This window comes from Pelophylax lessonae (assembly GCF_965119305.1).
Source record: "Pelophylax lessonae genome assembly, chromosome: 5".
NCBI classification, from domain to species: Eukaryota; Metazoa; Chordata; class Amphibia; order Anura; family Ranidae; genus Pelophylax; species Pelophylax lessonae.
The window spans coordinates 112,950,346-113,194,138 of record NC_138772.1 but is presented as its reverse complement, the minus strand read 5'-3'; the positions used below and the strand labels follow the sequence as shown (position 1 = coordinate 113,194,138).

General features: G+C 44.5%; 2 protein-coding genes across 2 annotated transcripts; one reads left to right on the top strand and one right to left on the bottom strand.

Moving 5' to 3' along the window:
* The first annotated feature begins 504 nt into the window (after positions 1-504).
* Positions 505-113,788, top strand: NUB1 (negative regulator of ubiquitin like proteins 1). The gene is made up of 15 exons (XM_082257521.1): positions 505-622; positions 5,311-5,427; positions 9,988-10,155; positions 21,631-21,689; positions 25,825-25,895; positions 40,506-40,700; positions 47,221-47,309; positions 51,351-51,457; positions 65,948-66,134; positions 81,747-81,854; positions 82,658-82,810; positions 84,034-84,180; positions 100,768-100,857; positions 111,212-111,395; positions 113,595-113,788. The coding sequence occupies exons 2-15, from the start codon at positions 5,311-5,313 to the stop codon at positions 113,756-113,758; spliced, it is 1,839 nt and encodes a 612-aa protein (XP_082113647.1). The 5' UTR covers positions 505-622; the 3' UTR covers positions 113,759-113,788.
* An 18,629-nt stretch (positions 113,789-132,417) lies between these two features.
* WDR86 (WD repeat domain 86) lies at positions 132,418-200,308 on the bottom strand. Its single transcript, XM_082258510.1, has 6 exons — positions 200,001-200,308; positions 189,567-189,708; positions 184,893-185,313; positions 143,479-143,614; positions 134,386-134,489; positions 132,418-132,924 (listed from the first exon to the last, which is right to left on the bottom strand). Exons 1-6 carry the CDS (start codon positions 200,227-200,229, stop codon positions 132,715-132,717), a joined length of 1,242 nt encoding a protein of 413 aa, XP_082114636.1. The 5' UTR covers positions 200,230-200,308; the 3' UTR covers positions 132,418-132,714.
* Positions 200,309-243,793: the final 43,485 nt, after the last annotated feature.

Here is a 243,793-nt window from a genome sequence, read left to right as displayed (position 1 = left end):
TCAGTGTCGCAGTGATTTGAACAGTGCGATTGCTGGCAGCGCGACCTATCAAATTGCATTACTAAGTCGATCCAATGTAAACGAGGGCTAAAGATGATTGTATACTGTATGATCAGCCTTCACAACAGCTACAAGTATCCATACACTTTACAACCTGGTTGTACAATCTCCTTTAGATCTGCCACCAACTATGTAGTGCAGTTGTCTGCCTGGTTTGATCCTATATGAAATGACCTCCTACTACACAACCAATCAGCTTCTCTACCAGTGAAGGTGAGTACACTCGGATCCCAGCCTGGACCCTGTCCAATCACACAGCCACAAGACATGCCCAGACCTGCTGTACCACGTGACCACAAGGGAAATTCTACGGCTCCGCCCCCACAAGCAGGAAACCACCTGACTTCACCTACACGAAACTGCGCAGTCCTAGCTGTGGCGACGTTACCCAATCAGCGCTCTTCTGTCATCGTTCTGCCGCATCACGTGAACACCAATCCTGCACAGCTATTGGCTGGGAAGGGATAGCTGTGTACAGTTGTGTTACAGTAGATGTGATGTACACAATGAGAATGTGAGTGCAGTAAACACAGCAGAGTGACAGAGGAGCGGAGCGGGAGAGGTGAGTGATGGAATCCTATACCTCCCTCCATGTCTGTGGTATATCATAGAGGAGCCTCCCTCTGTGTGCTCACACCTCCAGGGTCCGGTGACCTCTGTGAACTCTACAAATACCCAATAATTCACCCATGGACACCATTCCTGTTACCATCACTTAGAATGCTGTGTGCTGAAATATGTCTCTGTCTGAGCTCCAGACAGCAGGGACTGTGTGACTGTCATTTATCCCTGCCTGTTCACTTCTCACCCCTATCTCTGAGAAGGGCCAAGTGTTATTAAACCCACAAGAAAACATTTATTATACTGCAGATTCATAGGTGTGATGGCTGCATTTGTGTTCTTATTAAGGTTCATCTTCATTCTGTCATCTGGTGATCCAGTCAGTAAGTCTGTTGTCTTTCAAAAGCACAAGCTCTCCAGCAGTATGTATCAGTTTACAGAGATCCTTTGCGCCCCCAGAATGTTGCACCTTTCCCCTGTGATGTGTTTCTTTGTCTCTGTGATCTCTTTGAATCAAAGTGTTTGGTCGTTACTTGAGGATCCACGGTTAGGGTTGCCACCTTATCCCTTTAAACCAGGACACACATTAATTACACAGGTTCTGTGGCTGATCAAGGTGGTAATTAAACTCACTAGGTGCCTTATGTGCATTATATCAGCCTCAGAATTTATGTGTAATTCATGTGTCCTGGATGGATGATATGGCAACCCTATCCACGGTGGCAGATTTGTACCTTGATCTGATGGGGAACCATAGTCTTTGAGTTCCTCGTCAGTAGAGATGGGCTCAGGCGTGTTCGAGATCACACTTGCCCGATCCTGCCAGGAAGCCGAGACTGCACTCCACTAATCACAGGCAGTGAGACATTTCCCGGTCCGCAGCTGCACAGATCAGGAAATGTCTCACTGCCTGTGATTAGTGGACTGCAGTGTCGGATTCCTGGCGGGATCGGGCAGGTGTGAACTCAAACACGCCCGAGCCCATCTCTACTCATCAAGTTCAGCCCATCCAGTGACAAGTCATTTCCCAGTACAGACATTTCCATGTCTGGTTAATGATGTCACCGGTATCTCCAGCCCCTTTGTTTACATTTAGATACAGTCCCATTTGGCCCCTGCTGAATAGGACCGGGGATAGAGCACTGCAGGAGGCTATCCTGTATGCACAGACTTCCCCCACTCTGAGTACTGGCCTTCCTCTGAATAGGGATGAGCTCAGGCTTGTTCGGATCGTAGTCCCAACCCATCTGAGCAATCCCACTAGGAAGCTGTCACTGCCAATCACAAGCGACTCAGGAATTTCCCAGCCCACAGCTGCACATAGACACACCCCCTTGTTTATGTGTGGCTGCGGGCCAAGGAATGACAGCTCCTCGTGATTGGAGGTGTGCAGTGATGGCTTCCTGTCGGGATTGCGCAGGTGGGTTGGGACTTTTAGCCGAACAGGCCTGAGCCCATCACTACCTCTGAACATCAGCTATGAGCTGGTCTTCGACCTAGATTCACACCCGTACAGCACCACCTAGCATGTGCGCGCTTCCACACATTTTTGCACATTCCTCTACATCACATGTAGGGAAGCCCTTGCATTTCAATGGGTTACCCTACCTGCAGGGATAGTCCGCGACTCTTAAAATTGCACTACAGGAGTGTACATTTGCTTGCCAGGAAAGCCTGCGGTTTTGCACACTTTCCCTACATGAATAGATATGAATCAGGCCTGAAAGTAGAACTATAGGCAAAACTTTTTCTTTTTTTTTCTATTTCGGATAGAGTAAGGAAGGGTTACAACCCCTGTCAGATATTTTTTTTAACTATCTGTGTTCCATTGCGGACATTTCCCTTCACTTCCTGTCCCATAGTCAAACAGGAAGTAATAGGAAATCCCTGCAAATTATGGATTAGAGCTAGTATCCCCATTGGAAGATTTCCCCGCTATTACTTTTCTGGGGACAACCCAAAATGTGGGATTTTCCTTTACTTTTACTTTCCCATTATAACAGACACAGTAAATGGGACAAATAGAGAGGATGAATCTCCCTAATGGGAGCGCAGGCCGCAAATTCTTGCCTGAATTAGGCACAGGGAGTTCTAAAGGAATCTACTAACAGAAATGTGTCATGAAGGCTTTACTGAGTTCCCCAGACTGTATTAAGGCCCGTACACACGTACCGATCGTCGGCATACAAACGTCGGCGGACGAAAGATCTGCCGATTGTACGCGTGTTAGTATGGTGCCTCCGACAGCTGTCTGCGCACAATCCGCGGACAAAAGTCTTTCTTGCAAACATGAAAATTTTTGTCTGCGGACACCAGAACGGACGATTGTTCGCCTGTCAGTACAGAATTCGGCCGACAGACCGCAGATTTGCAAGACTGGGCATGCTCAGAAAATAAAAAACACAGGGAAAGTTAACCATTACATGACATCACTTCTGCAGTCAGCTGAAGTCTGCAGACAAAATTCTTGTGCTGTCCTTGTGCTGTCTTTGCACTTTTCAACAGACACCGACATCCCGGGGAGAAAAGACGAACATTTGTATGACGACGATCTGCGTGTGTGTACGGGGCTTTACCTGTCATATATGTCATGTGTTTGCTGTACCCCAGTTACTGTACAGTTATCATATAAGAATGCTTTGCTTTGTTTCATTCAGGATGTAAACTTACAAAAATGGGCCCCAAACCATTAGATGAGACAGTCCAAGAAGATGTAGACCCCATGGGTACGGGGCCATCCAATGCAAACTGCGTGTGTATTTCCACGCCTGGGAGACTCAGCTGCCGCATACAGCTCCATAGTAATGAATGGCTGTGAACGGGTAAACACACACACTGGTGTAAGTCCCTGAACACAACTGGTGTGCATCCAGGGGTTTACACCATGCATCCATATACCTGCATAATCCACTCATTACTATGGGTGGTTGTACCTGGCAGTTATGTCTCCCAGGTGCGGAAATACACCCCCAGTTTACATTGTATGGCTTAATGTGCCCAGTAGAGCTGCACAATTACCCCCCCCCCCCCCATCTTAATCCGGCATTTCCACGATTCATGTAACAGTGCAGAGCAGTTCCGTGCTCACAGCTGTCAAAGGAGAAAAAAAAAAAAAAAAGCCAGCAAGGTTATCACATTTCTCAGCAAAAGAGAAAAATTGTATCATTTTGTTCTTTTAGATCAAAGGGATAAACTTCATTCTGTAACTGAGGTCAGTTTAACCTCTTAAAGACTAATCCTTTTTCTGACATTTGTTGCTTACAAGTTAAAAATCTGTATTTTTTTCTAGAAAATTACTTGGAACCGCCAAACACTTTATATACTTTTTTAGCAGAGACCCTAGAGAATATAATGGCGGTCATTGCAATATTTTATATCACACTGTATTTGCGCAACAGTCTTTCAAACGCAATTTTTAGGGAAAAAATAAACTTCAAAAATACACTTCACTTTTCAAAAAAAAAAAAAAAAGCTAAACAGTAAAATTAGCCTAATCTTTTGTATAATGTGAAAAGTTGATGTTACATCAAGAATCGTGATCTTCATTTTAAGCCGAAAAATCAAGATTCTCATTTTATCCATATTCATGCAGCTCTAGTGCCCATGTGTATGAAGCCTTTAACTCTCCAGAATTCGACCATATACAACAGGGGCAACAATGCTCCTTCACCAGGACTAGAAAACAGACTGCAGAAGAAAGGAATAAAGATAAGAAAGGACTCAGACCATCAGAATAAAACCAGAGGGATCCCTGTAATCCTTAACACTGCCTCCCAGCAGTCCTTTGGGTGGGATTTAATGCCTGGGAGGTGTTGTGGCTTCTGAGTCATTCGACCAATCTGATTGGCTAGCACAGAAATCACCTCCTCAGGTTGCCCTCCTTGTTCTCGATCAGAACGAAGCCTTGACTGAGAGCTGTCGGTGACATCATGGTCATTGTGCTGGGAGCGCAAAGTGAGCGTTGTTCTCAGCATACAACCTCCTGCCACCGTGGATGCAAATGTGCAGCAGCTGGGTCACACCTTTCTTACTGCCTCATAAATACTTTACATGGTTGGAAAGAGGCTAAGTGATCTTCCTTGTTCATTTCACACTGATGTTCCGGGTTCCTTCAAGTCTTATTTCCCTTATTCAAAGATCCTTTGTAGTCCTGATGAAATTTTGTTGCCCCCCGAAACCCATTGGCTTTTTTTCATATGGTCAAATTGTGAACAATTCATATATTCTTGAACTCATCGCTTTATGGTTTGCCTATTTATGTCTTTTTATATTTTGAGTCACTTGCCGGTACCCATTGAGGGAGGTCTGTTTGCCTTGGGAGCCGCCTTACCAAACCCAGTGACCTTACTGGAGAACTTCCTGTGTGTGGTCATTTAAACCAGTGGTCCTCAACCCTGGTCTACAGGGCCCACTAACAGGCCAGGTTTGCAAGATAACTGAAATACATCCCAGGTGATATCATTTGCTGCTCAGTGATTGCAGTATTCTAGTCTGCATCTCCTCAAGGTAATACTTAAAACCTGGCCTGTTAGTGGGTCCTGTAGGCCTGTAGGCCAGTGTTGAGGACCACTGATTTAAACAAGCATTGAAATCCCAGCACCCAGCAGATATTTCTATCTTGTTTTCTTTTATGTTTGTTGTACGCTTTTATCTTTATCTGACTTACTTTTTTTTTTCTCTGATTAAAAGATGGCGGAAAAGAAGTTTTTGATGTCCCAGTTGACAAATCATTTAAGGGAAGATCGCATTCAGCTTTGGAAATCTCCTTACACCAATGAAAATCAAGAGGCTGGCCCGGAGATAAAAGTATGTTCACAGACTTGTTTTTATCTAATCTAATGTGGGCTCCCCTTGTTGTTTTAAAGACGAATTGCAGGAATTCAGCCACTTTTCAAAAAGTGCAGGCACACTATCCAAGGAGGTTAATTACATCTCCTGGACTTATCTCTATTATTTTTATCTGACAGCTTTATGGCTCTTAAGGCTGTGAGAGAGGCTTACCGAGAAGTTATGCCCTCCCCTCCGTTGCCCATTCAGAGAAGCCTTTGTATTTTGTGAATGAGTTCACATAATACAAAGGCTTCTGTGATTGGGCAGGAGGAGGGGCAGGCATAGTACTGCACCGACTGTAATGTTGAAGATGCTTAGACCTGAAGCATCAGTGGTGGGCTTCCAGAAATACAGAGATAGTTGTCTTCCGGGAGTGCAATAAAACTGTCAGATGTAAATATTAGAGATAAGCCCAAGAGATGTCATGCAGCTCTTTGGACTTAACTCATAATTTGCCTTCTGTTTTTACAAAGGAGCTGATATCCTGGAATTCAGCTTTAAAGTTTCGAGAAATGCATCAAGATCTATGAACATATGGTATTTAAGTTAAGCTGGTCTTTTGCTGCTCCAATTTTAGAAGCCTCCTTCAAGCAGTGCATGGCCCTGCAGCTACCGCTCTGTTCAACAAACGTCAATTGTTCTAATGGACTTTTTGTCAAAGAAGCCTTTTCGAACATCCAAAAGAAGCCGTCACCATTCTGGCTTTCTAACAGCCAGAATACAATAGTCTGGCGGGGAGGGGGGGGGGTGGTGTTCCTCCATCAGTGCTGTTAGCATGGATGGAGGAATCTGTTAGATTTTTTTTTTTTATTTGGCCAACAAGTTGAAGGAAAGAAATCTATACGTGTATGACCAGCTTTAGTCTTTCTCTTCCCTACTACCACAACCCATGGCTCCATGCCTGATATGCATACCAGAGCTGCCTTAGCCATTCAACAGATTGTTACAGGTGTCTGTCATAGGAGGCTGCAGTTGCGATTTATAGACCCGCACACACATTCTAGGGTCATTTAACCTACCAACATGTCTTTGGAGTATGGGAGGAAGCCAGAAGAAACCCACATAAGCCCAGAGAAAATGAGCAAACTCCGTGCAGATAGTCGTGGGTAGAATATGAACCAGTGGACCTCATTGCTGCAAAGAAAAAGTAGTAATCACTGAGTCACTGTGCTGCTCCAAAGCTAGTCCTTGTAATCTGAAAACGAAAGTTGGCTAGACTATCAGAGCCGGTTCACACTGAGGCGATCCAACTTGGCGGGGCGACCTGTGAAGTCGCGGTGCACAGCGCGCACCGCGACCTCGGAGCGACATGCATGGACTTCATATCATTGAAGTCAATGCAGGTCGCTCCAGGTCGCCCCAAAGTAGTACAGGACCCTTTTTCTAAGTCGGAGCGACTTGTGTCGCTCCTATTAGAACGGGTCCTGTGCTAATCTATGGCAGGCGACTTGTCAGACGACCAAGTCGCCTGACAAGTCACCCCAATGTGAACCGGCTCTCAAAGTTCACTCAACTCTGGTTTCGTTTTATGGAATGTTACATTGTCAGTCTGGTAAAATAAGATAATTACTTCTACTGAGTAAAATGATTTGTAATGATGTAAAAATAAAGCTCCAGCAAAAACGTTATTTTCAAGTTTCAGATGAAGTGGAAATAATTTTAAGCTCTTTCAGGTATTTATTGTCTGTGTCCAATTCAGGGAAGTTACCCAGGGACACTAGTCAAAAGAATAACATAGGTACTACACTACAGCACAGTTATGCCAGGCCAAGTCCACTGAAACCAATATGGCCTGGACGAGGACCTGACCTAGGCTGCGATATGGCAAGAGGCAGAAGCTTGCTAGTGAGTGGCTCCTTCTCCCTGTCTGAAGGTTTTTGTGTAGATGCCTCCACGGCTGGATAGGATATTGACATATTCAGGAAATGATTCATGTAAAATAAAAACATTGTATGATTTCTTCAATTGACCTAAACTCTTTCAGCATTTCCTTCCCATTATACAGTTTTTTTTTTAAATTTCTGTTTATTATCCCATTATACAGTTGAGGGGGGTTCCCATCAGGATAAGCAGCCGGGGAGCGGAAATAGTGCAGGCAATGACAACCAAAGGTGGGTAGTGACCAGCATCAGCCTCGGGCCTTCAGATGCTCTAGCCAGGAGATTGCCGACTCTGGGTCATCAAAAAAGTGTACCCGGTCCTCACCCTCCACCCGTAGGTGAGCCAGGAAAATCATGGCATACTTAATGTGCTTGACACGGTGTCTGCGCCTTGCCTCCAAGAAGCCCTTGCGTCTCCTCTGGACCTCTGCTGAGAAGTCTGGAAAGATTGCAACTCTGCCATTGCCTAATGGGATATTCCCCTTCTCTCTTGCCAGGTGCAGGATCGCATCTCTATCCTTGTAGTTTAGAAATTCGGTTATGAAGGTACGTGTGGGGTGCACCCTGCGGCGGTGGACGGCCCGACAGGCGATGCGCTCGCTCCACCACAAAGGTGGGCGAGAAGAACTCCCACCCATATGTTTGAATCAGCAAGTGTTCAAGATAAGTAGAGGGGTCAGCGCCTTCTGCACCCTCAGGCAAACCAATAAAGCGCAGATTGCAGCGGCGCAATCTATTCTCCATGTCATCTTGCTTCTGGAGGATTTGATTTACCTGTAGCTGCAGCTTGTCAGTGGAGTTCTGCAAGGGGGTGAGGGAGTCCTCTACTCCACTAATCCTGTGCTCTGTCTCAGTGATCCTCTCACGAAGCTTCTGCATGTCTTGCCTTATCAATGATATGTCCACCTTGACTTCCTCTATTTTTGTTGTCAGGGTCGCCTGACAAGCTGATATGGCCTCGGGTACTCTGGCCGTGTCTGTGCCCACAGCCGTCCCCGCCTCCATGCTCTGCTCGGCGCCATCTTGAGAAGAGGCCTCCTTGTCCTACCAGCGCTATTTTTCCAGCTTAGCCGCGGGATCCGCGGTTTTATTAGGTGGAGACATTGCGCAACTGTGGCCGGGGACCGTGGTGTGTCAGTGCGGCGAGTTATATACCCGTGGGGAAGCAGGATCGTAGGGTCAGGATATCTGTCTGACGGAGCTCCGGTCACTTCCGACTTACAGCATGCCGCACCAGGCCATGTCCCCTTCAGCATTTCCTTCATTTATACTGCATGTTTTCCAAAGCTGCAGTAGGCTGATAAACCTTTTAATCCACTCATCCACTGCTGCTCCATGTATAGTCCAGCTGTGAGTGCTAGAACTCCCTGCTAGAGGGTCACAAATCCTCTGTCAACGGACAGAATGTGTCCTCAAGCACAGCTTTTTAATGGTTGATATCACTTAAAGCAGGGCTACACTGCATCGCAACCAAGAATGCTATTTAATTCATTTTCAATATTCAAACTCACCTATCCATCCATGGCTCCATGCTGTATTTTGAGGAAAAAAACAGTCCCTAGCATTTCTTGTCACGGCCATCCTGAGTAAGGGCAGATGATTTATGTAGCATTTACTTCCAGGAATTCATCTCCCCTTAGCGCAGGCAGCAGGCAGGAGGGTGTCCTATGCTGAAGAACCCCTCCTCCCTCCCTGAAGGCTCCCAGGATGTATGACATAAGTTACCTCGGCATGGAAATCAGGAAATAACTGAAAAAAATTAAAAAAAAAGGTTTAAAACAAGTAAATATGATATACTTTCCTATCTATTTATCAAGGCTAGCAGAATAAGATTTAAAAATAGTCAGTATTGTTTGAGAGGGTGAAGTTCCATTTTTAAGTTGCCCTCCCCAGCTGTAGCTCACTTCATGAACCTGCAGCTGGACCATGTCAACGCCAAGTTGTTTTTTAAATTGTTTTACTGCAGGTCTAAAGACATTGTACAATATAGATTTTTAAAAAATCAGTTGATTCCCCCTTCCAAGTGAGAGTGGGAATGGGAGAATCTTTACTTCTGGCTGTTTTCAGAGCTGCCAAACCTGTAACTGCCTGAAAACCTGATCTTTGACTTCATCTGATAGGATGCAGTCACTGTTCGGCTAATAATTTCCTCTGGCTCATTTGATTTTTAAATTAACTTTTGTCAAGCTGGGTGGTGCTGAGCGGGACCCCACCGGTTGAATTTCAATAGACTCAGCAGGAATAGGATTCCAATTGAGCTCTGTATGGCTAGCTAAACCCCTTCCCACCCACCCTGGTGTCCCTTTAAAAAGGTATGCCCGGGGGTGGGAATGACTGATGATCATGTGACCACTGTAATGGGCTGTCACAGTGGTCACATGATTGGGAGCTGGTCCCAGGCAGCTACCAATAGCTAGTCTGGACCAATGGCTGTCTGACATTGGCTGTCCAGTGAAGCATATGTGTGTTCTGTGGGCATTAATGCCCTTTCCGTTTGCCACAGCAGCAAGAAGTAAAGCAAGTCTTGTGTTCTATTTATTTTTAGATTTAAATTATGTGTAGACTATGTTTGTAGAAACCAGTAAATTCAGATTTTTTTCTACATCACTGTTCAAATCTGTAGCTCTGTCTGATTAAATCATGTATTCCTTTCCAGGAGCTGTATCTGAAATATTCAGAAAAACTCAAGCACAGTGTGGATGATGTAGCCAGTGCATTGGAAGAAATCCGCTGCTCTGCAATACAACGTGGCAGTGGAAATCAGGCTTTTAAGGCTAAAGGTTTGGCTACACTGCAGGTCTTCTTGCCACGCAAGCTTAACAAAGTAAGAAACTCTGCAACTGTGGATCTGGCATTCTTAAAGAGGAGTTCCAGGCACCTATCAAAAAAATAAAAGCAGCTACAAAAAGTGTAGCTGCTGACTTTTAAAAAATCAGCCACTTACCTGTCCCATGGTCCAGCGGTGAGCTCACCCCAGCTGTCTTTATCCCCTGTCCTCCCTCGGCAGTGCCAGCATCTTCACTATGGGCACCTGGCTGTGACAGCTTGCGGCTTCGAGTTGCTCTGCACATCCTGAATGTTGGATGCAGTCTTCTGGGACCTGCCCGTGTCCCAGAAGCCTGCAGGAGGGAGGAAGGAGAACTTCCTTTGACGAGCGCCGCAGAGCTTGGAACGGAAATGGGAGCAGGTACCTGGCAAAATCGGGTACCTGCTCCAATTCTCCCCCCTCCCCTCCACAAAAGGGTCACTTGTGCAAGAGGAGCTTGGGACGAGTCCTTAAAGCAGAACTTCCCCTTTAGGGTGGAGTTCCACTTTAATTGCTTGCTGACTGCCCTATAGCACCTTTACTGCTACAGGGTGGCAGCTGTGCGCAGGATGTAAGGTATTTATACATGATCCTGCACTTCCGCCTGAAGGAAGGTGATCTGCAGGTGCGGGACACTCGATGTCCTCTGGCACCCGCCGATTGTCAGCAATACACAGAGAACTGAGATATGCCTATGTAAACAAGGAATATCTCAGTTCTGAATGGAGGAAGTGATGGATTCTGTGTTCTTGCAGCACACTGTACACACACAAACACTGGCTAGGCACACAGTTAACCCTTTGATCACACTAGATGTTTAACCCCTTCCCAGCCAGTGTCATTAGTACAGTGACAGTGCATATTTTTAGCACTGATCACTGTATTAGTGTCACTGGTTCCCACAAAGTGTCAAAAGTGCCAGTTAGTGTCCAATTGTTCTCTGCAATATTGCAGTCCCGCTGTAAGTCGCTGATTGCCACCAATACTACTATAAAAAATAAATAAAAATTCCATAAATATCATAGACGCTATAACATAGACATAAACCAATCAATATAGGCTTATTGGGATTTTTTTTTACCAAAAATGTATACATATTGGCCTAAATTTTTAAGAAATTTGATGTTTTTTTAAAATGTTTTAAATTTTTATTTCAAAAATGTTTTGTTTATACTGCAAAAAATAAAAACCGCATAGGTGATCAAATACCACCAAGAGGAAGCTTTATTTATGGGAAAAAAATGACATAAATTTTATTTTTTTATTTTATTGTCAGGTAAATTAACACAGTGCCATATCACAAAAAAAATGGCCTGGTCATGAAGGGGGGTAAATCTTCCGGAGTTCAAGTGGTTAATAAAGATGTATGCATTAAAATGTTACGATAAACATTAAATTTGAAACTCACCCCACTACCGACCAATCCAGGTGAAGCCTAGATGGTGCCCACTGCCCAGGCATATTTCAGAGGGGTCCACACTGCTCTTTGGTGACACTCGGGATCTAATCCATAGCATACCAATATAAAGAGGGTCTTTGAGTTTAGGCATAGAATATTATTTATGTGTATCCTACATTACAAATGTAAACAGTGTAAAACTATACCATTTTCAATGACTGTTCTGTCTAGATCTAGAGTCATTGATTTCTCCTGGAGATCCTTTTCTGTTGATGCCATTGGCACATCAACAAATCTGGACAGGCAGGATCTGTGGAAAATCATTCACCTGAAATGCCAGCACACTGCATGGGTGAATTAAGAAAAATTCTAATTATTGAGGTTCTGTTTTAAAGTGCATAATTTTAAAGTGCAAAGAAGAGATGACTGCCGTTTCAGAGTCTCGGTGGACTCATTTCTTAAGATGACAGACATGTGGAAGGTGACAGTGCACTTTCTGGCAAATGTTTGCACTTTAAAATGTTGCAGTTTCAAATGGATCCTCAGTTAATAGTATTTTTGAGGTTAACCCATGTGGAGTGCTGGCTTTCCATGTAAGGCTCCTTTCACACACTCCGTCCGTTGGACGGAGTCCGTTTTTCTCAGCGGGGGATCGAGCTGCCGAGAGCGCGGAGACACAGCTGACAGTTCCCCATGCATCTCTATGGGGGAAATCGGATGTCAACGGACCGTCAGTCCGTTCTCACGCGATCCCATCCGATCCGCTGGACGGATGGAAAATAGGGTTTCCATCCGTCCAGATTTGACGGATCGGATCGGGTCGGATGTCAGCGGACATGTCTCCGCTGACATCCGATGCCCCATAGGAATGCATGGGGGGACCGTTCAGATCCGCCAAAAAAACGGACAGGCGGATCTGAACGGTCCGCCTGTGTGAAAGGGGCCTAAATGAACTATATTACAGTATCTCAGTGAATCATGCACTCCCTAAGGGATGAGAAGGTAATGGTACAGGGTGGATTTGATTGACTGACATCTAAGGTAGAACTTAGGTTTGGAAGTTACCAGTGGATTTGCATATGTATGTGTTACAGTATAGTATACAGTAAATTCTTTTATACCTTTCGAGGATCCTAAAGTGGACCTGAAATTTTCTTGGGCCGCATATAAAATATATACTATAGTTAAGGTATATAAGTAATAAGACACCTCCGCGCCCTTTTCGCGCTGCCGCCCCCCCCCCCCCCCCCCCAGCACTAATTTAGCACAGCTAGAGGATGATTCCTTCTGAGGCATCCTCTGCCTACAGTTAGTTGGAAGCCACTGTGGCCGTGCCCCCGACCTGACTTCCTTCTTCCCCATCAATAAAAAAAAAAAAAAAATTGTCAGGGGGCAGTGGGCCGCATTGCCTGCGGTTCTGGGCCGCAGGTTGGACATGCCTGATCTAGTGCTTCTCACTGATTTAGTTTCGTATGATTAATGTGAAGGCGCCTGGTTCTTAGGGATTATTTGGTTTTTACCTGCTGCCCTTTTAATTGTGTAATACAATAAAAGCTGGATATAAAAATGGTAAAAAGGCGCTGGTGTCCCTAGATAATATAATAAAAAAGTATTGGCAGTTGTGTGCCTGGGTGTTAAAAAATGCAATATCTGTTGTGCAGTAGTGGCAAAATAAATATATATAAAAGTGTATATCAATTAAACCTTGTTATAACATGTGTGGTAGAAAATATTTTGGTTAAAACTTGCAACCAATAAACATATATACCGTCATACAAGATTTTATATAAAGTGCTGGTGCCACAGGATATATTTGTGCCAAAAAAATGGTGATATAAGGTGCTGAAAGTGCAATAAATAGCAAATAAAATGCTAGTGATCACTTATCAAAATACAATATAAAAAACATGTGTGACATAAATGATTGCAAGGAAATAACGGAATTTTTGTAAAATCTTACCTGTAAAATTCCTTTCTCTGAGTCCTCCGACAGTCGCCGCCTCTTCATATTCGTCACAATGGGGTATTAGACTTTGCTCCGAAGGAGTAGCTAGGCAACAGAATATGTTAACATTAAAGCTTTTAACATATCCCACCCTCAAGGGGTGGTCCCCTCAGTCAATACCCTCCTACTTCCTGCAACCATATCTCAGTTTCAGTGGAATAGCAGTAGAGTATACAACCAAACCCCAAAGAGGGGCGGGGGCGGCGACTGTCGGAGGACTCAGAGAAAGGAATTTTACAGGTAAGATTTTACAAAAATTCCGTTTTCTCTTACGTCCTCCGACAGTCGCCGCCTCTTCATATTCGTCACAATGGGGACGTCCCAAAGCAGTGCAAACATAAGGGGTGGGAAACGCATCCGCGCCGTAAGGCAACGCAGTCTCCGCATCAAAGAAAGGAACCTTACCAAAGGAAGGAAACCAGCTGGGCAGGAAAAAAATTGCTCAACAGGAGCAACAACCCAGGAAAAACAAAGAACCAGGGGATAAAAACCTATCCCAACAGCCAGAGGTCCCACAAGGGACCCTAGGGAACCGCCGCACTAAGAACCTTGCGGCCAAAGGAAGCGTCTGCCGATGCCTGAACATCTACCTTGTAGAATTTTGTGAAAGTGTGCACGGTCGACCAGGTCGCCGCCTTACACACCTGGGCTACAGAAGCCCCATGACGACAGGCCCAAGACGTACTCAGAGATCTAGTAGAGTGCGCCTTCACAGGCACAGGGGGAACCTTCCCCCGCAAGGCATATGCCTGTTCAATGGTCCGCCTGAACCATTTGGCGATGGCAGAGGCCGACGCCGCCATGCCCTTCCGAGGACCCTCTGGAAGAACAAACAAAGAGTCCGTCTTTCGAAAAGACGCAGTCGATTTAAGGTAAACCCTTATCGCCCGAACAACATCCAAAGAATGTAGACTCACCTCCTTTGGATGTTTAGGCTTCGCGCACAGCGAAGGCAAGACAATATCCTCATCAAGATGGAATTCCGAAACTCGCTTCGGAAGAAAAGAAGGATTAGGTCGCAAGACCACCTTATCCAAGTGAATAACCAGATACGGAGACTTGCAGGACAAAGCCGCCAGCTCCGACACTCTGCGAGCCGAAGTGATCGCAACCAAAAAGGCGACCTTTTTGGACAACATAGACAACGAGATCTCCCTGATCTGTTCAAAAGAAGCACGTTGTAACACAGTTAAAACGAGATTCAAGTCCCAAGGGGGCAGAGGATCCCTCCTAGGAGGAACCAGATGCCGCACTCCCTGAACAAAAGTGCCAACCAAGGAGTTGGAAGCCACGGGACGTTGAAACAGAACGGCCAGCGCAGACACCTGACCCTTTATCGTAGCCAGCGCCAAACGCTGATCGACACCTGTTTGAAGGAAGGACAGCACTCGGGAAACCCAGTACGTGCGGGGTGAAAACCCCCTGGACTCACACCAGGCAAAATAGGCTTTCCAAGTACGGTAGTAAACCTTCCCCGAGGAAGACTTCCTCGCGTTGATCAAGGTATGAACGACCTCCGGGGAGAGACCCTGCTCCTTTAGGACCTCGGTCTCAACAGCCAGGCCGTCAAAGCCAGCGACTGTAAAGCAGGATGGTATATCGGTCCTTGAGACAGGAGATCGTCTCGAAGAGGCAGACGCCACGGGGCGTCGACCGCCAGATTCACGAGGTCTGCGTACCAGGACCGGCGAGGCCAGTCCGGTGCCACAAGAATCACCGTGCTGCGTTCCGAGTGTAACCTGCGAAGGAACCTGGACAGCAACTGAATCGGTGGAAACGCGTACATCAGCTTGTACTGATGCCACGGGGCCACTAACGCGTCCGACGCGTCTGCCCGAGGGTCGCGCGTCCTTGCCACGAACCTTCTCACCTTGTTGTTGAGACGAGACGGGAACAGGTCCACATCTGGAAGACCCCACTTCGCGCACAACATCTGGAAGACAGCCGGGTGGAGAGACCATTCCCCCTGATCCAGGGTCTGGCGACTCAGATAGTCCGCCTGCCAGTTCTCCACCCCCGGAATGTGCACCGCCGAATGTGCATGAGCCTCGGCCCAAGTCAGAATGTCGGCCACTTCTCGAGCCGCTCGGGCACTCCTGGTGCCCCCTTGGTGGTTGATATAGGCCACCGCCGTGGCATTGCCCGTCTGCACCCGAACCGGGCAGCCCTGCAGCCGGTCCGTCCAGCGATGAAGACAGAGATTTATCGCACGCAATTCCAGAATGTTGATCGGAAGGGAGGACTCCCCCTCCGACCAAGTTCCCTGGGCGGACAGAACGCCCAGAACACCACCCCAGCCCGACAGGCTGGCATCCGTGGTGATCACCGTCCACGAGATAGGACGAAACGACTTGCCCCCGGACACCATCGGGGACTGGAGCCACCACAGAAGGTCTCTTCTGGCGCGATGACTCAACGAGATTTGAAGATCCAGAGATTGAGGTCGCCCGTCCCACATGGACAGGATCTCCGCTTGGAGACCCCGCGTGTGAAACTGGGCGAAGGGAATCGCCTCGAAAGCCGAGACCATCAATCCCAGACATCTCATGCACGTCCGCAGAGACGAGAGCGAAACGTCCCTGAGGGACCTGACTTCCTCCTGAAGAGTTCTGATTTTGTCTTCCGGCAGGAAGACCTTCGCCTGCACCGAGTCCAGGATCATTCCCAGGTAGGGAAGGCGAACCGACGGACTCAGTGTCGACTTTGGAAAATTTATCGTCCAACCAAACTCCTGCAGAGTTTGCATCGTGACAGACAGGTCCTTCTCCAGACCCTGTCTGGTCGCAGACCGAACCAGAATGTCGTCCAGATACCCCAGGACAGAAATGCCCTGGGCTCTCAATAAGGCCAGAACCGGTGCAAGCACCTTGGTGAAAACCCGCGGAGCCGAGGCGAGACCAAAAGGCAACGCCACGAACTGGTAGTGATCCTCCGCAATGGCGAATCGAAGGTATCGCTGGTGACCCTCGAAAATGGGGATGTGAAGATACGCATCCTTCAAATCGATGGAAGCCACGAATTCCCCCGGAACCAGGGCAGCCACCACCGACCGCAGGGATTCCATGCGGAACTTGCGAACCCGCACAGAGCGGTTCAGAGCCTGCAAGTCCAGAATTGGACGAACCTTGCCCTCCTTCCTGGGCACGGTGAACAGATTGGAATAAAATCTGCTCTCCGGCCGAGAGAGAAACTCGATCTTGCAACCAGATCGAACCATCTCCTGAACCCATCTGGCCCGCACGCGGGCCAACCAGGGTTGAAGAAAACCGAGCAAGCGTCCCCCCACCCCAAAACTGGGTGAGGGCACCCCTTCAGGCCGCACTGTTATGGGCTGCGGATCCGGACTGACCGGACTTCTGTTTCCCAAACCAGGGCTTCTTTTGAGAGCCTTGACCTTTGAACGGTTTGCCCTTGTAGTGCGACCGAAAGGCACGAAAGGACCCCTGAGGGGGCCGAAAATTACCATGCTTCTTCCCAGAAGCCCCCTTAGCCTTGGGGAAGTGGGGCAAGAGAGTGCTCTTACCTCCGGTGATCCCCTTAATCAACACATCCAAGGACTCCCCAAAAAGGCGAGACCCATCATAAGGCAGATTGGCTAAGGTCTTACGTGAAGATTGGTCCACCGACCAACATTTCAACCAAACCAGGCGGCGAGACAACACCGCCACGCTGTGCACACGTGCAGCCAACGGGACTAAGTCCAAGTCCGCATCACACAGATACATGACACCCTGGTGGATTTGATCCACCATATCCAGGGTCGCCGGCGAGGCCGAATCGGCTACTAGGACGCGCCTAAGCATCTGCGCCCAACTTGCGACAGCCTGGGCCGCCATGAGAGAGGCAAACAGAGCTTTAAGCATAGAACCCGTAACAGAGTATGACGGGCAAGAGACACCAATCTCCTATCCATGGCGTCACGGAACACTGGGGAATCCTCTGCAGGAATCGCAGTGGATTTGTTTAAAACCGCAATTGCGTGATCCACCGGGGGTGGCACACACCACCGTTCATCAGTGGAAGGCAAGAAAGGATAACGCAGCTTGAACCTACTTGGCACAGCAAAAGGTTTGCGTAGATTGCGCCATTGTTCCTTAACAGCGCGCTGAAAATCATCATTGCAGGGAAAAACCTGCGGCGTCCTGCGTTTTCTCTGCGTCCCATAAGCCGCCAAGGCAGCTGGGGGACACACTTCATCCTGCAAACGCAGCGTTTGTTTTATGGAAGCAATCAAGTCATCCATGATTGCAAGCTCTTCAGGCGAGCCAGGGGGAGAATTATCAACCCCTTCAACTTCAGCCTCCACCTCGGACCCCACTAGATCCAGGGAGGAGCGGGACCCCGATAAGGAGACCCCCGCCATAACAGCCCCATCACCTTCACCCTCAGAATCAGAGGAAAGAGAAACCCTGGGTCTCTTAGTAGATTGAGCAGCCACCAGCATCTGCACCTGAGCAGCAAGGCCAGCCACAATAGTGGCTAAATCCCCCCCTGGGGGGGAAACAGCGGTCCCCTGGCTATCCACCAAAGCGGTAGGAAATTTGCCCTCCTGAGAATCCATTGCCCCAATATCAAATGCCGGATAATAAAGGGTTAACTGCCCCTTTAACAAGCGCGGCGAGCGCAGCCCACCGCACCACACACAAGCACAATGAGACCCCCACAGGGACAATAAAACTGACACAGGCAATGGATAAGAAGGATATAACCTGAGGAGACCCTCGCCGCTGCTGCTGCCTCGATCGGTGTACTCAGGAGAAGAGGAAGTGATGCGACCAGGGCGCTCTATGAAAGCCTTGGGAAGCTACAAGAAAATGGCCGCCATGCATGTAGAACATGCGGCCGGAGCGAGTGTAGGCAAAATGGCGCCGTTTGGCGCCGAAACCGCCGCTCCACAGTACAGTAATGCACACATTTTAGCCATATATAAAAAAACATGGTAGATCGCCGCAGCGATCACTGTATAGTGCCCAAACATGCCACAAAACATGCCCCACAGCACACAGCTTCTCACACTGACAAAGCTGACACACATAGTGTCACACAGCTCCCCCCCCTTGCAGCCCACAGCATGCAGCCGAGTGATAGGGAGACAAACAGTGAGAGCAGAGGCAGGTTACACAGTCCCAGACTGACACCCCCCCCAGACAGACAGGTCCCCACATAGATACACTTACCTCACAATGGCGTGGAGGACCCGCACAGGCGAACAAGCCGCTGCACATGAGGCAGGGAGAGTCGCATACAAGACGCACAAAATGAGGGTTAAGAAACCGCACAGCGTCCAGTGAGGTAGCCACCTCACCAATCATCCCTGCACCGAACAGGGATGGGTCGTTCACTGTGCCAGGAGCGTTACCTGGCTGAACGCTCAATGGCAGGCTGGGAAGCCACTGACCCACGACCTGCGACCAGGGGGATCAGCCCGAGACCCAGCCCGCATGATCCTCTTCATCAGAAGAACTAACTAATGCTGACAAAAAGAACAGCTAAGCAAAGGTAGAGAGAAAATTCAAACAAAAAATCAAAAAAGAAGAAAGAGTCTGGGGCACAAAGCCCCAGCACAGAGAGAGCCAGCCACTCCTGACAAGCTAGACATTGAAACTGAGATATGGTTGCAGGAAGTAGGAGGGTATTGACTGAGGGGACCACCCCTTGAGGGTGGGATATGTTAAAAGCTTTAATGTTAACATATTCTGTTGCCTAGCTACTCCTTCGGAGCAAAGTCTAATACCCCATTGTGACGAATATGAAGAGGCGGCGACTGTCGGAGGACGTAAGAGAAAAATTATTTTCTTGAGCAGAAAATAGTGATAGTATTTCACATGAAGTGCTAAATGAGGTGCTCAAATGGTTAAAATTGTGATCCAAAAAAGTTCATGCAGGAAAGTGGATGGTATTGATTGAAAATCAGGTGCTCAAGTGAACAAGGATGGCAATCTTTGCCTCTTACCAGATGCAGGTGGGTCACACAGACCCCAAACGCTTATGATCCCTTTATCCTTTGGTGGATCAAACCATAGGAGCAACTACTCTCAAGCTTCAATATTGGTAAAATTATTCCACAGAATATATAATGCTCCTTCTCCTCGGTCCTCCATTAATTATCTTACGTGGATGTACTGTAAATAAAGCACATATGCAGGGAGACAGATAAGAAGCCAAAAATAGTGTAATATTGTATGTTCATTTATAAAGTTTACAACTGGTTAAAAAGTGGCTGCTTACTATTAGATGTGCCCACCTGGCACAGGGCATTTTTTTAACCAGTTGTAAACTTTATAAATAAACATACAGTATTAGTTACACTATTTTTGGCTTCTTATCTGTCTCCCTGCATATGGGCTTTATTTACATCCACGTAAGATAATTAATGGAGGACCGAGGAGAAGGAGCATTATATATTCTGTGGAATAATTTTACCAATATTGAAGTGGAAAGGAGGTGCTCCTATGGTTTGATCCACCAAAGGATAAAGGGATCATAAGCGTTTGGGGTCTGTGTGACCCACCTGCATCTGGTAAGAGGCAAAGATTGCCATCATTGTTCACTGGAGCACCTGATATTCAATCAATACCATCCACTTTCCTGCATGAACTTTTTTGGATCACAATTTTAACCATTTGAGCACCTCATTTAGCACTTCATGTGAAATACTATCACCTTGAAAATTTCCTTGCAATAATTTATTTATGTCACACATGTTTTTTATATTGTATTTTGATAAGTGATCACTAGCATTTTATTTTCTATTTATTGCACTTTCAGCACCTTATATCACAATTTTTTTGGCACAAATATATCCTGTGGCACCAGCACTTTATATAAAATCTTGTATGATGGTATATATGATTATTGGTTGCAAGTTTTAACCAACATATTTTCTACCACTGATTTAGTTTCACTTTGCTGGCTAAGCTCCACCACCTGGAGCTGGAAATAAAGAGTGCTCCTGTTGACCACTAAAGCAGTCTTGATGTACAGTGGAACGTTAATTGGTGAAGCTGAGCCATAAAGTCAGGGTAATTCATACCCCCGTAAGGCTTTCCATTCATGGGTCAAATTTTGAAAGAATTTTCTTTCGAAAATCTGAAATTTTGTGCGTTTTGTGATTCAAAATTCGACCAACCAAGCCTTCAATTTTACCTCATAGTGCTACACAAAATCATTTTCGTGGCTGGGAATGTTCTTTTCTTATTTTCTTGCACTCATGCGCATTTCTTTTTCGATTATATTTTTTGCACAGTTCTCCCATCATTGATTAGAAGATCGTTCGTTTATTCAAAAAAATTCCAAAATGCCCAATCACTCAAATTTGATGACTGCATGAAAATTGGCCATTACTGCGGCCCATCAATGGTGCCAAATTTGAACGAAAGTTCTTAGAGAAAATTTATATTGAAATCTGACCAAAGTATGGCCAGCCTAAGAAAGTGAGACTAAAGCCTCGTACACACGCACCGATTGTTGGCCGACCGATCGGCCGACTTTTGTCCAGTGTTGTTTGTTGGTTGAAATGTGCTCTAGACTGCACACGAATTTTCTTGGCCAACAACAACCAACTTCAGAAGTGATGTCATGTGCTGGTTTACTTTCCGTGTGTTTTTTCTTCTCTGAGCATAGCATGCCCAGTCTTGCTCATCTGATTTTTGTCTGCCGAAATCTGTACTGACTGACGAACAATCGGCCGTTCTGTTGACGGCCAACAAAAATTTTATAGCATGCACACCAGATTTTGTTCGGCCGAAAAGTCGCAGTCGGTTGTCGGAAGCATCATACTAACAAGCCGACAATCAGCCGATCGGACGTTGGCCGAAAATTTACGTGTTTACGGCCAACAATCGGTGCGTGTGTACGGGGCTTAAATCAGAAAGAAGTACCTACAAGGCAGAAGAGCTGAAACTTCATGGGTCAGTAAAGGGAGCAGCTGTAGAGGTAGGTGTGCCTCTCTGGAAGTTATATGCAGGTATGTGAAGGGCACCTGCTTTCTAGGTTTGCTTGATGTGCATAAATTGTCTACTGTAACAAAATGAAAATGTTCACATAAAATTGAGTAAGGACCTAATCTTGGGATCATATTTTTTTTAAGGGATCAAAAAACTACATTGAAACCTGCCTGACTGTAACAGGGAAGGAGCTGATGTGTCAGTAAGTAGAGTTTTTAGATCTTTAGACATTTATATTTTCTAGTATGTTATAGTCATTCGTATCTCATGTCAAGCTACAAAAAAATGTATTATTACTTCTATAGTTTAAAGTATTTTATTTTCCTCCTAAAGGTCCCTCTTGCCCACAGACTAGCAATGGAAAGTACAGGACTCAGATGGTACATTGATCCAGGTGGCACAACTGTAGCACACGTCAGCTTTGTTTCTTTGCTTCTTTATAGGTGTCCTGGTATTGTAATGCTCATAGAGTAGTCAGCTGGAGAGACTTTACTGCTTTTCTTATAGGTCTGTCTATGTACTGATGTACATTGCGGCCCATTGAAGTCTGTGTAACTGACTGACGTATGTGCAGTACTTTTCACAGCTGGCTACCAAGTAGAGAGGAGTGGAAAGTCTTGCACATTTCTGCCATCTGTAGCAATCAAACCTCCGTGTTCTGTACCTTTTTATTCATAATGTGGTGGGGAAGGAATGAAAAAATATTTTCAGTTTTTGAATGTTATTTCCTGCCACAGGAGAATCACAAGTTAACAACAGAAAGAGCTAATCCATACCTCTGTGTTACATGCTGTGCCTCATACCTCTCTTTTTCACACAGTGCCCATACCTCTGTGTTACATGCTGTGCCTCATACCTCTCTTTTACACACAGTGCCCATACCTCTGTGTTACATGCTGTGCCTCATACCTCTCTTTTACACACAGTGCCCATACCTCTGTGTTACATGCTGTGCCTCATACCTCTCTTTTACACACAGTGCCTGATACATATTTTATTGTGTAAACATTCTAAAATAATTTATTAAAGTGGAACTTTAATTAAAAAGGGAAGTTCCCTTTATGTCCTCCTCCCCCCTTCCTCTCCCATATTTGGCATGTCATTTTTTTACTTGAGGTGGGGGGAAGCAGGTACCTAATTTTGACTCCACTCTCCTTCACCCCTGCCTTCCCGTAGTCTTCTGGGACACTACTTGTATTGCCTTATGTCTCTCAAATAATCACACTACCCCATGCCAATCATGTATTAGCACTTCCTCTTCTCTCTCTACTATGGATGAGCTTAGACGTGTTCAGATATTTTTTATTATACAGGATTTATATAGCGCAAACAGTTTGCACAGCACTTTACAAAATGAAGGCAGACATTACAGTTACAATGCAATTTGGTACAAGAGGAATCGGAGGGCCCAGCTCATTAGATGTTACAATCTAATGGCGCTTTTCCACTGCATGGAACCGTACCGGTTTGGCACGCTTTTGTGCTTTTCCACTGCGGTACCGCATGGTATAGGGTCGGAACGGTTCGGTACGGTACGGTATAGGTTTGCTTTTCCACTGCATGGAACCGAACGGTACGGTACGGTACGGCTCTGAAAAAACAGTACCTACTCGATTGTGGTTCCTACAGGTACCAAACTGGTACCATATCCCACAATCCTTTGCATGCAGTCACTACTAGCCACTGATTGGTCAGAGAATCACACCCACCCCGTTGTTATCCCACCCACTTAACTTTAGTACTACTTTAGTGGAAAAGCAAACCTATACCGTACCGTACCGAACCGTTCCGACACTATACCATGCGGTACCAGCAGTGGAAAAGCAAACCGGGCCAAGCAGGGCCGAGTAGAGCCGAGCTAGTACTAGCCGGTACTTGCAGTGGAAAAGTGCCATAAGAGGGAGGGTCAGTTGATACAAAAGAGATGAGCTGATGGAGAAAGTAAAAAAACAGTCTATTAGTTAGAAGCTGGATAGGCTTCTTTAAAGAGAATGGTTTTCAGGGATCGTCTAAAGATGGATAGATTAGGAGACAGTTGGGCAGATTGGGGTAGGGAGTTCCAAAGGATGGGTTAAGCTCTTAAGAAATCCTGGGGGCGAGCATGGGAGGAGGTGACAAGGTAGATAGAGAGCAGGAGGCCTTGGGAGGACCAAAGAGAGCGGCTACGGTAAATATTTTGAGATCAGGCTAGTGATGTAGCTGGGGCAGAGTTATGGATGGCTTTCTAAGTTATTGTTAGTACTTTTATTTTTCTATTCGTTGGGTGAGCATAAGCCAGTGGAGGGATTGGCAGAGAGGAGTGGAGGACAATAAACGGTTGGTAAGGTGGATGGGTCTTGCAGCAAGTGCAGCAGATACTAGTCCGAACCCGTCTAAGCTATTCCACCAGCAAACTGTCACTGTACAACAATCCTAGCCACCATGAGGCATTTCCTGACTTGAAACCCTCGTAGTTCGCAGTGAGGAGCTTCCTGGTGGTATAACTAGGGTAGGGTCAGAATAGTATCTGAGCATGTCTGAGCTCATCCATGCCCTCTATTATTCACACTGCCTTATGTCATTCTAATACTCGCACTGCCTCAAGGCTCTTTTTCTTGCGCGTTGTAGGACTCACAGGCTACAGCTGAGCCTGCCAATCAGAAAGGGATGACTATCCTCCCTTCTTTTTTCTGTATAGAACAGATAAAGAGTGATGTAGCTGTGTGCTGCTCTCCTGGGTAGCAGGCTGGAGGGGAGCTAATTATCATAGGATATCATTTCTACCTGCCAATTACTTTATACAGACGACAGTTCTGATTACAAGCTCAGATCACTCCACTTAGTTCTACAAAAATGTTATAGTTCAGAACATGGAAACACATGTACAGACTTCTTGGGATACACAAAACTGTTTTGAATATTCCCATTCAAGGAACAATCCAGGGTACATATACACACAGGTATATAATTGTATGTGAGTTTTTTTATTTTGTGTCTTGTGTATATCATTTAGCCTACAATTAACAAAAATGATCAGAAAGAACATTTGTAGATTAGGCTACAGATGCCACTTCCTACAATACAGACTTGGGGACAATTAGTGATACAGATTAGTAATTGAGGGTTATAAAGCATTTTGGTTTATTTGTTACAATCTGTGTCCCATTGGGGAGATTTCCCTTCACTTCCTGTCCTATAGCCAAACATGAAGTGAAAATAAATCCCTGCAAATTAAAGGAATTCCTTGGGGACCCCCAGGTCACCAGAACTGGTGTCCCCATTGGAATATTTCCCTTCTATTACTTCACTGGGGACAACCCAAAATTTGGGATTTTATTTTATTTTCACTTTCAGTGATAATGGTAAACACGACTGTGATGGTGTTCACCGTCACTGGAAGTGAGGGACAGATACTTGGGGGACGCTGAGATAATGGTTTGGATGGCTTCAGATGGGAGAGTGATATTTGTCAACGGTGTCTCTCAAGAAATGTGGAGATTTGATCCCATTTTGCACTGTGAGACATGTGGCCTGTTGCCATGGAGTTTGTGACACCTACATGTGTATCCCATGTGTTTCAATGTAGATAGACAGACTGTCATTTGCAGTCTTGTCCTATTGTCTATCGCTTGAGCTGAGGGTGGATTGTGTTAAGTCTGCCTGTCCCAATGTTAAATGTTAATGGCCTCACATTGTTGTGTCCAGATGGCCAGATAATTAGTTCAGGTTTATTCTGTTTCTGTATAAAATTTCATCTGCATAGGAAAATGTAATCAGGCAACCCCAAACCTGTGTGTAGTAATCTGATCAGGAGGGGGATGTGCTCATGTGTGTATAAATTGAGTGTGAAACTGTTCAATAAAGGAGAAGGTTCCAAAACTTGTATGAGGTAAGTTGTTGGCTAGCTTTGTATGAGGGCGGCTAGGATTTGATATCTATGTTCATGACTGCGAGGAAGCCGTATACTGATGGAAGACCACAAGTACAGTGTGGGTCGGTGGTTCCGTTACAAGGACAAATCTACCTAATGGGGGCACAGACAGCAATAAAAACTGACAGGTGTTCTATTCCACCTCCACTCTGTCCAAAACTAAAATTACATTAAAAATGCACATGCTTAAAAATCACATTAAAAAAAAACAAGAAGTTGCAGTACATAATTGCACCTGAGGTTGGATCAAAGTCGCATCACACTAGCGTGAACCAAGCCTTGAAAAAGAAAACGAATGCAGCCACCACATCTAAGCAATGTATTATATTTTTGGTTTTGAGTTTAATAGTTCAATGCTTTAAGAAAGTAGACTTCATTAAATTATTGATTGTTGGTGGTCTGATCTTATTTTTTTCACCTGTCACAGAATAGCACAAACATATGGATTACAAGAAAGCTGCATAAAAATGATTTCTAACAAGAAACAGCTTGAAACTGGTAAGTGTAACTATTAATATTCTGGACTTACATGCTTAAATAATTAAACATAATTTACTCTCTAATTACAGATCTTATAATTGTTCTTAAAAATAAAAATACTTCTGTACTTTACCCATCAGATTTTCCGAACAATTTTATTCACAGTGTTTTCAGATGGCTTTACAATCTCGTAGTAAAGAGGTTCAAGTAACTGTCAGAGTACATCTCATGCGTAGAAAACAGAAACCAATATCAAAAAACGATAACTGTTCATTACGGAGACTTGAAGGTCTACAAACTAAACTTTAAAATGCGAAGCTAGTAATGGTGGTACATAGAATATTACTTGGATTAAATTTCTTGCTAATGACATGTATGACTAACAAAAAAAATGTGTAAAAGTGTGAGATATAATATTTGGGTAATAACTGAGGCAAAAAAGTATTGTAGGAGGGTGAGAGGGTAGACTGGTAGAGTCTCATTCCCTGCAGGGTTGTATCTGTAGTGGTGGGGAGGGCTTGATATCTAAATTGCAGTAGATTTCAGGTTGTCACACTAGGGCCAATAGGATCCTCCTCCTTGACTGATCCGGCTTTGTAAAAAAAAAAAAAAGAAAAAGGTGGGGGGAGAACCATAAGGCATATAAGACGTAGAGGGGGAGGGAAAGGTTAGCTTCGGTTCTCTGGGGGGGCTTCCCCCCTCGTGTGTTTACTCAGCTCCTTTCACCTGCCAATTGTCTGGGTTTAAGATGAGTAGGTCATACTTTAGTTCAGGGTTTCTCTACCAGGGTTCCTCCTGAGGTTGCTAGGGGGTCCTTGAGAAATGGGTGATTTCTGCCCCTCAGATAAGGTACCAATGACACCATTGTTCCTTTTAGCTATCTGTAATGGGGTAATTCTTCCCAATGATGACAAGAGTAAGGAGCATTCTTCCCACTGACTGTCACACTAATGTGTCATGAGTTGTAGATTTTTAGCAGGGATTCCCCGAGACCAGAATTTTTTTTTCAAGGGTTCCTCTGTACTGAAAAGTTGAGAAAGGCTGGAGGGTCGGGCATGGATAAAGAGAGCTGTAAGCGGCTTTTAGAAAGGCTCTGAATGTTGTGTATTTGGACAGAGTGTCATGAGGGGCATCTTTCTTACGTGTCTTGAGTGCTGGTTATCCCAGTTGTTAGGGATGGGTCGCCTATCAATCGACGATAGGTATAGCCAGCGGGCCCATATTGCAGTGAACTTGGATGGTGAATCTTTTTCTGTGTGGATGAGTTCCTCCATCTCTACAACTTTATTCACACAAGTGAACCATTCCTGGATGGAAGGTAGATGGGCAGAGCTCCAGTGGACAGGTATGCACATCTTGGCTGCAATCGCCATATGCATTGCGAGAGATTTGAAGTAGGCTTTGGATGAAAGTGAGGTGTGGTGTAGTAGGTATTGTGCTGGGAAATAGTCAAGGGTATAGGTCGTTACATGGGATATGACTGAGTGTACTTCAGACCAGAATGTTTGAAGCATCGGGCATTCCCACCAGATGTGTATCAGCGTGCCAACTTACCCATCAGATTTTAAAAGGTTATGTGTAACCCTACGTTCCATCATGTTCTCTTTCATGTCTGAATTGCCAAACCACCAGGGGGTTAGGTTAGCCAAACCTGCAGATTTAGGGAGATTTCACACACCCAAGGCTGTTTCCTCACTCATGGACTTCCCTTTATCCAAGTCTGTAAACTCCCTCATCAGAGTAAAGAAAATCAACATTCCAAATTCTGGTATAAATACCTAAAACTAGCATTTATAGTATTTTTCCCATAACCCTGTGCTCACACTGTCTTGGACTGATAAAAAGAAGTTGTGTGAAAAAATTGGGCTGTATTGATTTGCTTATAAACAAAAAATAGTGCAGCGTTGGCAATGAAAATACAAAAATAAATTGCATATATAGAAAAATGGAAGCAAAGAGTCCCAACGTGAAGATGATGTGATCATGCACGTATGATATAAACTGTGCTCCACTCTGTGTGTCTGACACTCAGCCACACTATCTTCTCACCTCAAAGGTAGCCCCTGTGTTACCACTACCAGACGGGGTAACAAGGCACAAGACTCTCACAGATAGCAAAGGGACCTCGATATGATGATGACACACTCATGTAGAACCCTAGATCCTTATCCAGGGGACGCACTCGGTGCAGCTAGACCACTTCCTTATGCTTGTTTACATTAGAGAAGCTCCCATCACCACTCATCCTCATGGAAAGAAAGGTCTGAACGGGCATTAGACACGGTGCATTGTACTGGCTCTATACAGAATCACGCTGTCCGTATGGATGGCGGGTGACGTCACCGGCCCCTCCCCCTTCCAAGGTGTACAGCAGCTTTCTTGTGTTTAACATCTAGGTGCGCTGATTTCATTTTTATATGTATTGAATTGCTCATTGCTTTATAATTGATGCTTGCTTACAGGCGGGGGAGAACACAGCAATAATCTTAGCAGTGTGCTGCTACTCCTTCACATTCCACACTCTCCAGTCAGTTGTATGGAGGTGGATAAGAGGCTTAAAGTGGTTGTAAACCTCTGAAATGAAAAATGAACAGAGCATATCCCTCTATACTATAGAGGTATAGTGTGTACTTGCCTCAATCCAAAGCACCAAGTGTGATTTCTGTCTCCTCTCTATTCCCTATCCGCATTAGACACTTCTGCCAGGTTATCCTGACACCACAAAACCTCAGGAGATCCCCCCCCCCCCCTCCTCCTCAGCTGTGCATGTTTCCCTATGAGACAGTGTAGAGGTGGGGGTGTTCTTTCCCTCAACTCGAGTCTCAGATTACACTGCGCTCTCTGCTCTATGCTGTACAGTGTGTGACATTAGATCCCCAACCCCAATCTGCTGGAGCTGAGAAAAAGCCTTTGATCTGTGGGTTCTAGAAGGATGTAGAAAACAGAAGGCCGCAGATAAACAGGTACAACTTATAAAGGAGGATTTGTTTCATCTCTCTGTATCACCTGAACATTTTAGTTAGGAGTAAGAACTCCAAATTTCCCTATTTGTCAGGGATCAGTAACTAAGGATGCTACTAAGACCGCAAGATTGCCAGGCAGCAAGCATTTTCAGAAGGTATGTCGGTAGTGTTAGCCTGTATATTTCTCACAGGACAAATTATCTTTAAAGCAAACCTGTACTGGTAGTGTTGAATAGAATAAGGTGCTTAATCCTTTATTACTTTGTTACGTATTCCACACAGCATATCGCTGCAACTCTCTGAAAACAAGCTTAAAGCGGAGTTCCAACCAAAAGTGGAACTTCCACTGATCTGGTACCCTCCTCCTTCCCTTGCCGCCGGGCCAATTAAAAAGCGCAACCCGCTTTGCGCATGTACAGTAGGGGACCGGCTGTGAAGCCGATAGACTTCACTGCCAGTTTCCCTTATGATAAATGGCGGCGGCAGCACCTGACAGCCGATCTAAAAATTGGCTGGGGTGCCGACAAAAGGGGCTCCCTCGACAGGTAAGTGTCTATATATTAATATATTTTTTCCCAGCCGGAACTCCTCCTTAAAGTGGTATTAAAGGTTCAGCTTTTTTTTTTTTTTTAAACAAATAACAAACATGTGATCCCTACCTGCTCTGTGCAGTGATTTTGCATAGAGCAGCCCCGATCCTCTTCTTCTCTGGGTCCCCTGCATGCGCTCCTGGCTTCTCCCCCTTGACTAGTGCCTCCAATAGCAAGCCACTTGCTATGTGGGCAATGGTGCATGCTCACTCCTGAGCCCCACTTTATGTGTCCATAAGACTCCTAGAGCCACGGCTCTTCCCCGACACCTGCTCCCTCCTCATTGACTCTCTGGCTGTGATTGACAATAGCTCCCGCTGCTGTCTAAGCCAATGGGAAGAGGGAGTCCCAAGACAGCCGAGACTCTCGTGCACATCGCTGGATTGAGAGGGAGCTCTGATAAGTAATAAGTGGGCTGTGTGGGGAGCAGCACATAGAAGGTTTTTTTACCTTCACGTATAGAATTCATGGAGGTAAAAAAAACCTTGTGCCTTTACAACCCCTTTAGCGGGGATGTGTGGAAGTCCTATGATTTTTGGGGTACTTGTAAGTGTGAAAAGGAAGTGAAAAGGAGTAAAGGTAACAAATGGTGCCTTCTCTTCATTACTTTCTTTACTTAGTGGTCAGTGCAGGCTGTTTAACACTTCTTGCTGTGTTTTCTTTGTCCACAAGATGGAGCTGTAACATGGAAAATATGAACATTACTAAAGTTTTCGCTTTGTATTATTTCGAGTTGATCTCACCCTTTCACTTGTGCCTCTTGAGCAGACATAGCTGCTTTCATTTATTTCTCTGTTTTTAACTTGAGTTATAATGACTAACCTTCTATTTCACAGGGTTGTAAGACCTTGTATTGTCTGTTTGCAATTTTCCAGTGGATCATATATGTGTACAGAATTTTGCATGGTTTATGGAATCAATTACCTCCCTGGGACTGGAGGTGTCAGATGACTGATTAGAAGCTAAGCTGGTTAAAATTGATTAGAAATAATGGGATTCTTGCTTGAGACTCTTATTATCCAGTTTCTCAGGAATGTTTTGCTATTCCTATAAATATAGGTAGCAGATGCTAGCTTGTCTGTGACAGTAACAAATCATGAGTCATGGAAATGGTATAGACAACCATCTGGGCAATTCATAAAGAGTGTTGTAGACACCCTTTAGAATTCCGTAGGGACGCATCACCTAAGGTGACATTGATTGCTTGTGATTTGTGTACCTGTCACAGGCAGGTACATGAATCTGTTGATGCCGGCATTGATGATGCCCCCTCCCAAGCCTCAGTGCCATCACGCTGACAGGTACATGACCAAGGAGATTTAATCTAGAGGTGGGCAGAGCTTGAAGAGCAACTAAGAGACTAGTTCCTGCTATTCAGTTCAATATTGGCTTTGGAATCCACCCATTGCCATCGGCTGTACATCACAGACAAGGTAGGCCTGATCAGAAACTGAACAGAGGTTATGGATCCACTATGGACCTGGTGGGGAACTAGTCTTTCAACATTAGCTGTTTATTAAATTCCCCTCTATGTGTTCTGTGATAACACATTGTTGACTTTCTACCCAATATAATCAAAGCTCTTGCTATTTAGCATTCAGAACATTTTATTGTGTGTGTGTGTGTGTGTGTGTGTGTATATGTATTATATATATATATATATATATATATATACACACACACATACATACTCACTATATTACCATAATTATTGGGACACCTGCCTTTACATGCACATGAACTTTAACTACTTCCGGCCCGCGCTATAGCCGAAGTACGGCTACAGCGCAGGCTCTAATTTCAGTAACAGGCTCCCGCGAGCGCGCATCGGGGAAAATCTGTGTCGACCGTGTCCCTTGGACACAGCCAATCACGTATTGTTGTGAATGGCCAATCACAGCGGCCATTTACCACGTGATCGGACCGTGCAATGAGAGATGATCTCATGTGTAAACATATGAGATCATCTCTCATCGCCAGCTCTCTTCCTCACACGGAGACTGCAGTGTGAGGAAGAGGAGAGCCCGATCACCGGTAAGGGGACACAAAGGAAAAGGAATGTAATCAGGGCAGTGATCACCAGTGCCCTGATTACAGAAGAGGGGAAAAAAATGCCACAACTGCCCACAGTGCCCCCCATCAGTGCCCACAGTCAGTGCCCATAGTGCTGCCAGTCAGTGCCCATCAGTGCCTGCTCATCTAGGCACTGATGGGCACTGACTAGCAGCACTGTGGGCACTGATGGTGCTGCCCATCAGTGCTAATCAGTGCCACCCGTCAGTATCCATCAGTGTCACCCATCAGTGCCGCCTCTCAGTGCCCATCAGTGCCGCCTCTCAGTGCCCAGCAGTGCCACCTCTCAGTGCCCAGCAGTGCCACCTCTCGGTGCCCAGCAGTGCCACCTATCAGTGCTCATCAGTGCCGCCTATCAGTGCGGCATATTAGTACCTCCTCATCAGTGCCACCTCATCAGTGCCCATAAGTGCCACCTCATCAGTGCCCATCAGTGTAGCCTATCAGTGCCCATCAGTGCCGCCTCATCAGCGCACATCAGTGAAGGAGAAAAATTTATTTATTTTCAAAATTTACTCACAGAAAATAAGAAAACCAAAAGAAAGCTCTATTTGTGTGAAAAAAATGATAAAAATGTCATATGGGTACAGTGTAGTATGACCGCGCAATTGTCATTCAAAGCGTGACAGCACTGAAAGCTGAAAATTGGCCTGGGCAGGAAGGGGGTATAAGTGCCCAGTAGGCAAGTGGGTAACTGCATCCCAGTCTTAGTCAGTAGGGTTCAATATTAAGTTGGCCCATCCTTTGCAGCTATACCAGCTTCAACTCTTCTGGGAAGGCTGTCCACAAGGTTTAGGAGTGTGTCTATGGGAATGTTTGACCATTCTTCCAGAAGCACATTTGTGAGGTCAGGCACTGATGTTGGAGAGAAGGCCTGGCTCACAGTCTCCACTCTAAATCTTCCCAAAGGTGTTCTTTCTGGTCAAGTTCCTCCACCCCAAAGTCACTCATCCATGTCTTTATGGACCTTGCTTTGTGCACTGGTCCAAATCATTTGGAGAAGGGGTTGAGGTGTGGGGTTGTATTTTGGGGGTTGAGCTTGGCCCCTTAGTTCCAGTGAAGAGAACTCTTAAAGTGTCAGCATACCAAGACATTTTGGAGAATTTCATGCTCCCAACTTCCTGGGAACAGTTTGGGGATGGCCCCTTCCTGTTCCAACCTGACTGCGCACCAGTGCACAAACAAGGTCCGTAAAGACATGGATGAGCAAGTTTGGGGTGGAGGAACTTGATTGGCCTGCACAGAGTCCTGACCTCAATCCGATAGACCACCTTTGGAATGAATTAGAGTGCAGACTGCGAACCAGGCCTTCTCTTTCCAACATCAATGTGCTTCTGGAAGAATGGTCAAACATTCCCATAGACTCACTTCTAAACCTTGTGGACAGCCTTCCCAAAAGAGTTGAAGCTGTTATAGCTGCAAAGGTTGGGCTAACTCAATATTAAACCCTACAGACTAAAACTGGGATGCCATTAAAGTTCATGTGTGTTTAAAGACAGGTTGTATTCTGTGTATCCTTATGGTGACAACAAAACTGCTAAAGTGCTCCAGGAACCTTTATGCAATACATCTTTTAGATTTATACCATCGTCTGTGTCTTTTGTGAAGTTTGTGGATGTTAGGCCCAAGCTGCGCACAGGGTCTTCACACTCCTAGTAGACCCGTATGGTCTCTCCAGGTGCTATGGTCTATCGCCCATTATCCAGCTGTAAAACAGCAGATCCTTAATGGCCAGGAGAAACTTTGACATTTTACAGTTGAATTCCAGGGGTTTGAGTAAGTGTCAGAAGGGGCACGGCTATGTGTTGAATTGTATGATCAAAGATAATTCAAAGCTGAACTACAGACAAATAAAAAAGAACACAATGCATCTATGCACTCACTCATAAACTGTATAAGTTGAACTGTGGGCAGGTATAAAAGACACAAATTAATATAGCTCTCTAATCATTAATACATCATTAAATATATTTTAAATGCAGGTGTTGTAATTCTCTGTGGATTTAATCTTCATATTGCAGAAAATAATGGTTTTGTAAATTTAACTTTTAATGGGCTATTCATTTTTCCCATGTTTTGATAGGAGTTCTATGGCATTTAGTGTGGGTACATCGTTTTCTAATTTGGTGTCAGCCTCTTGCAATCCTCTGAAACTGGGAGAGGGAGGGGCATGACTGACCGCCAATTCATGCAAATATTCTGACAAGGAAAATGTTGATAGAAGGTGAGAGCAGAGAGATTACCTCATCAGTCTCTCCCCTGCTTCTCACTGTCCAGTCAGCAGGTTAAGTGTGGTAAGAAGATTCACCTGTGTTCCTTCTACAGTCCAAGAGAAAGTGTTGTCTGCCTTGCTGTGCTGTATGGCAGACCATGTGAATCTAAGGGCTGGATGGACAGAAATACAAAAACTTTGGACGGTAAAAAAATATTTTCTATAATATATGTATTTTATCTGTTTGCCTAAAGCCAGCTTTAAAGAGTAATTCTTGTTGAGAAAAAAACAACTCTGGGTGAACAATGTACATTCCATAGATGTTAACAATTTTTTGTAGCAGATTCCTACCTGCTCTGAAGAAAAAGCTGTTTGTTCTATTATGTCCTTTGGATACTGATTCTGAATGAGAGTGACTGCTTCGTTATAATTAGCGGTTGCACTCTTTGTGTTCTAAATGACAAAATCTGCAGGCTCTGGATCTCTTTAGATGTATTTGAAGGGTAACTATACTGTCATTCAAATTTATTTAAAGGGTAACTACTTTCATTAAAAAAAATATATATATATATAAAATATGCTACATGCACCTTTTATTGTATTTTAACGTTGTTAAAAAATTACCTTCCCATTTCAATCTGCAGCCGCTGTCATTTTCTGTATAATTTAATCCAATACTGTATGGCAAACCGGAGTCCTTCTTTACAAATCTATTGTACAGAACACTCCCAGAAAATTCATTTTTTGCTTGTGTAATTTGCTGACCAATTTTCCCAGGAGTCAGCACTAGAATACAAGTCAGATTTTAGGCATCCTCTGCAATATAAATGTTAGTTTTGGTGAGATGCTCTACAAGGGTAAATAGTAACTCCACTTTTATTGAGAAAAAAACAATCCCTGCTGGGTGATCAATGTACATTTCAGGGATTTAAAAAAACATTTTTTTGGCAGAGTCCTACCTGTTTCTGTTCTCAAATAAAGCTGGATGTGTGTGCAATCCAATCAACTGATGCACTTACAGTGTTCTAATGAGGAAAGTTGCAGTGTCTGCATCCCCTTAGAAGTGATTAGTCCTTTGGGAGTATCTTAACAAAAATATTATTCCTATTGCATAGAATGCCTAAACTCTGACTTGTATCTTAGTGCGGACTTCTGGTAAAATCCCACAAGCAGGGATTTTACAGGGAATTACAGCTCTGCAGATTGAAAATGAAAGATAATTTTTAATAATATTCAATTACATTATGACTTGTGTAGCAATTGTATACGCTGTATTATTTTTTAAATTTGCTATATCACAAAAGGCAGGTTATCATTTAATTAGTTCAGGATGAAGGGTTAAGCGCAAGCTGATGGATACATTAGTTTGTGCTTGTTTTTCTCAGCTGACTCCCAGATGTTAAGTCAAAGTGATCTGAGGGTGGTGTCTGGGCTCTTCTCTTACTGGGAGCCTGGGACTACATCACAACATGGCGGGTGGGAGGAGACCAAAGAACATTCATTCTTCGATCTCCTCTGACAGGAATGAAACCAGAAATGTGACGATCATTTTGTCACTTCCGGTTTCAGAGCAGTCGTTCTCTGACTGATACAGCCAGAGAATCATGTAAACAAGCAGATCTAGGCTTGGTTAGGTGCTTTAGAGGGCAGGGGAGACCCCCAGGGTATCCAAAGAGTACCTGTCACTTGCCCAATGCTATCACATGGGGGTTTGTAAATCCCTTGTAATAGCAATAAAGATTCATTTAAAAATGTAATAAACACGTAAAAATATAAAAATAAAATTGTTAAAAACCAAAACAAAAAATCTATAACCCTCATTGCCCCGCATACACCCACAATTGCAGATGCAGCCCATGGTTTCGACATTATGTAAACCACGATTACACCACACATGTGAGGTATTGCCGCGAACGTCGAAGTGAAAGCAATAATTCTAGCACCAGAGCTCACTCAAAACCGATAAGCTGTAAAGGCTTTTAAATGGGTTTTAAAGGCTGAAGGTTTTGTTTTATCCTTAACGCATTCTCTGCATTAAGGTAAAAAACCTTCTGCATACAGCTCCCCCCATGCCCCCCACCCCTCCATACTTACCTGAGGCCCCATCTTGATCCAGCGATTTGCAGAAGAGCAGCAGCTCTCTCCGCTCTCTCTCTCTCCTCCCTGGACAGAAAAGCAGCAGCGGGAGTCATTGGCCATTGGCTCCTACTGCTGTCAATCTCAGCCAGTAAGTGGGGGGTGGGGCCAAACGTGTGTGCAAAGTGCTGTTCCAGATTGAGCCTGATGAGAGCACTCAACAGTGGGGGGGGGGATTGGGATTAACCAGGAGCACCTCCAAGGATATTCAAAAGAGGAGGACCAAGGATGCTGTGTGCAAAAATATTGCACAAAGGCAAGTATGACGTGTTTGTTATTAAAAAAAAAATGATTTGTAATCGCTTTAAAGCGTCGCCTATGGATATTTCTGGGGACCATTGTATTTTTTTTTAAATATCACAGGCGCACATAATTTTAAGACCTGGCATGTTTAATATCTACTTATTTGGCACAACTCCTCCATCTTTTATATTTTAGCAAAAACGTGGGTATTACATTGTATTTGTGTGCACTAAAAATAACTTTATTAGTACTTCTATCTTTGACTAGAAGTAGTCCCTTGGTACTTGCCCAGTGCGAATATTTGTGTATTATTATGAAAACGCCTGTCACATTTTATATAAGTGTACTGCAGCTTTCTATTCCTGCTTTTTTCACTTCAGCCATGAATAGTATTTCCTTTTGTACTGAATTACCTGTTACAAAATTAAATAATAAATTCTATTTCCATCTCAGCATAACATCTCCAGCCCCCCCGCTATTTGCTTCCCATCACCTGGTTGTACTACATTGCTCTGTGTCACAAGCTTGTCACCGAGCCCAGTATGTTCCAGCTGAGCACCAACTGATTATAAAGCTGCTACACACATTATTCATTAGTGCTGTCAGAGCCGGGGCAGGAGGATTCTCGCTGTAAACTCTGTAACTGATATCTAAGCCACTAAAAGTGCCTTGCGGTGAAAATGAATGCCTTGCAGATGTGCACTGGCTTCCTCTCTGTGGCCGCACTGTGGGATGTCTTCTTGCTGTTTTTTGAATGACACTGCAGTCATTTGTTTTATTTTAATAGGATGATTGTGGGCAAAATAATAGCACGTCGCCTAGAGCACTGTTTTTGCATGCTTTTACAGGGAGATTAACTCTGGCCAAGGCTATTATTATATCATACTGTATATTCTCTTGATTAGAGGTCTCCCCAAGAACACGGGGTGGAGAGATATCTACCCAACCTTGCAGGAACCCAAAGGGAGTTCTGACTTTTCTCTCTCACTCCTCGTCGTGAAATGGGAAGTATCTGTCTGGTTGTGTTTCTCGATAGCAGCATTAAAAATGTTCCTTTGGGTCATTATATTGAGGTTACACCAGGCCATTCATGGCAACCCTAACATGAGTGTGAAGAAAAATAGGAACACGAATGAAACTGCGCTAGTGGTTACAGTGAAAACAAAAGAAAAGCAGCTTGCACAATATGAGATTATTATATAATGTAAATGAACATTGAATGCAAAAACAAGTGCTGCGCAAATCCAAACACTTATACTCAAGGGCGAAGAAAATTTGTGAAAAACTGTGCCAATAATTTGTGGAACGCCAATGTGCAGTCAGTAAACAATCACAAAAAGTCTTTCTGTGTCACAATGTGAAAACAAAAAAGTCTTCATGTGCACATCCACATGAACTCCACAGGTGAAGGCTTACCCACTTCAATAAGCAGTCATATTGCATGACCCCCATTCAATAAGCAGTCATATTGCATGACCCCCATTCAATAAGCAGTCATATTGCATGACCCCCATTCAATAAGCAGTCATATTGCATTTTCCCCATTCAATAAGCAGTCATTTTGTGTGACCCCCATTCAATGAGCAGTCCTATTACATGATCCCCATTTAATGAGCAGTCATATTGCATGACTCCCATTCAATTAGCAAGAGCCCCGATCAATGAGCAGTCATATTGCATTACTCCCATTCAATTAGCATGACCCTCATTCAACAAGCAGTCATATTGTATGACCCCCATTCAATAAGCAGTCATATTGTGTGACCCCCCTTAAATGGGCAGTCCTATTACATGATCCCCATTGAATGAGCAGTCATATATATTGCATGACTCCCATTCAATTAGCAAGAGCCCCGATCAATGAGCAGTCCTATAAATTGCATGACTCCCAGTCAATTAGCATGACCCCCATTCAATGAGCAGTTATATTGCATGACCCCCATTCAGTGAGCAGTCATATTGCATGACTCCAATTCAATGAGCAGGCATATCACATGATCCCCATTCAATTAGCATAACCCCCATTCAATGAGCAGTCATATTGCATAACTCCCATTTAATAAACAGTCATATTGCATGATCCCGATTCAGTGAGCAGTCATATTGCTTGACCCCATTAAGAGAGCAGTCATATTGCTTGACCCCATTAAGCGAGCAGTCATATTGCGCATAGTTGTTATAAATGCCATGAGACCAATGTAGTTGGGGAATTCCACCACTTTTCTCTATAGATCATCTCCACACTTCATGTGCATACAGATAGAGAAAATAAAAGGCGGTCGCTCCCAATAGTGTAAATCTAGGGGAGCGACCGCCTAGATTTACACTATTTTTAATTTAAAAATGAGATTAAAACTTCTCGCATGTAATGAACGTAATAATAGCGCTATATATCCGGTACACTTCTGCATGAGTGGTGATGTCACAGTGTCTGGCTGCGCCCTACATGTTCTGTCAAAAATGACATCATAAGGATTATTTAAAACAACTGTGTGCTATATGACTACTCATTGAATGGGGGTCATGTCTTTCTGGTAAGCCTTCACAAGTGGCACAAAGGTGGAGTGGAGTTCATGTAGATATGCGCATTTGAAGATTACCTTTTTGTTTTCACATTGTGACACAGAAGGACTTTTTGTGATTTATGGACTGCTTAATTGGAGTTTCACATATTATTTGCACAGTTATTCACAAATTGTCTCTTACAGTATAAGTGCGAATGCATTGGTTTTCACAAAAATAATTTTTGCACTAAGTGTAAGTGTGTTTGGATTAGCGCAGCACTCTTTTTTGCATTCAATGAGTGTGAACAAGATTTGTATTTCTGAGACTGCAGTTGGATAAAAACCACACCCAACTATTTGTAGTAAGGGTTCCTATAAATTTAAAAGAGATGGTTTAGGAATTTTTTTTTAAGAATCACACTTATAGGGATGTAGCATTGATCCCCGCCGTCTCTATCACTGAGAACCGAGCGATCAGACCAATCACTCTGTTCTCTACGAGCAGAGAGCTGGTGACTTTCCTCAATCATCTCTGCTCTGCCGATTGGCTTCTATGCAGAAGTGAGATTTTGCACGCTCCAGCTTTAGTAAATTAACCCCAGTATTTTAATGCTCTTCATACTTAACGTAGAAGAATGTTGATTGGCTTTGGATACTGGACAAACTGGTAAATACACAGATGAAATACATATATGGGAAGATAGGGCAGGATACTCTCTGTTGCAGTTAAGTAACACTTGCAGGTCTTGTCCATCCCCTTACTGGGATTGGAAAATAAGATGATGCAGACTGATGACATGCTGTCTCTCTATGTGATTGTTAGCAGCACAAATCTTCCTCCAGCACTAATCTCCCTACTAGTCTAAAGATAAATCCAACATGTTTCAGAGGTTCACACAGGGGAGTATTTTGTGGTCCCGATTCTGACCATCAAGGAAGGACCCTTGCCTCCTCTCCTCTGACCCCTGCTGTATCTGAGGCTGCATTTCGTGGGTGACAAGCCCCGCAGCATTATAGGGATACGAACAGAAGACCTCTTTGCCTTCTCAATTGTCTACACCCCAGAATGACACCGATTTCTAAGAATTGCAGACTGTGGAAGAAACCCATTGGTGTCTTCCCTCCATCCCCAGCCTGCTGACTGGACAACAAGGCAGCAGACTGATGAGGTCATCCTTCTGCTCACTGTGCTCTCTCCACTTATCAGCATGTTCCATGTAGGCACATTTGCATGTAACACACCTGATTGGCTCTCAGCCCTACCCCTTCCTTTCCCAGTCTGTGCTGTGATTGCAAGGATAAGCCCAAGTCAGATTCAGGTACTTACACTGCTTTCATTTTAAAATGACATTGAAAGATGTTTTAATGAAGCCAGCTATATTCATTTGTGTCTTTTAGATCTGCCTAGATTTCAACTACAGGCGGTCCCCGGGTTACAAACAAGATAGGGTCTGTAGGTTTGTTCTTAAGTCGAATTTGTAAGTCGGAACAGAGACAGCTCCAGCCAAAAGAATCATTTTTAAGTTTTTTGAATAGCATAGGGAAGGGTTAACACCTCTGTATCATTTGTTTTGCTGTCTGTACCCCTGTTCAGAAGATTTTCCCCTCACGTTCTGTCCCTATGACAGTTGGATTTAGAACTCTTACAGGAATTAATTTCCCTTTCTAGGGAGAGATTTCTCCTCACTTCCTGTTGTCTCCCTCCGTTTGTAAGTAGGAGTCGTTTGTAAGTCGGATGTTTGTAACCCGGGGACCACCTGTATAACATTAATGTACATTAGGACTTATATATATATATACTGTTCTTTCAGATAGAAATGATTCTATATTGAACTAAAATGTAATGTAGCTTTTGTTGATGGTATGAAATAAGCTTGATGATTCATGGGAAATCCTGTTTCCACTAGATAAAACTCTGCAAGAACAAGGAGTGGGTCACAATTCCAAGGTGTTGGTCCTGGAACTTAGCTACACAGAGGAAGAGGCAAAGAAGAGGGTCCACAATGAAGAGAAAGAACGAGAAGAGGAGGCACAGAAACAGGAGAGCGTGAAGAAGAAGATGATGCGTACAAAACGAGGGCTGGAAATCCTTGCAGATCGGGGTATGTTTTGTTTTGCATCAGTTGAGAATAATTTTATTTTATTAGCAGGTCTGTGGATTTTTACCAGAAAACAAAATGCAGGATGACCTTGCGCATGGTCCAGGTTAACTGGAGTTCTTGTGGATGCATCAGACGTCTTCTATATGCACACTATTCAAATACTGTGTTGCTGTAAAAGCACCATTGTATCCGTAGGGGTGTCATGTAGAGGTGCACCGAATGGAAATTTTGGTACCCAAAACGCAGAATGCACTTGGCCGAAAACCAAAAATGAAAGTTTATAAAAAAATATATTTATTTTCTATATAATATATTATATTCAAATTTTAGATGAACATCATGAGTTTAAATGAATATGAATGTATTGGCACCTTTAGCGCAAGAAAAGTTCAAGAAAAATGTATCCCTTTTTAGATTCTTTGTATGTCCTCACACGGGTCTGTTGCACTTCCATTGTGTCGTTAAAAATCTTGCTTGTTGCATTTTTGTTCAATTAAAAATAAATGTACCAAAAGCACACCTCCTTGTTGAAATGCATTGAAAAGCATCAATAACGCACCCGTGTTAATTTTTGATGCGGTTTTTGAGTAATGTGACCTATGAAAAACAAACCATAAGCACAGAATAATATAGTAAAATCGCAGTGAGGTCAAATCACTGCCAATTCGCAGCAAAATCACGTGCATTTTTGGCGCCATTATCGACCCTTTTTTTTTTTGTTATTCTTATATTTTTATTGTTTTTCTTCAATAGATAAAAAAATCACATACAAAAGCAGTAACAAACATTTAATAGTTTCTTTTCGGTTTTGGAGGTCATCAGATTGTTGCCTATCTAGTGCACTTGTTAATTTAATTTACACCAAAGCAGCTGGTACTGATTAACAACCCCCTTTGCTACTTAAAGAGGAAGTAAAGTTCCCATGATAACTTTTACCTATAGGTAACCCTATGATGAGGCTTACCTATAGGTAATGTAAATATCTCCTAAACGTGCACCGTTTAGGAGATATTTACTTTGCATGCAGCCAGTGATGTCACTGGCGCATGCGCTTTGAAGCAACGGCCACCCGTGCTGTTCCTTCAGAGCCCAGTGCTGAGAACAGTGGCTCCTGCATGCATGCGTGGGAGTCGAGCCAATCAGACGGCCAGAGGACGCAAACTCCGAAGGAAGACGGCTCAACATGTTGGCCGTCTCAGCGGTGAGTTGGCACTGCTGGAAGGGCCCCGTTCTAAGGTAAGTATTTCATAATGAGCTAGTATGTGAAAAGTGTTCCTTAAATTTTTTTGAGCAGTGTATATGCCCTATGTAACAAGTATAAATGAGAGAGTTTTTGGGACGGCGAAACCGAAACTAAATAAGCAGAGGACAAACAAAGCTCTATAGTGTCGCCATCAATTTTATCCAAGTCCTTCTGCCATCCCTTTCTGCAAGGCAGTATAGTAGCATCCTGAATAGCATTAAGGAAAATAGAGTAACTCCATGAAATCATTCCTTCGTCATGCTTTATCTCTAACCAGGAGGACATCCTGAACTATCATTTAGGAATTTTAAATGAAAATCTAAAGTAAAAGCCATGGCCCATCCCCTTACTACAGCAGTTTTTTTAGTACTTGAAGATAGAGCCTGCATGAGTGTCCCCATAAAAAGCAGCGTCCTATGAGAGCACTCGCCAACAGGAGGAGCAATAGCAGGGGACCCCAAAGGGGTGGATTGGAGCAACTCTGCACGGAGCAGGGGAGTATAACATGCTTATTATTTAAAAAAAAAAAAAAAAAAAAGGTTTAGCCATTTCATATCCAGGCCAATTCTGACACTTCGCTCCTGCATGTAAAAATGTACTTTTTCTGCTAGAAAATTACTTAGAAACCCCAAACATTATACATATTTTATTTTAGCAGAGGCCCTATAAAATAAAATATTTTTTTGTATAATGTGAAAGATGATGTTACTCAGATTAAATAGATACCTAACATGTCACTCTTTAAAATTGCATCTGCTTGTGGAATGGCGGCAAACTACGGTGCTTAAAATTCTCCATAGGAATCGCTTTAAGCGTCTTTACAGGTTTAGAGTTACACAGGAGGTCTGTTGCTAGGATTATTGCTCTCACTCTTATGTTCACATGGCGCTGTCACCATTTACATTTCCCTTCGGGAGTAACGTATGCGTTCACATTTGTGCATAAGCATGGGGGGGGGGGGGATGCTTTAAAGTTTTTATTATTATTATTTATTTTATACCCAAAATATTTTTTTACACTTTTTTTGGGGGGATTAACTTTATCGCTTTACAAGGGATGAACAACATCCCTTGTGACAGCATGGGCCATGACAGGTCCTCTTTATGGAGAGATCTGAGGTCTATTAGACCCCAAATCTCTCCTCTGGCCCCAAATGCAGCCGATCAGACATAGATCGGTCCGATCAGCTGTTTAGCGGCCAGGTAAACAAAGAAGCGAAACCGGATGTGACGACATACTCAACGCTTCCTGTTTCCGGGTCAGAGAGAGAGAGAGGAACGTCAGTTCCTCTCTCTCTGTTCTGTGCATTTGCTGACGCCGGCCCCATCGCTCTTGGGCTCCGCGATCAGGCAGTAAAGCCCGAGAAAGGTGGTGGCGGGAGGGGGTTGGGACCACCTTCTGCTACCCACATGATTGAGTGGCTATTTAGCCACTCAAATCACTTCTGCTACAAAGGGAATTCTTGGCTGCAACTTTTCATGTAGGTGCAGGCATCATCTAGGTATAACTACTGCGAGGATGTCCTATGGGCGGCAAGTAGTTAGTATCACCTTGTAACCTTGTGGCCTTGTAACTTTTTTTTTTTTTTTATTATTATTATTATTTCTTAGTGTGTTGTTCTGCCTTTATGTAATGTCTTAGAGCTCCTGAACCTCTTCTTTTCCCCTCCCTTCCATTGTGCAGTACACATTAGTAATGGTCATGTGTACTGCTCTATGCACACAACAAATCCCATAGTCCCTAGTCCATAAGGCGAGCAAACACGTCAGGGTGGCTACAATCCTACATACAGTGGGACCATAGAGAATGAAGGAAGCTGCCCTCTAACAGGAAATTGGATCACAGTAGTAAAAACAAGGAAGTTGGAGATATGGAGGAGGCTAAGAGCAATAGAAGGAGCTTTTTTGAGTTAAGAATACTTACCTAAATACAGGGAGTGCAGAATTATTAGGCAAATGAGTATTTTGACCACATCATCCTCTTTATGCATGTTGTCTTACTCCAAGCTGTATAGGCTCGAAAGCCTACTACCAATTAAGCCTATTAGGAGATGTGCATCTCTGTAATGAGAAGGGGTGTGGTCTAATGACATCAACACCCTATATCAGGTGTGCATAATTATTAGGCAACTTCCTTTCCTTGGGCAAAATGGGCCAAAAGAAGGACTTGACGGGCTCAGAAAAGTAAAAAATAGTGAGATATCTTGCAGAGGTTGCAAAGCTTCTCAAGCGTGATCATCGAACAATCAAGCATTTCATTCAAAATAGTCAACAGGGTCGCAAGAAGCGTGTGGAAAAACCAAGGCGCAAAATAACAGCCCATGAACTGAGAAAAGTCAAGCGTGCAGCTGCCAAGATGCCACTTGCCACCAGTTTGGCCATATTTCAGAGCTGCAACATCACTGGAGTGCCCAAAAGCACAAGGTGTGCAATACTCAGAGACATGGCCAAGGTAAGAAAGGCTGAAAGACGACCACCACTGAACAAGACACACAAGCTGAAACTGGGCCAAGAAATATCTCAAGACTGATTTTTCAAAGGTTTTATGGACTGATGAAATGAGAGTGAGTCTTGATGGGCCAGATGGATGGGCCCGTGGCTGGATTGGTAAAGGGCAGAGAGCTCCAGTCCGACTCAGACTCCAGCAAGGTGGAGGTGGAGTACTGGTTTGGGCTGGTATCATCAAAGATGAGCTTGTGGGGCCTTTTCGGGTTGAGGATGGAGTCAAGCTCAACTCCCAGTCCTACTGACAGTTTCTGGAAGACACCTTCTTCAAGCAGTGGTACAGGAAGAAGTCTGCATCCTTCAAGAAAAACATGATTTTCATGCAGGACAATGCTCCATCACACGCGTCCAAGTACTCCACAGCGTGGCTGGAAGGAAAGGGTATAAAAGAAGAAAAGCTAATGACATGGCCTCCTTGTTCACCTGATCTGAACCCCATTGAGAGCCTGTGGTCCATCATCAAATGTGAGATTTACAAGGAGGGAAAACAGTACACCTCTCTGAACAGTGTCTGGGAGGCTGTGGTTGCTGCTGCACGCAATTTTGATGGTGAACAAATCAAAACACTGACAGAATCCATGGATGGCAGGCTTTTGAGTGTCCTTGCAAAGAAAGGTGGCTATATTGGTCACTGATTTGTTTTTGTTTTTGAATGTCAGAAATGTATATTTGTGAATGTTGAGATGTTATATTGGTTTCACTGGTAAAAATAAATAATTGAAATGGGTATACTGTATATTTGATTTTTGTTAAGTTGCCTAATAATTATGCACAGTAATAGTCACCTGCACACACAGATATCCCCCTAAAATAGCTAAAACTAAAAACAAACTAAAAACTACTTCCAAAAATAGTCAGGTTTGATATTAATGAGTTTTTTGGGTTCATTGAGAACATGGTTGTTGTTCAATAATAAAATTAATCCTCAAAAATACTCATTTGCCTAATAATTCTGCACTCCCTGTACACTGCTCAAAAAAATTAAAGGAACACTTTCCAATCAGAGTGTTGCATCAAGTCAATTTAAATCCTAGGATATTGATCAGGTGAGTTAAGTAGCAGAGGGGGTTGTTAATAGGTTTCAGCTGCTTTGGTGTTAAATAAATTACCAACATGTGCACTAGATGGGCAACAATGAGACTACCTCCAAAACAGGAATGATTTTACAGGTGAAGGCCACTGACATTTTGTTACCTACTCCTCTTTTCTTACTGTTTTTCACTAGTTTTGCATTTGGCTAGGGTCAGTGTCATCTTTACTGGTAGCATCAGGCAATACCTGGACTGTATAGAGGTTACACAGGCAGTCCAACTCCTCCAGGATAGCACATCAATACATGCCATCGCTGGAATGGTTTGCTGAGTCTCCCAGCACAGAACATGAAAGAAATTCCAGGAGACAGGCAGATACTCTAGGATTGCTGGACAGGTATTTAACCCACCAGCAGGACCGGTATCTGCTCCTTTTGTGCAAGGAGGAACAGGATAAGCACTGCCAGATCCCTACAAAATGACCTCCAGCAGGCCACTGGTGAATGTCTCTGACCAAACAATCAAAAATAGACTTCATGAGGGTGGCCTGAGGGTCTGACGTTCTTAGTGGGCCGTGTGCTCACTGCCCGGCACTGTGTAGCTCAATTGGCTTTTACCATTGAAACCAGAATTGGCAGGCCTGCCACTGACGCCCTGTGCTTTTCACAGATGAGAGAAGGTTCACCCTGAGCACGTGTGACAGACGTGAAAGGGCCTGGAGAAGCCATTGAGAACGTTATGCTGCCTGTAACATCGTGCAGCATGACCGGTTTGGTGGTGGGTCAGTGATGGTCTGGGGAGGCATATCCATGGAGGGACGCACAGACCTCTACAGGCTAGACAATGGCACCCTGACTGCAATTAGGTATCGGGATGAAATCCTTGGACTCATTGTCAGACCCTACGCTGGTGCAGTGGGTCCTGGGTTCCTCCTGGGGCATGACAATGCCTGGCCTCATGTGGCAAGAGTATGCAGCCAGTTCCTGGAGGATGAAGGAATTGATACCATTGAATATCCCCCACGCTCGCCTAACCTAAATTCAATCGAACACCTCTGGGACATTATGTTTAGGTCAATCCATTGCCGCCAGGTTGCACCTCAGTCTGTTCAGGAGCTCAGTGATGTCTTGGTTCAGATCTGAGAGGAAATACCCCAGAACACCATTGTCTCATTAGGAGCATGCCCTGAATTTGTCAGACATGCATACAAGCACAATTTTGAGTTGCTGCAGTGAAATTTCAGCAAAATGAACTAGCCTGCGGCATAATTTTTTCACTTTGATTTTCGGGGTGTCTTTGAATTCAGCCCTCTGTAAGTTGATAATTTTCATTTTCCTCAAACAATGTGGCATCCTTTCATTCCTAACACATTACTCAGTCCATATCAGTATAGATATCCAGCATGATATTTTTCCCCATTGAGATCTGATTGTTTTCAAAGTGTTCCTTTAATTTTTTTGAGCAGTGTATATTTTTTTTTTTATAGAAGAGCTTAGTGTTGGTTTAACAGAGTTCCTAAGATTTCTAAATCTTGGCTGTTAGAAGAAAATAATAATTTCTTTACTTACTCCTCCATTCTTCAGCTAGTTTTTGGTCAACAATGGATGGTCAGATATCATGCAGCCTGTCATTTGCTGGTAGTCACCCCATCTATAACTCGCTGTAGAGTTTTTGACCTTGTTGCTTTTTACATAGAAACCAGTTACCCTAATCTTAAATCCCAATTGATGTTTTTCCTACAGGTGAGAGCATGGATCCAGACACAGTGCCATACCTGGAAATTGCAAATCAAACAGGACGCTCAATCAATATGCCTAAAGCTGCGAAAAAGGTAAATATTATAGTATCAGACTGTTGTTAGTCTTGAATGGTCATCTTTTTTGATCATCTATGCCAGGGGTGTCAAACTCAATTTTATCGCGGGCCGCATCAGCATTATGATTGCCCTCAAAAGGTCCGGTTGTATCTGTAAGACTAGATGTCAAGAGCATCCCCTACCCTTACATAAGACGTCAAGAGCCTCTCCACCATCAAAAGTTGAGTCCCCCACCCAAAGCTGGAGGCATTGCTGGAAAGCAGAAAGTATAAGGTCTGGAGGAGGACTGGAGCTCTCCTGCAGCTACAGGAGAGGTGCGAGGGCCACATAAAATGGCCTGGAGGGCCAGATTCGGCCCGCGGGCCTTGTGTTTGACACCTGTGATCTATGCCCATACTTTAAAGTTTATCTAAACCTGAACACACAAATATGTTGCATGTGTTTGTTTAACCACGCTTTTTGCTCCAGGAGATTTTACCCCTTAATGACCAGGCCATTTTTTTGCTATTTGGCACTGCGCTACTTTAACAGGTAATTGTGCAGTCATGCAACACTATACCCAAATTAAATTTGTCTTTTTTTTGTCACAAATAGATTTTTCTTTTGGTGGTATTTGATCACCACTGGGTTTTTTATTATACAATAACGAAAAAAGACCCAGCATTTCTTTAAAAAAACAATATTTTTTACTTTCCGCTTTAAAAAACATATCCAATAAAAAAAAAAAAATGTTCATAAGTTTAGGCCAAAATGTATTCTGCTACATGTCTTTGGTAAAAAAAAAAATCCCTATAAGTGTATATTGATTGGTTTGCATGAAAGTTATAGTGTCTACAAACGATGGGATATATACTGAGATTTTTATTAATTTGTTTTTTTTTACTAGTTTTGGTGGTGATAAGCAACTTATAAGGGGGCTGCAAAAGTGCAGCCGACAATCTTGACACTAGCCAAAGCTAACTGCCACTGACATCACTAGTGACACTAATACATTGATCAGTTATAATATTCTACACTCTCACTGTACTAATGACACTGGCTGGGAAAGGGTTAACATTTAGGGGCAATCAAGGGGTTAACTGTGTGCCTAACAATGCGTAATGCGTGTGCTGTTTTTACTGAGCAAGGTGCCATTTTTTTTCCCTGCTTTGCCCTGCTTACCAACATAGAGCTCTTTTCTGTCATTCTCTCAGCCGGTCAGTGGGTGAGCGTCAATGCATTCTATGCATAGGTGAAAAATGTCTCTGTGCAGCAGCCCCCGTTAGCCCCCCCCCCCCAATACTTACCTGAGCCCCATCGTAAACCAGAAATTTGCACGAGAGCCTTGGCTCTCTGGGGACTCTCCTTCCTTATTGGCTGAGACAGCAGGGGAAGCCATTGGCTCCTGCTGCAGTCAATCGCAGCCAGTGAGTATAGAGGAGAAAGCAGGGGGGGGGCTGAGCCATGACTCTGTGTGTGAAGAGAAGTGGCTTGGGAGAGTGCCTGCGTGGGTACCTTCATTGCAAGCTGCTGGGGGCACCCGACTGACGGGAGGAGCATTAGCAGGGGACCTGATAAGACGAGGATCCGGGCTGCTCTGTGCAAAACTGCTGCATAGAGCAGGTAAGTATAGTAAGTATATTGTTATTTTATTTCTTTTTTTAATTGCCTTTAATTGGTTCAGCTGCAGTGTCCTCACCTTTTCCTGTGCACTCCTGAGCTGGACTACAAGCAGAAGTGTCAGTGCACAGCACATTAGCTCATTTTGCTGTGGTCACCATAGAAAAATTGTGACCTTCCCCAACTGTTAGAGCTCACACATGTCTACAGAACTATCATACAAAGAGCCTGCACTATTTGCCCAGCATGAAGACAAAAAACATAAAAAAAAAAGTAAGGAAAAAAACCAATATTTCTCTATCATCCATTATGGGACACAGCTGTAAATATACTTGAATCGTGTTAAACATAGATCCTAGTGGGAGTGCTGATGACAATCACTTCTAATAAGATCTATGTTAAAACGGAGTTCCAGCTGTTTTTTTTTTTCCTTCTTTAAAACACCCCCATGATGTTTGCATCTAATGCTGTACCAAACAGTATTAGTAGTTAATGTGGGTTTTTTTGCTGTCCCCTTTGTGCGGGCTCCCATCTTTAGTGTGAGCATCTAAAGCCTACTGTTATCTCCTGGGATACGGCGCTGCTGGCTACCCAACATGCACCTCCCGATCTTGTGCATGCGCATAAACTACAAACCGCGGTGCACTCATTGTGCATTGACTCCTGGGATTGATGACACTCATATGCCAGGAGCCAATGGGCGAGCAGACATGGCGTAGCCGTAGAGGATTTATAACACATAAAAGGTATTTGCACTGCAAGAAAAAAAAAAAATATCCATGTGGATATTAGGAAGTTAATAAGATGCATGGAACCCTGCTTTAAACATTCCCGTTTTGGAATTAAAGTTTTCTTTTAAAGCAGTGGTGTCCAAACTTTTTTCAAAGAGGGCCAGACTTGATGAAGTGAACATGTGTGAGGGCCGACCATTTTGCCTGAAATTTAAAATTAAATACAATCATCAGCGCAGTGCCCACGAATGCAGCCTCGCCAGCGCAGTGTCCTTAAATGCAGCCTCGCCAGCGCAGTGCCCATATATGCAGCCTCGCCAGCGCAGTGCCCATATATGCAGCCTCGCCAGCGCAGTGCCCATACATGCAGCCTCGCCAGGGCAGTGCCCATATATGCAGCCTCGCCAGCGCAGTGCCCATACATGCAGCCTCGCCAGGGCAGTGGCCATACATGCAGCGTTGCCAGCGCAGTGGCCATACATGCAGCGTTGCCAGCGCAGTGCCCATACATGCAGCCTCGCCAGCGCAGTGCCCATACATGCAGCCTCGACAGCGCAGTGCCCATACATGCAGCCTCGTCAGTGCAGTGTCCATACATGCAGCCTCGCCAGCGCCATTGACACTATCCGAATCACTTTTTAAAAAGTCCAGGAAGCAGCGCAGAAAGGTAGAAGGGGGAGGGCGGGGCAGAGGAGAAGGAAGGACGCGCTGTCATCGGAAGTCCCAGCGCCTATGATAGACGGCGGCATAGGAGGCGGGACTTCCGATGACAGCACATCCTTCCTTCTCCTTGGCGCCGCCCGCCCCCTTCTTCCTCTCGGCGCTGCTTCCTGGACTTTTTTTTTTACATTGGCGTATAACACGCACTGTTACTTTTTCCTCCATTTTTAGGAGGAAAAAGTGTGTGTTATACGCCGATAAATACAGTATATATATATATATATATATATATATATATATATATATATATATATATATATGAAATAAAAAGCATCAGTGCTTTATGGATAAAATCACAGCTGCCGAGGGAGGCCAGAGGCCCCGCCCCCGAGCCATCGCATCGGCGCAGGGATGTGCGATGTCTCAGAGCGAGACATTGATCAGCGGTGTCTCTGGGGGCCGTATGAAAGTAAAGGATGGGCCGTAACTGGTCATTTGGACATGACTGTTTTAAAGTGTTCAACAAAGCTGCTTGAATTTTTGCAAATGTACACACTGCTCTCATGCAAGTAAGAGATCGTGGGAACGAGGACTAACACAGAGAGCCATTGTTACTCATTTACAAGTCATGATCAGCTTGTTTGAAGCACGCTGACTGTAAGTTCCTCATGCTCCAGGACTGAGTGGCCTCCGAGGTCAGACTATCCCATGTTTCAGCTTGTTGAACATGTCCGGAAGTAACATTCATTTGCCACATTGCAAACATCTGGCGTTTGGATTGCCATACTTTTTTATTTACACATCATTAATGGACTCTGCTTACTGTCATTTCATATTATGAAAGGTCTGCCTGACATCCATAACCTCATTTTGGAAAGTATGGACATTTAATGACTCACACTATGTCAGCGCACAAAGCTGGCAAGTTCCTATCGCTGCAATTTGGGTGATGGTTGAACATTTCTCTCTAGAGAATCCTTGCTCTCTGCGATCCTTGCTCCAGTTTTCTTGCCACAGATTCCCTGGTGTAATTAGGAACATTTCTTACTTGGGTTTGTGTCTGCAGGCTCTGATGCTGGCGATGGGCTATCACGAAAGGGGAAGAGCATTCCTGAAGAGAACAGAGTATGCTTTAGCACTGCCGTTCCTGCTGGATGCAGACAAGCACTTCTGGTAAGGGCTGATTCATTCTTATCTGTTTACAAGGTTACAGGGCCTCTTTTTATTTTTTTCCCCCACATAGAGGCTAAATCCCCTCTGAGTTGAAAGAAGCCTGAAAAACATTGAAACATATGACAGCTCTCACCAGTGGACTGTAAAGGTCACCGTCTAATGAGCTCTTTAGGGGACTGTTGATTTTTATAACCATTTCTTTGACATTTACATTATGTTAGGTAGATTGCACTCAGTTAGGTTTAATTCAATTTATCTGGAGGGAATTTTAACCATTTAAAGGCCAAGGAAAATGCAAACATTGGTCTACTTTACATAACAGAGCTAGTAATACAGTTCATGTATATTTAAATAAATAATAACCCCTTGCGCACTCTTATTTATGTTAATGAAATAAATATGAGAAGAACCAAAAAATGTTATATACAGTCACAAATGTGCTGCTGACAAAATATATAAGTGTACCACACACTCCAAACAATAAGGCTGGGTTCACACATATGCGATGCGGAAACCAGCGCGATTCCGCTGCAGGTTCCTGCATCGCATGTCTTTTGCAGGCAGTTCACATTGCCCTATGGGAACCGCTGCGGGTGTCAATAGAAAGTTAATGACACCCCCAGATCGGTTTGCAGATCACAGTGCGAACTGACAAATGGTTCAGGAATCAGAGCGCATAGGTGTGAACACCCATGCGATCCATTTCTAGTGCGGACCAAAACAGGGTCCTGCACCATTTTGGTGCAAATGCAAACTGTATGGCTGAATTGCAATCGCAGAGACAAAGCATGTGATCTGTTTAGCAATGTGGTGCAAATCACTTGCAATGTTTGTGATCGCACAAGTGTGAACCCAGCCCTATAGTGAAAAATCAAATGCTTAAGCGCTGCACTGTACTCAATAATACATATAGCAAAAGTCCAGTAAATATATAGACAAATGAAAATAAAAGGTAAGCAAAGTCCCTGAATTGTATTAATGAGTGAATTTTCACAGCTTCTTACTCTTACTTACTGCTGCACATACCACCACCATTAGCAGCTCATTCAATACATTCAATAGGTCACTTGCACATGTCTCTTTAGGGATATAAGCAAGATTCATCAGCTGTCCCTCCTGATCTGATTAAAGAATGCCAATGCTCCGAAAAATCCAGGAGAGAGGCTCAGGAATAAAAAAATGAAAAACATAGTGCTTTCTATGGATCGAACGAATATCCGCACCATCGATATATCGGGGGCCGATATGCACTTTCCCCGATATATCGGAATCGCCCCCTGAGGTTACCGATATTGCCGATATTTCTGGAAAGTGCATGTACCGGAGTGATGCCTGCAGCTAGAGGCATCACCCCGGTACCGGTGTCCATAGCCGACGGTCGGCTGTCTTGTAATGACAGCCGATGCAGCTGAGAAGCCGCGCGGCTGTCATTACATGGAGCGGGAGGGGACGTCCCGCCGCCTTCCGCGGCTGGCCCAGGTCTCCTGTTCCACCGGGAGACCCAGCCATCCTACCTGCACAGCTGCCGAACAGAAGACATGTTGTCATGACATCACTTCCGGGTACTCGGTGCCAAATTCAAACAACTGACAGCATTCAAAACAGCCAAACTTGGCGTTTTGAATGCATTTCAGTGCCTAGGAGGGGTTTGGGATCTTTTAGACCCCCAGATCCCTCCTCAAGAGTACCTGGGAAAAAAAAAATGTTTTTACATGCCCGAAAATATCGGCCGATACCAATATCCGATGACCAAAATATCGGTATCGGCATTAAATAAAACGATATCGGTCGATCACTAGTGCTTTCCATAAAAACAAGAAAAACAAATTGATTTATTTAAAACAGTTTAGAAAAATACACTTGCAAGAGACATGCACAATGGTTGATGCACCAAAGATTACTTGCAAATGCAACATTACAGACCACCACAGGGGGCAATATACATAGAGGCTGCAGCTTGTGAAGACTCTGTCATCCATATACTTTAATGCTCTCCCCTTGAAAATGGATTCTGCTCAGTGTGGATCACAGTTACCTCCAGCATTCCCTTCCGTCCAACTGTCAGAAAAGACATCTTACGTCTCTGGCTCTTGCCCTTATGTATTACGCCACATGTAGTGGCTTCATCAGAGGGATAATACAACACATGGACTTTTTTGTTTGTTTACTTTTCATTTTAATTTATCTGTATATTCAGTGGACTTTTTTTGGACTTTCACTTATATATATATATTGTTACGTACAGTGCAGCGCTAAACCATTTTGATTTTTCGCTAGTTCATGAATATTTAATTTGAGACCCTGTGCAGGCATACGGTATTTCATCTTGCATTTTCTTTCACCCATGAGGCTTATAGTGGAGCTTTTTTTCTCTGTTATGAGACATTGGGGTAGATTTACTAAAACTGGAGCACTCAGAATCTGGTGCAGCCGTGCATGGTAGCCAATCGGCTTCTAACCTCTAGCTTGTTCCATTAAAGTATTTGTCCTGTTGTGACTTTGCTGGTATCCCCTCTGGTTTACACAATCATACCAATGCTAAATACCTTTTCTCACACTGCAGCTGTGCGGTCAGGTTATTCCCCCTCCGCTCTCCTTCTCCGATCTAAAGAGAGCAACGGGAAGGGCTGAGATTCCCCTTGGATGTAAGCCAGCCAGGAGAGGGAGATTACGTACCTGCACAGCAGCAGTGTGAGAAAAGATATTTAAAAAAAACACACACACTGTAGTTTTACTGTGTAAACCAGAGGGGATACAAGTATTTTTGCTACATATATCAGCAAAATAGCGGCGGGAGGGGCAGGGAGTCGATAAGCTCTCGTACTGACAGGCAGGGATGGAGAGGGAGAGTCTCAGAACACACAGCGGGATGACGGAGGCACGTAAACTGACTATGGTATCGTGGCTCAGCAGCCATGATTACTGTGGTCAGCACACACAGGGGGACACAGGAACAGGCAGGACCAACCAGGTATTTTACAACAGCGTTAAGGACAAATTACACAGCACAAGCACTGTGCTATAGATCATGCCTTAAAGAAACAGGGTTTTTTTTTTTTTTTTTAGGGTTACAACCACCAAGCTGATTGGTTTCTATGCAGAAGTGAGCCTGATTTTGCACTCTCCAGCTTTAGTAAATAAATCCCATTTTGTATAGATGTGAGGCCACATTCACAAGACTTGCAAACTGAGGGTCCCTTACAAGAACTAGGTAGTTCAAGTGTAAGTTCTCCAGGAATGACAAGTAGTTGAGTGGCAATATGCTTCTTCTATCATATGGAACAGTTTCTAATGTGCTGGAAAATTATAAAAAAAAAAAATGTAGAAATCGTTTTTTTTTTTCTGTGTGGGGGGAAAACATGATTGATTCTTGCCTTGTTTGATTTTTCTGCTTAGCAACATCATTTTCCAGTTAAACATTAAATCTAAACTGCACTCACTTGCAGGTGTTCAACATAAGCTTGTTATTCCTTTTGAGTAAAAAGGAGTGTGACAGATGGAAGGTCAATCACTGCCTAACGGTGCATATAGTACCTAGTTCAGCAGGGTAAGGTGTAATTCTAATTTGAGACTGGTATTCTTTAGCTAGGCTTTGCTCCTATGTGAAGCCTGACATAAGGGGAACAAAATGCCAGGCCTGTCTGACCAACAGAGACACCGAGCCAGACTGACTTCTATGAATGGACAGAGGTTGTCTAGGGAGGAGATTTACTAAAACTGGTGCACACTGAATCTGGTGCAGCTCTGCAAAGTAACCAATAAGTTTCCATGTTTTATTGTCAAAGCTTAAGGCTCCTTTCACACTTGTGCGATTTAGGATCCAGCTTGTGAGACCCAGAATTGCAGAACATGTGAAATGCCATGTATCTCTATGAGAGCCGTTCCAATTGACACTACTAAAGTCGCTGCAACTTCAGGAAAGGTTCCTGCACTACTTTGATCTGACTTTGACACGACTTCAATTCCAAAGAGTGTAAAAGTCTTATCAAAGTCACTTCAAAGTGGACTCCGCTCTCCTCCCTCTTTTCTGACCTGCCGGGCTGCATGCTCAGATGCCTTTATTTTTATTTTTTTCAGAGTGGGATCTTCCCTTAAAATCCATACCAGACCGAAGGTCTAGTATGGTCTTGGGGCGGGGGGGACCCCAGGCCTTTTTTTTTTTTTCTTAATTTTGGTTTGGGGTTCCCTTTTCAAGAGCCATACCAACCTCAAAGGGCCTGGTATGAATCTGGGGAGACCCCACGCCGTTTCCTTTTTTTTTTTTTATTTGGCATGGGTTCCCCCTTTAAGATCCTCAGCGCACAAGTCACATGCCACAAGTCAGATCTGGCTTTGATGCAAATTCAATTCAAATCAATGGGCTGAAAGTCGGATCAGGTAAGACGGCTCTTATAGGGAACCATTTATTTTTGACATGCAAAAAAAAAACGCTTAACGTTAAGCTGTGCCATACTTTTTTACATCTGTAACACCGGTCTTCAAAACGCATATGCCACTTACAGCTCCTAAAAGCCTATGTGTGCATGGACCCATAGAATAACCTGGAGAGGCGTTTTTAGGCTGCTAAAAAAAAATCGTCTGACACTAGTAAAAGCAGCTATAAAAATGCCCTGTGTCCATAAGGACTAAAATCTAAAGGTGATTGGTTACTATGCACAGCTGGACCAGATTCAATGTGCACCAGTTTTGGTAAATCTCCCCTTATGTGTCTTAGCTAAGAAAGTAGAATTCTGAATGTAGTCCAGTCTACCGACTGATAGAAGCAGTTTGGTCGAGAGACTGAGACTGGGGCATCTCTGTCCTAAGGACAAATTGACAGGGCTGTGTGACATAATAGCCAGGAGACTGAAAAACGTGTATGTTCTCTATTATGCTAAAAAATCCCTATGTTTGCAGATCACTGCGTTACTTTTGGATGAGTAAAACTAGTAAAAAAGCCTTAAAAAGCATTCTGCTGAATCGACTTCCTTGCAGCGCTAAAACGCACAGTCCCATCACTGCAAAATCACATGAAAAACAGTCCCCTTTAAAACCTAACTTAACCTACTCTTAACATCTGTGCACTGAGTTTTTACAAAGTGTGCTGCATTTTTAGTGCCCTGTTTGAAAAATGCACCTTCCATTATAGTCAATGGAACATGCACACTGTACATTTTTGTAAGTGCATTTTTTGAGTCACATATTAATTTTTTTCCCAGGTGACCAGGGATGAAAACGCATGTAAAACACTGCGTTATGTTACAGTCTGACGCAATGCATTAAAAATGCACTAACAAACACAATATGCATTTTCAAAAATTGCATATTGCGTTTTACAAGGCATTGGTGTGAACGTGCCCTTAAAGCGACCTTCAGGTTTTTTTCCTGTAAAATAACAACAGACCTGATCCTCCTTTTCTGGGGTCCCCTGGCGGCACTCCTGGGTCCTCCTCTTTGCGAGCCGCTTCCCATGGGGGCACTTGTGCAAGCTCACTCCTGAGCCGCCTTCTCTGCGTCCATTGAAACAGACAGCGGCTCGGCCCCACCCCCTGCTCGCTCATCACAGAATTTGATTGACAGCAGGGGAGCCAATGGCGCCACAATGGGGTATTAGACTTTGCTCCGTAGGAGTAGCTAGGCAACAGAATATGTTAATATTAAAGCTTTTAACTTATCCCACCCCCAGGGGGTGGTCCCCTCAGTCAATACCCTCCTACTTCCTGTATCCATACCTCAGTTTCAATGTCTAGCTTGTCAGGAGTAGCTGGATGTCTCTATGCTGGGGCATTTTGTCTCAGCCTTTCTCTTCTTTTTTGATTTTATTTGAGTTTTTTTCTCTTTCTCTACTTAGCTGTTACTTTTGTCAGCATTAGTTAGGTCTTCTGATGAAGAGGATCATGCGGGCTGGGTCTCGGGCTGATCCCCCTGGTCGCAGGTTGTGGGTCAGTGGCTTCCCAGCCTGCCATCGAGCGTTCAGTCAGGTACTTCTCCTGGCATTCTGAACGACCCATCCCTGTTCGGTGCAGGGATGCTATGGTGAGGTGGCTACCTCACTGGACGCTGTGCGGTTTCTCAACCCCAGTTCTTCTGCGTCCTGGATGCGACTCTCCCTGTCACATATATGCAGTGGCTTGTTCGCCTGTGCGGGTTCCCCACGCCATTTAGGAGGTAAGTGTATCTGTGTGGGGACCTGTCTGTTTGGGGGGTGTCAGTCTGGGACTGTGTAACCCTGCCTCTGGTCACACTGTTGGACTCCCTGTCTGCTGGCTGCATTCTGTGGGCTGCAAGGAGGGGGGCTATGCTGCACTGTTCTGTGTCAGTTTTATGTGCTGTGTCTCACTGTGTGACAGGCTGTGTGCTGAGGGGCATGATTGTATCGTGTTATGCACATTGCGGCGACCGCTGCGGCGGTCCGCCATTATTTTTATTTGCTGCATGTGTTTTTGGCGGTTTCGATGTGGTGGAGGAGCGGCGTTTCGGTGCCAAATGCCGCCATCTTGGCGGCGCTCGCTCCGGCCGCATGGTAGCACTGCAGGCGGCCATTTTCTTGTAGCCTTCCATAGGCTTTAATAGAGCGCCCTGCGTGACATCACTTCCTTTTCCCTGGGCGCACCGATCAAAGCAGCAGCAGCGGCGGTCTCTCCAGGTTTTTACCTCCCTATCCCTGTATCCTTGCCTGAGTTGTACTTTTTCCCTGTGGGGGTCGGCTTGTGCTGGTGTGTGTGTGCGGTGGGCTGCGCTCGCCGCGCTTTTTAAAGGGGCAGTTAACCCTTTATTCTTCCACATACTTTGGGGCATGGATTCTCAGGAAAGCAAATTTCCTACCACATTGGTGGGAGGCCAGGGGACTGCTGTTTCCCCCCCAGGGGGGGATTTGGCTACAGTTGTGGCTAACCTTGCTGCTCAGGTGCAAATGCGTGTGGCTGCTCAATCCACTAAACGGCCCAGAGTTTCAATTTCCTCTGATTCAGAGGGTGATGGTGATGGGGCTGCTATGGCTGGGGTCTCCTTATCAGGGTCCCGTTCCTCCCTGGATCTTGTGGGGTCCGAGGTGGAGGCTGAGGTTGAAGGGGTTGATAATTCTCCCCCTGGCTCGTCTGAAGAGCTTGCACTCATGGATGAATTGGTTGCTTCTATCAAACAAACACTGCGATTACAGGATGAACCATGTCCTCCTGCTGCCCTGGCAGCTTATGGGACGCAGAAAAGACGCAAGACATCGCAGGTCTTTCCCTGCACTGATGATTTTCAGCGCGCTGTTAAGGAACAATGGCGCAATTTACGCAAGCCTTTTGCTGTGCCAAGTAGGTTCAAGCTGCGTTATCCTTTCACGCCCGCTACTGATGAGCGTTGGTGTGTACCGCCCCCGGTGGATCACGCGATAGCGGTTTTGAATAAGTCCACTGCGATTCCTGCAGAGGATGCCCCGGTGTTCCGGGATGCCACGGACAGGAGGCTGGAGTCTCTTGCCCGTCATACTTATTCTATTACGGGTTCTATGCTAAAAGCTCTATTTGCTTCACTTATGGCAGCCCAGGCTGTCGCGAGTTGGACGCAGGTGCTTAGACGCGTCCTGGTGGCTGATTCTGCCTCACCGGCGACATTGGATATGGTGGATCAAATCCATCAGGGTGTCATGTATTTGTGTGATGCGGACTTGGATATAGTACCGTTGGCTGCACGTGTACACAGTGTGGCGGTATTGTCTCGCCGCCTGGTTTGGTTGAAGTGTTGGTCTGTGGACCAATCTTCGCGCAAGACTTTAGCCAATCTGCCCTATGATGGATCTTGCCTTTTTGGCGACTCCTTGGATACACTGATAAAGGGGATCACGGGTGGTAAGAGCACGCTCTTGCCCCAATCCCACAAGGCTAAGGCGGCTCCTGGTAAGAAGCATGCTTCCTTTCGGCCCTCTCAGGGGTCCTTTCGTGCCTTTCGGTCGCACTATAAGGGCAAGCCATTTAAGGGTCAAGGCTCCCAAAAGAAGCCGTGGTCAGGTAAGCAGAAGTCCGGCCAGTCCGGACCCGCTGCCCATAACAATGCGGCCTGAAGGGGCGCCCTCACCCAGTTCTGGGGTGGGGGGACGCTTGCTCGGTTTTCTTCAACCCTGGCTGGCCCGTGTTCGGGACAGGTGGGTTCAGGAAATCGTTTGGTCTGGCTACAAGATCGAGTTTCTCTCTCGGCCGGAGAGCAGATTTTTTCCCTCAAATCTTCAACTGTCTCCGGAGCGTTTGCGGGATCTGCACCTAGCGGTGCGGGACCTGCGGGCTCAGGGAGTGGTGGTTCCGGTGCCTCATCGGGACAGATTTCGGGGGTTCTATTCCAATCTGTTCACCGTGCCCAGGAAGGAGGGCAAGGTACGTCCAATTCTGGACTTGAAGGCTCTGAACCGCTTTGTGCGGGTTCGCAAGTTCCACATGGAATCTCTGCGGTCGGTGGTGGCTGCCCTGGTTCGAGGGGAATTTATGGCCTCCATCGACTTGAAGGATGCGTACCTTCACATCCCGATTTTCGAGGGTCACCAGAGGTACCTTCGATTCGCCATTGTGGAGGATCACTACCAATTCGTGGCGTTACCTTTTGGTCTCGCTTCGGCTCCACGGGTTTTCACCAAGGTGCTTGCACCGGTTCTGGCTTTGTTGAGAGCCCAGGGCATCTCTGTCCTAGGGTATCTGGACGACATTCTGGTTCGGTCTGCGACCAGCCAGGGTCTGGTGGAGGCCCTGTCCATCCGTTGCAGACTCTGCAGGAGTTTGGTTGGACGATAAATTTTCCAAAGTCGACGCTGTGTCCGTCGATTCGTCTTCCCTACCTGGGAATGATCCTGGACTCGGTCCAGGCGAAGGTCTTCCTTCCGGACGAAAAACTCAGGACTCTTCAGGAAGAAGGCAGGTCCCTCAGGGACACTCCGTGTTCGTCCCTCTGGACGTGCATGCTGTGTCTGGGATTGATGGTCTCGGCTTTCAAGGCGATTCTTTTCGCCCAGTTTCACACGCGGGGTCTCCAAGCGGAGATCCTGTCCAGCTGGGACGGGCGGTCGCAATCTCTGGATCTCCAGATTTCGTTGAGTCATCGCACCAGAAGGGATCTTCTGTGGTGGCTCCAGTCCCCGTCGGTGTCGGGGGGCAAGTCTTTTCGTCCTCTTTCATGGACGGTGATTACCACGGATGCCAGCCTGTCGGGCTGGGGTGGTGTTCTGGGTGTTCTGTCTGCCCAGGGTACTTGGTCGGAGGAGGAATCCTCCCTTCCGATCAACATTCTGGAATTGCGAGCGATAAATCTCTGCCTTCGACGTTGGACGGACAGGCTGCAGGGCTGTCCGGTTCGGGTGCAGACGGACAATGCCACGGCGGTGGCTTACATCAATCACCAAGGGGCCACCAGGAGTGCCCGAGCGGCTCGGGAAGTGGCCGAAATTCTGTCTTGGGCCGAGACACGCGTCCCGGCAATATCGGCGGTTCACATTCCGGGGGTGGAGAACTGGCAGGCGGATTATCTGAGCCGCCAGACCCTGGACCAGGGGAAATGGTCCCTCCACCCGGATGTCTTCCAGATGTTGTGCGCGAAGTGGGGTCTTCCGGAGGTGGACCTGTTCGCGTCTCGTCTGAACAACAAAGTGAAACGGTTCGTGGCAAGGACGCGCGATCCTCGGGCAGACGCGTCAGACGCGTTGGTAGCTCCGTGGCATCAGTACCGACTGATGTATGCGTTCCCTCCAATTCAATTGCTGTCCAGGTTCCTTCGCAGGTTGACCTCGGAACCAAACGCGGTGATTCTTGTGGCACCGGACTGGCCTCGCCGGTCCTGGTACGCAGACCTCGTGAATCTGGCGGTCGACGCCCCGTGGCGTCTACCCCTTCGAGAAGATCTCCTTTCTCAAGGGCCGATATTCCATCCTGCTTTACAGTCGCTGGCTTTAACGGCCTGGCTGTTGAACCCGAGGTCCTGAAGAACAGGGGTCTCTCCCCTGAGGTCATTCACACTTTGATCAACGCGAGGAAGTCTTCCTCGGGGAATGTCTATTACCGTACTTGGAAGGCCTATTTTGCCTGGTGCGAGTCCAGGGGGTTTTCACCTCACACATACTCGGTGTCTAGGGTGTTGTCCTTCCTTCAAACGGGTGTTGACCAGCGTTTGGCGCTGGCTACGATCAAGGGTCAGGTGTCTGCGCTGGCCGTTCTTTTTCAACGTCCTTTGGCATCTAACTCCTTGGTTAGCACTTTTGTTCAAGGGGTGCGACATCTGGTCCCTCCTAGGAGGGAACCTCTGCCCCCTTGGGACTTGAATCTTGTTCTGTCCGTGTTACAACATGCTCCTTTTGAACAGATCAGGAAGATCTCGTTGTCTATGTTGTCCAAGAAGGTCGCCTTTTTGGTGGCGATCACTTCGGCTCGCAGAGTGTCGGAGCTGGCAGCTTTGTCCTGCAAGTCTCCGTATCTGATCATTCACTTGGACAAGGTGGTCTTGCGACCTAACCCTTCTTTTCTTCCGAAGAGGGTTTCGGAATTTCACCTCAATGAGGACATTGTCTTGCCTTCGCTCTGCGCGAAGCCTAAACATCCGAAGGAGGTGGAGTTGCACTCCTTGGATGTTGTTCGGGCGATTAGGGTTTACCTGAAATCGACCGAATCCTTTCGCAAGTCGGATTCCTTGTTTGTCCTTCCGGAGGGTCCTCGGAAGGGCATGGCGGCATCGGCTTCTACCATCGCCAAATGGATCAGACAGACCATTGAACAGGCCTATGCTTTGAAGGGGAAAGTTCCCCCTTTGCCTGTGAAGGCGCACTCTACCAGATCTCTGAGTACGTCTTGGGCCTGTCGTCATGGGGCTTCTGTGGCCCAGGTGTGTAAGGCGGCGACTTGGTCGACCGTGCACACCTTCACAAAATTCTACAGAGTGGATGTTCAGGCATCGGCAGATGCTTCCTTTGGCCGCAAGGTTCTTAGTGCGGCGGTTCCTTAGAGCCCCTTGTTTTGGGCTCCTTGGCTGTTTGGGATATGTTTTTGTCCCTAGGATTATTTGTTTTTTCCTGGGTTATTGCTCCTGTTGAGCAAGTTTTTTCTCATGTTACCCAGCTGGTTTCCTTCCTTTGGTAAGGTTCCTTTCTTTGATGTGGAGACTGCGTTGCCTTAGGCGCGGCTGCGTTTCCACCCCTCATGTTTGCACTGCTTTGGGACGTCCCCATTGTGACGAATATGAAGATGGTGGCGACTGTCTGAGGACGTAAGAGAAAACTGAATTTTTGTAAAATCTTACCTGTAAAATTCCTTTCTCTGAGTCCTCCGACAGTCGCCGCCCCCGCCCCTCTTTGGGGTTTGGTTGTATACTCTACTGCTATTCCACTGAAACTGAGGTATGGATACAGGAAGTAGGAGGGTATTGACTGAGGGTACCACCCCCTGGGGGTGGGATATGTTAAAAGCTTTAATATTAACATATTCTGTTGCCTAGCTACTCCTACGGAGCAAAGTCTAATACCCCATTGTGACGAATATGAAGATGGTGGCGACTGTCGGAGGACTCAGAGAAAGGAATTTTACAGGTAAGATTTTACAAAAATTCCGTTTTTACAGGAGGTATGCTGGATTTTCAGGTTGAACATTAGGATAAAAGAGGGACTTAACATGATTGGAAACGATCACCTTGTAAAAGAACCCATTCAGTTTAAAATAGAAATGAAAGGCAAACATTTTTGTATAGATATAAAAACATATTATAAATACCTTTTTTGTTTTCCTTTTTTTTTTAAGTGATCTCATTCCCTCTGCTCTCAGCTGCATAAGAGCTACGAGAAGGAGAAGCATCAGCACACTGAGCTTCCCAGTGAATGGCTGTGCAATGGAGGCATGTCAGGACAAGTCTGAATATTGGAGGAGAGTACACTGAGTTCCGAGCATAGCTAAAGAACTGACCACGCTGTGCTCTCCTGCTTAGTCTGGTCAGTTTTTAATAAGAAAGCAGAGGGACTGACAGGAACACCAGGGATTTCACACAAAGGAACTATAAGATTTTCTGAAGACTTTTTCCTTCAGATTTACCTTTTCTATGTAGTGCAAGGGACTGCCAGATTGCATACAAATTGAAAGTGTTTAGGTTTGACCTCATATTATATGGCTTTGGTAAGTCTGAAGGAAAAAGTCTTCAGAAAATCTTATAGTGTGTATGGCCCATAAGTTGCTGGTGAGAGACACACTAAGGGGTAAGCATTTCACTGCCGTGCTGTGCTTAACATAGTGATCCTGGTGCTGGCAAGTTCCTGCCAGTGACAGCATCTGTAGTGTGACATGGATGTTATTTGTAATGTTTCCTATTTTTATGAGTTACGCTATTTATCTCTCCTATTCACAACACCCCATCTTCACAGCCATTGCAGCCATGTCTTTTGTGAACTGAAGAGGTTGTGCTCTACACCCGCATCCTTTTCCCACTATAATAAAATATATTATTTACTAATAATGACAATGGAACTGGAATCAATCATTCATGCATTACTAGATTTTGCAAAAATAGGCATGGTTAAAAGAACCATTGAATATATGGTATTTAATGGTGATCAATGCAATAATCAAGCTCCTACTTCTTAATAGTTTCCACTTTACTTATAGAATTAATTAAAATAAATTTCTGTACACTTGTGGACAGAAGGATAAATAACTGCAGTTCTCTTATATGTGGATGACACATTGATTGATTCATTTGACCAAGCCATATCAATCATTGTTTAATCTTGTCGTAGAATTTATCAGGAGAATTCTCTCTTGACCATTGGCGGTGGAGGTATAAATCACATTTATCCTCCTGTAAATTCAGGTCTTAGCTGAAATGTTTTTAAGGTTTTGTGAAAAGCGAGTTACAGACTAGATTGAAAATAATATTGTGCCATTACTAAGCTTTGGAAATCCATTCCTCTAGATCTAAGGGCACGTTACGGATTGATAATACTTCTGTCTCGATTTTTATTTTTGCTCTTTCCTTTTGTTATTCTAAAAGTCTGTTTAAAGAATTGGAGTCTACCTTTTAATGAAATCATTCAGTTCCTAGGATCTCTTTCAAAACTCTCAGTACTTCTATTAACTCTGGGGGCCCTGTTCCCAAACTCTTATCTTAATGACAGATCAGCCATCATCTCACACATGTTCATAGCTGACATCTTTCATCTAAAAAGTAGACATGTAAGGCCAATGAAAATAATATGTGTATCAATCAGCACAGCCAAAACATAAGAAAACATGTCAACAAATCAATATTGGTGACTGTGCAAAGACTAATATAATCTTCAGAAAATGTATAAAGCTAGGTTTAGACCCCATTCAGACTGGGGCGACGCGACTTGGTGGGGCGACCAGTGCTGTGCACCGCGACCTCGGCGCGACTTGCACGGACTTCATATAATTGAAGTCAATGCAAGTCGCCTCCAGGTCGCCCCAAAGTAGTACAGGACCCTTTTTCTAAGTCGGAGCAACTTGTGTCGCTCTTATTAGAACGGGTCCTGCACTATTCAATGGCGGGCAACCCACCGCAACTTGTCAGGCGACCAAGTCGCCTGACAAGTCGCGCTAGTGTGAATGGACCCTTACACTTCAGTGGGTCCTGTGTGCCACGTTTGCACGGGTGCAGCAGTCCATTCATATGAATGGGCTGCTATATCTGCAGGCAGCGCAGGGAAAAGTCCCTGCCCCTTTTTTAAAAACATAGTCGTATGGTGTTTCGGCATTATGTGCCTTTATGCACACACAAACACTCGGCATTTTCCCTGCACATCTGCAAAAGAGCAGTGCGTTTTGCCTGCAGCTCAGGGAATGCATGCGATTTACACTCGTTCCTGGACTCACTACAGTGGTAACTAAGTGGTGTTCAAAAGTTAAGAGGAGGCAACAAAATAATATTATTAATTCATATTTATTAATTAATAATGCCCTCTATACTCTTGTAATAATAATGTTATTTGTTAATATCTCGATAATAGATATATTACATGACAAATAGATTTGAACATGGATCATGGATGCAACAGAGAAGCATGTTACATATTACATATTTTAACTGTTTTTGATTCTTGATTATCTGTTTATGACAGACATATCACTGCCTTTAAAGTCCCACCCTTCGGTGGTTTCATGACTGTAGGATACAGTCATTTGACACCTTTTTACAATAATAGTGTTGCATTAGGGATGTGGTAGTGATTGCTGGCTGATGGTGAACTAGTGTCGGTCTTTCAACCCTTTTTTACAATAGATATATTACAGCTTTGTAGGTGGAAACCGCACCGCTCTACTACTAATTTACTGAAGCTTCCTCTACCCTTCTCCTAACTTTGCTTGTTTCTTAACCAGGTGGAAGTGAGACCAGAAAAAATATGACAGCCCTGTAGATTGCACTATTAAACACAAATCAGCAAAAGTAACAGTGTTACAATAGATTGGTATACATGGAGGTTTTCTTTTTTCCTCTTTTTTTTTTTTTTTTTTGCTGTACTTACTGTTTTTTTTTTTTTTTCTGTTGTTTCAGTGAATGTGGGACAGAACTGCTGGACTCGGTGGATAATTATGCTGTGCTCCAGCTTGACATTGTGTGGTGTTATTTTCGTCTGGGTCAGTTAGACTGCCTGGACGATGCAGATTCAAAACTAAATATGTCCCAGAGGTGCTTCAATAAATGCTATGGAGAGAATCATGAGCGGCTTGTCAACATAAAAGTATGTTGTCTCTTTACAATCTAGAATTAGTAAGGCTGTTGTATTCTTAGTTCTTGTTTGTTTTAGCCTTCAGTTGCAGTTCTAATCCATAGGTATACATCAGCAGACAACCCTGCTCAACACTACTGCACTTAGGTGCATGACCCTGCTCATTACCACTTCACCAACATGCATGACCCCAATAACTCTTACTTCATTGATGCATATGAACCCATGTCCCTCCAGCAAAACCGAGAGCTCTACAGTCAGCTGATAGCGTGCACTTTGCAGATTGAAAGGGGGTGTGTTGGATCTCTGCTGAGATACTGCTGCTCTCACACAGAGAGTAAAGAGCCTTCTGTGAAGTCTTTTGCCTGTTCCTGGGATTGTTGGGGAGCAATTAAAAGCTTATAGACAGTAAAACCCTTCAATTTAATTTTTATGCCACTGTTTAGTGTTTCTAACTACTTTTTGTTTAAACGTAATTCAAACTTTAAAGCTGAAGTTAAGTATATTTTTTATTGGGGGGGGGGGGGGGGGGATACAGCACCAAACACATTAGGTATGAAGAATGATGTTGATCCTGCAGGCGGCTGGCAGCTGCCTCTGCTAAAAATCATCTATACAATGTCTCCTTCACAGCTGCTGGATACTGACCTAAATTGCTGTTTTCCAGCACTAGAAAGATTCACAGCAGCAGCTGCTACTGGGAAAAGTTGCACCACTCACCCCCCCCCCCCCTCCTTCTGCTCTCTCCGCCATTCTAAAAACTTACATTACAACACTCCCACAAAACATTGCATTCTGTGAAATAAAGGAGTAGCAGTTCAATGACAGGATCCCCCTTTGTTCATTCTTGGAACGCAATGCATTGTGGGAAAGTAGTAATGTGAGCAATATGAATATGGAGGAGAGCAGAAGGAGGTGGGTGAGGGAGCTGCACAACTTTACTCAGTAGCAGTGGCGGCTGTTACCTTTCACAGCATTGGAAGACAGCCTCTCAGGGCAGTATTTGGCTGCTTTTTTTTTTTTTTTACAAGAAATAGCTGCCTGCAGGTAATGAGCTACACATCATCATACATACTTAATGTGTTTGGTGCTGTAAAAAAAAAAAAAAAAAAAAAAGTGCATATATATATATATACGTATATAGTGGATATAAAAAGTCTACACACCCCTGGTAAAATGTCAGGTTTCTGTGATGTAAAAGAATGAGACAAAGATAATTAATTTCCGAACTTTTTCCACTTTTATTGTGACCTATAAACTGAAATCTTTTAGGGGAGGAAATAACAATAAAAACGAAAATAATGTGGTTGCATAAGTGTGCACACCTCTTATAACTGGGGATGTAGCTGTGTTCACAATTAAAGCGGTTGTAAACCTAAAAAAAACTGCTTCGCTGTGATTGGCCGGAGCCGCCATGACGTCACTCCCGCGCATTTGCGTGCCGGAGTCATTTTCCGGCAAGCTCCCAGCAAGGAAAGCTGAAGGTCCGCCGGTTTACTGAAGGTAAAGCTGAAGGTAAACCGTGCCGGTTTAGGAGATATTAATTGTACCTACAGGTAAGCCTTATTATAGGCTTACCTGTAGTTTAAAAGTGGAAAAAAGCAGTATACTACAGCTTTAAGCAATCACATTCAAAATCATGTCGAATAGGAGTCAGTACACACCTGCCATGATTTAAAGTGCCTCTGATTAACCCCAAATAAAGTTCAGCTGTTCTATTAGGTCTTTCTTGACATTTTCTTAGTCACATCCTACAGCAAAAACCATGGTCCGCAGAGAGCTTCCAAAGCATTTTAAGGGATCTCATTGTTAAAAGGTATCAGGAGAAGGGTACAAAAGAATTTTCAAAGCATTAGATATACCGTGGAACACAGTGAAGACAGTCATCATCAAGTGGAGAAAATATGGCACAACAGTGACATTACCTAGAACTGGACGTCCCTCCAACATTGATAAAAAGAGGAGAGGAAAACTGGTCAGGGAGGCTGCCAAGAGGCCTACAGCAACATTAAAGGAGCTGCAGGAATTTCTGGAAAATACTGGCTGTGTGGTACATGTGACAACAATCTCCCGTATTCTTCATATGTCTGGGCTATGGGGTAGAGTGGCAAGACAGAAGCCTTTTCTTACGAAGAAAAACATCCAAGCCTGGCTACATTTTGCAAAAACACATCTGAAGTCTCCCAAAAGCATCCGGGAAAATGTGTTATGGTCTGATGAAACCAAGGTTAAACTTTTTGGCCATAATTGGAAAAGATATGTTTGGCGAAAAAACAACACTGCACATCACCAAAAGAGCACCATACTCACAGTGAAGCATGGTGGTGGCAGCATCATGCCTTAGGGGTGTTTTCCTTCAGCTGGAACGGGGGCCTTAGTCAAGGTAGAGGGAATTATGAACAGTTCCGAAAACCAGTCAATATTGGCACAAAACCTTCAAGAGGAAGTAAAGTCTGTAATTTTTTATTTTTTTTTTTACTGAAAAGTAAAGGTATAATGTGCTAGTATGCATCGCATACTAGCACAATATGTGACACCTCCAAACAAAGCCCTCATTATCCCTGTTGGAGGCTGCATCCATCTTTGCCTATCTTCCTTCTGGGTCTGAGGACTTCGGCTGTGCTACTGGCTGGAGCCCTGTGACGTCACTCCCGAGCATGCGCGTGGGAGCCGCCGGTCACGGCACAGGGCTCTAAAGAAATGGCATGGGTGGCTGTTCCTTCAGAGCACATGTGCTGAAAACGGTGCAAGTTTAGGAGACATTTACAGTACCTATAGGTAAGCCTTATTATAGGCTTACCTATAGGTACAAACATTACAGGGGGGTTTACAACCTCTTTCAGGCTTCTGCTAAAAAGCTGAACATGAAGAGGAACTTAATCTTTTAGCATGACGACGACCCAAAGCATACATCCGAATCCACAAAGAAATGACTTCACCAGAAGAAGATTAACATTTTGGAATGGCCCACCCAGAGCCCAGACCTGAATCTGATTGAAAATCTGTGGGGTGATCTGAAGAGGGCTGCGCACAGGAGATGCCCTCGCAATCTGACAGATTTGGAGTGTTTTTGCAAAGAGTGGGCAAATATTGCCAAGTCAGGAAGTGCAATGCTGATAGACTGAGTGCTGTAATAAAATCAAAAGGTGCTTCAACAAAGTATGTGTAAGGGTGTGCACACTTATGCAACCATATTATTTTTGTTTTTTTATTTTTACTTCCCTCCACCTAAAAGATTTCAGTTGGTTTTTAAATTGAGATGTACAGTTTATAGGTCACATTAAAGGTCGAAACAGTTCTGAAATAATTTATTTTTATCTTATTTATTTACATCCCAGAAACCTGACATTTTAACAGGGGTGTGTAGACTGTAGACTTTTAATATCTACTGTGTGTGTGTGTGTGTATATATATATATATATATATATATACACACACAAACACTAAACTTTAGCTTAGGTTGTACCTCTGTGAGTTGGGTTTCGGTGGGTTTTACCCTTTAAATGTGAGCTTAATATACAGACTTTTTCTTCCACATAACGATTTGGTAATTATTTGAAAACGGAGGGGGCAGACTCTTGCGGGAAATGCTCTCCTTGGACATGTTTTATGAAACTGAGAACGATAAGCATTTTAAAACAGAGTTTGGCTAAGAAAGGACCCGTTAGGGGGGTATTTCCCAATGTGCTGTAATACTGATGTGATACTAATATAATTCTCTCTCTCTCACAGACATGGCTGTTTCCACATGGGAAGGCCAAATCTGTTTATTAATACATGTTCACAAAAATAAATTAGGAGAGCCAGCTGCTTGTTTCATACGGGAAAAAAAATGTTTGGCCAAACTCATTTTGTACGTCTTGGTTTCATTAACATGTGAGACATTATTTCTCTTACATTCATTGAGGGACACAACTCCTGATCTTTATAACCATTGGGTTATACTGCCTCCTACAGCAGTAGGACACTAGGCAGAAAAAAAGTCTGGCTACGCCTATGGGCAGTCCAAGCGGGTATACTCCCTCTCTCTGCTAAAGGTACTCCGTTTCTTTCTGCCTAGTCAGGAGTAAGGACCTAATTCCTTGCTGGGATCTCTGGTCCTGGGACTTTTTCGCCTGTCTATTTTCTGTGAGATCTACAATCAACTGCCAGACTGGGCGACGGGCTGGATAATCTAGATCCAGTGCTCACCCTGGTATGGCCAGCGAGCGTGCACGGGCCTCAGCTCCGCGTTAGGTCGGCCACGACATAGCCCCACCAGACAGGGGTTGGCCTGCGAGTTAAACGCCTTTGCAAGGTCGCAGCGTTCTTCCTGGCAGACACCCCCCCCCCATTCCGATGACGCGGGGTTCTGTATGGAGCGGTGCCTGCCTGGTTCCCTGTGACTGGCAACCGGGTGGCACTGCCAGAGAGGTGGGGTGGGGGTTGTCCCTTAGCAGTGTTTTACGCTTTTTTGTGGGGTCCTTATGGTGACTCATGGAGTCTTTGGCGCACATCTCCCCATGTGATCCCCTCTCTAGGGCTGCGGCGCCCTCCGGATCCCATCCATCCATCGATGCGCTGACAGCGGTCCTGGAGTCCCTTGTGTCCTGGGTGAAGGTGTTTTTTGGGCGATAAAGCACCCCTTGCCTGACTCTAGACTTGGGTTTAGCCAGAGTGCTCCTTCCTTTGGGGAAAAACTCCAGAAACTACAGGCTGCAATTTGTCTCCTGCTGTTCAGCGGATGATCATCCCTCTGGACTGGCATACGAGGTCTCTGCAAGGGAGATTCTGGCCAAACGGGACAAGAATCCACAGTCTCTGGTTCCTCCCCTTGTATTGGACAGTGGTCACCATGGATGCCAGCCTATCTGTTTGGGGAGGCGTCCTCGGCAAATAATCTACTTAGGGGGTCTGGACACTGGAAAAGTCCAGACTACTGATCAATGTCTTGGAACTCCGATCGAACAGACTGTGCCTGGAACATTGGACGGATCATCTTTAGGGATGTCCAGTGCGTATTCAACCGGACAATGCCATGGCTATGGCTTATGTCAGTCACCAGGGGGGCACAAGAAGTGTCCTGGTGGCTCTGAAAGTAGCCGGCATTATAAGGTGGGCAGAACGATTCGTTCCAGTCCTCTCTGCCATATACACTCCCGGGTGGAAAACTGGCAGGCAGATTACCTCAGTCGGCAGGCGTTTGACCAAGGGGAGTGGTCCCTTCATCCAGAGGTGTTTCATCAGTTGTGTCTCCTGTGGGGCAGCATCCCTGGAGTGGATCTGTTGGCTTCCCTGCTCAACAGAAAGGTGCAGAGGTTTGTGGCTCGATCACGGGATCCTTTGGCGCATGCCACAGATGCGCTGGTGGCCCCGTGGGGTCAGTATCGTCTGTTTTTCGCCTTCCCTCCTCTCAAGCTTCTGCCAAGACTTCTATGCAGATTCGAGGCAGAAGGGATTCTGGTCATCTTAGTGGCCCGGACTGGCCTCGCCGGGCTTGGTACGCCGATCTGGTGTGGCTGGTCGCCGACGTTCCTTGGAAGCTTCCTCTCAGGGAGGATCTGCTGTCCCAAGGACCACCCTTCGGTCCTTCTTTATAGTCCTGAATCAGTGTTTCCAACGCTGTTAAAAGCTAGGAAGCCTACTTCTAGGAAGATCTACCGTAGTACGTGGAAGACGCACATTGTGTGGTGTGAGTCTCTTGGGGTTCATCCTCGCTCTTGTTCGTAGGCTCGGATCTTGACCTTCCTTCGGGGGGGGGTTGAGCAGAAACTGGCCTTGAGTACTATCAATGGTCAGGTGTCGACCTTAGCGGTCCTATTTCAGCGGCCTTTGGCCACATACTCCCTGGTGCGTGCTTTTCTTCAGGGAGTTAGGCACTTGACACTTCCACTGCAGTCTCTGTTGCCGCTTTGGGACCTCGATTTGGTGCTCTCAGTCCTCCAGAAGCCTCTTTTTGAGAATGTTCTGGGACAGTGGCCTTTTCTGAAGGTGGCCTTTTTGGTGGCTTTCACCTCTGCGTGCAGGGTGTCCAAATTGGCAGCGTTATTCTGTTGTTCACCTTACTTGGTGGTTCACAGAGATGAGGTGGTTCTTCCCCCCTGTACATCGTTCCTTCCAAAGGTTGTCTCTGATTTTCATTTGAGTGAAGACATTGTTTTGCCTTCCCTTTGTCTCAGGCCAAAACATCCGAAGGAAATTGCCTTGCATGCCTTGGATGTGGTCTGGGCAATTAGGGTGTACCTGGCAGCTATGGAGTCTTTTAGGAAGTCAGACTCACTATTTTGTAACGCTCCTGCGTTTTTATTGTAAGCTGGATTTGCAGCTGCAGAATCTCCACTCAGTAGTCATGTAGAGATGTGTTGGAATACCAGATCCAACTCTCCAGACTCATCACTGTGGGCCTGTCTGCTTCAGCATACAGATATACACACACTCAATAAGATGTTCCTGGAGTGATAGGATGTATATGATAGTATGGAGGTGATGTGCTGAAGGGACAGGTGTGAGCAGTGACAGTAATGGTAAGCACTTGATAGTAATGTTCAGGAGAGTAGTAGATGGTAATAGGTAGAATGCAGATAGGTTAGTAATCATGTATGGTAACAGGTGGTAAGGACAGCAGATGACATATACAGGATAGACTAACCCAGTGCAAGGATAGATGGTAGTAGACTCAAGAGCTAGCAATCTATGTAACAGTGCAGATGGTAGAATTAGTATGCATAGATAGTAACAGTCCTTAATGTGCAGAAGATGATAGTGTAAGTTAGTTATGGAGGATTCCCCTGTGGGGTACTTATCACTAGTAAGGTTTAGTAAGTAGAGGGGTCCAGTAGTGAGGGAGTGATCCGGTAGCGAGATACGGGATCAGTAGCGAGGTTCCCAATGTGCTGTAATACTGATGTGATACTAATATAATTCTCTCTCTCTCACAGACATGGCTGTTTCCACATGGGAAGGCCAAATCTGTTTATTAATACATGTTCACAAAAATAAATTAGGAGAGCCAGCTGCTTGTTTCATACGGGAAAAAAAATGTTTGGCCAAACTCATTTTGTACGTCTTGGTTTCATTAACATGTGAGACATTATTTCTCTTACATTCATTGAGGGACACAACTCCTGATCTTTATAACCATTGGGTTATACTGCCTCCTACAGCAGTAGGACACTAGGCAGAAAAAAAGTCTGGCTACGCCTATGGGCAGTCCAAGCGGGTATACTCCCTCTCTCTGCTAAAGGTACTCCGTTTCTTTCTGCCTAGTCAGGAGTAAGGACCTAGTTCCTTGCTGGGATCTCTGGTCCTGGGACTTTTTCGCCTGTCTATTTTCTGTGAGATCTACAATCAACTGCCAGACTGGGCGACGGGCTGGATAATCTAGATCCAGTGCTCACCCTGGTATGGCCAGCGAGCGTGCACGGGCCTCAGCTCCGCGTTAGGTCGGCCACGACATAGCCCCACCAGACAGGGGTTGGCCTGCGAGTTAAACGCCTTTGCAAGGTCGCAGCGTTCTTCCAGGCAGACACCCCCCCCCCCATTCCGATGACGCAGGGTTCTGTATGGAGCGGTGCCTGCCTGGTTCCCTGTGACTGGCAACCGGGTGGCACTGCCAGAGAGGTGGGGTGGGGGTTGTCCCTTAGCAGTGTTTTACGCTTTTTTGTGGGGTCCTTATGGTGACTCATGGAGTCTTTGGCGCACATCTCCCCATGTGATCCCCTCTCTAGGGCTGCGGCGCCCTCCGGATCCCATCCATCCATCGATGCGCTGACAGCGGTCCTGGAGTCCCTTGTGTCCTGGGTGAAGGTGTTTTTTGGGCGATAAAGCACCCCTTGCCTGACTCTAGACTTGGGTTTAGCCAGAGTGCTCCTTCCTTTGGGGAAAAACTCCAGAAACTACAGGCTGCAATTTGTCTCCTGCTGTTCAGCGGATGATCATCCCTCTGGACTGGCATACGAGGTCTCTGCAAGGGAGATTCTGGCCAAACGGGACAAGAATCCACAGTCTCTGGTTCCTCCCCTTGTATTGGACAGTGGTCACCATGGATGCCAGCCTATCTGTTTGGGGAGGCGTCCTCTGCAAATCTACTTAGGGGGTCTGGACACTGGAAAAGTCCAGACTACTGATCAATGTCTTGGAACTCCGATCGAACAGACTGTGCCTGGAACATTGGACGGATCATCTTTAGGGATGTCCAGTGCGTATTCAACCGGACAATGCCATGGCTATGGCTTATGTCAGTCACCAGGGGGGCACAAGAAGTGTCCTGGTGGCTCTGAAAGTAGCCGGCATTATAAGGTGGGCAGAACGATTCGTTCCAGTCCTCTGCCATATACACTCCCGGGTGGAAAACTGGCAGGCAGATTACCTCAGTCGGCAGGCGTTTGACCAAGGGGAGTGGTCCCTTCATCCAGAGGTGTTTCATCAGTTGTGTCTCCTGTGGGGCAGCATCCCTGGAGTGGATCTGTTGGCTTCCCTGCTCAACAGAAAGGTGCAGAGGTTTGTGGCTCGATCACGGGATCCTTTGGCGCATGCCACAGATGCGCTGGTGGCCCCGTGGGGTCAGTATCGTCTGTTTTTCGCCTTCCCTCCTCTCAAGCTTCTGCCAAGACTTCTATGCAGATTCGAGGCAGAAGGGATTCTGGTCATCTTAGTGGCCCGGACTGGCCTCGCCGGGCTTGGTACGCCGATCTGGTGTGGCTGGTCGCCGACGTTCCTTGGAAGCTTCCTCTCAGGGAGGATCTGCTGTCCCAAGGACCACCCTTCGGTCCTTCTTTATAGTCCTGAATCAGTGTTTCCAACGCTGTTAAAAGCTAGGAAGCCTACTTCTAGGAAGATCTACCGTAGTACGTGGAAGACGCACATTGTGTGGTGTGAGTCTCTTGGGGTTCATCCTCGCTCTTGTTCGGTGGCTCGGATCTTGACCTTCCTTCGGGGGGGGGGGGTTGAGCAGAAACTGGCCTTGAGTACTATCAATGGTCAGGTGTCGACCTTAGCGGTCCTATTTCAGCGGCCTTTGGCCACATACTCCCTGGTGCGTGCTTTTCTTCAGGGAGTTAGGCACTTGACACTTCCACTGCAGTCTCTGTTGCCGCTTTGGGACCTCGATTTGGTGCTCTCAGTCCTCCAGAAGCCTCTTTTTGAGAATGTTCTGGGACAGTGGCCTTTTCTGAAGGTGGCCTTTTTGGTGGCTTTCACCTCTGCGTGCAGGGTGTCCGAATTGGCAGCGTTATTCTGTTGTTCACCTTACTTGGTGGTTCACAGAGATGAGGTGGTTCTTCCCCCCTGTACATCGTTCCTTCCAAAGGTTGTCTCTGATTTTCATTTGAGTGAAGACATTGTTTTGCCTTCCCTTTGTCTCAGGCCAAAACATCCGAAGGAAATTGCCTTGCATGCCTTGGATGTGGTCTGGGCAATTAGGGTGTACCTGGCAGCTATGGAGTCTTTTAGGAAGTCAGACTCACTATTTTGTAACGCTCCTGCGTTTTTATTGTAAGCTGGATTTGCAGCTGCAGAATCTCCACTCAGTAGTCATGTAGAGATGTGTTGGAATACCAGATCCAACTCTCCAGACTCATCACTGTGGGCCTGTCTGCTTCAGCATACAGATATACACACACTCAATAAGATGTTCCTGGAGTGATAGGATGTATATGATAGTATGGAGGTGATGTGCTGAAGGGACAGGTGTGAGCAGTGACAGTAATGGTAAGCACTTGATAGTAATGTTCAGGAGAGTAGTAGATGGTAATAGGTAGAATGCAGATAGGTTAGTAATCATGTATGGTAACAGGTGGTAAGGACAGCAGATGACATATACAGGATAGACTAACCCAGTGCAAGGATAGATGGTAGTAGACTCAAGAGCTAGCAATCTATGTAACAGTGCAGATGGTAGAATTAGTATGCATAGATAGTAACAGTCCTTAATGTGCAGAAGATGATAGTGTAAGTTAGTTATGGAGGATTCCCCTGTGGGGTACTTATCACTAGTAAGGTTTAGTAAGTAGAGGGGTTCAGTAGTGAGGGAGTGATCCGGTAGCGAGATACGGGATCAGTAGCGAGGTTCCGGTCTGTTCCAGGTAAAGGCAAATAGCTGGAGGTTCCGACAGCAAGACAAGGCTTGTAAGCATGTAGACACACATTGAACGAACAACGTGAGAGAGAACGCCGGCGATTGAAATAGCCGCTCAGCGGCGCTCAGCGATGACGTCATCCGTCTTAAAGGTGTATGCGTTCCACCTAACTAGAAAGGTGGGACGCAATGTTGAAAAGAAAATGGTAAATAAGGGTACCAAAGGTACCAGAATCTTACATATTTGTGCTCACAGATGGGCCTTGGAAAGCGTTGTCCGCTTCCTCTGCGACCATTTCCAGATGGATCAGATAGACTGATTCAGGCCTAGTCCATCAGGGGTCAGGTTCCTCCTTTCCCTGTCAGGGTGCACTTTACTCGGGCAATTAGTGCCTCCTGGGCCTTCCGTCATCAGGCATCGGTGACGCAGGTTTGCAAGCCGGCCACCTGGTCGTCGGTGCACACTTTCACAAAGTTCTATAAAGTGGATGTGTTGGCATCTGCGGAGTAGGGCTGTCACGACTCGTCGACTACAAAAAATCGTCGACGTGCGGAAAATGCGTCGACGCGTCAACGTGTGACGTCACACGCCCCCGGCCGGCCGCCGCGCTGCTTGAAGCATTGCCGGCCGGGTGAAATTCCCCCGCCGGGCTCCGTCGGAGACGAGAGGTGAGTGCTGACTGTCTCCAGCACCCCTGTACTGCCACAACACACATTTGCATCCTCCCCCAGCTACTTAGACATGTCACATTTGTGGCGCTACACCGGCTTGTAATGGCCTGTACTAGGTGGGAGGGCTTACTGGGGGGTCTGCACTGGAAGGGGGGCTTACTAAGTGGTCTGTACAGTACAGACCATTTAGTAAGCCCCCCTCCCAGTACAGACCCCCCAGTAAGCCCTCCCACCTAGTACAGTCTGTACTAGGTGGGAGGGCTTACTGAGGGGTCTGCACAGGGAGGGGGGCTTACTAAGGGGTCTGTACTAGGTTGGAGGGCTTACTGAGGGGTCTGTACTAGTGTACTGGGAGGGGGGCTTACTAAGTGGTCTGTACAGTACAGACCACTTAGTAAGCCCCCCTTCCAGTACAGACCCCTCAGTAAGCCCTCCCACCTAGTACAGACCCCTTAGTAAGCCCCCCTCCCACCTAGTACAGACCCCTTAGTAAGCCCCCCCTCCCAGTGCAGACCCCTCAGTAAGCCCTCCCACCCAGTACATACTGTACTAGGTGGGAGGGCTTACTGAGGGGTCTGCACTGGGAGGGGGGCTTACTAAGGGGTCTGCACTGGGAGGGGGGCTTACTAAGGGGTCTGTACTGGGAGGGGGGCTTACTAAGGGGTCTGTACTAGGTTGGAGGGCTTACTGAGGGGTCTGTACTGGAAGGGGGGCTTACTAAGTGGTCTGTACAGTACAGACCACTTAGTAAGCCCCCCTTCCAGTACAGACCCCTCAGTAAGCCCTCCCACCTAGTACAGACCCCTTAGTAAGCCCCCCCCCCTCCCAGTGCAGACCCCTCAGTAAGCCCTCCCACCCAGTACATACTGTACTAGGTGGGAGGGCTTACTGGGGGGTCTGCACTGGGAGGGGGGCTTACTAAGGGGTCTGTACTAGGTTGGAGGGCTTACTGAGGGGTCTGCACAGGGAGGGGGGCTTACTAAGGGGTCTGTACTAGGTTGGAGGGCTTACTGAGGGGTCTGTACTAGTGTACTGGGAGGGGGGCTTACTAAGTGGTCTGTACAGTACAGACCACTTAGTAAGCCCCCCTTCCAGTACAGACCCCTCAGTAAGCCCTCCCACCTAGTACAGACCCCTTAGTAAGCCCCCCTCCCACCTAGTACAGACCCCTTAGTAAGCCCCCCTCCCAGTGCAGACCCCTCAGTAAGCCCTCCCACCCAGTACATACTGTACTAGGTGGGAGGGCTTACTGAGGGGTCTGCACTGGGAGGGGGGCTTACTAAGGGGTCTGTACTGGGAGGGGGGATTACTAAGGGGTCTGTACTAGGTGGGAGGGCTTACTGAGGGGTCTGTACTGGAAGGGGGGCTTACTAAGTGGTCTGTACAGTACAGACCACTTAGTAAGCCCCCCTTCCAGTACAGACCCCTCAGTAAGCCCTCCCACCTAGTACAGACCCCTTAGTAAGCCCCCCCCTCCCAGTGCAGACCCCTCAGTAAGCCCTCCCACCCAGTACATACTGTACTAGGTGGGAGGGCTTACTGGGGGGTCTGCACTGGGAGGGGGGCTTACTAAGTGGTCTGTACTGGGTGGGAGGGCTTACTGAGGGGTCTGTACTGGGAGGGGGGTTTAGTAAGTGGTCTGTACTAGGTGGGAGGGCTTACTGAGGGGTCTGTACTGGGAGGGGGGGGGGCTTAGTAAGTGGTCTGTACTAGATGGGAGGGCTTACTGAGGGGTCTGTACTGGGAGGGGGGTTTAGTAAGTGGTCTGAACTAGGTGGGAGGGCTTACTGAGGGGTCTGTACTGGGAGGGGGGCTTAGTAAGTGGTCTGTACTAGATGGGAGGGCTTACTGAGGGGTCTGTACTGGGAGGGGGGCTTACTAAGTGGTCTGTACTGGGTGGGAGGGCTTACTGTGGGGGGCTGTACTGGGAGGGGGGCTTACTGAGGGGTCTGTAGTGGGAGGGGGGCTTACTGAGGGGTCTGTATTAATTACAGGATTAATTAGCTAATCAAAAAGACTAAATTAAGCAAAAAAACAAAAAATTTAAATAATCGTTAGATTAGTCGACTAATCGTAAAAATAATCGATAGATTAGTCGACAGACAAATTAATCGTTAGTTGCAGCCCTACTGCGGAGTCTTCTTTTGGCCGCAAGGTTTTGCAGGCTGCTGTTTAGAGGACCTGATCCTCTTTGAGGGTGTATTGTTTTTTTTCAGATGGGCTCCAATTGTTTTGGTTGAGCTCCTGTTGCCTGGTTGACTACTTTTTAGCCTTGGGAATTTTTTGCTGTTCACATCCCTCATGTTTAACACTGCTTTGGGACATCCCAATGGTTATGAAGATCAGGAGCTGTGTCCGTCTATGAACGAAAAAGAAAATGGGATTTTTGACTTACTGTAAAATCCATTTCTCTGATGTTCATTGACGGACACAGCGCCCACCCCTCTGGAGTTGTAATTCTTCTGACACTTTTTGTAACAAAGCTGAGTACCTATAGCAGAGAGAGGAAGTATACCCCCTGGGACTACTCATAGGCATAGCCAGACTTTTTTTCTGCCTAGTGTTCTACTCCCGTAGGGGGCGGTAAAACCCAATGGTTATGAAGATCAGGAACTGTGTCCTTCAATGAACATCAGAGAAATGGATTTTATGGTAAGTCAACAATCCCATTATTTCCCTATTGTTCACAGTTCTAATGGCATGGAACAATTTATTGGGATTAAAGTGCCAGTTTTGTTGGAGAAATAATGTTCATATAGTGTCGAATGTTCTGATCAAAAAACATCCTGTTAACTAAAGACTGCCAAAAGACACCGATCAACCATACCATTATGATGATCCACCTAATATTGAATAGGTCCCCTTTTGCTGCCAAAACAGCTCCTTTTGCCACCAACACAGCCCTGATCCATCGCAGCATGAATGCCACTAGTCCTCTGAAGGTATGCTGTGGTATCTGGCACCAAACCATCAATAGTACATCCTTTAAGTCCTGTAATTAGCAAGGTGGGGCCTCCATGTGTTGGAATTATTTTTCCAGCACATCCCACAGATGCTCGATGGATTGAGTGCTGGAGAATTTGGCCAAGTCATCACCTCAAACTGGTTGTGTTCCTCAAACCATTCTTGAACCATTTTTGCAGGGTGCATTATCCCGCTGCATTCCACTGCCATCAAGGAATACTGTTTCCATGAAGGGGTGTACTTGGTCAGGAACAAGGTTTAGGTAGGTGGTATATGTCAAGTAACATCCACATGAATTGCATTACCCCAGGGTTTTCCAGCGGAACATTGCCCAAAGCTATCACACTACTCACGGGTAGTGAGCAGGTTATTGAGGCCATTGTAGCAGTTTTAGATATTATTTGATTTCGTTTTTTTAGTTTAGGAAACATTAAAAAACTATAGTTTTATTGAAATTGTGAGGTGTGTTTTTTACTGCTATTAAAACCTTTGCTGCAGCAAAGTTAAACCTTAGCTGGTCTGCTCAACTGACTGACTGACGTCCTAACACATTAGGATCAATGGATGGAAAAAAATTAATAATGAAACTATTACATTTCTTGTAGGAAAATGTAAGTAATAGGCCTACTTGTGTGAACCAGTGCTGCAGAAGGAGTGCCTATGTCAAGTTGAGGGCAAGGGACTGGTAATCCAAACTGCCTGTGCTGATCCTTTCCCATTTCTGACTTGCCATGCCTTGTTCCACGCTGTGTCTATGTCTATCTTGGTAAAGGCAAGGCTTTGCTTCCTTGTATTAGAGCTCTCCACCTCATGACTGTTGATATGATGGGGTAAATATGAAGAAGTAGCAGGGTGGTGGAGAAAGCACAGATCCAGAGAATGAATAAAGCAGAAGGGAGATCCTGGCACAGCATGTTCTCTGGTACAGCTTTCCCTCCAGCAAGGACAACAGTGAGCAGCACAGTAGTAGCATTACTAAATCTCACTGGAAATTTTGTGAAGCTTGTTTATTGCCAGTAATGCTCACACATTATTTACTGCCCACCCTTGCTTCTGGCAATAACGCAGGCACTCCTGGTGGAGAGTTTACTCATATAGAGTAATATAAAATGTTTCTCCTAGAGTCCAGTTACAATTTCTTCTCCCATCTCAAGCTCTGATGAAGAGGAAGGTTGTTTGACCCCCAAAACACGTTGGAAGTGTTTTTTTTTTTTTTTTATGTGGACCATTAAAGCCGTTGGGACTCACAATTTTAGCCTAGTGTTCATTCTCTAATGCTTAGGATGCGCACTAAAATTTTTCAGAAAGAACTCAAGACAAAAGATTTTTAAGGGTACTTTTTGGACATATTCCCTATAAAATATAATAAAATAGAAAATCTTCACTTTTAACTTAAGAGCCACTTTAAAAAATGTGTGGTATTTAAAAAAAAAAATAATTCACCTCCCTGATACTACAGCTGCCCCCTGATGGCTCTAAGCCCTAGGACTGAGTGATCACATGACCACTGATCACTCAGTTCTCTGTCCATCAGCGCTTTCTATTCTGCTCCTCGGGCGCTCACTGGAGCTCCTGGCTAGGGAGGGGGCTGAAGCGGCTGGCTCAGGCTCTCAGCGGTGTGTTGAGAGGATGAACCAGCTGCCGGTCAGGTATCTGGGTGGACTCCAACGTTATTGTCAGTATCCTTCCAGAGCCTGGACTTCTTCTGTGGTGTCAGCCGACAGCGGCCTTTAGCCCACTGACAGCTGACTCTTGGTCACAGGAGAGCACAAGTGCACTCCTGTGACCCAGAAGAGAAGTATGGCCAAAAAAGCTTTGGCCAAACTTCTATTTTAAAGTAACTGCAAATGTTTTTTGGTTAAACATTTTTTTCATTATTTTGTGCACGCTCACTATTTGTATTATCGTGTTACCAGGTGTTTTCTTTGTTACAGGGCAGTTACGGGAGAGAGAGAGTTTTATTCCTAAGACTTAATCTTCTGCAAGGAATAGTAAATTACCACAATGGAAGAGCCAATGAAGCATCACAAAAACTATCAGAGGTACGATAATGAAAGTCTATTTAATTTAAAAGGGGGTCAGTATTGCATTTGAGATGCTTTCCTAATTTCTTCTGAGATTTAGGCCCCTTTCACACTTGCGGGCCGTTGAGATCCGCCTGTCAGTTTTTCAGTCGGATCTGAACGGATGCCCCATGCATCTCTAAGGGGCATCGGATGTCAGCGGAGACATGTCCGCTGACATCTGATCTGATCCTGTCCATCAAATCCGGACGGATGGAAACCCTGTTTTCCATCCCTCAATCGGATCGGATGAGAACGGACAGGCGATCCGTTCTCATCCGATTCCTCCATAGAGAAGAGCGGGGACCTGACAGCTCTGTCTCCGCACACAGCGCGGAGACAGAGCTGCCATCCTCCTGCTCAGCGGGGAATCGGTGGATCGATCCCCTGCTGAGAAAAACAGAGTCCGTCAACGGAGCGGCATGTGTGAAAGGGGCCTTAGGCTGCTTTTGCATTCACACCAATTTTGTGTTTGCAAACAAATGCCCATGTACACAATCCCATTTTGCTTTTTAAGTTTTATTTTCTATATTTATATTTAGAAAGGTCAAAATACCTAAACCAGACCTGGACAAATTTCAGGTTTTTAATCATTTACAGATAATTTACAGAAGTCAGGCTATTTAAATTTGATTGCTGGGTAGTTGTATATTTGGAAGCTGCACGGTACGCATTTATTACAATATGCCATGTAATGTAGTACTGCCTCAAATGTAAGCTTATGATAGTCATTGACAAAGTTATTTCCCTATGTGAAAAATTAATCTATTGTATTTTTTCAGGCTAGCCGATTGTATAATGAGCTCTCCATCGACCCAGCAAAAGTTCAGACATTATTGCAGTTGGGATGCTCAGCTCAGGAGGCACGCTTGGCACTGCGAGCATGTTATGGGAATGTGGAACATGCTGCCAACCATATTTCATGTAAACGAGAGGTATGACAAAGATTCTGTTTAGTTATTGCTAATTAGAGACTGCCAGAAGGTGAATATACCGGATATAAAGTTAATCATAAAATACAGATATGTTTCAAACTCCAGGAAAACCACTGAGTGCACAATTACAGATACACTTCAATACAACTTGGACACAAGTGCATCCTCATCCTGCTGATTGGACAGATTGGCAGTAGTACAGGGAGAAGTTTCTCGTTCTAGCTGCCGCTGTTTGAAAAAAAAAAAGCGTGGCTGTGTGGGGCTCCGCCCACACGGATGCATCATTCATTCGGGTAAGCCGATACACTGAAAGTCTGCAGCAGACCTGCATGGAATCAGGAATCTGCTGATCGCTGGTGCAGTGCTTTCAAGGCTCCTGCAACAAAAAAGAATGAATGCACATTTTTTTTACCTGTAAAAGAATGTGCATTTATTATTTTTATTAATTTAATTTTTTTAAGTGAACCTATCCTTTAACTTCAGGGATGCAACAGGAAGTTAGAGTAAATCTCCCAAAGGCTGCATTCACACCTCAACATTTTGAATCGCGGGCAGATTTGTAAATGACAAGTCACAGAACGCACATTTGAGATGCCATTCATTTGAATGGCACCTAAAATCGCAGTGCAGTTTTTCCGTGATTGTCAAGCAGCAATCGAATCGCAGCAACCAGCATCGCGTGGAGCATGTTGCCTAAAAGTAGCTCCTGAAGAAATTTTCTTGATTCCCCAATCAACACAGTCAGTGTTGATGGGGGAACCCTTCTGTGGAGCTATTGTGTTCTCCCAGTGGGGGAAGCCATCCTGGCCCGAAGAACACACAGTGATTATGCTGTAGTATTATCATAGTATTATGCTATAGCTGCTGGCAATAATCACATGCAAAATCCAACATGCTGGTTTTACCCCAGTGGATTGACAATTAACTTGGGTTCAATCAGTCTGCCCTGCCCATACATGGTTTGAATCTCAGCCGGTCCCTGCTTAACCGGCCAAGATTCGAACCGTCTATGACCGGCTTTAGGGCTGCATGAATGTGAATGTTCTTTTTTAATAGAAGTGAAGTTCTCTGTGTACAATTAGTGTGTAAAATCAGAAAGATAACTTGTGGTTATGATTTCGGTTGGAAGAGACAATAGTTACAATCTGCTCCCTACTTTCTTTCTTGTTGATTTTTTTTTTTTGAGCTCATAATATTAAAAACATTTTCAATATAATTTTCAGGAAAAGGCAAAGATAAAAAAAGAAGAGAGAGAGAAGAGAAGAAAAAGACTGGACAAGATCAATACTCTGCGCGGAATGGGGTATTCTGAGACTGCTGCTGCAGAGGCCTTAAGTCAAGCCAGTGGGAACATTGACCGGGCAGTCCAGGTACATTTTCATTCACCCTGTGTCTAGTCATAAAATTAAAAAGATGGTTTTAGAGGCTCATTTACACCTGTGGCAGTATTTGAAACCAATAAACAGTGGATTGCTTTTCACAGCGTGGCACAGGAGCGTCTGACAGGCATTCAGGAGGTGATATTGCCATGTACTGGATGCCTTTTTTTAAAGTTTTTTTTTTTTTAAACTGACAAAACCGTGAGCCTAGCCATTTCCCTAACTTGGTCTTGGTCGGCGGAATTACTGCCCTTCTGAATTTGACAAGGTGTATAATTTTTGATGCGCCAAAGTTTACTACCCCTGACCACAAGTGTAAATGAGGCATTAATGTAATTTCAGTTTTTCTAAGTATTAAACATTTTTAAGAGGTTTCTTTTTTACAGCATGTAGACCATAGTTCTTCCAGCTCCACATGAATACTTACTTTTCAGGTAGCTTACCTGAAATGAATATGATGTGGGATTAAATGTACAAAAGGTACAGTTTTTTGCACAGTTTGATGCCTCGATTCATATGAGATGCACGTGTTGATTTTAATTGCTGTTAAGAGCCACCATCAGAATGAACCTAACAGTTTTCTGTTAGAAGTGCTCACTAATTGCTCAAACATTGTTAGTAAATCAAAGGCTTTAACCATTCATTCTTCACTTCAGCCCGTGGAACAATTTCATGAAAAACAGCAGCAGTTCTATGTGCTAAAAATTACATGCAATGGTTTTCTGCCTGTCCTCAGAGTGACATCCGCTAGTTTATGGTTGGCTCAGACTGCCTAAATTATTATAGCTTAGTTTAACCCTTTGTCCGCCAGGTCTGTACGGTGTATGGACCTACAGCACTGCTTCAAGCTGGCCAGGACCTCATTCCTCCTCCTGCTATAAGCAGATGGTCACTTCAGTGACCATGAACCTTTAGCAGAAATGTTCTGCTGAACAACCCTATTGCTGATCAGAGTTATCCACCTCAAATGTGACAGCCCCCCTACTGCCCCATCCCTGTCTCCAGCCTCTCCACCTCCTGCCGCTCCTCTAAAAAAGCCCCCTCCCTTCTTTTCTATGTCTTCCATCTAGGGATGCACCGAAATGAAATTCTTGGCCGAAGCCGAATAATAATGAAATGCTTGGCTGAAGGCCGAAGGCCGAATACCAAACGCGGTGTTTCGCATTTTTTCCATTTATTTTGACAATTTTTAGGGGGCACGCTGATGGGCACATTTTATGTTAGGGGGCACGCTGATGGGCACATTTTATGTTAGGGGGCACTCTGATGGGCAAAACAAAACATTTAAATCAGCATTGCTCTTAACATAAAATATCCCCATTAGCGTGCCCCTTAAAATAAAATATGCCCATCAGAGTGCCCCTTAACATAAAATATGCTCATCAGAGTGCCCCTTAACATAAAATATGCTCATCAGCATGTCCCTTAGCATAAAATAAGGGGCACGCTGATGGCCACATTTTATGTCAAGGGAGCACTCTGTTGGGCACATTTTTTTTTTTTTTTTTTTTTTTAGGGGCACTTTATAGGGCACTCTAATGTAATGAGCATGGCAAGTGGCAACAACATATGGCAGTCTGCACACTAGTGCAGCTGCCAGCTACCGTATTCTCCCCCAAATGTGCTCAGCTCCACATCACATACCTGAACTGCAGCCAGAGCCAAAAGCCGCGAACAGGGGGGCGGGGCGTGGACCTAGTGTGAAGGAGCCGCAGTCAGTGAGAAGGGAGCCGCAATGAGGAAGGTGAGCGGTCAGGGCGGAAGCTGACATTGTTCGGCTCAAAATTATTCGGCCTTTTGACTTATTCGGCCGAATGCCGAAAGTGCTATTTTCTCTATTTTCGGCCGAATAATGTTCGGCCGCCGAATATTCGGTGCATCCCTACTTCCATCCCCCTAGCACCGATTTCCTCCACCACACTGATCTGACTCCACACACAGCCCCCCCACACAGACACAAACCCGATCTCCTGCAGCTACCCTAGAGAAGCCAGCTTCCCTCCTCTGTCAATCCCTCCCAATTCAGGTGCTGCAGGGGCTTAGAGGGGATTAAACTATGTCCCTCCCACCACTCCGATCACCCCCCGCAATGGCCCCCACATCTCTGATCCCCCTCTGCAGGGCGGCATTCCCTCCTTCCCATTCCGCCGCCTGCAGCTGCAGGTCGGCACTCGCCTCTGGCAAGCTGTCAGGCTGAAAAGCAGGGGGCTGGCTGCGGGTGAGGTTAGGGCTGGGGGGGGGGGGGGGGCCTGGTAAACATGTGTTTACAATCCCTACAATAGACACAGGCAGTGATCCTTCCAGATCGCTCCTGTGTCCATTGATAACTGAGCATAGTAAACGGTGTTTACTATGTGTCAGTTTATAAATGAATAGGAGTCTCTATACAGACTCCTCATTAATTCATGTAATGTGCTGCAGAGAAAGGGACTGTCTTCAGAAAAGAGATATCAGGGGTATGTTTAGACTTCTGATATCTCACCCAAAACTGTAAAAAAATGTAAAAAGTAAAAAAAAAGCATAGTAAGGCCCCTCTCCGTCAAGCAGATCCGCCTGAATACTTTCCGGATGCGCTGTATTTGACATTTATTAACTCAATACAGGTTAAGCTTTTATATTCACAGGAATTGTTTGTGTTTGCTAATAATGATTTTAGTGTATACTTAGCGAAAATATTGCTCTGGTAAACATTTGCACAAATATCGTTGGACCCTAAAAATCAGTAGCACCTTCCTTTTATTCTACTGGTCCTATGCTTTCAGAAAATATATGGTTTGGGGGAACTTTTACTAACTCTAAAAAGCTGTAATGGAAAAATGAAAACCTTCAGATTTTTAGATTAATTGGGTTCTTTACATTTTTTGCGTACGTTCAATTTTCACGATTTTGCAAAAAGGCGTAATTTAAAATTTACAAATATTTGTTATTTATTAACTTAATACAGGTTAAGCTTTTATACTTAGAAGGAATTTAGTAAGAATTTTGTAAAATTTGCTGTGTTTATATCTGCTAATAATGGTTTTAGTGTCCGTTCACACTACCGCGGCACGACTTCGGGGGCGACCTGTGAAGTCGCGTGCACTGCGACTTCAGCGCGACTTGCACGGACTTCACATAATTTAAGTCAATGCAAGTCGCTCCGATGTCTCCCCGAAGTAGTACAGGAACTATTTTCTAAGTTGGAGCGACTTGAGTCGCTCCTATTTGAATGGTTCCCGTAGCACTGAATGGACCGTGACATGTCAGGCTGACAAGTCGCCTGACAAGTCGCGGTAGTGTGAACCGTGTCTTAGAATAGCGAATATATTGTTTTGGTAAACATTTGCGCAAATATCGCAGGGCCTTAAAAAGCAGCAGCACCTTTTTTTTTATTCTTCGGGTCATGTGCCTTTAGAAAATATATGGTTTGGGGGGTCTTTAATAAACTCTAAAAACTGTAAGTGAAAAATTAAAACCTTCAAATTTTTAGAGAAATTTTGATATTTACATTTTTGCTTATGTTCCTTTTTTACCATTTCGCAATAAGGCGCAATTTAAAATTTATTAACTTCATACAAGTTATCTTTTATATGAAGTAGGAATTTTGTAAATATTGCTGTGTTTTTATCTGCTAATAATGATTTTAGTGTATTTTTAGCGAAAATATTGTTTTGATAAACCCTTGCGCACATATCATTGTGCCCTAAAAATCAGTAGCATCTTATTTTTTTTTCTACGTTATGTGCTTTTAAAAAAATACATCGTTTTTGTTTTTTTACAAACTCTGAAAGCTGTAAGGGAAAAATAATAAAGGAATGGAAAAATTGCAAAAATGGTCTGGCCAGCTGAGTTTAAAAATGGAGTACAGGGCCTGGCAGCAAAAGGGTTACAATCGGACTTCATTTACGAGGCATTTGTCCAGGTAATTCCAAAGGCTTACTTTATTTTTACCCATACTAGGGGTTCCTCAAGTGCACAGAATCTCTTTTGAGATGTAACAGAATTACCACAAGGTGCTTACATTGTATTTGTATTGTTAAAGCAGAGGCCTTTGCCCCCCCCCCCCCCCCCCCCCCCCCCTCTGCCACATTTGGCAAGTCATTTTTTCTTTTTTTTTTTCAGGGGGGAGCGGGTACCTAGTTTTGATAGGAACCCACTGCCACTTCCTGTCTGTTCGCCTGCATTTAATGCCTGCAGCTTTCTTTATTTTACATGTGACAGAGTCACTTTAAATCAAATACAACGGATGCCCATCTAGCATCAACATTTTTGTGAGTTCTCCTTCCATACAATATTGGCTTTCCACAATTCTAATAAAAAAATTAAAATAAATAAATCTTATTTTTGTTCTATCAGTGCTAGAGTGCCAAGTACATTAAGTAGTTTCCAAAATGTTACTTTAGTAGAAAGAAATGAGCAGAGAGATCAGATAAGGCAGGGATACAGATTACTGCTTCATTCTTGTTACCATGTATAACAATTACTCTGTTGCAAACAACATGAATGTTTTGAATACAGACACAAATCATTTCCTCGTGCCTTGGATCAAAGGTTAAGATAGAAAAAGGTATTTGTGTGTGTATTTATGTGTGTATCCTTCTAAAGTTGGGTGGTATTTAGTCATGGCAGTATGTCCCATATGAATATGGAGTCCAAGCAGTATTGCAATTAGGATGGGCTCCTTTGTTGTGCCAAAAGTTCCACTTTAGGCTCCTTTCACACTATCCGTCCGTCGGACGGATTACGTTTTTCTCAGCGGGGGATCGATCCGCCAATCCCCCGCTGAGCAGCAGGAGGACAGCTGTGTCTCCACGCTGTGTGCGGAGACACAGCTGTCAGTTCCCCATGCATCTCTATGGGGGAAATTGGATGGGAACGTACCGTCGGTCCGTTCTCATCCGATCCCATCCGTTCCGATCCGCTGGACGGATGGAAAATAGGGTTTCCATCCGTCCAGATTTGACGGATCGGATCGTGTCGGATGTCAGCGGACATGTCTCCGCTGACATCCGATGCCCCATAGGAATGCATGGGGGGACCGTTCAGATCCGCCAAAAAAACAGACAGGCGGATCTGAACGGTCCGCCTGTGTGAAAGGGGCCTAAGGCAGTCCATGCTGACATGATTTCCCCATCCACACATTGAAGGTGGATGGGGATATCCTCCCACGAGCTATTGCATTCTAAAAGTAGGGAAATTTCCATGCCGTTAGAATACATTGATCAGCTATAGCCAGCAGTGCTGATCGAGCAAGGGAAAGATCCAACAGGATGGTTTTACACAAATTGATCGCTAGATAGACTTCTGTACAGCCACAGTGCACATACATGGATTGAAATTTGGCTGGTTCCTTGCTAAAAACCGACTGAATTTCGATCCATGTATGATGCCCCATAGATCATGGAGGAAGGGAAGCCATCAGTACAGTTTGAATCGGGTAACCTGAAAAGCCGAAAGGCTTACAGCTGTAGCAAGGGGTTACTTCATTGGCAAATACACAGCCTGTAACAGTGGAAGTACAAATGTTTGGGAGTAAATTAGATTGTTTGATTTTTATAAATTGACAGACATTATTTTCAGGTTAGAGTCACAATGTTGCTAGCTGCTATTGTTATCTGAGTGGTTGGAATGGACCGCTATTATTTGTTTCAGGCCAATTAGGTGAAAAGGCTGATGTTCGCAATTAAAGTGTTACTAAACACACACTGTTTAAGTTACATTGTCCCTTCTATTTTTGTATGTGGGTGATGGCACTTTAATTTATTTAAATAAAAAAATATATATTTATCGAAGTACCTTTTTTCTCAATCAATAAACAACTGTCCCATGACCCAGCTCTTCCCAGCCTGTCTGCAGGGAAACATAAGCAGGAGGAACTTCTAGTCCTTTGCTGCTGGTCACATGGTCAAAACTTAAAAAAAAAAAAAAAAAAAAAAGGTTTTTGGTTTCAGAACCGGAATTTTCATTTTGGTGCACAACTAGTATGTACATTTTAAAAATGCATTCCTCTTCTTTGCTTCTTTTTGGACTTTTAACCACTTGCCTACTGGGCACTTTTACCCAGCACTGCAACACTGTACCCAAACAAAGTTTTTATCATTTTTTTTAACACACATAGAGCTTTCTTTTGATGGTATTTAATCACCACTGAGTTTTTGACTTTTTGTTAAATGAACGAATAACATTTTGCAAACAGGTAATTTTTCTCCTTCAGTAATTTTGCGGCACTGCTGAGCACTGATAGGCTGCACTGATGGGCACTGATAGGCGGCACTGGTGGGCACTGATGAAGAGGCAGTAATGAGGCTGCACTGATAGGCAGCACTGATAGGTGGCATTGATGGGCACTGATAGGCGACACTGATAGTTGACATTGATGAGGAGGCACTGATTGGCAGCAATGGGCACTGATTGGCAGCAGCGGTGGGCACTAATTGGCAACAGTGATGGACACAGATTGCCAGCACTTTTTCTCCTCTCTTCCACACGCAGACAGCGTGAGAAGGAATGGTGAAGAGAGCCGGTAACCGGCTTCTGCTGACATCATTATGAGCTGCGATTGGACACAGCTGATCACATGGTAAAGACCTGCTGATTGGCTCTCTACCACATTCTGTGGTCGGCGGTGTCCTGAGGACACTGTGAACACAAAGCACGCCGCCTGTGCCCAGCAGCAGGCGGACACGATGATGGCCTCCCAGAACTGGACGAGTAAGCTGTAGCCGTCATTCGGCTATAGCGCAGTTGGCAAGTGGTAAAAAGTGCTTCTAAAGACATAAGGTTTTTTACCTTAATGCATTCAATGCAATGAGATTAAAAAAAGTCTCCCCTCCCCCAGCCCCCCCCCCCCCTTTCTTATGCTTACCTGAGCCCAAATTCGATCCAGTGCTGTGCACAAGAGCAGCATCTCTCTCAGCTCTCTTCCTTTTCATTGGCTCAGAAACGACAGCCAAAAGGAGCCATTGGCTTCTGTTGCTGTTAATCACAGCCAGTGAGGAGGGAGTGGCGGGTGGGCCGAGCCACACTTTGTGTCAGTGGACACACGGAGCGTCCCCAGAGCAAGCCGCTTGCTATGGGGGCATTCAAGTGGTTGGAGGAGCCAACAGCGATGGTGGGGGACCCGAAAAGAGGCAGATCAGGGCTCACAGAACAGGTGAGTATGACATGTTTGTTGTGTTAACAAAAACAAAATCTGTATTATACTGCATCTCTTCAACAAGTAAAAAAAAATAAAATAGCCAGAGTTCTTGTAAGCTTATACATTTCTGTACTATCTGCCTGTGGACTGTTATCAGATAGCATTTCTCCCTGCTTGTGAGCTAGTCTCTGTGGACTACAAAACCCCTCCCATATTATTGACAAGAGAGAAAGGTGTTATGTAGTCCTAACATTCCCTTTCCTAGGGTGGCAACATTGCTCAGTGCGATTGTCACCCTAGCACAGGAAGTGAGTTAACAGCAGGATTACCAGCTTAAAATAAAGAAAAGAAAAGTTTGAAAAGAAAAAAAAAACGAATGCCGTCATCACAACGAAAAGTCCGGTAATCTGCAGTACTACCAAATTTTGTTCTTGGGTTTAGATATGCTTTTAGCACCATGATTAATAAATATTAATTTATATTTTCTGCTTAGTATATTTGTGTAAGAAAATATTTAGAATTGAAGAAGAATCCCTGACCTTAGTGAGAGATCTGATTCAGCATACACACCCAGTTCTCCCTTCTGTTTCTGTCTCAGAGCGATGACCTTTCCTTTTAATCCTTTAATGTATGAGCAGTTATCTGTCATAACTCTTCTGCCTCTCCTCCCCCAGGCTGTATTTAGTGAGGCATCCATCTGTTTCCAATATGATAAATCAATAGAATGGCCTCGTGTTTCTTGGTAGTCCACCGCAGTGTTACAAGCCTGTTTGTTTTTACTTTGGGGTAGTACAGAGTGCTGACAGCTGGGCTGGATTGTAAACCTCCCTTTGCACAAATAACTTAAAAAGTGCTTTGCGTGCAACATCAATTCATAATCGTATAACCAATGATATATAAACAATATAAAAATTGTTCCAATATGGTAATATAATATATTAACCCATCAATAAACCATATACTGAACACACACACCAAATATCCAATGTGTGCAATATTCAAAATCAAAAAGTCCACAAGTATACAAGTGAGAGGGTTCCACCACCACTGCAACATTGTGAATGTGATGTACAACCAATAAATACTAGGCCAACCCAATTGTTAACAGTCCAGAAATCCCACATTGTGAACACTCCTCAGTGCATACCACCACTGTTTAATCTCTGGGCTCACCTGATCACATTACCTTATATAGTTCACCTTGCGCTTTTCCCCTTTAAGGGGTGTTAATTGGCCACTCCAAGTTTCCAGGTGCTTCCTCCAGACTTCTCCTCCAATATTGCCAGAGATGTGAAATAAACATAGCAAGAGCTTCACCAGTTATACTGCTCAAAAGGAGTAGAAACTGTACATAATGTTTTACCACTTTAAATAACCAATAATTTTTATGAAAATATACTCACAGAATTTGTGCACTAATAAACAGTAGGTAGGTGCCCCCTTTAAGGATAAGACCACAGCATCACCAGTCTGTTGTGTCCAACAGCTACTTCTGGGTGACGTGATGGCATCACTAGGCTCTACCCTGACACGTTTCGTCACTTCCTGCGTGACTTCTTTGAAGGGAAAACCCATTAAAATCCACTTAAACTTCCCTTTGTGACATATCTCCGGCACTCCTCGCTGAATCATCATTGCCACTTTAGGATATAATGCCTGATTGTATTATTGAGGATGGCAATGAGGGAAATAGTAAATGTTGTATTATTATGTATGTATTCAGCCTTGTAGATTAATTATCCCATTTTGCTGTAGTGATTGGTTATAAGAAACAGCTTTCACCCCCTTTATGTGGAAATATGGAGAGATCTAAGCCCCAAATTTCTTTCAATAGGACTTCATGCTACCTTTGGGAAGTGTTTGTCAACCTCAAGCCTGACCATCAAAATGTAACTGGTAGATTACCACTGTGTTATATGATTGTACTGTAATACCCGATTTCACCAGGTGAAATATCTAGTAATTATTGGGCCCAGTAACAACCAGAGAGTTACTAGAAGGACCTCACCATTTTGCTGGACAGATTGGTCACTGTCAGAGGATTTACGGAGTTCCCTTTTAATAGGTAAAAATATGGGTTAGTAAAAGTCAGCTTTACCATCAGAATCGCCTTTTCTCTTTGGTTCATTGATGGACACAGCACTCCATAAATCATAACTACAGGGTTTTATCACCTTCTGCAGGAGTAGTACTAGGCAGAACAAAAAAACCTGGATACACCCATGGGCCATCCTCTGTTGGTATATACCCCCCTCTCTGCTATAGGTTTTCAGTTTTAATCTGTCTAGTCAAAGACCTAGGCCCCCTGATGGGATCTCTTGGTCCTAGCAAGGTTTGCTTTTTTCTCCTTCCATGCATCTTTTTTGCTGTTTTTGGTGGTCCCCCCAGTCCAACCAGACCACAGCTACGCGCTAAGTCGGCACGACATAGGCTCATGGACAGAGGCTGGCCTGCGAGTAAAATATCTCCCAGGGTTGCATACAACCAGGTGTTGGTCCGAGTCGCAGCGTTCCCTTGGCTGACAGCTCCCCCACTTGGTGGCGAGGAGTCCTGTCTGGAGCGCCACCCGTACCATGGAGTGGTAAGTACAGTCCTCTCTCTCCCCCTTTGTGCGGTTTGGGGTGGATGCTGGTACCATCCAGGGATGGTCCGGCCTGCCTGCAGGTTCCCTCCTCCCACCCTAAAGTCCTTTTGTGAGCTTTGTTTCTCCCCCCCCCCCCCCCCCCTGTGAAGGTCCCAGACCCGGAATCAGGTGGGGTCCCAGGGCAGAGGATGCAGCGGAGACTCCTGGGTGTCTCCCCCTCCACCCCCCCCCCTCTCTGAAGTCCCTGGGGTGGTGTGTGTCCTGCCCTGGTAGTATGGGGTGCCGTACCTTGGTCTGGGGGGGGGTCCCAGTGCAGAGGGCTCTCTCTCTGTCTCTCTCTCCTCCTCGGCTTAGCAGCTGTTTGGCCTTATGGCAGAGACCTTTTATATAGCCGGTCATTTGACCGGAAAGAGCGAGACGGCATCCATTCCATCATACTATGCAGCGAGATAATTGGGCCATAGTCCTGTGAACTTTCAGCTCTTATGGATCTCGGTGTTTAGATGGGAATTTTCCATTTGTATTGTGGATTATACATCTACCAAATTCTGGGATCTGGCTATTGTTTTTACTGGAGGAGGCAAATTCCCTTCTTGGTTGGATTGTATTTTTTGACATCTGCATTGAGGGTTTCAAATCGCAATTGAGGCTGCCAGCCCTTCTCCCTAATATATCCCCTATTATTTCCCATATGGTATTTTCATTCATACATACATATATATAATATCATCTATATTAGCATAGGCACAAAAGCCTAATATTATACCACCACCTTTATGATCCACATATATTGGCCTCCCGGCGCCTGCAGAGGAGATATCCCTTCATCTTGTCCGTCCTATTTTGAGTGCAGTACCTATTTGGTCTTGGCAATGCCCTGATGAAGCAATGAATGCGAAACGCGTCGGATTATCCAGGGACCAATAGTCTGCAAAATATATATTAGGATCCAGTAGTGTGGTATTTTTGGTACACAGTTATCATACACACACGGACCGGTATATCTTTTATGTACTGTATGTCTTGTTGTCATGTTTTTCATTCTTTTGTAATAAAATGAATATATTTTTTATACATATATGAGTGTTGTATTTGTATTCCTGCAACCACCAGTTATGCCGGTATAGTCCCACTTTCTTGGGTCCTCTCTTGGCCCCTACTACCCCTTGTTTTTTATTCTAGTTTCTTGGGGATGATGGCATACATTTCACAGTATCCATTTTTTTGACAGATAATCTCATAATCACACATAATCGTGTGTACCAGGTATTATGCAGTGCCATGGAACTTACAAGCTAATTACATGCATACATACACTACAGCCAAGGAACTACTAGCATGTTTTGAAAGAAACTGGAGTACCCAGGGGAAACCCATGCAAGCACTGGGGGAACCTGCAAACTCCATGCAAATTGTAATCTGGCCAGGATTTAAACCAAGTACCCCAGTGTCACAAGGCAGAATTGCTAACCACTGTGCTGCCTATTTCCCCTTCCCTTTCTAGTGTTCCCTTCTCATTTTGTAAAACCCGCTGTTTATATTCAGAGGCCTGGGAGTAAAATTATTTCTCTCTTGGTCCTCAGCAGCCATATCATGGCAGTATATACATTACTGATTTATATAGCAATCTTAATATGAAATACTTACCATTTACACACAGGTTCTATATATCAAGTGAAAAAATAATAATGTATAGGAAATCTGAAGTGTATTGCTTATGCTAACCATCATTTAGTTCTATGATATGATCTTAGGTAAATACTGACATTTCCTGATAAAGGTAGGAAGGGAATTATAGAAGAATTTGATGCTTGCTTGAAGTGACTTGTAACCTCTGCAGCCAGCGGATTGCAATCTGTTCTGGAAATCATAGGACTTGATATCCGTCAATCCTAAGTGGAATGTGTACATACAGTATACGTTTCCATAGAGCCAACTGACCTGTGTGTGTGTGATGTGAAGATAAAGTGCGGGGGTTTCATTTGGTTATACTGTTGGAATGTTGACACAAATTAAACATGTGCAAAGTGGACTTTCCTCCTAAAGAGAAACTCTGTTTCAGTAATTAAACTTTTTTCTGTTGTTACTGTAACAGTGACCTGACAGCAATTTCGATGGGACGTTTATATTTTACATTGTTTGTGTTTCATATTTTCATAAATGTTTTTTTATATATGAATTTTAAGAGTTTCCATATAATGCCCAATTAAAGACTAACTACACCTTTTAGACCATGTTGCATGTTGCACCCATATTTAGGGAGTAGCATAACGGACCCCTCCCACCTTCATTGGGACTTCTACATCCTTGGTAATGCTAATACTACTACTGCTTCTAAACTTCTCAGTCTAACCTCATCTCTTGACCTGAATGATTACAGGCTTCTAAACACTCCAATGGCAACACCCTTGACCTTGTCCTCTCCAATCTATGCACTCTGTGCAACCTCTCCAGCAATCCTCTTCCACTCTCTGATCACCACCTTTTTAGTTTCACTCTCTCCCTGTCTTCCAGCTCCTCTCCCTCCAACCGCCTAACAGTTATCAGTAGAAACCTTCGCCACCTCAACCCATCTCTTCTCTGCTACTGATCATCTCTATGACAAAATCCCATCCCTGTAATGCCCCAACCTAGCCACTTACATCTATAACAGCTCACTGTCACCCTCCCTAGACAAGCTCGCTCCACTCACTACATGCAGAATCAGGCCCTGACCACTACAACCCTGGCAAACAGACAACCCCATAAGTCTCAGGAAACGTAGCCGCGCTCTTGGGCACCCGGGGCATAAGACTAAGTCCCAGGAAGACTTCAACCAATATAAATCTGCCGTCCTAAAATACTATTACTGGCTCCTCACTGCCAAGCAGACCTATTTTATCACTCTCATTAACACATTCTCATCTAGTCACGTCAACTCTTCTCTACCTTTTAACTCTCCGCTCTATCCTTCACTGACTCCACCCACTAACTCAATCACTGCCCAGGAGATCGCCAATCACTTAAAAAATAAGATTGATACAATTCGCGAGATCTCCAATGTGCAGAAACCTCCCCTACTTAACACACCATGTCCACAGGTACAATCATTACTTCCCTCGTTCAACCCTGCTAGTATTAAGAGGTTGCTGGACTTTTTTCTAACACCCATTTAACCACATGCCCCCTGGATCCTCCTCAATCGCAAATGCTACACTCACCCTCTGACTCTATTCTACACTCTCTAACTCACATCTTCAACCTCTCTTTCTCTTTTGGCATCTTCCCTACCTCTCTGAAACATGCACTAGTCACCCCCATCCTTAAAAAGCCCTCACTGGACCCCACCAATCTTCACAACCTTCGCCCATTTTCTTTACTCACCTTCTCCAAACTCCTTGAACCACTGGTCAACAACCGACTGAGTGACCATCTGACTAAAAACAAACTTCTTGATCCCATTCAGTCCGGAATTCGCCCTCAACACTCCACGGAACTGCTTTCCTTAAACTCACAAATGACCTACTAACGGCTAATACCAACAGACACTATTCTGTACTACTCCTGGACCTCTCTGCTGCCTTTGACACAGTGGAACACCCCCTCCTCCTCAAAAAACTCCACTTCCTTGGTCTCCATGACTGTGCTCTTCACTGGTTCTCATCCTACCTATCCCAATACGCCTTCAGTGCCACTTACAACTTCTCTACCTCCTCTCCTCTTCCTTTCTCCCTTGGGACTCCCCAAGGTTCTGTTCTTGGACCTCTCCTTTTGTCAATCTGCACCTTCTTCCTGGGTCAGTTGATTGCCTCCCATGGCTTTCAATATCATCTCTTTGCTGACGACACCCAAATCTATCTCTCCACCCCTTAGCTCACTCCATCAGTCTCCTCACGCATCACCAACTTACTAGCAGATGGATCAGCCTGGTTGTCACATTACTTCCTCAAACTCAACCTATCCAAAACTGAGCTCATGATATTCCCCCCCCCCCCCCCCCCCCATGTTCCTCTTCCCCTGATTTCTCTGTCAAAATTAATGGCTCAACTATCAATTCATCTACCCATACCAAGGTTCTAGGTGTAATCCTGGTCTCTGAACTATCCTTTTGGCCCCACATCCAGTTGCTGTCCAAAGCTTGCCGCCTCAACCTCCGCAACATCTCCAAGATATGCCCCTTCCAAACCAACGACACCACAAATAGGCTATTCCCCCCTTCAGTGCATCATTAACACTGCTCCCAGGCTCATCCACCTTACAAACCTCTCTGCGTCTGTTACCCCTCTTTGCCAATCCCTCCGTTGGCTGCCACTCAACCAACTAATTCAAGATACTAACCATAACTTACAAAGCCATCCATAACTTGGGCCCCAGCTACATCACTAACCTGGTCTCAAAGTACTAACCAAATTGTTCTCTTTCTTCCTCCCAGGACCTCCTTCTCTCTAGCTCTTGTCACTTATTCCCATGCTCACCTCCAAGACTTCTGAACCTCTCCCATCCTCTGGAATGCTCTACCCCAATCTGTCTATCTCCTACTTTGTCCACTTTCAGACAATCCCTGAAAACACAGCTTCAGAGAAGCTTATCTCGCCCCCACCTAAAAGCTGTACATTTATATTTTCTCCTTTAGCAATTTACACTTATAAGCTTATAATTAAAAAAATTTTTTTGATCTGCAGCAGACTGCTAGTATCATAATGTAACATAGATTAGCATATACTTACCACAGGATACTGTGCTGAGGAACATTAATATCACAGATTGAAGGGTTAAAGGGGTAAAAAAGCAAATATGGTTGCCTCCAAGTACATATGGTTATATGGACCATACATAGAAGCCTGATTTATGAATGCATCATTACATACTAGTAGCAAAATTTTGCCATCAATTTGATTTCTTTTATACAGTATGTATAAAAAAATGAATGTAAAAGACACTGCCTTTAGTACTCATTGTTACTCAGCTTAGTGACAGTTCAAAAATCTTCAGGCAGTACTCAAGGTGTACATAATACTGACCAAAGCATAAAGGGCACCCTGATATTACCTACCTACAAAGTATAGTTACATAGAGCTGTGTGTATGATGGTCATCCTATATACTGTATTCACTGGTCAATAATGAGCACTCAGATGATGGCATATGGCATGTATATGCCTTGTGTGAAGTATTTAAATGTCAAACCCTATTTTACATTTCCTCATTCCTTTTTTTTTTTTTTTTAATTAAGTCGTTTTTATTGAAAAAAGATTTTTGCAGTTTACAAAACAACTAAAGCCCCGTTCAAAATATCGTACAAAAAATACAGCTTTTGAAGCGATTGTATGATAATCTGATCGTTAGTACACAGCTGTCGTCTGAAATTTTCTGAAGGAAAAAACAAATATTTTTCTCATACGATACCAGATCATATGAATTTTGTTTAATCAGTACAGTTTTTGTCCGAAAATACAATACAAATACATTACAATGCATTACATTACTTCCGATTTTTTATTCTGTCATACAATAAATTTCGGACTTTACCCTTTTTGTTTTCCATATGGAGACTAGCGTAGAAAAAAAAAACACTCGTCCGATAATCTCATTGTGTGTGCTAGGCTTTAGACAAACAAAACATTCCCACCAAAAAAAAAAGAGATAAAGAACTCACATAGATTATGTGACTTTCAGATTGTACAATCACTGTTGCTTACAGTGATTGTAAAGGCAGGCATTCTTGCAGGAGTGTCTCTGCTGCCCAGGACTCCCCTTCTCATTGGCTGAGACAGCAGCGTGGCACCATTGGCTCCCCCTGCTATCAATTAAAGTCAGTCAGCCAATGATAAGAGAAAGGGGGCTGGGGCGTGGGCCGGCTAGGCCGCGGCTCCGTGTCTGAATGGACGTAGGGAGCTGTTGCTCGGCTTGGGTGCCCCCTTAGCAAGCTGCTTGCTGCGGGGTACTCAACAGGAGAGAGGGGCCAGGAGCGCCAAAAAGGTACCCGAAAAGAGGAGGATCTGGGCTGCTCTGTGCAAAACCAACTGCATAGAACAGGTAAGTATGACATGTTTGTTATTTTTACCCAAAAAATAAATGAGACTTTAGTATTACTTTAAGACCTATTGTCATGATAATAGATTGACAATTACATTCTTCATGTATGAAGTTGGCAGCAATTCAAGACAAGCAAATATACTCAATTTAGAGACTACAGCATGATGGCATATATAGACTTTTATCCCAAACCAGAGATCTATCCCACTGCTAACTTTCCACAACCTCATCGGTAGACACAACAGAATGCGTAGATAATTGGAGTCTAGCCATCGACACCAAATTTTCTGAATTTTTTTTTTGGGCATTTCCTATGTTTGTATGTCAATTCCTCCCTTCGTAAATCACATCATATCATTGGGCAGTTGTTGGTGGAAAGTTTGAGATCCATTTCTGCAATATGAGTTTACAGGCTATATCCTCCATCCTACAGTGTGTATTTTATACTTTTCTTTTTTTTCCTTATGCTTACCTTCATTATTGATGTTTTTTGGCTAGTCATGTGTGGTGCAGGGTCCTCCCACTCCTCACCACTTTTCTGATGCTGGGCCATCATCAGTGATGCAGAATGTTTTGCTAATGTTAGTGACATGATGACTTCTAACTCACGGAAAGAACTACTGCGGGGGCCAGTGGCAGCGAAAAGATGAGTATTGTATGCAGAAATGTTTGTTATTTTTAATAATGGCATGTCCTTAAAAAAATAAAAATAAAATAGAAGCAAGGTAATGTGAAGTTGTACATATAGTTAGCAGGCATTATAATATACGATTAGAAGATCTTACTTTAAAAGATTTGTGGTGTTGGTGGGCTGATTAAAGCTTTAACTGTACATATGAAGTTTATCAATTTTATCCCAATAGATACTCCTGGATAATTCAGAGCGTTTAATACCACAAGGCAATCCAGCTGACAGCGGCTCATATAGTGTTCCTCAGCAGGATATTGATCAGGTAAGTAGTATTTGCTTTGTAAATAAAACCGCTTATATGCGTTTTTACTCACGCTTTACCTGTATAGCTGTGCCGTCTAATGTATAAATCGGTAATGATTATGAATTGTATGTAAAAACATTCTTCAGTGTGGTAACATTTACTAAAAGGATTACCATATAAACCAAGTGAGAGGTGGTGAATTTGCTAGACACAAAGGGGAGAATTGAGAAAGAGGGGTGCTGACATAAAGCCTGTGGCGCTCTTCAATTTAGAAAACAGAGTAGATCTGAGCCTTATTAACAAAAGGGCACAACCTACTTCCCTTATTCTGTTTTTATCCCGTGTCTGCGCCAAACACAGCATAGAGAGCAGGAGAGCTGGAGCTGCTTGCTTCACCTTCATCTGAATCTCTGCCTCTCCCATTCAGCTAGGAGGCCAAGTTGGTGGAAAGTTGTAAATTATTTGCCAGGGTTACCAGCTTGGTGTATAGGCAGGGAAAGAAGCGTTCCTTGCCTATTTGCAGGGTCTGCCCATGTGGTGTGTTTACTGCATGCGGCAGAGAGAGGCACGTGAGCTTAATGTTAGGTTACCAGCAGATAGTTCATATCCCATATACTAGGTGCAGTCTGTCTGGCAGGGATCTGCACCAGCTTCTGTTATACTCTGAAATAGAAACTGGAGCAGCTAGACCTGTAACAGATCAATGTAATTGTGGCGCATTATAAAATGCAGGAAGCTTTTTAATTGAGACATTTGTCGGATGGTAAAAGTTGCCAAATTTTACTAACTGTTAATGATTCTCTCTATACCTCTTGCTCCAAGTTTGCAAAAGGTAAAGCTGAACTCTGGGGAAACTAACACACTCCTTTGCTGTGGGGCTGCCCAACACTGCAAGGGCTAAAAGCTTTTTTACATCTCGGGGACAGGGAAAAGCAATTTCACTTACCTGATTCTTCTCCTGCAGGCTCCTTCACGCTGCAGCCTCTTCTACCCTATGCTCTAGCACTCGGATGCCCCCAACCTCATCAGGTCTGGTGTAAACTTGTAGCCCTGCACTAAACATGAGGGTGTCAAAGGACAGTCCACTGCCAGAGCATAGGGGTGTGCCATCAGCCGAGGGAGTGGGGAATCCGGGAAGTAAAATATCTTCTCCAGTGCCCTAGACCTTAAAGAGCATTTAAACCTTGCAGTGTGGGGGGGCCCAGGCCCCATGGCAAGGAAGGATTTTTACTTTTCCTGGAGTTTAGCTTTAAAATTTTGGCACCGAATTGCAACATTTATACAAACCTTTATTAGAAATGTAGGATTGGATTGTGTTTAGACATTTAGCATTGGGTGAAGTGGAGAAAGTAAATAATATATGGTAACAAAAGCCATTAGCTTATTTAAAATATATAAATGGTTATTATTTATTCACTTTCACTCCCACGGCATATTTCTGTTCACACAGGGCTGTTTAAAGCCTTCTTTTTACTATTTGCTGAAGAAGAAAATCTTTAATACTTTTTGGCAGTGAATGAACACAGTCTCTCCCAATCCAAGCTATCACATGAGACAGTTTAAGGTTACTGAGCAACCACCTGGATCTTACAAGTCGGGACATCAATCTTCCCCAGCCAGGCATCTCTTTGCACATCAGGGAGGTGGTGTAGGCTTAGGATATGCTGAGTTTGCAGGCTGTCACTGGTTAGGAGATTGCTGATAAATATGACATGGTAAATACACATAAGGATGCAATAAAGATTTGCTTGGCTGTGGCTCGTGGAATGAGGAGAAAGTGCGATAGTATGAATCTAGAATTTATTATCAATAGATCAGGTTAATATTTTCTTTCCAGTTTCTGCACTGATATAAATCTTTTTGTTTTGTGTGCTCACATCCTTGAATACGTTCTATACGTGCTTTTTTTCTGCATTGTGCCCTGTTAGTTGCACTTTACAATCACTGGTAAGCACATGCTGGAAACAGATACTTTCTTCAGAAGTCAGTGAAGATCATGTAGTGCCGCGGGTATGTTAATGCTGGCTATAGACGACTCAAACATGGAATATATCCTTTTTGATGCTGTAACTCTATGGGTATTCAGGCAACAACCAGCACCTGAAAACAGTAGCTGGCAGTGGAAATTCATCTATCCACGCTTTTTAGTGTGGATGGGGTATCAACTGATTTTCTCTGCTTCAGCCACAAGCTGAATGAGAGAAAATTAAGTAATGTAGGGCTAGCTTTAGGTCAGACATTCACTGATAACAGGCAGTGATGTTCCTTTAAGAGACACACTTTAGCGCAAACAAGACCCCAAAACTCTAAATCCCCCCCCCCCCCCCCGGGCCTGACCGCCAATATTCCCCAGGGCCAAAATCCAACCAAATCCACCTACTGGCCATCCCACAGTCCTGCAGCCAGCCCCCCCCCCCTACACACACACCTGTAGACACTCAGCTAAACACAATCCAGAATAAAGTACAAGCAGCACTCACACAAGGAGTACACATGCAGGAAGCAGCCACAGGTGGCAGTAAAGAACCTGATGTGAGCAAAATAACAGAGAGCGGCAGCTGCAGACTGTTCTGTTGTGAATGAATGCATAGAGAAAGACAGGGCAGGCAGCCACGCTTCTCCCAACCCTGCTCAGTGGTCAGGCCCCTGGGGACAGCCAGGCCCCTCATGTGTGTATTGGTTGCCCCCCTCCTTAATGGCGGCCCTGCCTACAGTATATCATAGCAAGTCTACAGACGCCAAGTCTATGGAAGTCTCAAGTCTCCTTGCTAAACATGTATCCTGGAAAGAGTTGCATGTTATTAGGGACAGGGTAGGTTGTCTCCTCATTGTGATACTATTTGAAAAAAGGTCACCTCTAGTCAGTATATACTTGCCAAGTGAGGATCCAATCTCCTCGCTATAAGCATGTCTCTCCATAGTAGATAACACAAAGAGGGTTTCCTTCTAATGGGGGGAGATGGTAATTTGGCTCTGGACCCCTGTTGGACGTGTCAAACTGCAGAATGCCAAAATGCTTCTTCATGACCATCATTTAGTTGACAACTGGAGAACGCTCAATACCCACGAAAAGACTATACTTTCTATTCTGCTAATCACAGGACATACACTAGAATCATTTATATCTTAATTTCGTGCTCTTTACTTGCTTTCTTTGGCAGGGATCGGGTCCTTTACTTTATCTGAACACATTCCTACATACTGAACTTTTTGACTTGGTGACTCCTAACCCCACGAGTTGCACTGGAAATTAAACTAAAAAACACCTGTGCTTGACCCGACCGACAATTTTTTTTATTCAAACTTTATTTTTATGACCTACAAGAATTAACGGCATTTTTTTATGATACAGCATTCTTATTCAATACGGAGGACATCTCCCTTTGTTGCCTGTGGGAACTGCATAAATACATAATCAGGGGGCTACATGCTGTCCTATTATAAAGGTTTTCAGGAAACTCGGTCCCACAGATTCATGGCAGCGTATAACTCACTTAGGGACACCTGTCCAATCCCTAAAAAAACACGTAACTGCTTGCCGGCAGCTAATCCAGGCACAACGATGTGCCACTTTGTTGCACTGCTCCCGAGCACTGGTGCGCCCCCTTGGATTGCGGTGTAAGCATCACAAAAATAAACATGAGTCATGATTGAAAGCCATTCATGACAGTTCAAACAATTGCAGTTACAATAATCATTACTGTAACAAGTAATCACAGGGGGAAAAAAAAGAATTCCCTAATAACCCCCCCCCCCCCCCAAGTAGTACATTTTCACTATGATGACACTGGTATACATTGAGTATACTGCCCCCTACAGGAGTAGGACATTAGGCAGAAAAAATTCTGGCTACACCCATGGGCAGTCCCAGAGGGTATACTCCCTCTCTCTGCTATAGCCACTCAGTTTTTTTCTACCTAGTCAGGAGTAAGGCCCTAGATCCTTGCTGGGATCTTTGGTCCTGGCAACATTTTTTAGAAAATGTTTTCCTCCTGGATTTTTCCTGCGAGATCTACAATCAACTGCCGGACTGGGTGACGGGCTGGATAATCTAGATCCAGTGGTCACCCCAGTCTTTCCAGCGAGAGCGCCCAGACCTTAGCCCTGCGCTAGGTCAGTCACGACATAGTCCCATTGGCAAGGGGCTGGCCTACGAGTTAAACCCCTCGCGAGGTAGCATATGGCCAGGTCTCGGCCCGAGTCGCAGTGTTCCTCCTGGACGACAGCCCCCCCATTTCAATGGAGAGGGATTCTGTCTGGAGCGGAACACACCTGGTTCCTGGTATGGTGAGTAGCAGTCCCCCCGTTTCCCTTGAGGGTTTTGGGGAAGACGTGGGCCCCTCCTTGAGACGGTCAGACCCCTGGGTTCCCCTCCTTCCCACAGGCAACCCCTCTTGCCGAGTCGCTCATCCTGCCCCCCCCCCTTCACATATGCTGGGGCTGTTTGGGTGGTCTGGCCACTTTCCTGGGGTGGGGGCAGGGCGCGGACTTGCAATGGGGGCGGGATGGTGGCAACCAGACTAATGACCATGCGGGGGAGGGGGTTTACCTGGTGATCCTGTCTGGATCTGTCCATGAGGCCTGGTCTCCCAATCCTGGGTCTCTGTATGCTTCGTGGTGCCTCCATTTTGTTGTAGCCTGTGTGTTCTAAACACTGCGGTCATGTTTGTTTAGTCCGGCGGGCATTTTGCTGTGGTTTGCCATTGAAAATAGCGGCAGCCATGACAGTGGAGCTCTGTGGGTGGAGATTTTGGCAGGGGGAGCCCCTCCTCATCCCCTGGTCCTGACTCCGGGATCCTTTCATTTCCTGATCGCCGCACGTGTAGTGCAGATTATCCTGGTGGCTGCAGGTGCTTGTCTCTGCGGGTGGTGAGTCTGGTGGAGTCCTGTCCCTCTCTGCTGAGGATCGCTTGGTGCTTTGTGCCTGGTGACCAGGTGGTGCTGCCAGCGCGGTGGGGGTGTTCCCTTAGCAGTGTTTTACACTTTTTTGTGGGGTCCCCCTGGTGACTCGTGGAGTCTTTGGAGCACATTTCCCCACCTGATCCCCTCCTCTTAAGGCTGTAAGTGCATCCATCTATGCACTGACGGTGGTCCTGGAGTCCCTTGTATCCCGGGTGGAGGTGGCTTGTGGGCGATGGGCTAGCAAAAAGTGCCCCCTGCCTTATCTGTCTCATCAGATCCTGAATCTGATTCGGCCACTGCGGACGTGGGTCGCCCTGATGAGTCTGCAACCAGGCGCCTGGAATCCTCTGATAGTGAGAATGATTCCTCCATGTCTGCTACCACGCACGAAAAGGTGCTGGTGGATGCACTGATTGTATCTGTGCATGGGACCCTGAAGCAGGAGGATGCAGCTGAAGCTGCGACGGAGGCGCAGGTACCCTTTGGCACTCACAAGCCATCCAGAGCTGCAAAGGTTTTTCCTTTCCCCGCCTATTTTGACAGAATTGTCGCTAAAGAGTGGGGATGACCAAAGCGTCCCCATGGAGTCCCTTAGCACTTTACTTGCCTTTACCCCTATGAGAAGTCCCTTCTTAAGAAGTGGACTGTGCCACCGGTGGTGGACCCTCCGGTTTACTGTTTAAACAAGACAACCATGATTCTGGTTGAAGAGTTCCCAGCCTTTAAGGATCCGGCTGACCGGAAGGCGGAGGCTGTGGCCCGCCATATGTACACTCTGGCCGGTTCAGAAATGAGGCCAGTATTCATCATTGCCCTAGTGTCGCAAACTCTGACCGAGTGGGCTTTTACGTCGTGACCTGGAGGGGGAACAGCTCCTCCCGGCCTTTGCTGAGCTGGCGGACCAGCTGATCTGTGATGCCTCTTTGGATGCAGCTCCCCTGATGGCTCGCCTTTCTGTTTTGGCAGTGGTCCTTCGGCGTGTCTTTTGGCTCAAGTGCTGGTCTGCGGATCAGACTTCAAAAAAGGCCTTGACCGAGCTTCCTTTCCAAGGAGATCGCCTTTTTGGAGCTACCCTGGATGACATTATTAAAGTTCTCATAGGGGGGAAGAGTACTTTTCTTCTGTAGGCTACTAAGGGCAAGGAACCTTGTCGTAGACGTGGGCCTTCCTTCTCAGCTCATAAGAAGTTTTTTCGTCCCTCAGGGTCGACTGATAAGGGCTTGAAGCCTTTCAGGGCCTCTTCAGTAGGATCTAAACGAACCTGGTCTGGCAAGCCAAGATCAAGCTTTTCCAGACCTGTGCACAAAGCTCCTTCAGCATCAAGGTGCGCCCTCACCTGTATCGGGGGGTGGGGGGATGTCTTAGCTGGTTTCCGGACCCGTTGACTTTCCTAGTGCAAGACAAGTGGGTCCACAAAGTCATTCAGTCAGGCTACAAGATCGAGTTTTGCTCTTGTCCCCCGGCAAGGTTTTTTCCTTCCAACTTGCTCCTGCCTCCAGACCGCTTGCAGGGCCTGTTTGAGGCAGTACAAGACCTGTTCTTTCAAGGGGTGATTGTCCCGGTTCTGACTTTGGAACGTTTTTAGGGTTTTTACTCAAACCTGTTCACAGTCCCCAGGAAGGAAGATAAACTAAACTGCTCTGTGCGGGTACAGAAGTTGAGAATGGAGTCCAATCGAGCGATGGCGGCATCGCTGTGTCAGGGGGATTTCCTCACCTCTATGGATATCAAGGATGCCTACCTTCACATTCCAATATGTGCCAGTCACCAGCGTTTTCTCCGCTTTGCTGTGGGGGAGGAGCATTATCAGTTTGTGGCATTACCCTTTGGTCTTGCCTCTGCTCCTCCAGGTCTTCACAAAAGTGTTACTCCCGGTTCTACCATTACTACGAGCTTGGTACACCGATCTGGTGCGGCTGGTCACTGACGTTCCTTCTCAGAGAAGATCTGCTGTCCCAAGGACCGATCTTTCATCCTGCTTTACAGTCGCTGGCTTTGACGACTTGGCTTAGTCGCTGTTGAATGCCAGGTGCTGAAGGATAGGGGTTTATCGGTGATTCCTACCCTGTTAAAAGCTAGGAAATCCACTTCTAGGAAGATCTACCTTCGTACGTGGAAGATGTACATTGCGTGTAGTGAGTCTCTTGGGGTTCCTCCTCGCTCCTTCTCGTTGGCTCGGATCTTAACCTTCCTTCAATGGGGGGGTTGAACAGAAATTGGCCTTGAGTGCCATCAAGGACCAGGTGTCGGCTTTGGCGGTCTTCTTCCAAGGATATTTGGCCTTTCTTCAGGGTGTCCGACATTTGGTTCTTCCAGTGCGGGCTCTGTTGCCGCCTTGGGATCTTAATTTGGTGCTTTCAGCTCTGCAGAAGCCTCCTTTTAAAATTTTCCGGGGGATTCTTCTGCTTACATTGTCTCAGAAGGTGGGCTTTTTAGTGGCTATCACTTCTGCGTGCAGGGTGTCGGAACTTGCGGCGCTATCCTGTCGTTCACCTTACCTGGTCATTCACAGGGATAAGGTGGTTCTTTGCCCCTGTCCGTCGTTCCTTCCAAAGGTTGTCTCTGATTTTCATTTGAATGAAGACATTGTGTTGTCTTCCCTGTGTCCCAGACCAAAACATCCAAAGGAAATTGCCTTGCATGCCTTGGATGTGGTCTGGGCATTTAGGGTGGCAGCCAAGGAGTCTTTCAGGAAGTCAGACTCTCTATTTGTGTTTCCAGATGACCTCGAAAAGGGTTGTCCGCTTCCTCTGCAACCATTTCCAGACGGATCAGACAGATAGTGGTTCGGTCCAAATCCATCAGGGGTCAGGTTCCTCCTTTCCCTGTCGAGGTGCACTCTACTAGGACGCTTAGTGCCTCCTGGGTCTTTTGTCATCTGGCGTCAGTTATGCAGGTTTGCAAGGCGGCCACCTGGACGTCGGTGCACACTTTTAAAAAGTTATATAAAGTGGATGTGTTGGCATCTGCGGATGCTTCCTTTGGCCACAAGGTTTTGCAGGCTGCTGTTTAAGAAGACCTGATCCTCTTTGAGAGTGTTGTGTTTTTTTTTCAGGTGGGCTCTGGTTGTTTGTTGAGCCCCTGTTGGCTAATATTTAGCCTTAGGAATTTTTGCTTGTTCCCACACCTAATGTTTAATACTGCATTGAGACGTTCCAATGGTTATGAATACCAGGAGCTGTGTCTGTCAATAAATGAAAGAGAAAATGGGATTTTTTGACTTACCATAAAATCCATTTCTCTGATGTTCATTGATGGACACAGCACCCACCCCTCTGCTGAGTTATTCTTCTGACACTGCTTGTTGAGTGGCTATAGCAGAGAGACGGAGTATACCCCCTTGGACTGCCCATGGGTGTAGCCAGAATTTTTTTTCTGCCTAGCTTCCTACTCCTGTAGGTGGCAGTATAACCCAATGGTTATGAATACCAGGAACTGTGTAAGTCAATGAACATCAGAGAAGTGGATTTTACTGTAAGTCAAAAATCCAGTTTTTTTTCTTTTATTTACTGTCATCAGTCAGTATTCCTGATCACCACCACACCAGTCATATGATGAGGCTGTACTGCACTGGTGACAGTATATAAAGTGAAGAAAAAATTATTTAATTTCCTAACTTTCCAAAAAAATACCACTTCACTTACTTGCCATGACTCTTACTAAATATCTTAGACTGTCTACTTTCCAAAAAGGGGTCATTTGGGAGATATTTGTACTATCCTGGGATTTTAGGGCCTTAGGAAATGAGATAGGCAGTAAGTACATCAGGATTGGTCAATTTTCAAATATAATGTATATACCATAGTTTGTAGATTCTATAACTAAATAATAAACACTGATCTGATATTTTTACGAAAGAAATGCAGCAGACTACATTTTGACCTAAATTTATGAAGAAAGATCATTTGGTTGCATAATTCTTTAAGAGAAACTAAGAAAAATTTGTTTTTTATTTTTATTTTATTTGTTTTCTATAGCAAAAAATTAAAACCCAGTGGTAAATAAAGTGGTTCTAAAGGCTCAGTCATTGAATGCAGGTAAAAAACTTCTGTGCGCAGCAGCCTCTCCAGCCCCCGAATACTTACCTGAGGCCCATTGCAATCCAGCGATGTGTACAAGAGCCTTGGCTCTCCGGGGATTCTCCCTCCTCATTGGCTGAGACAACAGCAGAAGCCATTAGCTCCCGCTGCTGTCAATCACTGCCAGTGAGCCAATGAGAAGAGAGGGCAAAGCTGAGCAGCGGATCTGTGTCTGAATGGACACACAGAGCAGCCACTCAGAAGCGAGCCTGCTCAGGTGCCCCCACAGCAAGCTGCCTTCTCTGGGGGCCCTTGGCAGGTTGGAGGGGCCAGGAGTGCCGACTGGAGACCCCAGAAGAGGAGAATAAAAAATAATAAAAATAAATCCTCTGCACAGAGCAGGTAAGTATGATGTTCGGTATTTAAAAAAAAAAAAACTTGCCTTTTAGGCTCGGTTCACACTGATGCGATGCGGGAAGGCTGCGAATTCGCAGCCTGTTCCCGCATCGCACACGCACCCCCGGCAGTTCACACTGCCATATGCGATCCGCTGGGGGTGTCAATGTAATCTTAACGACACCCCCAGTTTGATCGCATATCGCAGTGCGATCGTGCAGTTCGCACAGGATCGGATCGCACAAGTGTGAACCGCTGTGCGATCCGATCCTGATGCGGCAGCAAAAATGCCTCCTGTGCGTGTTTGCTGCGGGTGCGATGTGAATTTAGCCATACAAACTGTATGGCTAAACTCGCACCGCACAGCTGATTGCATGTCATGTCGGAGCAGTGCGCTCCGACATGACATGCGAACCCCGCACACGCAGTAGTGTGAACCGGGGCTAAATATCACTTTAAATACCACCAAATGAAAGCTTTATTTATGTGAAAAAAAATGATATAAATTTCATTTAGGTACAGTTTTGCATGACCGAGCAATTGCCAGTTAAAGTAGTGAAATGCTGAATAGCAAAAAATGCCCTGGTCATGAAGAGGGTAAAACCTTCCGAAAGTCAAATGGTTTAATATGGTTTAGTTGTTTTTTTTCACTGACACAGTTTAAGTTGACGTTAATAATGACAGCAATTGAGCATTTGAGAAATACGGACTGTTATGCAAAGTTTTTCCAGTTTTATGTGCATCAGATAAAGGAAATCCCTTACTGACATTTAGTTTTTAAACTTGCCTCAATCAAATTTTTGTGGGCAAAGGTAACCAGCGTTTCAGTAAATGCACATCTGGTGGGCCATGTTTTATGTTTGTTATTTAAGAAGTTTGAGTCTTATTGAAATCAAATTTCATTTAATAAATGACAAAGGAGCCATTATTATGTGTAATAGTTTTGTCTGCGGAGGCATGCATTGTATTACACGGCTCTCTGAATTCAGCTGACTGTTGGAATGAGTACAATGAGTGTTTTATGTCCTCATGTGTTGCTTGTCTTTTTTGTCTAGCTGGTGTATATTGGTTTCACTCCTGAGGCAGCTAAGGCAGCTCTCCAACTATTCCAAGGTAACATTGAACTGGCCGCTCAGATGCTGGCTGACCACCAAGGAGTTCTCCCTTCTCACCTCCTGCAAGAGCTGGAAAAGTCTTCATCAGCACCCGAGCCTAGCTCCTCGTCCTCGGAATCTGCAGGTATCACATTCTGTTCTTTCACATGCACGCTCCCTAGTTAGATTTAACCCCCTTTTTTCTGGGTTCTGGATCTTTGGCCATGGTAATTAACCAGGTCCGTATGACATAACTCCTGCGCATACGCATCCCAGTGTAAAGAGTTTGCTAGGAAGAAACTAAGAATCCTTTATTGCAGAATAAACCTAGTATGTCTCTTCTGCACTAAAAACAATTACTGCTCTCACATTTTATATTTTTATATATTTTAAACGTCCTGCTTTAGCGCCAGTTCACATATGTGTGATGACAGACATCGCATGTGATTCGGAGCACACTGCTCTGCAAATCACATGCAATCTCTGTGTGATGCGAATTCAGCCATACAGATTGTATGGCTGAATTTGCATCGGATTTGCACACAACTCGCACAGGACCCTTTTTTGGTTCCGCACCAGAATCAGATCCGCATGGGTGTTCACACTTATGCAATCCGATTCATGTCCGAATTGACAGTTCGCACTGCGATATGCAAACTGATCTGGGGGTGTTGTTAACTTCGTATTGACACCCCAGCGATTCGCATGTGGCAGTGTGAACTGCCTGCGAGTTGAATGCGATGTGGGAACCCGCAGTGGATTCGCAGGGTTCCCGCATTGCATATGTGTGAACTGGGACTTAACCTTGCTGTAATTCTACAACTAGTTTGATACCGAATATAAATACTATTTTTTAAAAGTGAATCTAAACTCTCTCAATCAACATTACCTGTTTTTAAGCCTTATGCTGTCAGCCTTGTAATTAGATAGGAAGGCGGTCTCCATTTAAAAAGGGTCCTGTGCGTCGTTGGTTCCGATTCAGGTGCGAATTTAGGCAAAAACTCAGACCTGATTCGCACCTGAATCATTGAACAGGAACGCACCGGACCCCATGCTGTGAGCCACAGCATATGTGAACCCAGCCCTAAACTTTTTTTAACATTTCTTAAGTTGCTTCCTGTTTTTTAGCCTAGGCCAAAATGATGTCATACATCCCAGGAGTCTTCCTGGGCATTTTATTTCTTTCATCTGGAGTAGGGGCTTTCTCAGCTAAGGACATCCTCCTACCTGCATGCCTGAGCTAAGAGCAGATAGATTACAGAAGATAAATGGTACCTTAATCGTCTGCCCCTACACAAGATGGCAGTGGCTAGAAATGCTAGGGAGGTGTTTTTCAAAGGGATTTACTAACAAAATAGAGCATGGGAACATGAACGAATGAGTGAGTTTGCATTGAATTTTGAAAATGAATTAAAGTGTTACTAAACCCAGAACCTGCATTCACTATATCTGGTCTCCCACAGTACAGAGAACATGGAAATGCTATTATTTAAGTAAATATAAACTGCTAAATACCTTTTTTTCATCAGCAGTATATGGCATTCTTGTGACTTCTATCAGTGTCCAGCCAAGCATTGGTTAAAGCGTGTAGTAGGAGTTTTCATTGTGAGTTTAGTAACACTTTAAATAGCATTTTCAATTGTGGTGCTCAGAGACTGTTATGTTCCACTTAAGGACCTATGGAAAATTAATTTGGTACACTGTTTATACTGCTTCAATATAAACCCTGTTTTTTTTTTTTTTTTTGTTTTGTTTTTTTTGTTTTTTACTATTTTATATTAGAGAATGACAAGTAAACAAAAATATAAAAAAAAAAAAAAAAAAAAAAGAAGGGATGATGCAGATTACATAACTTTAGCATGAGGCAACATGCAGGGGAATGATACTGATTGTGAGCAGTAATAGATTAAATAGGCCACTTACTGGCAGAGCTAGGCATTGTTAGACATCCATCCTGCTGCTAAATCTTCCATTAAAACAATCTATTCTAATCATTGTCAGAGGGCATTGTTTCCAGCACAAAGTGATTCCTGACAGTAGGCCAGCAGGACCTGTCTCCAGGGGCCCAGAAGGACCAGCAAACCTGGAGATAAAACCAGCAGTGTACAAAGAATTGGAAAGCTGTTCATTTTATTGAGGAGGTCTATGGATTTTTTGGCTTTCTTGTATGTGTTTAAGATTTTCCAAGGCCACTGGACTGAGGTCAGGTAGGCTAATCCGCCTGGGGTGTAGGGGCTCTTGACAGTTGATATTGCATTTCTTTTGAGGAGAATTCAGTTTGTTAACCATCCTTCAATCTCTACATCAGGAAATATTGTTTCCTTTTTCTTTCATATCTTTTTAGGGACAAGCTCATCAAGTAATACCAACCCTGTTGAGCCGGACATTGACCCTGTGAAAGAGATTCTGGATGATATCCCTGATCATGAGGAGGACTATCTGGACTTAACATTAGAGGAAGAAGAGCTCATTCTTGTTGAGTATCTTTCATACCTAGAAAAGCTGTAGTTTGAGACTTTTAATGAACTGCAGTAACTTTAGTTTTTTTTTTTTCTAACATTAATATCAACCAATCCAGATGTTCCTTTTGATTTTGAACTTGTGCTAGAAATATGACTGATTGGACCTGATTGGTTATAGTGGGCAGTACTGACACTTCTGCTTTTATACATGATGTCTTTATTGTCTTTTTAGCACTTTATACAGATGAGTTTGATTAAATACTGAAAATATTATTATTTTTTTTAAACATCGGGGTCTCTACCTGGTGGTGACCTAGAGGCCCAAGTGAACGATATATGGGGTACCACATCCCATAATAGAAATGAAAGGAATAGGAGAATTAGGTGTGGACTTTATAGGCACCCCACGGATCACAACCAACTTAAAATACAAAAGCTTTATGGAATAACAATATTAAAAACATCTAATGTTCTGTCTTCAAAGACTAAATGGAGAGAGGAATGTCCTGTGTACATCACAAACAAATGTTCTTTGTAATGAATGTCAATGATGATAACTATATGGGGAGTTCCACCATGCTTGTTCTCTACAAGTTTTTCAGCTTCCCCCTTCTTCAGGAGGAAATAAAGACAAGAAATAAATACATGGAATTACAAAACACATAATCTTAACATCGAGTCCATAATTACATAGTGAATTTGGAATTTTTAAAATAAGATGTAACAATCACATGACACTATTAATTTACCAGTAGTGTTTGTGTGTTTGGTTATTTGTAGGAATATCCTCTAAGTGCTCCCACGCTCGCCCTGGGATAGCGATACACCAGTGACACCATCCCTGTGATTGTTACACAGGGTTTTAGTTCAACATTCGCTATGTAAATATGGACTCGATGTTATGATTATGTGTTTTGGTGTTCTTTGTATTTATATCTAGATCCAAAGTGTCCTTGTCTTCATTTTCTCCTGAAGAAGCGGGAAACCACGAAACATGTAGAAGACCAGGATGTTGGAACACCCTACCTATTTATCATCATTGGTATTCCTGACAAAGAACATTTGTTTGTGATACAGGGAGTTCTTTTCTCCATTTGGTCTTTGAAGACAGAACATTGGCTCTTGTTTTTGGTATTGGTACTTAAAGCGGAGTTCCGGTCATTTTTGTGTATTCATTAAAAGTCAGCAGCTACAAAAAGTGTAGCTGTTGACTTTTAATAAACACACACTTGCCTTTCCCAGGATCCAGCGATGTGGTCTCCCGAACTGTCGCTTGTCTCCCTCTCCTCTCCCCAGTGCCAGCATTTCAACTGTGGGCATGCAAACTGTCACAGCCGGGTGCGCACTGCGCATGCTTGAGTCTCGCTGTGCCTGCTGAATGGTCTGGCAGTATTCTGGGTGACCTGTGACGTGTCCCAGAAGACTGCAGGAAGGGAGGGGAGAGGACAGTCAAGGCTAGGTACCCGCTCCCCCCCAAAAAAAGCAGAACTTCCTCTTTTGTATGGCGCTCCACTTTAAATTGGTTGTGATTTTTGGGGTGCCTATAAAGTCCACACCTAATTTCCCAATTACTTTCATATATATACTGGTTTAGGTAATGTTGTGCTTAAAAAAAATGCTCAACACTCTAGAGAGCAATAGATGTTAAGGGCAACTTTGTGAAACAGCAATGCTACTTGTGGGATAATAATATATATATATTTTTAAGTTTTGTTATTATTTATTAATAATGCAAAAAAAAAAAAAAGTTATCAATTTTCTGTAGGTTCATATGCTCAGAATGCAAATTTTATAAAATTTGACACCAGCAATTAAAATGTCAGATGTGTGGAAAATGTTTGAATTCATTTTGGATGGTGCAGATTTTTTATTTTTCCAGTGATGTATTCTGCACCAGTTTATGCCAAGAGAAGGACAATTTTTTATTGCTGTACCATGAGTACATTTGTTAGAAAACAACACACCTGTTTCAAGAATTAGCTTAAAAAATAGGATTTTGCATCTAGATGAGAGCACACCCTCCTGCACCTTTCCATTGGGGCTTTGTACTCCAACCTGACCCTAACCATTGTGGCTATTCAGCACTTTAGTGACCAATGACTTCTTAGTTTTGACCGAATAGTAACATTTGCAATAGACCCTTTTTAATGTCTTATCCAAAGTTTAATAAGGTCTTTTTCTACTTATGTTGCCTGACCTGTTTAGGGTCTTCTCTTTAGAAAAGTATTGGTACTGACATGGATATCATAAATGGATGATATTTATTATATTTTAGTTTACCAATTCTTAGATGTGATGGCTGCGTTTGTTTTCTTTTTATCTCTTTATTTTCATCTGGTGATCCAGCCAGTAATTTTGTTATTTTTTAACAGACCATGCACTCCTGCAGATGTAGCAGTTAGAGGGTTGAGTCAAACCATTTACCACTGACAGGGGTGCTTACAGTTATTAGCTATTATTTATTTATGTAAAAACTTTATCCCGAAAGAAAAAAAAAATGGTTTGCTGTAACTGCCTAAAAAGTGTGAGCTTGAGATTGGCTTAAATTGGTTAGTATATCTAAGGGTATATTTACAACCGCTTTTGCATTACAACACAGTGCATGGTCTGTGTGGTGTGGCCCAGCCAGATCAGCGCATCAAACTGTTCACTTTTTTTTTTAAACACACTCACGCAGACATCTCACAAAGTTCAGGCTGTTATGCAGTGCAAGGCAGTGGATTGCCTTGTGCTGCAATGAAAAAAAGTAGTGCATAGGGCAAATAAGGAGACCAGGCATTTTGCCTTGTCATGCAGTTTGACTACAATGGAATAGCTGCCCAACGCAGTCCCACCACAAGTAATGTGAATGTACCCTCGATCTGCTAGTACATTTAACACTCTCCTCCCCCCCCCCCAGACTAACAATGCTGCTGTCCAAAAGTACCTTCTGTGCTCCTTCATCTAAAGCAGTGGGCTCAAAACTGCCCTTGGGGCATTATTCACCCCACCGTCAACAGTGGGGCACTATTTCTCCCACTGACACCAACGGTGGGGCACTATATCACCCAATGATCCCAACAATGGGGCACTATATCTCCTGATCCAGTAATGGGGCACTATATCCCCCTCTAATCCCAACAATGGGGCACTATTACTACCTCTAATATTATTGATGGGGCATTGTTTACTCCCACTGACACCAGGACATTTTCTTCTCCTACTGACCATAGTCCAGCCCCCCTGAAGTTTGAAGGACAGTAAACTGACCCTTTGTTTAAAAAGTTTGGAAACCCTTGATCCGGAGTGGGGGCTTTCTAATACAGGAGGTGTGTTATTGGCCAGATGACTAGGTGAAAACAGAGGGGAAAAAAAGCTTAAAAAAAAGAGAGAACTAATGCAGCCATCACATCTAAGGATTGGTAAGCTGCAGTATTTTACATTTTTGGTATTGGATTTAATAACGCTTTAAACTTCCAGAACATAGGTGCACGTCTTCCCAGTGTAATTTGATCATATAATTTAAAAAGCATTCTTAAGCCGGCCATACATTGATCAAATTCCGAACAAATTTTCTTTTGAAAATCAGAAATTTAGTGCGTTTTGAGATCTAATGGTGCCACCATTGTTTTAGAAATTCGACCAACCAAGCCTTCAATTTCCCCTCATGTTGCTACACTTTATAACAGTTGAAAAGTTTTTAGAATTATAGACCAAGGTCAATCAAAAACGATGATAAGCACATTGTATTTGTATTCGTCAGGTCTTAGTCTTTCAACTTTACCCCTTTGTATTCTTTAATAAAATTGAGTTGTATTGTTGGCTTTGAAGACATGGGCCATTTCCATAGTTCTGCCCGAGCTTTGGTCACTGAAAGGAGATGTATGGTTCTAACTCTGGGTCACAGTAGAGCACTGCTGTGACCCAGAGAACTATGGCCAAAAATGCTTTGGCCATACTTCCTTTTGAAGCCAATTGTTGTGCTATTTTTGGACCATTAGCAAAAAAATGTCTTCTACATAAAATATACTATTCTAATACTCTTTTAGACATGTTTATTGTGCACAGAATTCAGTGCCATGTACAACGTTCAGCTGTTCTGTGAGGTCTACCTGTACAATCCAGTTGATTTCTACAAGAACCCTATAAGCCATTTGAGATACTTAGTGCACAATATGAAAGACGGAAACCTCCAATCTGATTGCTACGGGTTCAGTAAACTTAGGATGTGTGTCCATGTTATTAAACTGTAGATGTGTGGCTGTTTTAACAGCTGCTGTAATGATGGTTCCACACACTCAATTTTTACTGATTGCTGCCCTGCCAGCTGCTGTTTGGATATGTGGTGCAGGATTCCTATGCTCTCATCTCAACGTTCCTTACCAGAAGTTTCCTACATGGATCCAGGCTTAAGAACAGACACAGTATAACAAGACTGATTTGTAAAAACAATAGCAAAAAATGTAGAAAATATATGAGTGAACTGTGAAGAGGCCATGTTATGATTGGGTCCAGGGATGGCTTTGTATTCCATACATGTGTGGATTATAAATAGAGCATGCTACCCGAAATTAGATCTGAAGCCTCCATGCATTGATCTGAAGCCTCCATGCATGACTTCTGTGTGTTTACTACTACAGAAATAAGAGTGCTTTCTCAGACCATTTACAACTAATAATGGGAACCTGTCTCTAGCAGTCTATGTAAAAGCAGGAGATGAGATATTCTGAGATAGAGGATCCTGTTTCTTCCTCATTGCATCCCAAAATGCTTTTGTGTTGCATACTGGGAAGTGTGGGAAAGCATACTTCACATGAGACCCTGGGTGCAGTCATTTGCATGCTTGGATGCCAGGTCTTCAGAAGTCTCGGATGACTTTTTCTGTATCGGTTTCCCATAACTGTACAGTACTTGGGACATTTATTGGATGATTCCCCTTATGCACTTGTCTGGGTGGAAGCCCGCTTGTATGCCTGCACACTGTGAGTGGATTTTGCATCCTGATAAAATGGCAGAAAGGTGGGTAATGTCAGAAATAGAAGTAAAATATTGATTTTTGCTCATGAACAGGAAATGCAATAAAAGTTTACATGTATTCATTTTTTAGACATAGGAAAGAGCATTTACTACAGGGTCAGTCAGGTGAATTATTTTATTATGGATGGATCCTGGAGAGATGGATTATTAGCCTGTTTACATTGTTCAAGTATTCCAGTAGTTTTTTCCACTTTCCACCTCAGCTCTTACCAACTTCAAAGGGTCATTTTTGTTTCAATTTTATTCTCTGATGTCATGTAAATGAAAAACCAGGAGCGAGAATGAGATCCCTCCATAACTGACATTGCAGGTGGTCAGCGCTGAAAGCTTTATTGCAGAGACCCTTCCTACCCGAGTCCATAGGACACAAAAAAATGAAACATTGGATCCTTTGTTATTTGCAGAGACCCTTCCTACCCGAATCCATAGGACACAAAAAAATGAAACGTTGGATCCTTTGTTATTTGCAGAGACCCTTCCTACCCGAGTCCATAGGACACAAAAAAATGAAAATTGGATCCCTTGTAATTTGCAGAAACTTGTTTTGGGCAGACTGGCCCTTTTATTTAATCAAACCTTGTTGTGTTGTTTTTTTATTATATTGTTGACCAGTTGAGTGTTCTGCTCCTACATGTGTTTTACAATAACATTCACATGATCTGTAAAAATTTCATATTTAAGTCTAGTTTTATTGCATTCTTTTTTATCTTTATTCATTAAAATAGAATATTTCCTCAACTGCCCATTTTTTTAATACAGCATATCGATGTTCATATGTTATAACTTGTCCAGAGGATTTTCCTGTGCCCAATCCTGCTCAGTAATCACCCAAATTCTCCAGCTATAAACAGTTTATATAAAGGCTGTGAAACTATATGGCCAAGTACAATAACAAGAACAAATGCTAAATATTGTCTGTGTTACACCACCGTACAAGAGACTAAGGCTGGCCATACACTATACAATTTTCTTGTTCAACTTTCCTTTAGATTTACCAAAACCATGTAATATAGGGTCAAACCTAAACACTTTCAATTTGTATGCAATCAGGCAGGCCCTTGCACTACATAGTTAAAGGTAAATCTAAAGGAAATTGAATAAGAAAATTGTATAGTGTATGGCCAGCCTAAGACCAACGTACAAGAGACTAAGGCCCTCGGCAGACTCTGTTTTTCTCAGCGGGGATCAATCCGCCAATCCCCCGCTGAGCAGGCAGATGGCAGCTCTGTCTCCGCACTGTGTGCGGAGACAGAGCTGTAAGGTCCCCGCTGTTCTCTATGGGGGAATCGGATGGGAACGGACCGTCTGTCCGTTCTCATCCGATATGATGCGATCCGCTGGACGGATGGAAAATAGGGTTTCCATCCGTCCAGATTTGACGGATCGGATCAGATGTCAGCGGACATGTCTCCGCTGACATCCGATGCCCCATAGAGATGCATGGGGGGACCGTTGAGATCCGCCAAAAAATGGTCCGTCTGTGTGAAAGGGGCCTTATAGAGCACAACTGCTTTCAGCATTCAGTCAAAGCTTGGGAAATGATGAACAACGCAAATTAAAGGTACGATCCTGTTCAGGTGGGTGAGCAGCTGTATCTGTTAGACAGAGCTTCTCACTTAGCCTTACAGATATGTGTACCTCTATACATTAGCTAGAGCATTCTGCTGTGTTCAAATGACAGCTGCATACATCAGAAGGCTATCAAGAATGCCAGGAACAGTGCTGCTTCTTTCCCACACAGTTCCTGGACTCCTAGTATGACCTTTACCTACCTTCCATGATGTTTGAGCTTTAGGTGAACACCTTTTTATTCAATCAGCTTACTGATTCCTCTATCTTGTTATAACTATGCATTAGAGTTCCCAATCCACATCATGGGCATTACAGCAGCCACTGGATTTTTCTTTACGTTCCAGAAGAAAGAAGGAAATTCAAACCTTTGGTGTCCTAAAAGAGCTAAAATATTAGTTTTGGATTGATATAACAGATGGGGCACATTGACATGGGCGCTCAGCCTTTTGCATCAGCCAGAGCTGTATTTATACTTTTCTTTCCACCAATGAGCTGCGTGCAGGAAGCCTATAAGTGAATGGGTAAACATTGGCTTTATGAACTCCCTTGCACAACCAAGTTTGATCGGTGTACAGACTTCAATGCAGAGCACATGCATTCAGGTCCATGCATCGTCCCTATGTACCTGCCAAACTGGGCTGTGTGGGTGAGTCTGTAGAGCCAATGTGCACCCATTCTCTTTCTATAGGTTGTCTCCATGCAGCTTGATGGTGGAAATAAACAAATGGCTCTGGATGTTGTATAGGGCTAAGAGCCCATGTGAATAAAGCCCCGTACACACGCACAGATTGTTGGCCAACCGATCGGCCGTCTTTTGTCCAGTGTTGTTTGTTGGTTGAAATGTGCTCTAGACTTGCACTGGACTTTTGTTGGCCAACAAAAACCAACTTCAGAAGTGATGTCATGTGATAGTTGACTTTCCCTGTGTTTTTTCTTCTCTGAGCATGCCCAGTGTTGCTCATCTGATTTTTGTCTGCCGAAATCTGTACTGACTGAGGAACAATCGGCCGTTCTTTGTTGGCCAACAAAAATTTTATAGCATGCACACCAGATTTTTTTCGGCCGAAAATTCGCAGTTGGTTGTCGGAAGCATCATACTAACAAGCCGAAAATCGGCAGATCGGACGTTGGCCGACAATTTACGGCCAACAATCTGTGCGTGTGTACGGGGCTTTAGTCCTTAAATTGTACTTGTTACCAATGCACAATGCAGTCAGCCATTTTAACTTCTCACTGTCTATCCATTGACTAGGAATTAGAGTCAATACTGCAACTTGAGGGTTTTGTCAGATTCATCACACTAGGGTGTCATTGGTTTGTGGTGAACTGGTTGCCTGAACAGTGTCTGGGGTGGAAGGTACACTTTTAAGTGCCTTATGCATGAAAAAAGTTTTGCTAATGTACTTTTACATGTTTTAGACAAATACTTGCACAAGAGTTATGATGAATTGCTGTTTAAAAAAAATAATTAATTAATTGTATCTAAAACATTTTTTTAACACTTTACAAATTAAAATAATTAAGCAAGTCTGTCTGTGCCATATCTTTTCTCAGAAACTTTCTTGAATTTAGATTTGTGTTTCTACATAGGGTGTGAAAGTGATAATCAACCACAGCATTACAAAAAAAAAACTAAAAATTCCTTGCAAAGCAGTGGCAAAATGTGCTAGTTTGCATCGCAATTGAAATACTTACCCTAGAATGAAGCCCTCCAGTGGTACGCTGTCGCTTCTGACAGGGCTTCCCCTGGTCTTCCTTCCGGCTTCGCGGGCTCCAGCTGTATGGTGGCGGGGACTTGAATGACGTCACTCCTACGCATTTGCTTGGAAGCCCACTGTTATGGCATGGAGCTCTTCAGAGTGTATGTCACCGGCTGCATCCATTGTGAATATCTCGTAAACATCACAAGTTTAGGAGATATTCACTATACCTACAGGTAAGCCTTATTATGGGCTTACCTGTAAGTACAACTTAAAAAAAGGACTTTACTACCACTTTAGGAGGTAAAACTTTTATTTGGAAATCAGAAAACAGCAAGTTTTCAGTTGAAGGTAGTTGAATTGGTAGATACTTTTGTCTGTTCTTCCTTTAGCAATGCATGATCAGACTGTATTTTATGATGGCTGATGTTAACAGCAAATGAATTGCTGAATAAACAGTTATATTCCACTGTCTTGTCATGTTTATTTCTTAATTAAATTAACTTTTTAATGTTTATTTAGATCCTAAGTCATTCCACAGATACTTTAGAAAGCAGACGTTGTAGTTTATTGTAAGATAAGCAGTTTCTTCTCTGCCTAGAAGGAAACCTGTCATGAAACAAACGTCAATTTAGAACTGTAGCACCACACTATAATATTCAAATAAAAAAAACGTTTATTCCCATGGTTGATTGTTTGCAAAGTCAACTTTTTCTGCGGCCACAACTCCACCCCATTTATCAGGACTTAAGTAGGTGAAACAGAGATACAATGTATGTGGACTTATTGATCTAGCTTGAACCAGATGCTGAGCATATTCTTTACAATAACATTCCAATACTAATAGATGAGACCACATACACTATCTCTGTTTTATGTTCCTGAGCCCTGATGAAGGGGATGGAGTTGTGGCTCGGAAATACAGTATCTCACAAACCCCTCACATTTTTGTAAATATATTGTTATATCTTTTCATGTGACAACACTGAAGAAATTACACTTTGCTACAATGTAAAGTAGTGAGTGTACAGCTTGTACAACAGTGTAAATTTGCTGTCTCCTCAAAATAACTCAACACACAGCCATTAATATCTAAAATGCTGGCAACAAACGTGAGTACACGCCTAAGTGAAAATGTTCAAATTGGGCCAAAAAGTGTCTATATTGTGTGTGGCCACCATTATTTTCCAGCACTGCCTTAACCGTCTTGGGCATGGAGTTCACCAGAGCTTCACAGGTTGCCACTAGAGTGCTCTGCCACTCCTCCATGACAACATCGGAGCTGGTAGATGTTAGAGACCTTGCGCTCCTCCACCTTCCAATTGAGGATGCCCCACAGATGCTCAATAGGGTTTAGGTCTGGAGACATGCTTGGCCAGTCCATCACCTTTACCCACAGCTTCTTTAGTAAGTCAGTGGACATCTTGGAGGTGTGTTTTGGGTCATTATCATGTTGGAATACTGTCCTGCGGGCCAGTCTCCGAAGGGAGAGGATCATGCTCTGCTTCAGTATGTCACAGTAGACGTTGGCATTCATGGTTCCCTCAATGAACTGTAGCTCCCCAGTGCCGGCATCACTTGTGCAGCCCCAGACCATGGCACTCCCACCACCATGCTTGACTGTAGGCAAGACCCACTTGTCTTTGTACTCCTCTCCTGGTTGCCGTCACTCACGCTTGACACCATCTGAACCAAATAAGTTTATCTTGGTCTCTGTTTGTGGGCTTTCTTGTGCATTATCTTTAGAAGAGGCTTCCTTCTGGGACAACAGCCATGCAGACCAATTTGATGCAGTGTGCGGTGTATGGTCTGAGCACTGTCAGGCTGACCCCCCACCCCTACAACCTCTGCAGCAATGCTGGCAGCACTCATACGTCTATTTCCCAAAGACAACCTCTGGATATGATGCTGAGCAGGTGCACTCAACTTCTTTGGTCGACTATGGTAAGGCCTGTTCTGAGCAGAACCTGTCCTGTTAAACCACTGTATGGTCTTGGCCACCGTGCTGCAGCTCAGTTTCAGGGTCTTGGCAATCTTCTTATAGCCTAGGCCATCTTTATGTAGAGCAACAATTCTTTTTTTTCAGATCCTCAGAGAGTTATTTGCCATGAGGTGCCATGTTGAACTTTCAGTGACCAGTATGAGAGAGTGAGAGCGATAACACCAAATTTAACACACCTGCTCCCCATTCACACCTAAGACCTTGTAACACTAAAAAGTCACATGAAACCAGGGAGCTAACTGGACCAAATTGGACATTTTCACTCAGGGGTGTACTCACTTTTGTTGCCAGCGGTTTAGACATTAATGGTTGTGTGTTGAGTTATTTTGAGGGGGTAGCAAAGTGTAATTTCTTCAGTGTTGTCACATGAAAAGATATAATAAAATATTTACAAAAATGTGAGGGGTGTACTCACTTTTGGGAGATACTGTATATTGGCTTTGCAAACATCCTACCATTGGATTAAACCTGAATATTAGGGTGTGATGCTTCAATTTTACATTTACCTATACTCATCATAACCCAAGGTGATTTTCAATATACAATGACCATGCTATAGGATGACAACAATAATATGAAGAAATCAGAGTGTCCTAGCACCATAACACAAATATGGTTCTGGCTGCCATGGCTAATTTCTCTTACTGAAAATGCCAGTTACTTGGCTTTAACGATTTAGACTACTTGCTTGTTTCAGGTCTAGTCCGTTCTAGTTCTTTCATGACGAGTGTACTTATAAGAGTAAGGAACCTTTCGCACAAACTTTCCTTAGGGCTCATTTACACTTGTTTCGACTTTAACACACATTAAAGCGCCTATCGCTTGGGCATTATTTTTTGATGTATGATGATGAAGCTTTAATGAATATTGGCAAATGCCCTGTGTGTGCGTTGATTTTCTGTTTGTTATAAAGGGGCCCAGTAGAACTCAAGCTCAGTAGTACCCCCCAGTCAGCAGATCCCCAGCTCATTGGTTCCATTGTTTAGCAGATCCCCACCTTATTAGTAACCTTGTTCAGCAGATCAACTGCTCAGTAGTACTCCCAGCTCTGCTGATGTCCCACTAAGTAGTAACCCCTAGCTTTGCTGATAACCCACTCAGTAGTAACCCTCAGCTTTGCTGATCCCCCCCACTCAGTAGTACCCTCCATCACTGCTGATCCCCCAGTTCTGCTGATCCTCTAGTTTTCTGTTCCTCCTCTCTCTCTCCCCGCTATATATCTCCCATGCTGCACAGGTCTCCTGCTCTGGTCCCCCAGCTCTGCTGATCCTCTGCCGCTCAGTCCTCTCTTGCTGATTTCCACTCGTCTTCTGCTATAGCATTCCCATGTTGCACACCCTATGTGACGCCTTCTCTGCTCTGGATTCTGCTCACCTTCCTGCTGCTCCACGATGCACACCAGATGTGGCATCTGCACCAGACACTCCCAGGATATATACACATGAATACACACCCCAGAAGAATGGAGGCTGCTATAGCTATCAAAGGGGGATTGGTGTGATTGTGGCAACATACCTCTTATTTGGAATGGGATGTCTAAAAAGCTAATCTAGGTATTGTGGTCAGGTGTCTCAAAACTTTAACTATATAGTATATGAGCTAGAAATACAGGTGCATCTCATAAAATTTGAATTTCTCTTTCGTTCATTGACAGACACAGCTCCTGCAATTCTTGACTATTGGGTTATACTGCCCCCTACAGGAGTTGGACACTAGGCAGAAATAAACTTCTGGCTACACCCTTTGGGAGTATTCCCAGGGAGTATAGTCCCTCTCCCTGTTATTGTCACCCCAATTACTTCTGTCTAGTCAGGAGTAAGGTTCCTTGCTGTAATCTTTGGTCCTGGCAACATTTTTTAGATAGACATTTTTTTCCTCCTGGATTTTTCCTGTGGGGTCTACTATCAACTGCCGGACTGGGCGATGGGCTGAATAATCTAGATCCAGTGGTCACCCCAGTCTGGCCAGCAAGCACGCACAGACTTCCGCTCCACGCTAGGTCGACTGCAACATAGCCCCACTGGACGGGAGCTGGCCATGCGAGTTAAACGTCTCACGAGGTCACATAGGACGCAGCATTCCTCCTGGCCGACAGCCCTCTATTTCAATGGAGAGGAGGATCTGTCTGGAACAGTGCCCACCTGGTTCCTGGTATGGTGAGTAGCTGTCCCCCCCCCCCCCTCTGCCCCAGGAGGGTTTTGGGGTGGACGTGAGCCCCTCCTTGGGAGGCTTGGACCCCAGGGTTCCCCTCCTTCCCACAGGCACCCCCCCTTTTTTTTTTTTGCAGACTCCCACAGCCTGCCCCCCCCCCCCCATCCACTGGGGCTGTTTGGGTGATCTGGTCCTGGCCTGGGATGGGGGCAGAGCGCTATCCAAATGATCGACTGTGCGGGGGGATGGGGTTTGTACCTGGTGGGGGCTCCTGCCAGGGCCCCCATCCTGCCTGGATCTGTCCTTGAGGCCTGGCTCCCATTTCTGGGTCCCTGTATACCTCGTGGCACCACTATTTTGTTGTAGCCTGTGTATTCCTATACACGGCAGGCCATGTTTGTGTAGTGCGGTGGCCATTTTATTGTAGATTGCATTGCAAATCGCATCAGCCATGACAGCAGAACCCAGTGGGTGGCGATTTACGAGGTGGGAGCCCCTCCTTATCCCCTGGTGTTGACTCCCGGCTGCTAATGTTTCTTGGAAGCTTCCTCTCAGTAAGAATCTGCTGTCCCAAGGACCAATCTTTCATCCTGCTTTACAGTTGCTGGTTTTGACAGCTTGGCTGTAGAAAGCCAGGTGCTGAAGTATAGAGGTTTGTCCGAGACAGTGATTCCAATGCTGTTGAAAGCCAGGAAGTCTACCACTAGGAAGATCTACCATCGTATGTGGAAAATGTACATTTCGTGGTGTGAGTCTTTTGGGGTTCACCCTTGCTCTTTATCGGTGGCTCGGGTCTTGACCTTCCTTCAATGGGGGGTTGAGCAGAAATTGGCTTTGAGTACCATCAAGGGCCAAGTGTCGGCCTGGCGGTCTTATTTGAATGACCTTTGGCCAGGCATTCACTGGTACGTACCTTTTCTTCAGGGGGTTCCACACTTGGCTCCTCCAATGCGGACTCCGTTACCGGCTTGGGATCTCAACTTGGTGCTCTCAGTTCTCCAGAAGCTTCCCTTAGAAAATCTTCAGGAGACTCCCCTGCTTACGCTATCCTGGAAGATGGCCTTTTTGGGGTCAATCTCCTCTGAGCGCAGGGTGTCAAAATTGGCAATGTTATCTTGTTCACCTTACTTGGTGGTCCACAGAGATAACGTGGTTCCTCGCCCCTGTCTGTCGTTCCTTCCAAAGGTTGTCTCTGATTTCCATATGTATGAAGACATTGTGTTGCCTTCCCTGTGTCCCATGCTGAAACATCCTAGATAAGTGGTGTTGCATGCCCTGGATGTGGTTCGGGCAAACAGGGTGTACCCCATAGTCGTAGTCAGTCTTTTTTTTATGCCTAGTGTCCTACTCCTGTAGGGAGCAATATAACCCAATAGTTAAGAATATAAGGAGCTGTGTCTGTCAATGAACATCAGAGAAATGGATTTTACAGTAAGTCAAAAATCCAATTTTTTCAATAGAGTGGGAAGGTGTAGAGGCACTGGTTGCAGTTTGTGTCCCTGCTGGGGAGAATACCAAATGCTTGTAACATCGCATAAATGCGTCTAAATGCGGCATGGCATGTAAAAGTGGCAAAACAGAAATTTTTAAAGTCGGTTAATAGCTGTCAAGTTTCAGCGTTTAGAATGTCTCGTGTACAGGAAGCCTAAAGCCTATGAACATTCAAGGTAGCCTTTAAAAGTATATCTAAACTCAAAAATAAAATAGTAATATATTGCAGCTTACCTCTCATTAGATGTCGTGGCTGCATCAGAGCTTTATGAAGCTCTTTTTCCTTTTATTTTTTTTCCTGGTGGTTCTGCCTGTAACCCACTTCCATTCCTAGGATGGCGACGCTCATATGCCCTCAATCAGGAACACAGGTATTTTTGTGAACTTATCAAACAAATATAACAAAACACTTCCAATGGTATATATGACAGGCAAAAGGGAGCAAATAGGAGAAGTTCTTTAGGATTTATATACACTTTAATTTGCATCTTTTATTGTCACATTAAAAAGAAAAAAAAAAGTTTAATTCAAATATTAAGCACATCAATGTTGAAGGAAATGTATTAATTACAAAGTCTGATGATGATCTAACATGTTCTCATGGATCACACCATTGCAGTCCAAAGGAATAAACAAACAGCTAAAACTCTACTTATATACAATGTTGACTGTAAATAGTCCACTACATTGCACTGGATATCATTTGCACTATCAGATAAAGGTGTATTTATTTTCCAAGAAGGCACACACACATTTCTTTTCGAACAGATATTTCTGACGCTTGTAGCTCTGAAAGTACCATAACATTCATAAAAAGACTTAGGCCCCAGGCACAGAGGTCATTTAGCCTCAAGCAGAGAGCATAGCCTCTATCAGAGTTTGCCAGCTGCTGCGGCTGGACGGGGCTGGGTGGTGCACTTACAATATGTATGCTTAGGGCCGTATGCACCAATATATACAGTGCCTTGCGAAAGTATTCGGCCCCCTTGAACTTTTCGACCTTTTGCCCCATTTCAGTCTTCAAACATAAAGATATAAAACTGTAATTTTTTTGTGAAGAATCAACAACAAGTGGGACACAATCATGAAGTGGAACGAAATTTGTTGGATATTTCAAACTTTTTTAACAAATAAAAAAACTGAAAAATTGGGCGTGCAAAATTATTCAGCCCCCTTAAGTTAATACTTTGTAGAGCCACCTTTTTCTGCGATTACAGCTGTAAGTCGCTTGGGGTATGTCTCTATCAGTTTTGCACATCGAGAGACTGAAATTTTTGCCCATTCCTCCTTGCAAAACAGCTCGAGCTCAGTGAAGTTGGATGGAGAGCATTTGTGAACAGCAGTTTTAAGTTCTTTCCACAGATTCTCGATTGGATTCAGGTCTGGACTTTGACATGGCCATTCTAACACCTGGATATGTTTATTTGTGAACCATTCCATTGTAGATTTTGCTTTATGTTTTGGATCATTGTCTTGTTGGAAGACAAATCTCCGTCCCAGTCTCAGGTCTTTTGCAGACTCCATCAGGTTTTCTTCCAGAATGGTCCTGTATTTGGTTCCATCCATCTTCCCATCAATTTTAACCATCTTCCCTGTCCCTGCTGAGCAGGCCCAAACCATGATGCTGCCACCACCATGTTTGACAGTGGGGATGGTGTGTTCAAGGTGATGAGCTGTGTTGCTTTTACGCCAAACATGACGTTTTGCATTGTTGCAAAAAAGTTTGATTTTGGTTTCATCTGACCAGAGCACCTTCTTCCACATGTTTGGTGTGTCTCCCAGGTGGCTTGTGGCAAACTTTAAACAACACTTTTTATGGATATCTTTAAGAAATGGCTTTCTTCTTGCCACTCTTCCATTAAGGCCAGATTTGTGCAGTATACGAGTGATTGTTGTCCTATGGACAGAGTCTCCCACCTCAGCTTTAGATTTCTGCAGTTCATCCAGAGTGATCATGGGCCTCTTGGCTGCATCTCTGATCAGTCTTCTCCTTGTATGAGCTGAAAGTTTAGAGGGACGGCCAGGTCTTCGTAGATTTGCAGTGGTCTGATACTCCTTCCATTTCAATATTATCGCTTGCACAGTGCTCCTTGGGATGTTTAAAGCTTGGGAAATCTTTTTGTATCCAAATCCGGCTTTAAACTTCTCCACAACAGTATCTCAGACCTGCCTGGTGTGTTCCTTGTTCTTCATGATGCTCTCTGCGCTTTAAACGGACCTCTGAGACTATCACAGTGCAGGTGCATTTATATGGAGACTTGATTACACACAGGTGGATTCTATTTATCATCATTAGTCATTTAGGTCAACATTGGATCATTCAGAGATCCCCATTGAACTTCTGGAGAGAGTTTGCTGCACTGAAAGTAAAGGGGCTGAATAATTTTGCACGCCAAATTTTTCAGTTTTTTATTTGTTAAAAAAGTTTGAAATATCCAATAAATTTCATTCCACTTCATGATTGTGTCCCACTTGTTGTTGATTCTTCACAAAAAATTACAGTTTTATATCTTTATGTTTGAAGCCTGAAATGTGGCAAAAGTTCGAAAAGTTCAAAGGGGCCGAATACATTCGCAAGGCACTGTAGATGCCTGGAATGAAAGAAGTCTGCCTTCTGGGCATTTGTTCCTAGGTGCATACTGCTTGAGTACCACATACTAAGTATATCACACAGCCCTGTCCAACCCCATGGGGACTCATAGAGGTTAATAGGCCCTCTGTCCATGGCTAAATGCTGGAGCTAAATGACCAGTGTGCTTGGTGCCTTAGATTAGACTTGGCAGTGAACTTTCAAGTAACAATCTGAACATGGAGGACTTTTTCAAAGTCACATGACTAGGGCAGTGAAGGTGCCCATAGTGTTCAAATATACAGCCTCTTGGTTAACAGGAGACTATGACTAAGGGGTCTAAATAAATGTTATCGTACAACATTTACGCAGCGTTTACGCACTGTTCTCAAATATATCCAATTAGAAAAATTGCTGAAACTTGTGTGAATCTTGGTCTCAACCAAGCTGGTATGGAGTAGGATACACAAGGGTATGGATAGAAGCATAAGTATACCTGTACCGAGGGAACATAAGGGTTGCCAGTGGTCCCTGTTAGTCCCCTGGCTGTCATGTTGATTCAATAATTCCAATATATTTGGGCTCACGGACTCAGAAGAAATAATTAGATCTGAAGGTCTTACTTTAGTTTCTGCATGTCTGTTTCAGGTCAGTAACACAGAAAGTATTGAAGTTAATAATGTAATGTTCTCTGAAGGAAAGCAGCAATGGCAGCCTCCATTTTTCCTTCAGACCTCATTCACACTGAGTGCGGGTTTGAAATTGTGCAGACATCTGTGTGGGTGTGGGGGTCAAATCGCATGTCAAATCGGCCCGATGTAAACGAGGGCTCAGTACCAATTTCCTTCAACTTTCAGCTGTAGTAAACTGGTCCTGTGGTGTGTTTAATTCTGGGTCACATGATAGGAGGGATAAGCAGCAGTGGTCAGGATGTTAAAGTTAGCAGAGTTTTCAGCTAGTCAATGGATGATGCAGAGTGGGGTTATGTGAGATAACATACCAAGTTTAGTCTTATGACCCTGAACAGTGCTGCAGGACCTGCTTATTACCTCCAATTAATATGTTTCAGCTCAATTTCCTCAGCCACTGTTCATATTGACGATCTGCTTGACAAAAGCAGACTTAGCCCTCCTTCACATTGAAAGCGGGTTTGTAATCGTGCGAGTTCGGCTGAACTCGCACAATTTCAAACCTGCATTTCAGTGCGAGTTCGGGGGAAATTTGAAAGACATCTGTCCGGATTCATGCACAGATTTCTATTGAAATCACCCACAAAGTCACCAAAAGTACTGCAGGAACTACTTTGTGAAATTGTGGAAATTTTGGACGACAGTGCCCTTGCCGTCAATAGGCTGCGATTTGGCTTGCGATTTGACATGTCATATCGCATCGATGTGGGCTTCAGTTTTTATTCAATTTCAGCAGATGATTTAATCACTTACTCAGTATGCAGCTTCTTTATCTTTTAATCCTTGTCTATACTTCAGTTTTAAGTGATTGTAATGTCTCATGTTTTTTTTTGTTAAATAAACATATACTTACCTCCTCCGTGCAGTTGGTTTTGCACAGGGCAGCCTGGATCCTCCTCTTCTTGGGTCCCTCTTTGCTGCTCCTGGCCCCTCCCTCCTGTTTAGTGTCCCCACAGCAAGCAGCTTGCTATGGGGGGCACCCAAACTGAGCTGCAGCTTTGAGTGTCTATTCAGACACAGAGCTGCCGTTCGGGCCCCGCCCCTCTCTCTCTCCTGATTGGCTAACTGACTTTGACAGCAGCAGGAGTCAGTGGCACCGCTGCTGTGTCTCAGCCAGTCAGGAGGGAGAGTCCCGGATGTCAGAGGGACTCGTGGACATCGCTAGATAGAGGTGGGGCTCAGGAAAGTATTAGGGGTGCTGTAGCGGCTGCTACACACAGAAGGCTTTTTATCCTAATGCATAGAATGCAAAAAGATAAAAAAACCTTCTGACTTTACAATCCCATTAAACTTGTGCTATGACTGCTCCCCCTGGTTTCCTGTTTTAGGGGGGCTTCTTTTTCTTGCAGCAGCCAAAGGAGCCACCCTTGCATGCAGGGGCTAGAGTTGTGCCTTCCTTCACTGTGTGCATCAATAGAAACATACAACCCCAAGCATGGGATGGCAAGATACTCCCCATGCCTTTCCTCCCTTCCCCCTCCCCCCTCTATTCTCCACTGACTGGAGATTGCATTGAAAGTTGTAAACTGCAAGTGCTAGGGTATGAATTTTAACAAATACTTTACTGGGGAATGTCCTTTTATTGTGTTCAGTGTGTTACTCTAAACATTGAGGGTTTAATACTACTTTAACCCTAGAGTTTGGATCCTCTGGTTATGGTACCTGTACAGAACCACAAAGCAGACCTCTAGAAAAGGAAAGACTCACACTGATACTTCATTTGGCCCCGATATGTCCCTGGGTCCTATAGCAGTCATGTGGGCAGGTATTGCAGTAGTTCCAGAATTGCTAAAATAAAAAGTCTTCCAGCCTTTATAGCAATTCTACTGGTTCACAGTCATCATTCTCCTCTGGTGAGCAGCCTACTTTATTATGGAAGAGGTGAGGCAAGCTTCCTTTCTGAGAGAGTTTACTCCGCACCGATGTCTTCTTCTGGTGCTTGGTCTGCGACAAGATTTCCTTTATATCCCAGACTCTAAGAGTTCCATCATGAGAGGCCGTATATAAAACATTGTCATATATCTGCAAACAACAATCACAGGACAATAATTATTAAGTGTTCCTCCAGAGACAAAACACAAACTAGGTAGTTTCATAAAGCATTAAAGTGATAGTAAACACACACTGTTTAATTTACATTGTCCCTTCTATTTCTGTATATGGATGATGGCACTGTAAAAAACATCTAAGTACCTTTTTGTTAATCGATATACAGCTGTCACATGGGCCAGATTTTTTCCCAGCCTTTCTGCAGGGACACATAGGCTTGTGTGCGATTTCCCCAACCGCAACCACCCATAGTGAAGACACATTGCTGTAATTAAACATGTGGGGTTCCTTCTGAATGGCAGCCCTATGCATGTAAAAATGTAATCTCTGTGACCCACATCTTGAAAAAGGTGCATGCACCTTTTTTCTGCGGGAAACACAGGCACAGCAGCCCATTCAAATGAATGGGCTGCCGTCTCTCCACAAATGCATCAATAGAAACTCCCAGCCCTGTAGCCTACGTTTGCAAGGCACTCCCCTGCCATCCTAGTGGCGCTTTAAACCCTTTAGTGGCACTTTAAACCCTTCGTTTTTTAAGCACTTTCTGCAGCTGATTAAATCATTTACTTCTTTATTTTAATCCTTGTCTATGCTCCAGTTTAGGCCATGACCACAGCCCCAGTTTTTCAGTTTCAGGGTGGCTCCTTTATCATGCAGCATCCTATGGAGCCACTCTTGTATGCAGAGACTAGAGTTGTACCTCCCTACACTGTGTGCATTAATACAAACTCGCAGCCCTGTAGCCTAGGATGGCAAGGCACTCTCCTGCTCCTTCCTTCATCTTCCTCTCTTCTCCAAGCTAACAGACTGGTTCCAGACCGCACTGTCCACTGTTAATGCTTTCCTGTGAAGACCAAATGTTCAGGGAGGCAGCATTGAAACAGCAGCGTTGAGAGTTGTAAACTGCATGTGTTGTGGTAAGATTTTTAACAAATATTTTATTGGGGAATGTTTTTTTTTTATTGTGCTCAGTGCATTTACCGAAACGTTGAGGGTTTAATAGGGTTCCATACAACTTTAGTGACGCTTTTCTGTTGGTAGCTTCCTTCAGTACTACCTGCGCCTAATTTTGACAAGCATTTGCATTCATTTCAGTAACATTACTGACAAATTCAGATAATTCTTACTATCGCCACTTTGAAAACCTATCACTCTGACCTCAGGACTGGCCCCCAACAGATTAATTTACCGGTTTCTGACAGCTACATGAAGATCATGCAAGCACTGATAATCTCGGTCTGGAGGCCGAGTTGTCCAAGTTCTAAAGAATGTCTAGGAACACCTGCAATGAATTCCCCCAAAGATTTCATCCTGAACTTTGCTTTTATGTGATATGCACTGAATGAGGAACAGAGACCTTCCAGGGCCAGAAAATGCAAAGCATGCAATCTCAAAGTCCTCCATCACTGGATCCACATAGGGGTCCTCACTCACCTGAATGCAGTTTATGATGAATGTGTGTCCTGGGAAGACTTGTTGCAAAGCTCTGGTCCTTGTATTAAATGCCCTCGCACAAGTGTCACCGCTTCCTGTGAATACTGGAAAGAGAATAAAGCAAAGATCATCTATCACATTTGTAAATATAACACAACTGTAGCAGAGGCAATGTAAACTTAGTGAGGCTAAACTCTGGTTAAAATTATTTTCTCTTACGTCCTCCGACAGTCGCCGCCTCTTCATATTCGTCACATATGGGTATTAGACTTTGCTCCGAAGGAGTAGCTAGGCAACAGAATATGTTAACAATAAAGCTTTAACATATCCCACCCTCAAGGGGTGGTCCCCTCAGTCAATACCCTCCTACTTCCTGCAACCATATCTCAGTTTTAATGTCTAGCTTGTCAGGAGTGGCTGGCTCTCTCTGTGCTGGGACTTTTTGTCCCAGACTCTTTCTTCTTTTTAATATTTTGTTTGAGTTTTCTCTCTACCTTTACTTAGCTGTTATTTTTGTCAGCATTAGTTAGTTCTTCGGACGAAGAGGATCATGCGGACTGGGTCTCGGGCTGATCCCCCTGGTCGCAGGTCGTGGGTCAGTGGCTTCCCAGTCTGCCATCGAGCGTTCAGCCAGGTAACGCTCCTGGCACAGTGAACGACCCATCCCTGTTCGGTGCAGGGATGATTGGTGAGGTGGCTACCTCACCGGACGCTGTGCGGTTTCTTAACCGCCATTGTGTGCGTCTTGAATTGCGACTCTCCCTGCCTCATGTGCAGTGGCTTGTTCGCCTGTGCGGGTTCCCCACGCCATGTGAGGTAAGTGTATCTATGTGGGGACCTGTCTGTCTGGGGGGGGGTCTCAGTCTGGGACTGTGTAACCTGCCTTTGAATCACACTGCTTGTCTCCCTATCTCTCGGCTGCATGCTGTGGGCTGCAAGGGGGGGGGGGGAGCTGTATGACACTGAGTGTGTCAGACTGGGCTGTGTGAGGAGCTGTGTGCTGTGGGGCATGTTTTTAATGGCATGTTGGGGCATATACAGCGATCGCTGCGGCGATCTAACATGTATCCATATAATGGGATGAAATTGTGTGTGTTTTTGTGCACTGTGGAGCGGCGATTTCGGCGCCAAACGACGCCATTTTACCGGCGCCCGCTCCGGCCGCATGGTTTACATGCACGGCGGCCATTTTCTTGTAGCCTCCATAGGCTTACATAGAGCGCCCTGGCAGCATCATTTCCTCTTTCCTGGAAGCACCGATCGAGGCAGCAGCAGCAGCGGAGTCTCCTCAGGTTTTATCCTTCTATTCCTGTGTTCCATTGCCTGTATTCAGTCTGTATATTCCCTGTGGGGGTCTCGTTGTGCCTGAGTGTGGTGCGGTGGGCTGCGCTTGCCGCGCTTGCTGAAAGGGGGCAGTTAACCCTTGGTTGTCTGGCATACAGGGGCAATGGATTCTCAGGAGGGCAAGTTTCCCACAGTATTGGTGGAAAGCCAGGGGACCGCTGTTTCCCCCCCAGGGGGGGATTTAGCCACTATTGTGGCTGGCCTTGCTGCCCAGGTGCAAATGCTAGTGGCTGCTCAATCTGCTAAACGGCCCAGAGTTGCTCTGTCCTCTGATTCTGAGGGTGAAGGTGATGGGGCTGTTCTGGCAGGGACCCCCCTATCGGGGTCCCGCTCCTCTCTTGATCTAGTGGGGTCTGAGGTAGAGGCTGAAGTTGAGGGGGTTGATAATTCTCCCCCTGGCTCGCCTGAAGAGCTTGCAATCATGGATGAGTTGATTGCTTCCATTAAGCAGACGCTGCGTTTGCAGGACGAGGTGTGTCCCCCAGCTGCCTTGGCGGCGTATGGGACGCAGAGAAAACGCAGGACGCCGCAGGTTTTTCCCTGCAATGCTGATTTTCAGCGCGCTGTTAAGGACCAATGGCGCGATCTGCGCAAGCCTTTTGCGGTTCCAAGTAAATTTAAGCTGCGTTATCCTTTCTCGCCTACCACTGATGAACGGTGGTGTGTGCCTCCACCAGTGGATCATGCAATTGCGGTTTTGAACAAAGCCACTGCGATCCCTGCAGAGGGATCCCCTGTTTTCCGTGATGCCACGGATAGGAGACTGGAGTCTCTTGCCCGTCATACTTATTCTGTTACGGGTTCTATGCTTAAGGCTCTGTTTGCTTCTCTCATGGCGGCCCAGGCGATCGCAAGTTGGACGCAGATGCTTAGGCGCGTCCTAGTGGCCGATTCGGCCTCGGCGGCGACCCTGGATATGGTGGATCAAATCCACCAGGGTGTCATGTATCTGTGTGATGCGGACTTGGACCTGATTCCGTTGGCTGCACGTGTGCACAGCGTGGCGGTGTTGTCTCGCCGCCTGGTTTGGTTGAAATGTTGGTCGGTGGACCAATCTTCACGTAAAACCTTAGCCAATCTGCCTTATGATGGGTCTCGCCTTTTTGGGGAGTCCCTGGATGTGTTGATTAAGGGGATTACCGGGGGTAAGAGCACTCTCTTGCCCCATTTCCCCAAGGCTAAGGGGGCTTCTGGGAAGAAGCATGCGAGTTTTCGGCCCCCTCAGGGGTCCTTTCGTGCCTTTCGGCCGCACTACAAGGGCAAACCGTTCAAAGGCCAAGGCTCTCAGAAGAAGCCCTGGTCTGGGAAACAGAAGTCCGGCCAATCCGGACCTGCGGCCCATAACAGTTCGGCCTGAAGGGGCGCCCTCACCCAGTTTTGGGGTGGGGGGACGCTTGCTCGGTTTTCTTCAGCCCTGGTTGGCCCGTGTGCGGGACAGATGGGTTCTGGAAATCGTTCGATCTGGTTACAAGATCGAGTTTCTCTCTCGGCCGGAGAGCAGATTTCTTCCCTCAAATCTACAACTGTCTCCAGAGCGCCTGCGGGATCTGCACCTGGCGGTGCGGGACCTGAGGGCTCAGGGTGTGGTGGTTCCGGTGCCTCATCGGGACAGATTTCGGGGGTTTTATTCCAATCTGTTCACCGTGCCCAGGAAGGAGGGCAAGGTTCGTCCGATTCTGGACTTGAAAGCTCTGAACCGCTCTGTGCGGGTTCGCAAGTTCCGCATGGAGTCCCTGCGCTCGGTGGTGGCTGCCCTGGTTCCGGGGGAATTCATGGCCTCCATCGATTTGAAGGATGCGTACCTTCACATCCCCATATTCGAGGGGCATCAGAGATACCTTCGATTTGCCATTGCGGAGGATCACTACCAGTTCGTGGCGTTGCCCTTTGGGCTCGCCTCGGCTCCGCGGGTCTTCACCAAGGTGCTTGCACCGGTTCTGGCATTATTGAGGGCCCAGGGCATTTCTGTCCTGGGGTATCTGGACGACATTCTGATTCGGTCTGCGACCGGTCAGGGTCTGGAGAAGGACCTGTCTGTCACAATGCAAACTCTGCAGGAGTTCGGTTGGACGATAAATGTTCCAAAGTCGACACTGAGTCCGTCGGTTCGTCTTCCCTATCTGGGAATGATACTGGACTCGGTGCAGGCGAAGGTCTTCCTGCCGGAAGACAAACTCAGGACTCTTCAGGAGGAAGTCAGGTTCCTCAGGGACGTTCCACACTCGTCTCTGCGGACGTGTATGAGATGTCTGGGATTGATGGTCTCGGCCTTCGAGGCGATTCCTTTCGCTCAGTTTCACACGCGGGGTCTCCAGGCGGAGATCCTGTCCAAGTGGGACGGGCGACCTCAATCTCTGGATCTTCAGATCTCGTTGAGTCATCGCACCAGGGAAAACCTTCTGTGGTGGCTCCAGTCCCCGTTGGTGTCCGGGGGCAAGTCGTTTCGTCCGATCTCGTGGACGATAATCACTACGGATGCCAGCCTGTCGGGCTGGGGTGGTGTTCTGGGCGTTCTGTCCGCCCAGGGGACCTGGTCGGAGGGGGGAGTCTTCCCTCCCGGTCAACATTCTGGAATTACGTGCGATAAGGCTCTGTCTTCATCGCTGGACGGACCGGCTGCAGGGCTGCCCGGTTCGGGTGCAGACGGACAATGCCACGGCGGTGGCCTACATCAACCACCAAGGGGGCACCAGGAGTGCCCGAGCGGCTCGAGAAGTGGCCGACATTCTGTCTTGGGCCGAGACTCATGTCCCGGCGATAACGGCGGTTCACATTCCGGGAGTGGAGAACTGGCAGGCGGACTATCTGAGTCGCCAGACCCTGGATCAGGGGGAATGGTCTCTCCATCCGGCTGTCTTCCAGATGTTGTGCGCGAAGTGGGGTCTTCCAGATGTGGACCTGTTCTCGCCTCAACAACAAGGTGAAGTGGTTCGTGGCAAGGACGCGCGACCCTCGGGCAGACGCGTCGGACGCGTTAGTGGCCCCGTGGCATCAGTACAGGCTGATGTACGCTTTTCCACCGATTCAGTTGCTGTCCAGGTTCCTTCGCAGGTTACACTCGGAACGCAGCACGGTGATTCTTGTGGCACCGGACTGGCCTCGCCGGTCCTGGTACGCAGACCTCGTGAATCTGGCGGTCGACGCCCCCTGGCGTCTGCCTCTTCGAGACGATCTACTGTCTCAAGGACCGATTTACCATCCTGCTTTACAGTCGCTGGCTTTGACGGCCTGGCTGTTGAGACCGAGGTCCTGAAGGAGAAGGGTCTCTCTCCAGAGGTCGTTCATACCTTGATTAACGCGAGGAAGTCTTCCTCGGGAAAGGTTTATTACCGTACTTGGAAGGCCTATTTTGCCTGGTGTGAGTCCAGGGGGTTTTCACCCCGCACGTACTCGGTTTCCCGTGTGCTGTCTTTCCTTCAGACGGGTGTCGATCAGCGTTTGGCGCTGGCCACGATAAAGGGTCAGGTGTCTGCGCTGGCCGTTCTGTTTCAACGTCCCGTGGCTTCCAACTCCTTGGTTGGCACTTTTATTCAGGGTGTGCGGCATCTGGTTCCTCCTAGGAGGGATCCTTTGCCCCCCTGGGACTTGAATCTAGTTCTTTCTGTGTTACAACGTGCTCCTTTTGAACAGATCAGGGAGATCTCGTTGTCTCTGTTGTCCAAAAAGGTCGCCTTTTTGGTGGCGATCACTTCGGCTCGCAGAGTGTCGGAACTGGCGGCTTTGTCCTGCAAGTCTCCGTACCTGGTTGTTCATTTGGATAAGGTGGTCTTGCGACCTAATCCTTCTTTTCTGCCGAAACGAGTTTCGGAATTCCATCTTAACGAGGATATTGTTTTGCCTTCGTTGTGCACGAAGCCTAAACATCCAAAGGAGGTGAGATTGCACTCTCTGGATGTTGTTCGGGCGATTAGGGTTTACCTTAAATCGACTGAGTCTTTTCGTAAGACGGACTCCTTGTTTGTTCTTCCAGAGGGTCCTCGGAAGGGCATGGCGGCTTCGGCCTCTACCATCGCCAAATGGATCAGGCTGACCATTGAACAGGCCTATGCCTTGCAGGGGAAGGTTCCCCCTGTGCCTGTGAAGGCGCACTCTACTAGATCACTGAGTACGTCTTGGGCCTGCCGTCATGGGGCTTCTGTAGCCCAGGTGTGTAAGGCGGCGACTTGGTCGACCGTGCACACTTTCACAAAATTCTACAAAGTAGATGTTCAGGCATCGGCGGATGCTTCCTTTGGCCGCAAGGTTCTTAGTGCGGCTGTTCCATAGGGTCCCTTGTTGGGGACTCCTGGCTGTTGGGATATCTTTGTATTCCCTGGTTTTTTTGTCTTTTCCTGGGTTGTTGCTCCTGTTGAGCACTTATTTTTGCTGTTGCCCAGCTGGTTTCCTTCCTTTGGTAAGGTTCCTTTCTTTGATGTGAGACTGCGTTGCCTTTCGGCGCGGATGCGTTTCCCACCCCTCATGTTTGCACTGCTTTGGGACGTCCCCATATGTGACGAATATGAAGAGGCGGCGACTGTCGGAGGACGTAAGAGAAAACGGAATTTTTGTAAAATCTTACCTGTAAAATTCCTTTCTCTGAGTCCTCCGACAGTCGCCGCCCCCTCCCCTCTTTTGGGGTTTGAATGTATACTCTACTGCTATTCCACTAAAACTGAGATATGGTTGCAGGAAGTAGGAGGGTATTGACTGAGGGGACCACCCCTTGAGGGTGGGATATGTTAAAGCTTTATTGTTAACATATTCTGTTGCCTAGCTACTCCTTCGGAGCAAAGTCTAATACCCATATGTGACGAATATGAAGAGGCGGCGACTGTCGGAGGACTCAGAGAAAGGAATTTTACAGGTAAGATTTTACAAAAATTCCGTTTTTTTTTTGATGGGGCTGTGATCTGACTTCCTATTAGAGGGTGGCTTTAGTCATACTCCATAGTCCCACGGTATATAGGAAGCCACCCTTTCTTGGTGCTCCCAATATGGACAGGAGACTATGGAGTCTAAAGGTTTTGTAGTGTGCATGGAGCAGTGCACGTGCCCGCAACTAACATGATCTGCTTATTCTAAGCAAATGGAAGTCAGGGGGAAAAGGAAAAGTTTAGAAGCCCACATTACTTTACAAGAGGGCAGAAAAACACAGTAAGAAACATTTTCTTAAAAATAGATTACAGGGCCATTACATAGTGAAATGTATGGAGTATTTTTTATCCTAATTGTTTTGTGTCACTTTAATCAAAAACAATATTACACTGTAATAAAAGTACACACTACATTGAATGGCATGCAATGTGAACCAAGTTGTTGCAGGGGAAAGTTGTAATCCTTTGTGTTCTGGACTTTAAACCTGGATGGTTATGGTGCAGCTAAATTTACTGGATGTCTGAAAATTTGGGAGACAGCTGACCCTTCCATATACTTGTGGATGATAATTGTTGAGGGTTTCCTTCTATAATGAGCAAATTACTTTACTAAAGATGTGGGTTCCTTGGTTATTATTGAGATGTGATCTGGATGGGGGTGGGCGTGCCACAGATATGCTTGAAATCTATAGAACATAACCCCGCTGTTCCCCTGAGGAAGCCCATTCTGGGTGAAACGTGTTGGGATTTGCTCTGCTTAAAAATTATATTGATCTACACCATCACTATTTCAGACCAAATTTTGTTTTTAGGATGTCAGTGTAAATTTTTTTTTGAGAGACCACCCACCTTTAAAGTCCCCAGTCTTTGAGTTGTCAGGGTTTACTCAGCAATTAAAAAGTTGTAACATGTCAAGAAAACCAACACCTTACAGTACATACAGTTTACATTTGAACAAACATGGCAACTTATGAGGACCTACAAATACCATAGTAACATCTGTATTTTGCTGTTTTGAAGTTCTCAAATGTGGTGGGTGATAGTGCTCATTTATTATCAGGGACAGAATGTGGTTACCTTGGAATAGGAAGTCTCTAAACAAAAACCATATACCAAGGTTCACCTGTTATTTAAATCAAAGTTGTAAATGTAAAAATATTGTAAATTGTTATTATTATTATACAGGATTTATATAGCGCCAACAGTTTGCGCAGCACTTTACAATACGAGGGAAGACAATAAAGTTACACTACAAATAGTTTTTGAAATAATATTACCATGTTAAAGCTTATATGACATTTTAGTGATTGGGTTTATGTAAAGCTAATATCACTAGTAATGAACTCAGGTGTGTTTGGATTCTAGTCTTCCTAGGCAAGCCCACCAAGAAGCGGTCACTTGCACTGGGCCAATCATCTGCGGCTGGGTTATTCCCATATACAATGGGTGTGTATATGTGCCACTGGGGGGCGGGGAATGCCTTGGCCGCTTATGATTGACTGAACTCAGGTGTGTTTGGATTCTAGTCTTCCTAGGCAAGCCCGCCAAGAAGGGGTCACTTGCACTGGACCAATCATCTGTGGCTGGGTTATTCCCATATACAATGGGTGTGTATATGTGCCACTGGGGGGGGCGGGGAATGTCTTGGCCGCTTATGATTGATTGAACTCAGGTGTGTTTGGATTCTAGTCTTCCTAGGCAAGCCCACCCAGTAGGGGTCACTTGCACTGGACCAATCATCTGTGGCTGGGTTATTCCCATATACAATGGGTGTGTATATGTGCCACTGGGGGGCGGGGAATGCCTTGGCCGCTTATGATTGACACAGTACAGTGACATCTTCTTGATGGGCTCGCTCAGATGGGTTCAGACTAGGATCCAAACACACCTGAGCTCATCCCTAAATGGGACTTGATTTTAAGCCCCTATAGTAAGTTGGCACTCTTGATCTTGGGATTGGTGTGGTGAAAAGTGGATCATCAGGTGAGCACTTCCTTCATTGTCGTTTCATCAATGAGTCCATTACATTTGCAGAGGGCAACAACCTGTGTTGCCCATACCAACCATTTCATTTTATAACCTGCTTTAGAAACAAGAAATTGAGAACCAATCATTTATGATTAGAGATATTTCTTGACTTCAATTTTAAAACATCTTTTATTAGCAGTTTTGCATTTTGTATAAATATAGTAAGTTGGTCGCTAAAGCAAAAGCAGCTCAGTGGCCTTTTTATACCAGATGCCTTGATCATATTAATTAACTTCAATGTAGTTTGATCATTCATGCACATTGTGACATAGCAACCTTGTATCACACAGATATAAACAGCAGAGTACATATCACAGTTCTGCACTCACCAAGGCTTCCCAAACAATTAGCCCACATACAAACCTTTAAATGTTTGTAGTTATGAGGGCCAATGCATCCAGTAACCATCTATAAATCACTGGGGATGGTCATATAATGATTCCATCCAAAAAATGGTAGACGCTGGAAGCTTAAATCACCAGTTTCTTGCCCTCCCAGGGTTTTCATTGGTGTGAATGTTGAGTCTATACATTTGCTGCAGTCATTGCCATAGACTGCCCTGCTGTATGTTAGATATTTAATTCATTTTACACAGAAAATTACTAGTAATGGGTTACCCAAAGGTGTTCAGTAACACAGCCAGAAACCATGGCATGGAGATCTCCCCTGTGGATCATCAAGAGATCATAAGTAGCCAGGGATCCACAAAGCTCTACCTCTACCTAAATTCTCAAGTCTGGGTGGACTGACCCTTTATCAGACTTCCATATATACTGTAGTTTCCATGTCATTGCTTATACAGTATGTGTATGCTAGTGTATAGGACTACAATGCAGCTAGTCTAATTGTGGACACTGCTGCGACTTACATATTCCAGCATGGTATTTCAAAGTGCTAACGCTGTGCTTATGAGACTTGTATGTCCGGACGCATTCACCAGTGTCAGGCAACCAGCATTTTGCTGTTCGGTCCACACTCCCAGAATACAAGTGTCGTCCTACCATCTGAAAAAAAAAAAGAAAACACTCAGCATGAGGATAGCCAGTCGCAAGTGCTTTATTTCAGCAAAAATCTATAAATATAAGTTTTGTATGACTGGAAATGTCATGAAAGATATAGAATTATTAATTTCATGTAAAGCACAACAGCCATTTCTGCTACTAAGAGCTTCCATCTAGAGCAGACGTTCCTAACTTGGGGTCCATGGAATTGTTTCAGGGGGTCTGTGAGGGTCAGATAAAAATGACATTCACTGTACAGCCCTCCCTCTTGTCCCAATCAGTGGTTTCCCATTTAAAGAAAATGCACCTTGCCACTGCTTATAGTGCTGACCGCTAACCATCTCTTGACTGGTTGTTGGCGCATGTTTACTATTTACATTCATATCACCACTCTCTGCACCACCGCCATCTTGTGCCACTCCATCATAGCAAGTGCTAATTCTCATTTTCTAGTAGTAGTGATGATAGTAGATTTAACCTTTACACTGCCACAGCCGTTTTTTCCTTTTTTGCACACATTTAAAAATAATTTTAGCCCTAAAGATGATGTAAATCTCCCCAAAATTATATATTTTCTGAAAGCAGACCCCCTAGAGAATAAAATAATGGTAGTTCCAATTTTTTATGTCACATAATATTACCGCAATGGTCTAGGAAATGCAAAATTTCAGTAAAAAACAAAGTGTATTTTAGGGGAAACAAATGCAATAAATTGCTCACATTTTTAGTAAAATATAAAAGACGAGGTTGCGCCAAGTAAATAGATACCCAACATGCCAAACCTTAAATTTGTGTGCGCCTGTGAAATGGCAACAAACTTCAGTACCCTTTATGTTCTATCGGCGACGCTTCTATAGCCCCCTATAGGTATCAGTTTAGTGTTACGAAGGAGGTCTTGTGCTAGAATTATTGCTCTCCCTCCGCCACGCGTGGTAAAATGTAACGTGTATCGCAATCTACATTTTCACTCGAAGGCGCTCTTGACACGTGCGTTTACGTTCATATGGGTGTATAAGTAGAGTTGGGGGCCTTGGGTGTAACTTACATTTTTTGCAACAAAAAAAAGTCCCCTATGTGATGATTTTTAGTGACAGGTTCTCTTTAATGAGATATGCAGGGTCTAAAGAAGTCTGCCTGTCAGTTTTACACACAATCCCTGTGGCTGCAGCCACCGGATTCTGTGTGATACCCCCTGCTGTCAGATCCGTGCGACGTACCAACCTGGCAGCGAAAGGGTTAAGCAGAAATAATCTTTTTTGTGTAATTTGCACAAGTTTATTGTATTTCATTTTTGTAATGAGTGGCCATTACTTTTTGCATGAAAACCAGTGAGTTTTTGTTAAAGAGCATATGCACCACCCCCCTTACTTTATTCAAACTTTGTATATGTCATATATTTATGAGGCAACCAAATTCCAATAAAATACAGTACATACTGTATATTCATTGCATGCAAAGTCATGTTTATGTTAATATTTCTGGGGAGGAGTCCTATAGCTTTCATCAGATTCTTAAGGGGGTCCATGACTCAAAAATAAAAAAAAGGTTAAGAACCACTGATCTACAGATTTCCCCAGTAGTCATTTTTCTGCCACTAGGAGTCCTCAATCTGATGCCCAACATCATTCAACCCACTTCCTCTGAGCTCAGGTCATCCTGGACCTGCCTCAGCCAGTGACTGGACAGTGAAAGAAGAAGCAGAACAGTGATGAGCGGAATGACCAGCTTCTGTCGAATAGGCATGCTGGAAAACCAGCATTCAACCAGCGTCTGATCAGCGGTGGCAGCCAATGGCTGTAAGAATTGACCAGCGTGTTTTGGCAGGGGAGCTGTCCCTGTTGGAAGTGTTGATATCACCCACCCCTACATAGCCTACTTGGCTCAGTCATACTTAGAGGAACCTGTACTAAGACCTCCTCCACTGCTGACCTCATTCTTAAAATACTCTATGCTTGGCTGTCTCTGCCTTCGCCATAGCTCCCAACTGTCACGCATTTGGAGGTACTGTCACTCATTTTAGACCAAATTAATCGGCCCCTCATGCAGTCTCAGTTGCCCCAGATTGTAAGGATTGTGGGAAGTTTAGTTTGTAGGAGGGACTAAGCTATACCACTGCCAAGAAAACTACAATTTCCAATATAAAGATTTTAAAGGGGAGGAACAGCAGTAATTTTCTCAGGTTGAAGGAGGAAAAAAACTCTCTTTCTGCAGGGAGAACACTGCTGATATAGACCATGACCCACCTGTGTGTAGTGAGAGCAGTAAGCAGAGCATCTTTATCTGAAAGCAGGGGAAGCAGAGTGGACGCTTTAGTTGAACCTTGGATCGTGACCTGGATTGGGGGAACCTGCTGTGTAGCAAAGGATACCACCAAAGTAAGACCTTTGTGCCTAATATTGCAGTCTAACAGAGGGACAGATTTGCCATCTAGGAACATTGTTTTTTTGCATGCACCAACTCCAGAAAGGACAATACTTAGAGTGATTCAATGTAAGGTTTTGGGCCCCAACATGCTGGTCAGCATAACATTTAGAACATGTGGACTACTGACTGTTGCTGCAGTGACCACCCCTTGTAAGTTAAGATAAGGGGTTAATTGCTACATGTTCACTGTTTTCAGCTTGCTAATAATCCCAGTAAATCATTACGACATTACGAACCTTCCTTCCTGATATACTCCAGAATAGCTCTTCTTGCGCATACCAGTTTACAATATAATTAAATGCTACAGTGGGAAAAATAATTATTTGATACCCTGCAGATTTTATAAGTTTGCCCACTTACAAAGAAATGAAGGATCTATAATTTTTATCATAGATTTTACAATACATGACCCCAAACTTTGGCCCCCCCAATGCGGAAAAGTTGGTCTGTACCTTTTGCAGAGAAAAAGCTCCAAAGCTTGTTTCCACCTCTGTGCTTGAATGTAGGAATGGCGTTCTTAGGGTCATAGTCAGCATTTTCCTTCCTCCAAACACGGGGAGTCGAGTTAATGCCAAAAAGCTCAATTTGGTCTCATCTGACCACAGCACTTTTTCCCAATCCTTATCTGAATCATTTAGATGTTTATTGGTATGACTGTACATGTACCTTCTTAAGGAGGGGGACTTGCCATGTTTGGAGGAAGAAAAATGTTGACTATTACCCTAAGAGTACCATCCGCACAATCATGCACAGAGGTTGAAACATTATGCTTTGGGGCTGTTTCTCTGCTAAAGGTACTGACCGACTTTGCCACATTGAGGGGCCAATAGATGGGGCCATGTATTGTAAAATCTTGGATAAGTACCTTCTTCCCAAAGCCAGAACACTGAATGAAGATGGGTCTTTCAGCATGACAAAACAAACCGCCAAGGCAACAAAGAAGTGGCTCAAGAAGAAGCACATTAAGGTCATGGAGTGGCCTTAATCCTGTAGAGGAGGGAGCTGAAACTTTGAGTTGCCAAGCGACAGCCAAGAAACCTTAAGGATTTAAAGAAGATCGGTAAAGAAGAGTTAACCACAATCCCTCCTGGACAGTGTGCAAACCTGGTCACTACTACAAGAAACGTCTTACCTCTGTGCTTGCCAACAAGGGTTTCTACACCAAGTACTAAGTCATGTTTTTCTTGGGGATCAAATACTTATTTTACTCATTGAACTGAAATTCAATTTATAACATTTGTATCATGTGTTTTTTATGGATTTTTGGTTGATAGTCTGTCTCTTTCATTTAAAATACACCTATGATAAAAATGATAGACCCTTAATTTTGTTTGTAAGTGGGCAAACTTAAAAAATCTTCAGTAGATCAAATAATTATTTTTCCCACTGTACGTAAACAGGTATGTGTTGTTGTATTTGGGGTTATTTTTACCCACAGGTGTCTGCATCTATATCCTCAGTCCAACCAGGCATTTCAGAGAGCACAGAACTGTTAGCAGAGTCGTGGACACAAGAACAGAGGATCCGACACATCAAGCAGCTTCTTTGTGTGTAAGCCCTACATCTAAAACAGCCTTTGCAACCCTTTTCTCCAAGATAAATCCCTAAAATAAGTTTGAGGTCTTGGAGAACCCCTATAAATCCAGTTCATCATGGGTCAAATGGGAAAATGCCCCATACAATGGAGGTGAGGAGAACAAATTCAACCTGTACAGTAGTGGTCAGAATGTCACCCTTAAAGATAGATGTGACGTTGGTTCTGGAACCATGCAGGAACCATCAAATAGGAAGTCAATCAGCTATAGCTCAAGGAACCCCTAGCAACCCCTGGAGGAACCCTAGAGTTCCACAAAACCCTGGTTGAGAATGGCTGCTCTAAAATCTGGTTCCAAAGCCTTTGGCATCTTTATAGATGGTGAGAATATAAAGAGCTGGAGACTGAAATATAAAGACTAAAAGAAAGAAAGTAGCCAATAGCAAAAGATGTCATTCTTTTTCTTTTGTCTAATTTGGGTCATACGATAAAAGCAGGTATCGGATGGGTTCCTATGGACAATACCCTCGCATTTGATGACAACTCAGCCTCAATGTCCTCCTATTGCCCTCCAGCAGGAGCTTATGCAGCATTATAGAGAAGCCTGGAATATGGAGCAAGCTGATGACATCATTATAAATTACAGACCAAGAACAACATTTCACAGTCTTCGAGTTCCCTCTTACAGCTAACTACAGTGAGATAAAGGCCAGCTTGGGGCAGCCCATGTAAACAGTCTGTCCATGTATCTGTCAATATTATCTCATGTAGCATGCTGTCCCATATATCATCTGTTTCCTTTCTTCTCCAAGAGAAATCTCTGCTCTGCCCAATACTAGCTCAGCATCTAAAGCACGAGTGATTATAAGAGACCAATACCGAGACAACGGTCAGGATTTCCAGACCTGCACAGAGATCAGCCAGACGGTTGTTTTTCTTTTTCTATTGTTTAACATCATCTGAAGATAGAATTTCATAGACTAATCTGCCAGGACCTACAGGTGACGTGAGAGGCACCCTGCTTCTTGCTGATTTCTCTGGCTTTTCCCTGATACTTTGTTCGTTATTGTAAAACAAAATTAACATCAAACTAAAATATATCTGACGTCTATATACACAAAGATGATCCATCTGCCTCATTGAGCTCTATTTTGGTTGACTGCTTTCAAGAACTGTAATATAATATATATATTTTTTTTTTTAATGGAAGCAAACCAAATTCTGTTTAATGAAACAACTTAGAATAAAATTGCCCAAAGTTCCTTAAAATAGAAAGAGCAGCCCTAGCAGCAATACTCATTTCCTACCTGGTGCTGTCCCTCGTAAACTCGCTGCTCTGTCCTGCAGATTTCCTCATTTGGGTGAAACATCTTTCAGCCAGCTTTCTGTGAGTTTAGGGTGTCAAGGAAACACCCCCCTGGGGGACCAACATCAAACTGGGCTTACAGGAGAATACTGTTGAGCAATACTGCTAAGCAAAGTCCTCTGCAGCATTCAGGACTGGCCAATGCCAGAAAAAAAACAAAAGATGAACAGGACCTCCCATGCATCACATGACTGGTCCAAAGACAGTTGAAAAAGGTAAGGCTGGCCATACATTATTCAATTCTCTTGTACAGATTTCTTTAGATTTACCAAAAACATATAATATGAAGTCAAACATAAACACTTTCAATGTGTATGCAATCAGGCTGGCCCATGCACTACATAGTTAAAGGTAAATCTAAAGGAAATTGATCAAGAAAATTGTATTATGTATGGCTAGCTTAAAGCGGAGTTCCGGGCACAGAATCGTTATTTCAATGAACATACCCCCGGGACAGTCAGGGCTAGTACATTCCACAATTGCTAGCCTCTGATCTGTCCCGGTTCGCACTTACCTGCAAGAAGAAATACTCACTTTTAAAATTTCTTCTCCGGCGTTGCCATCTCTGTTGTGGGCAGCTGAAGCCAGGGAGATCCTCTTCTGCGTCCTCTTCTGCGTCCTCTTCTCCCAGAATGCGCCTTCACCGGCCCCTCTCGTCACTTCCGGTGCGGCGCCGCATTCCTCCACAGCTTCTGGGCATGCCCAGAAGCTGTTTAGCAGGGAATGCGGCATCGCACCGGAAGTAACGAGCGGGGCCGGTGCCGTCGCATTGATTCCTGGGAGCGATGACGTTCAGCTCCCAGGAATCATTACAAACCGGAAGTGACGGTGCGGGCCGCGGCCACAGAGGGAGGAAGTGTAAAATAGGTGAGTATTTCTATCTACAATTACAAGGTAAGTAAAAAAAAAAAATAACCCTAACTATCCAATTCCTTTTCAGGTGAAGAAGAGCAAGCGGATGGACACAAAATCGAGTAGGTCGATTTGGTGCCCGGAACTCCGCTTTAAGTATACTTGAAAAACACTGAACAAAAAATGGTTGTGGTGAAGGGGAAGGCTTCTGAAAAGGAAAGTGTCAAAAGACTTGTGGGTGTCCAAACTGGAGTTGGGTGTTAAAGTGGAACTTGACTCCAAAAGCTAACTTTATCCTTTTGATCAGGATCATGTGACCACTCTGACAGTCAATCACAGTGAACACAACCGAATAGTCCATTCTGCCTCCTAGTATTAGGACTCAGTTAAAGGACCATCGGGAGGTGGTAAGAAGGGGTTTAGAGGCATTTCTTTTTGCCTTTTTTTTTTTTTTAACTCCACCCCACTCCTTAAAGGGACAGCCAGCTCCAAATGACATCAGAAAGGAAGATGGTGGCCAGGACCCAGTCTGTGGCAGCAGAGCAGGAGAGTCCAGAAGAACAAAGCTAGATTGTCTGGGTGGCGATTATGCTAATTCAGGATAAAGGTAATGAACAGATGGAAAAACAAAAAAACCACAGAGGACACAGGGGAAAGAAGTTCCCCTTTACCAGAAACCTGAATTGAAAGTCTGCCAAGTAAATGAGATTACATTTCCACCAACAGTCTTTACTCCCATAGTCTTATAAAGTGCCGGCATTCACTGGCTGCCTGTAATATCACGAAGAAGAGAAAGGGATTCTTGGTTTGATTTGAAATCTTAAAGAGAATGTTAATTTATTTCAATGTTATTCAGTGACATTGCAATAATAATTTAAAATATGTGCTGAAAAAGAAAACTATAATTTCCCTTCTAGGAACTAAGGGTCCTCAACCAGCCTGGCCAGCCCTACAGGTCACTGGCCAACCCATGGAGCCGTCTCTCCGAAGAATTAGGGGTGTGTTCCGATTCTGGAGCATGATAATAAAATAGAGTAGATAAGGATCACTTAAGAACACATTATTCATGCTTTTGCAGTTTAGTGAAACTCTAGTGCAGTTTCCATTAGTACATATTTAAGTTATTATTCTAAAGTCATTTTTAGAATTAGATTTAGACTTATTAATGTGACTTTCCCATTTTTGTTGTTTTTGATTACACTGACTATCAGACTAACAGGCTTGCCCTGAAAAGAGCAGAGAAGAACAAACAGCATTCAGGACTACTAAGCAGGTAACAGGACCTGCATTTTTATTAAGATAATATGGCTGCTACTACATGCATATATATTACTAACTATACACAGAAATAAAGCTTGTCTCGTGGTTCATTGTGGGGCACAGTATCCAACCTCTGGGCATAAGCACTGCCTCTAGTTTAGGAGATTTGAAACTAAGCATACCTAAAAGATAACTCAATTTTTGTGGGAAAATCCAACAGTATTAAATAAAAATTATATAGCATATACAGTTTCTAAAGAAGCCATGTTGTACATTATTGTTATCAAAAGTGACCTTTTCATTGCAATCTACAGCATGGTAATTTTCTGTAAAATTCAATGCAATATGGCAAAGGTCTCCAAATTTTCTAACCAAGGGGGCCAGTTCATGGTCCTTCGGGCTTTAGGGGGGGCTGCACTGTGGCCAGTGGTAGAAGCAAATTCCTCAGCATCACTGGATGTAAACAATGTCTCAGGCTTGGTGGTCAGTGGGGAAAAAAAAGATTACAGTGCCTGTGGTCAGTAGGAGGAGGACTAGTGCCGCATTGATGTCTGTGGAAAGAATAGTGCCCTATCACTGGTGTTAGTGGACAGAATTTTGCCCCACTATTGGTGTCAGTGGAAGAAATGGTGCCCCGCTGTTGGTGTCAGTGGAAGGAATAGTGCCCGACTGTTGGTGTGATTGCGAGGAATGGTGCCCCACTGTTGGTGTCAGTGAAAGGAATGGTGCCCTAGCTGTTGGTGTCAGTGGAAGGAATAGTTCCCGACTGTTGGTGTGATTGCGAGGAATGGTGCCCCACTGTTGGTGTCAGCGGAAGGAATGGTGCCTCATCGTTGGTGTTAGTGGGAAGAATAGTGCTCTTAGGGCTGAAAAAGGCAAGCAAAGGGCTGCATGGGCCTGTAGGTCACAGTTTGGAGACCACTGCAATAGTATACAGTCGGTGTGCAGAAAACCCCCAGAGATGTAATTTCCTAATTGTGTGATTGGCTCGCTGATTTTCCCAGGAGTCTACACTAAGATACAAATCTGATTTTAGGCATCCTTGAATCCTCTGCAACAAAAATTAGATTTTTGGTGAGATACTCCTAAAGGATTAATCACCTCTAAAGGGATTCAGATCCTACCACTTTCCTCATTAGAACACTGCAAGTGCAGTAGCGGATCAATAATGAAGACGTCATCCTCATTCGCATTTGCTTTGCTCATGGACAAAGACAAACATGCTATTTCTTTAGAGCAGAAACAGATAGGAATCTGTAACAAAGTTCATTAAAATCTTTGCAATATACATTGATTACCCAGAGGGGATTGTCTTTTCTCAACAAAACTGGAATTACTCTTTAAAGCACAGCACCCATACTGCACCCAGTGGTGTATTTTGGTTTTGTGCTGCCCTAGGCAAGACTAAAATTGGGCTCCCATCATCTAAATTTGTCCCGCCCATTCCTTTCACATCAGAAGTCCAATTGGATCTGCCTGTTTGTTTTTCTGGCAGACCCAATTGGCCCCTATATTCTCCTCTATAGAGCAGCAGGTGTAATCTCTAATTCGATCTGGTCCGCTAAAAACTAACTGAAGGGGATCTGTCCCCCTCCTTATGGGCAGATCAGATCGCAGTCAGGCGTAAACAGACAGAGTCCGTTTACATCCAATCGCCCTTTAGAGCAGAACGAGCTCCATCCCACTCTGCTCAGGGGGATCAGACCACAGATTTCCCACTGAGCAAAGCGGAGTCCTCCCTGTGTGTCTTCTGTTTTGTCCACATCTCATTTGCTCTGTCTCCATGTAGCTACTCTAACTAAATGTCTCCTTCTGTCCCCATCTCTCTTCTTCCCTTGCCTCTACCTATATGTCCCCTTCTCTGTCCTCATCTATTCCTCATGTGTTTACCTTTAGGGAGTCCCCATGATGTACATGCAGCGGACTGTATGAAAAGCAGCACATAAAAAGGCACTTAAGCCTTGCCCTACCTTCCAAAGAGGATTGTTATCTATGCTATTCCAGCTCATGTGCCTGCTGGCCTCACCCCCTGCTGTGGCTCGGCTCTTCCCCAGGTTCCCCCTCATTTAATTTACCTCCAGTTCAGCAGTGATTGTCCCTGTGCTGGTCTGGAGGAGGAACGCGGCAGCTCTGCTGTGCTGAGCTAGGTAAACATGCGACCAGGCTGGAGGTGGCACCGCTCCCCTAAAATATGCTGCCCAAGGCAAATGCCTTGTTTTCCCTTTGGTAGATACCTCCCTGACTACACCCCCAGAAATTTACTGAAACTTTGCCCCACTACAACTGGAAAGTAGGCTGGAATGGTAAGGATAGGAGGAGAGAGGAAAAATAAAGCCAAATTAAAGGGGGTGACAACAGCATTGAGTAGGTTCTTGACCCTCTTGCCACCTTGTCCACTCTTGCCCCTGATAGTCTACATAAACTCAATGCATAGTAAACAGCCAAAGCCACAAAGGATTTATCACATTAAGTATTATTAAAGAACAATAATCATCAACCCAAAGCATTGTATTAGTATTGTTGAAATATATTTTCTTACTTTGAAAATGTATGCATATCTTCAGTCATATCTGTAGCCCCAACTGCTGCTCTTCAGTACCTCCTGCTTTTCATAACAGCCAACAGGGGGAGTGATATATCAATTCCTATAGATTGCAAAAGTGAAAAAACACATCCCTGGACACCCTTTAGATGTACATGTTCAAGGGAGGGAGCCGCCCACTGAATTGTGTCGATTTTAGCTTTGCAGCCTGTTCCTCAGTTGCTTGATTACATTCTATCAGACCTGCTTTTGGCACAGTAGTAAAGCATAAATGATTAGCACAGCACAGATAAATTCTGCACCATTCAGGGGCCAGCAGGGAGGAAGTAACATACTCATCTATAGGGATGCCTGAAATGTGCTATCTTTCAATCAAGCTCATCACTCCTATTAACTTACACTTTCTGCGTCTGAATGGGTGGCTACACAGGGAGATATTGAGAGAGCAGAATGAGTTGTAGACACAGGCATAAAGAAAATGAATGCAGATGGGGACATCTGGGACGTTTCTAAGATATTTATGAGGATTTGATGGACATAGAATTTAAGGAAACATGTTGGTATAATTGAGAATTTAAACTTGAAGTATATATGTATTTTTTGGGGGGGTTTTTTGGCTTAAATTAGACTTTCGCATGCTGCATTTACACAAATGTTGGCTACATAATACAATAGGGAAAATATAAAAAATACAGGTTTAACATGCCTAGTAGAGATTCTGAGTAGCCACCCAGGAGAAAACATAAGAAGGGCATGTTATAAATATTTAATGCTGCAAAAAATGGTGATGCCAGCATTGAATGGAATGCAGTGTTCAGTGCTATACCACAAACATCTGCTTTGTTCGCAGAAAGTACGTTACATTCATTTTTAGTTCTACCTAAAAGTATACAAATGATAATCACAACTAACCATTACCATAGCACAGGCAAGAGAGTGCCTCAGTTTTCAGCCCAATGTTTATTTCCACTACTGGTCTTGTTGACCACCGATGAAATGAAATCCTCGAACAGAGCAGAGACAAGCTTGTATTTACAATCCTGTTTAATCTGGCTCTAGTTTCCCAAGGAACTCTAAAAGTAATGCAGACTGATTTAATAAGTTATTCAAAGGCCCTTTCACTCTAGATACACTGGGACTGCGCTGGACACATCTACACGGTGCAGTCCCAAACCTTGTTCATACTACTGCTCTGCGCGGGTATGCACTGAAAAAGGTAGGGAGCCCTAGATAGCTTACAGCCTTATTTATCAGAGATGCCTTAACCTGACAGTGTGGCTATCCACCCCATTTCTGCAAATATTTATAACCTAACCTGAGTAGTTGAAACTGGTAAGTTATTTCTTTTTTACTTGGTTGGTTAGCTTGAAAGTATGCTGGCAACTCCTTTTGTACAGCCTTTGAGCCCATGCACACCACCCAGGTCAGTTGCGGAATGTTTGCATATCATTGGGCAGCCTAATGCACCACAATGGACCAAAAGCAGTTGGACTGCAATGCATCTCAGTGGATGACCACACATTCCTGCTATTCCTGCTTACTGGTGTAGCACTCTCCTAATTTAGTTGCTAATAGTTAAGTCAAATTTAGTTTTCGGCTCCTCTAGCAGTGGAGAAATGTTCAATTTCTTTTGGCTTTTTTGGGTTCAGCTGGTGCAGGCTCAACTGCACCCCCCTGATTTCTGGAATGCTCCAGAATTTAGTATGTGGAAGAGATGGACCCACACTTATTTATACAGCCTCAGACAATCCATGGAATTGGGTATGAATAGGCTGGGGCCTTGAGCAGCAGGGTCCTTGTTCCTATGGAAGAAGAGGGCTGAGGCCCTCTAAGCTAAAAGCTGCAGCTTAGAAGAGGCCATCTGGGTCCTAGCTTCAGCTAAAGAGCTAGGGGACCCACATCTTGAATTCCTGAAGAGCAGTGCAGGAAGTTCACAGAGGATCTGACCTGAGGCATCTGCGACAGAGGCCGACTGGTACAGCAAGAAAGAATTGAAGTACACAGGGCACAGTGAGTACCAGCCTAAAACATCCCAAAGACTATCATTGCCACCTATTGGAAGAGCTTACTCCAGTTTGCTGACTAAGGCCTTCACTTTGCAAAGGGGTCCCCTGAGTTGTAGTTCACTAGACATTGAATACAAGAGGGTTACTTTACCCTGAAGAGACAGCGCAGTTAGAAGTGTCTCCTGTAATCTTTCTGCTAGTTTGGAGTATCCGAATGCTCACCTGCACACTATCACCCAATTTATATCAGAAAATAAACTACAAAAAAAGAGTTGAGTGACTGCTAACTGCTGTGTGCCTGGCTTCCATGTGCCTCACATAGAATGAAACCTGGGGCAATACCGCCAGATTTTTCTGAGGTCTGTGCTACACTGTGAAGGTTTATAGGGGTATAAATCAAAATGGAAGTACAAACCTCTCTAAAGCAAGAGAAATCTAAGTGAATGTAAAGTGTATTACCATGCACTGATGTAGCATCTGTGGTAATACGCACATTACCGTGGTGCACATCTGTGGTTAGGTTCTTTAGCTTACAATAAGCATCTGAGAGAACTCTGCTGAGCATATTTCCAACATGCTTAATAATCCCAAATGACGGATCATGGGTGTTCCTTTCGTTTCAGACACCTCACTACATACAAATACGTATGTGGAATCCAACCAGTGCTTCTCCTGGGATGTCCATATTCAGAACCATTATGAAGGAATGCTGGACAGTAGTGTTTATTTTTCTGTGATGGAGAAAGTACCAGGAAGAATGAGGCTCCTCCTGCGTAGGTCATAGAATCCATGATGGGTGAAACAAAGCCAGGTACACAACTTCCTGCTGAGTCATTAACGATGGCAGAGGGGACTTAAGGCCACTGGTGAAAATATCTGTTTTGGTGGGAAAGACTTTGCTATGATGGGATTTTTTGCAAATAAAATTGAACACAACACACAAATACCCTTTGCTGTGTGGAACGTCACATTCAGTATCAACTCGCCACACAGAATTGTATTTCTAATGTGGATTGAGAAAAGCAGACGGCATCTTTATTTTCTCGTTTTCTCTTGAACATATCGTATTCTGTATTGACAGCAGAACATTCTGACCATCTGTCAGCGGATTCATTTATTTCATTAAGATGTTAAAACAAACTTACTGGGCTACATTTTCCTCTCACATCAACTCAGATCTCCAACATGTGTATGAAATGGCTCAAAAATCATCTGTAGCCAAATATGTGATGAGTGATGACACAAACAATCTGAGAGGACCATTGCAGGAGTCTACCTCTGATTAATACATACCTCCCAATGTCTGAATAGCAAAGTTTGACACAATTTAAAGTGTTACTAAACCCAGAATCTGCATTCACTATATCTGGTCTCCCACAGTGCACAAAACATGGAAATGCAATTATTTTAGTACATATAAATGTATAAATACGTTTTCTCATCAGTAGCATATAGCAGTCTTGTGACTTCTATTAGTTCCTACTAGAGATCGACCGATTATCGGCAACACCGATATATCGGGGGCCGATATGCACTTTCCCCGATATATCGAAATCGGCCCCTGAGGTTACCGATATTGCCGATATTTAGGGAAAGTGCATGTCCTGGGGTGATGCCTGCAGCTAGAGGCATCACCGCAGTACCCGTGTCCATAGCCGACGGTTGGCTGACTTGTAATGAAAACCGATGCAGCTGAAAAGCTGTCATTACAAGAAGCGGGAGGGGACCCCCCCCCCTCCCGCCGCCTTCCACGGCTCACCCGGGTCTCCTGTCCCACCAGGAGACCCGGGCATCCTACCTCCACCGCCGCCATCAAAGAGAAGACCCGGTGTAGCATGAAGATGTGTCCCCGTGAAAGCCGGTATCCCTGTCGCAAGTGCGCATGCGCCGGTCTCCATGTAAAAAACCCGGAAGTGATGTCATGACGGCCGAATTTAAAAAAACTGACAGCATTCAAAACAGCCAAACTTGGCGCTTTGAATGCTTTTCAGTGCAGAGGAGGGGTTTGGGGTCTTTTAGACCCCCAGATCCCTCCATAAGGAGTACCTTTAGAAAAAAAAAAACTTTTTTTACATGTCCGAAAATATCGGCCGATACCGATATCCGATGACTAAAATATCGGTATTGGTATTAAAAAAAACGATATCGGTCAATCACTAGTTCCTACTTCCTAGTAAAGCTTGTAGGAGTTTTCATTCTCCCCTGATCCTCTGTCTGGACATGTCTGAACAGTGCTGATTGGCCCTGTGTTGATCACATGCACTCTCCCAAGAAAAAAAACCTCTCTAGCAATACACACCAAACTGGGCATGTGCAGCCGTCCCCTGGCTCTGTAAATATCAGGTTATTTTTTTGGGGAAAGTGAAAGAAGAGGAGGATCAGAGAGACATGATCAAGCAGCCTTTGTACACAATGCAGAGGATTCAGACACTCCGGATGACGTATGGCGAAACGCGTAGGGCGTGGTTTGTTACGTCAATACGTCACTTCCGGTAACGGTGGTTCGGACCGTTGGATTGCGGAAGCAGCCCGGCGAACACCATACACTGAAAGTGAACTCCCTAACTGTGAGTGGATGCTAACTTGCTTTGTTTTAACCATCATATACTACGCAATGGAGGCTATTCTTGTGTTTCAGTGACCGAAGAACTCTGAGTCATCTGCCTTAGTGTGCGGTAAGCAGTGGTTGTACTTGGTGGGGACCCACAAGCGCCATGTTTATTATTTAAAGGCACACAACCACACACATGGTGCAATATTACACAGGTGTATAAATCAGCACTCAGCACTTTTTGTGTATATATGGCATATGATATGGTTTATTAAGCACAATTTATGCACTTTATTGATGTTTTAAAGATATCAGCACCAAGCACTTTGCATCTAAGTGGCAATAGTACCAAACGCACTATATGCACTTTCCTAAAAACGTATGGTTTTATATATGTTTTATATATTTTATCTTCACCAATACGCACATCACATAATTTTTTATCTTTGAATATTTTATATGTGATAGCGCCGACCCCAACAACCCTGCACTTTTTCACCTTTCACTACCTCAGAGGTAGGTTGGTGGCAGCTTACATCACATTGTTTATCCTAGTCCAATCAAGGTACTGAAACTCCATAGCGCTGGTATTACCCCTACCCCCTATAATTCAGAGGATTAACCCCTGAGGTTCCACAGTGAGTATAACAAACATACTTTACTGCATATATAGACTGATTTTACTGTTGTGGGTTTAGAAACACTTTAAGGGACTGTATAGTCTATTTTCCTTATAATGTCCAGGGCTGAAAGAAAATCATGTCTACCACTTGCAGCCAGAAGGCAGCAAGCTCCAAGCATGAGCAACTGCTTTGCTGGTGATCAGATAACAACTGATTTTGTGAAATATAGGCCTAAAAGTCACAGAGATCAGATAACATACAATGCACGTTTTTTTATGCTGAAAAAGCCCCCCTCGGCTTATACTCGAGTGAGGGTCCCACTTGCCTGTTCTCCAGTGAAGTGCACATGCGCCGCTCGGGAAAGCCTGTACACGTTCGGCTATTCCTGGGCAGACGGTGCATGCGCAATGAAGTGTTGGCGTTGGGTGGTGCCATTTTTAAATGTAAGGCGCCTCACTGAAAGGTAAGTGAGACTCCGCCGCAGCCCCTGCATCTCTTCAGGAGATGCAGTGCTGCGGGCATGGTACAGGAGATTCTCCTGTACTATGCCCGCATCTCCTGTACAATGCCTGTACCATCTCCTATACCATGCCTGTACCATCACCTGTACCATCTTCTGTACTATGCCTGTACCATCTCTTGTACCATGCCCATAGCCCGGCATCTCCTCAGGAGATGCCGGGCTGTGGGCATGGTACAGGAGATTCTCCTGTACCATGCCCGCAGCACTGCATCTCCTGTACCGTGCCCGCAGCCCTGCATCTCCTGTACTATGCCCGCAGCCCTGCATCTCCTGTACTATGTCCGCAGCCCCTGCACCATGCCCACAGCCCCTGTTTTGGGTCTTGTGGTGGTCCAGTTGGGTCCAGTAGCTGCTGCGTTTCACACCCAAGGCTTAAACTCGAGTCAGTAAGTTTTCCCAGTTTTTTGTGGTAAAACTAGGTGCCTCGGCTTATATTCGGGTCGGCTTATACTCGAGTATATATACGGTACTCACAGGAGAGGAACAAACTTGTTTTTTTATTTTCAATAAGTTCAGCTTTAAAAACAAGTTGGCAGTAGTAGCTGCCACTGTTCTATCTTTTCAGGTTCCCTTTTAAAGCAGTATCATTTGGCCACTTGACAACACAATTATTTTCATAATTTAAAGTGCTACTTTTGATATATGTCAGTTAGAATATCAATTACATGTTAAACACTGCACTACTAATTAAAATATAGTTGTACAGTTGTGGTGGAATCTGCTAGTCAAAACAAGTTTAGGTTAACTTTTCTTTCTGTCTAACATTGTAATTTCTTTCCAATGTCTTAGATATGTTGTAACTTTAATATTGTACAGCAAGAGTTTGCAGTAGTTTCAGAAATGACAATTTCTTTTTTTTTTCTTTTTAACATTTGTCCTTCAGCCATATGTCCCTGCCAGAGTCCAGGAGTAGTTGCAGTCATAATGGTCTATTAATAAAAATTTTCATAGCCATTCCTCCAGCCAGTCTGCATATACATGTGTTCTGTGCAAATTTGACAAAAACAAATGTAATTAGGCTTTTTTCTTTTTTAACAAATGTTTTTCTTTATGGGCAGTAATAAAATATTGCAGTATGACCACTAGATGGAGCCGAAGAACAGTTCTATCTTTTTTTTTTATGTAGCAAGAGATGCAATGTAACAATTCCAGTGAATGCTCGCAGAAATTAGCAAATACATGTAACTATTGTTTATATTTAAGGCTAGAGTCACCTATCTGCAGGTGGATAGCGTGCGCAAAATCACACGCATTTCCAACCTTCAGAGAAACGTGCTGCACTTTAACTTTCTAAATGACACCCCCATACATTGGCAAACACGGTGCATATTCACGCACGCCAAACCGCATTGTGCTGCAGAACCATGCGGCTCAGTACGGCAGGAGGTGAAAAAAAGGCTTGAAATGAATGGGCTGCCAAATGTGTAAAACTCAGCTGCACAAGTATGAACGGAGCCCTATTGCTACTTCCCTCTAGAATTCTCTAAAATTGTTGATCTAATCAAAAATGTGATGCTGAGCATCTATGACTGTAGGAACTGAAAGCCAGTGAATGAAAGGGGTAGGCCAAGGACCATCAGGCTGCAGGGGAAAGAGCTAGATAATGCTGGATGTCCTCCAGCCAGGGAAATGCAAAGCCTCTTTTAGGCCAGTTGGCAATAAAAACAGGCAGTTGAGCCGTAGGTTTTGCAGCCGCTCGATCCCCATCTAAAAGCTTACAAAATTTAAGGTGGCTTTTTGTGTCCAGTTAAATGTAGCCATCCAAGTCAATGGGGCTTGGCTCTCGGTTGTGGCACATTAGTCCCATTAGAAATTGCCGATCGGCACAAAAAAAAGCAAAAAAATAAATAAACAGGCATTCAGGAGGTGTCAGGATCACCTCCTGAAAGCCTGACAGTGACTAGTTAGCTGCCTTCTGAAAAGCAATCCACTGCGAATCATTCTTCAGAAGCTGCCCAAAAGTGAACTTAGAAGTTATGTGTTTTAGAAACCACATCGACCCCTAAATTTAAACTTACCCATAAGCAGGGGCGTAACTACAGGGGTTGCAGGGGTTGCAATTGTGCGGCTCTCCTGTACACCTGGATAGGAGGGGCAGCAGGGGCAGCATTTAGAGAAATGACTTTCCTCCTTTTTCCTCCTGTAGCTGCAGGAGGAAAATGGAGGAGATTGGTTCCTCTGTATGCTGTCCCTACCACTCCTTCTATCCAGTTCACTTGTGTTCTGCTGTCTCTGGGCCCCTGTGTGCTCCCCTGAACTGTGCTCCCTCCCCTATCCTGCCAGCTGCTGCAGGGGATTTGTCACAATAGAGAACCAGGAAGGGGTCGGTAAATATGTAATTTACCAGCTCCTTCCTTTTCTAAATGGACAGAGTCATAGTCAGTGACATTGTAAAAAAATAAAATAAAATGATAAATAAATAAAATAAAATGATAAAAATAATACAATTAAAATGAAAACTACTGACACCAGTGGGTGAACTTCCAGGATTGCAAAGGTCACACTTGCAATTGGGCCCTGGCATTCCACCACCGTGGGGAGGTCCCCAGATGGCAGGAAGGGGGCCCGCTGCAGGACCATAAAAAGGGGCCCCACAACGAGAGTAAAGGGCCCCAGGAACAGTGGGAAGAGCCCTAGGCTTGAAGGGAAGGGACCTTCATGGTTTCTTGCACCGGGGCCCTGAAGGTTCTAGTTACGCCTCTGCCCATAAGTATGACTTCAGGGACAAAGAGTGTGCCTAGAATTCTTTGCATCTATGGCAGATCTTTGCTGGCAAGAGTCGTAAGATGGTAGCGGATAAATAATCCAAACCTACAGGAAAAATCTTTTTTTTTTTGCTTGGCCTTTAAATATAAATATAAAAGTAAAGTATTGAAGGATTTGCTCAGCAGGGAAGCCCGCTGGGACAAACATCCAGATCATTGTTTTCCGCTCCTGTAACCCGGTAAGAGGCAATGCCTTCAGCGCAAGTTGTAACATGTTGTGGCTTTGTACGTGCCTTACGTGTGGCCTGCTGCTGGAAGCCTCGATAACAGGGGAAGAGCACAGTACACATAAATCATATAGAGCTATATACCAAAATGATTTATTACATTACTGTTTCTAAATAAAATAATATAACATTTATGATATGCAGTTAATACAGTGTGCCTAGAAAGAAACAAATTATATTAAAGCTGGAATGCAATTGCATACTGCAGACAAAGACCTTAATCATTAAAGCCCAACTCCGGGCAAATAAAATCTATTATCTCTATCAATAGGGCTGTGCCTGCACTGCTATGGTTAATTGTTCATTATTACTTGATTTACTTACCCGACTCTCTGCTCCTCCCCACAGTTAGCTAGAGCAGACCCTGCATCTGCACCCCATGCTCCACCAGCCTAGGGTGCGGATGCCATCAACACCAAAACAGGGTCCATAGCTCTGCTCTGGACATGAGGACACCAAGGGACAGTGCACCACTGGATTGTGGGGGAGCGCCGCCTGTTGGGAGAGTGGAGGATCAAGTAAGTAAAACTGTTCTCCTCTAGAACAAGCAATAAACCCTTGCAGTGCAGGCGCAGCCCTACTGCAAGGGATACATTTTGATTTGCCAGGAGGTTGGCTTTAAGTCACAGCTGTATTTAGACAACATACATATTTATTGAAAAATAATGCTAGAATGTGCTATTGGGGGCTGTATACAGTCTGCTTTATTTTCACAGGTACTCTTTCAGGCCTCTTTATCAAGACTTTATAAAGTCACGCTGCGCTGTGACGCAACGTGTCGGGAGAAGCCGTCTGACGCCACTTCCGGTCCGCGGCCGAGACCGGAAGTCTCTGCATCTAATTGCCATACCGCTTGCCAAGCTACTTATGCTTTTATATGCTGATACATCATGAAAAGAAATGTAAATTGATTACTTTATTTTTATGAATAAATTGTGTATTTTAAACGTACTACACTATGAAGTCCTTCCCTTTATCTAGTGTTTGAGCCTCAAAACCCACCTAGGTAAGAAATCGATCCTGCCGTTGCTGTTCACGGCGGCAAAGAGTTGCATTCCCCCTTTGTGGAAGCAGACTCAGCCCCCTACTGTAGCTATGTGGCTCTGTAAGATAAAATGTATCAATGAGATGGAGGACCTGATGGCAACGGAGCGCGGTGACAGGGAGAAATTTCTGAAGCGCTGGTTTTACTGGCATGAATTCACGTTTACGGCAGAATACCGTGATCTCTTGATCTAAGGATGCCGCTGTCATTGGGTCGGACTGCTCCTCCCCCCCCCCCCCCCCCTTCTTCCTCTCCTGCCTCTTTCTGTTTATTTCCACCTCCCCTTTGATATCTTTTTTGGCTCTTTTTCTCTCCCCTGTCTTCAGTCTGCTATGTTCTTGGATGTCGCGGATTGGATCTCCCTCTTTTCTTTGCTGTCTACCTACTATCAGAATTTTTCTGTAGGCATATCTTTGCACATCTTTGTTAGTTACATATCTCGAAGAGATTTCAAGTGATGTTCCCCCCTGGGGCCGCTGTGGTACCTGATGACTGCCCGGGGGACTTCCCCTGCGTGCCTGCTACCGGCCAGGTGATAGATGCCGGAGGGTGCCGTAGGGGGCTCTACCGTGGTCAGTACTCCATTGTCCTTTGTCTTGCACTTTACATTTCTCCTTGGCGAGATCTCAGGGGTGTTCTTCTTCTCTATAGCACGTTACCTTGCGATACCCATGTTGCTCCCCCAGTCATTTACTGGTATTGTCACGTTTTCTGTACTGAAATATCGCATATGTTTTGTTTGCTCGCATTTGCATGATATCGTTCATTGCATTTCTTTGTTTGAACTGTGATGTGCCTTTTCTGTTTCTTCAATAAACGAATTTATAAAAACCCACCTAGGATATTTTCTCCCCTCATGTCTGATGTTGGCTAACCAAAAGAACCATAAGAGCCTGTCTTAAAGGGACCACCACTGGACCATTCACTTCCATATTGGAGACCCTGCTACCTATTGGTACAAACACTTTTAAAGAGTGTCTTGGAGGTGAGCGGCCATTTCACTCATTTTAGGATATATGCTCACCACCATTGAAAGCAGTTTCCCGCACCTTGTGAATGTTCACAGTTTCCCACACATTTGGCAATTTCTTTGCACATCTTTGCACATCAGCACTTTTTTATGAACTTTATGATTTTTTTTTTTTATGAACTTATGAATTGCATATGAACATTTGTCCACTTTTTAATTGTATTTTCTCCTTTATATATTTATACCCCCACTTATTGTGCATTTGGATATTTTTTTGCTAATTTTTGTTCTCATTTTCTTTGTCTCTAGCCACAGTTCTTTTCTACACAGATATTTATCTGTTTCCATATGGTGTTTTTCACTATCACTTCACTCTGATCAGACCATTATTGGGATCTGATCATTTTTACCATCACTGTCACTTTTTTCTTTACAGTGACTTTGGTTCATTATTATTGAATTATTTCTTTGCTGCTATTGTGGTTCATTTTCACACATGTTTATGCATTTTATGCACATTTTGCACATGTGCACTTTACCACATCACTATATATTTATTTGATGTCACTTATTTACTTCGTGGTATTTATATGTATAGCTTAAGTGTGCTTTTTATTAATTTTATTGGGATTGATTGAGCGCCGATTTTATTGATTTTTTTAATTTACTTTGATGTATGTGGTGACACTATACAGAATTGGCTGCTAATCCTTCTTCCCTATTTTACCCTATATCTACCACTCAATTTTATCTATTACATCTGGTATAGGGTCAAGCGCATAGGTTTCTCCTACTTTCAAAAAACAATTCTAATAGCTTTACATAATGCAGCAACATCCACACGTAGGATACCCAACGTTAGAGGTGATTTATTCTTCCAAAGCAAATACAATTTTGCACACTAGTACTGACTAGTATTCCAATGTTTCTCCCTTAATTTCTCTCCATCGGTTAGCTAATGTGAACCCAGTGCTGAGGGAGAGGGGCACAAGAGGGTCAAACAAGGATGCTGTGGAGGCGACAGACATCTTCCTTATTAACTGATGACATCATTGGTTGTTAGGATGCCAGTGTCTAGAAAGTGGTAATGGTGCATAATGAAAACCTGTGGCTTTGTGTAACTAAAAGGCAGGCTTCATCCACCTGCTGGCTTGTACTGTATACAATTTTTGATAAATTTCTAGGCAATTTGCCAAGCTACCCTTGAAGAAACCTCAAGGCACCCCAGGGTGCCTGGGCGCTCTGGTTGAAAAAGGCTGGGTTGGACTATCATTGCACATGAACATTGGACTACTGTTAACCATTCAAGAAAAGAACAGAACACCTTGTCCAAATCTAGGTGGGTGCTGCTATAACAGATGTTCTGCATACTTGCTAAACCTCACAGAATATGTTTAGGGACAATAGAAACTGCGGCTTGATAAACACATAATACACAGACAGACATAGTTATTGTATGGCCATCCTAAATCCAAGTATATGCAAATAAGAAGAAACCAGCTTTGGCATTCCATGCATGACTTTACTGACTCATTTGTGGGTTCCTTTAAGGGAACCTGTTAGCATCATCTGGGATAAACAATGGCATCACTAGATCCTGCCCCAGGTATCCTGCTGAATGCTGTGGGCCTTTAGCTTGCAATAACAGCACATAGCCCCTAGAGAATTTCAGACAGTCTTTATAGTGAACCCACCCCCAGCTTCTAATTGGTAATCATCTCTGTCAATCAGAAGTTAGTGTCAGGAATATAGTACTCATGGTAATGAATTTCTCTCATTCCATACGTTTGTGGCAAAGAGAAGAGACGCATAAGACAAATAAATAATGGAGCAGTGCAGGTGATGCTGGAAGATGCAGGTCAGTGAATGTGCTGCAAAAAATGGAGGAGGGAGAAGGCTTATTTATATCTTTATTTCAGGTATTTATATAGAGCCATCAATTTCCACAGCGCTTTACACACTGTACATTTACATCAGTCAGATCAGACGATTTCTGCATAACAAACAGTTATGTGCCTTTCCACAAACTAGAGAAGACACCTTCTAAGGTTCCAAGATTATCCATCACACTCTATGGGGTGAATAAACAAAGAGTGGTGCAAGCATAAGCTTGTACCACTCTTCTAAACTATAAAATGGAGCACATGCTGCTCCTAATTACCAAAAGGGGGGGTAAGCCCATTTGTTAATTAGGAGTGATCAGTTCTCTGTTCTGCTATGTCTGTGACCCTGCCCCGCTTTCAGTTCAGAGAGAGAGGCTATGCTTGTGTAGTGTGATCTATGCATGGGCAGAGAAAGGGATGTGAGCTGCCTATTGAAAGTTGACCTCTGATACAACAGGTCAAACCTGGCAGGAACCTGCGGCAGTTTTCTATGTGAAAAACTGCTATATTCCCTCTGTTAATTAGGGGCAGACACGTGCTAGTTTCCATTTCACTCTGAAATAAAAGTGCTCTATGATTTTTCAGAAGGAATTCCAGACAAAAGGTAAATCTTTCAGGATATTGCTTACAGTGGGTGCAATAAATATTTCTAAATTCCTATATACAATATCAAATTTTTACTTTTGGAGTTCAGGTTCATTTTTTTTTTTATTAAAATTAGATTTTATTAATATTAAAATGGGGAACTAGTTTGTGGTTTTTGTTATTTAACATAACTCAGTTCAATGAGAGTCATCTAGCCCTTGTGTCGCTTTCTCTTCACATACCATGCGAGAAAGGTTATTAGGGTATTTTGGATAACACCGCTTTGTCTTGGGTATAAAGCTTTGTTTTTGTTTTTTTTTAAAACATAACAAACATGCCTATACTTACCTGCTCTTATGCAATGGTTTTGCCCAGAGCAGCCCCGATCCTCTTCTTCTGGGGTCCCCTGACGGCACTCCATGCCCCTCCTCTTCATCGGATGCCCCCAGGGAAAGCCACTCCTGAGTCCCCCTGTGGCGTCCATTGACTCAGACAGCGCCCCCTGCTCTCATGTCACCGGATTTGATTGACAGCAGCAGCAGCCAATCGCTCCCGGTGCTATGAATCTATACAATGAGGAGAGAGACAGCAGCAGGAGTCGCTGTGCTCCTTCATATCGCTGGATCAGATCGGGCTCAGCTAAGGAAAAGGGGAGGGGGGTCTGGGGGGGCATCTGCAGCAGAGAAGGTTTTTCATCTTAATGCATAGAACTGGCTGTACACTCTAGCTACATGAGGCCGGGCATTGTCATGCACCAAGAGGAACCGCTGCTGATGAGTTAAGGACCTTTTACGGCCTCTAGAGTAACGCTATACCTGTTTTGGATATACTATATATAATATATATATATATATATGTATCCAAATCCAGTGTGGTGAACAGCACTACGATCTTCAGGCCATCCCACAGGCCATATATAGAAAAAATCAAGAAGAATTGCTGCACATAATTTATTAGAAAAATCGAGGTTATACAAACATGTCAAAAGTATTCCGAATTACAGTTTCAGGCTAACATGATCACGTCCTTCTTCAGATAGGATTTTTTTCTATATATACTGTGTATTTATGCACACACACTTTTATAATACAGTTAAACCTTACAAAGTAAAGTGTCCCTAAGGTTTTGGTCCTGAAATGTTCGAAAACCGTAATCTAAGCTTAGTACATTCTTTCACTAAGCAACTTAATATGCAAATCTCATCACTGAAACCATTGCCAGTATAACAGTTCCAAGTATGGAATAAGGGCTTCCTAAATCACTATTTACTTCTTCAAATACACATTAAGAAACTATGAGAAAGGGTAATGGTATTATTTCTTTCTCGTTTACACAATATTTTAACACTCAGGTTTTTTTTTTTTTTTTTTCTTTAGGTTTCTGAATGCTGATGTACACAGTATGGGCTATAATACTTCAGTATCCTGTAGGACAGTGTTTCTCAAACCTTTTTCAGTTACGACACCCTTTAAAATTGTGCACAATCTCGGGGCACAGCAGTCTGAGGTCTCGTTCACACCAGGAGATGCATCCGAGTTCGCTCACTTTTTTGTGCATTCCCAGGCATTTTTTAAAATCACCCTGAACCAAAGTGCATTGTACTGCAGTACTTGATGCATTAGAGTGCCATTAAGAATTGGAATTAATGGCATCAGCACACATCTGCAAAAGGCAGCATGTTTTTGTATGGTGCAGGAAAACGCTCAGTTTAGAATGTGTTCTTGCACAGCACCTTCACATGCCTGACGAAGGGGTCCTGCGTGACTCCGAAACATTGCACGTTTGCACATTGCCTGTTTGTGATGTGATCAAACGTTTGGATTCAACTTGAAGATCCGTGATGTGCTGGCAAATATCTACATTGTGTCTTGCACAGCACCTGGTGTAAACAAGCCCTAAAATGTAGTTTGTGAGGAAGAGTTCAATGGTCAGTAGTTGGTGATGCAGAGATTCCTTGTATTTGTATAAATTAGAGGGCAGGGCAGTATGTAGTGGCAGGATAGAGCAGTATGCAGTGGTGGGGCGGTCAGTGAGCAGTATATAGTGGCAGAGAGAGAGCAGTATGTAGTGGCAGCCAATGAGCAGTATGTAGTGGCAGGTAGTGAGCTAACACATGGAATTCCTGCTGGATATGCCTCTTTCCATCAGCCAGATAAAAGACCTGCTGGGCTGATATCTCTGCTCTTTTTCCATCTTTAGCTGCTGGATCAGCTATAGCAACCACCTGTTCAAAGAGGAAATAAGGTGGTCACACCCCCTGGTCCTGCCCACCACCTCCAGTTGCCTGGTGAGAAGAAATCTGATGTAGCACCCTCCTAGTTCTGAGTAGGCTGCTAGGTAAATTTTGTTTAGCTCCTCTGTAAACAGTGGTGCAGGGGTTGATTGCTTAGGGCTGTTCAGGGTTTCACAGGCTACTGTTCTGCTTCTCCCCCTGTCTTCTAGTGGAATAGTGGGAGGGAGAGCAGGACAGGCAGCTTGAATATTTATGGGACTCTAACCAATCTAGGGAGGTGTGCCCAGAAGTTGGAGGGAGAGCCCATTTGTAGTCTGAAGCCGCAGAGGAGCAGAGTTCCTGGGTTCAGCCCTGCAGGAGAAGACCCCTGTGCAGAGGCTCTGCCCCTGGGGCAGGGAGAAAGCTAGAGGAGCCAAGGTGAACACACCGAGGTCCCAGCTAGGCTTGGCTTGGGGACCTACTGAAGCAAACTTTGTCCAAAAACTGAGCAAAGCTAGAAGGAAGTTGGCGGGTGGACGAGCCACTCCTTGGGGAGTGTAGGCCACTATTGGTGCAAGCAGTCCTGCAGGAAATTTCTCTTGCCAGCCCAGTACAGCCAGGAGTTGTGCAAGATAGCCAGGAGTTGTTCATTACTGCACCAAAGTTTGCCCAGTATAGCCAGGTGTTTGCACTACAAAATGAGGTTTGATGATTGTAAGAGGTGCATGAAAGTCAGCCAGCCCCCAGTCTGATGTACTCACCCTCCAGTCTGTCACCAACCAAATAAAACCTGTCTCTTGGTACAAAGAACAAGGGTTTAGTTGACACACATTTGCAAACGCATGTGAAAGCTGCAGAGCCACTTCACGGCACCCTGTTATATCTGCAGTCCTACACTCTTAATTTAGTGTCCTCACACTGGAGGCACGTGGCCGCTAATGGGTGGATGGGGGAACAGGTGAGGGGGAGACAGCCCAACCTCCCCCAACCCATCCTCATCCACGACTGGCTGTAGTCTCAAAGACTCAAATAATTAGGTTATAACCATGGTGCAAACTGGAAAGGACCAGCTGAAAAGCATTACACCTCCATCCCCTTGGTGGATGCAGTATATAGATAGGAAGGGATTTTATGTATGTGTTTGCACTACAACCTGAATGTTGTACTTAGCAGCCGGAAGCCAAGCAGTACTCAAGTTGTACAGTTCTGGGGTATTCCATGCTCCCAATCCCTTTCAAAGCTGCTGGTCCAATAAACTTAAAAAGAAACCCCTAGACTGATCTTTGAGCCAGAGGAATAATGACAAAAATGCTTGCCAGGCATGAGGGGGGGATAGGGCCAAACTACCAGAGGCTCCTGTGGGGGTAGCAGTGCACGAATATGATCTCCAAGGTGAGGAAAGCTCCACAGATATCCCCCACCCCCTGCTGACCTGTACCTCCCTATCATGTATGAAGGCAAGTGAGTGGAAACCAAGGACATTGTGTGGCCTCCCGACATGCTCCTTATCAACCAATGACTTTATCAGTTTGTAGAACGCAGGCGGGTAGCCCAACACAGGGTTAGGGCATGTATTTTCAACCCGGCACTGAGTAAAACTAGTAGCTTGATCCAAATTTACCTTATTTTATACAGAGCCACACTTTTACACTTATTAGCATTTTGCCATGGCACCCCTGAGGGGCCTAGAAAACAAAGGCCCAAAAAGGCTTCTGTAGACAGATGGGCTAAGGAAGACTTTAGCTTGTTTGCTATTGACTCCTAACTCTGCACATTATTTGCTGCCTTAAAAAAAGCATGTTAATATAATACAGGTGACACAAAGCAATGCTCTCTCTAAAAAAAAGAGCAGACTGGCTGAAAATTGCAAAATCTTTTCTGTTATTAACACGCACTGCTTTCACATTTCGTGACCTCAGCTCTCAGAATTGTGTTATTGTACATAATCTACTTTCCTGTGGAAGCCATGATGATAATTATGCTGTTTTCTGCATAGAGCCACATAACACAAACATAAACATGTATACTTTATGTAACTATTACATACAGAACTGTAGAATGCACAAGGTTGGGCCTCCTTTGTACAGTACGTTCGAGGGGTCCTCACCTCCCAAAACACTTTTTTTGAAACAACAGGATTACTGCTGTTCCTTTTCTGCTTACATTCTTTGCCAGCTCAGCCAGTGAAATGCAGAGATTCCTATGACTTACCATACAATACTGTACAAACAAATGGTCACTTAAGTTGAGCTGGGAATTTTATTTGGTTTTGTATGACTAACCATGGTATTTTTTGGTTATGCTACAATACCATATTTACCCAACAGATGGCGCTTATATTTAAACTATTTATCATTGTAAAATAAAAATTTTAAAAAAGTGCAACGCTACTCCATATAAAATAATAATATTGAGTCACCACTCCAAAGTTATGTGCAAAAATACAGTGCTCTATAACACAATATAAATGATCACTCTCTACCACCACATAAACAGCAGGAAAAAAAAATTATAAAATGGAAATCAGTCTCTTTTTTGTTTCTTCTCCAATTTTAGTACCTCACACAGTGTCTTCTGTATCCAATATTATGCTAGTGCTCAAATAAACCTTCCACACTTACTCTCGATGACCATTATAGTAGGTCATAAATCGCTTGTTTGTCCTTTTTTTCTTTTGCAGAGGAAGTCATGTGACAAATGACAAAACGCGTTGGAAGGAGCTCGGATGATATAATTACACACATACGAACCAGGAAGCAGATGGGATTGGTATGTAAACTGGCCGTTGAGCACCCATTGTATATTATACTTGTTGTGTTTTATACTTCTGTGCACTGGGGCTTAGTGTACTATGAAATGTGGTTGGATTTTAAAGGAATTTGTTTTAATAGAGATTTTTATGCGGCAAAACACTATGTCATGTTTATTGTTTTTTGCTGTCTGCCCTAAGAATTTGAGAGGATAAAAGACACTGTCTGGAATTGAAAATCTGGGGACCCTAATATATATATAAAAAATGGGGAAACAAGTAATTTATGGCGTATTATAATAAATAGATCCTGGAGAGAAGGTGAGAGCACATCTAGTGTTGAGCACAGAGATGAAGGAAGATGGATTTGAGCCTATGCAGTGATGTCTATCACAGAATCAAGACTGAGGGCCCAAAGATCAATGGCATCCAATGCTGTGTTTCGACTTTGTGTTTAGCACACAGAGATTTCTCCAGGTCCTCTAAATCTTTTGATGATATTATTTATGTACTGTTGATGAAGATATATTTAAAGTCTTTGCATTTGTAGGTTAAGGAACACTTCAATGCTTTCTGGATTAGGCATAAGACAGCCTGCACCCTTACACTGCTGTGAGACATTGTATTTTGTTTATAAGCAGAACATTTTGGGTGGCACTTTAAGAGCCGGTTCACACAGGCGCGACCCGACTTTGCCGGGCGACCTGTGAAGTCGCGGTGCGCAGCTCGCACCGCGACCTCGGAGCGGCATGCACAGACTTCATATCATTGAAGTCAATGCAGGTCGCTCCAGGTCGCCCCAAAGTAGCTCAGGACCCTTTTTCTAAGTCGGAGCGACTTGTGTCGCTCCTATTAGAACGGGTCCTGTGCTAATCTATGGCAGGCGACCCGCGGCGACTTGACAGGCGACCAGGTCGCCTGACAAGTCGCCCCAGTGTGAACCGGCTCTAAGTGGTTACAAGGTATTGTGATTATTCTGAAATTGTTCAACAAATTTTAGATGCAGCTTTTCACAGATTGGTGAACCTCATCTTTACTTCTGGAACACTCTGACTCTCTAAAGTGCTCTTTTTATACCAAATCATGTTACTGACCTGTTGCCAATTAACCTAAATAGTTGCAAAATACTCTTCCTTTTTAGTACCACTAATTTTGCTTGCTTTCTGTTTCCCTGTCCCAACTTTTTTTGCCACCATCAATTTCAAAACTACCTTATTTTTGTTTCTAAAATGGACATTTTCTCAGTTCAAACATTTGATATGTTTTCTATTTTCTATTGTGACTAAATCATTGCATTCTGTTTTTTATGTAGATTTTACACAGCATCCCAACTTTTTGAATTGGGGTTTTGTATATATACAGTCTGGGATTTTAATGGTAGGTTTATTTTAACAGCGAGAGACAGAATGACAAAAAATATCCAGAAAAACGCATTTCAAAAAAGTTATTAATGGATTTGCATTTTAATGAGTGAAATAATTATTTGACCCCCTATCAATCAGCAATATTTCTGGCTCCCAGGTATGCTTTATACAGGTAATGAGCTGAGATTAGGAGCATTCTCTTAAAGGGAGTGCTCCTAATCTCAGCTTGTTACCTGTATAAGGGCTCTTTCACACTATCCGTCCGTCAGACGGACTCCGTTTATCTCAGTGGGGGATCAATCCCCCGCTGAGCAGGAGGATAACAGCTGTTCTCCGCACTGTGCGGAGACACAGCTGTTAGTTTCCCATACATCTCTATGGGGGAATCGGATGGGAATGGACTGTCGGTCCGTTCTCATCCGATCCCATCCGATCCGCTGGACGGATGGAAAATAGGGTTTCCATCCGTCCAGATTTGACGGATCGGATGTCAGCGGACATGTCTCCGCTGACATCCGATGCCCTATAGGGATGCATGGGGGGACCGTTCAGATCCGCCAAAAAATGGACAGGAAGATCTGAACGGTCCGCCTGTGTGAAAGGGGCCTTACAGACACTTGTCCACAGAAGCAATCAATCAATCAATCAATCAGATTCCAATCTCTCCACCATGGCCAAGACCAAGGAGCTGTCCAATGATGCCAGGGACAAGATTGTAAACAAGGCTGAAATGGGCTGCAAGACCATCACCAAGCAGCTTGGTGAGAGGGTGACAACAGTTGGTGCATTTGTTTCGCAAACATAAGAAACACAAAATACCTCTCAATCTCCCTCGGTCTGGGGCTCCATGCAAAATCTCACCTCATGGAGATTTAATGATCATGAGAACGATGAGGAATCATCCCAGAACTACACAGGAGAATCTTGTCAATGACCTCAAGGCAGCTGGGACCATAGTCACCAAGAAAACAATTGGTAACACACTACGCCGTGAAGGACTGAAATCCTGCAGCACCTGCAAGGTCCTCTGCTCAAGAAAGCACATGTTATAGGTCCATCTATGGTTTGCTAATGAACATCTGAATGATTCAGAAGCGAACTGGGTGAAAGTGCTGTGGTCAGATGAGACCAAAATCAAACTCTTTGGCATCAACTCCACTCGTCGTGTCTGGAGAAGGAGAAATGCTGCCTATGACCTCAAGCACACAATCCCCACAATCAACCACGGAGGTGGAAACATTATGCTTTGGGGGTGTTTTTCTGCTAAAAGGACAGGACAACTTCACTGCATCAAAGGGAGAACCTTCTTCCCTCAACCAGGGCATTGAAAATGGGTCGCGGATGGGTATTCCAGCATGACAGTGACCCTCATCACACAGCAAGTGCAATAAAGTGGTGGCTCAAGAAGAAGCACATTAGGGTTCTGAAATGGCCTAGCCAGTCTCAACCCCATAGAAAATATGTGGAGGGAGTTTAAGGTTCGATTTACCCAATGTCAGCCTCGAAACCTTAATGACCTGGAGAGGATCTGCAAAGAGGAGTTGGACAAAATCCCTCCTGATATTTGGTGACCAACTACAAGAACCATCTCGCGTCTGTGATTGCCAACAAGGGTTTTGCCACCAAGTGCTAAGTCATGTTTTGCGAAGCGGTCAAATACTTTTTTCACTCATTAAAATGCAAATCAATTTATAACTTTTTTTAAATGCATTTTTTCTGGATTTGTTTGTTGTTATTCTGTCTCCTACTGTTAAAATAAACCTTCCATTAAAATTATAGACTGATAATTTCTTTGTCAGTGGGCAAACATACTAAATCAGCAGAGGATCAAATACTTTTTCCCTCAATGTATATAAATACTGTGACAGTACGGTTCCCTGTCATGGTGTTTGTCACCCAGGATTCTCAAATAGGCAAGTTGAGAGGCTCCAGGAGGATTGACTAATTTAGAGGAAACTGTTTCATAAGTTTCCTCTGTGGTTGGTAAAATCCAGTTGGGGACCTGGAGCCTGGAGATTTCATAGCAATCTGGGTGGGATGAAATCTCCAATCCAGGGACCAGGATTTCAGATTAGCCAGGACACTGATTGTGCAGGAGTCAGGACCAGGGTTCTGGGCTCCAACCTCCCGAGGAGTCCTGGTTTGCAAGGGAGAAGCGTACGTGTCTGCACCAGTGGCGGCCGGCCCATAGGGGGCGCAGGGGCCGCCCCCCCCCCCCAAAAAAAAAGAAAAAGAAAAAAAAAGATTTAAAAAAAAAAAAAAATTTTTTTGTTTACCCACAAGGGGCGCCCGTCTCATTGGTGCCGATGGGGGGTGGGGTTTTCCACCAGCAGAGACGCCAGTTGGCGGCCTTCTGGGGCGTAACTGTAGCGCAGAGCAATGCGCTACACCACCCTCTTTTGTGATGTCTTGGATCATGATTGGTCCAGACTCCAGCCTGGACCAATCATGATTCAGGACATCCATGGTGACCTCGTTGGGGGCGGTGCCAGTGCGTGCATCAGTCACTCACCGTCACCGCCCGGTCACTTTCCCGCCGCAGCCCGCCGCAGAAGAGGAGTCGCGAGGAGGGGAGAAGCCGCCGCCGGGAGCCGAGCAGAAGAGGACGGACGTCGGAGTCGCGAGGAGGGGAGAAGCCGCCGCCGGGAGCCGAGCCGTCGCCAGGTAAGTGCCTATTCCATCACCTGTGCCATGCCTATTCCACCACCTGCGCCATGCCTGTACCACCTGTGCCATGCCTATTCCACCACCTGCGCCATGCCTGTACCATCTGTGCCATGCCTATTCCACCACCTGCGCCATGCCTGTACCATCTGTGCCATGCCTATTCCATCACCTGTGCCAATGCCTGTGCCATGCCTATTCCACCACCTGCGCCATGCCTGTACCATCTGTGCCATGCCTATTCCACCACCTGCGCCATGCCTGTACCATCTGTGCCATGCCTATTCCACCACCTGCGCCATGCCTGTGCCATGCTTATTCCACCACCTGCGCCATGCCTGTACCATCTGTGCCATGCCTATTCCACCACCTGCGCCATGCCTGTACCATCTGTGCCATGCCTATTCCACCACCTGCGCCATGCCTGTACCATCTGTGCCATGCCTATTCCATCACCTGTGCCATGCCTGTGCCATGCCTATTCCACCACCTGCGCCATGCCTGTACCATCTGTGCCATGCTTATTCCACCACCTGCGCCATGCCTGTGCCATGCCTATTCCACCACCTGCGCCATGCCTGTACCATCTGTGCCATGCCTATTCCACCACCTGCGCCATGCCTGTACCATCTGTGCCATGCCTATTTCACCACCTGCGCCATGCCTGTGCCATGCCTATTCCACCACCTGCGCCATGCCTGTACCATCTGTGCCATGCCTATTCCACCACCTGTGCCATGCCTGTACCATCTGTGCCATGCCTATTCCACCACCTGCGCCATGCCTGTACCATCTGTGCCATGCCTATTCCATCACCTGTGCCATGCCTGTGCCATGCCTATTCCACCACCTGCGCCATGCCTGTACCATCTGTGCCATGCCTATTCCACCACCTGCGCCATGCCTGTGCCATGCCTATTCCACCACCTGCGCCATGGCTGTACCATCTGTGCCACGCCTATTCCACCACCTGCGCCATGCCTGTACCATCTGTGCCATGCCTATTCCAACACCTGTGCCATGACCTTACCATCACCTGTGCCATGCCTATACCATCTGTGCCATGCCTATTCCATCACCTGTGCCATGCCTGTACCATCACCTGTGCAATGCCTGTACCATCACCTGTGCCATGCCTATTCCACCACCTGCGCCATGCCTATTCCACCACCTGTGCCATGACCTTACCATCACCTGTGCCATGCCTATTCCATCACCTGTGCCATGCCTATTCCATCACCTGCGCCATGCCTGTACCATCTGTGCCATGCCTATTCCACCACCTGTGCCATGACCTTACCATCACCTGTGCCATGCCTATTCCATAACCTGTGCCATGCCTCTTCCATCACCTGTGCCATGCCTGTACCATCACCTGTGCCATGCCTGTACCATCACCTGTGCCATGCCTATTCCACTACCTGTGCCATGCCTGTACCATCACCTGTGCCATGCCTGTACCATCACCTGTGCCATGCCTATTCCACCACCTGTGCCATGACCTTACCATCACCTGTGCCATGCCTATTCCATCACCTGTGCCATGCCTATTCCATCACCTGTGCCATGCCTGTACCATCACCTGTGCCATGCCTGTACCATCACCTGTGCCATGCCTATTCCATCACCTGTGCCATGCCTGTACCATCACCTGTGCCATGCCTGTACCATCACCTGTGTCATGCCTATTCCATCACCTGTGCCATGCCTGTACCATCTGTGCCATGCCTATTCCATCACCTGTGCCATGCCTATTCCATCACCTGTGCCATGCCTGTACCATCTGTGCCATGCCTATTCCACCACCTGCGCCATGCCTATTCCACCACCTGTGCCATGACCTTACCATCACCTGTGTCATGCCTATTCCATCACCTGTGCCATGCCTGTACCATCTGTGCCATGCCTATTCCATCATCTGCGCCATGCCTGTACCATCTGTGTCATGCCTATTCCACCACCTGTGCCATGCCTGTACCATCTGTGCCATGCCTATTCCATCACCTGTGCCATGCCTATACCATCTGTGCCATGCCTATTCCATCACCTGTGCCATGCCTGTACCATCTGTGCCCTGCCTATACCATCACCTGTGCCATGCCTGTACCATCACCTGTGCCATGCCTGTACCATCTGTGCCATGCCTATTCCATCACCTGTGCCATGCCTATACCATCTGTGCCATGCCTATTCCATCACCTGTGCCATGCCTGTACCATCTGTGACATGCCTATTCCATCACCTGCGCCATGCCTATTCCACCACCTGTGCCATGACCTTACTATCACCTGTGTCATGCCTATTCCATCACCTGTGCCATGCCTGTACCATCTGTGCCATGCCTATTCCATCACCTGCGCCATGCCTGTACCATCTGTGCCATGCCTATTCCATCACCTGTGCCATGCCTATACCATCTGTGCCATGCCTATTCCACCACCTGTGCCATGCCTAAACCATCTGTGCCATGCCTATTCCACCACCTGTGCCATGCCTATACCATCATCTGTGCCATGCCTATTCCATCACCTGTGCCATGCCTATACCATCTGTGCCATGCCTATTCCATCACCTGTGCCATGACCTTACCATCACCTGTGCCATGCCTGTACCATCTGTGCCATGCCTATACCATCTGTGCCATGCCTATTCCATCACCTGTGCCATGCCTATACCATCTGTGCCATGCCTATACCATCACCTGTGCCATGCCTGTACCATCTGTGCCCTGCCTATACCATCACCTGTGCCATGCCTGTACCATCACCTGTGCCATGCCTGTACCATTTGTGCCATGCCTATTCCATCACCTGTGCCATGCCTATACCATCTGTGCCATGCCTATTCCATCACCTGTGCCATGCCTGTACCATCACCTGTGCCATGCCTGTACCATCTGTGCCATGCCTATTCCATCACCTGTGCCATGCCTATACCATCTGTGCCATGCCTATTCCATCACCTGTGCCATGCCTGTACCATCTGTGCCCTGCCTATACCATCACCTGTGCCATGCCTGTACCATTACCTGTGCCATGCCTGTACTATCTGTGCCATGCCTATTCCATCACCTGTGCCATGCCTATACCATCTGTGCCATGCCTATTCCATCACCTGTGCCATGCCTGTACCATCATTTGTGCAATGCCTGTACCATCACCTGTGCCATGCTTATACCATCACCTGTGCCATGCCTATACCATCACCTGTGCCATGCCTATTCCATCACCTGTGCCATGCCTGTACCATCTGTGACATGCCTATTCCATCACCTGCGCCATGCCTATTCCACCACCTGTGCCATGACCTTACTATCACCTGTGTCATGCCTATTCCATCACCTGTGCCATGCCTGTACCATCTGTGCCATGCCTATTCCATCACCTGCGCCATGCCTGTACCATCTGTGCCCTGCCTATTCCACCACCTGTGCCATGCCTGTACCATCTGTGCCATGCCTGTACCATCTGTGCCATGCCTATTCCATCACCTGTGCCATGCCTATACCATCTGTGCCATGCCTATTCCATCACCTGTGCCATGCCTGTACCATCTGTGCCCTGCCTATACCATCACCTGTGCCATGCCTGTACCATCACCTGTGCCATGCCTGTACCATCTGTGCCATGCCTATTCCATCACCTGTGCCATGCCTATACCATCTGTGCCATGCCTATTCCATCACCTGTGCCATGCCTATACCATCACCTGTGCCATGCCTATACCATCACCTGTGCCATGCCTATTCTATCACCTGTGCCATGCCTATTCCATCACCTGTGCCATGCCTGTACCATCTGTGCCATGCCTATTCCATCACCTGCGCCATGCCTGTACCATCTGTGCCATGCCTATTCCATCACCTGTGCCATGCCTATACCATCTGTGCCATGCCTATTCCACCACCTGTGCCATGCCTATACCATCTGTGCCATGCCTATTCCACCACCTGTGCCATGCCTATACCATCATCTGTGCCATGCCTATTCCATCACCTGTGCCATGCCTATTCCATCACCTGTGCCATGACCTTACCATCACCTGTGCCATGCCTGTACCATCTGTGCCATGCCTATACCATCTGTGCCATGCCTATTCCATCACCTGTGCCATGCCTATACCATCTGTGCCATGCCTATTCCATCACCTGTGCCATGCCTGTACCATCTGTGCCCTGCCTATACCATCACCTGTGCCATGCCTGTACCATCACCTGTGCCATGCCTGTACCATTTGTGCCATGCCTATTCCATCACCTGTGCCATGCCTATACCATCTGTGCCATGCCTATTCCATCACCTGTGCCATGCCTGTACCATCACCCGTGCAATGCCTGTACCATCACCTGTGCAATGCCTATTCCATCACCTGTGCCATGCCTATACCATCACCTGTGCAATGCCTGTACCATCACCTGTGCAATGCCTATTCCATCACCTGTGCCATGCCTGTACCATCACCTGTGCCATGCCTGTACCATCTGTGCCATGCCTTTTCCATTACCTGTGCCATGCCTATACCATCTGTGCCATGCCTATTCCATCACCTGTGCCATGCCTGTACCATCTGTGCCCTGCCTGTACCATCACCTGTGTCATGCCTGTACCATCACCTGTGCCATGCCTGTACCATCTGTGCCATGCCTATTCCATCACCTGTGCCATGCCTATACCATCTGTGCCATGCCTATTCCATCACCTGTGCCATGCCTGTACCATCACCTGTGCCATGCTTATACCATCACCTGTGCCATGCCTATACCATCACCTGTGCCATGCCTATTCCATCACCTGTGCCATGCCTGTACCATCTGTGCCATGCCTATTCCATCACCTGCGCCATGCCTGTACCATCTGTGCCATGCCTATTCCATCACCTGTGCCATGCCTATACCATCTGTGCCATGCCTATTCCACCACCTGTGCCATGCCTATACCATCTGTGCCATGCCTATTCCACCACCTGTGCCATGCCTATACCATCATCTGTGCCATGCCTATTCCATCACCTGTGCCATGCCTATACCATCTGTGCCATGCCTATTCCATCACCTGTGCCATGACCTTACCATCACCTGTGCCATGCCTGTACCATCTGTGCCATGCCTATCCCATCTGTGCCATGCCTATTCCATCACCTGTGCCATGCCTATACCATCTGTGCCATGCCTATTCCATCACCTGTGCCATGCCTGTACCATCTGTGCCCTGCCTATACCATCACCTGTGCCATGCCTGTACCATCACCTGTGCCATGCCTGTACCATTTGTGCCATGCCTATTCCATCACCTGTGCCATGCCTATACCATCTGTGCCATGCCTATTCCATCACCTGTGCCATGCCTGTATCATCACCTGTGCAATGCCTGTACCATCACCTGTGCAATGCCTATTCCATCACCTGTGCCATGCCTATACCATCACCTGTGCAATGCCTATTCCATCACCTGTGCCATGCCTGTACCATCACCTGTGCCATGCCTGTACCATCTGTGCCATGCCTATTCCATCATCTGTGCCATGCCTATACCATCTGTGCCATGCCTATTCCATCACCTGTGCCATGCCTGTACCATCACCTGTGCAATGCCTGTACCATCACCTGTGCAATGCCTATTCCATCACCTGTGCCATGCCTATACCATCACCTGTGCCATGCCTATTCCATCACCTGTTCCATTCCTATACCATCTGTGCCATGCCTATTCCATCACCTGTGCCATGCCTGTACCATCTGTGCCATGCCTATACCATCACATAAGCCACAAAGTCATGCAATTTTTTTACCGCGTTTTTTTGCCGCGAAGCAATACCTATTACATTTTTGTTTTTGCGCCCCCCCCCCCCCCCCCCAAAAAATTTTGAGCACCAGCCGCCACTGGTCTGCACGGTGCAGTCTGACAGCAGACAGAGGGCTCAAGCCCGTGGGCTTGAGCAGCAAGGAAGCTGTGAAAGATTGTGACAGCAGAGGTACAGAGTGTGTACAGAGCAGAGACTCCGTTACAGGGTCAAGAGGGCCAAGGCAAAAACCTAAGCAGCAGTGCTGACCAGAGAGCCAGGTGACTTGGTATTTTTCAGTTAACATTATTGCTGCGTTGAAACCCCTGCGTGGGAACCCTGCATGAACTGTTTTGTTTTTGGACTGGTTTTGTTTTCCTTTAATAAAAGTGGGCCAACAAGCCCTTAAATGGTACAACTGGCGTGGACTAAGCTCATTGGTGGGCTCTACAATTAAAGTGACTATTTTTTCCTTTGAGAAAAATCAAACATGTTATACTTACCTGCTCTGTGCAGTTGGTTTTGCACAAAGTGGCCCCAATCCTCCTCTTCTCGGGTCCCTTTTTTGTGATACTGGCCCCTCCCTCCTGTTCAGTGCCCCCACAACAAGCAGCTTGCTATGGGGGCACCCAAGCTAATTTGCAGCTCCCTGTGTCCATTCAGAAACAGAGCCCCGACCCGGCCCTGCCCCCTCGCTCTCCTAATTGGCTTGCTGACTTTGATTGACAGCAGCGGGAGCCAATGGTGCCACTGCTGTGTCTCAGCCAATCAGGAGGGAGAATCTGGGATGGCTGAGACACTTATGGACATCGTTGGACAGAGAGGTAAGTGTTAGGGGGACTGAGGGGGGCATTGAATGCATTAAGATAAAAAGCTTTTTGACTTTACCACACCTTTAAGCGAAAAAACCCCCAAACATTACTATAAATATATATATATATACACACACACACACTGAATACTATCATTAGATGCATTAACCACATAATGTTTTCAGTATACAATTATTTTCTGTGTTAATGTTGGAAACCCCTGACGGTTCTCATTATTTAAACTGAACATAGGAAGTCATCTCATCCACAACCAGCTATTGGAGGTTTTAATCAGACAAAAGAAAGCACAGTACTCTGCTATCTCTTTAGTGCACTGGGAATCCTTTGTCATGTATTAAATGTCATTGTAAAACAAATTCTGTATGTTTATATAGAGTACAGTATAACCATACAGCCTAAGGAACTAACGTGATCCAAATGCTCTCATTCAAATCAGTGCATAGCTCAATAAAACCAATCAAAAACCCTAAACACTGAAAGTGTCTCATTTTATCACGTATCCAAAAATAAGAGGATTATACTTCACTTCAATCATCAAATTATTGCTTTACACCCCAGTGGCCGTATGCACATACAGAACTGTTTATAAGGAGTAAAAAATTTATGGATTACAACAGTTTGGATCTTTTCATAAAAAAAACAACTAAAATAAATCTGACACTATATTAACATAAAGCAGAATGCAATGGGTTAAATGGAAATAAAATTGAAAAAAAAAATTCTCTTTTAAGCTGCTCTGTATTAAAAATAGCTTCCCCTTAAGTACACTGGCCCACAAGATACATGAGGAGAAGGTCAATGTACACTGAGAAATGTCAAATTCCCTGCCTGACCTTTCACATAAATTGAAGTCATATTTCGACTTTCCTTTCTCTCCGGGATATATATCCAGTCAGAACCATGAAAATGTTTCTAGGACTACTGATCAGTAGGTTCTGATGATCATAGAAGAAATGTGAATCAAAATGATAAGTTAAAGAAGAATTCCAGGTATGAAAATGTTATACATAGTTACCTTGGTCCAGCTTGGACCAAGTATGTATGCTATGTTACCAAAAGTATTGGGACACCTGCCTTTACACGCATATGAACTTTAATGGCATCCCAGTCTTAGTCTGTAGGGTTCAAAATGGAGTTGGCCCATCCTTTGCAGCTATAACAACTTCAACTCTTCTGGGGAGGCTGTCTACAAGGTTTAGGAGTGTGTCTATGGGAATGTTTGACCATTCTTCCAGAAGGGCATTTGTGAGGTCAGGCACTGAATTCATCCCAGAGGTGTTGTATCGGGTTGAGGACAGGACTCCATCCACCCCAAACTCGCTCATCTAAGACTGGGATGCTATTAAAGTTCATGTGCGTGTCGAGGCAGGCGTCCCAATACTTTTGGTAATAGAGTGTATATAACATACCTGGTCAATGCCCCTGGAAGCTGGAAATCACTGAAGTATACAGCACTACCCCAGTGATCTCCACTTGCTTCTGGGTGCTGTGTTGAGCAGCCAACCTGATTCATTGTGAATATAGAGGTCAGCTGCTTGCCACAGGCGCCATTCAAAGAACACTTTGCATTTTCTGAAAAAAAGCTAAGAACTCTTTGATTGGACGAGGAGGAGAATGTGACATTACCACCCCGCCTCTCCACCTCATTCAATCAGAGAACACTTTGCATTCTTTCGGAAAGAGTAAAGCATTCTTTGAATGGTACCCATGCCAAGCAGCCGACCTCTGTGTTCAGTAAGCAGGAGTGCAGCCCCACTGCGAGGGACCTGAAAGTACTGTAAATGGGAATCCCTGAAAACAGGAGTTCAAATAATTCCACACTCTATCCAAAACAAGAAAGAAACATTTTTGACTTGGCATACACTTATAAATAGTCAAATGCCATAGGCCCTTTTCACACAGCCTGTCCGTCGGACGGACTCTGTTTATCTCATCGGGTGATCGATCCACCGATTCCCCGCTGCGCAGGAGGATGACAGCTGTTCTCCGCACTGTGTGCGGAGACACAGCTGTCAGTTCCCCATACATCTCTATGGGGGAATCGGATGGGAACGGACCATCATCCCATCCGTTCCGATCTGCTGGACAGATGGAAAATAGGGTTTCCATCCTTCCAGATTTGACGGATCGGATCGGATGTCAGTGGACATGTCTCCGCTGACATCCGATCCCCCATAGGAATGCATGGGGGGACCGTTCAGATCCGCCAAAAAACGGACAGGCGGATCTGAACGGTCTGCCTGTGTGAAAGAGCTAGGAGTATAATGTGTAGGAGAGTGCTTTTGGCAAATGGCAGAGCTTCTGGATTACCTATCTGACCCTACAGTCAATCATGGGTCAGAGTGCATCAAATCATATATCCGGCTGACTATCTCAATTATAACATAGGGAGTGCTAAATGTGGGAGTTCTATCATCCTCATTTGAAATGTTATCCTCTCTGATCAGGACTGCTGGGCTGGCTATATCCATACAGTAAGTGGTGGTGTATGTCTAAAGAACATAAAACATGACTATTCCTCCTACCTCCAGGCAGATAACAGATCCCTGGTGATCTCTGAACACTTTGAGTTGGTCTCCTGTGACCATGTTCCACTTTCGGATGGTATAGTCTGTGCTTCCTGAAAACAGTTCCTTGTTGGGTACATCCAGCACAATACACAGTATGGCTCCTACGTGTCCCCGTAAGGTCTGGAAGCAGCAACCACTGAAGGCTTCCCAGATTTTCACTGTGCAGTCTGTACTCCCAGTCACCAGAAATTCCTTCACTTCCTTCTCTTCCATGTCAGATGCTTCCAGGATATCGCTGGATGAAAAATGAGCTAAGGCCAATACACAGTTTCTATGACCCTGAAACTCCTGAAGAGATCTGCCAGAGTCTACATCCCAGAGACGAGCTGTCCGGTCATAAGATCCACTGAAGAGCAAATTCCTGCTGACCAGGATCCTGTGGGAGATGAATAAACAGTGATCTATTTTCTCACTTAGAGTGTTTGTTACCCCAGCATTTCAAATTCCTTCTGTACCATGTACTTGTATGAGAAAATCTCCTGTTCTCTTTGTATTGCTTCCTTTGTGTGAAATCCCAGGTGTTCCTGACAGTCCCTCTGCTTTCCTATTAAAAACTGACCACACTAGGCAGGAGAGCTCACTGTGTTCAGTTCTCTAGCTGTGCTGGAAACTCAAGCTGCTCTCCTCCAATGATCAGACTTGTCCTGACAAGTCTGATCTGCACAGCCTTTCACTGGGAAGATCAGTGTACTGTTGCTTCTACTCCCCCAGCTCTCATGCAGCTGAGAACAGAGGGAATGATCACTTAAAAAGAAGAAAAAAAAAAGGGGACCTTTTAATGTTTCTTTTTGATATATAAACACAAATGTTTGCCTTTCATTTCAATGTTAAACTGAATGGATTGTTTTACAAGGTAATCGTTTGTAATCACTTTAAAACCACTTAAGCCCCGGAAGATTTTACCCCCTTCCTGACCAGGGGGTATTTTGCAATTCGGCACTGCGTGACTTTAACGGACAATTGCGCGGTTGTGCAACACTGTACCTAAACTAATTTGACGTCCTTTTTTTCCCACAAACAGAGCTTTCTTTTGGTGGTATTTGATCACCTGTGCGATTTTTTTGATCATGCGCTATAATCAAAAAAAGAGCGACAATTTTGCAAAAATAACAATATTTTTCACATTTTTTTATATGAAATTCCCCAAAAAAATTTAAAAATCAAAATTTTTTTAAATTTTTGGCCAATTTGTTTTCTGCTACCTATTTTTGGTAAAAAAAAATCACAATAAGCGTATTTTGATTGGTTTGCGCAAAAGTTATTGTGTTTACTAACTAAGGCAGGCCATAGACGATTCGAATTACGTACGATTTATCGTTCGATAAACGAAAGCGGCACTCGTGCACATCATCGAGTGTACCATCAATGTGAGCCGAAAATCGTACGACAAAACACTTTTTTTTGTGCCTTTTAACCACCTCTCTACCGGACACACTCCCTACTGTTCTGTGTTTTGTTAGGCGAAATCATACAACTCCCCCACTAATGATACGAAATTCGGCCGATTTTCGCAAAAAAACCCAACATGTTGGATATGTGAATTTTTGCTGTCGTACGAAAATCGAACGTTTTACATACCACACTAACGATACGAAAATCGTTCGATAACACTGCCATTTACGATTTTCGAACTAAATTCGAATCGTCTATGGCCTGCCTAAGGGAAAGATTTTTGTCATTTTTGTTGTTTTTTTTTAACGAGTAATTGCGGCGATGTGCGATTTTTTTTGCGGGACTGCGACATTGCGGCGGACAGATCGGACCCTTGACTGACATTTTTGACACTTTTGGGGGTACCAGTGACATTACTACAGTAATCAGTGCTATACATATGCACTGTTACTGTAAAAATCACACTGGCAGGGAAGGGGGGGTTAAGTGTGTCCCTAGGGGCGTGTTTCTAACTGTGATTGGACATGGCTACTGGTGTAAGAACAGAGATCAACGGTCCTACATAGTAGAACCGTATGATCTCCATTTTTACACCGGGGTGAATGACAGGCAGCTTGTTTACATTAGCCTGCCTTTCTCCCTTCACGGTGGACGATCGCGAGTGTCCGCTGGTCACATGCACTGACTTCTTAGGGAACTAGCCGGGGTGGGAGCGCGCCTCCGCCGGCGCGCGCCCGCCCGCTATTGGCTAAAAAGCTAGTGACAGGCTAGTGACGTACCACTACGTCACTTTGCCTGGCCGGGGCTGACCGCCGCAGTAAATAGTCGTGCAGCGGTCGGCAACCGGTTAAGGTGTACATAACCCCAAATATATTGTTGCTTAGGTTCCTGTAATATGGTGCATTAAAATAAGATTCTACTTGTTGTATCTTTTATCAAAACGCACATTATATAGAGTTCAATGCTACCGCACCCAGAACACATGTAAAACACACTTAAAGTGCACCGAGCCTAACATGTATAAGCTAAGGAAGAAGGTGTGGGGGGGGGGGGGGGGGGTCTGACCAAGTCTGCTAGATTACAATGTATACAGGGTTGAGTGGTCATCAAACTCTGGTCCTATTGAACTGTGTACAACTGCTATAACAGGAAAGTGAAGGTAAGCTTAGCCATGCATACTTCATTTTCTCTCATTTAACCTGCAAGCTGAGCAAGAGAAAATCCCTTGATTCTATCAACACCAGTATGAATGGAGAAATCTCCCCTGCCAGCTATTACCTGTATATTTAAGCTGCTTAAATACCCAAACAGTGATTGCATATGATAGGATGTGGTCACTCCAGCCAATAATTTTCCACCCAACTTAGATTTTTTTTTACTTTTGTTGAGTTGGGTGTTGCCAACAATGCCACCCATAGCTTGATTTGAAAGCAACTTAGCAGGACTTGACAAAATGTGAGCCATCTTAAAGTGGAAGTAAAGGCGACGTATATTTAAAGTGGAACTAAACTGTATTTAAGCACCACAAACTGAAAATGCTAATTCATTTTTAATATTCAATGCAAATTCATCCATCCATTCATGTCTCTATGCTTTATGTTGTTGAGAGATCACTTTGAAAAAACACTGCTAGCATCTCTATCCAGGGCCATCTTGAGAAAGGGCAGATGATTCATGTAGCATTTACTTCCTGGAATCCATCTGCCCATGGCTCAGGAATGCAGGCAGGAGAGCATACTTAGCTGAGGAAGCCCCTCCTCTTCTCCTCCAGTTATAAAAAAGGCTCATAAGGATTCCTGGGATGTATGACATCATTTAGGCCTAGGCCTGGAAACCAGGAAGCAGTTGAAGAAATGTAAAAAAAGCTGAAACACAAGTAAATGTAATATACCTTCCTATAGATTTACTAATGTTAGCAGCATAGGGATTAAAATAGTTAATATTAAGAGAGTTTAGTTCCACTTTAAAACCACTACTACCTCTCTAAGCTGTATAGTGCTGGTAAAAAAGGTCTCTGTAAAGACCTTATTTCACTCTGCTCTGGTCAGGTCACATGACACAGAAGTTCTGGCTCCCCTGCGTCATGGGGTGGCTGCTGCAGGGAAGAGGAGGGAGCGGCAACAATGGATGGGCAATGGAAGCCAGTAGGTGATATGACAGCTTGCAGAATTCAGCACTGTTGAGCAATCCATGACACAGGGGAGCTGAAGCTTTTGCGCTATGTGACCAGATCAAAGCAGATTGAAATAAGGCATTTACACAGATCTTTATTGGCATATTGGCAGTGCTATACCACATTGGTAAGAGGAAGAGGAAAGCAGAGATTTTTAAGCATATGTAACCTTTACCTCTACTGTTAAGCTGGATACACACTACAGGCATACCCCGTTTTAAGTACACTCAGTTTACGTACATTTGCGAGTACGGACACAGCCTGGTCAGCTTGGCATGGCATTACTCCCAGTTTTTAACATTGGCGTCTATGGGAAATCTTGGTCAGCTTGACATGGCACTACTCCCAAACCATAAGTGACAGGGATACAAAACTTAGGGAGCAATGTGAGGGGACCCAGGACTACAACATATCCTTTTTGTGGCCAGCCAGCTTGCCTAGGAAATGAAAAAAGGTATTGCTTCACTTTAAGTACATTTTCGTTTTACATACATGCTCTGGTCCCATTGTGTATTTAAAAGCGGGGTATGCCTGTATACAACTTTTGTTGTTTGATTTCCTTTAGATTTACCTTCAACTATGTAGTGCAAGGACCTGCCTGATTGCATACTAATTGAAAGTGTTTGGGTTTGACCTCATATTATATAGTTTTGATAAATCTAAAGGAAAAAATCTAAAGAAAATTGTATTGTGTGTATCCAGATTTAGACTATGCCTTGTATACTGTAATGTCAATCCTGATGTATTAATTTCTGTGACTTTAACTGGGATTTAGTTCTCCATCATATTATCAAAAATTGACATATCCGTTTTGTATAAACTAGCACTTTAAATTTTTCCCCAAAAAAATATAGTTACATGATGTATGTACAGTATATAAATGTGTGTAGACCAGTAAGACAATATTCCACTTATAAGTTTTGCTGCTGGATGACTCAGAAAACAAGTGGGGGCGACTGCTGTTAATTATACTGACAAAGAACAAAGAAGACTCCCCATGTTGCACCCATGCAAATCACATCTAGCAAACATTATGACAGCTGGTCCAGGGATGGCTTACCCACCTATTAACAATGGACGTGTGTCCTGTGTATACGGTCAGGCACTGTCCTGTTTCTACCTCCCACTTTCTCGCAGAGTGGTCTGCACTGCATGTGAATGCCACCTCGTTCTCCAGATGACAAAAGGTGATGTAGCTGCTGTGTCCTACGACCAAATACATGCAAGACAAACAAAGAGAGGTGTCATGACAGCCTGATACACTCCCTGATCTCCATACAGTGTTTACTATAGAACCTTTGTAACGTGGATGTAGGCATAAAATAGAAGAAAAAACACCTTCAGCCCGCCATTCGCACCGGTGCGACTTGTCATGTGATTTGAAAGATAAAAGTCGCATGACAAGTCGCATCCTACTGTTGGCTATGGAACATTTCAGATCGGTGCGACCTTGACTTACAAGGATTTTGAAAAAGTTCCTACACTATTTTCATGTGTGACTTCCATTGCCATCTGTGCATGAAGTCGCACTGACGTCGGCAAGTCGCATATGAAATCGGACAGACCGCTGGCTTTAGGGCCGGTTCACATTTCTGCGAGTGCGCCGTTCGCATGTAATTCGGAGCGCACTGCTCCTTCATTACATGCGATCGGATGTGCGGTGCGAATTCAGCCATACACTTTGTATGGCTGAATTCGAACTGTATCTGCACCAAACACGCACATGACCCATTTTTCCAGCCGCATCAGGATCGGATCGCACAGTGGTTCACACTTGTGCAATCCGATCCTGTGTGAACTGTCAGATCGCACTGCGATATGCAATCAAACTGGGGTAGTCATTAACATTTCATTGACACCCCCTGCGTATCGCATATGGCAGTGTGAACTGCCAGATGTGCGTTTGCAATGCAGGAACAGGCTGCGAATTCGCAGCCTTCCCGCATCGCACAAGTGTGAACCGGCACTTAAAATGTAGCGTGATTTCCAAGCCACATTTGGTGTAAACCAGGTCTTTTTTTTTTTACATTTGTTTATTGTTTTCAAAATAGAAAAAGTACAAAAACATTGCATACGATAAAAATATAAAAGTATATTCTCTTGTTTTCTTAAACTCCTTCCAATCTTCCCAAGTTCCCCCCTCCTCCTCTTTATCATCCTCCTCCCATTCCCTTAGGTATTCTAGTGTTGTTATTCTCTCCACTCTCTGAACCCAATCTCCTATAGTTGGTGCTTCTTCTTTCTGCCAAAATAATGGGATTCATCGTTTTGCGCCATTCATCAAGTGGGGTACCAGTGTAGCTCTATATTGTCTTACAGACTTTTTTGTGCCATGGAATAAACAGTACCAGGGTTCTTCCGGGATCTCTATTTCCGTGATTTTTTCAAATTTGTACTAGAATTTCCTTCCAGAACTTTTTAATTTTTGGGCAATTCCACCATAAATGGGCCATTGCACCTACTTCCTTACATCCTCTCCAGCAGTTTTTTTATTTCTCTTTTTGATAATTATGGGCTTTATCAGGGGTGATATACCATCTTGCAATACATTTATAGTTCATTTCGGCTGTGTTCACGTCTACTGTGGAACTGTGTATTCATTTTAAACTTTTTTCTAAATGAAAATCCTTATTCTGTGTTCCCAATTCCCTTTCCCATTTTTCGATGAATGGCGGTATCACCGGTCCTGTCATATCAATCAATATTTTATATATAGTTGAAACGTAAACCAGGTCTTAATGTGTAATTAGTTTATCTTTTTATTGAAGAATCCCAGGTATTGATATTACGTATATCCAGCTTGGACCAATGTAACTCTGTATATACCATACCTGGCTGATGCCCCTGGAAGCTGGAAATCACCAAAGTGACACAGCGCTGATGTCAACGTTCTCGCCCAATCAGAGGATGCTTTGCATTTATTCAGGGGCTTCATTCTCTGAATGCTTTGCATTCTCTGAACGGCACCTATGCCAAGCAGTCAACCTCCTGTGTACACAGTACAGCAGGGCAGCCGCTGTAAATTGTTCTCTAAATTTTGTGATAGAGAGGCGGAGTGGTGACATTACATTCTCTGCCACATCCAATCAGAGAATGATTTCAATTCACTCAGAAAATGCAAAGCATACTCTGAACGGAGCCCATGCCAAGCTGGAGTAGCAATGTCTGCTACAGTGATTTCAAGGGCATCTACCAGGTATGGTATATACATACTGTAGTTATATTGATTGGACCAATGTAACTACGGTATGTATAAAACATCCATGCATCAAAATCATCTTAAATATATTGTCTGCTATGCTATACAGTACATTAAAGTGGGAGTAAACTCCCATGCATGACTTTTACCTATAGGCAAGCCTATAGTAAGGCTTATCTATAGTTACAGTAACCTGCACTGTTTTGGGGATATTTACTTTTGATTCAGCTGGTGACCTCACCATGCCATTCCTTCAGAGTCCTGTGCCGTGAACGCCGGCTCCCGCTGACACAGCCAGAGTCTGCAAACCCGGAAGGAAGACCGGATGAAGATTGAAGCGCTTTCAGCGGTGACAGCGTGTCACTGGAGAGCTATGTTTTAAAGTAAGTTTCACATAATGTGCTAGTATTTGATGCATACTAGCACATTACGGCATTAAAATAATTATTAAACCCACGCTAAGTGTTAAAGATAACAATGGTGATATTAAAAAATTAAATATTTAGAAATGCAGCTGCTGTTCACCAAGTAAAAACTCAGAAATGAATGGTTATCAATAAAACAGCGCTTGCAGTGATACAATTCACAATCATATGATATTAATTATTCATGTGCAAAATAACAATATAGTGCAAAAAATTCCTTATAAGTGCAATACTGCTAAAACATTGTCCATAAATTATGCAATTCCTGTAAAGTGCAACAATGCTAAAAAAATTCCCTAAATTGTGCAAATAGTGCTTGATAATAGAAAGTGCTTGGAGTGCCTCAAAAAAGTGCTGGGTGCTTCAAACGAATCAAGCGGTGCAGCGTGTTTCACTCCCCTCCTGAATCCCCACTCACCAGAAGCAATGGACCCTCAGCTGTTTCAGTCTGGGGGGACAGGTAGGCTTGGAACTGGTGAGATGAGACACAAATCTACTTGATGTTAACACTGTCACTGTATATCCCCTTATAACGAATCTTTGTGACTCAAAGAAAGCAGACAGCTAACATAGGGAAGTCAATAGAGAAGAGTATTTAATTGCGCATAAATGTATTTATTTTAAAATAATTCCATGCATGTAGGTAGAAAAGACACAGCACTTCTGGGAATGCCGATTAGCATGCCATCCACGGAGGACAGGAAGTGACGTCAATGGTTTTGGCGTAACTGGAAAAATATATGACGATATAATATTTACATTGCATGCAGCCGATGATGTCACCCGTGCCATTCCTTCAGAGCCCTGTGCTGTGAACAGTGATGTTATCGAGCCTTCAGCCAATCAGATGGTTGGAGGGCGCGAACCAGGAAGTTGGACGGCCAAAAATGTCTGCCGTGTTACGGTGAGCGGGCGGCACCGCGGGGGGTTCGTTCTAAGGTAAGTATTTCATAATGAGCTAGTATGCGATGCGTACTAGCTCATTATGCCTTTGTCTATCGGGTTTTTCTTTTTTTTTCTCTTTTTTTTCTGAGGTTTACAACCTCTTTAAGCTGCTTTTTTGATGCCAAGACCAAAGTTGTCCAAAGAAGGAAAAAAAAACATCCAGTGTGCATGAGGCTTTGTAGTGTGGTCACTTTGTAACAGGAACATTGCAAGGTCCTAAAAGACCACAGATATCAATTATACAAAAAGACTTTACCTTCCTCACTCCATCCAAAACAAAAAAGATAAAGACTTTGTCCAGAGATAAGCCCCGTACACACGTACCGAATGTCGGCCGAACGATCGGCCGTCTTTTGGCCAGGGCTGTCGTGTCGGCTGAAAACTGCAAAAGACTGCACATGAATTTTGTCGGCCAACAACAGCCGACTGCAGAAGTGATGTCATGTGATGGTTAACTTTCCGTGTGTTTTTTCTTTTCTGAGCATGCCCAGTCTTGCTAATCGGCTGTTTGTCGGCCGAATTCTGTACTGACTGGCGAACAATCGGCCGTTCTGGTGTTGGCCAACAAAAATTTTAATGCCTGCACAACAGATTCTGTTCGGCCGAAAAGTCGCTGTCGGTTGTCGGAAGCATCATACTAACAAGCCTACAATCGGCCGACAATCGGTACGTGTGTACGGGGCTTTACACTAAATTATGTCCTTATTCTCAAATATAATCCATACACATCTACTACTTAACAGCCATCTAATCTATTTTTCATGGAATCGTTTTTTACTGTGTTTTTCTGCCTTCTTGCACGCTACAAATCCAACAGTCCATCATGGTAGTGAGCAAGAGTGCGTGGCTACATTCCTACATGCAGCAGGACCATGGAGAAGGAACGTAGCCACCCTCTAACAGGTAGTTGGATCACAGAAACAATAAAAATTAATTTGGAGATTTCACGGAGGCTGAGAGCAATAGAAGGTAAATTTTTTCAGTTAAGAATACATACATAAATTAAATTTTCTTTTTTAAAGAGTAACTCTACTTTTGTTGAGAAAAAAACATTCCACTCTTGGTGATCAATGTACAAAGATTTTACAAACTTTGTTGCAGATTCCAACTTTTTGTTATTCTGAAAAAATCACTGTGAGCTTGTCTGTGTCTATGTGAAAAGTGCATCTGTATAAGAGTGGTTTTAAGATTATAAATCAGCTGCTGCACCTGCAGAAAATTGCAGGGTCTGCATCCCTTTAGATGTGATTTCCTTTAGGGAGTATCTCACCAAAAATGACATTTGTGTTGCAGAATAAATCTGATTTGTTGGGAAAATCAGTGAGCCAATCACAAAAGCAAGAAATTATGTTTCTGGGGGGCGTTCTGTACACATTCTGTGTACAGAACACTCCCAGGTAGCCATATTGCTTTGCATTTTACAGAAAATTACAGAGCTACAGATTAAAAAGGAAAGGTAATTTTTAATAATGTTCAATTACAAATTTACTTGTGCCACAAATGTATATGCTATATTTTTGTTATCTGCTATTTATTTTTTCCCACGGAAGTAGAGTTACCCTTTTAAGCACTTTACCATGGCCAAATCATCAAAATGTTTGCAAAAATGTGTCACATGCCATGCTTTTATTAGGCTGTGCATGCTAGTAACAAACATGACACCATTTTATATACCAATTATGCTATCAGATTTCAGTTTACTGTAAGGCGATAATTTAATAATTTCCAGGTGCTTGCTACTGGCATAGCACTTGCTATAAATAAGGCTGTTTGCCAAAACATGTAAGCTTCTCTCGCTGTAATTTTACCAGTTGTGCTAAAAAAAAGCTATGTTTTAGCAAGGACATATGTCAGGCTTGGATAAGTTTTGCTTGTTGGGGATCAGCACGCTGGGCTGCAGCACCAACTTCTATACCTACTTTGTGCCTGGCTTCACAAGTTTAGTGTGGTTTTGGAACTGGTACCGTATGTTGGATATTACCTGGCTCTTCACATTGCCTTACTGAATAAGAGTTCCCAGAAAACAGACAATTACAAGAAATTCTCCTATGTGGGGCATCACTTACTAGGAATTCGTCACCAATTTAGGTGGTCCGGGGGACCATTAGCTTACAAGGAGTTTTCTAGCTTATCTGCTATGGAGCTTAGGAAAGGATCAGAAAACTGCCCATACTTTCACTACCGGGTCTTAGTGTTCAGCCAATTCATTTGAGGACAGGAAGATACCCCCCCCCTTCCATCATTTTTGTGGAGATATAGAACTGTCTATGGCCAGCTTTAGTATCCATTTGTGGGAAAGAGAGTGATGGATACGACCAGGCCAGCAACCATCTAAAGCTTGTAACCACAAATGGTTCAAACTTATAAAAGTCCTAAACCCATCAGAACTCCTATTTCGAGTTTCTCTCTTTGCTACAATTTTTTTATTGTGCCATAATTGTGCTCTGGAACGGCCACTAAAATTGGATTTATCATAAAATATGGCTTCTGCTTATTTTGTAGTAATTACGCCATCAGATGCTGCTCTTATTCAATAACCTGGCAGATCATTTAACAGATTTATTTTAAAAAACGGCTCCCCTTACATGCTGCCAAATTACAGCTTGGTATTTGCCAACCTTGCCACGTAGTTTGAAGTCTCTGATCCTTCCATGTCCTCATTTAATCCAAATGTCAATTCAATTACTATGCAGTACAAGCTTGTATATAAAACCCAGGTCTGATGTCAGCTGAAAGTGAGAGACTCTTGCCAAAATAGTGTTCTGGCGTAATAACAGAACAAGCTTTTAATTATAAAATGAAACGTGATTAAAGTAACATTCGGCTTCTGGAATTGTCAATTGGAAAAAACTTGGGAAATTAATCTCTGGAGAGAAGTCAGCCTGTCTCCCAGCCAGGTTTAATATACAGTACAGCTTTAAAGGAAAATCACTGGTCTGCATGATTATATCTGCAAACCAGGATTAGACCACCAACGTGTTTTTGGATCACAAGTCCAGTTGAGTGCATATTGTATTTATCTATTGTTTTATTATGGCGAAGTTTTATCTCCACTCTTCACCCATTAGCTCTAGAATTATCAGCAAAAACACTGTACATAAATTGACCAATGTATTTGCATGGGATGCAACTAGTTTAAGTATCCATGATAGTCTGGAAATGTAAAATCCAAGCAATAATGAGTATGCAAAAGCATTAAACGTGCTTTTGTCAACATTTTTGGGCATGTATCAAACTGAAACAATTCCTAAGTGGGTAACAGAAGTCACTGTGAGTCCGGAAGGTTAGCAGTAGGGTCATGGACAGATAGACAGATACACCACATAACAAAAATGCTTTTGCAAAAAAATTGTATTAGGCATATACAGTACTGTATATACAAATATACAATAGGTACAAATATCCAAGTATGTCATATCATACCAAGCATAATACAGCATACTGTAGATATTCGCTTCACTGTTAATACCAACAAAAATACATGCATGTCTATACTGTAGGTATAGTGAGCATCACTAAAGTCATATAGCAGCCGATGTACAGAAATACATACAGGAATTTAGTACCCAACATGGAATAATAACACAGATAGCTGAGCCAGACCATGGTGAAAAGTGGGAGGAGGAGGAAGAAAAACCCAACATTTCGGGGGTGTGACAACTCCCTTTCTCAATAACCGCCTGCCTCACATGCTTGAAACATTGGGTTTTTCCTCCTCCTATCTCTTTTCACCCCAGGGCCTGGCACTCATTTTGAAAAACTTAAAATTTTGAGATGCCATAGACTGGCTAATCCCAGAGTAAGGCTTGCTACAAATGGGCTGACCCCATCCCAATCAGCACCAGAATGCAGTAATTAGCAATTCAGAAATTACAGTTAATGAAAAGAGGGTTGAAAGATGTTAAAGCGGTTATAAAAGCAGGTTTTTTACCCTAATTCACTCCCTGCATTTGGTTAAAAAACCTTCTGTGACTAGGCCGCCACTTATACTTAACTGAGCCTGATCTCAATCTAATGCTGTGCCCAAGAGCTGCAGGTCCCTCTGCTCTCCTAAATGGACATGGAGGCAGCAGCACGAGCCATTAGCTCCTCCTGCTGTCAGTCACAGCCTGTGAGGACAGAGCAGGGGTGGGGCCTGAGCCACACTCTGTGTGTCAATGAACACACAGAGCCCAGCTCTCAATCGAGCCATTGCAAGCGGTTTGCAATAGGGGCGCTCGTAAGTTGGGAGGAGCCAGGAGTGACGGTGGCTTGCCCCAGAAGAAGTGAATCAGGGCTGCTCCATTGCACAGAGCAGGTAAGTATACCATGTTTGTTTTTGTTTTTTGTTTTTTTAAATAAAAAATGTTTTCCTTTATAACCAACTGTAAATGACCTGCTTTAATCCCATGGGTTGCAAGAGTAGAAGTAACAGAACCCAGCGCTAAAGGGACAGGTAGATGCCCACAATGGTTGTTCTTCGGAACATTGTCCTCTACATTTAGCCTAAGTGTTTGGGACCTTTTATAAAAGGATATATTCTAGATTCTGTGCATCTGAGGCTATTAGTAAAGCCAGATGGCATATTGAAACTAGAAATACAAAACCAAATGGTCATGATAACGTTAAAATCAAATAAAAATGAAATTTCTAGGAAAAATAAGCATCAAAGGGGTGTAGAGGGAAACTTCTAAGAACAATCATTGTGGAGACATCTACCTTAGCATTTAGCGCTGGGTCCTGTTGCTCATTCTCATGCAACCCATGTGACAGACTCAATACCTTTCAACACTCTTTTCTTTGATGTAACTCTAACATACCTCTAACTCAGCTGAACTCTAACATTTGAATTGCTTAAAGAGGTTGTAAACCCAATTTTTTTTTTTTTTCAACCTGAAAGAGAAACCCATAATGAGCTAGTTTGCATCGCATACTAGCTCATTATGAAATACTTACCTTAGAACGAGCCCCCGTCGTGCCGCCCGCTTACCTCTATGACGGGCGACATGTTCAGTCGCCCGTCTTCCGGGATCGCGGCATCCGGCCATCTGATTGGCCGGAGCCGCAGTGACATCACTCCCGCGCACGCGCGCAGGAGCCGACGGTCACGGCACGGGGCTCTGAAGGAACGGCACCAGCGGCCGTTCCTTCAGAGCGCATGCGCCAGTGATGTCACTGGCTGCATGTAAGGTAAATATCTCCTAAACGGTACATGTTTAGGAGATATTTACAGTACCTATAGGTAAGCCTTATCATAGGCTTACCTATAGGTACAACTTGCAGAGGAGGGTTTACTTCCTCTTTAACCACTTAAGCCCCGGAGGATTTGGCTGCTAAAAGACCAGGGGGTATTTTGCGATTCGGCACTGCGTGAATTTAACGGACAATTGCGCGGTCGTGCGACGCTGTACCTAAACAAATTTGACGTCCTTTTTTTCCCACAAACAGAGCTTTCTTTTGGTGTTATTTGATCACCTGTGCGATTTTTTGATCACGCGCTATAAACAAAAAAAGAGCGTAAATTTTGCAAAAATAACAATATTTTTCACATTTTTTTATATGAAATTCCCCCCAAAAAAAAAAGGAAAAATCAAAATTTTTTAACATTTTCGGCCAATTTGTTTTATGCTACATATGTTTGGTAAAAAAAAAAATCGCATAAAGCGTATTTTGATTGTTAGTAAATGCGATAACTTTTGCGCAAACCAAAGGGAAAGATTTTTGTCATTTTTGTTGTTTTTGTCGCGTAATGGCGGCGATCTGCAATTTTTTTTTGCGGTACTGCGACATTGGGGCGGACAGATCGGACCCTTGACTGACATTTTTGACACTTTTGGGGTTACCAGTGACATTTCTACAGTAATCAGTGCTATATATATGCACTGTTACTGTAAAATTACACTGGCAGTGAAGGGGTTAACTTTATTTGAGAGGGAGCGGCTGTGTGTGTCCCTAGGGGCGTGATTCTAACTGTGATTGGCTGTGGCTTGAGCTGTAGGAACACTGATCAACGGTCCTACATAGTAGAACCGTATGATCATTGTTTCTACACAGGGGAGAATGACAGGCAGCTTGTTTACACAAGCTGCCTGCCTTTCTCCCTCTCCGCCGACGATCGCTGAGTGAGCGGCGGACATCGGGTCCACCGGTCACACGCGCGGGGGGTCTGTGACCGCGCGGGAACGCGGCGCGCGCTCGCTCCCCAGAGCCTCACAGGCTAGTGACGTATATTTACGTCACTTTGCCTGTGAGGGGCTGACCGCCGCAGTATATCTACTTGCGGCGGTCGGCAAGCGGTTAATACAGACTTTTGAGCACTGGACTAGGACAAGGTCAGTCTATACAGGTGGACTCTATTTACTAATTAGGTGACTTCAGAAGGCAATTGCTTCCACTAGATTATAGTTAGGGGTATCAGAGTAAAGGGGCTGAATACAAATGCACACCACACTTTTCAGATATTTATTTGTAAAAGACGTTAAAAACCATTTATCATTTTCCTTCCACTTCACAATTATGTGCCACGTTGAGTTGGTTTATCACATAAAATCCCAATAAAATACATTTACATTTTTGGTTGTAACATGATAAAATGTGGAAAATGTCAAGGGGTATAAATACTGTTTTACGGCACTGTAGCTATAAAATGCATTCTAATGCTTATAATTACTGCTAGGGGCCAATTGATCAATTTAAAGGCACGGTATATACCACTGCTTAACTGGTGTAATGCCATGGCTTAGTGTCCATGTCCATTCACAGGCTATGAGTAAGCATGTACTACTGTATATAGTATATGTGCACGTTGTTTTGACTCCCAATAGCCACCGACCTCCCATTGATACACTGAGTCTCTAAGGACTGGATAGAATCTATGCAATATACTACCATGAGTAATCATGCTAATGGACACTTGCTTTCAAATAGTTGAAGTAGTGGTGCAGACTCACCTTGCAGCAACCTGCAGCATTGATTGTCAGATGTTCTCCATAGACGGGCTGTGCAATCCTCACTAGCAGTCAGCAGATGACACCCATCGGGGCTCAAGCTCATCCAGTTGATTCCTCCCTTGTGATCTCTACAGATTTTAATCAGAGAGTTGGTTGTAGTAAAAGTGGAGCTACTGCTCCCCATTCTCTGGAGCCCAGCATGGGCGATGGCAGAGGGAGGAGGACTCATTGGGTTCACCACTCCAATGTGAAAAGAGAAGACAGCACTTTCCAGCTTACACTTGAATCTTCTACATTGTGACAAATGGTCTGTAAATAAAGAAAAAATGTAAGCAAGGAGGGTGACTACCATCATACAGGATGCAAGAAATGACCACATTTTGGGTGTGCAAAATTCAGCATCTCATACCCACCTATGTTATAGTTTACTTTTGCTAAATCTGGTGAAATATTTATGACTTTCACACCATCAAAGCTTACTTCAATTACATCCTGAGCAAGCCATTGGTGTTCTCTCATCATTTCTACGAGGCGAGTAACAGCCTGTCATTTGCATTTATGCACCTAAAACTTCATACATTTCAAAAGTACCACAACATATTCAGTAGGTGTAATGTGTTAATGATAAAGGCACAGTGGTGGGTGGCACAGTGGTGTAGTGGTTAGCACTTTCACCTAGCAGCAAGAGGGTCGCTGGTTCGAATCCCAACCACAACACTACCTGCCTGGAGTTTGCATGTTCTCCCTGTGCCTGCGTGGGTTTCCTCCGGGTACTCCATTTCCTCCCACACTCCAAAGACATGCTGGTAGGTTAATTGAATCCTGTATAAAATTAAAAAAAAATAGAAAATTGGCCCTACTTGTGTATGTATGTGAGTTAGGGACCTTAGATTGTAAGCTCCTTGAGGGCAGGGACTGATGTGAATGAACAATGTATATGTAAAGTGCTGCGTAAATTGACAGCCCTATATAAGTACCTGAAATAAAAATAATAATAAATAAAGCTATAGTATACAATCTGAAGCACTGCCATTCTGCAGTATGGGAGCAGAAAGTTCTTAGGATACTGGAAACATATACATTCAGTTGGGCTTTGTATGGACCTCATTGCTGCCCTAGGAACACCTAAATAACGATGATGTTTTGTAAAGGCTCCTCCCCTTGTGTCATGTAATTGTATTAGTAAAATGCACTATTGGAGGTCACATGGGGACTGGTACCAATGCTAAACATTAAAAAACATTATGCATTCTTTTTCAGAAAAAAAGGAAAGGAAAGGGAAAAGTGAACTAACTCCAAATATCCTGACCACCCTTTTGGACACAAAGTGGCCATGATGCCCCGTGCTATTGCTGTAGCTTTCTGTACATTATTATACACAGCTCCAGAGTGAGTATCCATCATAATACTCACAATGGCAGGTGCTTCTGATTGGTCAATCTGAGTGTTCAAATGGTCAGGCTCACTAATGAGCACTTGCAGTTGCAAGTATTATGATGGATACTCACTCTGGGTCTGTGTATCACAGAGTACAGATTGCTACTTCGGCAACACTGGGCATCATGGCCACTATCTGCAGTGGGGTCTATATAGAGTGGCCAGGATATTTAGAGTATGTTCACTTTTTCATTTCCTATGAAAGGGTGAACTTAGCCTTTAAGTGTGTATGTGTTATTTCGCTGGTACTATTTTGAAAAACCTTAATCACATATACACCCAGTTTCCTTGGGGTTGAATAGAGATCTCTTTAAAGCCGGCCATAGACAGAACGATTTTCTGGGTTTTGGAGGAAAGAAATTGCTTGATTCCCCCATCAACACAGTCAGTGTTGATAGGGGAATCCCTCCCATGGAGCCATTGTGTTCTCCCAGCCGGGAGGGGGAACTGTCCCCGTCGGGAGAACACAATGATTACTGCTGCGGGCTATAATAGCTACTACAATAACTGCAGTAAAACCGGACAGGCTGGTTGTACCCAAGTTGATCAATCAATCAACTTGGGTACACTCAGCCTGCCCATACATGGTTCGAATCTCTGCTGGTCCCTGCTGAACTGGCCGAGATTCAAACCAACTATGGCCGGCTGAAGATCTGATCATTGGATTAAAAGTCTTAACACAGAGCATTACAATGGTGGAAGTGGTGGGATTCTTTATTTCAGGTCATGAGATTATGCCAAAGCGCTGCTGTGCGTGATAATTTAAAAACTGATCAGCTGAAGCTGAAAGAGAGGAACGAATGACAAGGAGAAAGAAGATAGTAGTATGACTCATCAATGATGTACAGTATAATTCATTATCTAGGGTTTTATCTAGTGATAATTACACTGCGTATTGAATTATGGCATATCAGACACAAGTACTTTACCAAATCTAATCATATCACTCTAATAGTTCTTATTAGATTTGTACTAGTTTGCCGATTATCCTACCAAGTTATTTCAGGTCACTGTCTGCATTATATAGATGTATAATTAGAACAGGGAAATGTTTTCTAGAAGTGCATCCAAGAGGTTATGCATGCAAAGAGTTCATAAGTCAACATAATAACATTTTTATTATATATTTGTTCCACTCACAAAAATGTAAAAAGTTGTATTATTTTTGGCAGGAAAAAAGTGTTTGCTAATACTGACAGTCAAGAAAATTAAACTTCTGCTAACTGATAAAATAAAGAGTTTTCATGTTTCATTTTTATAGTCAGATCCCTTGGATAGCCCATTTCTATTGTTTTTTTTTTTTTTCTTTTCTTTTATTTGTCACTTTGAATTATCTGAAACAATTACTGTCTGGGATAAAAGTGAATGTTTCCTTATGGTCAACATGCAGCATTTGTTAGCAAACTTTATATGAGATACAGTATATATTATATGCCATGCTAAATGATTGTTTAAAACAGAACTATAAGACTACAGCTAAATACGCTTTTAACATCCATATATAAAACAGTTTAACCTGGTGAAAGATATGAAATACTGTAATTGATCACTCCCCTGCCAGACACCATAGCCAGGTCCCTAACCTTACTTATTTTCACTGCAGATTAGTCAAGGACTGTTCACGTGAAACATTTGACTTTCATAGACCGCTCTCATATAATAATAGACATTTACTATGACCATTGATGTCCCATTGACATAGAATCTGTTCTGTAGACAAGCCACACTAATTTGTTCAAGTCAATACCATGCCTAGTTACCTCATACCTCATTCCAAAAACACAGGGGTGGTAGTCAAATACAAGTGAAACTGTACCCCACCTAACAACAAGCTTTGTGAAACATTAGTAACCAAAAAACTCACTTCAGCCCCGGAAGATTTACATTTAACCCCCCCCCCCCCCCTTTGCGATACGGCACTGCATTATTTTAACTGACAATTGAGCAGACGTGCGACACTGTACCCGAATAAAATTGATGTCCATTTTTTCTCACAAATAGAGCTTTCTTTTGTGGTATTTGATCACCTCTGCGGTTTTTATTTTTTGCGCTATAAACAAAAAAAAACTGACAATTTGGAAAAAAAACAATATTTTTTACTTTATGCTATAAAACACATCCAATAAAAAATGTAATGAATTAAATGTATTCATCAATTTAGGCCAATATATATTCTGCTATATATTTTTGGTAAAAAAAAAAAAAAAAAAAATCCCAATAAGTGTATATTGATGACATCTACAAACTAGGGAATATTTTTATGGAATTTTTATTTATTTTATTTTTTATACTAGTAATGGCAGCGATCTGCGATTTTTAGTGGGACTGTGACATTGTGGCGGACAAATTGGACACCTAACTGACATTTTTGACACTTTTTGGGGACCAGTGACACTAATACAGTGATCAGCGCTAAAAAAAAAAAAAAAAAAATGCACTCTCACTGTACTAATGACACTGGCAGGGAAGGGGTTAACATCAGGGGTGATCAAAGTATTAAGTGTGCTCCTAGGGAGTGCTTTCTAACTGTGTGTGGGTAGCTTAACTGAAAGAAGACAGAGATCATTGTTTCTGCTTAGCAGGAACACAAGATCTCCATCTTCCTCTCTAGCGGAATGGCAGTCAGCCTTGTTTGCATAGGCAGATCCCCATTCTGCCTCTCCTGTGAATGATCGTGGGGTCCCAGCGGACATCGCATCCGCTTGACCCGCTAATTGGCACCCGAGCCCCAGACCACGAAATCACATACAGGTATGTGATTTTGCACAGGAGGGCCGCCTTGCCGCAGTATATCTGTGTGGGGAGGTCCATAAGTTGTTGATATATGAGTGGTTGTAAAGGCTTTTTTTTTTCATAAAATACCAAACATGTTATACTTACCTGCTCTGTGCAATGGTATTGCACAGAACAGCCCCAAACCTCCTGATCTGGGGTCCCCCACTAGCGCTATCAGCTCCTCCTCTTCTGTGTCTGTCACCATAGCACTCAGCTTGCTTTGGGGGCAGACATGCAGGCTGTGCTGTGCTTGTTTTTAGACACTTACAGAGGGGCTCGTCCCCATCTCTGTTCTCTGCTCACAGGATTTAATTGACAGCAGCAGGAGCCAATGGCTCCAGCTGCTACCTCGCTGTCCTGTGAATGCAGAGAGAGAGAGGAGAGTGCCGCTACAGATGGCCATAGCAGTGGATCGAGTGAAGACTCAGGTAAGTATATAGAGAGGTGAGGGGGCGATACTGCTACTGGAACATTTTGTAGCTAATGAAGGTGAAAAATGTCTTGGCTTTGGAACCACTTTAATATATGAAATATACTGTATGTGAATGTATGAAAAAATGCATATAAAATATTTCACAATCTCATCCACGCAAGATCAGGCTCCACACTTCACAATCGCATCTCAGCTACTGCATTGGCTCATCATAAATTAAGTGTTCAATGCCAGCAACAAGAATGCTGCACACCAAAATGCAAAAAAAAAAAATAATAATTTTCCTGTATTAAATAGCCAACAGGAACAAGTTCTATTCTAACATTTTATTTTATGTTAGGTTTTATGTTAGGTAGAGCGCTTTTCATTTTTTGGTGACACGAGAGATCAGGACAATTAGAGACAGCAATAAAACCTGGCAGTAGTTCTAACCCCTCACCACTCTATCCAAAGCTAAAATAAATAAATAAATAAAACGATTTTCCTTTAGTTATACTTTATAAGTGACCACAAAAATTCTAGAACTTTTGCCAGATCAGACATTTTATGATCGGATTGGGAAACATTCCTGTTTTTGGCACTTCCATGTCCCTGGCAGCCAGAGGAGAGGAGTGGAAGTAAGATAGAGAAAACAGTCCTGGGGGATGGACCACAAAGCAGGAACAGAGCTGGAGAGCGCCGTGTACTGAGAAGAACAGTGATGGAAGTAGACCTAAACCCAATCACCTAAATCTCATACAGGATTTACCATGTTCATGTTTTAAAAGTAATTTACAATATTTTATTTAAGTAGAACTACACTTCATCTGAGCACCACAAACCAAAAACACAATTTAATTCATCCGTAATATCCAAGGGAAACTCACCCATCCATCCATGTCCCTATGCTTTATTTTGCTGAGAAATCCCCCCCTAGCATTTCTGGCGGCCGTGGCCATCTTGAGTAAGGGCAGATAATTCAAGTAGCATTTACTTCCTGGAATCCATCCGCCCTTGGCTCAGGCATGCAGGCAGGAGAGGGTGTGTTTAGCTAAGATAGCCCCTCCTTCCCTCCTCCCTTACTAAAGACTTCTGGGAAGTATGACATCATTCGTCTAAACATGGAAACCAGGAAGTAACTGAAGAAATGTAAAAAAAAGTTTAAAACAAGCAAATATCATATTCTTTTATATCCGCATAAGGATTAAAAGCTAGCAGCATAAGGATTCAAAATAATCAATGTTGATTGAGAGAGTGAAGTTACACTTTAAGATAATACATGGTGATCCTGCCATAAATGTCATTGTTTAGACACTTCCTATTACACCCTATCCCTGCCTTCTAATTGTGCTCCTGCGTTGTCACCCTATCACTTAGGCTGAATTGTAGTGGCAGGATTCCTGCTGCGGCTCTAAGTGGATAGGTGTGGCCGCTGGCTCCATTCAGTATAATGACAGGTCACCGGCAGCCGCAGCTATTCACTGGTCTCTGCACAGCCAGCGATTACCTGCAGTGATTGCTGCTGGACACACACAAAATGCATCCAGCAGTGAGCACAGAAGGTAATCGCTGGCTGTGTGAACAGCAGCAAACACCCGCAGCTGCCGGTGACCTGTCATTATAGTGGACAGGGCCGGCGAATGTACCTATCTGCTTAGAACTGTAGCAAGATTCCAGAATCGGTGGTGTGAATGTAGCCTTAGGCTTCAAATGGAGACTAAAAAAGGCATTTCAACACATTATGCAGGCATGATCCATTCTGTCACTGTCAGAAAACCCTCCCCAGGAAAAGCCATGCAGGGGTCACTACAGTGTATGCATAGAGACAGAAAGTGTCAGTAAAGAGGCTACAGGAGATCAGCGATGCTGAAATGCAGATAAGGATGAAAAATATGTATTTTATTTCTAAAAAATAGCATTTGGGTATGATACGCAGTGATTTGCAAACTACGTCATTCACTCAGGGTTTACATTTGCTTTAATGTGACACCAAGCTCTGATTAAAAACAAAAGTTTATTCAAGTGTATATTCTTAATTTTAAAAAGTACCTTCTATTGCTCCCAGATGCCTTCAAATCCCCAATTCTTTTTTTTTTTTTTTTCTTGCTGCTGTGATCTGATTCCCTGTTAGAGAACTTGCAACTAGACTTACAGTATGTATGAGAGCTTAGAACGAGATACATGTATGAGATCCCATGTATGAAAACTTACAACTGGACCCATGTTTAAACACTTACAACTTAACCCATGTATGAAAACGTACAACTAGATCCGTGTGTGAGAACCTACAATTAGACCCATGTATGAAAACTTACAATTAGATCCATGTATGAGAGCTTACAATTAGATCCATGTATGAGAGCTTACAATTAGATCCACGTATGAGAGCTTACAACGAGTTACATATATGAGAACTCACAGTTAGACCCATGTATGAAGAAAATTAAAACTAGACCCATGTTTGAGAACTTACAATGAAATCCATGTATGAGAACTTACAATTTGACTCATGTATGTGAACTTACAACTAGACCCATGTATGAGAACTTACAATTAGACCCATGTATGAGAACTTACAACTAGACCCATGTATGAGAACTTACAACTAGACCCATGTATGAGAACTTACAACTAGACCCATGTATGAGAACTTACAATTAGACCCATGTATGAGAACTTACAATTAGACCCATGTATGAGAACTTACAACTAGACCCATGTATGAGAACTTACAATTAGACCCATGTATGAGAACTTACAACTAGACCCATGTATGAGAACTTACAACTAGACCCGTGTATCAGAACTTACAACTAGACCCATGTATGAGAACTTACAACGAGATGCATTTATGAAAACTTGCAACTAGACCCATGTATAAAACCTAAAACTAGACCCATGTATGAGAGCTTACAACTAGACCCGCCTATGAGAGCTTACAACTAGACCCGCCTATGAGAGCTTACAACTAGACCCGCCTATGAGAGCTTACAATTAGACCCTTGTATGAGAGCTTACAATGAGATGCATGTATGAGAACTTACAATTAGACCCATGTATGAAAACTTACAACTAGACCCATGTACGAGAAAAATGTACTTAACTAGAACCTTCAGGGCCCTGGTGCAAGAAACTATGAATTGCCCCCCTTCCCTCCAAGCCCGGTAGTGGAGCTCCAGGGCCCAGTCGCAAGTGCGACCTTTGTGACCCTAAAAATTCTGCCACTGGTGTCAGTATTTTATTTTTTTTTTACCTTTTGTGTTTAAAATATTTTTATTTTTATTTTTTTATGGGGGTTTCGTTGGGGAATTTTGGTGAGATATCAGTGGTCTAAACACACCTCTGATGTTCCACCTTCGAGACAGAGAAAGGAGATTGAGGACACAGCACTCAGCTGCACAGAATGATTGGACAGCTGTACAGAGCTTCCCGTTCACAAACTGAAGTAATAAACAACAGTTTACTTTGACACAGTTATGAATAGACAGAGTCAGTGATCAGTACAGATCACTGACTCTCCATTCAGAAAAGGAAGGGGCTGGTAAATTACACATTTACTGGCCCCTTCCCCGCTCCCCATCCTAACAAATCCACCCCAGCAGCCTGCGAGAAAGGGGAGGAGGGAACCCCGCAGACCTGTGGGGGACAGGGGGAGGGCGTTAAAGAGCACAGGAGGGCTGGAGAGCACACAGGGGCAGCAGAAGAAAGCTGGATAGGAGTAGCAGTAGGGGAGGCTGCATTTAGAGGAATTAATCTCTCCATTTTCCACCTGCAGCCACTGAATGCCCGCTTTTTTCCTCCTCTTCCTCCCTTAGGCATTTAGTGGCTGCAGGAGAAAAATGGAGAGATAGATTCCTCTATATGCAGCGGCTCCTCCTATCAAGGTGTAAAGGGGGGGCTAGGTCTCTATTGCAACCCCTGTGACCTCTGTAGGTACGCCCCTAAACTAGACCCATGTTTTAGAACTTACAACTACAGCCACGTATGAGACCTTACAACTAGACCCATGTTTGAAAACTTACAATTAGACCCATGTACGAGAACCTGCAACTAGACCCATATATGAGAGTTTTCAATAAGACCCTTACATTAGAACTTACAACTAGACCCATATATAAGACCTTACAACTAGACCCCTGTATAAAAACTTACAATTAGACCCATATATGAGAACTTACAACTAGACCCATGTATGAGAATTTACAACTAGACCCATGTATGAGAATTTACAACTAGACCCATGTATTAGAACTTACAACTAGACCCATGTATTAGAACTTACAACTAGACCCATGTATGAGAGCTTACAACTAGATCCAGCAATGAGAGCTTACAACTAGACTCATGTATGAGATCTTACAACTAGACTCATGTATGAGATCTTACAACTAGACTCATGTATGAGATCTTACAACTAGACCCATGTATGAGAGATTACAACAAGATGCATGCATGAGAATTTACAACTAGATCCATGCGTGACAAATGACAATTAGACCTTCATTCAGCTTAGGGCTCATTCAAATGGGCACAGAAGTATGAACACTGTAATCACAGGTGCTATGTACAATCACCTGTACAAACAATATAACAGGCTGCATCCAGGGCCATTCATCTGTCCGTGTACGCATGCAAATGCATGTAATGCTCATATGTGCAGTTATCAGGGTACTGCTCTGACACCTGGGTGCAGAAATAGATCTGCTTTTTACAGTGTACAGCTCTTTGTACCTGTGTGAATGAGCCTTAAGGCACAGTGCATCCTGAAGCAGCGACAATTTGGCAGAAAAAACACGTGAAGCTGCTATACTCACCTAAACCTGCCCAAATGCGAGGTGCATTTAGCTTCATCAGGGCTGCAGTGTGCACAAAAATATGAATAGTATGTGTGTCACCACATGGCAAAAGAACAATGGCCTCTTTTTAGAGTGAAACATGTTAGGTCCTTCTTGGGTATGGACACTTTAAATTACTTTATTTTTTATAAGTTTTCACTTTTCTTACACATGGTTATTTGAGTGGGATAAGGCCTGCCAAGGTAAGTTAGCTTTAAATCTGGTCTACAATATAGCGCATGAATAGGCAGAGACTGGCACTGTTAGTAAACTGGGCTTCAGGCAGCCAGATTAAGCCTTTAAGGCTCTGTACACACTGCTACGACTTGGAATCCTACTTGTGAGACCCCAAGTCACGTGACATGTGAAAGCCCATGTTAGTCAATAAGAGCTGTCTTAATTAGCACTACTGAAGTCACTCCGACTTTTGAAAAAGTTCCTGTACTACTTAAAGGTGACTTCTATCCGCCTTGTGCCATAGACTTTAACGGAAGTCGCCTCCAAATCGGATCCTCATCTGAAGTCACCTGGCAATGTTGCCTGGTAAACCGTGCCTTAGCGCCAGTGTAAACCGAGCCTTAGCGCCCGCAGTGCCTTTGAGTAGAGAGCCAAAGCTTTTATACAGCCTGAAGGGGGCAGGTTTGTCCTCTATTGTCATCAATCTAACTGCTCCTTTAAATGTGGATTCTATAAGACCAGTTATATGTGCTAAAAATGTGACACCTCCAGTTGTATCCTTGGGCTATGCAGTTTCTCACTCTATTCGGCATTTACAGTAAAGCATAATTTATTCAATTTTAATTGGGAAGAAAAAAATGTATGTTTTCAGCCAGTGGATCCTGGTGCGCGGGTAGGTGCACCCCCGTTCATGTTACTGTATAGTTAGTGCCACTGTTGGGCAAACCTCCCAACATTCTGAGATGGGAATGAGGGACACCTGTTAGTAAAAGTATGTAGACATGGCACACACCCCTTGCCACGCCTCTCTTAAAGGAGAATTGTACCAAAAGAAAACTGGTGAAACCCACAAGTGCTTTTTTTTTGCCACTACTATTCCTTTATCTTGTCTTTTAAACTTTACAAATGCAGCGATTTAATAACTGGATGAAAGGTTTAGCACTGGGGAACATTTTGATAGATTATTAGTGCATTTTATATACAACTATATAGATCTGACCAAATGAGGAGGAAAGAGCGACTTTGTTTCAAATGAGGGACAGTCTCTCGAAATCAGAGACAGTTGGGAGCTATGCTGTTGAGCATAATCTGACATAGGACCATATAGTTTTGCTCTGATTATATTAGTGGATTTACCAACTGTATGTATCGACATATGATGATGTTACTCTTGGAGATGTGTAAGAGTAAGTGCCGGTTCACTCTTCTGCGTGTGCGGCGATCGCATGTAATATCGGAGCGCACTGCTCCTTCATTACATGCGATCGGATGTGCAGTGCGAATTCAGCCATACACTTTGTATGGCTAAATTCGCACTGCACCCGCACAAAAGTCGCACATGAGGCATTTTTTCAGCCGCATCAGGATCGGATCGCACAGTGGTTCACACTTGTGCAATCTGATCCTGTACGAACTGTCAGATCGCACTGCGATATGCAATCAAACTGGGGGTGTCGTTAACGATTCATTGACACCCCCAGCGTATCGCATATGGCAGTGTGAACTGCCAGATGTGCGTTTGCGATGCGGGAACAGGCTACGAATTCGCAGACTTCCCGCATCGCACAAGTGTGACCCGGCACTAAGGCCCCTTTCACACATGCGGTCCGTTCAGATCCGCCTGTCACTTTTTCAGGGCAGATCTGATCGGATGCAGATTTGATGGGGCAGCGGATGTCAGGGGAGACATGTCCGCTGACATCCGATCCTGTCCGTCAAATCCGGACGGATGAAAACCCTATTTTACATCCGTCTGGCGGATCGGATCGGATGAGAACGGACAGGCGGTCCGTTTTCATCCGATTCCCCCATAGGGGACATCGGGGATCTGACACCTCCGTCTCCGCACACAGAGCAGAGCTGTCATCTGCCTGCTCAGCGGGGATCAGTGGGTCGATCCCCCGCTTAGCAGAACCGCTCAGTCGACGGAACAGAGCCATAAGAAAGGGGCCTTAAAATCCCAAATAAGAATGCTAAAATATGGCTGGCTACTTTTTCTTGCTAAATAAATGTCACAGCATGACAACTGAGGTCAGGTAGGTTCAGATAAAAACTTCTGGGCTGTGTATTGTAAGTGTCTGTACAAATTGGCATCTGCTGGATCTGGGCTCTGAGCCTCTTTATATATAAATGATAACTGTATAGGTTGTGAAGAAAATGTGGAGTATCTGGGGGTTGTGCAAAGAATGCTTAGTCTGGCCTGCCAGAGGAGAGGGTGACACACTGCAGAACAGAACAATGCTATCTATGCAGGGGGCTGCAGAGAGAAATGCACAGTCAGCAAAGCGCGGGGCTCCTCTGCTGTTCTTTCAGTGTAGATTCCAGGACTCAGCAACCAAGAACAACCTCATTAGACGTAAACTGCCATGTTATTTCATATCTTAATTTAACACGTGCAGGCTCATACTGTTCAGTGTATTATCTAAATGTTTTGGTGTCTGGTTAATATGGAACTGTAAGCCTCATATGTTGTACAAAACAGAAATGCCTGGGCCCAGTTAGGGGTTGGTGGGGCCTGCTAGAACTTTAAGGCCCCGTTTCCACTATTGCGACTTGTTGTGCGACTTGACACATGTCAAGTCGCACAGCAAGTCAAAAGCCATTAATTTCAATTTGGCCCGTTCTAACTGCTGTGACTTGAGTCGCAGCGACTTGAAAAATAGTTTTTGCACTACTTTTGGTCCGACTTCAGTGTGACTTGTCCCTCATAGAAGGAAGGTCGCACTGAAGTCCCCAGAACTAGCCGCAAACAAGTCACACTACAAAATCGCGCTAGAAGTAGCGCGACTTTGTAACCGCAATAGTGGAAACGTAGCCTTAGTCTCTCCACAGGTGAAGACAAGAACGCAGTTGGATTTGCTGGGATTTGTAGTACTACAGATAGAAGTAGGGTCATGTACCATGCTAGCCATCAATTAATGCAGAAAGTTTGGAGTTTAGGTGACACCCTTTATTTGCTAACTTAGGCTTTTAAATTTTTATGGACAACCTTTCCATGTGAATAAAGTCCCGAAGTACCACAAACAGAATTCCCCACACATGGCTTATAATATGCTTTGCTACGCAGGGTCACAACAAAGAACCAAAAATAAACATGAAACCTAAAGGCATGCTGGTGCTTGTAGTTCCACAAGAAACAAACAGTGGGCTACAGACTTAAAACACAATGTATGTGTACCACAACAACAACAGAGCTACATTAACCTTAATTATAACTAATACAAGAACTAAGTGCTAATATTAAATTCAATTCCCATATTAGAAACCCATGTCCAGAATGCAGGGAATGGACTTCCTCTACAGTCCTCTATTATAAGTTGTGAAATGTAAACACAAAACAACAAATGGTTTCACTCACACTGAGACCTGAATCAGCTGATGGTGTCACCTTGTCACTGTGCCTGGGACATCAAAGAACAAAGGTGTCACCTGGAACACATCATACATGGCACTCACCTTTATCAGATACTGATGGCTTTCCTCTTATCCTCCTTTCTAGCTGTGGATATAGTGTTCTCTAGTTTGTTTCCTGTAAAATAGACGACCAAGACTCTGAGCTCAGGCGCAGCCCCCTTCAATGGGTCACACATGTACATCCCCCCCCCAGGGGGTCACCACATTGCAACACTGCACATCCAGGTCTGGATTCAATAATCAGCTCCTGAGATTGTGTGCTGCTGCTGCTTCTTCTTCCAATGCAGCCTTAATCACTAGCAGCCCTGCTTAGAAATGAGTGATAAATGAGATTTCCCTCCAATCCTGGCCGGCTTGTGGGGGGGACTGAAGATGCCGTACAGTCATTGATGGTTAGCTTGTATGAACAGAGCTGCAGCTTCACTTCTATAGTGTGTGTGTGAGGAGTATGAGTAAACTGCTCTTCATTTATCCTTGTGGGGGGAGCAACTCAGTGCTAGTATTCCTAATACACTCCCCTGGAGATACCTCCCTCTCACTCCATCACAGCACTGTCACTGGAGAGAATTCCCTTTCACAGCACTATCACTGGACATAATTCCCTTCCATAGGACTTTCATTGGAGATAATTCCCTTCCACAGCACTATCACTGGACATAATTCCCTTCCAAAGTACTGTCACTGGAGAGAATTCCCTTTCACAGCACTATCACTGGACATAATTCCCTTCCATAGGACTGTCACTGGACATAATTCCCTTCCATAGGACTGTCACTGGAGATAATTCCCTTCCATAGGACTGTCATTGGAGATAATTCCCTTCCATAGTACTGTCATTGGAGATAATTCCCTTCCACAGCACTATCACTGGACATAATTCCCTTCCAAAGTACTGTCACTGGAGATAATTCCCTTCCATAGTACTGTCACTCGAGATAATTCCCCTCCACAAGTGTCACTGGAGGTTATTTCTTCCCGCAGCACTGTAACTGGAGATAATTCCCTTCCACAACTCCGTCACTGGAGATAATTCCCTTCCACAAGTGCCACTGGAGATAATTCCCATCTACAACTCCGTCACTGGAGATAATTCCCATCCACAGCTCCGCCACTGGAGATAATTCCCTTCCACAAGTGCCACTGGAGATAATTCTCATCCACAACTCCGTCACTGGAGATAATTCCCATCCACAGCTCCGCCACTGGAGATAATTCCCTTTCACAAGTGTCACTGGAGATAATTCTCATCCACAACTCCGTCACTGGAGATAATTCCCTTTCACAAGTGTCACTGGAGATAATTCTCATCCACAACTCCGTCACTGGAGATAATTCCCTTCCACGAGTGTCAATGGAGGTAACTTCTCATTGCAGCACTGTAACTGGAGTTAATCCCCTTCCATAGCAATGTCGAAGGAGATAATTCCCTTCCACAAGTGTCACTGGAGATAATTCCCTTCCACAAGTGTCACTGGAGATAATTCTCTTCCACAAGTGTCACTGGAGATAATTCACTTCCACAAGTGTCACTGGAGATAATTCCCATCCACAGCTCCATCACTGGAGATAATTCCCTTCCACAGGTGTTACTGAAGGTAATTCCTCATTGCAGCACTGTAACTTGAGTTAATACCCTTCCATAGTACTGTCACTGGAGATAATTCTCTTCCACAAGTGTCACTGTGGGTAATTTCTCCCCCCAGTAGTGTAATTGGTGATAATTCCCTTCCACGGCTCCGTCACTGGAGACAATTCCCTTCCACAGTTCCATCACTGGAGATCATTTCCTTTCCACAGCTCTGTCAGTGGAGATAATTCCCTTCCATAGCACTGCAAATGAAGATAATTCCCTTTCACAGCTCTGTTACTGGAAATAATTCCCTTCCACAGCTCTGTTACTGGAAATAATTCCCTTCCACAGCTCTGTCACTGGAAATAATTCCCTTCCACAGCTCTGTCACTGGAAATAATTCCCTTCCACAGCTCTGTTACTGGAAATAATTCCCTTCCACAGCTCTGTCACTGGAAATAATTCCCATCCTCAGCTCTGTCACTGGAAATAATTCCCATCCTCAGCTCTGTCACTGGAAATAATTCCCTTCCACAGCTCTGTCACTGGAAATAATTCCCTTCCACAGCTCTGTTACTGGAAATAATTCCCATCCTCAGCTCTGCCACTAGAGATAATTTCCTTCCATTGGTTCATCACTGGAGATAGTGCAAACAACACTGTCATTGGAGAAAATTCCCTTCCACAGCACTTTCATTGGGGATAATTCCCTTTCACAAGTGTCACTGGAGGTAATTCCCTTCCACCGATCCATCATTGGAGATAACATCCTTCCACAGTTTGTTGGAAATACTTCCCTTCCACAGCTCCGTCACTGGAGATAATTCCCCTCCACAGCTCCGTCACAACTGAGTTACTTTTTTTAGCAGGTAACTAAACATAATTTTTGACTATCCCATAATTTGAGCGTAGTATTCCATATACAGATTTGTGAGTACTCCTTCCAGGGGGTGGAGCTTACACTTGCTCCACTCTCACATATTAGCACTTGGGACTGCCTATTGGCTGCCTAGGTGCTCAGTGCAGCATCATGGGAGGAAGGGGAGAGAGTTGCATGCTTATTCATAGCTGGAGTGAGTTTTTTGCAGGAAAAGTGGCAAGGGAGCAAAGGACATGGCGTTAAAAAAAGAGGGAAGGGGGGCAAATAAACTGGATGTAAACTAAATCACTAAAATCTTATAAAATGTTTTAACACGTTAATGTAGTTTTAAAGATTTTTTTGTAATCTTTGTAAATCTGTAGTTTAAAAATAAAAAATGATATCTTTTTATCTTACCAAGAGGGTCTTTGTTCAAGCAATTCTTTTTAAAGGGTGAAAGCTGTCTCCCAATTCTTCTCCTGCATTATCCAACTGTAGATGTCATGTGGCAATGCTGACATGTTGAGCTGGCATATAGCCCACCACTGTCAGCATCAGACAGTGGCCAGCACTGGAGCAAGTGCAGGTAGACAAGGCGTGACTGAAAAGGCTGGAGAAGACCAGCAGCTCCAAGATGTAAAAACAGATGAAAGAAAAAAAAAAGGCAATCATTGATCTTCAGGTCTCTGACATCAAGACGAATGCCTGCATCACAATCATCCTAAAGGGCCCTGCAACTGGACTTTGCTGCAACATTCATCTAGAACTTTTTTTTATGAATAACCAGATATACCCGGGTATATGGGCACAATTCCACCAGGACTCCTATTTGGCCCTTTACTGATAATACCTGTTTGTATATTGGATATACATGCTGTATGTACTAATATTATTCTCAGTGCTGTATCTTGGCCTAGGCCAACAAGGCCCAGGCCTAGGGCAGCACTTTGCAGGGGGGCAGCAAAAAACCTGATGGGGCTGCACTGATATGCTGCCCTGATGGGCACTGATATGTTGCACTGATGGGCACTAATAGACTGCACTGATGGCCACTGATGAGGCAAGACTAATAAGCTGCACTGATAGGGCTGCACTGATGGGCACTGATATGATGCACTGATAGGCTTCACTAATGGACACTGAGAGGCTGCACTGTTGGCCACTGATGGGGCTGTACTGGTGGCCACTGATGAGGCTGCACTGATATGCTGCACTGATGAGCACTGGTAAGGCTGCACTGATGGGCACTGATGAAGCTGAACTTATGGGAACTCATGAGGCTGCACTGATGGGCACTGATAGACTGTGGTTGTAGTCTGTGGTTTACAGATGACAGGGTGGGTCATAAACAGGAAAGGGTGTGGCCTTTACAGAAAGGGGTGGGTCATATTTAAATTAGGGGTGCCCAAGTTTAGTCAGGCCTAGGGCAGCACAAAACCTAAATACACCACTGATTATTCTCATCTTATATAAAGCTTGTATTATTTCCATACTGGTGTGCATTTATTAACTCATGGTTAGGGTACATGTAAATTGGGCTTAAAAAACACCAGTTCTTTTGGCAGAAAAAAACACTCATATAGAGCATTTGTTTGCAGGCATTCAGAAAGGTTTAGAAACAATTAGGAGCGTTTAGGTGAGTTTAACGTTTTTTTTCTTCCAGAAAACTCCTCTTAAAAATGCAAACCAGAAGGGTTTGTTTTCCTGCTTCTAAACGCGGAGCTTAAAAAATGCCTCTAAACGTCTTAATGTGCATGGACACATAGGATAACATTGAGCTTCTTCTAACAGGAAAAATGCAAAACTGTAGAAACAGCGACTTTAAGCCAGTGTGCGTGGAACCTTAACCACTTTACCACCGGAAGATTTTCCTGCTCAACGTCCAGGCCACTTTTTGCAACTTGGCACTGCGTGACTTTAACTGACAATTGCGCGGTCATGCAACCCTGTACCCAAACGAAATTTACGTCCGTTTTCCCACAAACAGAGCTTCCTTTTGGTGGTATTTGATCACCTCTGCGCTTTTCATTTTTTGGGATATTAATAAAAAAAGAGCGAACATTTTGCGAATTGACATTTTCTACTTTTACAGTTAAAAAATATCCAATATATTCAATTTTTGTCATATATTTAGGCCAAAATGTATTTAGCTACATGTCTTAGACAAAAAAAATCTCAATGAGCGTATTTTTAACCGCTTTAAGACCGAAAGATTTTACCCCATTCCTGACCAGGCTATATTTTGCGATTCGGCACTGCGTTACTTTAACGGACATTTGCGTGGTTGTGCAACGCTGTACCCAAATTCAATTTATGTCCTTTTTTTCCCCACAAATAGAGCTTTCTTTTGGCAGTATTTGATCACCTGTGCGATTTTTAATTTTTGAAAAAAGAGAGATAATTTTGAAAAAAAAACAATATTTTTTACATTCTGATATATAACATTCCCGAAAAAAATATATAAATCAACATTTTTTAACCACTTAAGCCCCGGAAGATTTTACCCCCATTCCGACCAGGGGGTATTTTGCGATTCGGCACTGCGTGAATTTAACGCACAATTGCGCGGTCGTGCGACGCTGTACCTAAACGAATTTGACGTCCTTTTTTTCCCACAAACAGAGCTTTCTTTTGGTGGTATTTGATCACCTGTGCGATTTTTTGATCACGCGCTATAAACAAAAAAAGAGCGTCAATTTTGCAAAAATAGCAATATTTTTCACATTTTTTTATATGAAATTCCCCCCAAAAAAAATGTAAAAATCAAAATTTTTAAAAATTTTCGGCCAATTTATTTTATGCTACCTATGTTTGGTAAAAAAAATCGCAAAAAGCGTATTTTGATTGGTTTGCGCAAAAGTTATCGCGTTTACTAACAAAGGGAAAGATTTTTGTCATTTTTGTTGTTTTTTTTTTTAACGCGTAATGGCGGCGATCTGCGATTTTTTTTGCGGTACTGCGACATTGCGGCGGACAGATCGGACCCTTGACTGACATTTTTGACACTTTTGGGGTTACCAGTGACATTTCTACAGTAATCAGTGCTATACATATGCACTGTTACTGTAAAAATACACTGGTAGTGAAGGGGTTAACTTTATTTGGAAGGGAGGGGCTGTGTGTGTCCCTAGGGGCGTGGTTTCTACTGTGATTGGCTGTGGCTCTAGCTGTAAGGACACTGATCAACGGATCTACATACCAGATCCGTTTTATCAGTGTCTTTGCAGCGATGAGAATGACAGGCAGTTTGTTTACACAAGCTGCCTGACATTCTCCCTCTCCCCCGCCGATCGCCGAGTGACCGGCGGACATCGGGTCCGCTGGTCACACGCGCGGGGGGGTCCGTGACCACGCGGGAGCGGGAGCGCGCCCCGGGGGGCGCGCGCTCGCTCCCTAGACCCTCACAAGCAAACAACGTAGCCCTACGTTAGTTTGCCTGTGAGGGGCTGACCGCCGACGTAGATAGTCGTGCGGCGGTCGGCAAGTGGTTAACATTTTAGGCCAATTTGTTTTCTGCTACATATTTTTGGTAAAAAAAATCACAATAAGCGTATTTTGATTGGTTTGCGCAAAAGTTATTGCGTTTACTAACTACGGGAAATATTTGTCATTTTTATTGTTTATTTTTTTTACTAGTAATGGCGACGATCTGTGATTTTTTTTGCGGGACTGTGACATTGCGGCGGACAGATCGGACCCCTGACTGACATTTTTGACACTTTTGGGGGTACCAGTGACATTACTACAGTAATCAGTGCTATAAATATGCACTGTTACTGTAATAATGACACTGGCAGGGAAGGGGTTAACACTGTTGGTGATCAAGGGGTTAAATGTATGCCTCATGCTTACTGACGTGTGTGGAGGGAGGGGATTGTGTGACACAGACACAGATCACAGGTTCAGCTATGCTGAATCCTGTAATCTGTCACTGTCTGTCACATAGGAGATCCGCCCGCTTTGTTTACACAAGCGGGCGGATTTCCTCACTCGATCCCCGACGATCGGGGAAGAGCGGCGGTGATCACCGCCTTTCCTCCCCTGGCCCAACTCCCGCTGTGTCTGAATACCGACAGAGGGGAGAATCTGGTGACGTAGGTCTACGTAGCCAGACGGTAACGAGCCACTTTGCCGCAGTAGCAGCGCAGTGGGCAAGTGGTTAATGCTATATGCTGGTTGCAGTAATTCCCCTGCTCCCAATTATTTCCCAGGAAGGAAATGAACCAGTAGTCTGATCACATAGACCCTGTCCTAGGTGAAAGCACTGCTAACTTTATTATCAAACCCACTCTTCCACTTAGCAAAGGTTCTGGTTTTATTATTTACCTACAAGTTTAGCACAATATCCTGTTGAGGGAGGGTCATTTTCATAGCCTGTCCCCAAAAGAGGGCTATACCTGTATCTCAGCAGTCCTCAAAGTGGACCTGTACTTAGCCTAAGCACAGATATAAGCTTGGAGGTAAGCTGAGCTTACCTCAGTCTGGACTGATCTAACAAAAGCTCTATTGTTTCTGTTGCACTCCTTACAGACACAGCTACAGTTTTGCAGGGTGCTGTAGTGATTAAGTCAATGGTACCACCATGCAATCATAGAAAAATAAGGTTCTTCACCAGCCCACCTTCTAATAGTCCTTTATGCACATAATGCCACAGACATCACAGGCCAACATTTTGAGGGCCCCACAGGATCCCTTTTAAAGTCTTGGAAATGGGATTCTGCAGGGTCCTGTAACATTGGTTTGTAATGGCTGTTGCTTTATGCGACTAAAGGACAAAATTATCACTATACCAAAAGTCAGGGCCATTGGACCCAGGTGGCACTTTGAGAGGGGCGGCAAATTGACACCCAAGATTTTTTTTCCCAGCTGTTTTGTGTGTCATGCAGGGGCGGTTGCTCCGCTGCCTGGTAAAAAGGCCACCCTGCTGCCCTCAACACGCATACTCATAGTTGCAGGGCGCGAGGGCACAGTCTAACACTGGCTGTTAAACACCCCAGCACACATGAAGAGCTCAGGTGTGTGTGCTGCCCGCCCGCGTAATAAAAGATCCCTTCCCGCCGGCTCCGCCAGCAGCCAGTGTTCGGGCGCAGCTTGCGAGGCTTGCATTTCTATTGGGTGGAACTGGAAGAGGGGGTGCGGCCGGCCTTGCGCCCGACCCTCCTTCTTCTGCTCTGGTGCATGCGTGAGGCTAGGCACTGAAGACCGTGGGAGCACTGGGAAAGAGCAACAGAGAGGTATTATATGCAAAAAAAAAAAGGCAATACAATAATCGTAAAACCAACCACAGTGCCAAAATTAAAATAATAAAAAACAATATTGAGCAATATTAAAAGTGACACCTATAGTGAAACCATACTGTACATGTCTAGCTGCTGCCATTAAGTGAAACACATATAAAGAAAAACTGCTGAAAATTGAAAATCGCCTAACAGCAAAAGCAGCGCTGTTAAAATAAATGCATTAAGAATACAGTCCATGCATAGTCCATATATGAAGCAATAAGAATATGGCCCAACGTGATAGGTGATAAGCAGAGATGAAAATCAGTCGCTTTATAATGGATACAGTCCTGTTAGTGCCTTCACCACACCTCTTGTGACCCTCTCCCCTTTGGTTAGAAAACTCACCGGATCACGGACATATATGCGCCTTGATTGAGTATTGGTGTATTAGAATCACCCAGCGTCATAAATCCACCTTACATCCACATAGGCAGCTCACCCATCAATCCATCCATAAACCAATGTGCATGCAATGAAGAGATGAGGTACATGGCATAATATCGTTTAAACCTTTATTGTCCCCAATCACCCATTAAAATGCACTAACACGGTAATAGAAAACACAAGCAGTAAAATAGTAACTGTGATTGGCGTAAACAGAGTATCTCACCGCTGCTTGCTGAGCGTGCTGCAAGTCTGGTGATTCATGGGTTCTTCCGAGTCCGCTGGTTAAAGAACATCCCAAAGGGACAATTCATGAGAGTAATGCCCCGTACACACGTGCAGATTATCTGCAGACTTTTGTCTGCAGACTTACCTTTTCTATGTAGTGCAAGGGCCTGCCGGATTGCATACAAATTGAAAGTGTTTAGGTTTGACCTCATATTATATGGTTTTGGTAAGTCTGCAGACAAAAGTCTGCAGATAATCTGCACGTGTGTATGGGGCATAAGGAGGAATTGTACCTCTGATTCTGAGTTTCAAGGTTCTTCCGAGTCCGCCGTCACACTCTACTCGTCACTTGGTTACAGAGGCCACGTGATCACACCGCGGATGCGTTTCGTCATTCCGTCTTTTATAGCAGGCGTGGTCACGCAGCCTAGCCTCTCCTATTTAGGCCAACCCAAGCAGGAGTATTAACCCCTGCCATAGAGAGAAAACAGGCGCCACTCTAAGTGCAGTAGGAAAGCTTTAATACAACATGGCAATAAACACCAATATACTCACAAACAAGTATTTATAGAAGGCATCATGTGATAAACTGAATGGTCCGTCCGTTGGAACAGATAGTCAGAGTGGCTCCGGCTTTCTCAGACGCTCCTTGGTAACAGCCAATGGATGTCAGCGCTTCCTGGTGCCTGGAACGCAGGGGCATTCTCCGAAGTCACTTCCCAGTCGTGACGTGATGACGCAGGCCTGCTCCGTAAACGCGTCGCTGCCTGCGTCATCACGTCACGACTGGGAAGTGACTTTGGAGAGTGCCCCTGCGTTCCAGCCACCAGGAAGCACCAACATCCATCGGCTGTTACCAAGGAGCGTCTGAGACCTCCTGAGCCACTCTGACTATCTGTTCCAACGGACGGACCATTAATTTATCACATGATGCCTTCCATACATACTCGTTTGTGAGTATATTGCTGCACTTAGAGTGGCGCCTGTTTTCTCTCTACAGTTCCCTTCAAGTTCCCTTATTACTTGCATCAGAGCAGCCTTCAGTGCTTGAGACTATTGTATACATATGGACTTGTGTATGGACATTTTCATATGTGTCTTACATGTGTATTGGACATTAATATTTCTATTTCTATTTTTATGGTGGAAACCGCTGGCCTTCTCCTTTTCTTGCGCCAGTATATATACATGTTGTGTATTAACCCCTTCCGCCTGCTAGCTATAAATCTATCAGTGACGATAAAACTACATCTATGAAATAGGTAACCCATCTTTGGTACCCATTCCTTATCTGAAAATGCTATATTATGTGCATCGCAGCAAAATCATATCTTAAATAGGGATGATCGAACTTTTGAAAAGTTCGGTTCGACCAGAACACCCGAACTTCACGAAAGTTCGGTTCGGATTTCAGAACCCCATTGAAATCAATGGGACCCGAACTTCTGTAATCAAAAAACACAATTTTTAAGCCCTAAAACCCAATAAATGCCCCTAAAAAGTGCCTAGGGTTCTGGGTCATGCCCCAGGGACTATTAATCACACAAAAAAAAGTTCTTAAAAATTGTCGTTTTTGATAGATAGCCAATTATTGAAAAAATTTAAAAAAAAAAGAGATTTCTTTGGATTTAGTGTCTGGGGGTTCTAAAAGGTGTACCTGTGAAGTTTCAGCTCTGTAGCATGTCCAGAACCAGAATTACAGCATACTAAACCTTCAAAAATGACTTTTTTGCTTAACCGCACCTTTCTTTTGCTCCTAATCAATGGCTCAGCCAATGTGTATGATGGGGACATAATGCAGTGCACTGGGAACAAGATTAGAGGTTTTTTTGGAAAAAGGTGCTGTCTCTTTAAATGTGCATATAATTAACGGGTGTATTTCCACAATGGGGCTATTATTACCAAATGTTTCAAGAAGTCCAAAGATGTATGTAATTGCACTTTATTTCATGTAAAATGGTGTTTGGTGCACTTTAACTTGAAATCTCACAAGAAACAGACATATATGCACGGATACATTGAGGGTTAGCGGTAGGGGCCACAATGTAGTGCACAGTGAACAAGATTAGAGATGTTTTGGATGAATACTGTTGTCTCTTGACTTTGAATAGAAGTAAAGGATGCTTAAAAATTGGGCATTTGGTGGTGCGGACGATGCCTTGACACCATATCCCTATGAAAGTGCTGGTAATGAAAGCAATAATTGCCTTTGTAAGGAAAAAAATTACAATGATATGCATCTGTGTGACAGGTGCGCAAAAATTGTTGTTTGGGTGTTGGCGGAGCCATACCACTGTAAGCCCAAAGAGCTGGTGTTGAAGAAGGCGTAAAAATTATGAAGGTGTGCACATGTGGAACAGGTGCGCAAACATGGTAGTTTTGGTGTTGGCGGAGCCTCCCCACCATAACCCCAAAGAGCTGGCTTTGAAGGAGGCCCAAAAATTGTAAAGGTGTGCACCTGTGGAACAGGTTCGCAAACATGGTAGTTTTTGTTTAGCATAGCCTCCCCACCTTAACCCCAAAGAGCTGGTGTTGAAGGAGGCCCAAAAATTGTAAAGGTGTGCCCCTGTGGAACAGGTGCGCAAACATTGTAGTTTTTGTTTTAGCATAGCCTCCCCACCTTAACCCCAAAGAGCTGGCATTGAAGGAGGCCCAAAAATTGTAAAGGTGTGCACCTGTGGAACAGGTGCGCAAACATTGTAGTTTTTGTTTTAGCATAGCCTCCCCACCTTAACCCCAAAGAGCTGGCGTTGAAGGAGGCCCAAAAATTGTAAAGGTGTGCACCTGTGGAACAGGTGCGCAAACATTGTAGTTTTTGTTTTAGCATAGCCTCCCCACCTTAACCCCAAAGAGCTGGTGTTGAAGGAGGCCCAAAAATTGTAAAGGTGTGCACCTGTGGAACAGGTGCGCAAACATTGTAGTTTTTGTTTTAGCATAGCCTCCCCACCTTAACCCCAAAGAGCTGGCGTTGAAGGAGGCCCAAAAATTGTAAAGGTGTGCACCTGTGGAACAGGTGCGCAAACATTGTAGTTTTTGTTTTAGCATAGCCTCCCCACCTTAACCCCAAAGAGCTGGTGTTGAAGGAGGCCCAAAAATTGTAAAGGTGTGCACCTGTGGAACAGGTGCGCAAACATTGTCGTTTTTGTTTTAGCATAGCCTCCCCACCTTAACCCCAAAGAGCTGGTGTTGAAGGAGGCCCAAAAATTGTAAAGGTGTGCCCCTGTGGAACAGGTGCGCAAACATTGTAGTTTTTGTTTTAGCATAGCCTCCCCACCTTAACCCCAAAGAGCTGGTGTTGAAGGAGGCCCAAAAATTGTAAAGGTGTGCACCTGTGGAACAGGTGCGCAAACATTGTCGTTTTTGTCATAACCAAAATGAGGTTCTGTGAACGTAAAGAGAATGAGAGGAGGGTTTGAGGGTGGCACCATGGTCCAGGCTTAAACTGAGGCTCAACTGCCACATCACAACGATAGCCTAGTCTACAAGGTCTGCATCAGGTGCATCAAAGCTTGATATCCACGACTGATTCATCTTAATGAATGTCAAACGGTCGACTGAGTCGGTGGAGAGTCTCGTTCGATGGTCTGTGACGAATCCTCCTGCTGCGCTGAATGCCCGTTCCGATAGGACACTGGAAGCAGGGCAGGCCAACAACTCCATGGCATACTGGGCCAGTTCTGGCCAGTGGTCTAATCTTAAGACCCAGTATGCCAGTGGATCGGATTCGTCACATGAAAAGCCCTCTGTGTCACTTTGTGCCCTCACGTAATCGTCCACCATGTGATGCAGACGGTGTCGATGCGATGTGGCAGCTGAGAGGCCTGGGCGGTGAGGACTAAAAAAAGACCGAAAGGCATCCGTCAACCGCACGCCTTCTCCAACGCTCCTCTCGTGACCACCAGTAGAATCCATGGTAGGTTGTCCCCGCCCCTGCACCCTACGGGAGTCGGGGAACATGTTCACCAGATTCCTCTTGAGACTGTCCTCAAGGGATTTGATCCTGGGGACTCTCTGGGTGGATGGGAAAAGCTCAGAGACTTTACACTTGTACCGGGGGTCAAGTAGGGTGGCCAACCAATAGTGGTTAGTCTCTTTAATGGCCTTGATTCTGGGGTCCTTTCGCAGGCTCTGGAGCATGATGTTTCCCATGCGTCGCAAATTAGCGAAGGCCTGAGAAGCTGACTCCTCGGGGTCACTCATAACGACATTATCTTCAACGGGCTCCTCCTCCTCCCAGCCACGTACTACTCCAAAGTGTCCCGAGGGAGTCAAACTAGGCCTTGCAGATTGCCGCATGTCTTCCTCCTCCTCCTCCTCCTCCTCAAACCCTGCAAAAGTTCCCGCAGAATCGTCCTCCTCCTCCTCTTCCACCCCTGGATCCTGCTCGGGCCTCTGGGAGCTAGGCATAATGGGGTCAGGATTCTCAGGATAAAGGGGGCCTTGAGAGGCAAGGAAGTCCTCCTCTTCCTCCTGCTGCTCTGCCTCCAGTGCCCTGTCCATAATGCCACGCAGAGTGTGCTCCAACAAAAACAGTACCGGTAGGGTGTCACTGATGCATGCGCTGTCCCGGCTGACCATCCTTGTGGCCTCCTCAAATGGCGAGAGGACAGCGCATGCATCCTTAATCAAAAGCCACTGCCGTGGGGAAAAGAAGCCCAGGCGCGCAGAGCCAGTGCTGGTGCCGTACTCGCATAGGTATTCATTGAGGGCCCTCTGCTGCGTGTACAGGCGCTGCAGCATAGCCAAGGTGGAGTTCCAGCGGGTGGGCATGTCACAGATGAGGCGGTGTACCGGCAGGTGAAACTCGCGCTGCACTTCGGCCAAACGTGCAGTGGCACTGTACGACCGCCTGAAGTGACTGCACACCCTTCTTGCCATCCTTAGCACATCCTGCATTCCCGGGTACGAGTTCAAAAACCGCTGTACCACGAGATTCAGGACATGCGCCAGGCATGGCACATGGGTTAACTTTCCCTGACGAAGGGCGGCCAGGAGGTTTGACCCATTATCAGTAACCACCATCCCTGGCTGCAGCTGGCGTGGTGTCAACCACCTCTGGGCCTGTGCCTGCAGAGCCCCAAGAATCTGAGGGGCAGTGTGCTGCCTGTCCCCTAGACACACAAGCTGCAGCACTGCGTGACACCTTTTGGCCTGAGACATAGAATAGCCCTTTGAACGTTTACGTGGTACCTCATCATATTCAAAGGACCATTCTGCAGAGGAGGGCATGGAGGAGGTAGAGGAGGAGGAGCAGGAGGGGGTAGAAGTGATCGATCTACCCGGATCAGCGACACCACCAGCTGTTTGCAGACGTGGGGGCAACACTGGCTGCAGCACCGAGCCCTGGCTACAATCCCTTCCGCTGGCAAGCAGTGTCACCCAGTGAGCAGTGACAGAAATGTACCGTCCCTGCCCATGTTTGCTTGACCAAGTGTCAGCCGTCAAGTGTATCTTACGGCTGACTGACTTGGCCAGGGACGACACTACATTGCCTTCCACATGTTGGTATAGGGATGGCAGGGCCTTACGGGAAAAGTAATGCCGACTTGGCACCTGCCACTGTGGAACTGCACATTTTGCGAAGTCACGGAAGGGAGCAGACTCTACCAGGTTAAATGGTAATAGTTGCAGAGCCAGTAGTTTAGCCAAACTACTGTTTAGACGCTGGGCATGTGGGTGGCGGGGAGTATACATTTTTTTTCGTTCCAGCATGTGTGGAATCGAAATTTGGCGTCTAGATGTTACAGCTGGTGGTGTGCTGGAGGTAGATGCAACACTGCCTGCTATATCATCATCCCTGCCAGTGGAGGCTGCCAACAGGTGACGAGTGACTATAGCAGGGCCAGGAACAGACTGATGTGCAGGTGGAGCAGATGGAGCATGAGGAGGAGCGCGAGGAGAACTAGGAGGCCGACTGACCGATCTTTGGCCCTTTTGTGGGTTCTTTAAATGCTCCTGCCAACGGGCCGAGTGGTGGGTTGTCAAATGCCTGTTTAGGCAGCTTGTACCCAGGTGGTTGACATTTTTGCCACGTTTTATACCCTTCTTACAAATCTTGCAGATCGCAACTGTTTTATCTGCATGGGATGTCTCAAAAAAGGCCCAGCAAGATGAGGTGTGTATAGTGGCCCGGGAGACAACAGGTGCGGCCTTAGATGGAGTAGGCCGTCTGCTCTCCCCTCTTGCTTGCTCTGCCTCCTCCTCAACCTCAGACCCAACATCTGACTCCATCAAAGACTGAGCATCAGGCCTGGCCTGGGAGACAACAGGTGCGGCCTTAGATGGAGCGGGCCGTCTGCTCTCCCCTCTTGTTTGCTCTGCCTCCTCCTCAAACTCAGACCCAACATCTGATTCTATCAAAGACTGAGCATCAGGCCTGGCCTGGGAGACAACAGGTGCGGCCTTAGATGGAGCGGGCCGTCTGCTCTCCCCTCTTGTTTGCTCTGCCTCCTCCTCAAACTCAGACCCAACATCAGACTCCATAAAGGACTGAGCATCAGGCTGGAGTAGATGGCCGACACTGTGGTCAAACAGCTCAGCTGACTCCTCTGCCATGTCTGAAGTTGGGTCTAAGGGAGGACATGAGGTGGACATGGACTCATCTGTATTTGTTCTGACAACTGCAGAAGACTGACCACTTTTCTCTGCCTGGGTCACTGTAGTTGCAGATGATGCCGATGATGAGGGTTTGTTCATATAGTCCACCACCTCCTGTACATACTGTGGACGTATAGCTTGGCCACTGCCGGAGAACAATCCAAATGGTGGCCTGGCTGAGGACTGACCACCACGTCCACCCCTGCCTCTAGACACCCTAGAAGCTGTGCCCCTTTCCGCAGCAGGGCCACGTATGCCTTTTCTTGGTCTACCAGGCATATTTCTCACTGATGCGTTGGCAACTGTGTGCGGTGAAAAACGCACACTGCTATGCGACCCACAGTTGTCGCTGGATACAGCACAGCAGATGTGTCACGCACAGTAGCAAAGCCTTTTGCACAGTGGACCTAACGCTTTGAACAACAGGCGTTAGGTTGTCACTGATGCGTTGGCAACTGTGTGCGGTGAAAAACGCACACTGCTATGCGACCCACAGTTGTCGCTGGATACAGCACAGCAGTTGCGTGTCACGCACAGTTGCAAAGGCTTTTGTACAGTGCACCTAACGCTTTGAACAACAGGCGTTAAGTTGTCACTGTATTTTGCTGCCTAGCAAGCACGTATACCTGCTGTGATAGAGCAGCACTGTGCCACGTGCTCACTAAACAGAACCCTCACACTTTCCCTACAGAAACTAAATTTTCAAATCTAACTAATGTAGTACAAAGTTCCCTAACTACACTAGATATCCCTTTCCACTAAATAGAAAGCTCCATACAGCAGAAGACTGACACTGTCCCTTAAGTTTTTTTTTTTTTTTTTTTTGTAACTCTAAGAACCAGCACAATCGCTGTATCTAACTACACTGGCTGTAAGCTAAATACAATTCTGCTATATGGAGCTTTAGAACCACTCGATATATAGGAAATGTAGTGTAGCAAGCAGGAGTCAGACAGAACTGCTTCAACTCTCTTCAACAGGCTCTGGATAACTGTGCTAGGGGTTAGGCGGGGCCATCTTATATAGTGTGGGGCGTATTCACTCCTGATTGGCCTCTGGTCCCCGTAGTCACTCCAATCACGTTCCTAGGAGACTCCTGCCCCCTCATTGGCTTTTGCAGACGTTTCTGGGCCAATCACGGGCTTTTAAAGCCCAGTTCCTGTCCCAGTGCATTTTGGGCTGTTCTGGTGGCCGTATACCGAACTTTTGCCGCAAAAAGTTCGGTATTCGGCCGAATATCGAACATCCAATGTTCGGGTCGAACCGATGGTCGACCCGAACCGTTCGATCATCCCTAATTTTAAACACAAATATATTAATGAGATTACCCACCATATATTAACTTACACTGACAATGTCAAAACACCAATAATAAAAACACCTCTATAATAGCTCAAGGCCAATAGATAATTGAATTGGAATAATACACAAGTATATATTGATAAAATTATGATCATATAAAATTAAACTTTATAAACATTATAGATCACCTCAATGTAAATGAATAATCACTAATAAAACAATTGAGATCCAGCTCAATATTCATTCTCTTTGGACTCAGAGTATCGGCAAGATATATCCACTTGGTCTCGAGTTTAAATAATTCTCGTACCCGAATAGACCCTCACCAGTCTGGATACATCTTATCAATACCCCAAAATTTGAGTCCAGAGGGATCCTGGTTGTGTTTGCATTTAAAATGTAAGGAAACACTATGATCTTTATATCCCTTGCAGATATTATCAATATGTTCAGATACTCTTTTACCCAAAACTCTTTTGGTCAGAACAATCTACATGAGGCCACATGGGCATTTCAAAGCATACACTACATATGTGGAGTTACAGGAGATGAAGTCCTTAATATAAAACTGCCTACCATTACCAGTTGATCTAAAAGAGGTCAAACCCCTAATATGCGTTCCCACTTGTTGACAAGAACTGCATCTTCTGCATGCAAAAAAAAAACAACCTTATCCCAAAACATTTTCGGTCTTTTTGGTGAATCTAGCATTTTCTTGACCACCTTATCCCCAAAAGATGATCCTTTATGGTAAATAAACACCGGTTTATCTGGTAGAGCATTCTTCAAACATTTGTCTATACCTAGAATTGGCCAATATTTAGTAAAAATCTGTTCTACTTCTCATGATAGTTAGTTATGAAACCCCATTCATGTTAATCATTACTTAACTGTGGCTGATCCCTTAGACAACTATCTTGTGATTCATGGCCCACTAAATTAATCATCACATCTAATACATCTGCCCTATTTCCCTTCTCCACAAACCTATTTTTAATTATCTGAGATTGTGTTAAAAACTCAGAATCAGAGATACAATTCCTCCTTACTCTCATGAATTGTCCCTTTGGGATGTTCTTTAACCAGCGGACTCGGAAGAACCTGAGAATCACTTGGCTTGTAGCACGCTCAGCAAGCAGTGGTGAGATACTCTGTTTAGGCCAATCACAGTTACTATGTTATGGCTTGTGTTTTCTGTTACCATGTTAGTGCATTTTAATGGGTGATTGAGTACAATAAAGGTTTAAATTATATTCTGCCATGTACCTCATCTCTTCATTGCATGCACATTGGTTTATGGATGGATTGATGGGTGAGCTGCCTATGTGGATGTACAGTAAGGTGGATTTAGGACGCTGGGTGTATTATTTAAATTTTGGCACTGTGGTTGGTTTACTATTATTGTATTGCCTTTTTTGCATATATTACCTCTCTGTTGCTCTCTCCCAGCCTGCCCCTATACTGCCCTAGCTTGTTCATTTCCTACCCTAGCCTGCTCATATATCACCCTAGCCTGCCCGTATATTACCCTAGCCTGCCCATATACTACCATAGCCTGCCCCTATACTACCCTAGCCTACCCATATACTACCGTAGTCTGTCTATATACTACCCTAACCTTCACCTATACTACCCTGACCTGCCCCTATACTACCCTAGCCTGCCCCTCTACTGCCAAATCCCAGTGGCATATCATCCGTGGGTGCAATGTGGTCACTGCACATGAGCCTGAGGGCTGTGGGGGGCCCACTGTGCTGACACACACTGCACCATGGATGCCCTAGGGTGCCAAGCTGGGGGAGCCATAACATGGTGGTATGGCATATAATTTTGCATATAGACAAGGTGCTGTTGCATGTAAATCTGACTTCCTGATAAATCTAATTTTAGTTCCAATTCTCATATAAAAAAATTAATGTGGGGGCCTTTTGGTGGGCGTGACTTTTTTGTGGGGGGTAGGGGGCAGCATTTCATTCTTAGACCCAGGCAGAACAATGTCTTGGGCCAGCCCTGCCAAAAGTGCTGATGAAGATTCCTATTGGCCTAACAGTCTTGCAACAAAATAGAATAGTTGAAGTACAGTAATTGGCAGCAAAAAAAAAAAAAAAAAAACATTCCCCTCTGGGTGATCTATGTAACAAAAACTTTGTTGCCGATTCCTACCTTTTGTTATTCTGAAGAAATAACTGTTTGTTTGTCTGTGTCCCTGTGCACAGAGAATCTGTATGGGAGTGGTTTTATAATGAGGAAATTGGCAGGGTCTACATCACTTTAGACGGGATTTGCCTTTGGGAGTATCTCGCCAAAAATGCCATTTTTGGGATGCCTGAAATCTGACTTGTATCTTTGTGCAGACTTCTGCGAAAATCATTGAACCAATCACACAAGCAGGGAATAATATTTTCAGGGGGCTCACTGTAGATCAACTGTGCACAGAACAGGTAGCCATATTGTATTGCTTTTTTTCAAAATTACAGCGGCTGCAGATTGAAAAGGAAAGGTCATTTTATAACATTCAATTACAATATGACTTGTGTTGCAATTGTATATAATATATATATATATATATATATATATATATATATACACACAGGTATATATATATATATATATATATATTTTTTTTTTTTTTTTTTTTTAATTGCTATATTTTTTTCCCACGAAAGTGGAATTACCCTTTAATTTCTTGCCGACCGCCCCACATACATTTACTGCGAGGCAGCAGCTCCTGTGTGCAGAATCATGTATAGGTACTTGATTCTGCACAGTGGGAGCCAATTAGCGAGCGGGTTCAGCAGATCGCCATTCTGTTAGTAGGGAAGACAGAGATCCTGTGTTTCTGCAAAGCAGGAACATGGATCTCTGTCTCCCCACAATCAAAGCACCTCCCCCACAGTTAGCAAGCACCCCCTAGGGACACATGGCTGATCGCCATTACTAGTAAAAAAAAAAGAAATTCTATAAAAATATTCCATAGTTTGTAGACGATATAACTTTTTTATTTATAAATTGACAGCTTTTTCTGTTATAGCGCAAAAAAAAAAAACACAGAGGTTATCAAATACCACCAAAAGAAGGCTCTATTTGTGGGGGGAAAAAAGGACATCAATTTTATTTGGCTACAGTGTTGCACGACAGCGCAATTGTCAGTTAAAATAACTCATGACCTGGTCATGAAGGGGGTAAACCTTCTGGAGCTGAAGTGGTTAATGTACAGTATAATGAGCCTACATGCCTGACATACACACACACACATACTGTATATATATATATATATATATATATATATATATACATATATATATATATATATATATATATATATATATATATATATATATTGTACAGGACACTGGGAATGTGTCTCGGATGGCAGGGACATTTCCCCGATATTTGAGTTGTGGTCCCTTTAATGAAGTCAGTTGCAGAGCTTTTGTGGTACTCAGGGGTTAAGTCCCAGGTGAGGGAGGCTTGAAAGGCAGTAGAGGGAAATCAGCACCTGTGTCAAGGAAGTGAATGGGAGAGAGACAGAGACTCACAAGCTGTGTAGTGAGTGGAAGCTCTCAGACAAGCTGAGACATGGGCTGCTAACTTTCCCCCGGTGTGGCCTGCCTGGCACCCTGACTTTGGAGGAGCCTGACCCCTATATGGGACCAAAGACTGCTTTATTACCAATACCAGGATTTGGACTGTTTATTTACTTTGGCTGAAGTAAGCTGCGATTCAAATAAATGAACTAGTTTGCTTTCACCAAACTGGCTGGCGGTTATTCCAGAGCTACCCCAGGTTACATTTGGTGGAGGTTGCGGGGCAGAGTGTAGCCGCAAAAGCCATTTGGAAGCATTTAAAGAGCCAGTATCAGGACCCACAGTTGCATGTCCTGGGTCAGTAGAGCACAAGCTCTGAAAACCTCACAGAGTAACATGGAGGAGATGATAAAAGCCCTGGCTCAGAGCATGATAGCTCAGCAGCAGGCCGCTGTAGAGTCCAACCGTCGCCATGAGGAGGCAATGGCTGCGTTAACAGAAACGGTGCCGCATCTCACACAGGGACGGGAACACACGGTTGTTGCCCCTAGCAACCAGGTAGCTGTAAGGGCCAGTCACTACCTACAAACGTTGACACCTAGTGATGATGTGGAGGCATTTATGTCTACTTTTGAGAGAACAGCAGAAAGAGACGGATGGCCCCCAGACCAGTGGGCTGGTGTTATTGCTCCATTCCTCACTGGAAATCCCCAGAAGGCCTATTTTGAGCTGTCGTCTGCTGATGCCAAGAATTACAAAAAACTGAAGGCAGATCCTGGCCCGCCTTGGGGTGACTACTGCTATGCGGGGGCCCAAAGGGAACACCATTGGAGGTACCGCCTGGACTGTTTGCCAAGGGCTTAGACGCATGACCTGAGTCAGCTGGTGAAAAAATGGCTGCAGCCCGAGGTGTTAACAGGTCCCCAGATGGTGGAGCGGGTCGTGTTAGACCGATATCTGAGGTTGCTGGGTGAGTCATGGGGACCCCAAGACAGCAGATGAGCTAGTGGAAATGGTTGAGAGACACGCTGTGTTGGAAGATCTACTGGGACCTGTCAAGCCTAGAGGACCCTTGCCAGTGAGAAGAGCCATGCCATCCATAAACCTGGGAGTCAGCACCCAGGAGAGTCAAGGAGCAACCACCCCAGTGTCCCAGAGCTCTGCTCCGGCACGCAGGAATGCAGGTGTGCTGTGCTGGCGGTGTCACACCTGGGGTCATATCCAGACCCACAGTCCCCTGCAGGAGGAACCCATGGAGTGTGGCGCTCTACGAAGGATGTTGTTTTATGCCCAGATGGTCTGTGCTGCCCACCTGGACCTAACTGAGGGGCGGTTTGAATGTGACCTTTGGGTGAACCAGCTTCATGCCCGAGCGCTGTTGGACTCCGGAAGTATGGTAACACTTGTGGGTAACGGGGTAGCTGGGGGAGTGAGTCCGGGAGCAAGAAGCCTGAAGGTGGTATGCACACATGGGGACACCAAGGAATACCCACTGGTGTCAGTGACAATCACCACGGCCTGTGGTACAATTGTTCAGGAGGTTGGGGTGGTACCCGACTTCATCCATGATGTTATCATAGGGAGGGACTGCCCATTATTTGTTGAACTTTGGGACTACGTGAGCCAAGGACTACCGGACCATTGCATCTAGAGCAAATGGCTCTCCAGCTAAAGGTAACCTTGAGGGGGGGAACCCAATCTTATGCAGGTCATGGCTGGGGAGAACATAGAGGAGGCCTCCCCTCTGCCGTGTAGTCAGAGGAGGATGAGAGAGAAAGCTCCTCTAGTCTTGCCCATCCTGATCTTGAGGTGTCACAGGGTGCATTTTCTTCTGCCCAAAAGAGGGATCCCACACTGAAAAATGCCTGGGAACAGGTTACCATAGTTAATGTGGCGTCCCAAGTACCTGAGGCTGAAAAAAGGTTTCCCCGCTTTGTGGTCATTGGTGAGCTGCTATACCGGGTTACCGAGGTTAGGGGAGAAGTGGTCGACCAGTTACTGGTTCCCCAGCCTTTCAGACGCACGGTGCTTGACCTAACTCACAATGACACGTTGGGGGGGTCACCTGGGGGCTGACAAGACCGAGACACATATAACGGACCGGTTCTACTGGCCAGGAGTGACAGCAGAGGTGAGACGTTATTGCAGTTCATGTCCCACCTGCCAGCTGACCGCACCAATGCCCCACTTGAGGAACCCGTTGGCGCCGTTGCCCATTATCGAAGTACCATTTGAGCGCATTGTGATGGATTTGATGGGCCCTTTGGTGAAATCGGCTCGGGGCCACCAATACATCCTCGTGGTACTCGATTATGCCACTAGGTATCCAGAGGCAGTTCCCCTAAGGCAGCCTACTTAAAAAGCAATTGCCAGGGAATTGTTTAATATGTTCTCTATTAACCGGTTGCCGACTGCGCACAGTATATTTACTGCGGCAGTCAGCCCCGGCCAGGCAGAGTGACGTAGATCTACGTCGCTCGCCTGTCACTGGGTCTTGAGCCAATAGCGGGCGAGCGCGCGCCCGCTGAGGCTCGTTCACGGAGGAGTGCGGGCGTGTGACCGGCGGACCCGATGTCCGCCGGTCACACTACGATCGTCGGTAGAGCGGGAGAAAGGCAGAGCGGCTTATGTAAACAAGCCACCTGTCATTCTCCCTGTGTAAAAATGGAGATTAGACGGTTCTACTATGTAGAACCGTTGATCTCTGTTTTTACACTAGTAGCCATGTCCCACTACAGTTAGAATCACGCCCCTAGGACACACTTAACCCCTCCCTGTCCAATACAGTTAACCCCTTCCCTGCCAGTGTCATTTTTACAGTAACAGTGCATATGTATAGCACTGATTACTGCAGTAATGTCACTGGTATCCCCAAAAGTGTCAAAAATGTCAGTCAAGGGTCCGATCTGTCCGCCGCAATGTCGCAGTACCGCAAAAAAAATCGCAGATCGCCGCCATTACGCGTTAAAAAAAAAAAACACCAAAAATGACAAAAATCTTTCCCTTTGTTAGTAAATGCGCTAACTTTTGCGCAAACCAATCAAAATATGCTTTTTGCAATTTTTTTTACCAAACATATGTAGCATAAAACAAATTGGCCGAAAATGTTAAAAAAATTTTGATTTTTACATTTTTTTGGGGGGGAATTTCATATAAAAAAAAAGTGAAAAATATTGTTATTTTTGCAAAATTTACGCTCTTTTTTTGTTTATAGCGCATGATCAAAAAATTGCACAGGTGATCAAATATCACCAAAAGAAAGCTCTGTGGTAAAAAAAAGGACGTGAAATTTGTTTAGGTACAACGTCGCATGACCGCGCAATTGTCCGTTAAAGTCACGCAGTAAAAAATCGCAAAAAACCCCCTGGTCAGGAAGGGGGTAAAATCTTCCGGGGCTTAAGTGGTTAAAGGATTCCCAAAGGAAATCTTGACAGACCAGGGCACCCCATTCATGTCTTGGGGGATGGCAGATCTGTGCAAGTTGTTCCAAATCAAACAGCTGTGCACATCTGTCTATCATCCACAGACAGATGGACTGGTAGAGCAGTTCAATAAAACTCTCAAGTCAATGTTTAAAAGGGTTGTGCAACAAGATGGTAAAGACTGGGACTGTCTACTCCCAGAATTGATGTTTGCTATTAGGGAAGTGCCTCAAGCATCCACAGGTTTTTCCCGTTTGAATTGGTGTACGGGCGAAGGCCAAGGGGACGGCTTGACTTAGTGAAGGAAACGTGGAAAAGGGAGTCCTTTCCTCATAAGACAGTTGTAGAACATATAACTCAGATGAGAGAGAGGATTGCTAAGGTGATGCCTCTGGTCAAGGAGCACATGTAAAAAAGTGCAGGAGGCACAAAGAAGGGTGTACAACCGTTCTGCCAAACTTAGACAGTTTCAATTGGGGATCGGTTGTCTGTGCTTATACCTACGGTGGAAAGTAAGTTCCTGACCAGGTGGCAGGGGCCCTTTGAGGTGGTAGAAAAGGTTGGGGAGGTTAATTATAAGATACACCAACCTGGGAAGAGGAAGCCCTATCAGAAATACCATGTAAATCTCCTAAAGCCTTGGAAGGACCGTGACCAGGAAGTTGCCCTGGCTGAGGTTAGTCCTATGCCCCTGGTAGGGGAGAACTCGGTCCCAGTTTCCACCTCCCTAACCAAGCCGCAAATGCAGCAGGTGAAGGAGTTCTTACAGAGGAATAGGGAGAAGTTCTTAGGACTGCCAGGTCTTACCACGGTTATTAAACATGATATTGTCACAGAACCTAATGGGAAGGTTCGAGTGAAACCCTATCGCATCCCCGAGGCACATAGGAAAGCGGTGTCAGAGGAAGTCCAGAAAATGCTCAAACTCGATATCGTTGAGGAATCGCAGAGTGAGTAGTCGAGCCCGATTGTGTTGGTACCGAAGCCCAACGGGACTCTGCGTTTTTGTAATGATTTCAGGAAACTAAATGAGGTATCAAAGTTCGGCGCATATCCGATGCCCCTACCGATGAACTGATAGAAAGGTTGGGACCAGCCCGATATATCACTACCTTAGACCTCACCAAAGGCTACTGGCAAATACCTTTAACTAAGGAAGCCCAAGAAAAGACTGCCTTTTCTACCCCAGATGGCCATTTCCAGTATAAAAGAATGCCGTTGGGCTTGCATTCTGCTCCAGCTACCTTCCAGAGAGCTATGAATAGAACCTCAGTGTATTTAGATGACGTTGTCATCTTTTCTGCTGACTGGAAATCCCATCTTCCCCGAGTGCAGGCAGTCTTAGACTCTCTAAAGAAAGAAAGATTTACTTTGAACCCGGAAAAGTGTGCCATTGCTATGCAGGTAAACCAAGTGCTTGGGGTACATTGTAGGTAGAAGCCACAGATGAACAGAGTAGAGGCTGTCCAGGCCTGGCCCCGCCCATTTACGAAGAAACAGGTGCGAGCCTTTTTGGGCATCATGGGGTACTACCGCAGGTTTGTCCCCAACTTTGTCCCCAACTTTGCCACTATGGCTGTGTCTCTCACAGACCTGACAAAGGGTAAAAGGTCAGTCATGGTGAAATGGAATGACAAGGCTGAAAAGGCTTTCCAGGAGCTTAAAACAGCCTTGTGCCAGTATCCAGTGCTGGTCGCTCCAGACTTCTCAAGAGAATTTGTTGTTCAAGCAGATGCCTCCAGTGAAGGCTTGGGAGCTGTTCTCTCCCAAGAGGTCAATGGGGAGGAACACCCAATAGAAAATTGACATCCGCCGAGAGAAATTATGCTGTGGTGGAGCGGGAGGACCTGGCCATTAAGTGGGCTCTGGACTCACTACGCTATTTTCTCCTCTGTAGGAAGTTTCGCCTGGTGTCAGACCATGCCCCCATTGACCTGGATGAGACAGAATAAACACACGAATGCTAGTTACCAGGTGGTTTTTGGCGTTGCAAGAGTTCAAATTTGTAGTTGATCATGTACAGGACACCGGGAATGTGTCCTGGATGGCAGGTCCATTTCCCCGATATTTGTGGTCCCTTTAATGGGGTCAGTTGCAGAGCTTTTGGGGTACTCAGGGGTTAAGTCCCAGGTGAGGGAGTCTTGAAAGGCAGTAGAGGGAAATCAGCACCTGTGTCAAGGAAGTGAGTGGGAGACTCACAAGCTGTGTAGTGAGTGGAAGATCTCAGACAAGCTGAGACATGGGCTGCTAACTTTCCCCTGGTGTGGCCTGCCTGGCACTCTGACTTTGGAGGAGCCTGACCCCTGTATGGGACAAAAGACTAGCGGTGAGCCTGCTGCTTTATTACCAATACCAGGATTTGGACTGTTTATTTACTTTGGCTGAAGTAAACTGCCTTTTTCTGCGATTCAAATAAATGAACCGTTTTGTTTTCACCAAACTGGCTGGCGGTCATTCCAGAGCTACCCCAAGTTAATATATATATATACACACACATACACACAATCACTAACATACCTCCCAACTTTTTGAGAAGGGAGCGAGGGACACCTATTTGAAAAAATAAGTAGGCACCCCCTGCCACGCCCCCTTAAAGAAGCATTATACAAAAAAATTATTAGTTAAATCCACAAGTGCTTTTTTTTAGCCACTATTATTTCTTTTATACTTTTGACATTTACAAATGCAGTTTTAGCACTGGGAAACACTTTTTGAAAGATAAATAGTGAATTTTATATACAACTATATAGATCAGACCAAAATGAGGGACAAATGAGGAGGAAAGAGGGACATTTTTTCCAAATCAGGGACAGTCCCTCAAAATCAGGGACAGTCCCTCGAAATCTGGGACAGTCCCTCGAAATCTGGGACAGTTGGGGGCTCTGCACTAATGATATACTGTAACAAGATAAAATAAAGAAAGCAGCTCTGGCTAAAATACTCACCTTCTCCCCAGTGCTGTCTCCCACAAACTCACAACTCATTATTCCCATCATTATTCAGATCACCTTTTGTGAGCACAGTGCATCGAGGTCTCACCCCCTAGGGCAGTGGTCCTCAACCCTGGCCTACAGGGCCCACTAACAGGCCAGATTTTCAAGATAACTGAAATACATCCCAGGTGATATCATTTGCTGCTCAGTGATTGCAGTACTCTAGTCTGCATCTCCCCAAGGTACCACTGCCCTAGGGCACATATTCAGTAATAAAGGAGAATACTGTAGGGAAAGATATTGTTACTAAACCTTTACCTACTATATGAAGAAAACTCCAAAAGAAAAAGACTCAGGATTTAGTTTTGCAGCATACACAAGGAAGACAAGCTATATACATCAACAATAACTAGTCAGCAAGTTTTGTGCATAAGTTGCATTTTACAGACCTGATTCATATATTATGACATTTAACATTTGAGAAACAGAATGGTCAACTATACTGAAACGAACAGCACATAATGAAGATTCACATGCGTCCTACATGCCTAGATTAATACCAGATGTTGATGAAAATTCTACAGACATGAACCCATCAGTGCTCCCTATATTTTCCAGAAGCCTTCTGCATTAAAGTGTTTCAGTCACGTTAGATATACATCACCAACACTGACTGCACATATCATTATGGGAAAATAAACTGCTCTTTCCATCCCACAATCACAAATGTTACCAGTAAAACAAAGAATAGAATATTGAACCAGCAGAACACAGGATGCAAAATTAAAAAAAGGGATTTCTACCCCGTCTGAATCTGTTTTCTTTGTAGCATCTTGGAGTATCCCCCAAACACCCAACACTATGCATGGTAGTAAACCCAGACAAATACACACAAATAATAGGCAGCTCCTAAAGTTTAATGGGACACATTGCGATAACAAACTGCATGTAATAATATTTTGGTCCCACTTTTGATACAGTTACGTTTTTAATAATATTTTAGAAATAACATTCTACAGTATTGCCTTATGACAACCCTTGTGCTTAAAGTGCAACTTTACCCATAACAACTTGATAAAAAAATAATGTTCTTTAGCAAGGAACATACATTCCACATTAATAATTATGCCACCAAAATTAGTGTGCGCTGTAAATTGCCTCCATTTTTGTTACTGTTTCTTCTTGCTGGATGCTGCCATTTAGCTGAAGCCCACAACTCCTGAACAGCAATAAATCTTTAGGTTGTCAGCAGATCGGCCTTTACAAATTCAGCACAGTGCCTAAAAATAGAGAGCAAGTGAGCATGTGCAAAGCAGGGATTTTAATCAGTTCCCGACCACCCACCGCATGTATACTGCAGCAGGGTGGCTGCTCTGCACCGACTCATGTACCTAGTACGTGATCAGACACTTCTGGTTGTGGGGCGCTCATGCTGTTCTATCTGTAGGGAAGGCATTGATCCTGTGTTCCTGCAAAGTCCTGGTTAGGCAAACAGTTAACCCTCTGATCGCCCCTGACGTTTAACCACAAGGGATGAACAGCATCCCTTGTGATAACATTGGTAGCGACCGGTACTCTTTATTGAGACATCTGGGGTCTATTGTACCCAGGTCTCTTTTCAGCCCTCAAAAGCATCTGAGCAGATTGAGATTGGTTTGATCAGATGCTGTACAAGCCCATAGCGGCTTGTAAACAACAAACCGGAAACTGGAAGTGACAAAATCCTTGCTGCATCCCCTTTCATAGACAATAGATATAAACGGGTAACGTAAGTTCCTCCCTATTGTTTATTGTCAGCTGGCGTGACTACTGGTTTAATTCCGAGGCTCCCTGGTAGAACGGGAGAGTCCGGGAAGGCAGCGGGGGACCACCTTCCACATCATGTTCTGTAAAACTGATCCAGTGGCTAAATAGCCACTGGATCACTTTTACAAAGTAGAGCATGCTGGCTGAACAAAAACATACAAGGGCATGACTGCAGCTGCAACCATGAACCTGGTGTAACCGGGGTCCAAAAATCAGAAACCTGGAGACAGATGGGTACATCCTAAGAACAGTAAGTGGTTTAAAATCCATTATTTCTTTTCTTTAAATATTAACCCTTAATTTGATGAAAACTGAAAAAATGAAGGGCCTGTTCACCCGACCTGTCTGCTGCTGTGTATTAAACACCCACAAGTTAACGCATTGCGTTCACTGTAAAAGTGCATTGTTTTAGAACAGCCCATCCATTTGTTTGGTAGAGAACGGACCAAAAGTTATGCATGCGGCATTTACAGCAGTGTAGTGCATCACAGCACACGTTGGTGCATGGCAGCAGGTTGCACTCCAATGTAAGTGCGCTGAGAAGGTGCATCAGATCATTCAAATCAATAAGACATTGCATCCACACGCATAAGTGTGTGCATTATCATGGGTGCAATGGCATGAAAGGGCCCTAAGTGTCTTTTTTAAATGCAGCTATTGTAAGTGAATATGTTTTGCTATGCAGTCTTTATATGCCTGCACAGCAGCAGTGGCAGGGGCAGAGCTTGAAGCCAATCAGATGTGCTGCATTCACATTTAAAGAGCGATGAGCTTGTCAGTTCAATGCTGCTTCTCTAGTGTTCTGTTAGCAGTCTAGGGACAGAAAGATGGCTTGGCTGCATAGCCTAAAGCCTACAGGCATTCAAAAAAATTACTTAATAATTAGTAATAATCTAACACAGAGTAATGCTTTTCTTATTTTGCAGTATTTCTCCTTGGCAGTTCTGGTTGCAATGCTAAGTTGCCTGAAGCCACTCCTCTTTCCAATGTCTAGGCCAACAACCACGTCCCATCCTAATGACTTGAGGATGGTCCTGTATTGTACTTGATGATGGTGGAGGAGTGAGCGTAGACAACCAGGCTGGACCAATTGTCTACCAAGGTACATTTATAAATGTCATGGTAGATAAGTGGTTGAATCAAGATTGGTACCGGCTTAAGAGCCAGCGAGGGGATTCCTGATAAACAATTATCCAGCTGCTCTACAGAGAGCTCCCAATTGGTGGTTCCCGGGTGCTCCAGTTCCACCAGGAAGCCCAGGATAAGGAAACTGCTTCCCCAGTGAAAGCAGGAGAATGTTCCCCAATCACTCCTGCGACTAATAATCCTCAGAAGCGGCGTGTATTATATTACTTCTGGGGTCACAATTTTCATTGCTCGATTAGCCAACGATGTAGCTATTTAAACACAATCTGTAATTGAATTGTTGCATTTGATGGCAGGGGAGATATTGGGGTTCTAATTACCATGCTAATACATGTTTTTTTTTTTTGGCCCCCTTGTGATGGCAATAAAGTAAAAAAAAAAAAAAAAATCTGAAAGTATAAAAAAATAGAATTGTATAAAAAAATAAAAAAAAAATAAGAATAAAGAAAATTAAAGCAAATCCATCACCCCCCACACACATGCCAAATAAAAAGCGCAGAATAGGACGAGTACATGTATGTAAACTTCAGTTGCTTTACACATATAAAGTATTATTGTTTACATCGGAGTGAGAGCAATAACTCTAGGGCCATAATTCACAGTTAACTCAAAACTGATGACCTGAAAAAGCTTTTAAAGTGTCACCTATGGAGAATTAGGGGAACCACAGTTTTTTGTGATTTCATGGGTGTACAGAATTTTAAAACTAGACATGTTTGGTATCTAATTACTCAACACAACCCCATTTTTTATATTTTACCATGGTTACAATATTGTGTTTGTTTGCACTAAAATTGATTGTAGTGTATTTATTTTCTAAAAAAAATAAATTTTATAAATAACTGTGCAACATAAAAAAAAAATATATAAATGCCCCCATTTTTTTCTTAAGGGTCTTTGCTTTTAAAAAATCATACTTTGCAGGGGGGTGGGAGGGGGATTAAAGTAATTTCTACCAAAAAAATGCAGATTTTAACATGTGTACAAAAACTTCTGCCTGTATTACTCTTAGAAAGTGACAAGGACATTGCATTTCTGGTAAGATCAAAAGTTATTTTCTCTACATGCTGAAAATTGTCCTAGCCTGGAAATAGAAAATGAATGCAGCCACAGTATCTAAGGACTGGCAAGCCGCGATATATTACATTTTTGCTTTTTACAGTTAGTTATCCTTTAAAGCAGGGGTGGGGAACCTACGTCCCGGGGGCCGTATGCGGCCCTCTAAGTCATTTGGTCCGGCCCCCCGTGCAGCTGAGTCTGTGTCTCTCAGCTGATCTGGCAGAACAGAGCCAATGCTTCCTGTACATATATGACCAATACAGGAAACATCGCCTCTTCCTCCAGCGCGCGCCGCTGCTAGCCAGCATTTCCTGCCAGCAGCACACACAGCAGTACAAGCCAGAGCCAGCAGTACCAGTCAGAGCCAGCAGTACTCACAGCAGTACCAGCCAGAGCCAGCAGTACTAACAGCAGTATAAGCCAGAGCCAGCAGTACCCACAGCAGTACCAGCCAGAGCCAGCAGTACCCACAGAAGAACCAGCAGTACCCACACCAGTACCAGCCAGAGCCAGTAGTACCCACAGCAGTACCAGCCAGAGTCAGCAGTACCCACAACAGTCTATCCAGCAGTACCTACAGCACAGTACCAGCCAGCAGTACCCACAGCAATACCAGCCAGCAGTACCC

Coding starts and splice junctions, on each gene's coding strand:
- NUB1 (XM_082257521.1), top strand. CDS start 5,311: ATGGCGGAAAAGAAGTTTTTGATGTCCCAGTTGACAAATCATTTAAGG. Junction 10,156..21,630: donor TGCCACGCAAGCTTAACAAA/GTAAGAAACTCT, acceptor ATTTTTTTTAAG/GGATCAAAAAACTACATTGA. Junction 84,181..100,767: donor ACATTGACCGGGCAGTCCAG/GTACATTTTCAT, acceptor TTATCCCAATAG/ATACTCCTGGATAATTCAGA.
- WDR86 (XM_082258510.1), bottom strand. CDS start 200,229: ATGAGTCCTCCTCCCTCTGCCATCGCCCATGCTGGGCTCCAGAGAATG. Junction 189,709..200,000: donor ATGCTGCAGGTTGCTGCAAG/GTGAGTCTGCAC, acceptor ATTTGGTCGTAG/GACACAGCAGCTACATCACC. Junction 132,925..134,385: donor TCATCATAAACTGCATTCAG/GTGAGTGAGGAC, acceptor TGTTGTTTGCAG/ATATATGACAATGTTTTATA.